Source organism: Calonectris borealis, chromosome 15 (assembly GCF_964195595.1).
Source record: "Calonectris borealis chromosome 15, bCalBor7.hap1.2, whole genome shotgun sequence".
In the NCBI taxonomy this organism is placed as follows: Eukaryota; Metazoa; Chordata; class Aves; order Procellariiformes; family Procellariidae; genus Calonectris; species Calonectris borealis.
Genome location: NC_134326.1, coordinates 23,031,109 through 23,310,637, shown reverse-complemented (window position 1 = coordinate 23,310,637; position 279,529 = coordinate 23,031,109). Strand labels below are relative to the sequence as shown.

At 49.5% G+C, this 279,529-nt stretch overlaps 10 protein-coding genes across 19 annotated transcripts; 7 read left to right on the top strand and 3 right to left on the bottom strand.

Moving 5' to 3' along the window:
• The first annotated feature begins 4,239 nt into the window (after positions 1 to 4,239).
• Positions 4,240 to 26,631, top strand: PDGFRB (platelet derived growth factor receptor beta). The gene is given in 25 exon segments (XM_075164765.1): positions 4,240 to 4,326; positions 4,329 to 4,362; positions 5,615 to 5,707; positions 7,030 to 7,107; positions 8,641 to 8,937; positions 9,376 to 9,645; positions 9,931 to 10,058; positions 10,408 to 10,582; positions 11,164 to 11,356; positions 11,563 to 11,678; positions 12,218 to 12,344; positions 12,507 to 12,718; positions 13,458 to 13,552; positions 13,827 to 13,959; positions 14,374 to 14,478; positions 14,588 to 14,698; positions 15,079 to 15,232; positions 16,610 to 16,776; positions 17,038 to 17,156; positions 18,377 to 18,499; positions 19,914 to 20,025; positions 20,313 to 20,412; positions 20,531 to 20,636; positions 21,139 to 21,377; positions 21,880 to 26,631. Coding segments are annotated over 25 exon segments (3,516 nt in total). The 5' UTR covers positions 4,240 to 4,248; the 3' UTR covers positions 22,031 to 26,631.
• A 4,242-nt stretch (positions 26,632 to 30,873) lies between these two features.
• CSF1R (colony stimulating factor 1 receptor) lies at positions 30,874 to 52,000 on the top strand. Its single transcript, XM_075164764.1, has 21 exons — positions 30,874 to 31,066; positions 35,515 to 35,760; positions 36,566 to 36,850; positions 37,399 to 37,535; positions 38,835 to 38,994; positions 39,863 to 40,052; positions 41,135 to 41,250; positions 41,520 to 41,640; positions 42,333 to 42,523; positions 43,095 to 43,207; positions 45,283 to 45,409; positions 45,901 to 46,005; positions 46,337 to 46,447; positions 46,706 to 46,868; positions 47,446 to 47,549; positions 47,695 to 47,813; positions 48,593 to 48,715; positions 48,835 to 48,946; positions 49,267 to 49,366; positions 49,982 to 50,087; positions 50,577 to 52,000. Exons 1-21 carry the CDS (start codon positions 31,003 to 31,005, stop codon positions 50,706 to 50,708), a joined length of 2,925 nt encoding a protein of 974 aa, XP_075020865.1. The 5' UTR covers positions 30,874 to 31,002; the 3' UTR covers positions 50,709 to 52,000.
• An 846-nt stretch (positions 52,001 to 52,846) lies between these two features.
• Positions 52,847 to 73,317, bottom strand: HMGXB3 (HMG-box containing 3). Of its 2 annotated transcripts, XM_075164762.1 has the most exons (20): positions 73,069 to 73,317; positions 72,210 to 72,357; positions 71,619 to 71,793; positions 70,599 to 71,162; positions 69,855 to 69,953; positions 68,166 to 68,297; positions 65,695 to 66,107; positions 65,160 to 65,335; positions 64,768 to 64,865; positions 64,132 to 64,230; positions 63,471 to 63,617; positions 61,482 to 61,783; positions 59,909 to 60,036; positions 59,146 to 59,277; positions 58,690 to 58,874; positions 57,877 to 58,096; positions 56,657 to 56,790; positions 56,159 to 56,275; positions 55,512 to 55,721; positions 52,847 to 54,925 (listed from the first exon to the last, which is right to left on the bottom strand). In XM_075164762.1, exons 1-20 carry the CDS (start codon positions 73,175 to 73,177, stop codon positions 54,455 to 54,457), a joined length of 4,059 nt encoding a protein of 1,352 aa, XP_075020863.1. In that variant the 5' UTR covers positions 73,178 to 73,317; the 3' UTR covers positions 52,847 to 54,454. The 2 variants fall into 2 exon arrangements, with proteins under 2 accessions (XP_075020863.1, XP_075020864.1); XM_075164763.1 differs by lacking the exon at positions 69,855 to 69,953 and having other exon boundaries at positions 73,069 to 73,260.
• Positions 73,318 to 89,462: 16,145 nt separating this feature from the next.
• On the bottom strand, positions 89,463 to 90,626 carry LOC142088534 (neuropeptide Y receptor type 2-like). The gene has a single exon (XM_075163924.1). The coding sequence runs from the start codon at positions 90,624 to 90,626 to the stop codon at positions 89,463 to 89,465; it is 1,164 nt and encodes a 387-aa protein (XP_075020025.1).
• Positions 90,627 to 110,041: 19,415 nt separating this feature from the next.
• On the top strand, positions 110,042 to 116,834 carry LOC142088893 (zinc-binding protein A33-like). 3 transcript variants are annotated; one of them, XM_075164761.1, is made up of 8 exons: positions 110,042 to 110,160; positions 110,871 to 111,145; positions 111,764 to 111,859; positions 113,541 to 113,774; positions 114,149 to 114,204; positions 114,998 to 115,113; positions 115,213 to 115,544; positions 115,662 to 116,834. In XM_075164761.1, the coding sequence occupies exons 2-8, from the start codon at positions 110,873 to 110,875 to the stop codon at positions 115,755 to 115,757; spliced, it is 1,203 nt and encodes a 400-aa protein (XP_075020862.1). In that variant the 5' UTR covers positions 110,042 to 110,160; positions 110,871 to 110,872; the 3' UTR covers positions 115,758 to 116,834. The 3 variants fall into 3 exon arrangements, with proteins under 3 accessions (XP_075020862.1, XP_075020859.1, XP_075020860.1); XM_075164758.1 differs by having other exon boundaries at positions 115,213 to 116,827; XM_075164759.1 differs by having other exon boundaries at positions 114,185 to 114,204; positions 115,213 to 116,815.
• Positions 116,835 to 121,130: 4,296 nt separating this feature from the next.
• Positions 121,131 to 180,426, top strand: FLT4 (fms related receptor tyrosine kinase 4). The gene is made up of 30 exons (XM_075164757.1): positions 121,131 to 121,211; positions 142,084 to 142,180; positions 148,610 to 148,884; positions 153,142 to 153,254; positions 154,157 to 154,319; positions 154,567 to 154,706; positions 155,410 to 155,578; positions 156,364 to 156,481; positions 157,133 to 157,284; positions 158,028 to 158,190; positions 160,021 to 160,165; positions 162,761 to 162,869; positions 163,989 to 164,348; positions 164,598 to 164,744; positions 165,414 to 165,545; positions 165,827 to 165,933; positions 166,236 to 166,371; positions 167,181 to 167,285; positions 168,840 to 168,953; positions 169,171 to 169,259; positions 169,555 to 169,702; positions 170,276 to 170,370; positions 170,717 to 170,839; positions 171,267 to 171,378; positions 171,748 to 171,847; positions 172,341 to 172,446; positions 173,344 to 173,483; positions 174,167 to 174,287; positions 175,070 to 175,155; positions 176,560 to 180,426. The coding sequence occupies exons 1-30, from the start codon at positions 121,154 to 121,156 to the stop codon at positions 176,777 to 176,779; spliced, it is 4,143 nt and encodes a 1,380-aa protein (XP_075020858.1). The 5' UTR covers positions 121,131 to 121,153; the 3' UTR covers positions 176,780 to 180,426.
• Positions 180,427 to 184,710: 4,284 nt separating this feature from the next.
• RNF130 (ring finger protein 130) lies at positions 184,711 to 233,440 on the top strand. Of its 4 annotated transcripts, none has more exons than XM_075164756.1 (9): positions 184,711 to 184,914; positions 184,989 to 185,276; positions 194,624 to 194,818; positions 207,929 to 208,179; positions 211,686 to 211,757; positions 213,604 to 213,686; positions 220,453 to 220,549; positions 221,600 to 221,804; positions 233,044 to 233,440. In XM_075164756.1, the coding sequence occupies exons 1-9, from the start codon at positions 184,842 to 184,844 to the stop codon at positions 233,151 to 233,153; spliced, it is 1,374 nt and encodes a 457-aa protein (XP_075020857.1). In that variant the 5' UTR covers positions 184,711 to 184,841; the 3' UTR covers positions 233,154 to 233,440. The 4 variants fall into 4 exon arrangements, with proteins under 4 accessions (XP_075020857.1, XP_075020856.1, XP_075020854.1 ...); XM_075164754.1 differs by lacking the exon at positions 233,044 to 233,440 and adding exons at positions 223,843 to 223,936; positions 226,875 to 227,065 and having other exon boundaries at positions 184,719 to 185,276; XM_075164755.1 differs by having other exon boundaries at positions 184,713 to 185,276; positions 233,044 to 233,434.
• An 8,016-nt stretch (positions 233,441 to 241,456) lies between these two features.
• On the top strand, positions 241,457 to 263,899 carry TBC1D9B (TBC1 domain family member 9B). Its single transcript, XM_075164746.1, has 21 exons — positions 241,457 to 241,649; positions 243,324 to 243,434; positions 246,416 to 246,534; positions 247,615 to 247,843; positions 248,477 to 248,735; positions 249,390 to 249,597; positions 249,728 to 249,940; positions 250,104 to 250,265; positions 250,881 to 251,031; positions 251,430 to 251,644; positions 252,395 to 252,512; positions 253,256 to 253,541; positions 254,096 to 254,225; positions 255,386 to 255,484; positions 256,326 to 256,394; positions 257,547 to 257,787; positions 258,154 to 258,219; positions 258,374 to 258,445; positions 259,996 to 260,043; positions 260,414 to 260,520; positions 261,428 to 263,899. Exons 1-21 carry the CDS (start codon positions 241,532 to 241,534, stop codon positions 262,118 to 262,120), a joined length of 3,714 nt encoding a protein of 1,237 aa, XP_075020847.1. The 5' UTR covers positions 241,457 to 241,531; the 3' UTR covers positions 262,121 to 263,899.
• A 590-nt stretch (positions 263,900 to 264,489) lies between these two features.
• Positions 264,490 to 268,622, top strand: MRNIP (MRN complex interacting protein). Of its 2 annotated transcripts, none has more exons than XM_075164752.1 (7): positions 264,490 to 264,596; positions 264,665 to 264,724; positions 264,942 to 265,039; positions 266,243 to 266,312; positions 266,617 to 266,753; positions 267,009 to 267,096; positions 267,605 to 268,622. In XM_075164752.1, exons 1-7 carry the CDS (start codon positions 264,516 to 264,518, stop codon positions 268,205 to 268,207), a joined length of 1,137 nt encoding a protein of 378 aa, XP_075020853.1. In that variant the 5' UTR covers positions 264,490 to 264,515; the 3' UTR covers positions 268,208 to 268,622. The 2 variants fall into 2 exon arrangements, with proteins under 2 accessions (XP_075020853.1, XP_075020852.1); XM_075164751.1 differs by having other exon boundaries at positions 267,009 to 267,111.
• Positions 268,623 to 268,803: 181 nt separating this feature from the next.
• Positions 268,804 to 273,428, bottom strand: SQSTM1 (sequestosome 1). Of its 3 annotated transcripts, none has more exons than XM_075164748.1 (8): positions 273,148 to 273,428; positions 272,868 to 272,963; positions 271,844 to 272,073; positions 271,567 to 271,723; positions 271,007 to 271,096; positions 270,232 to 270,476; positions 269,763 to 269,970; positions 268,804 to 269,111 (listed from the first exon to the last, which is right to left on the bottom strand). In XM_075164748.1, the coding sequence occupies exons 1-8, from the start codon at positions 273,323 to 273,325 to the stop codon at positions 268,954 to 268,956; spliced, it is 1,362 nt and encodes a 453-aa protein (XP_075020849.1). In that variant the 5' UTR covers positions 273,326 to 273,428; the 3' UTR covers positions 268,804 to 268,953. The 3 variants fall into 3 exon arrangements, with proteins under 3 accessions (XP_075020849.1, XP_075020850.1, XP_075020851.1); XM_075164749.1 differs by having other exon boundaries at positions 271,007 to 271,093; positions 273,148 to 273,408; XM_075164750.1 differs by lacking the exon at positions 271,007 to 271,096 and having other exon boundaries at positions 273,148 to 273,408.
• Between the last annotated feature and the right edge of the window lie 6,101 nt (positions 273,429 to 279,529).

The following is a 279,529-nucleotide window of genomic DNA, read 5'->3' as shown; positions in this document are numbered from 1 at the left end:
AGCTGCCCTAGGGAGACCAAGGGGGGCAGGATTCAGCCAGGGCAAGGAGCTGGGTATGCAGCAAGGGACAGCCAAGCATCGCATCAGCCTTGCCCAGCACATGGCAGCCGTTCCTCCCAACACCCCCATCCTTCCTTCCCCAGCCCCAGGTGAGCCCTGGTCCTCGCCCAGGGTTTTCCCACAGCCCGGGCCAAGCTCGCAGGCTCCAGGGAGCAGCCCTGCCGGCCCCGGGGCCCGGCCTTTCCTCCGAAAGCGGAAGCGGGGGAGCATGCGCAGCCGCAAGGGCCACAAATACCAACACTCGGGGCTGGGGGATTATTTATAACGCTGGCACCTCTCCAAACAGATGTTTCGTTTTATTTTGAACTTGCACTAAATAGGTCACTCGTTTCCTCCTTCTCCCATGGGCTTAAAATGGAGAGGGAAAGCAGGGGAGATTAGGGGTGAGAGAGCAGGGCTCGCCGTGGTCCCACGTCCCCCCATGCCATCTCCTCGCAGCGATGCATTGCAGAGAGCCCACGGCTGGAGGTTTGCTGGATTGCATGCATGGGCTTTGCGGTCCCCGCACTCTTGGAGAGGGAGGATGGCCGCAGCCAAAACGGGGCTGCGTGGGGCTTGCCACCCCACTCCATTCCTCACATGTCTGACCCCAGGGCTGCTGAATCACACTGCTGGGGCTCAGCGTGGACTTGTCATCCTCCCTGGCAGCCTCCCTCCCTGCTTTGGAGTCACAGTCCTCATTTTTGGCTTTCTGACAGATGTTGTCAAAGCCCGCGATAGCCCATGGCTGGCCCGGAGGAGGCTGGCTGTCCTAGCTTGTGTCCTGACGTCTGCTGCAGGACCAGCATCCTCACAACCCTGCAACCATCTTCTCCAGGCACCACCGAAGCTGGGGACCAGGGTCTGGGGTTCTGGGCAGGGGCTCCAGTTGCACCAGCCCTGCTCTCTGCAGCAGAGGCAGGCAGGAGAGCTGTGCCTGCGTGTGGGCATGGTTTCCCTGAGCTGATACTGCCACAGAGGTAGCATCTGCCCACGCTTTGACCACCTCCTAGAGAGCTTGTGGTTGTGGCTTTAATCATGTATTCACAGAGCAAAGAGCTGCTTTGGGCAGGGCAAAACTGCTCAGAGGGTTCAGGCACTTGCGATGCTGCCTATGAGTGCTTGCAAAACCCCACCTTTGCCTGACTAAAAGAAAACCCCAAACCCAGGCATGTTGCAAGCAGGCACCCAGGGCTCTCAGCATCCCTTGGTCTCACCAGCGCCTGGGTAAAGCCTCAGGACCCCCTTGGCAGGCAGCCACGCGAGGAGGGTTTTGCCCCCAGGCGTTCATTCCTTGGGCAGGGATGGCCTGTGGGACCCCGGGGACTCCCCAGCCCCGCTGCTCCTCAGCCTGGTTTCAGATTTCCTACCTCTGCGTTTTATCAGCAGCTGTTTATGGGCTTTGGGAGGACAGGCTCCCCATGTGTGTGCCCTGCGTAATTCTAGCCATGTGCTGGGAAAAAGAAAAAGGGCTCTGTGATGATAATCTGGCCTGTGAGTAAACGCAGTGTCATGGGAGCCGAGGGACCCCAGAGGAGAGATGTTGCAACTCTGGATGGTTCCAGCCAAGGGAAAAAAAAAAAGCTCAGTTTTATTTAGATTAAAGGGTGGGAAAGAAGCAGTCGTGGAGGCTGGGGAGAGGGTGGCAGAGGAAAACAGCACAAGCCAAGGAGTTTCGCTGCCGAACAAGCAAGGCTTGGGTTTCAGGAGTTGCCGACCTTTGCTCGGGGAACTTTTTCCCTTCAAAAGCGGGGGACAGTGCCCCCCGGCCAGGAGAAGTCCTCATTCCCTGGCTGCAAGCAGCGTTGATCATGGGATCCATACGGGGCTTTTTTTATTGCATATGGGCAATATGATCTCACTTAATGACTCAGATGCGCTTAGACAAAGAAGAAATAAAGTATATTTTACTTCCCGCTAATTTGCACCAGATGTCCCTGGCTTGCTTGGCAGGACGGCGGGGCCGGCGAGCATTGTGGGAGCGCCTGGAAGCACAGCCCCAGCAAGACAAGGGGCTAGAAATAGAAAACCAGAGGAAGAGAAAGGACTGGTGGCTGTGTGAGAGGCCTGGCTTCGCTTCTCTGCCCCTTCCTTTGCCACAGTCGTGCTGCCGCCAGCCGACATTCCCTCGCGGGCTGGGATGGCAGCCAGCACCTCTGCCCAGCATCGCAGGAGCGGGGAGGCTTGTGCGAGGGGACCGTGGCCAGGGGAGAAGAGCAGTGTGGGGCAATAGATGCAGGAATTGTCCCTGGAAATGCAAATGGGATTTGCTGCGAGGGGGCTGTGCACCCTGATTTCCAGCAGACAGCACATCCCCTTGCTGGTGATCGATGGTCTGTAGGGACCAGAGCTCCTTCCAAGGTGGCTGTCAGGACAGCCATGGCTGCTCTCCCCCTCCCTGGCACGCTGAGCCATCCCCTTCCCTGTGCACGAGCTTTGCAGGCTGGTTCCCAGCTCCCACAGCTCTAGGGGTGCTTGCAGGATCCCCATACTGGTTCTCTGCAGGGCATTAGTGGTTGTGGAGGAGAGGCGAGAAAGGTGGTCTAGGCATGCTCGGGAGGAGGGCAGTGGACTGGGAGGGCCTCCTTGGCGTGGATGCCTATGTGTGTAGATCTCCCATGGTTTAAGGCATTTGCAGGGCTGGAAATGGCCCCATCCCACGTGATCAGTGCTTGGGGGTGGGCAATGCCATGCGATGCTCATGCCAGCAGTGGCTGCTGAGACGTTCTGCCAGGAGCACTGCACCGTACGCATGCTGGGAGCAAGCGCAGAGGGAAGGGGGCTCAGAAGTATGGCAGGGCACACCGAGCCAAGTCAAAGGAAATTCTTGCCTCGTTACCAAAGAATAGTCAAGACTGAGCCCAGGCAACATATTTTGGGCATTAGCAAAGGCATCTTTGGCTTACTACCATCCTTAAACAAGAGATAGGTCTGGAGTGGGGGAATGGTAATAAATCAGTAAGTTTTGGTGATGCTTGAGCTCCTTAGCAAGACACTGAGAGGTGGGAGGAGTGGCAGAGATGGCTGAAGGAATGGTCTTCCCTAAATAAAGGTGGACCTATCCCCAGCAGAGGCTGGATACGGCTCTTCCTTGTATCCAAAACCCTGGGCGTAGCCCTGCTTCCGCTGCAGAGATTCCTGTCCAAGTTCATCAGCCCCAGAGGCATCAGCCCCCGGCTGCCGCTCACAGCAGCAAGCCGGAGAGTGGGAGAAGAGGTGGAGGAGAAAGCTCAGCTGTCATCAGATTTGGGATGCAGAAGAAATGGGAGCGGGCTGCTCTGGAGAAGCTGCAAAGTCATGAGACGGGGAATCATGAGACTTGAATCCCAGTCCTGGCACAGCCGTGGTCCTGCTGCATGGCCTTGGCCATGCCATTTGACCTCTCTGCTCTGGCCCTCTTGCCTGGGTCCTGTCTGTGAGAGCATGGCTCCACGGGCCGTCAGAGCCTGGGGTGCCCTCTGCACAGCGCTGCTGCTTCTCAGGGATGTCGGGGGGCCTCCCATTTATCCCATTGCCCCGCACAACATGCTGCAAAAGCACAAGGCCAGAGATATGCAAACGGGCTTTCAGCCTGGCCCCAGCCAGCTATGGGTGGCTTTCCTTTCACCAGCGCGGCAGTAGGGCTGGGAAACCCGACAGCCCCGGAGCTGGCTCAGCTCTCCCTCGTCTCGCCTGCAAACACCGCTCGCCGCTCTCGGCGTCCGGAGAAGGAGCGGCCGCCGGGTGCATTCCTGCGGCCACGCGTGCAGCGCGCTGGCCAGGCTGATGTGATCACAGCGGAGAGATAAGGACAGACAATGTGGCTGTGTCACTGGCCAGGGACAGTCGCCTGTATCTGTGTCTCGTTTGGACTCAAAACCCGCCCAGACATTCACAGTCCCGCAGTGCCCAGCTCCCGGCCTCGCTGGGCGGCAGTGCGGGGGCGAGCAGAAACATGGCGTGCAGGCTGGCAGGGAGCCGTCCTCCCCCGCAGCGCTTGGCGGAGCCCCAGCGTGGCCCCGAGCCCCCGGGAGACCGCAGCCACCCCACAGACATGTGGGGCTGAGTGTGGGTGCGGGGCTGCATTGCCCAGCCAGCCCAGCCTCCCTGCGAGCCAGCTGACCTCCTGTCTCCTCTCCCAGCCAAATTCTTCTTTTAGAATAATAAACAGTGCAGCTCAAGAGAAAAGCTCCCTGCTCTGCTGGGCCAGGGGCAGCTTGCCCTCGCATCATGGTGCTGGAGGGGGGCAGAGGGAAGGTCTGTACCCATGCTGGCAGGGAGGAGAGGATGGTGAGGGGTATAACACAGGGATGGAGAGCTGGGACTTCACCTCGGTGGCTGCAAGGTGGGAGGCTGCCGCGGAGCGGCAGGGCTGAGTGAAGGGTGCTGGACGTGGCATTGCTGCAGGACCTCCCTGGCTTCCAGACATGTGCCAGGATAGGTGGAGGCAAATGGTCCCATGGCATGAAAATGCTCAGGTCCTGGCCCGTGCGAAGGATGTAGGAGTCTGAGGGGTCCATGGCACCCTGCTCACCCACAGGGCTGGGAGGAGAAAATCCAGGGCAGCTGAGCATCGCGTAGGTGCCTGTGTTTGGGCCCCTGGCTGGGGTAACGTCTGGGCACCGTCTGCTTTTGGATCACCGAGTGGGGCTGCACCGACCTCAGCTCCTCCTTGTCTGGCACTCAGAGGGTACATCTTACTGCTCTTGCTGAGAACAAAAGCTGAGATTGAGGAGCGAAACAAGTGCTCTCAAGGCTGGCAGTGAGCTGGGTGCATTTGCATCCGTTGTGAAACGCCTGTGTGCACCCACACGTGCAAGCACACGTGTCCCCGTGACAGGGAGAGAAAGGTTTGTCCTTCTGCTAGCCAGGCTCTGCGTGCATCCTGCAGGACAGGCAGAGCTCCGCATCTCCAAGCATGCTTCTCGCCCTGGCCAGAGCAGACAAACAAGGGAGAGGTCAGAACTCTCTGCGAGACGTTGTCACCCTCCCACTCTGCTTGGGAAGCATCTGCAAGAGAAATGCCTTTCTGCAAAACCAGCAGCTTTATTAAAACCAGCTATGAACACAGGGGAGGCGGCCAGAGGCGGCAGGCGGAGGCTGCAGGGCTCTTACTGGTCGCTGAAGCAACACCCATGCTAGCCCAGCACCAGCGTGCACCCGCGTCCAGCTCCCCGGCTCCGGCAGAGCAGTGGTTTGCCCCATCAGTGATCCTGCAGAGATCTCTGGTGGAGTGAGGGACCTGTCTGTGTGGGTGGAGGAAGCCAAGATCTTGCCTGCAACAGGACTAACAGTGACAGCCATGAAGCTGGACAGGCAGCTAAAAGCTGGGCATGAGCTTGGGAGGACCTTAGCTGCTGGCAGGCAGATATTTGGGGCGGGAACGGGGGGGCAGCGAATACAGCCTGGCTTGTGCATGCAGGCAGGGAGGGGTGAAAGGAGAGGATCCCAGTTGTCCTTACAGCGTTGAACATTGAATAACGGATGAATCACACACCTCTGTAAAGAAGAATTGGGAAACAAAGCTAATTGTTCTCATGGCAGTGCCTTGGGGGGCAGCAAGATTAGGTTGTCCATCCTGCTCCTCTCTCCTGCGGGTTGGTGGTCTCTGAGGGTTGGTGCAGTGAGGTCACATTCATTTACAGCCTGAATTTCACCTCAGTCCTTCCATCCTACCCACCCCCAGCTCGTCCCGGTAAGTGCTCTAATCCCCTCTGGCAAATGCAGAAGAGAGAAGGAGTCACGGAGGGGTTTTCTGGAGCGGGGAGAGGGAAGCTGCTGAATAAACTGGAGACCTGGAAGGATTTGCTGGTAGATCAGACTTTTGTTGAGCCAAAGCAAAAGAATAACAAAAACATCTGACAAGCACACGTCATTTAAAAACCATTTCCTCCTTAACATCAAGCAGACCAGGAGGCCACTCCAGGGCCAAGAGGCAGCAGAGCTGCTCAGTAAGAGACTTGGGGCCAGGTCAGCAAGTCCAGATTGCCACTAACCATCCTCATGCCTGGCAAGCAGCTCCCCAGAGCACTGTGCCAGCATCACGGGGGCTTCTCCTCGGGGTCTGCCTTGTGAGCAGGCTCAAAATGCCTCTTGTGCTGGGAGAGGGGAGGTGGCCCAGCAGCAGGACAGCTGAAGTTCAGCTCCATGCAGGAGCATCCCCAGGTTCAGGACTACTGAACTAATTTCCCCCCAGCTTTGTCCAGGTACAGAGGAAGCCTTTCCCCTTACTCTTCCCCTTGTTAGCTTCTTCATTTTGCTTTTCAGAAATACTCATCCCCGTCCCTGCAGTTGCAATGGGGAGGGTTACTTGTCACCCCATTACACGGGGGACAGACCCCACTGCTCTTAGGGAGCGCTGGCCTCGTCTCTTCTGGGCTCTCGGTTTGCACCAGGGAGGGCTGAAAACGCTCTGTGGAAAAGATTTCTTGAGAAATACTGATAAAAGGGATTTTTAACTAAAAAGCCCTCTTAAATATTCCCTTGAAATATATATATTTAAAAGTTAAATACAAGAAACTCAGTCTTTTGTGGAGTTTCTTTGGGCTTGTTTTATTTCATTGGAAGGAGCAAAAAATGTGGGAGGGTTAGAGGGGGGTCTGTTTTCTAGCAAGTTTTATCTCACTGGGACTGAAGGAAGCAAAAACTAAGGGAAAAAAAGGCAAGCAGTAGAGCAGAGGGAGGGAGAAAGGCAGGGCTCTGCAGCGGAGGGAGCGGCATTTCGAGCAGAGATGAGCAAGAGTTGACACAACTGCTGGAGCCTCCAGCAAAATCCCTGTTTACCAGCAGGAGATGCTTTAGAAACAGCTCCTTCTGCAGATCCAGCGTGAGGGGGAACCAACCACCCCGCTGGCAGGGAAAGGCTGAAAACTGGAAAGAGATGGGAGGTTTCTGAGGTGGAGGAGGAAGCCCAGGGCTTGGGTGGGGGCTTGGGCACCCCCCTGCCCGGGGTGGCCAAGAGATCCCTCCTGTGCCGGCAGTGCTGCGCTCATCCCACTTTGCTCTTGGCAGGATTCGGCCACCGAGCCACAGAGCCCGCCATGCTGCGCCCCTCTCTGAAGACATCTCTCTGGCTTCTCATCCTCACCGGTGAGTGCTGAGGCTGGGGAGGTGTGTGTGCAGGACTGGGCCCTGCGCGGGGATGCTGCCCTGGGATGCTCACTCGAGGGCAAGGGGGAGGAAAGGGGCAATGCCATGGGGAGGCACAGGGGTGCACAGCATGCTCCAGGCACACCTATCCCTCCTAATGACTCAGGTCCATGGGCTCATGCCGACCCACTCCTATGGGTGGGTGAATGTGAAGTCCCCACCTGCTTCAGGCTGATGCACAGCTGGGTGGAATGAGTAGACCTTTGCAGAGGGAGCACTGCCGGCTGTGCTCAGTCCTTAGCGGACACCCGAGAACCCACATTAGCTGGACATTAAGGACACCCCCACAGCAGGAAGGATTCGGTCGGACCCCATGTATACAATAACCCCCCACAGCAAGGCAACAGGGCACCTGGCTGCCTCTGGTCTGTTTACAGCATTGCTGCAAGTCCCTGGGGGCTGTCCCCAGCTGCCCTGCGCACCCGTGGGGACACTGGCAAGCAGCATGTGTCACAGCCCCACTGGGACCTCTGGGCAAAGGGTGGGAGAGAAGCTGGGAGAGACACAGGGAGCCATTCAGGAAGACCTTGCCTGCTCTATTGCTTCCAAAGGATTTCCTGCAAGGTTTTGCTTTCATTCCTTTTTCACTTTCTTGTAAACTGACATTGTTTCAGCCTACTCTGTGTCCCGTCTGATGCTGTCCCTGTGGAGAGGCAGACAGCAGAGCAGGGAATTGCCTCTTCTCCTCCTCTCCCCCTTGCCCACTAAATGCATGGCCTTTCCAAGCCTTTGAAGGTGCATCTGACACCGACCTCTGCCTTTACAGAGACAGGCTTATTTTGGGGTCAGCAGTACTATTTATACTGTCAGCTCCCTGGGCCGTCTAGACCAGCTCACAGGATGCATAAAAGCCAAGAATGTGAGCAAACATGTGAGGGAGGCCCAGGTCACCCCCATTTCCAGCCCCGTCCTCACCAAGGATGCCCTTTGGGCTGGTGCAACAGCATCACAGCATGGCTGCATCCCAGCACAGCTCTGTTCACACCCACAGTTTCAACGGCTGCCCCAAATCCCTCCCGAGCCAGCCTTCTGCTCCTCACCGCCCGATGACACTGGGCAGCACTGAGTGGCACTGAGGGTGCAGTTACCTCGCAGAAAGGTTGGACACGGGCAGACATGGTTACAGCATAAAATGGCGGGTTCTCCACCCAGCATTGCCACAGACAACTTCGGGCAACTTTGAACATTGCTAAACCCCATGATGTCTTATTTCCTCTCCAGTAAGGGTCTCAGGAGGTACAGGGAATGAAGGGTGACCCACCAAGGTCTAGGTTGACAGGACATTTCTGAGGAGAGCACGTGTTTGTCAGTGGTGGCTACGCTAAGGAGGACAAATCCAGGAAGGTTATTTTTCAGTATAAAGGCTGACACTACAAACAAAATACATTGGCATGAGGTTGTGCTCCAGTGTGCTTCTCCTTGGGTTTCAGAGGAATCCAATTTGGTCTCATCTCCCTCCTCTCCCACTCCCAGGTCTGCTGGAGGTAACATCCGGGGGCAGCGGGCTGCACATCGAACCCAGAGACACTGAGCTTGTCCTCAGCCTCCACAGCACCTTCTCCCTCTTGTGCTATGGGGACGGCACGCTGGTCTGGGAACGGGAGGGTCAGCCCCTCGCCGCCTCGCTGGAGCACAGGGATGGTGTCTTCGTCAGCAATCTCACCCTCAGGAACGTGACGGGCCGTCACACCGGGGAGTACGTGTGCACCTACAGCCCTGACCAGGCTCCAGAGCCAGCAGAGAGGAAAGCCCTGTACATCTACGTTCCAGGTAGGGGATAGCATGTCCCCATTTCCACTGGGTTTAGCAACCAAGAGAAAGAGGGCTTTGAATTTTCGTTCTGTCTCCAAGCACCTGGCCTCCCAAAACCCTTCCTCCCGTTGCAGGAGAGCCCTCATGGCAGGTCATCTGGCTGTGGCAGGTCTCTGGTATGCCAGGTGATGGGAGAGGCCCATGTGTGGTGTCTTGGGGCAAGCAGTGAGGGAGGCAGTGGTGCTAGGTGGCAGTGTCTGGGCCTCTCTCACCCTCCCGGAGAGGTTTGGCAAGCCCACGACACGGCAGCTCTACTTTGCCATGGGGAGTAAGGGAAGAAGCATCCCACCAGTCTGGAGACAGAGACCTGTGTTGGAGCAGTCCTAGAGGAGCACAGAGCAGCCCTGGTTCAGCTTCAGGCAGCTTTCTGTAACCAGTGTTCCCTCTCTCCCACAGATCCCTCCCTAGTCTTCCTCCCCACAATCACCTCTGAAGAGCTCTTCATCTTCATCACGGGCTACACAGAGGCCGTCATCCCATGCCGCGTGACCAACCCGCAGATGCAGGTGACCCTCTATGAGAAAAAGGTGGAGAACCCCATCCCAGCTGCTTATGACCCACAACAGGGATTCAAAGGCTTCTTTGAGGATAAGACCTATTTCTGCCGGACAATCGTGGATGACCAGGAGGTGGATTCAGACACCTTCTATGTCTATAGGATCCAGGGTGAGCTGCCATTGTCTTAGCATACCGGTGTACCTCCTGTGGCTGTTCCTTCAGCCCCACGGCAGAGGAGAGCAAAGCTTTCCCCCGTCTCCTTAGCGATGCCCTTGATCAATTTGGAGGCTGGATTTAGTCCTGTCTCCATTAGAGAACGGGTTCTGCCAAAGTGTCAGCTCCATCCCTCAGGGAAGAGACTTTCCAGTGGACTAGTCCATCCAGGATAAATGGACTGGGTGCCTACTCATCCCTTCCTTCATTATTCATTCCTTTCTTTCATCTTTCCCACAGTCTCATCTGTGAACGTCTCCATCAGTGCAGTGCAGACTATAGTGCGTCAGGGAGAAAACGTTACCTTGATGTGCACCGTGAGCGGCAATGAACTAGTCAACTTCAACTGGGATTATCCCCGCAAGCAAGTGAGTGCTTGAGCCCCACAGGCTTCGGGCAGCAGCTCCAGCCTTCGCCCAGATGCCCCATGGCAATCACTCATCAATATCCTAGGTGAAACTTCATAGGACGCCTCACCCTATGGCAGAAGCTGTGGGACGCTGCTGCTGCCACACAGGGAGGCTTGATGGGGAGATCCTTGGATTAAGGCTGTCTGTCTCAGTGGCCTCTGATCAGTGCATGTCCCCTGTCCCTGTGGCAGCCAGACTGGGGTCCTTTACCCCCTCCCCCTCCCTCCCTGTGAGCCTGGCTTTGTAGCTCCAATGGCAGAAGATGCTCTTGACTTTTCAGACCGTATCTCCTGTCCCCATTGTGCAGGCAGGGAAGGCTGTGGAGCTGGTGACCGACTTCCTGCCCGGATCCACCCACGAGATCCGCTCCATCCTCATCATCCAGAATGCAGAGCTGGAGGACAGCGGGACCTACGTCTGCAACGTCTCTGAGGGCTACCATGAGAAAACGGACCGGAAAGACATCACGGTCCATGTGATCGGTGTGTTGCTTCCCACTTGCCCAAAGCGAGCAAGCCACATGGGCGTCCAGGCAGGATGCCCTGGGGTGACACCCTCTTCTCTCCACACAGCCTCCAGCTCTCTCCCCTCCTCGCCTCTGCGCTTAGTAGCCATGGCAAAAAACCAACCCTCACCCCAAGTCACCCCTGCCCACTTCTTGGCTTCAAAACATCCCAAATCCCCACCACAGCTTTTGTGACCCTTTAAGACACTTGAGGGTATGGGTGAGAGCTCTTCTGCACTGTGCAGTGCCAATGCACTGTGAGGGCAAATTGTCACCTCCCATCTGCATCTGTCTTTCTTTCGTCTAATTTGAAGGAACCTGCCCCATCTCTACAAGATGACACCCTTTTCCCTGCATGCTGCCTGCCCCTGCTCCAAAGTGTTGCTCTGCACCCCCACTCCCCTTGGACACAAGCCTGAGGCCTTGAGGGATGGATCTGGAGCTGCCCCACCACTTCTGTGTGTTCAGGGTGTTTTGCTCCAGATCCATGTTTGTCCAAAGGGCTGGAGAGGAGACTCTTTTTATCTCTAACCCCCTATCCCTCCTGCCCCCTTTCAGAGCATGGCTTTGTGCGCTTCCACACCCACCTGCCCAGCACGGTGTATGCTGAGGTCCACAAGAGCCACACAATCCAGGTGGAGGTGGAGGCCTATCCGCAACCCAGCATCGTGTGGCTGAAGAACAACAAGACATTGACCATGGAGAGCAGCAGCGAGTTCACCATCACCAGCAGGAACCTGTCAGAAACCAGGTGAGGGCCCATCACCCCTCATGCGGGTACAGGGAGGGCGTAATTCACAAAGCAAGCTGCAAATCACTGGTTGGACATGGGTTGAATGCCTTTCTGTGAGGGGATTTTGAGCATGCCTCAGTTGGGTGGGAGCTGGTCGCCTCCGAGCATTGTCAGTCCCCAGGTACCTTCCCACACCCATCACTTGGGGACCGTGTCTCCTCCAGGTACCAGACGGCTCTGGTGCTGGTGCGGGTGAAGCAGGAAGAAGGAGGATTTTATACCATCAGGGCTTCCAATGAAGATGATGAGCAGGAGCTGTCCTTCCATCTGCAGATAAATGGTGAGGACGGGCATGCAGACATGGGCTGAGGATTGTGGGGGCAGTCTCAGAGGATGGCTCCATCCTTTACTACGGGACCCTCAGGCTGAAGCCCTCACTGCTCTGACTACAGCTATAGAGTGGTTTTGATCAAAGGAAGAGCATTAAAGGAAGAAACGTGCTCACCTGAAATATCTCACATGTGGTCTCAGAGCAAGTGGGACAGGGAGGCAGTGCAGACACCAGCAGCTTGGCCTTCATGCCCTGGCCCAAGGTAGTAGATGCAGAGATGGGTGGGCAGCTCTGATGTCCAGCACTCTCCCCTGTGCTCTCCTCTGTTCTCTAAGCAACCTAAATGTGGACAGGTCTCCTTCATGACCCCCTCAAACCTTTCTCTTTTTGCTGTTAGGTTTCAAAAATGAAACACTATTGCTGTGATGAGTCCTACCTCACTGTCCCCTCACCCCCAGGCCATGTTAGGGGTACAGGGGAATCATATTGCCTTTCCATCCTGCAGTCAAAGCGAAGGATGAATTCCCACCGGTGTCTCTTGGTTTTAGTGCCAGCCAAAGTGGTAGATCTCAAGGAGAACAGCAGTGCCAGCAGTGGGGAGCAGACCGTAACATGCTCTGCTGAAGGCATGCCCCAGCCAGAGATCAGCTGGTCTACTTGCAGTGACATCAAATGGTAAGTGGAGTGATGGAGCCCATGGGAATGGCTGGGGTCTTGCGTTTATTAAAATAATAGACTAATATTTTATTGCATCCTGCTGGGCCACAAGCCTGGGCATCCCATGGTGGCGTGTGGTCCCAGCTGCCTCACAGGTGCCTTTATCCTCCCCCGGGCCAGGTGCAGTGCCAAGGGGCAGCCCACCCGGCTGCTAGGGAACGAGTCTGCGGAGATCGGTCTGCAGACCAATGCCACATACCACGCGGAGCTGCAGGTGTACCGCGTGAACAGCACCCTGCAGCTGCACAGGGTGGATGAGCCCCTGCTCCTGAGATGCACCGTGCAAAACTTCCTGGGCACCAACTCCCAGGACATCACTCTGGTCCCACATGGTGAGCGCTGCGGAGGTGTTTGAGCCAGCGATGGGGAGCTAGACTTTCCTCTCTATACCTCCAGCCTGGAGGTGCTAGGAGCCAGGACTGTCCTCTGACGGCTGCAGTCCTCGAAGGCAGGAAGCTTGAGTACTCTGCCAAGAACAAAGCCTCCTTTGGGTTGAGCCGGAAAGGTTGCTCCAGGAGGAGTCTGGTGCCCTTACGTCCACTGGCCCTGGACATGCTCTTCCCACCACTGGCAGGGTCATCCCTCCAGGGAGGCAAGATGAGAGTGCCTGCGCAGGTCCCCAGTGTCCTGTTATTAGCCTGTGGGTCACTAGATGGTGCCACGGACTTGAACATCCATGCGCTGAACATCCCAAATATGAGGAAGGATGGTCTAAGCCCGGGTCCGGAGCTGCCAGCTCTCCCCCAAGCGAACCAGCCCCTCTAGCTCCTTACACCCCCCATGGTCAAACCTCTCCCAAGGCAGCAAGTCCTTCAACAGGCTGTAACAACCCATCACCCAGTTGCCTCTGGGGTGCTGGCCCTGCAAGTGCTGGACAGGTCTGCCCAAGAGGAGAGGACAGTGTCGATGTCTGGGGGAAGGCGTGTAGCAGGAGGGGGATGGTGGCTAGAGGAGGAAAGGGGAAGGGAGCAGGGATCCCTCTGTGCTGCTGTCCCCTCCTTTCCGCAGGGTACCCAGGACATGCAGGGCTGGAGGAGTCTAACTGCTATCCTGTCCCTGTTTTCATTGTAGCCTTGCCGTTCAAAGTGGTCATCATCTCTGTCATCCTGGCCTTGCTGGTCCTCACTGTCATCTCCCTGATCATCCTGATTGTCCTGTGGCAGAAGGTAAAAGAGGAGGGCGTTCCCAGGCTGCCACAGTGGTACGCCCATGTCAGGGTGGCTGGGAAGAGCAAAGCTGTGAGCTCCTGCTGGCATGGGCCTGACAAATGTCCTACCCATGCCAGGGACCATGGCCCCCCTGGCATCTGTAGGCTAGATGGGGCATGAGGCAATGGCTGCAGGGACAAAAGACTCCCTGACAAAGCCCATCCGCATCCCCCATGCCCTCCTTGACCCTCAGACTCTCAGTTCTCTCTTTCCCCTTTGCTCCCCTTTCCAGAAACCTCGTTATGAAATCCGCTGGAAGGTGATTGAGTCAGTCAGCTCTGATGGACATGAGTACATCTACGTGGATCCCATGCAGCTCCCTTATGACTCCAGCTGGGAGGTGCCCAGGGACAAGCTGGTGTTAGGTAAAGGTTGTGCAGGTCCCACTGATGGACCCCTGGGGTCCTGGCTGTCTGGGGGTAATGGGTTTGTGATCTCCAAAAGACACCAACCGAGAAAGAGCACAGAGATCCCTCAAGATACTATGTGGTCCTGGGACAGAGGGACCATCTGGGACCATGGTGGGAAGCCAGTTGCTCCCTTTGGGATGAGGCACTGGGTTATTCCTGGCTATCATTTCCTGGGGCTGGAAGATCCTTTCCTTCCCAGCCAGCCAGAACCCAGCCCCAACCACAAACATCATAGCTCACCATGCCCACCAGGAACACTGCAGCAGGGCTGGTGTGGTTTCAGACAGAGGACTTGTCTTTTCCAAGCTCCTCGCCTCACCTCTCCTCGAGGACTATTGCCAACCTTGTCTTCTCGCTGTTTCTTTGCAGGACGCACTCTCGGCTCCGGTGCCTTTGGTCGCGTGGTGGAGGCAACAGCCCATGGCCTGAGCCATTCGCAGTCCACCATGAAAGTGGCAGTCAAAATGCTCAAGTGTGAGTTGTCCCCACACCATACTTTTCCCCCATCCCAAAGCTGTGAGGCTGAACGGTGTCCATGTGCTCCCCTCCTTGCCCTGCTGCTCACACTGGCTTTCCCCAACAGCCACTGCCCGGAGCAGTGAGAAGCAAGCCCTCATGTCCGAGCTGAAGATCATGAGCCACTTGGGACCTCACCTCAACATCGTCAACTTGCTGGGGGCCTGCACCAAAGGAGGTAGCTGAGCCCTGGGCACCTTGTCTCCTCTCCCTGCTGCCCTGGGCTGTGCTGAGGAGGAGAACTGTCCTCAGAGAGAATAATTCCTGTTTTCTGATTCAGAATGATTCACCCTTCCCCTAAGAAAGCCTTGTGGGGCTCTGAAAGCCTTTCTTTCCAACCTGATTGGAACTGAGAAGGCATGTTTCTGTTAACCCCCACCTCCCTCCCCAAACACAAATTTCAAATTCCAAAAATGCTCGGTACCAGAAAGATGGCTTTTCCCCCTGGCCCTGCCTAGACGTCCTGCAATCTGGTAATGTCCCTGTGGGATGAAATGCGCTGCGCCGGGGAGCGAGCAGGGCCGAGGCAGGGCTGACACGGGTGCCCTTTCCCACCAGGGCCCATCTATATCATCACCGAGTACTGCCGCTATGGGGACCTGGTGGACTACCTGCACCGCAACAAGCACACTTTCCTGCAGTCCTACGGAGAGAAGGCACGGCGAGAGGTAGAGGTGTATGGGAACACCGCCAAGGAGGACCATGTGCAGAGGTACCTGGAAAGCAGCACTCTCCTCCTTCCTGGTGCCTACCCCATCCTAGCCCCCATCAATGAGGGAGGTTGGTACTGACAGGAGGGATACCTACATTTCCTCCAGATCAGGAAAATAAATGCTGGCCCAGCACTGGGACACAGTTGGCCACTCTCTTACCTTGTGAGACTGGCCCACGTGCCAACCAGCCACCTCCAAACAGCTCCTGGCAGATGAGGAGTTAGCAGAGGCGATCTGTGTGTCCTGGAGGCTGAGTTTGCTAGCCCACATGCCGGCTGCTCCATGCCAGTTGGGAATATTCCCTGGCATCGTTAACTTCACTGGCATAACCACAACTACACTTCAAGTACGAAGGGTTTCCCAGCATGTCTTAAACCTTAGAAACCTCAGCTCTGCATTTTCAGGGCAGATCACGTTGCTACCAAGCCTAAGGGAGAAGTGCAGTTGCACAAGAGGTGCTACAAGGAAAGGGAAATGGTCCTTCGTCCAGTTGCCAGCTGCCAGGATGCAGGGGGATCAGTGCACAGAAACGGTCCCATGGGAAGTTAGAAAGCAGCATTTCCTTCCAGCATGCAAAACAATAGTAAAATAGAGCTGTGTTAGGACATCAGCACAGCTGGTCCTGTGCTTTCTGCTTGAAGGCAGCTGAGATCTTCCTAAGCACGAGCACAGCCTCCCAAGCCCGTGGGGACATGCCCGACAGCTCTGGCCATGTAGCAGGTTTCCCTTGCCCAGCACCATCCTGTGGAAGGCCTCAAGATGCTGCTTCCCAGATGCAGTTGTTGGTCACTCAAGGGAGAGATGTTCAAGGGTGCAAATGTTTGCTGATCCAAACTGGAAAGGTTTATTTGTGGACAGAGGGTTGTGTCCTGCCCGCTCAGTTCAGCCTTCTCCAGGCCAGTCCTGGCCAGCCTGGGAACGCGCACGGGGTGGAGGGTCTTGCGTGCCCACTCCGGCTTGTGTCTCCTGCCCTCCTGCCCGGTGGGTGCCTGTGAAGCTGCATGGCCCTGGCTCCCCTTCCTGCCCTCCCCAGTTCCGAGCTCGTGTGCTGAGCCAAGCCTGTGCTCTGCCAGGCAAGGTGAGCATGAGAAGCTGCAGCCTGTGGGCAAGGACACTTGGAGACCTGCAGGGGAATATGGCAGGGCTGTTTCAAGCTAGCGCTGAGGACACCAGAGCTGTTAAGTGGTGGAAGGAGGTCTCCAGTGCCATTTGCACTTCTCTGCATGCATGATGCAGGGCTTCTTTCCCTGCTGTGTGGAACATTTCAGTGCTAGGGGTGAGGATTCAGGAATTGCAGTCCCACAAATCATTGCTCCCGTTTCCTGCATCTCCTCCTCTCCTCTGGATCTGAACAGCCTCTTTGCTTCCCCTCACAGTCACCTCTCCTTGTCTGTGGAGAGCGACGGGGGCTACATGGACATGAGCAAAGATGACTCCCTGGATTACGTGCCCATGTCTGACATGAAGGGGGAAGTCAAGTATGCTGACATCGAGTCCTCTAACTACGGCACCCCGTACGAGCTGGACAGCTATTCCCCATCAGGTAACAGCTCAGCCACAGCGGGAGGGAGAGGTGCTTGCACTTTGGGCGCTGGATGCCTTTGCTTGCTGAAATGGATGGTCCATATTGCAAAGGTCACCTTTGGGATGAGTCCAGCAGTGGTGGCAGATGCCCTCGCGATGGGAGCTCCCAGCTCTGTCCCTTTGTTACTGGAGGCAGAGCAATCCCCACTGGGTCCTTCCACTGGCGGGAAGCCCACGAGTGTGCTGAGTAACACCAACATCATCTCTGCTTGCCCTCCAGCTCCTGAAAGAACAGACCGGGTGACACTGATAAACGAGTCTCCGCTCCTCAGCTACATGGACTTGGTGGGCTTCAGCTTCCAGGTGGCCAATGGGATGGAGTTCCTGGCTTCCAAAAACGTACGTGTGCTGGCTGGTCCGTGGTGCCTGCAGTGGTGGAGGCCAACAATGCTCTGCCGTGTCCTGTGGTCAGCTTCCGCTCACGGTCCCTCTGTCCATGCCAATCTCCTTGTGGGAGAAGTGGCCGTGCAATTGAAGAGCTGCTGACCACTTCTCTTTGGAAACACAGCCCTGAGGATCAGTATGACTATATTTGCATGTGACAGCTAACCCTGGCTTAGGTCAAGCTTCAGACCTCAAATTCCCTGACTCTGAGCTCCTCCCAAGCCATGTGCAGCACAGCTGTGGTGTTATATCATCCCTATTTACCGGCATGACCAAACAGTGATAACCTCCCTGTGCTAAAACACAAGGCACTCTGCAGCAGAGCTGCTACTCTCCATGGACACCCCTATTGCACCACATGCTCTGAGCCCACCAGACCTCATCAGAAGTGCTTGTTTAGTGGAAATTAAGCCACCACAGAGGAGTAGGCTCTGGAATTTCCTAAGGTCTGGCTTAGCCCAGGGCAGGCAGTAATACAGTAGGACTGTGTGAAACATCTCACAGGGCAGGGCTAAGAGAAGGGGTAGGGATGGCATCAATGAAGTGCAGAGAGAAATTCCTGGCTTTCTGCCTCCAGCCAGACAGTCTGATACCCAAAAGTGCATGGTCAGTGCTCCCCCATGGAGCACAGAAGAGGAGCTCCCAGCTTCCCACAGCTTCCCACAGTCACGCTTTATAGTGGCGTAATATCACCATGCTCGCTAGTAGTGTCTGGCAGGGTCTTGAGCAAACCTTGAGGCTGTTCATGTGGAAAACATCCAACATGCTGGCAAACCAGGAGGCACAAGCTAGGCTGGTGTAACTCTGATGTCTTCAGACTGCTGGGCTGAATTGTCCAAACAGAGATGGAAACATCCCTCCTTGCCAGCCCAGCCCCCTTGCTTGGTCAGGCCCTTGGCAATCCCCTCTCTGCTGGGGGATTCAAATTGCCCTTGCCAGGTTTGTATGCCTGTTGCTGTCGCGGGGGTGGCAGATCGGGGGGGGAGAAAAAATGTGGTAGCTCTGCTAGTTGCTTTGAGCCATGGTTGTCCCTAGAGGCGGAGGAGATGCTTCAAATGATGTGAGGTGGCTTCTGTCCCTGCAGACCCAAAAATCGGCTAGTGCTGGAGCTGGGCTGCTTCCTCGGGCTATCTGGGGGCCCCTCGCAGTGACAGTGCCCTGCCTCCCCCCTACAGTGTGTGCATCGTGACCTGGCTGCCAGGAACGTCCTCATCTGCGAGGGAAAGCTGGTGAAGATCTGTGACTTTGGCCTGGCAAGGGACATCATGAGGGATTCCAACTATATCTCCAAAGGCAGCGTGAGTACCAGGAGCCGTGCAAGCCCCTTCTTCCGGGGGCTCTGGGCCTGGCTCCCCCTACATGCTCCCGCTGTGAGTCGCCTGTCCGTCATCGTGCCCCAGGGTGGTGACAGGGAAGGACTCCCAGGAGATGGTGTCAACAGCCAGCCATCCTGCACCTGATGTGCTCTGCATGCTGTGGAGTAGCGGAATTGCATGCACATATCTCTAGGCTCTTACAGAAGAACCTGGGCAGCAGCAGCAAAACTAAGGACTGTCCCCTGTACAGCCTATCACTGGCAGCTGCATCCCTTCCCTGCATGGTGCTGAGTCTGGTCCTGAGTGCAGGCAGGAGGAGTGCAAGGTTAGCCAGCTTGACAGTGCTGCAGTGAGTCACTGGACACTCTGGGAAGAGGTTCCCAGACTTCTGCTCTAACCACTAGACCACAGGGTAAGAGGAAGTGTTTTCCTGCAAGCAGCTACTTTCCAGAAAGATGTCTCCAATCTTTCGAGGCAGGAGAGGATGAGGCTGCAATTGAGCTTCCCCAGAAGCTCTCCTGGGACTTCAACAACAGCACGTCCACTCCAGCCCTGGGGCATTTGGGAACGTGCAACCCCAAGCAAAGCAGGTCATGTAATTCCAGAGAAACTCCGGCTAGGGGAGCTGAGAATGAAGCCAGGCCCCTCAAACCCCAATCTTTATCTACTCTATGAACTACTTAACTTCTCTCGTGCTTTCTCCCATTTGCATGGGATGGCAGACAGGCACTCAGTGCCTGGGCAGGGAGACCCTCCTGCAGAGGGGCTGGGGTTTTCCAGTCCAGCCTTGGCATAGCTGCTTTTCCTTCCAAAACAGGAAATGAAACTGGGCCCCTTTGCAATCCTTCCTGGAGATTATTTTGGTATTCATTGTGCAAGCAAATCCCAGGAACAGCACAGCCAGTGCTTCATACAAGCTGATCAAGTGAGGCTCCTTTTTGTGTATCACTCTGAGTAAGAGCAGGAGAAAACTGGATGTGTCCTTCTGTTCTTTTCTGGTCATCCCATAGCCTTCTCCAGCCTGATCTCAGGTTTCCAAAGTCCAGATAGGCCTGGACTCCCTTCAGGAGTGCTGTGGTCATGTTGTGCAAGTCAGTGGACCCCGCAAGAACTAGGGAACAGAGAATGCACACCATGACAGCTCATCATGGCAGACAGTGATGGAAACAGATGTAGCACACTCACTCTTTCCTCCTGCCTGCTGGGTTCATCCTGCACAAGGAAAGGGGAAACTGGTCCCTCTGAGAAGTGGCTGACAGCAGATGTCAGCAGATGCGTTGGGCTGACGGGCAGCTCTGAAGGGTCGTCTCCGCTTGTAAATTGGGTGTCGGGCTCTTACCTGTTGAAACAAGTGCTGTAGATGCAGCTGACTCTCATTCCATTTTTTTCCTCTTAGACCTTCTTGCCCCTTAAGTGGATGGCTCCAGAAAGCATTTTCAACAACCTCTACACCACCTTGAGCGATGTGTGGTCCTTCGGGATTCTCCTCTGGGAGATATTCACTCTAGGTAAGTGCCCTGGAGATCATGGCGGTGTTTGTAGGTCGGATAGCGTGTTAGCAGGATCCCTTCCCAGAGGCGATAGAACTCCATTTCTAATTCCCAAGTCCCAACCTTACCAGTCAGAGTAGCACTTCATTCCCTGTCTCCTTCTTTCCCATGCTGACGTTGCCATTTGGAAGTGAAATGAAACAGGAAAGGTAAAGAAAAAAGGAAACCTTGGTGTAAAATGCATGTTGACATGGGGGTGGCAGGCAATCCATCAGACTGATTTCCTGCTCTCCCTTTACACCCAGGGGGGACTCCATACCCCGAACTGCCTATGAACGAACAGTTCTACAACGCCATCAAACGCGGCTACCGGATGTCGAAACCCACCCATGCCTCTGATGAAATGTAAGTGCTGCCCATACGCGTTTGCCTGGGCCTGCCCTACACAAACTACAGAAGCATTTCTGCCTCTGTTTTCCTCACCCACTAACTCACTAGAGTGCTCTCTCTTCCCTCATGTTAGCTACGATATCATGCAGAAGTGCTGGGAGGAGAAATTTGAGATCAGACCATCCTTCTCACAGCTGGTGGTGCTTATGGGAAACCTCTTGGTGGATTGCTACAGAAAGGTATGTTCAAAAGACCCTGTGCTGGAGGGACAGAAGAGGGTCAGTGCTCTGTGGAGGATGCTGCCTTGGTTAGGGCCCTCAATCAGGGTTTGGAGACCAGTGTGTAGTGCTGCTGTGCCAGAGGATTTTGCTGTGACTAAGGCTGCATTAGTTTGAACAGCCAATGAAGGTGGTTTGGGCATCCTGGGGACATTGCTGAGACAACTGGCATCGCCAGACAGGCAGCTGGTATCTCAGCAACTGCGGAAATCAGAACTGGAAGGAGATCAAAAACCTGCCTCCAACCGTTTGGTATTTTGGAGCTGTGGAGTTTGTGCCCCTGATCTCCCCCTTAGGAAATGTTAATGACCTGTCTTTGGAGTCAGAGTAGCTGAACCCAGCTAGAAGATGCCAGCTCCTCTAGAAAAAGCCTAGCAGACAGGGAAAGCAAATACAACACAAGTGCATTTTCTCCACTCACAAGACCTTACCGTTTCTTTGGTAACCTGCCCCGCGAGAGCAGAGGTACCAGCAGGTGGATGAAGAGTTCATGAAGAGTGACCACCCTGCTGTTGTCCGCACAAGACCCACAATCCCTGGGTTGAACAACGCCAGGCTCACTCCCAGCTCCCCCACCGGCAGCATCCTCTACACAGCAGTGCACCAGAATGGGGGCGAGAACGATTATATCATCCCTCTTCCCGACCCCAAACCCGAGACAACCTGCGATCTCCCTCAGGAGGCCTCCATCAGCCGGGCCAGGTAAAAACGTCGCTTCTGAATATTGTCCCTTCCCCTGACTGCCCAAATCTGAAAATGGGGGCCTCAAGAGGAAATGGGGATGCTCTGCTTCAGGACGGAGCAGGGGTGGGTTTACCAGGAGAGGAGGAGGGCAGTGTCATCCCCATCTGAGGTGCTGCGACCTTGCATGAGCCTGCAGGGATGAAGATGAACCAGAGGAGCTCAGATGTGAGCTCCATAGGGTGTCATGTCATGTCCCCGTACATCAGCTGGCACAGCTGGGGACCAGAGACCCCACTTACAAGGAGTAGGGCACACTGGGTGCACGATCCGCAGAGCCCAACTGGCTGTATGTTGTGTTTGAGGGCTGAATAGACCCAAGTGACTGGGTATTGTCTGTCCCCTCGTGGAACAGACTGGGGCTGCCAGGAGATTCACGTGGTTCTCAGCCACTGGGAATCCTCTCTCACCAGGAGACTTGGGACAAGGCACTCATTTCTCTCTCCTCCTTGTCTCCCTTCAGCTCTACCCTGAACGAGGCCAACACATCGTCTACAATATCCTGTGACAGCCCTCTGGGCCTCCGGCAGGACGAGGAGCAGGAATCCGACCCACAGCCAGGCTGCCAGGAGCCGACCACAGGGCACCAAGAGGTGGAGGAGAGTTTCCTGTAGTTAGAGCTGGGCTGACTCTGCATCTCCTCATGGCGAGACCAGCTGAGGGGCTGACCCAGACATCAGAGAGAGCCATGTTTTGCGCTTGTCCGTTGGGAGATCCCCACCTGTCCCAGCATTCCTCTTTCCCTCCCATCTCCCAGTGTTGCGTGGGGAATTAAAGACTTTTCCCTGATGCCATCCCCTTCCCCCTTACAAAGAGGTGTCTCAATGCCAGCAACCTTCCAGATCCTCCTCAGTGATCAAACCACTGCAGGAGGGAGACATCTTACAGACCAACGTCTTCTTTTCAAGTGAAGGCGTGGGTTGGATCTCCACAAGAGATGCCACTTTCTGCATTGCTAAGATGATACTCCAGCCTCTTCCCCCTGCATGGCAATGAGTTTCATCTCCTCTGCACCAGCACTTCTCTGATGGTCTCAGCGCCAGCCACACTGTGGTTCTGTGAAATGCCACCGGGACAGATGATTTGCTTGGAGCCCATTGCTGGGGTGTAGAGAACCTGCAACACCAACCTTCAGCTGCTGGAGGTCAAGAGTACATTGGGTAGATTCTCCTCCAAGCACAGCCAAGTCCTGGAGAGACCAGCCAGTGTCTCAGAGATACTGAATCACCATTTTCCTTTCTTGAGAGCTCTTCTATGGTGGATAGACTGTCACAAGCACTACAGGTACCCATGGCTCTGGGGCACAGCTCTGCACCCACCTAGAGGGGCTGTCACATCCCGAACCCTTTTATGCCCAGCATGGCACCAGGAGTCCCAAGGGCATGCCAGAAACTCAAAATGCTCTCACAATGACTCTGTTGTAGTAGCAAAGAGGGCAGTCCAGTGTTGTTCATGTTGTCTGTGTGGACACTAAGCTAATTATTCTCCATTGAAGATTTAACGGGAACAAATATATTAATCCACTAGCCAGGGCCAGTATAAGGAAGCAATATGGCTATTCATTAATCTACTGCCACTAAGCCCAGCTCATCTGCTGGGAAATCATATAACCCTGCCAGCTGCAAAATCTTTGTGCCTTATCTTTGGGAAGCAAGGGCTCCCTTTTGATAGACTGTTCACCCGAACACCCTTTCTCAGGATGAGAGGTCTCACCGGTCCCTCCTGAGTCATAGCAAGACTATAGGGAGTAATAAGGATACTCAAAAGAGAGAGAGGGGGAGAGGCTGGGAAGCTGTTTGGTCACAGCTGAACTGTATCTCACACCCTGCCACTTTCTAGAGGCCAGGCACAGCCACTTGCAGCCTGCCAGGGCTGTGGATGGAGTGTCGTGGGGAGCCAAGCAGAGCAAGAGGAATCGGGGAGGATTCCTCTCTCTTGGAAAGTGTTTTAAAGAATAAAAGGGCAGAGACCTTCCTCCTGCTTCTTGCCTCCTTCCTTGCTTCTCACAGGCAGGCCTGGGACTTCTTGTGCTCTCAGCTGCCACTTGAATGAGAAGACTCAAAGCAGGAGGCTTTTGAAAAACACCAGGCTTTCGAAATCAGTGGTGAACCCCACCTCTACAGAGATGAAAGCTAGACCCCAAAAACTACAGCTCTGACACCACAGAAACTAGGAGGGTTTTTTTCTGAAAGGAGAAGTTTCGCCTTGCACAGAACTCTGTTCGCTGCATGCCCCCCCCACCCATTAACCCCTTTGTTGCCCTACTCATGCACATGTCTCTGTGCATCCTACGAAAACCGCACAGGCAGGTTTACAAATTCAGAAATTCAATCAACCTCTTGCTGGGCTTCTGCCACCTCAGAGCCACTGAGCGTTATTTTTTTTTAAATATGAAACTTCTGCAAGAAATCCCCAGCGAAACAACTTCTGTTTTAAGTTGTCTATCGTTGCAATGCTGCCGTTTATGCAGATAGAAGAGGAGTTGATGTTTTGTGGGCTAATGTCCTTGATAAAATGTGAACATAAGAAATAGCACTTTTATTGGCAGCCGGTGGAGTATATTTTCAGCCCATGTGGTCAGATTCCTCACCATCTGTAGGAAACACACTGTGAATGACAACTGTTTTTCCATGCTCTGTTCCTCCTGCTTGTAATGAAGGAGCCATCTTCTGTGGCCACAGTTCATGAAATGATCCGAACCACGGAGAAGCAGTAACTCATGAGATCCTTGGGGTCAGACCACTTTATTTTTCTAACATGTGAGGTGCTTGGTAGGATCCATGTCACTGCAACTTGAGCCCATAGGATGGCACATCAGATTATCCTAATAGCCCTTGTCTGCACCAGCTCCATTTTTAATTTGTCCTTCTCTATCAAAGGTGACCAGAAGTATCCAGTACTCCAGGTGAGGTCAAATCTAGACCTTGCATAGGGCATTAATAGTTCTGGTCTGTACTGGATCTGACTTGCCTGGTGTAGCTTTGGATAATATTGGCCTTTTCCCAGCCACAACATACCGGTAGTTTGGAGTCATCCTCTGACCAATCTAAGCACCTACGTCTTTCTACTCTTCCAGCATTTCTAACCAAGATACTCCCCGCTGTTCCAGACATCGGGTCATCAGCACATTTTCTTAACGAACTGTTATTTTTGGGCTGGACTGACTAATAAAGATACTAAATACTTCTAGCATCAAGAGCAATCCTAGAGAGCTACTTTTACTACCTCTGTCCAGCCCAAAGATTTCCCCATCAATTAACCCCTTCTCACCCTCCCTTTGGCCATTTGCTTATTTACTTCACAAATCCCATACTAAACTTGTACAGATTAATTACTAATTAAATTACAAATTTCCCACTATCAAATAGTTTCCACAGTCCTGAAAGAGGAAATCTATTTCTTCTCCCTGCTGGGGGAACTCAGGTATCCTGTCCTATTAGCTGGGCGTTAGCTACACTTGGATGCCTATTGCATTTTGTCCCATTTGTAGATTTATTGCAATTATTCTTTGCATCAAAACCTGTTCTGGCTGCTGACGGGGTGCTAACCCACCTCCCTCTTCCTTCTTAAAGTAGGTACGCAAGACTCTCTGTAAAATGGTACTGTTCTCCACTCCAGAGAGATATGACCAAATATTTGCCTTTGGTCCTGTGATTGCAAGGGCCAAGTCTTGCACTTTGTGGTACTTCCCTGTCCTTACTCAACTATTCCCATCACCATTTAGTGAGGGCACGTACACCCGCTGCAGCGAGCGGATCTTCTCAGCCAGGGACTGGCTGGCAGCTGGACAAAGCCAACATGTTTTGCTAAGCATTCCTGCAACTCTCCTCAAACAGAGGGTTTGGCGGGGCTGAGGCTTACAGCACCCCCCCGACAAGCTCTCTCAGCTCGGGGAGCCAGCTCCAGCCCCTCGCTCCCTCTCTCTCTGCTGCCGATATTCCAGTCCCTGGTGGCCCAGCAGGGGAGGGCCAGGAGAAGTGGTCGGCTGTTCTGGGCCCATCAGTTTTGTAGCCATAATTTCTCTGGTGAGACTCTGAAGGGAACCGGTCCCTCTGGGTTTTTAGTTTTGATGATCAGTATTTTTGTTTGGGTGTGTTTTTGTGTTCAGAGGTGGACCCAAACTGAGCCCCCCAAAAAGGGACACATGCCATAGCTTGGGCCCATCTCTAGTGCAATATCTTTTATTTGTAGATTATATGTTACTTTACAGCTGTTACATTGGCACCAGTATATGCATAATCCTACTGCCAGTCACTATTTCATACATACCTAAGTGTATCCCAGAAACTAAAGCGACACTCTGGTGTCTCTTTCCACATTTAAGATGCTTCTCAACTGATGTGTGCACACATTTTAATGCTTTTGTCCTTCTTGGTTTGAGCGTGTTATTTTTTTTTTAAGCGAGAGTGTCACGTTTAGTGTTTGTGTCGTGTTAAGAAATCTAGAGCACAGCGGACTTTACTTGTAACTAAATTGTCTCTGTTCACCTGCCAAGGGCACTGTGGCAGAGTCCCCCAAGGACGGGAGGCAGAAGTGCAGTCCAGATGTGCAGCCAGGAGGAAGTCAGCCAGAAGTGAGAAATGGCTCTTCCCCTTCTTCCCAGTTGGGGCTCTGAGCTGGGGCAGAGACAGCACCACAAATGCAGGGTACTGGGCAGTGGGTTAGGTTTTGGCTGTGGGGAAGCTGGGTCTGTGTAAAGCCGGGCAGATCTAGAGAAGGGGATTTCACACATGTCTCCTTTTGGGGGCTTTTTCTAAAATGAGATGTCAGCTAATGCGCTAAGGAGGCAAACCCCATGCTCCAATGCACAGGCGCGAGGAAGGGCTCGTGCTGGGAGGCCTGCAGCGTCCCATTGTTCCTGTCCTTTCCTCCTTCATGGATTGCACCGTAACTGCAAAGCTTGCCCAAAGCGTGCCCTCTGCCCTCTCCCCCTCCTGCTGTGCTGGCTTGCTGGCATCACGCTGTCACTCTGCAGCATCTCTGAACAGAAGCAGCACCTGCCTCCATGTTGTCTGTCAGAAACCATCCTGAGGGCAAAGGAAAAAAAAGAGTTCAGACTAAGGTACCAAAGAGTTAACATTTTCCTAGGTTTACAGATGTATTTGTAGGATTTGTATTATGTCACATCTATAGCCATGAGATACTATTTTTATGCGGTAAACATTTACAAATATGTTTTAAAGAAAGAGTTTAAAAATAAAGGTGTTTTTCTTTTTGCAAAGTTCCATCTCTTCCTTTGTTTGCCTGGTTTTGGTTGCTGCCACCTTCTCACACTCAGATGGGGCTGGGAATCAGCTTAACCATGTCGTGGGTGAAGGCTAAGCGTGTTAGTAAGCTGTGCATGACCCCAACGCTTAGCAAAAGCCAAGCTGGGAGCCAGGCAGAGAGAAGCACAGCAAGGCAACAGCTGAGCCCAGAGACGTGGTAAGAAGAAGGGGCTGTGAACAGGGCAGGATCTGCCCTGTCTCTCTGGTAACTGGCCAGCTTGTGGCCTGAGGGAAGAGGTGGGTAGAGGGAAGGACACTGGGAACTATTCCCGTGTGTATCCCTAGTGCCAGAGGTTTGGGCCAGCAGCCCCACAGCAGCCCAACAAGGGCTTGACGTGCTCCTTGGGGGCATTGCTGGGTCTGTGCTCAGATCGGGGTAGGGATGTGGGAGCTGCCAGGCTGAACAGTGCTGGGCTGAAGGAGATGGGAGACACCAGAGTGCTTCCACGTAGTTTAATAGCTCAGGGCGGTGGGAGAGACTGGGCGTAGGAATGGGGCAGGGCACCAGGAGGAGCCACGCTGCATTGCACAGGGCTCCCCATGTCCTGCTCTCCTCTGAGCTGGGTTGTCCTCCCCTCCCTCCGGGATGAGGAATTCACTGATACCCTTTAAAGACACAACCCCACAGTACTGGATCCCTACACTACCACTCCCTCTGGTCCGCATGTGCCCCTGCTTTCCTCCTGCTCCTCTCACCTTCTCCCAGTCACTTCTCCAGAAGTGCTGGGGTCCCCCAACCCCATGGGAGACAGGTGCCTCCTGAGTCCAGCCCAAAGTTTTCTCCTCCCGCTGGCTCCAACCAAACTGCTCCTCTTGAAAATGACCCCAGGCTGCTGAGCAGAGCTGTTTGCAGCCAGCTCTGAGCCACATGCTTGGAAAGCCTGGGGTTGCTGCAAAGAGGGGATTTTGAACTGATAGAGCGATGTTGGCCCTGTTTTCAGGCTGCATGATGCAGCCCCAGTGCAAGTCCCTGATGGCAGCAGTCATGCCTCCCTCAGCTCCTGGAAACCTTTCATGTACCCAAAAGCCCAAGACACCAGCTGCAGCAGGAGACAGGTCCAAGTCCCAGCAAGGCTCCCCTCTCCAGCATGGTCTGTCCTGGGCTCCTGCCTTTGCTCAGTTTGCCAGAGAGGAGGTTTGCAGGCTTCCTGACCAGTTCAGGCTGATTCTCCCCCGACACACTCTGAGTCACCTGGCGCGGCTCAGCCACGACAGGCGGACAGGGCATTTTTCTCCAGGAGCTGAATCAGCAGGGAAAAAAAATCACCTCATCTCCAGAGAGGCTGCAGCAAAGGCGTGGGGGGAAGCGGGGAGGGGGAATTGGTAGACCTCAGCCCTGAACCCAGCTGGCTGCCACTGCCCGATCCCTGCCTGGCAGGCCTTTTGCACGTTGGGATGCGTCGAGGAGGGGTCATAGGGCTGGGAATGAGTAGGCAGACATGGGGACTACCAGCCTCCAGCAGGGCATTTTCCCCACCCCAAAACAAGTGTCCTCTCCAGTGATGAGACAGGCACCTCGTGGAAGAGCTCAGGGAAGCAGAGAAACTCAGACTGCGGAGAAAAACCCTGGCCTGCTGCAACCAGGGTTTTTAGCTGTTTGGGTACCAACAGCTCACTCGGGACATGGGTGTTTCACAGGTGTCCCCAGACTGCTGCAGGGCAGTACAGGCAGGCATGACACCACGGCCAGCTTTACTCAGTGCAGGGGTCCTGTAGGGCTGGAATGGCCCAGCCCCGCTCCCAGCCTGGGAAACAGGCCTGAGCTCCCAGTGCTCCCAACCAGGGCTCACAACAGCCTCCACTCCCCCCTCCAAAGCCAGCCTGCGGCCAGCGAGGCACTGAGCAAGTCTCATGCCATCTCCCAGCACGCCTTCCTGGCCATTGGGGCCTCCACAGACATCCCTGGGCTTCTCAAAGTAGGGCTGCAGCTCCTCTGAGAGCATCCCTGACCCTTGCTTAGAGCTGCTTGGGCACATGAGCCCCAGCAGCACTCCTGCGGCTGAGCTGCTGCTTGCAACCACAGGAGTTGGGGTGCAGCCTGCAGGCAGAAAGAGATAGCCACCAATGAGGGAGGAACCCCAGCAGACAGCTTGTCCCACTGAGCATCCCCAGCGGTGCCCAGCCCAGCTTGGGGACCTGTGTGTACAGGCTGTGTCTTGTCACCTGTGGGCCACTGCCATCAGAGACACTCTGCAAGGGGCCTCCTCAAAGAGAAGAAGGGAGGCTGAGAGATTGTTTCCCTGCTCTGTATTAAACCTGTCTGGTTTAATACTTGTTCACACTGGTGAGTCAGTTCTCTCTGAGCTGGCATTTGTTCCTGGAAAAAAAAAAAAGACTTAAACTTAAAAAGAAGAAGGAGGGAAACAAACATCCTTCAAACATCCTTTAAAAAGCCCCTTTGGCTCAAAAGGAGGAAAGAATAATCAGGCAGACATCTCCCGCGGCCCAGCCGCTCAACAGCCCCCCAGGTCTGAGCAGGAGCCCCCCAGCACACCACGCTGCCTCTACTTTGTGTTCTTCTTCCCCACATCCTGCCAGGAAAAACTGCTGAGAGGAAGTCTTTTCTGGCCAAAAGCTGCCTTTCCTTCTCTCTGGACTCCCTCATGCTCTCCAGCCATCCTTCTGGCCAAAACCAGGAGCTCTCTCCATGTTCCCATGACTCTTAGTCAGCCATGCACTAATCTCCAGCATAGTCAGCCATGCTCTAATCTCTTGGCCCCAAGACCTTGTCTTGCTGGTACCTCTCTAATTGCCCCCTTTGGAGAAGCCCATTCCCCTCCGGTTTGCGGAGGCATGAGGGGCACTCCTCTGCCTGCCACCTTTGCATTGCAAGTGCAGATTCAACAGCCACCTCTGTGCAGACATTTTGGAAAAGCCCATCTCTTTCTGCCCACGTTTCGCAGCCAGTGTCTCTGTCACTTCCCCGCTGATGAGACTGCAGCTGGGCACAGCTAAGGCAGAGCCCTCCAGCTCGCCCAGGCAGGATCTTCCTCCCCTGTGTTTCCCAGCACTGTCAGGTGGTGGCCAAAACTTCCCCCCCCAGAGCTGCCGTGAACTGTCATGAACTTCTGCTGCAGCGTGAGGTTATCCAGAGATAGAGCAGAGAGCAAGGGACACCCTGTGTCTGACTTGATCTACTAACATCTTGCTGATTTGAGCGTCCCTGGGAGAACCGTTTTGCTTCAAGCCTACCCTCACCCCCTGTTTTGGAATAGGTGTGGTCCAGGGGAGGGTTAACAAAGTGCCTAATTACTGCTCCCAGGTGCCTGCCAGGTTGTCAATTAGAAAACAGCTTCAAAAAGCCTCCACCAGCAAGGCAGTATGGCTGGGTGGGATGGACTCCTGGGGAGGAAGAGTCCTTGCTTGAACCCTGTGGCTGCCTGATGGTGACAGGGTTGCTGTGAGCCCCAGGCTTGGAGGAACTGGGAGAGGAGGAGAGCTGGGATCCCTATGTGTCCCCCAGACCAGCTGAGGACAGGGAAGGTCTGCATGCTGGACCCCAGCATGACTCCCTGCTGGGGAGGGTGGTGAAGGCGAGCCTGCAGCGAGCTGGGCTCGACCCTGCCTCTGCATGGTGCTGGAGTGGGGCGCGGGTGTGATCTTGTGTGGCCACGGACCCCTCTCTGCACCAGGGATCATGCTCTTGGTTAAAACAAAATAATTTGTCATCTTCACAGGCCTTTTTCCACCTGGGAGCTGCCCCAGGCTGAATCATCTTCCAGGGCCTGCTGTGAGGGATTCAGCCGTGTTCCTGTGTGGGTCCTCAGGACCTGAAGCCAGCAAGATCCACCTGAGGCAAAACTTGTCCTGCTGAGGTAAAATGGAGTCCCCTGCCATCAAGGCAGGTCCCAGCCAGGTTCTTTGTGTCCCCAAGCAAGAGGAAAGAGTATAGAAGTCCCTGGGGGTTTGGGTGGCAGCAGCCAGGGCACGTCAGGATTGTCCTGAACTCTGGCATGGTGCAGTGGCCCCTGCCAGCCCTGGGGAGCGGTCTGGGGCTGAACCCCTCTCTGAGGCAGGAGGGTGGTCCCAACAGCAGGGGAGGGGGGCCTGCAGTGGGGTGCGTGCATGGCCCCACCTCTGCCAAGGGGGTTTGTCACCAGTGATGTCTCAAAGCATTGCTTTCTTTTTTTTTTTTCCCTCCCATTTCAAAACAAACAAAAAAAGGGAATTTCTTAACTTGTGGTCAACTCAGAAAGGAGAAGCTCCTGCCAAGGGAGCGCTGGGGACGGTGCCTGTGAGGAGTGGTGCCCACTGCTCGAGAGAATCCTTCAGCTGCGTCCCTGCTCCACACTGGGGACACCACGGTCTCTGTGGACACCATGGTCCCTGAGGACATGGGTCCTGCTCTTCTCATGCTGCTCACTGCAGCCAACATCTGGCACGGTAGGTCCACTGGTCCGCCAAAGCCCTACAGTGTCTCCATGTCACTCCGGGGCAGGTTTGGGAGGCAGAGAGGGTTTCCTGGGTGTCCAGTGTGAGTGCTCTATCCCTCCTCGGGTGAGGAGGGATGACAGCCTCGGTGGGGCTGGGAACGGGGCAATGCTGAAGTTGGACTAATGGGCACTCAGCTCCTGGTGGTGGAGCATGAAGCTGGGCTCCCAATTGTGTCTACCAAAAGCCTGCTGTGGGCTGGGATGGTCCCTGCTTCTGGAGACTGCTTCATGAGGCAGCCACCGCTGCTGTGGGCAGGTTCAAGGAGCCTCAGCATGGGCTGGGAGCAGGCAAGAAAACATGGCACAGCAGGGAAGAGACACCGGCTTGCTTTTAGTGCAGACTTGGCTGTAGGAGCTTGCTGAAGACCATCCAGAACTGGCTGTCATTAGAGAGGGAGGACAGTGGTGGAAAGAGGGCGTGTTGCTAGTCTGTGTTGGCTGTGGAGCCAGCTGTGCTGAGGGCTCACTTTTGGCTGCCTGCAGCACTGCCGGGATAAGACCAAGAGGTATGGAAAGCTGCATGGAGCATAGGAAGAGCCTTGGCAGTGGGGAGACAGCAAAGGGAAACTTTCCACTGTTTGGGTCTGTGTGGGGGTTAGGAGGAAGAAGGAAGCTGTCTCTGAAATAACCCTTTGCCCAAATGGGGCAAGAGCCGGAGATGCTTGGCCTTCAGGTGAAAGAGTTGGAAAAGTCGGCTGCATTGGCACCTTCCAATGCATCTTGTACCTGGCTGGAGATGTCTTAGAATTGCTGTTTTCTGGTGGTGCTGGCTTACACAACAGTGCTGTAGAGCCGGGTGTTAGAGCTTGTGATGGAAACAGAACCCGGGCAGCCAAGAAGGGAAAGGTGAATATGCCTGGTTTTTGAGGCTGCAGAGATGGCCAAGAGGCAATAACCCATCAACCTCAAGAAAGAGTCACTAAGCCTGTTTTGAGGTTTGCGACCAAACAGACAGAAACCAGTATTACTAATCTGGCGTCTTAAGCGCTGACAGCCTCTCAGATATTGTGTGACACTTTCTTTCGTTATCCTTTTGAGCTTAATCCCCACATGATGAGACTATGGTGGGAAGTCCCCGCTGGAAGGGGGCAATCTGGGGGGAAAAGCATTCAGCATGTAACAGGGAGGCCGTGTATCCCTCTTGAGCCACTGCTGTGTTCATATTTTCAGCCCAGGAAATTTGCATCCTTCTCGCTGTTGCACTGCATGGCGTGTCACAACTTTTACATGCTGAGCAGGCTTTTTCCAGGTCTGCTGTGCTGGGAACTGGGTTGTGAAGGCTGCAGTGTTCTTAATTTCTTATGTTTTTTTAAGATATTAGGGAGTAGGCAGGTCTGATGTAGATTTGTGAGAGATCATAATGGTATCTGCCAGGATCTCTCCGAAGGTTCCTTGAGGCACTCGGCAATGCAGGTCACCAGCTCGTCAGGCACTGTCTGCCATGTCAGGGTGTTAGACACACATTTGTCTGAGTACCATCACTGCTGGCCATCTGCAGCACAAAGCTGCAGCATGCCAAGGTTGTCCAAAGCAATAGCCTCAAGCTGGAGCCAGACCTCCTACCTCTTGGATTGCAAGTGCATCTTCTGAGAGTACCCACGGCTGATGTGGTATGACCATTATGATCTGAGCTCTTGCTGGGGGAGTGTCAGGGGCTCAAATCCCAGCTTCAGGTCAAGCAGAGGAAGGATTTGAAACCTGATCAGCTCACGTCTGTGTTCTTGGCCATCCTGAGAGGTCTTCCTGGGGTTTCTTTTGTTTTCTTGTTGTTGATGAATTTAAACCTCTGAGGTAGAAGCCCCAGGCAGAGATGTGATAGGCACCCTTTTCCCCATCCCCTGCACCCAGATACTTTAGGTGACTCTGGGGAAGGTGTCCTCAAAAACCAAGCTTTTTCCCTCCTATTGTTGAGGTGGGAGCAAGGGGAGCTCAGGCCTGGTATGGGTCCCTCCCAGGGCCAGACCTTAGCCTAGTTAATCCCCAGGACCAAGTCAAGTTCCTGACGACTGGTTTCTGTGGTAAGGTTGTTCTTGAGCCTCTCTATCTTACTAGCCTTCACTTCTCCTTCTTCACCATTTTCAAACCCTCAGCAGAGGAAAGCAATGTTTTGGCTGGCATGGGAGAGGCAGGGACAGAGCCTGCAGCTGTAACTAGAGGTCATGGTTACACAACACAAGTGTGGTAAAACCTTTGGCCAGCAGTTACTGGCAATGCTGCGGAAGCTGCTGGAGAGCAGCAGAGAGACATCCTTGGGCTTTGTGCAAGATTGCACACTGGTCAGCAGGGAGAAAGCCTCCCGCAGCAGCCCTGCTTCCCCATTCTGGAAAAGGACCTGCTGGTCTGACTCATCCCCCAGCACACATGAAAGAATGGATGCTTGGGTGGCCTTCACCTGGCATTGTCCTGCATTTAATGTCTCTGCCCCATCTGTCCTTTTTATCAGAAAGATAAAGGCATTAAAAAAAACCAAACAAACAAAACAAAAAAAAAAAACAAACACAAAAATAAAGGGAGAAAAAATTCAAATATTCCATGCTTCGAAGCTCCCTGTCCTCTGCTTCTTCCCCCAGGGCCACTGAGTTTGATCCAGGCCTTGTTTGGGTTTCCCCTAAGCAACTGCATTGTTGTCATGCACCAGCAATGCTCTCCAGGGCCTCAAGTCTCGTATTCTCAACCCTTCGTTGCACAGAGGGAGGCATCAGCCCAAGACTGCTTAAATGATGCTCTTTGAGCTCTGATGGATGGGCTCTGGTGTTAGAGCCCTAAGCACAGCTGGTAGCACAAGACACACATCTGTACCTCGGACATAGTCCTCCTCGCTAAATGAGCTGTGACCAGGGGTGGATGAGGATGGGTGCGTGCTTCTGCTGCCTGTGTTACAGGGACAGTGTCCAAGGCAGCACCTGGGAACAGATTTGCTTTAAACTGTCTTTGCTACCCATGACCATAAATAGCCTTCTCTTTTCTCCCTGCAACAAAGGCTGTAACATCTGGCCGCTACTCCCCTTTCCCCTGAAGAATATACAAGCGCAGTTAGACTAATGGTGCCATTATAGGGTGACTTGCCCTCTTCCTGATGAGTTAGGTTTTTTATGTTCATTTGGACAACAAACCTTTCAACTAAAGAGCTCCTATGAGTCCAGAGCAGTCTGCTGCAGAGTTTGAGGCATCACAAGACCAAACTCAGCCCTTGTTTCTGCTGCCACCGCCCAAGAGGAGCACTGCCTGCAGTGACCTCCTCTACAAAGAGCGACAAATTGATAAGTTGGGCAGCTAGCTTTCTACTTACTATTATTTGAACGTGGGTGTATGTCCCTTTAAGATGTGAGGATGGGTTAGCAACTGGAAAGGAAAGCAGAAGTGGGAGAATAGCCCTGGATAGGGGCCGGAGCGGGGTGCAGAGCCCCCTGAGCACGGATAGCCATTTGCAATGTTTCCTGTCCTCCCCGAAGGCCTGGCGTGGGGGTGGCAGTACCACTTCTTCCCTAGCCCCGCGGCACTGATTCATTTCTCACTTCCCCCCCACCCTAAATATAGGTGGTGACTCAAAGAACTGGCTGACGCGGCAAAACAGGGAAAAAATATTTCCCCCTGACGCTAAGGGCTGGAGCGGGACCCTGGTTCCCCTTTATTCAGCCAGCATCTTCAAAGTAGAGACGGCATCAGAAATCCAGCTGGGTTGCAATGCCAGTGTCAGCATGGCCTGGTGTGCTGTATGTACAACTGCAGCTATGGGCTTTCCTGAGCCATTCAGCTTTTCTGTGCCTCAGTTTCCCACGCCCAAATATGAATAATGATGCTGACTCACTTCATAATGTTTTGGTGGTATTTGCGAGGAAAGTACACTGTTTGACTCTATGATAAGGCATAAGTAGGTGTCCTTCAAAATCCAGCAACCAAAAAGCCAAAAGGCATGCACTGACCTCCTGCTCTGCAGAAGCTTTCCAGGTTTGTTCTAGCTCATCACAGCACTGATGCAACAAAGAGAGTTCCATTTACTAAACTTGGCTTAAACTTCACCAAATGGTGTTATGGGCTAACCAAGTTCATATAGTAGCTCAAGCTCTGCCACAAAAGGAAAACTGTTGTAAGAAGAGGCAAAACCCAACAGGAATAATTTCTAAGCATCTGGCTTAATCAGCTCCAGATGATTGTTTTTTCTGTCCCGGTGCTCTAAACGTTCACATGTGGGGTTTTCTTTTGTCCCTGAAATTCATTCCTTGGAGTATCAGGCCATATCAGTCCGGTGGGATAGAGAATGGCCGGAGTGACGCAACCCAAAAAGCCAGTTTGGATCCCAAGCCCAGCCTTTTCCTGATGCTGAGCTACTTCTTGCTCCAAAAGAGCATCATTAGGCATCGTTTCTGCATCCTCACTCTTTCTCTTTTTCCTTTGTAGGCTCAGCATCCCCAGTGATCAGCCCTGACTTCCCTGCTCTGGTTGTCAACACGGGTGATCCAGTCGTCTTGCACTGCTCGGGAGAGTCCGAAGTTGAATGGAAAAGCCGAAAGGATACATTCAGCAACCAAACCAGCAGCACGCTCAGTATTCCCAAAGCCACTTACAGGGATACAGGCACCTATAAGTGTGCTTATGTCAACAGCACTGACAAGGGCATTGCAACTGTACATCTGTTTGTGCGAGGTAACCAAGCTTCCCTCTTCCCACATATGCCAGCAGAACAGCCTCCTTTCAGGGAGCAAAGGCATTACACAGGTCGTCGCTGTGGTTGTGTGTGTGTTTAGGGGAGCAGTGCAGGCTCCTACTGGGGCAGTGGCTCACCCGCAACCATGCAAGCTCACACACAATGGGGGCCCTGGCTGAAGCGCTGGGGTAGAGTATAGAACATCTACATCTCATGCATACCTGTGAATGGCCTGGACCTCTCCCTCCATCTACCTTGGCTTCCCTTCCTGAAAAAACAGGGATGAAAGTCTGTTTGGTGTTGTAATGGGCAGTGGGATCTGGAAATCAGAGAACTGTATTGCCAGTACCCCAGATAAGGGAAAGTCACATGAATCACATCCTCACAATATGACCTGAACCCCAAATATTCTTTTACCCCAGAAGTTATGCTGTGGTAGCTCCACCACTTGAGTTCACCCCTTCCCTTGTACCAGAGATACTGTCCTGGACAGGGAAGCTGGAGGTCTGATAAATAAAACTAACATCATGGTGAAAAGTTTAGTTAGACGTAAGCATACTTCTCAGTCTCTCTTGCCTATGTACATTTGTGTGTTAATTGCTGTGCTCTCCTCATGCCTTAGCTGGAATTGGGCTTGTCGTGTGAGTTTTTGGAGGCTGAGTCAGGCAGGTGTTGAGTAGGGCTGCCCCAGCATCGAACTCCCACTGGGCAGCAATGCTGCAGACTTGCCTTTGCTGGAATGTGTTTCTCAGCTTCAATGCATTTTCTGATCCTATTCTCCAGCCTACCTTGTCTTCTCCACAGATCCCAATAATGTGTGGTACACCCCGACTTTCCGGATCTTCGTGACCAAAGGTGGTAATGCTGAGCTCCCCTGTCTCATCACGGCCCCTGAGTATGGATCCAGCGTGAGTCTGATAATGGATGACACCTCTCATCTCTCACCCGGCACCAACTATTCTTTCAGTACTGAGAAAGGAATAACACTATACAATGTGCAAAGCAAGCAGAAGGGCTTTTACCGATGCCAAGCAGTGATAAATGGAAAAACAGAGAAGTCATCAAGAATAAGACTGCTTGTGGAAGAAGGTAAAGGATTGGGGTTGCTGCTGTCCTCAGGGAGACAGCCAATAGCTAATCTGGCCACAGTAGATAGTTAAGGAAAAGCTCATCGCCAGTGTTAGGGACGACCTTCTGAACATGTGATCTTTAAAGGGTATTTAATGGAGGCAAAATTCCATCAGCTTCTGGCAAATTGGCTCCTTCAGGTGGGTCTCCATGGGTTCAGCAGTGTTCAAATCTTTGCAGGCATTATCACAGAACAGAGAAAAAAGTCCACCTATCTCCCTGATGTTCTGCAAGTCCTCAGGCCCTGATGCTCAGGACGTAACCATGGCAGAAGGTTCCCCTTCCCTTTCAACCAACAGTGCTGACTGCTGTGCTCTCCCCAACCTGTACTGCTTCCCATAGACATGTGCACAAAAAGGAGTGATGATCCCTAGGGAAGGAGAAGGCCAGGGGTAAAGAGACTGAAGAGGATGGAAAGGAGAAGGTAGCGAGGCCCTGGAGAGTCTCCAAAGCACACAGGATCACTGGACCAGCTGACATTGAATCTTTCCCTGCTTGCCTTTGTGTAGCACTGGAGAAGCCTGTATCAGTGATGATGGACCCTATAGACCATGTGCGAATCGTGGGCGAACCTTTCAAAGTCACTTGCAGAGTAATCGCTCCTTCCCACAAGTATGACATCAGATGGGTGACAGCAGCAACGAGCGTAAGTTATGCACATTCAAGAGGGTATAGGGCTTTCCTGGAAACTGGGAGATAAAGGGTGGTAAGAACTGCCCAGACCCGAGTCACCTGCAGCAAAGCCTTGAACTGCCCAACCAAAGCAGCTATTCAAACAAGCTGTAGAAATCTGAATATGGCCATCCTTTCCTTGGGATGACACAGGGTTGTCGTGGTTTAACCCCAGCCAGCAACGAAACACGACACAGCCGCTTGCTCACTCCCCTGCCTCCGGTGGGATGGAGGAGAGAATCGGCAGGGTAGAAGTGAGAAAACTCATGGGTTGAGATAAAGATGGTTTAATAATCAAAATAAAATAAAGTAAAACAGTAGTAATAATAATAGAATATACAAAGCAGATGATGCACGATGCAATTGCTCACCACCCACTGACTGATGCCCAACCAGTTCCCGAGCAGTGGTTGCTGCCCCCCTGGCCAGCTCCCCCAGTTTATATATTGAGGATGACACATGGTATGGAATATCCCGTTGGCCAGTTTGGGTCAGCTGTCCCAGCTGTACTGCCTCCCAGCTTCTTGTGCATCTGGCAGAGCATGGGAAGCTGAAAAGTCCTTGACTAACGTAAGCACTACTTAGCAACAACATTAGTGTGTTATAACATTATTCTCATACTAAATCCAAAACACAGCACTGTACCAGCTACTAGGAAGAAAATTAACTCTATCCCAGCTGAAACGAGGACAAGGGTTAAGAAACCCCTGCCCATTGTCAGGATCTTGCTGCAAGAGAGAAGGAAAGTGTGTTGTTTCAGCTGAGTTCTTTGAGCAGGAGCCACAGTACCTACTAAGGCAATATTTTTCCATCCAGCCCTGCCAGGACTTATAAAGCAGCAAACATGTTCAGGACACACAGTTCCCCAGAGAAAAGATACAGGCGAAGAAAGGGAATGCATTTCAAAATCTCTGTTGTGCTGACTTTTAACTGCTAGATGGTTAGATAAGGTTTGCTAGAAGTCCTTATTATGTCTGATGCCTTTATTAAGGAGTTGAAATAACGTACAAGATATGTTTGGATCATATGTAAGGCCAACTTGCAGTTAGAAGGTTGACAATAGCTATAACCCTAACTGCTGTGGAATATCTGCCCTGAATACTTAGGTTTAATATGCCTCTTGGTCTCCACACAGATGGCTTTCAGTGTCAGGGTCTCTATAACAAAGTTCAGTAGCCCAGAACAGGAGCGCGTGGGTATGTTTGTTGTAAATATTCAGTTCCACCTTCTGCCCTTCCAAGAAAGTGCCTGATGCTCCCTCCCTGCCTGACAGGTCAGGAGAACTAAAAAGCCTAGCTTTGAAAATGAGAACTACTTCATCAGCGACATCCTGTCCATTCCAGCGGTGACCATGGAAGACAGTGGGAAATACACTTGTATAGCTAACAATTCAGCAGGATTCAGGAATGCCTCGACAATGCTTCAGGTAGTAGGTGAGTGCTTCCCCAAAAGACCAGGAAGGTGTGGGCTGAATCACACCTAGCCTTGAGTATTTGCTGCTTCTGCCTCCATCTTGTCCCTAGTTTTGTTGTTGGAAACATCATTCTTGCTTGTGCCTGAAGGCTCACATGAGAACTGTGGAGCTGCTAGGAAAGGAACTGGTGTTCCCTTCACATCTTGAGGGGCAGGAGGGCATTTTTGGGGGATTCTGGATGAAAAATCGGAAAGCTCTTCTCAGTTTCTGTGTGTTTATAAACAGCTTTAAAACAAAAAAAAGAATGGGGCAAGATTATGCTGAAGACCAGGAAAGGCTGGCTAGAAGGAAGGGCAAGCCATATAAGCCAAGTATGGATCTTTGTGTCTTCCAGTAACAGATCCACATAAGAGGATTCAGGTCGAGTATACACTTCTTAGTATCTTAAGATGGAAAATTCATCCTCATAGCTCGTAGGCTGGGGTTTGCTGATGACCCAAAGCCACTGCATACCATGGCTCAGAACCAGGGCTTGGTCTGAGTTGTTTCCAAGTGAAAAGTCAGGAGTTTAGCTAAGGGGCCTGTCTTCTATGGACAATCAGGAGATACAGTTTTTTCCTCATCACCTATTAGGATATGGCATGTAAAACCTCTTTCCCCATGAGCGTTCACTAAGATTTTCTAGCTCTCCTCAGGCAGAGTGTAATCCAAGCTGCCATGACAAAGGAGCAACTTAAAAGTACTCCTTGGCAACATAATTTGTGTAATGCCTCATTCCCTCCTGCAGTCTCCCAGCTGCCCTTTCCAATAATAGTCCATTTATGAAGCTGGTATAAGCTTGTTTCTGGACATGCCTCCTGATGGTCATGCTCTCCTCTATCCTGCAGAGAGAGGTTATGTGTTACTGGCCCCAGTGCAAGCCACCAGCCAGGAGGTTGCTTTGGGAGAGAGTCTGAGGCTGCAGGTCCACATTGAGGCTTACCCAAAACTTCTCCACTGGGGCTGGGAGCACACAAACCCCTTGAAGAACTCTGGGACTACCACATTCAAGAGCCAAATGATCTCTGGAAACAACTGGTATGTGCTCTCTCTCTTCTACACTAGCCATGGCATGTTTTCAACAGTGCTTTCCTTGTGAGACAGGTAGACCCCATGCTACTGGCTCACAGAAAACACTGTGGTTTTAAAGAGGGGAACTGTTCTGCCTTTCTGTCTTCTCTTTCCAGTATTATTAGCAAACCACAGTGAGCAGGTCTGATCAGGTCAAGGAGGACACCACCTCTGTCTAACTTGGCAGCCTTTTCTTTAGAAAACCTTGTGGAAGTCACTATCACGTTTATGGTCGGGTTGATCAAGGTCGCACTCTCCTTCCAGGAAGAAATCGCAGGGGCGGATGAACAGTACAAAAAAACTTAATTCCCTCACTGTTCCTCAGACCTGTCCCATTCTCTGTAGTCTGGAGAGTGTATGTACTGAGCGGCACTGTATGCCCCATGTCAAGAGAAGCCAGAAAAATTGTTATGTGGATAAGACCTAATGGAGGGCACAGCCCTGCTCCTCCAAAGCCTACAGCCAAATGAGGCCAAAAGGAGACTGAAAGAAAGAGAATCATTCCATTTGGTGGAGAGTTTTGGCAATTCCCCTTTAATTTTCTCAGAAACCAAAAATAATCCACAAGAGGAATTATGCCACTCAGCAAGCATGATGGCTTTAGGGCAAACTCTTTCTTGCATCGGGATCTGAGAAATGGGCTGGGGGCAGAGGGGAGTGGGCACTAGGGACCATGACTTGATGGGCTAAGAAATGGGAGGAATAACTCATTCTGTCAAAGGCAGGAGGACCAGCATCCTCTAGCCCTTCAAAGGCAATGATTTAGATGTTAAACTCTCCTTTCTGAGCATTCACCCACCCGTAGCCTTTCAGAAGTGCTGTGCACTGGGTGGCAAAAGGTCTTTCCTCTAAGGAAGATCAGACCCTCCCTGCTTCCCCTGAAGAAGCGAGTAGCCCATTCCCCTTGTGGGCTGGGATTAGTGCTGGGAAGTGCTCACTCACTCCAGGGCACGGGAAGCAGCAGCATCTCACTGAGCAAAGACTGTATGAGTGCTTGAGTTTCCTCAGTACAGCTTTCTTCATGGTGTTTGCTCTCTCTGTGTGAGCAGGTATAATAACACGCTCTTCCTGAACCGCCTGCAGGACGGAGAGGGAGGTCTCTATACATTTTATGCCCTCAACAATGAGACCAACGCATCAGTTACCTTCAGCATCTCTGTGAAATGTAAGTGCTTGGCATTGCCCGTTCTTTCACCCTGCTTGCCCTGGGGCTGCTGCCCAGCTGGCAGTAAGTAGGCTGGGGTACCTGGGTGCTTCCAGCCCAGTGCCCACAGGACACACAGCCAGACTGCATCTGGGACCCAGCCCACACCTACGTGTAGCACAGGGATTCCTGGTGTTTTATTGTCGCACACATGGAAAGTAAATCAGAGCACAGGGAATGTGCTCTTCCTCCAGTCATAGCATTCATTGTTTATCTGCCTTCCCCAACAGCTCCTCCAAGGGTCTGCAAAATCAAGGTGCCAGCCAACGACTCCCGCATTCTTCAGTGCATGGCCATCGGCTACCCTGCCCCACGCATTGAGTGGTACCGGTGCCCCATTCACTCCGACAGGTAAGAAATGCCCGGGAGACTGAGCACCTCCAAGGTGTGCTCTTGCCCTTGCTATGCTGGCATTTGCTGAGCAGCACCACGAGAGCTTGCTTACAGGCAATATATCAGAGCCTGTTCAGTAACAGTAACAGGGGTGTTGCCCTGCTAAAAAAAGAGGTTCTTGGGGACTGTTTGAGGAGAGGGGGCAGGTACTATTCCTGAAGTCTTGAGCTTGAAGGGTTCAACCACCTGTGACTCATGTTCTCCCAATGCTTTTCCGAGGAACATGTGGGTCCCTGGGAGAAGTGCCCTGGAGTAGGTTGCTGTAGAGCTACATCCTGGCTGCTCCTAATAATCTTTCTAGGACCTCCACAGGTCTGAGGCTTCGCAGAGCACAGTTTTACTGAGCTACAGTGTGATGGGAGGCAACTGTAGCTGCTGGACAGGGGTGGTTGTGTCTCAGTACCAGCCCTGTTCAAGGACGGAACTGCTGCCACAGCCCTAGCCGCATGAAGGCAGTTAAGACTCTGTCTATACAGGGCTTTGATGTTCAGGGAGAGGTCTTTTAACTGGGCAGCGAGTAAAACATGTCTCATAGAGCTGCAGCCCTAATTCCTATTGTCTCCCCTCTAGTCTGATAGAGGCGCCATTTCACTTATGAGCAACCGTGCTGCAGAGGAACACTCATTCTCTCCTGCTTGGTGTCTCTGCAGATACAATGAGGACTACAGGTTGCTACTGAACAACTCCAGTCCCCAGGTGGTGAACATGTTGCCCTTCCAAGAGGTGGAGGTGGAGAGCGTTGTCCCGTTCCAGGAGCTGGGTGCCAATTTCACCTTCTGCTGTGTGGCCATTAACAGAGAGGGGAATGCTTCTGACATGTTTCACTCACTCACCGTCACCAGTAAGATACAAAGTGGTAGCATGGCAGAGTGGGGGAGAATTTGGGGGCTTTTGGGGGCCCATCTTCCAATACATATATCCCTACTGTCTTGCAAGAGAGGTGGAATAGATTCCACAAGCCCTCTGTCTTCACAGGAGGCGGGACACTTTGGCATTTGCCAGTCCTAGGAGCCATGTGGGAATTGCTGGCTGGGCATAGCCTGGTGCCAAAGGCTGAGCCATGCCATGAACACCTTATAACTGCAACTGCTGTTGCTCAGCCCACTGGAGTCCAAGGGTTGCATCTTTTGATGGGCCTGTTCTTGCTGCACAGATCTTGGTCCCCAGTCAGTCTGACCTGCACCTGGTGCTCTTTGTGTAGAAATTGGGGTGCACAGGGGGAACCACTGCAGCCTTGAGTTTGATATCAAGAACTTCCCTCAGTTCCCAGCAGCTCTTTTGGGTGTCTCTGAGGCCAGTGCTTGGTTGTGTTGCGTACAGGGGAAGCCTAAGTGAACAGATGGGCAAAATGCTCCCAGAGGTGGGATTGAAACAGGAGTGTTTTACTCATCCCCATTCTTTTGCTCCTCCAGGAAATGTCGTGGCCCCCCCAAACAAGCTCTTCAGCCCCATTCTCTCCACCTGCATAGGGACGTCGGTCCTGCTGCTCCTCCTGCTCCTCTTCCTCCTCTACAAGTACAACCAGGTCAGATTCCCTGTTGCATAGCAAGGGCTGCAAGGCCTGCCCAGCCTCAGAGACCACACTGCCTCTGCTGGCAGCCACAGGCAGGGAGCATTCAGCTTGCAGGTACCAGGCGAGCTACCTCCCTCATCTCCACTGCCTCCCAACTCCCCCAGGAGTTTCCTGCTGCAGGGCAAGGGTTGTGCACCAAACGCAGTGTGTTAACACCTCTCCTACCCTGGTGCCTCAGCCTTGTAGCCCAGAGGTCAATCAGTTTCTTGGTGCCAGACAAAGGTGCTCACTCTGTGCTGTCAGTTGCAGCTGATTTTGCCCTGGTCACCATGAATCCACAGAGTGAATTAAGGAAGAAAGAAAAAAGTGGTTTGCAACTTGCACCTACTTTTTATTCTCCTCCCTGCTTTATAAAAAGCTGTCTTTTTGGGGAAACAGGATGACGTTAGAAGGCATTTGTCTCCAGGAAGACTTGGTCACTATTTTTATACAAGAACTTGCCCCATTTTCTCTGCAAGACTCATTTTCAGCATTTGGATTCCTTCTCGGTTGTTTCCTTAAACTGTACCAATCAATAGCCACCTCTGCTTCATCAGTGGGTGAAAATCTCCTGGTTTTCAGCTCTCCCTTTTGGCACTCTTCCTTTGACAGCCCATCAAGGCTGCAAATTTTGCAGCAAAGTTCTGGTGCTGGTTGTCAGAAGACCCAGCAGAGCTCTCTCCCAAACAAGCGCCTACAACTTTGCAGGCAGAGCTGTCTTTGGCCAGTAGTCCAGAGACACAGAGAGAGAGAGGTGGATGGCTATGTAAGCACAGCTCTGATGAAATAGCTTTTAGAAAGGCCTTGCAAACCCAAGAGAAGCAGGATGTGTTTATAAATAATCTTATCTATCTCAGCCATGGGCTTCTTGAGCCATGGCTGATTGCTGCAGTGCTAGGTGAATCGTGGAGCAGAAAGCAGCAACGCTCACCCTCTGGGAGCAGGCAACAGCAAATAAACTGAGTGCATGTGGCATTCTTTATGAGGGAACTCCACTAGAAACTGTGCTGCTTGGAACATCCTGCCTGGGCCTTTTTCAACAGCCTGCATGGGCATGGATGTTCAACTCTCAGGCAAAGAAAAGAGAAGCAGTGTGGGGCAGAAAACAAACAGATGCTTTGCATCAAAACTGCAGATCTGTTTGCCTCAGTTATGGTCCCTCATGCCTGTGCTAACCTAGCTTTGAGCACCTACCCATATGCTGCATCCTTCTCTGCAACTATCCAGGGGAAGTGATGAGGAGAAGCACTTCAGCACACACCTCCCAGTAGCTGGGACATGAGGTGACTCATCACAGCCATGGTCACTCCACCCATGTTTCCCTGTGTCTGTCTTGATGGGCCTGAGACCACCTTTGCCACCCTCATTGCAGGTCCTTGCCTGTCTCCTTGTACAGGAGCAAAGGCCGCACACAGTATTCTCATGCCAAGCTATTTCACTGTCTTTCTCTATATTTGTGCCTCCAGCCTGGCTCCCTCGCCCTCTCAACATGAATGACAACACCCAGCACCAGCTGGCAACTGCCTCTGCCCACGGGCTCTAGCACTGCTTCTCTCTGTCCTTGCCTGGTTACTTCTGCCATGAGATTCGTGGAAAAGAGAATAAATTCTTACTTCTCTTTCTCCATTTCTTTTTTTCCCCTGTAAGGGAAGCAGGGCTGGGCCAGCTCTACCGTTCTGCTGTGCTCAGCAACCCAGGGTATCAGGGACGGAGACACAGCATGGCTCAGTCCCTGGTCTGGTGGGACATGCTGGCTCTCCCAGCTTTGCCATCTCAAGTGAGGGCAACGGGTTATTTTAAGTGGAAGAGGCAAGAGAGCCTCCCTCAGTCATGGGTGACGACTTGGGGGGACTTTGTAACAGCAAAAGGACCAGGCTGTCCAGACAAAGCCTCTCTCACTCAGTCCAGGTTCAAAGCAAGAAATATTTGATGGGTTGAAACCTAAGTCTTCCCTCTATGCCTGCAGGGTGAGAGCTAGAGTGCATGCTGGGACTGGGGAACCCTCAGGACTTGAGGAACATTGAATAACTGGAGTCTCTTCCTTACAGAAACCCAAGTACCAGGTGCGGTGGAAGATCATTGAGGCCTGTGAAGGGAATAACTACATCTTTATTGATCCCACTCAACTGCCATACAATGAAAAATGGGAGTTTCCCAGGAATAACCTCCAGTTTGGTAAGAAACCTTCCTTGCTGTGCTTGCCTGGTGGCATGCAGCTCACCACCAGAGTTGAAATGCTCCAAGGCACAGAGACAAAGCAACTGGGCAACATCCAAAGCTGCATCCAGACATTACAGCAACATCCTCAACCAGGCCTTGCTGCCCTCTTCCACACAGGGTGGCAAATGCTAAGGTACAACCTCCCTCCAGCCCTCCATTGCTCCAGGGAAGGTTGAGAGGATCATGTCCCTCCTCTTGCATCTGGGGTCATTCCTAATGCATAGAGCTGGTGAGCCCGTGTTTGGACATGGCCTCTTTCATACCATCTTTGCCCACAGTAGAGTTCCCCTCAGATGTTAACCAGCTCTTGACTAAGGGATGTGTCATCTTGTCTGGGCTCAGCAGGACTCCCCACCCACCAGACATCCTCCTCAAGGCTGTGTGCAGGACAACTGCTCAATCTCTTTCTATAAAGTATCTTATAAGCACATTTTTTCCCTTTGCAGGAAAAACTCTTGGAGCAGGAGCCTTTGGAAAAGTGGTAGAAGCCACCGCTTTTGGGTTGGGCAAAGAAGATTCGGTCCTCAAAGTGGCTGTGAAGATGCTGAAGTGTAAGTCCAGAGCAACTTGCAAAGGCTGAAATCCCCCAAGCTCCTTTTGGGCAGGATGTAGTGTGCGTTCACCACTGTGTTGGTGCTCCCAGGCTGCAACATCTACTTTTTTAGATGTTTCTGTGATAAGTACTGGTGTTGGAATCATGCTGCTGTCATTTTTGTGGACGCACATGGCCAGAGGCACAGACGGAGGACACAATTTCCTCTCTGAGTGTGTCTCCTCCTTTTGTTCCATCTCTCTGTCTACACCTTTTTCTGTCCTCCCCCATCATCTCTTCCTTGTCCTTCCCTCAATCCTTCACACAGCCCTTTTCCTCTTGTCTGGCAGCATCCGCAGACACAGATGAGCAGGAGGCTCTCATGTCCGAGCTGAAGATCATGAGTCACTTGGGACACCACGAGAACATTGTTAACCTGCTGGGAGCATGTACCTATGGAGGTAGGATCCCACAGCCCTGCTTCCCCCATGGACGCCTCCCATGGCCTGCTCCTCTGAGGCTGTTACCTCTCCTCAGGGATAGCTAATGAGCTCGCTGGTCTTTTTTGAACCTATAACTTCACAAGGGCCTGTGGGCTGGCCATTTCCAGACATGCTTATGTGCAGTGTGGGTTCTGCTGCCCCTCCCAGGGAAAGCAATCCTCAGGACAGGTCACAATAACATCACGTCTTAATGAACCCTTTCTGCCTCTCTCCCAGGCCCAATCCTTGTGATCACCGAGTACTGTCGCTACGGAGATCTGCTGAATTTCCTGCGGAAGAAAGCTGAATCCATAATTATCCAGGATTCTGCCCTGGATACCTCTTTAGACAGCGCTGCTGATTACAAAAACGTTGACCTAGAAAAGAAATACATCCGCAGGTAAAAGCAGAGCTCTGGTGGCCACAGGGCTAGCAATGCAGGGCCTGGGTACTTGCTGGGAGAAGTGTGCAGAGGGCTGTGCTGGGGAGAGATTAAGGACAAAGGTCTGGGGACTTGCAGAATACCAGAAGGTAAACGCCATTGGGGTTGCTTGTGTTTAGACTTGGTTACAGTTCCAAGTTTTTCAAAGTCTTTGACAGCAGTCATTGAATATCCCACAATAAATCCAGGTTTCAATCCAGTCTGCCCTCCCACAATCTGGAATCAGAACTTTTTGGCTTCCTGCACTGTTGGGCACATGGGTTTTGTAGGACAAGAGGCTGAGCGCTCCCCAACAGCCAAGGGCAGTCCCTTGACAAAAGGGGAGCAGTACTTACAGCCCCATACCACTGGGCACCTAGGTCCCCTTTCTGAATCAGCCTCAACGTTGACTTTCCCTTTGCCCTTAAGCCTCTAGCTAAGCCACTTCCTGCAGGCAGGGATGTGGTTTCTTCTCTCAGTGGATGTGGAGAAGGGCAGAAGGTACTGCTGGAGGATTGCTAACAGCCTGCCTCCACCTCTGTTGCTTCTGACTCAGTGACAGTGGCTTTTCGAGCCCGGGTTTGGAAACATATGTTGAAATGAGGCCTGTGTCGTCATCATCATCATCTTCAGCATCATCGGATTCTGCGCGAGCCAGGGGTGAGTTTAAGGTTCATTTCTGTGTTTTTATGATTTCTTTATTCTGGCAATCCTGTCTGGTTTAGCCCCAGAAAACCAGGACACAGCATAGCTGGCATTATTCACCAGGTTTGCAGCAACTCTAAAACTTCGCTTTGAATTTCAGGGAGAATCTCAGAGGAAGAAGATGAAACCAGGGAAGATCTCCGTCCCCTCAATCTTTCTGACCTGCTACAGTTCTCCAGCCAAGTGGCCCAGGGCATGGCATTCCTCGCATCAAAGAACGTGAGTGCCAAGAGGACAACTGCCCCCAGCACCCCAACTGGGAAACACTAGTCCAGCCAGCAGGCACCAGCCATCCTGTCTGCACTAGGCTCGGGATGTTTTTTGGACGGGGTGGCCAAGCTCAAGCAAGCTGCTGCTGGAAGTGGGCGCCTCTGCTTCATTTGTTGGGTTCAGACATGCTGGGCCACAGCGACTAGTGTTCCCTTCGGAGCCTTTGTCTCCCACGGGCTCCAGGCAGGCCATCACAGCAGGGCAGTGTTACAGGGGGGAACCCAGGGCTGTGCATCGTGTTAGTCTCAACATTTTCTCTCCAACTTTTACATGAGGTCAGGAACTTTGATGTGAAGCTTTCTCGCATTGGCAGCTTCCCCGCTGCCCCAGGGACAAGGAACTGAAAGTGGCCGTTGAGCTGTCTGCCAGAGCTGGCTCATTTAGACTATCAGAGAGTAACCGTATGACGGTTTCAGAGATGAGGGCACAGTGTCAACAGCCCCTGGCTCTAAGCCTCCTCCCATGGGGAAGACGATGGCCCCATGAGTGATTAAGGGCATGGCATGAAATGTCATAATGAAGTGGTTGAAAGAACTGCAAATGAAGTGGTTGAAAGAGAGCCCATATTCCTTGTACACAACACAGTGCCTCTCACAGGGGCTTTTCAAGCAGTATGTGTTTCCCTTGCCCCTATAAGTGTTGTTTGGTTACAGGGCTGGGCTGTAGGGAATTAGCTGGGACTGCTGGAGGATGTTGGCTGGGTCTCAGTTGCACTCTCGTCTCCCCAGTGCATCCACCGTGACTTAGCAGCCAGGAATGTGCTCGTATCAGATGGACGAGTAGCCAAGATCTGTGACTTCGGCCTGGCCCGTGATATCATGAATGACTCGAACTATGTTGTAAAAGGCAATGTAAGTAATTAAAATGGGGACAAGAGAAGGTACAAGGGTAGGGTGCAGCTGGAGCACGAAGGACGGTGTAGTGTAAGCTGCCAGCTTGTCCCAGTCTGCAGGATTCTTTGCTCTTCCAGGCCCGACTGCCCGTGAAATGGATGGCCCCAGAGAGCATCTTTGACTGCATTTACACAGTGCAGAGTGATGTATGGTCCTACGGCATCCTTCTCTGGGAGATCTTCTCCCTTGGTAAGAAAGAAGCAAGCTTGTAAACCTCTTTTGTTTTCCATGGCTTACTACTGCCCTAATGTCTCTGCGGAAAAGTTTCCAAGAAAGGAGGAAGGTTGACAAAAATCTAGGTTTTTATCAGGGCTATAAAACGCTGTGTTATGCTTCCAGAGGGACCATTAAAAATGATGGATCCTGGATGATTTGCTCTAACTCAGAACTCCCTGAGAATGAGCAGCACTGGCTCAGGCGATGCTCCAGGCTGCCTCTTCTCACCCCACAAGGCTGGAGTGTTAAAGCCTCTGATCTGAGAGCCATCTCTGCTCCTGTTACTGTCACAGGTAAAAGTCCATATCCCGGCATGGTGGTGAACAGCAAGTTCTATAGCTTGGTGAAGCAGGGATACCAGATGGCCAGGCCCGACTTTGCTCCCTTGGAAATGTGAGTGGATGTGCTGAGATGCACACAGTGGGTGACAGGGTGGCTGGAGCCGCTTCGTGGGGGGCAGGCAGGGAGATGGCACAGGGACCTTGCTCACAGGTCTGCCTGCTGCTCCCAGGTGTGTCTGCCCTTGAGGTTCAGGTTAGATCCCACCAGACTGCTCCTTGCTCCTGTAGGAGTCAGTTATGATGCTCCATCCAATATTTCCCCTGTTTATGGACAGGAAGATTGGAGAGCTCATGTTATATGTCTACATTCCTGAACTTGGTGGATTTTTCTTTTTTTCAGTCAGCTACTTTTGACCCTAGGACTGTGAGAAGACAAGCCTGAGTGGGTTACAGGAGGGGAATGAGTTTAAGCTTAAAGAAAAAAGTACTGGAGGCATGAAGTCCCTTGTTAACAGATTAAAGAACTTTGCTTTATCCACTTCTGTGCTCACCTTTCCCTGGAGCACTGCACGTGCACTGACCAGGGGTTTTATAGACAGGAAGACAAGGGACTGCTCAGTACTGTGTGCCTGAAATACAAAGTGCTGCAGGGAAGAGCCTGGGGGTGCAGACCCTCCGGCTTTGCAGCAGCACAGTGCAACCATCCTGTCCCTGTTTGGCTCTGCAGGTACAGCATCATGCAGGCATGCTGGAGCCTGGAGCCCACACAGAGACCTACTTTTGACCAGATCGGCTGCTTCATTCAGAAAGAACTGGAGGTGCATAAGGAGCAGGTGAGGACCTTTGGAGAGGAAAAGGGGGGAGACGTGCTTTCCCACTACATGAACATAGTTCCTGGACTTTCCTGGTGATGTCTCTTACCTTTAACTGACGGGAGCAGTTCAGTGTTAGTGGAAAGTGCAGAGAGGCATCCAGTTTTCCCCATGCTGAAGCATTAAGTCACTCCCCACCATGACCAAAAGAGGCTGGACAAAAAAATACATCTGCTTTGCAGCAACCTCTATGGTAGCAATATGACTACCAGCGCAGCAGCCCTGCCCCATTCCCCTGGATTTGGTGTGCAGCTGGACAAAAGGCGCGCTGCCTCGTGACTAGCTGTCCTGCATCTCCACAAAAGCACAGGCATGCCTGTCCTGCCAGCTAGCCTTGCCCTGTGGGCACAGCAAAGGGTAGTGGGTCATCTGTGCAGAAACAGATGTTGTACACCATTGAAGAGACTGAAACACACTTGGGGCGGGTTTTGGGCTTTTTTTGCTTTCAAGGACTACACCAACCTCCCCTCCACTGCTGAGGAAGACAGTGGCTGTGATACCTCTGGCTGCTGTGAGGAGTCCTGCGAGCAAGAGGAGAGTGGCCAGCCCCTTCTCAAGAGCAACAACTATCAGTTCTGTTAGCTGGTACCATTGCCCCGGGATAGATCCCTGTCCTCCCGGCTCTGCAGAGCGCACCGTTCTGCTCTGCCCTAGGACACTGATGCCTTCTGCTTTGGCTCTCCTCTCTGTGCTTTCTGAAGTATGAGTGTTACCGACTCCCTCACTGAAAGGATAGCGCTGGAGTGACTCACCACGGGGTCCCTCAGGTCTTGTCTCAAGCGTAGCATCAAGTTGTTAGGATGGTAACAAGCTCCATCTCTACAAGGTACAGAGAGGTCCCTGTCACCTGCCTCCCCACCCACCAGAGGTGGCTGTGGGGTGTTTGGTTTTTGTAGGTTTTTTTAAATACAAGTTGCAGCCAGGTAAGACATTGCCAAAAGTCACTAACATGACTGAACCCTTGTGTTTTATGAGCACATCTTGAACTAAGTCCTGAAGCTGGAACTGCTCCACACACCAGAAGCAGCCCTCTTTCTTGGTGGTCCTGCTCTCATCCCTTTGTCAGTCTGACCCTGGATGTTGCAGAGTGAGCGTTTAGATATAGGTAAAGCCTCTACTTAGCATTAAATATGCATTAACCTCTACATTTCCTCATGCAATCTACCTCTCTGCAGCTGATGCTTCTGCAGGGAGTGTTTGAGTGAAGCGAGCCAAGGAGACAACCCCAGGGTTATGTGAACTTGTGCCCCAGTAACAGGACACAGGGGCGGTTATTTCTCAGGTAAAATACAGAAGTAACCAGTGCTCTTCCACATGAGCACTGAACACAATCCCAATCCAGGAAAGAATGGCAGCTTAAACAGATCTGGAAATTATCAACAACACATATCCTACAAAACTTCTGAATTATTAAACATGTAGCAATCACTGCCTTTGTCACGATGACAAATATGTTCTTGTACATATTTTCCTGAGTGTATTTTTAATAGTACAGCTGAAGTAATTTTTTTTCATAAGCTATGGCCTAATGCCCTTAAACTTACTTCTCATCTAGCTCTTGTTCAGGGTTACTAATGCCACAGCCACCCGGTCCTGTGTAGCTATCAGAAGTAGCTAACGAACCTTCTTAGCTTCACCTGACTCGGTGGGTGAAGGATCAGTATTCCAGGTACAAGCACTGAAAGGGCTCAGGCAAACTACAGCAAGACAGAACTACTGTATGGCAGGTGGCCTTTGTCATACTGCTCACAGCTCTTTACATTAAACCTGGTTCTATGCTAACACCAAGTGATTCATTCCTCCTTACTAAATAAAAAGCTAATGTATTTCTATCTGTCAGCATTATAAAGAATAAAATAAGATGTTTAACAAAATGAGTCTCTTTCAGGGCTTTAAGGACTGTTCTCAGAGGGGAATGGATCAGAGCACGGGTGATGCACTGGCCCATCCTATCACCCTGCAACTCTGCTCCAATTCCTCAGACACACTCCTCATTACCGGTTCTCAAAACCATTCAATCCTGGGTAATGCAAAAACTTATTAAAAGCAAGGTTTTAAAGCACTTTGCTCTGACGGGCTTGTCTGTAACTAGGAAAAATGAAGTAGTCCCCCTGCATGGATGTAATGGGGGGGTAATTTCAATTGTGGTGGTGGGACATCCGACAACAGCCACTGTTTCAGACAGGCGTACGGCAGCACTCTGCGTGGGAAAGGCAGTGCAATGCTGAGGGCAGGGCAGAGGCAGAAGGGCCGCCGTGACCAGAGACTCAAGCTTACTGTGGCAGAACCTCCTGTAGCCATGGCTTAGGTGCAGCTGGAGCTCCAGCCCAGGCGATTAAACACATCCTGAAGAGAAGTTACTGTCGCCTGCTGCAGACGCTCTCCTATGAAAGTCACCTCAGGAGCTGCCCCGGGCAGGGAACTGCAGAACAAGAGCAGGTAGACCAGGGGAGTCGACCATCTGCAGAAGCTACTTTCTTGCCACTTACAAGAACGGTACCTTAGCTATATTTAGCAGGATAATTTTATTTGACGCTCTCGTGAGGTGGCCCAAGCAATTTCTTGAGCTGCTCCTCTCGGAACACCTGGCTTCTGAGAATACCAGGCTTTTCCCCACCACCATGGCAGCGCAGATTGGAATCGTGGTGTACACGCACACAGTGTTTGTGCCCTTTCCCACTGCAGTCCTCCGGGACTTGTACACAAAAAAGTCACTTGGCCACAGTTTCACCCCAAAAATTGGAGATAATTTATTAAACTTTATCACTGACTGAAAAAAGTCACTAATGTCTCTTATAATAAGTTAATGTTCTTAACAGAAAAACCCCAAGCCATAATTACTGCATTTGCTCAGACTTAATACATTTACTTTAACAGTACGGTACTCAATAGGTTCCCCTTCACAGAAGGGAGATTTCAACCACACCGCAAGCCTCTGAATCTTCCCCACTGCTCACTCAGACAAAATAAACTGGATGGCAACTTAGCCATCTAGCATCCTGCTTCTCTCCTCTGTGGGTCACAGCAAGCATCCACCCACCTTCACCTTCATCACCAGCAACAGCAAAAGGGAGCCGGCGGCAGATGACGCGCGCGCAGCTTTACAACCGCAGCCCCAGGTGTTCTTCAGCCATGCTGCAGGGGCAGAGGCGTCAGCCCGACTCCTCTCAAGGAGCTGATAAAGCAACCTGTGCAGCTTCAGACTTCTCTAACCCACACAGCGCTGTGCGGACACCGGCAGGGCAAATACGACACCTGACAGAGGGATGAGATCGCACACGTGGATGCGGCTCTCCCAGCGCCTCCTCTGAGGGTGCTATACCGAACCCTGCTCGCTCTGGTGACACTGCATTCATCGTTTCTTACTGACCCCACAGACAGCCTTTGTGATTCTGTTCTGAGGGCAGGACAACAGAAATGCAAGTCCTAGAACAGAATGAAACTGCTAAAAAAAAAAAGTGTGCAGGGGGACAGCACAGAAATTTTGAGTGTCCTTCCCTTTTCCACAGCCACCACCTTACACAGCACTCATACAGCCCTCCAAGGAGCTTGGTTCCCCTGGCACTTGCGAGGTCAATTCTTACCTTACCATACAGAACACTTGTCACTCTCTGTATGTTTCAGCTTCTAAATTATTAGTGCTCATGTGAAGGGACAAACAATTCTAGAAACTTTCTGCAGCTGACGCACCCACAATCCTGAACCCAGGAGCGCAGCCTCCAGGGAAGCTCCCCAGATATGGCGCGATAAAGCTGCACAGCCCTTCCTCCTCCTCGACTAAAGACTCCTTGCAGCCAATGCATATGAGAGCTCTGCAAGATTTCCAAGGAGGAGTCAGTGTCTAAACTAATCTATTCAGAATGTTTTGGGGGAAATCTTTTTAGCTGTCTGCCTTTCATGCCTGCTCCCACACCCCTAGCCCTGCCACCAATATGCACAAAGAAGTCAGCAAGCAAGATTCAGAATTTAAAAATCTCTGCGCTTGACCATGCATACTCCCCGCGACCAGAAATGCCTCTCCCTTCTCCACCGGCCGGCTGCAGGGAGGCAACATTTCGCACCACTGAACAGTGGGTCCATCGCACACCTCGGGAGGCAGCTGCAGCCTTCAGCAAGGGGAGTGACAGACCCATGCTCGCAGCAGCTATCATGACACTACGGAAGCACACAGCTCTTTGGTCATTAACAGCAGTCAAAGCCACCGGCATCACATCTCCAACCTGTAAAAATAAACTCTCAAGCCAGACAGCTGCCCAAACCTTGCAGAAGCTGGCCCAGCCCACCCATCCACACGACCAGAGAGAGAAACCAACACACTGTTTTGTTACTCAGCAACCTCTGTCATCCCCCTGCTTCCCCTCTTCATCCTCTTCTGTTTCTGTTTTAATCTGGGCCACTCCGAGCCGGTAGAGAGCATCGCGAATTACCACCTCCCCAGGCTGGCAGCTCTGTACAATCTCCTGGATCTGCCGATTCACAATTTCCCTGCTGGTGAGGAAGTCCATGAGGCGGTTGTAGAGGTAATAGTGCGTGGCATTCTCGAAGGTGATGGGCCTTTGGCGGATGTTGCTAGTTTTGCTGTCGCTGATAGCAGCGATGATGGCGCTGTAAGGCTCCAGCTCTCGGCACAAGGAGATGCAGTGATGCCGAGCCGTTGGATCTCGGTGGCTGTTCTGCTCCGAACCCGTGTGAACTATTCGACGTGCCGATGACTTGGTGATTGGGTGCTGAACAGAATGCTCAGCCACAGTCATATCTACGCTGTAGTGCTGGTCTAGCAGTTCAGGGCAGGACACATACTGGGGGAGAGAGAGACACGCACCAGGTAGAACAAGAAGCAACTTCCCCACAGCTAAGAAGAACAAGACAAAACTACCGTTTGGCTGAACTCCAACCAGCACTATGACCCAGGACAGAGGGAGGGCTAACTGATTCAGGCTTCCCCTAAGTGCCACAAAGTGGTTCTGTACACACCCTCCTCACTTGTATAATCAGAGGTAATCCCAAGGCACTAGCAACCCTCTTCCTCTCCCATTTCTCAAGTAATAGCAGTAGTTTGAGAGAATTGAGTTGCTGTGTCAAAATAAGCGACATGCTCCAAAGTTCATGATTTGAACTATTACAATGCACTCCAGCACAGCTCTTCCTATTAAGGATATGAATCTAATACAATGCCCCAAGCAACACCTAACACTTTCCCCTATGCTCAGAAGCTATGCACTGGCAAAGCTGCGAGTCAGGAGACACTTATCAGGTCAAATTATCTTGAGGCAGAATGCAGGTTACATACACTTTTTTCAATTTTTTTTTTTTAGTTTTAAATCTCACTTGAAACTTTTCCATATCGGACTGGCATAGCAGAGTGCAAAGGTGGACATAACCAACCGTTGGAGGATCCATGGGGTCAGAGAAGCAGCCCTGGTTTTTCCCCCACATCTGGGAAGTCAGGCCAGGACAGCAGACATCTGCACACAGTGCCACTGAAGAGGCTGTATCAACAACATACACTGGAGGCCAGTGACGTGAGGAAACCAACAAGTCCACGTGATCCCGGGCATTTTCTCCTCTTACTATGTACTTTGAGCCACACACAACCTGGAAAGAAAAGGATTAACACCAGACAGCACAATAAAACTGAAAACTTTCAGTCTACAACTGAAAAAAAAATATAGTGTTAAAAAAATTAAGCTTCCTTTCAAGTATTCCAGACAATACAGTAACCAGACAGTTACTTTCTCTGAAGATATTCTGTTTCCTTCTCATACACATTCACTTTATCTTGTTCAGGAAGAGGGGATTTTCAACTCCACCTCAGCAGCAACATCAAAACCAGGCGTTAGATCACTAGTCGATCTTGAAATCTCCTGCAGGACCGCTCATACCCCAAGCCCCCGAGGCAGTGTCTTTCATTCCCAAGGCTCAGAATGGCCTATTCCATTGCTTCTATCTCATGAGGGAGTTCCACACTGGTAAGTCAGATAATAGTGAGTAGCACAGTAAGGAAAAACATTGCTCACTCCAGCCTTCCTTACCTGATGTGGACACACTTTGTAGATTTTCCCTCCTGTGTGATAAGCAGAGGCTTGTGTGATGCTTGTCCCATTCTGTACAAACTCATAGAGAGCCAGGAGGGAGTAGCAGAGCTGATCCTAGAAAAGACCCAGAGAAAGTCTGTATGTGGCTAAAATTAAGGAACTCCTTCAGAGAGGGAGAAGGCTGCAGGCAAGGTCTCCCAAATCCTAATTTGCACTTCATCCAGTAACTTCCTAATCCCACACTCAGCACCGTGAGGATGACAAGCAATTACACAATGCTGAGCCTGTAACAAGGTAATTACAGGCTTCCTTTCTCCTAGCCCACCAAGGTTCAATTTATTTCACCATGTGTAAGTTATCCTATAATCTGCAGGCACTCACTTCTAACCCACCCCTGAGAAGTTAATTATCTAGGATGGCAAGTGTGAATGAGGGAAAGACAGTGAAGAACAGCTCCACTCCTGCAGGCTTGTATGTGGGCAAACAAGCCATTACCTTTGTATCTGAAGCCTCCCAGGGGATGCCACACTGTGTCAGAAAGCTCTGTAGCTCTTCCTCACTGTAAGAGCTTATCAGCTCAAGCCTGAAGTTTTCTTCCTGAAGGAGCCTCACCAACGCACTCCCATTACCTGCAAAGGCAGGAAACAAGTCTCAGCACTCATTCTTAGGAAGGGAAGTCACCAAAATAATTTCTTCTGAAGACTACAGAAGCAGAGACCGCACAACCAACTGCCAGCAAGAGAAAGCCATGAATAGTCCTATTTCCAAAGCGGGTCACAGCCCACACTTCTCTGGAACCCTTCGCTAGTGAGGTCACCAGTCCAAGCCCAGCAGAGCTGCAGACTCCATGAGCACTTGTCTATCCAGTCGTTTGTAACCTTTAAATGACTGTTGGACTGACGTGAGGATAAACAAGTGACAGAAGAGCGCAGAGAAATGTGACTGCAGCCTTTGGACTGAGCAGCTCCAGGCTTACCCTTCACATCTCCTCCCTGGTTCTTTCTCTGGAGCTCCACTTCCACGAAAGCCCATGTAGCCCTTTACTGCAGCTCGACTCTCTAAAACTCTTTGCCCTGTCTGCAAAGCCAACTCATATACTTGTTAAGCTTGCAAAGCCAGTTTTCCTTCTTATACCTAATACCTAAACTGTTAAAGGAACCTGGGTGCTAACTAAATTTAGCTCTCATACATCTGAGCTTATTCATCTTGTTACATGCAGTCAATGCCCTGGATATACTGAATGTTGACAACACTGATCAGGACTAACACATCCATCTCCTAGGCTTTTTTCAAGTTCTGTAAAAACTTATTCACCCCTTATTGAGATCGGGATATTGAGATAGCAAGCACTGCCTGCAGCTTTCATAGCCCAAGTATCAGTCTAACATGAAACAAATACTGACTGGCATTCAAGTTGTGCATGCATCCCCCTGCAGTCAGACCATATCTCATTTGGGGTGCAATGCTCTCATGTCCCCCGTGCCTCAAATTCATCAGAGCCACCACTGCATTCAAGCTTCACTGGGCAGGCCAAAGCTCAAGCTGCTAAGTATCCTGAGAACAGTTGAACTCACCTCAGCGTCCTTGCCTTCTCTCAGCAGACATAACTTTTAAAGAGTCATGCAATCATCAATTCTCAACTCTAAACATCACCAAAAGACTGACGTCACCGCCACGTAAAGCGCTCCCTTAATAAGCACAACCTCAGCAGTTACCTGGCACTGGCTGTGCATCCAAGTTCTTGTCCTTCTCAGTATTGATCACCATCGCTCCTCTCATCAGTGGAGGGAAGAAAGGAGCAACAATAGAGGCATCAAACTTTGTGATGGGGATGCTAGAAGGAAAAGCCACCTGCTCAATCACCTCTGTCTCCATCGTGGACCAGAAGTCTTCTACATTCACTTCACTTGATGGCAAGAATTCTGGCCAAGTAAACTAGAAGGAGCAAGAAACACACTGGTCAAATACAAATAACCGTAGTCCATTTGACAGTTTTGTGTCAGCCTCACTCAAGGCATGAGGACTACCCAGAAGAGTGCTCAGCCCAAATATAACACGATGACTTCAGGCTCCTACAGTTCCCCACAATCACTTTTTGTTGGGTGAGAGTCAAAACCATTTATTTGACATAAAAGCCAGACATGTTGTATACTACTAGTGGGGCTCTTTTTCCCATTAGAGAAGATAGCACCTCAAGGAAACTGCTGGGAAAAAAAAAGAATGCCTTCCTGTCAAAGGAAGAAGGCCAAGTTCAGCAACTTTCTTCCAAGGTCCCTACTGTTAGAGGCTGCTGGACAAAAGCTATGGTCCAGGGACAGAGGATCTTGTTTTCCCCAAATCATACATCAACACCTCTAAGAGGAAGTGCAGGCATTACCACTCTAGCCACATCCTCTTGCCAGGCATCAGCAGAAAACTGCTCATAAAGGTCTCATGTAATTATCATGCATTACGAAGACCAGAGTCAGCAAAAGTCATTATGATCTGCTTTGAACACGAACAGGATGTGAAGTTTGTAAAAAGCCTACCTCTATGTTTTTCAGTGCCAGGACATTTTCCACATTCCTCTGGGCTATTTCCACCTTGGGGGTTATGCCACAGATTCCACAGATCATGTCATTGTAATCCCGGACTGTTAGGCATTCAAAAGCCCAGTAGCCATTGCACAGCAGTTCCTGGAGCTGAAGCTGCTCATCAGGGCTCAGGCTTTTTTCTGAAAAGAGAACATGCCACTGTTACAGCTTTTACTTCCTAAAGTTGGTGGAGCGGTAGTAGTACTCTGCTACGGAGAATAAGAACAAACCTGTCCTCCAGAGAATTGTTACAAAGAACTGGTTACAGAGGTACTGTTGGATTTAGGAACTGATTTAACAGAAACATACCATAGGTGAATAGGTGAGTTCTGCCTTTTTATAACCTAACAATCATCTGCAGGTCACAGTTTGGTGTAAGTGTTAAAGTAAAAAACAAGAAGGAAAACCCACCAGTTTGCTCCTGAACAGAGTCGAGAATATTGTCAACAGCCACTCTGGGATCCTCTCCAAGTTTAATGTGGTTTCGGATTGCAAACAGAAGATCTAAGCTCACTAGCAACTTGTTACCCACATTGAAAAGGCCTGCAGTTAAAACAAGACAGTTATTGTCTGTAGGGTTCCAGATCTTCCTCACAAAGAAATATATTCCTTGCTGATATACAACATACTCACATGAGTACGGTTCAGAGGATAACAGAAACATGTGGATAGTGCTTCTGTGACTGTTCCCTCTGCACATTAGCAAGATTAGCTCCTTTCACAGACTTGCCTTTAAATTTAAAAAGCTACAAGGAACAGCAGCCAATCCGTCTCCTCAGCTCCAAGCTGCCTTGCAGGAGGCCCACAGTGACTGTCACTCAAGTCTCACTAGTCAACACTGAGAAACAGCACTCTGAAGAGATGTCTTTGACATGATCTCAGAGGTTGCCTTGCAGAGCTCAACATGTACCACTTACACAGAGGAGACCTACACCGATGAAGCAAGGCACAGTCTTCCTCATCAAAGCATTCATATGTGTTTTTCCTCACAAATATAGATTTACTTGCAGAAGAAGCAGAAGAATAGTGCAAGTCAAAAATAATTCAAGTTTAATACACTGGGGCAGGGAATAGGCTTTTCTGTGCAAAGGCAATGCCCTGATGCAGTCCCAAGGCTTCTGAAGGGTTTAGGCCGTAGTCATGCTGTAAGTTGGTACGCTTACATTTTTCCTACCTGTGTAAATATCAGTGAAGCTATGGAGGGCCAGACACTGCAGGTTCAAGCACACTTTGACCTGAGCGGTAACCACCTGTAATCTATTAGCTGTCAGCAGCCAGCACTCCTGAGGACCAGCAAGGGAACTGTAACAGACAACAGAAGACAAGTCAGATCAAGCCAACAGGTTTTTCAGTCCAGTCCTCCAGTAACTTAAAATGTTCTAGTTGAGATGAGTTCATTAGTATGTCAGCCAGTTCACATCATTTCACACCAGAAAAAAAAAAGTTACATTTTAAAATGGATTCCTCAGGTAGAGTCAGGTCACTGATCACATTCTTTTAACAGCACTACAGCACCTCTCCAGCTCCATACGTTGGGCGCATAGTATTTTAGAGGTGGAGAAAATCTACAGCCCCAGCTGCCCTGGGAGAAGTGTCAGCCCTATTGCTGTGGGACATCAAATGGTGACTAGTAACATATTCTACCTGACAGCCTGTCCCTGCACACACAAGGATTCAGAAAGGCCTGCTCCTCTACAGTACAGCTGCGGAGGAGGAAGTTCAGACAGGAAAATGCCAGTTGTGCCCTAGTGGCAGAAATATAGCTGTTCACCTGAGAAAATAGGAATCAAAGTCAAAGCTAGCTCCCCCTCACTGGCAGGGGTTTAATTAGAGCCTATGCAGGCGCATGTGAGAATCCCACATGCAAAGCATTGCAAAGCAGCATAGCATAGAAGCAAGGATTTACAATGCACAGGTTGGTAAGCCACAAGGTGAGGGACAGGGTGCAAGATAGCACTCTTTTGCAAAAACTACTGAGTATAAAAAGTATCTCTGCTGGAAAAATCTCAATTAGTACTAGCCTGACCAAAGCAAACATCCATAATTGGTATCAAGAAAATCTTTTTCGCTGAAGAAAGAAACACAACAGTAAACTACCCGACATTTTGCTGTGGGAAACGTTTCAGCTCATGCTTTTGGCAACAGGAGGATGTTTGGCAGACTCGGTGAGGAGCTATCCTGCGGGTTTTTATACAAATCTAGTTAAGGTAATCTAGCTTATAGACTGGTAGTTTCTGAAAGTCCTTCAGGTTTCAATTTGGATATTTGTTCCAGAAAAGGATTCACTCAAGCCCACGCTAAGCCATGAAAAGAACAAAAATATCATAAGCAAAAAGATCCACACAGGAAATATTCAGATCGAGAACGGAGAGAAAAGGGAAATCACATAATGCACATCTATAATCCCACAAGTTTGGCTCTGTCAGCCTCAAAACATCAGAATGGAAAACAAAGAAGGGATGACTAATGAAAAGACTCTGTCTCAAGAAAAAAAAAATTACATGTAGACTTAGCAGCCACTCTTTGATCAAGCTCTCCTGCTGGATGGAAATGGTCACTATGACAAACTACACTGCACAGGAGAAACAGAAACAGCTTATCGCTAAACAGCTAAACCCTTTCCGCATACACGTAGCTTACACCAGCTTCAGTACCAGGGCCTAAAGCAAACACTATTTCAGGCACGCTTGTAACATAGAGTATCAGCACGAGGTTGAGAGAGTCACAAGTCTAAAACAGAATCTTACTTCTGTCCCCCTTTGAACAATGGGCTGTTACAGAGGAGGCACTGCGCAGATGGAGACTCATAGTAGTTTGACCAGGAGGTCTGCTCTATGGTGACTGTCTCCTCACTCACGTTGGACAGGATGAGCCGTGAACTGTTGAGTTCATGGATGAGCGTGAAGACCTCGGCCAGTTCCGATTCATTCTCTGGGATCTGCATTACCTTGCGCAGCAACTGCAGGGTGGATTGACGCTGGATCTCTTTCTGAGGTGGGGTTAAGGGCTCACTGGTGTTCAGCACATCAGACTGACCTGGACTGACCTCCTAGAAAGCAAGTCAAACACTCACATATTCAACTAGGCAAGCATGGGGATGAAATATTAAGAATCCCAAAGAAGTCATAAAAGGTAGCAGAAACACAGCAACCTTTGTACCCAGTAGACTTGACTTCTACTCCATGCTCAATCATTAGCCCCAGACAGTAGCTTCAACCCTAAGTTACTTCACCAAAAATACTTTATTACAGCCCAGCCTTTCAGGAACTCCTATAATACTGCTACACCATCACAGATTTGCCACTAAACTGGAGTGTTAGGGCAGAGATGGAGGATCAAGAGGGTGAGGACATCATCAACAGGTATACAAACACTTCAATAATCCTGGCAATCGTCACTGCCTTTCTCCATAGGTTGTCAAGCACATTCTCCTGTATAACATGCTCAGACAGCCACGGCAGTCTGCACACCTCTCCAGAAGTTAGAGGAGACAAGTGCTAAATGAGAACTAGGGGCTATGATGTACAGACTACACTAATCAATTACAATTGATTAACTATAGTCCTTAGACACACACCCTCCAAAACACATATGCTATCAAGACAAAATGCATGAGCACAGGAGAATGAAACTCTACGTGGCTCAAAAGAACAGCGAGAACACAAACAGGCTAATCTGTTTAATCACTTAAACTCCTCTGCCAACATTTCAACCTGTTTTTCTGTCTAGTCTAGCAATGAGATAAATGATCAGTCCAAAAGCACAGAGACAACAATGAACTGTGTGATAGGAATGTTAAGCAGATCTAGAATCAGAAAATAAGAAAAAAATAAATGAGGAAGAGACAAGCCACATGCCTCTCAAAATGCAAGCTGAGCTAGGCACACTGCTGTTCCTTACACAGCTGCTTATGTGTGAGTTTCACATAGGCCATTTCAGCTTGTTTGTTTTTTTTAAAAAGCACTACACAAAGTTATGTTCTTCAAAATAAAAAAGGCAAGTGGAAGAGTCATATTACCACACAGACTAAAATGTAGTCTGTCTATATGCTGAGTGGGCATTTCAGCTAAGAACAGGACAGCTCCTTTTTTTTATTTTTTTTTTTTAAAAAAACCAAAACAATTCTGCATGAGAAAAGCTAACCTTTGAAACTTCAAATGCAAAAAAACCCCAAACAAACAAAAACCAGAATTCATTATTTACATCCATGTAGAACAGCAGACAACTGAAAAACATCTTTTTACAACAGAAAAAAATACTACATCCAAAAATAATTTCAGGCTGGAAGTAAAGTTGCACTACAAACCCCTAAAAATAGGAAGCTCTAATACAAGATGTACTAACTCAATCGACATTAGCCACCAACTGGTCAAAAGCAGAGCATACTTGGGAGTTTCTTACTGAAGTCTGAAGTCCAACAAAGCTGACAGAACAAATGTGACTTTAGGGCGATTTCCCCAGTATGTACCGACACATCGTAAGCATTTTTAAGCTACAGAGACATCCAGTGGTAGAACTGAGTGCACTCAGTCTCATTCTCAGCCTGAAGCACCACTGTTGCAGGAGTTGGACAGCACAAACATCATCACAAGTATTTTCAATAGGACATTATTCTGTTAGAAAAGCTTGCCATAATGAAAAAAATTAACGTGTTCCCATGGGCACTTGCAAACTAAGGTACTTCCCTGCCCACCCCACAACAGCCATTTGATAAGACAAACTATTCTGAACCTTACCAGGGATTTTGTTTTCTCAGCTCTGTCTTTGGCAAGATTGTATCCGCAGCTTGGACAGATTCGTGGCTTATGCCTGTTTGTGTACACGTAACTACAAGAGGGGTTCTTGCATTTCCCTCTGCCACGTGACGTTGCCAATCCCAAATCCTGAATGACACAAAAAAGATGTTTGCTGACCTTGACTTTTAGATGCCAACAAGATTCTAGAAAAGTCTGCTTGAATATCGTATGCTTTTTCACCACTTTATAACACCTTGTTTAAAGATGAAATAGCAGGCCCTGTCACTTTCCACAGCATATTTTAACTGGCACTCAAACATTTTGGCACCAGTTCCACAGACCACAAACACTCACACATTAAACTCATTCAGAAACCCCTGATCCTCCCTGCTGAACTCAAGGAAGTGATGGTGATTATGCTAGGACATGAAGGAAAATCCAGTTCTTAACAAGGTCCCAAACAAGACTGCAACAGAGTACAGTCACCCTGGATTAGGTCAACAGATGACATACAAAGTACAGATTGTCTCACATTAAATATGAAATACATTTCTGCAAGTCAGTAAAACAAAAGTCACAGAACGGTCTCATCCCTGAGATGACACTCCCCACAGCATAAGTCAGAAATTTCTGACTGAAAATCAGTCTGAAAAATTCTCACCAAAGTTACAGTGCAGCTGTACTTGTAGGAAGGGAATATGTCTGGTTTGACCTCCACTACTTTAACCTGAGATGCCCTGCTGGTCAAAGCACTGTGGAGCTGAAGATTGAAAGCAGAAAAAAAACAACCTATGAGACTACTGAATACATACATCCTGTAAGCAATACGTATTAGCATTTTTTACTCCCAAGAAAAAAATTAATGTTCATTTAGTATCAGAGGACTACAACACACTGTTTTGCATACTAAGGCATTACAATCCAAATAGAAGTATTCCAGCATCTTGGTATACTCAGTCATATTTCACAGGTGAGAGACTCAGTACTCAGTATTGCATGTCAGATTATCAAAGCACCAGCAGATCCTCAAAACATCTTCTGGAAGTAGCTGGGAGGTTCTCAAAGCAGCCAACAGAAGGATTGTCCAACAGCATCTCTCAGTTCTGTTCCTACACTCAGCCATCTAGCATTCGTGCTGCTTCCGAGCCACCTCATAAAAACTGTCAGTCACAGATCTCATCATCATACGGCTGCTACATTTCGTGTTCCATTTCTCACCACTCAGGTCATATACCTCATCTGGGGAAAAAAAACCCACAGGAAAATAATACACATTCGAAGAACAAACCATAGGTACCTTTCGCTCCTCGGCACTTGGTGGCTGCAGAATCGACTGGCCCAATTGTTTCAGCGTACTGGGCTTCAAGCCTGATGTTCTCACAGGCGAATGCTTGTCTTGAAGGAGGAAAAGGATGCAGCAGGTTAGATATGAGAAAACAGGTCCTGTTTCATTATGACATCTTTGGTAAATGCCACCATAGTCATGTGAGCTTTTTCCTCTGAACTTGAAATGACCCACGCAGGTGTTTCATGGCCCATTTACCCACACTCTCAGTTAGAGTGTGTGGTTTTTTTCTAGGGTAGGTCACTATCTCCCTTCAGACATATCTTATTATTTGACAGGCACCACTCCAATACGGTGAGGAAAGACAACCACTCCCAAAGCATACCAGAGAATACTGCTTTTACCGGTATTCGCAAAGGCCTGTCTGTTGCTAGGCTGCTCAGTGCTGGCTTCTCTCCCCACACTGGCTGGTGCAGGCAGAATGGCTCGCATGGGTCTTGCTGCAGCCAGCAAGGAGGGCTTAGGTCTTGGTTTATTCTTTACTTCTTGTCCTTTGTGCGCAGCAGCTGGAGCATCAATTCTGAAAGACAAGAGCTACAAATGGAAAAAAAATCCCATGGTTTCCCCCTCAGCCTCAATTTTCTTCTCTTCCCTGAACTGTGCTTTATCAGCACAATAATAACACCTATCGCAGTAGAAAGGAGAAATAGTGCTAAGGATACATCTGCCCTGTGACTACAATTTGTCACTTCCAAAAAAAAAATTAGCTCTAATGGACAAAACAATCTCAAAGGAACAATCCTGAATTGGCAGAAAACAGACAGTAAACAGAACTGGTCTTAGAGGAAACACTGCCAACAGCCTTCAATTTCTTGGATTAGTCCCGTCAGCACACAACAGACATCATACAGTCGCATAACATATGGAAAACTGACTCACCCCATTGGCTTTTTTGCAGAGGCATTTGGACTCAGCACCTCAGAAGTCGGTGGCATCCCCAGCCCTACGCTATCTTTTTCTGCCTGCTCCGAAGAAGAATCTCCTTGCCGTTGGCTCTCCTGACCCAGCATCACTCCAACAGCATTCCCACCGTCTTCAGCAAGCACATTGTTTGCAAGAATGTGAGCCTCAGAGATGATCACTTCCTTCCACTCCGTCTCCTGCATTTGCCCTCCAACAGGCACAGCACTCAGCAGCTGGCTGACAGCTTCAGAGCTTTCCAAGGCAGACCTGGAGGTACTCTCGCTAACAGCTGCCGGTTCTGTGAATACTGACTGTTGACCTCTTTTAGCTGCCGGAGTTTTAAGAGAGGTGCCTGGACTTGGCTCAGATTTACTTTTTGGTTGCTTTTCCTGAAAAGAAGGAGAGAGTCATATTTCAGAGCTGTAGGCTTTCACAGATAACTAAGTTCCCTTCACATATGCCAGGTTTGCCATGGCCTATTTAATGCTGGATCAAAACAGCAAAATCCTAAGTGTTTAAGCACTGAATTGTGCGAGAGCAGAAAGACATAATCTCCTATGACAGCAAAGTCCCTGTTAACATTTTATCTATGGCCCTTCATGTATTATTTTTAGACACTGTTTACTCTGAAGAATCAGTCTTTCTTAAACTCCCTCAAATATCACCATTAGCATCAACATCACAAACTCACCCACCATCTCTGTAACAAGGACACACCTCCTACGCTCCCCTTTCATAGCATCAGCTCTCTCACACTGTTATTCTACACTACTGAGGAACCAAAGGGATAGAGAACTTGCATCTTTTGGACACATGCATTCAGTAAAGCATGCATTTGAGCAAGTCAGGAATCAGAGAATTACTCAGAAAGGTTTTTTGACTCTAAGAAAAATGTTATCTTCAAGACTAAGGCTACAGAAGCCATGTATTGGGGTCAACAAAGGTACGATGGAACACTGAACCAGTAATATGCAAAAAGACATCAGAAATGGAATCAAGAGTTTCTGGCATGATAAACACAATTCTAAGCTCTCTACAGAGTTCATACTCATAAGGATAATCTAGGTTTTTAAAAACAGACATCATCTAACCTAGTCCCTTTTCTAAGGAACAGGAAGGTATGCATCTATTTAGTTTCAGTTCTATTAATGTTATGACCGGTTAAAAAAAACTGCTGGTGCATGTTTTTCCCAAGGCATGACACCATAAAAACAAGTGGAACTGTTTATGCAAACATGTTCCCAGAAAAGCAGAATAAAACTGAAAGCTAGAAAGAAAACTCCCTCTAAAACCTCTCAGTTCTAATCAGTGTAGGATTTAACAGGAGCAGGCATGCCATATTCAGGCAGAAACATGTTTTTGCAGTTAGCCATCTACCTACTTCAGCAGGTTTACAGAGCAAAAGCTAAGAAGCCATCATCACTATTTGTATTCCCACATAGGAAGCCCAGCCATCAGCTCAGACACTACAGAGTTTGGTAGCTGCCTAAAATAGTTCATGCCCCTAAATGCTTAATGGATCTAGACACAAAACAAAGGAGGTTCAGAACAAATCCACATATAGCCACTGAATGTCAATGCAAATTTTCACACTGAGAATATCCTTTAACTTGTGTCTGAGGAGCCCTGTTTCAGACAGAAATTTAATGAACACACATCTGCTCAGAGCTGACTAATTACCATGACATGGTCAAGGTTTAAGGAACAAGTGTTTTTTGCTGTATACAGCTAGTAGAGATGCCAATAACTTAAGCAGAGTAGGTATCATGTGGAGAAGGACTTTTCCACTCAAACAAACTTCACAACTCCACGAACACCTGGGAATTTCCTTCCAGCCAAAGGTCAGAACATCATGAATGATCCGACACACGGCCGTGAGTCAACAATACCCAACAGCACTTCAGCTTCCACTAGATCAACTTTATTAGCTAGCTCCCAAAGGATCATATACCTACTATAGTTGAGAATTGTTCCTCCTTTCTGTGGAAAAAATTATGTTGAAAGACCACAGAAAACCTCAACTGTAGAAGGACTTCAAACGCAGACAAATTACCACAAACAAATGGTTCAACCAAATCCCTGAGCTTAGCTACAGCTGTAGCAGCAAGAACAGGCAATGCCTGTCACAGGAACTATAACGCAGGCAGAGGGCCAGAAGAACGTGTGTCCTTTCAATGAGAGTACCAAATGCAGCCCCGTCTATTCTAACTGACACCATTACAAGTGGCATCTTTATCCAAGGTGTGGTGATTTCGGGTCTGCCTCACCTTGGCCGAGTGTCCTCTGCAATGGTGACTTGCTCCAGCACAACCATTGGAACACAAGTGCAGAGATCAACTCTGGCCTATCTGACCTCCTGTGCTAGATCTACAGGTCTAGAAATAACACAGGCATTCACAAAGCCAGCACTTTTTGTCTGAAAATCAGGGAAGGAAAAGCATATTTACCTTTGGGATCCATTTCCCTCCCAGGAAGTTCCCACATGTCGGGCATTTTGGTGGCTTATGCCTGGTGACGTAAGTGAAGGAACAGCCAGGATTGGTGCAATTTCCATGTCCCCTGCGAGTATAGGTGGTTGCCTGAAATGAAAGTTGTCAAGAATTTCTCTACAGAGCTGAAAAATACAAAGCTGTGTGCATCGCTCCCTTTTTCCTCGTAAGCACTTTACAAACGTTATTCAGCAAATCGCCAGCTCTCCACTATTATTCCTTTTACTCATCAACCACCACACAGTTGGATCAGAGTGAGTCAGCACCATAACTACTCTGAGTCTAAATGCTCAGTCTATACAAGAGCCTTCAGTATTACCAGAATTTAGATCAAATTGCAGAGCAGAGATGAGCAATGCATATAACCTACTGGAGAAGCTAACCTTGCATTTACAGTGATGTTACAGTTCTCATACGAATATGAAAAAGTCATAATAAGATGGTATAAAAATGATTCAAACAGCAGTCCAGAGTGAAGCAAGATGTGATTAACAGACTCACGTCAACGGGGTGACAAGACTTGAAAACAAGAACTCATGATGCAGAGGGAGTTTCATCAGTTGTAGGCAGTGGTCAAGTACTCCCTAGTGCTTTACTGTAACTTGCTATAAACTACTGTAACACCAGCAGCATCACCAGGCGCTATTTATAAAAACAACTAAAGCAGAACCTGTCATCTTTGCCAGGACAACTGCATCAACACATTGAGTTTTTGTCAGCGCAGCACTTCTCAATATTCTGTACTCAACACTCCTGAGGGAGCTGTTGTGCTGTAAGTCCCTAACTAGGCACATTTGTTTCTAGAAGTGCAAGTGCTGCTGTCAAAGAAATGAGACAATTTAAGCTAGGCACTTCTCCTCAGGAACAAAAGCCCGAGGTATTTCCGTTCTCCCTAAGACACCTCGAAGAATATCATGCTATGCACCACTATAAATATCTGCAGTGCTCCACCAGCTGGAAGCATAGAGGACCTGGAAAACAGGATTTGATGCTAGATTATACAACAGTAGGAGCTGTAGTGCTGACTGCACAATGAAGTCCTACAATGGCTACAAAAATACAGGTAGCTGGAGTGGTTAGATTAGAGAAATAATACCATTCTTCCTCATGCAACGGGCCACACAACCTTTTACATGGGTTTTCAAAACTTTCGGTCACTGCTTCTCTCCTGTCACGTGGCCAAAGCGACAGCCATCCACGAGACTGGGGAGCTCATGTGTTCCTGTCACAAGAGCAGATTCTTGCCCTTAAAGGGATGGACACTGGCATTTTATGAAGATAAATACGCATCCAAGTAGAGGACATAGACGGCTACACAGACCCTGAAAAGGGCAACACAGAAACTGCTGTTAGCCAGATGTGTTGTGATAGCATTATCTACTCCATCTGCTTCCAAGAACTCCTTGAGGAAGAAGGCAGCAGAAACAGGCCCGTATAAGACACTCTAGGAAGTCAGAGACCCCCATCAGCATACAAGAGGCATACAACCAGGAATAAGAAATGTATCAACTGACATGATGACTCCAAATTGGATTATCTTTAAGAACTGGACCATGATCAAACCCTTCCTACTCAAACATCTTTAAGACAAACCTATGGTATTATATCCATACCTTAAAATACCATACAAGACTCTGAATTTCTTACCAATTTAATTGATGCTGGGTTCTCCACAACAGAATGGGCTGGCAAAGGTAACATAATAAACTGTGTAGCGGGCGTGGAGGAGCTACTCTCTTCAGTATCCTAAAATGAAGCCAAAGGGAAAATACATGCAGAAAACAAGAGATGTGGTGACCTGTGTCCCACCCTCTCACGAATACTACCATTGAACATATGTCTCAAGGACTAATGAGACCAGAAAGCAGGAAAGAAGAGCGACGGTTTCAAAAGCAATGGCCTTACCAAGTCTACTCTGGAAATTACCGAAGTCTTCACAGCTTGAAATTGAAAACAGCAGATCCAGTTCTTCACAGAATAAAGTTTTCTATAACCGATCCCTAACACCTCAACTCAAAAGGACCCCCTTCTACCCTCTGCAACCAAGAAAACAGCTACCAGCACAGCGATAACACTTTTTCTCCCCAAAATCTTGTAGTCCAACTGTGGAACCCACCCCAAATATTGTTATAAGAAATAATTTAGAAAACCTCAAGCAGTCATCTTAAGACACAAGTGATGTCAGCGTATGGCAGAGTCAATCTGCAAGCAGAGTGGCTGTAATCATCGAGTTACAAAAGTTGCTGTTTCCCTCACCGCTGAGCATAAGCACGCTGGGCAATACAGAATCTCCTGCAGCCACCAAGGACCTCAAGTAAAACGCATTAAACAGCACTTGGACATTTCAGGTGAGACGCTGACAGGAGGCTGAGTGTCATTAGAATAACTTACTTTCCCAGCCACCACGGTCACCACAGACACACCATCTGAAACCTGAGGACGGGCCACAGTGATGCTCCCATTGGAGATGTCCGTGGAGCTGCTAACTAGAGTCTCTTCAATAACTACCCGAGCTGTCTGATACGGTTGCCCTTCTATTTCCAAAGAAGCCTCATCCAAGAGGATATCTCCAGCTGCTTTCTCTGTCACAGGCCCAACATAGTGAGAGAGAACCTCTGACGCAACCACTTCTTCCACAGCATCTGGCTGACCAAAGGAAGCAGTCTCTTCTGCTAGTCCTTCGATGGCAATGCACTGCTCAGAAATGCCAACATGGCTCGAGTCCACAGAAAGGATGTTTTGCACAGCATCGCGGGAGACATTTGAGATATTGGTGGAAGCTGTTAACCCTTCAGACGCTGTCTGACCCTGTGTCACACACAGTTCCAGCGACTGCCTGCTCCTATCCTCTTGAAGAGTGGTTTTGGGAATAATTATATAATCTGAGCGAGGAAGAATCTTACGGAAACCTGGAATGTCTGGAACTACTGCAGTTCGAGCGGACACCTTGGAGTTCTGCAAGCAAAAACAGAGTATGGAATGAATGAATACGAGAAAAGGAAGAGATGCAGTTCTCAATCCTGCTACTTAGTGTCTAAAAGTTCAGATGGTTTCCTGAGGTAGTTTGCTGAGAATTTCTCCACATGACCAGAGCCTGCAGAATCCCTCTCAGCTCTGGCTTTTTCATCCACTTTACCATCAATCACCCTGATGACATGACACGAAAATAACTACCATCCCCAGCAGTGGGTACTAGACATATCCATCTTGAATTTCAAAACATTATCCCTTCACTGAACAGAAGGCAAAATCAAGAGGCAGTGGCCTCATGCATTGCTTCTTTATAGGCTGTCCTTAGCAGAAATACAAACTGGAATCTGCAGTTAAGTGATTCTCCCACACACAGTTCTCTGTAAGCAGTTAAGTGCCTCTCTCTTCACATGGCAAAGAACTGCCAGAAAGATGACTTACTGGGTCCAATCCCTCTTTCTCTAGCTTGGCTTTCTCCAAGTAATAGCTTTTTTCAGCCACACTGAGCAACCTCCAGCTCTCACTGATCTTTTTGTTGATTTCAGATTGAGGGAGGTGGGGGAGCTCTTGCTGTACTTTCAGGTAAATGTCATAATAGTAGAGGAGGTAAGCAGATCTGAAACACAACCAGAGGGTGAAACATTAACATCATTCTACATAAATTCCTTTGGAAAAAGAAATCCACGAGGTTTACGTTTGTCTCAAGATCAAATGACAAGCACGTTACATTCAATTCCATTGGTAAATGCATTTTTTAACCAAATGAAAACTAAGATTCTGAGGAGAACTTCTGAAGTAAGGAGAAAGAGCTGGAAGCAAATTATTCTGGGGTACACAAACTTTAGATCGAGCAATGGTAGCACCCATAAAGGCAAGGATGTCAGAGTGGGCCCAAAGGGTCAAGCTCATTTTTTATATATGCAGTTTTACACCATGAAGTGTTCCAAGTGCACTGGAAAGTTCACTCATCAGAAACAAGGAAAACTGCTCCCATAGCCTACACAGGTGCTAAAGAAGACAGAAAGAACTTACCTAGGCTTTTTGGCTTTTTCTCCATGATCACCAGTACTTTTATATTTCTTTTTCTTCTTAGACGGCACTGGTGATGCGTAAGTGTAAGTGCCCTCTATTTCCTCCATTACCACAGTTACTTCAGTGCCATCATATGGAGCCTCCATTGCTAAAAATACATGTTTTATGTTACGCACTCGCCAAATTGTACAACATTTCTCCCAACAAAGACTGCTCTTAATCACCTTTGTAAACCGACAGCGTCACTGGCACGTAAGATCGGCTTTAACTAACCAAGATAACTACGTGTTAGCTAGTTATCTGTTTTTAGAAGAAAACACCTTTATTACTATGACCTCAATACCATCAGTTCAGTGCAGACACTGCATCTGCACTGAAAAGCTGCAATTCCCCAGGAACCTCTCAGATAAGTCTGGTAATCTAGAACGAGCCTTACACCCAGCAAGCAGGTGTCCAGCTACAAGATATCACGGCCACGCTCACAAAAGCGAGGCCAGAGGCTGAATAAGCATGGAAGCCTCATAATCCTCTTACCCACCAGAAGACCTCTGGGGCTCCTTGCTTAACGCCGATGACAGCTCCAGCCTCCGCAGCGCTGGGAGGCAGAGAGGACACGAGAAGCCTCAGGAGATAAAGGGCAACGCTACTGGGCTCAGGTGCAGCCCACGCATGACCCGCACCTCGGCCCCACACAGTCACTAATCCCGGGCAAGCCAAAGTCCCTTAAACCGAGGCCCGTCCCCTCCACAGCGCTCGAGGCGGCGGGAAGCGGCGGGGTCCCCTTCGGCCCTGGTGAACCTTCCCCCGCCCCCCTCCTAGGTGCCCCCCGAGGAAAGGCCCTGGCACCTCGGCCACTCACTGGGCAGCTCCGGCGACGAGCGGCCGGACAGGCAGCGAGCTGTGGTCACGTCCCAGCCGGGGCGCAGCGGCGCGGAGGAGGCAGCGGCGGAGCTACGGGACAGCCGCATAGAGAAGAGCGGGCGGACGGGCTAGGCGGAGCGGGCCGCCCCGGCATGCTGGGCCGGCTGCCAGGCGGGGCCCGGGCCGCGGGGCGGGGCGGAGAGCACCGGACTCTTCGCCTCGGCGGCCACCCGCCGCCGCCGGAAGTGCTCGCGGCAACAGCATCCGGGTCGCGGCGTGACGGCCGGAGGGGGCGGGACCACGCCGGTGGGAAGGGCGGGGCCAGGCGCTGTGAAGCGGTGCGGGACGGTGGCCGGGAGGGGTCAGTTTTCGCGCGTGTGCGCGGCTTCCCTTCGCCTTGTGGCGGGAAGGAGCGCGCGGAGAGGGCGGGGTTGAGGCGGCGCGGGCGGCCCCTGTTCCCGCCAATTCTCCTCAGGGCGGCGAGGGGAGGCGGGAGCTGGTCACACGGGAGCGCAGCACAATTAGAGCGCAATTAGCAAAGGGCTCAGGCCGCTGGAAGCGGGGAGCGCTCTCTGCAGAAGTAGCACCATATTCTTGCGTTTTTCGGTGGTGCCAGGCAGCCTTTTGGTCTGGTCTTCCACAGCCGTTCTCCCTTCAGGCCTCGCAGCAGCAGGAGCAGGCCTGGCCCCTTCGCCTCGTGATGCGGGGAGACGCGGGGGCGAAGCTCCGCACCTTGACTCCGATAACGTCAGCCCACCAATGCAGTCAGCCCCGCTTCCCATTCCTGGTGACGAGGCAGATGAAGTGGCAACCCAAAATTGAGATCCAGCTGAAAATCCAGGAAAGCTGAGCGCCACTGGATTCAGGTGGTGGTTGTTCCACAGCCTGCTGGTTGTAAGGCCAGTGCTGTGCTGCCACCTTGGCACGAGAGCCCCTGGAGATCTGTCACGAAGCGTGGTAGCGACCCGGGTGTAATAGCCACTGGAAGTGTTCATGGGATCTTTGGGTCCCAGCATTTGTTTACCAACGTTTCTCACTCGGTTTTGAAGAATGAAAGTTTCCATACATGACAAAGTAATTGTTTTCTCACCTTATAGGGCTCTCTACCCATAACCCTCTTCCTTTGAACCTTTTGGAAAGCGGGATATTGTGCAGCTATTGCTTTAACACGCTTTTCAAATTACACATTGGCTTTTTTTTTCTATTCATGTCTATTTCTGTGTTTTACATCATGACTTCTAACTTTAGAGAAATGTAAACCACATCTATCTCGTGTCTTCGCAGATCTCTGAGGAGCAGAATAAGGGCTCCTCTTGTCTACTAAGTCATTAATAAAACCCACAAAGCAGTGAGATGACTGTATTAAATGCCAGTATTAAATCTGCAACCATTTATTTATTCTCCTGAAGCCCTGCAGCTGTTTGTGTGCTCTGCTAGTGTTTATGTGCAGTAATTGGAGGCAAACTGTCTGTTCTGCGTCGAACACTGCACAGCTTCATCCAACCTGTGTACTTTTCCGAAGCTCCGTTCTTTTATCTGGATTAATATATAACCACTAGAATTTTGTTGGAATGATTATCTAGCCAAATATTTGGGAAAAAAAGGCTGATTGGCTTCACAGGACTGATGAACAACTCAAAAAATAATTGAAGAGAAAAAAACTTGAAGGAAAGCAGCCATGTTTCCCTCGTCATTCATGGAGGAGTTTCTTAAGGTGTGCATGCTGTTGATGGCGTTAGAAACTCAAACTCCTTCCTAAATTGGGTGTTTTGACTCTTCCATGGACATATGGGTTTATGTTGGAAAAATGATATTAAGAGCATGTAAATTATTTTAACTATGCTGTAATAGTATTTTGAGGAACAGGGGAAGCTGCTATGTAGCGGTATCTATTGTAAGCCCGAGGAAAGTTACAAAGGAGTACCTTCTGTGTCAAGAGGGGAAAGGCACGCTTCCCCGAGGACACTGTGCATCATTACCTCAAGAAATGAAAGGTAACGATGGAGATTACTCAGGGATCTCCCTCTTCATTTCCCTGATAAAGTACAAGGGCCACTTTGAAGGAGTTCAAAAGACAGCCAGGCACACTGAACTATAGCAGGTACCAGAGTTTATTTTTGAAGAGTTGACTTCAGAGTCTGCTTAAATAGATGAGAAATCATAGCAGATTATTATTAGTTTCATCCATCTCCAGCTCCCTCCACCTGCAAAGCCTTCCAAGATTCCTCCTGCTCCCTCCACCTGCAAAGCCTTCCAAGGTTCAGTCCCTTCTCCTATTCAGTCAACGTAATGTTGTCATGCAAGTACTGTGGGGCTGAGGCATCTTTTCTGAGTGCAATTTAACATCACCCCTGTGGCAGCTGTCGAACAGCACCAGTCTCCAAGAGGCTTTCACGACACCAGCCCCCAAAACGAAAGCTATGCGAGATTGAGACAGTGTGGCAGCGAGGAGGAAAACACTGCCAAGAACTTAGGGGATCATTTTCACAGTGGAGGTAGAGGGCTTAAAACCTTGGTGGGACCTACTCTGAGCCTCATCAATGGTGAGGGAGGCGCGCAGGGGGTTTAAGAGCAGTCAGGTGGACCTGGTATCAGCTGTAGTCACCAGGGACAGTTTTCATCAGTCCTCCTCAGTGATTTCAAACCTCCCTGAGATTTGCTAGGACACTACACTGGTCATGGTTTCCTTTGAGAGTAAACACACACTGAACTAGTTCCTCTGTGGCTCTGCACACATCTGCTATAGTTCCCATTTCACCCCGCCGTTCACGGTCTTTCTGCTGAGACTGTCCCAAGTCTTTGTCTACAATGCAGACAAATGACCCGCATGTCGTGCACACGGCTGTAAATTAGCAGGCACGGGTAGGGATTTGGTAGCTGTGTAGCTGCAGCAGCAAGCTCCTCTGAAGGAGCTGGATAAGATTCCTCGGGAAAACTGAGCCTCACTGTGTCACAGCAGTGCTGGTCCTCACCCCTGCTAGATTAAAGCTTACTCAGAAAGGTTGACAGAAGTTATGGCCACACTTTTCACTGCAGTGTGGACATACAGTGAAAGGCAGCACAGTGCCAGGAGTGAAAGCAAGAGCCAACTGCCTCTCTGCTGGCACGGCACAGCTGGTTGTCTGCAATAAAGGGTAAAGCTTGACTGAGTGGGAGACAGCAGAGCCTTCTTGGAGCTGAGCTGGGATTGCAAAATGAACTCCCTCAGGACCTGGGAGCCATGATAAACTCCACTAATTTCTTGTCCCAAAGCAGCGAGGTTGTTTTTTTAATCTTGCCTCCTGCAAGATAATTAAATACATTTTTTTTAAGAGATAGCCACCAGAACAAGTCACTCCTTGCATTCACATCTTCCCCTGGAGATACAGTGGGAGAATGAACAAGAGGAGAGATGTGAATCACTTAGTGCTATGTTGGAAAGTGCTCAGATACCAGTACAGCTAGTCTGGGATATATAGAGGACACATGAATTCCTCCAGAGTCTTGCTCATTCTCCTGCTCTGCAGTGTATATTAAAACAACGAGGCTCTGGTTTGCTCCCTGATGTCACATTTGAGGTATGTCTGGGATGCTGACAGCGTGCACCGCTGCTGGACCTTCAGTAGCGTGGCTAGGAAGGAGATCCTCCAGCTTCCCCTTCAGCGGTAGCTGATGGCTTACACCACACTGGAGCTCTGTGGCAAGTACTGAAGTGCCACCCCAGCAAGGAGGCAGTTTTCTTGAATACAAAAAGCAGCTCCAACTGTCAAATACAAAAGGTGCAATCCTGGTCTCTCTGATGTTAATCTGGTTTCAAACAGAGCAACTGAGTGGAGAATCAAGTACCCTGACAGTTCATGTTTTTACAATGACATTCAGAACAACTGCATCTGCTGGTGTTTTGAACAGGGTAATACCACTACTGAGTGCAGTACTGCTAATCTTGTCTTCACTCTTTCCACTGAAGGGGAGAATATCAAAGCTTTAACATCTGCACCTCCTAGCTGGTATCTGTCTGCTGTCTCTTCCCTCTCCCCTCCCTGTTCCCTGGTCCATTTTGAGCTGAAACCCTTGCCTTATCACATTAAGCAGTTGTCTGTTGATTACAAGAACTAAAAGAACTTTGAGCTGTGGCTCGGCTTGCACAACAGAGCATTTCTAAATGTCTGCAAGTCTCTGGCAAGCAGAACTCGGTGCCAGGGTCTCTTTTTATATAATACCTCGGAGTGACTTGGCATATTCATCACTCTGGCGGGTCCCTGAACAGACCCTTAGCAGCACAGTTCGCATGGAGAGACACAGTCAAGCTGCCTCCAGCCTTCAGAGCTCTAATGTCTTACAGAGATATTGTGGACTGTAAAGTAGGATGATATCCAGGAATGAAGTCACATCCCCATGCTTCCTTCTAACAAATGCTGGCTTGTTTATGCGATCCCCTCTGATAATATACCACTAGAAAGTCCCAGCAAAAATAATTTCTTTGTCGCACAGTAGGGGCTGCGTCTGTTTGTTAATGCCAAAAGGCATCTCTCTCATATTTATTAGCACAACCACACAGGAATAGAAGGAATGAGCTCTGTATAGCATTGTACTAACCATAAAACTCAAGAAGTCCTGGCTATTATAAAAGGGCTACAAACATCCAAGAGGCAGTTTATTAATACAGCAGGTTGAGCTAACCTAATGCCTACAATAGAGGTAAGAATTTTTAAATCAAAATAAACTGATAAAAGAGTGCAAATCCTTGCAACTCTGGATTGAAAACATCAAATCTGCACTAAGTTACAACCACTGCAACAAGAAGGATATATTAAATTCTGTTTAGGAACCTCATTTTTAACTTGCTTTTATAAATCACCAGTCATCTGAATGCGTAACTGAAGAATTTTTGCCACAGAACTGGTATTCTGGGTTTTGAATGAGCACAGTGAAAGGTGTGCATGTGAGGAAGGAGATTATTCATTTATTTCTCCTAAGACGGTGCAGGGTACCAGAAATAGCAGAATACATGGGGGCATGACCAGACCTGATGAGAAGACTGTAACAAAGGGGAAATATATACTGAGAAACAGAAAGCAGCTTCTCAGAGTAGGATCCATTCATCTATGGAATAGCCCTGTAAGGAACCAAGGGGAACCCATGACTTGAAACAGAACTTGAAGAGACAAAGCAGTAACAAGAGCACTGGAGAGAACAAGGAGATTCTGCCCCAGCTCTTCCATTCGACAGGACTCCCGAGTGGCTGGTGCCATGCCCGTTAGTGCTTGTTAATGAGAAGTCTCAGCCAGAGCTCAGACTTGTGATTTGTCTTTAATAGTGGAGAAGTAGGTTAAAAATTCCAGGGGGAGACACACAAGAGCCTCTAAGGAAAAGGAGAAAAAGGGGCTGCTAACACTCACATAACAACTGACATCTTTTGGGGTGTCCTGTGGTGAAGGGTGGCTTTAAGATACAGTTCCCTAGAAAGCCTATTACCCTCATGCCCTATGGCTCCAAAATTCATTAAGTGCCAATGGGGTAGAAAGCCCCATTTAACTTTTAAACCACTGGGTGAATTTCAACAAAATTTGACAGAGGGGTCAAGGTCTCCACAATGTACTTGAAAAGTTTCGTGCAAGAACACAGCAGGTAGAGAGTGCCACTTGTGTGAGCTGACACATTATTAGACACCAGAGAGACAGGCAGCAGGCATAAGGCCATTAGGAAACCCGGCTTTCCTCGTTCTGTGGCTCACTGAACTACTTGCAAATATATTTGTTATGAGTTGCAACTCACAATTCCACAAGGAGCAGCTCAAACACTTCCCAGGATAGAGTCCAGCCTCTGGGGAACATGAGCCACTTTGAGACCCTTGAATAAAAGGGTCACAGGTGGGGAGGGGAAAAATATTTTCCTAAAAAAGGATAAATAAATGTCTCCACTAATCATTGATGCAACATGGACCACAGATAAGTGAGGACATGACCTGATCATAAAAGCCATGACAGCAGGTTGCTTTCTAGCTTCCTAATCTGGCTCTGACAGATGTTCTGCCTCAGGAGATCACCTCCACACTGCTCCTAAATTTAATATTTTTTCTTGCTGATTCCTGGGGTATGCACACAATTGTAAATTTGCTTTGCAGCCAGGGTACCCCATCCTTCTCTTCAGGCTGTACACTGGTGCTGCAGCCCAGAGCTTGTCATCTTCCAAAGTGGTTTCAGCAGGAGAAGCTCCTTCTTCCCATTGCACATCTTAGCAATCATCAGGGAGGGAAGCACAAGACAACGATAAGAATTTGCTAAAAATTGCTTTTTTTAAATTAGCTTCCTTGGAACAGAAAACAACTGTATTGGTATTTCTTTAGAATCATTCTTGTCCAAACAATTCAGAAATGCTTGTGAGCAGTGGAGCAAAGCCTGCGGTCATCCTTCAGTCAATACTCATACTCCATATTGAAAGCAGTAGGTGCTGCTGAAAAATTCCAGGCACTGTCGCCATTAAAAACCCTCCCACACCTGGATTCACAAATCATTACTTTTTTGAGAGTCTGGAATAAATATTTACCCCTGGGAATTCAAAAGTTGCTTTTCTCTGAGTATTTAACAGCACCTTCCAAGTAAGGTCTGCGTCCTTAATACATGACTGATGGAAACATAATTATTGTAAGATGTGTTTGCTTAAAATGCTTTTTGCTGCAGTAGTGCTATTCAGCTGGCACATACGACATGTTTTACAAGCCTCTGGGTGCTGCACTTGTCCTGTTTCACAGAAGAGGAAAGCAAGGCTCAGCAGTTTAAGATCAGCTCATCTAGGATTTAACAAAGCTGTAAGAGAGAACTGGGGGTGCTGGTCGACAGCCTAGCTGAACATGAGCCGGCAGTGTGCCCAGGTGGCCAAGAAGGCCAACAGCATCTTATCAGATTATATGGCCTGTATCAGAAATAGTGTGGCCAGCAGGAGCAGGGAGGTGACCGTGCCCCTGTACTGGGCACTGGTGAGGCCGCACCTCGAATCCTGTGTTCAGTTCTGGGCCCCTCACCACAAGAAGGACATGGAGGTGCTGGAGCGTGTCCAGAGGAGGGCAACGAAGCTGGTGAAGGGTCTACAGAACAAGTCTGATGAGGAGCGGCTGAGGGAACTGGGGGTGTTTAGCGAGGTTGTAGCGAGATGGGGGTTGGTCTCTTCTCCCAAGTAACAAGCGATAGGACGAGAGGAAATGGCCTCAAGTTGCGCCAGGGGAGGTTTAGATTGGACATTAGGAAAAATTTCTTTGCTGAAAGAGTGGTCAGGCCTTGGAACAGGCTGCCCAGGGAAGTGGTTGAGTCACCCGGAAGTATGTAAAAGACGTGTAGATGAGGCGCTTAGGGACATGGTTTAGTGGGCATGGTGGTGTTGAGTTGATGGTTGGACTCAATGATCTTAGAGGTCTTTTCCGACCTTAATGATTCTATGATTCTATGATTCTATGAACTAGCTGAAAAGAATTTAACTTCCTATCCACAATAAAGGAAATACAATATAAGTGCTGTTCTTCGAGTCAAAGTGGAAGAAGTAGCAATTAAAGGTCCCCTGAACAGGGGATACCAGGGACAGTGAGAAGTCAGCACTGCCCCAGGGACAGTGAGAAGTCAGCACTGCCCCTGTGTTGCTGGTCTGCTGGCAGAGCTCTTTGCTCAGGCACCTCGGTGGGGCTGGGCACTGCAACCTCTTCCACCAGTGCCACTGGATCCAAGAGTAGGACCAGGACCACAGCCTGAAGTTTCCCTGGGCCTGTTCGTAAATTAAAGGGGGTAAGGAAGTGACTGATGTGCTCACAACGGGGATGGGGAGTGCGGAAAGTTGCCAGGCAGCACAAGAAATAGTCCTGAGGTTGACTCAGAGAGGGATGCATTTGAGAGGCACCAGGTTCCTTCGGAAAGGCAAGTTTGGCCATGGTGACTGTGGCCTCCTGTCACTTGTGTCCCTGTCTCCTAGAGAACAGGGCCACATGCATGGTCATGCTATGGACATACCCAGAGCTGCACACACAAGGCAACACCCACAAGGTGCAAAACTCCACACGACTGATGCAAGTTGTAGGGAAACTTTTGCCTCACGGTTGTTTTCACCTGTGAGGGCTTGAATAGTGCTGCAGCTTTTACCCATGTAGAAACAGCCATTGATGAGTCAGAACATGGAAATAGCTCTGCTGACAGCCAAACAAAGACCCTGGTCTCCTGCCATAGTGTAGAGGCAGTCACTGTGTTTGGAAAAGAGCAGTTCCCAATTATGCATGCCAGTATACAGAGTGATTGCTCAGAGAACCTAACATTTCTGCAGAACCTTTTTACCTCCTTCAGTCCTTTTGTTTACCTGCAAAACTACTGGCTGTTGAACACCGAACGTCCAAAGGAGAGCAGCAAGAACAAACAGAGGTACAGCAAATGAGCCCTGTGAGGAAGGACAGAAAAAACCGACTTGGTTTAGTCTGGAGGGGGTGGAAGAGATGCATGATAATACCCTTTAAATATGTAAAGGTGCAGTACAGAAGGTAGTAAACTATTATCTCTGTCTGCCAGGAGACAAGAAGTAATAGATTGCAGTAAGGGAGATTTGTTGGTTAGACATTAGGAAGGGCTCAGAATAGACTGTGCAGGGCGTGGATGAGATCTCCATCACAGGAGCTTTGGAAGAGGTGACACACCCTGCGATCAGGAACGGTTTAGCCAGAGGAGTTCTGACTCCCTTCCATTTATTTCCTATGATCTTTCCTTACACTATTCTTATAGTATGTACATGATTAAAATACCCAGAACATCTCCTCGCTGTCTGGGAAATCTATGAGGAGTACTTTTAATAGCTGTATTTCAGAGAGAGAAGTTCTTGCCAGGCTCTTCTAGCTGCTTGGGTTGCAGTGAGAGTAGCTCATGTCCTTTTAATGACATAATTACAAAGACCAGGATTCCAAACGAACCATTGGGTATTAACGACCGAACTCTCACTGATTTTTCATTAAGCCAACTGGAATTTCACACAGTGAAGGACTGCGGTGCCAGGCAGATCTTACAAAGACCAAGGAACCCTATGCTTTAGTAAGACATCTTTGCCACCGTAGCAATCTCGTGTTATTGCACTCCTTGAAGCAACAGGCAATTTCAATCAGTTCTTGCCATGCTAGTTTTGCTAACTTAGCTTTGCTAATTGGGTGCTGCAGGGTTGTTTCGAAGAGTTGAGATCTGCACTTTGAAACTTCTTTTCTCTAACCTAGGAAAGAGAAATGGGATGTCACATAGCAAAGTTGTCAGTAACAAAACTGGACAAAAAATGCTGAACCACTGCATAAATGCATTAGCTGGGGTCCACTTACACAGCCATCTGCTGAGTTCAACCTTGGAGATTAGCTCCCAGCAACTGAAGCCCTAAATTATTGTTTTAATAATCATGCCTGAATTGCTGTCTGAAGTCAACTGCCACTTCAGGAAGCAAGTCAAATTTTACTCTGGCCTCGTTGCCTGGGTTTGCCATCACTATATGTACATTCACCAAGCCCTCAGGTTTGACTGCCTCCTCCCCAGTTTTCACTTGCAGATCTCTTGCTGATTCCTCTTTTGAAGGTTTTTGTTTCTGGTACTTAAATCTTGGCTGACAGGAATGCAACCGTGCTGTGTGCTGATTGCAGCTGGCAGGTGGATTAGAGCACATTCAGATGGCTGTGAAATGCCTCTGCGAGACAGAAATGGCAGAACAACGGATTATTTCACCATGAAGAGCCCAGAAACTGATGCAGACAGTCACGTTGAGGAGACAAGCTGAGGAGCATGCAGACATAAAGCACTTTTTGCTTCCACAAGCCCCAGGAGATCTTCTGAGCTCAAAGTTTTGGGGATCTGCTGCCTGTTCCCTTCCTCCTCACCTAAGCTGGTTGATTTTTCTGAGGTGCAAGATGTTCTCAGATTCTTCCAAAATATGTGGGAGCGACAGTTGCCAAGTAACAAAAACTCGTCACTCTTTTTCTGAAATGCACAATTCCTCATTTTTCTGTTTTGTAGAATGGATAGATGAAGCTGTGATTTAAGACACTAGTTTGGGAGCAGGATCATTTGGACTTCAGTCTTGCCCCTGGCTAAATCTACCAGATACAGAGTTCAAGCTGAGGTAGGGATCTGACTGCCCTTGTGGCTCTCAACTTCAAAAACAAAACTGGGGATGCATTTCATGATTCGCTGAACTGAATCAGTGACCAGTGTAACAAGATTTCATTAAGAATACAGTGATGCTGCAGCCAGGGAGAGGCAGCCTGACATTTCATCAAGACATGTCCTTCTCCCACACATACTTAAAAGCGCTCATATGGCTGATCTCAAGCAAGGTTGGAACAAAGCCGATAGATCGCACTCCTTCACGGGAATTATGAGCAAAATTCAGGCCTTTGTGATATTTCTGGAACTAGAGGAGGTCCACAGAAGAGCAAATAAAATGATCAAGGATGAAGAAGCTGCCTTAGAAGAAGATGTGGCTTTAGCTGAGAGAGGATAAAGCTGGAGAAGGAGGATAGCATCAAGATTTACAAAATGAAGGCGGCACTGGGTAAGCTGAATGTTCAGCTGCTGTTCAGCAAGTCCCACGGTACTGAAACCAGAAGGCAGTTGCTGAAACTAGTAGGGGATTGGTTTAAACAGATAAAAGAAAGTACTTTAAACCGTGGGGACTGAAATTCTGGAACTGGCACCCACAGGAGGCTGCGGAAGCAGATAGAATTGTCAGGGTCAGGGAGGGATTAGACAAAATCACAAACAAAAAGTCTAGAAATGGATACTAAATGGTCTAGACAGGGATGTCCCCTCTAACATCTCTAATACAACAGTTGTGGCTGCTGCTAGAGGTATGAGAGGAACGGACCACAAAAGTGGCCAAGTTATCATGCTTTCCCTGAACAGCAACTTTTATTGCCTCAATCTAAGACAGAATACTGTACATGATGGATCCAGATTTGCTGTTATTTCATACTTGTCTCTAGTTTGATAGAGGCTCTGCACCGTGGTAGAGTTCATTCCCCTTTTGATGTTACTCATCCTGGTCCCAACAGAGCCAACAATCTACCCCACATTCCACAGAGAACCACATTAACCTCCAAATTTCATCCAGGGGTTCATCCTCTCCTGAGTGTCTTGAAATCTTATTCTGTGACCTATTTTCCTTCCAGGCAGCAACAAGGAGAAGCACCTTGTAGCTGAGCTGCCTGCGCATCCTGGAGACAAACAGTGTCTGAAGGTCTGTGACACATTAGCAAAGTGACACGGTGACAACTCCATGCTTGTGCACTTCAATAAGCTAGTTATAAACAAAAGGGTTTCTCCTCTAATGTTCACAGTCTTTGCTACCACACTGGAGAGGACTGAACTAATGAAGATCTCCTCCTGTGAGCTCCATGAGGCATCCGCACTATTCCTTCTGTACTCATTACACTGAGCAGAACACAGACCAGAAAAATCATTCTTTGCTGGCTATAAATCATGAGTGACACTAAGGTATTGCCATTAGCAGCAGAAAAATACTTTCCTCCCACAACCTCATTCAGCCCCATATACATATAACGCTTCGGCAAAGGGTGCTGGTGTGTCTGGATGGAAAATTAAATAGAGGTTGTGTTGTCTGAAGATAAATTGGCACCTCCCTCGGCGTGTGTGAGTGACTTTGTCTTTTTCTGATTTGTCTTTTAAGTTACAAAACACTTTAAAAACCTAGCCTTCTTCCCCTTCCAGGCCCTCCTGAACAAATCCCTTCTCTGAAATGAGCTCAAAGAGAAGATAAACGTTCTGGCAGTAATATGCAATATTATTTTTGGCACTTGAAGAATCTCAAGCTAGATAAGGGAAAACTGAAAGGAAGACAAAGTTCTGTTTTTTCAAATGCAAGGGACCAAATTCTGCTCACCCATATGAACGCAGAATTCTTTCTTTTTTCTGGATTATTGCAGTAATTCCTGATTTTCACCAGGTTAGCTGATCCTGAGGCCTTATTTAAAACCCAGCACATTCAGAGGCCCTGGTGAAATCACACAATAACAGAGCCGAAAGACAAAGGCATTCAAAGACAGCGCCAACTCCACAGCTCCTGCCCAAACAAAGGCTAATTTGGTTTCAGACCATGTTAGCTGTAACAATGATAAGATTAACACCTGATATCAAGGGAAACCCTGAGCTGTCTGTGACCTCCTTCAGCGTGGCAGAGTGGCACTCCAGACCCTCTCATATTAGCATATGTTAGAGGAACTGCTTCTTTCCTGGTCTAGTGTGTATTTCCCTACAGAGCCTTTGTGAAAAGCTCAGAGCAATGTTTGTGCCCATGTGTCTGTGGGCATATTGAATAAAAGATCTGCCATTTGACATTGTTCACTTGGGCTGCCATGGGTAATGGGAGAGGGCACATGTTACTGCAGGGCAGAGAGCCACGAGGGGATGGATCTGGCCTTTATAGGAGCGGGATGAAGCACAGGCGTACGCAGGAGTGTGTCACGTCTTTGATTCTAACAGAGCCCTGACCAAAGGACCCAGCTCACCCTGCATTGATCTAAATGCCGGCTGTATATATTGCCTTAAGACAAGGAAAAGTAAAAAGCCCAAACCTTTGCTCTCTTTATGTGCATTAGCTCATTCCAGATGTATATGCTTTGGAAATCAAATGGGGAGGGATTTTCAGAGCAAACTAAGTGGTTTAGAGGCAAAATTTCTAGTGCTCAGAGAGCCTCCTGTGTCCAAAGCACAGCCTTTGCACTGCAAATTTCAGTGTGCTTCGTCAAGCCTGAAAGTTTGATAAGAGACTCTGGGACTCCTGAGAGCTCTTAGAGCAGCCTGTAATAAAGAACAACAGTTATTGATGCCGCTGTTTTTAAATGATGATGTTGCCACGTCTCAGCTGTTCTTCTATTTGTCTGGCATGTGAGTAATGTTTGCATGGGATAGAGGCATCCCCACCTGTGGTGTCTATTCAAAGTTAATCATCTGCTAGGGGTCGCTTGGCAATTAAGAACTGTTCAGTGGTACTTTTTATAATACAAGATTTGTGTGACGTGACCAGAAAGAGTGTCCTAGCATGAGAAATGGGGTGTTTCTCAGGAAATTCAGAACCTCTTTCCTAAAAGCTATGAAATATCCTCGGGTCAGTTCAGTGAAGCAGCATTTTGAGAAGGATGTCAGCAAGAGTCAGGAGGAGCCCTGGAGGAAATTCGTTTGGTCACCAGGAACAACACTGTCTTCCAGACAAGTTTTGGTGAAACACTTGTTCATTTTCATTTTTATCACCGTATTTCTAACTCTGTAATGAAATATGTTGACCCTATCAGCTGTTATGCCATTGACATGAGTCATTCCATCCCACGTCAGTAACACCAGGGCCAGCTCTGCGGAGAGGAGCCCAGCTTGGTGGGCATGCATTGATGCATCTTTGGCAAGGAGCAGGCAGTGGGAAGATGCCTTTGACTCCAAGAATATCTGTAACGCTAGAGGATCTGCCCTGGACACCAATAGAGCAGGGTCGTACCCTGTCCTGAGTTCTAAATAGTTCAAGAACTTAAAATGCTCTGGTCTTTGGTTTCATGTAACTGATCATGGCAGTAAGGCCATCTTTAGTGAAGTGTTAATATTTGGGGAACCTTCATTTCCAACAGATTTCTGTTTTATGGAAACAAATTCATTCCTGTCTTCTATGCAGTCATGACAGTCTATAACATACTATTTATCTGCCCAAATCAACCTTCGGAAGCTTTACTTCCTTGCTCTCCACCTTCTCTTGTTCTGTTTGGCAGTGGACACTAGGGACACTTTCCCTCAATAGAGGCATGTGGTTTTCCACAGGGACATGTATACACCACAGAGAGCTGATTTCCCTGCTTGTAGTGGATGTGGAAGGTTGTAACTTTTTCCAATGGCAAGGAAAAAGCAGCAAGCTCACAGGCAGAAATCCGTCAGTAAAGCTGCACAAGTGTATTAAATAAAGCAAACAGAACTTTGCTGTTACACTTAAAGTAAATAGTTTCTCCTTCTCAGTTTGCTTCAGCATAAAAATCCCTCTGTCCTATAAATGCCATTGCCAGTATTTATTTGTGAAGAGCTGGGATCTATTTATTTATTTATCCATATTTAGTTTAAAAGTCTGGGCTCAAAATTAAACAGTCATTCATAATGTCATTATCTGCCTTGCTCCGCAGTCAGATACCGTGTGTGGTGTCACAGGACAAAACCTTTGGCAAGGCCCCTAGAAGAGCAATTTAGCTCCTCATCCATCTCAGCTGGCAGCATGATTGGCTTCCAAGCTTGCATTGCTGAATGTGTTATTTTACTCTGACATATATTATTGAGTGTTGAATCACTTTCTGAAGTGTTTATTGCTAATAGTTGAATTCTTTCCACTCATTTAAGCTGCTTTTGAAACATAAACATTTCCTTGTATCTTGGAGTTTGATGGAAACACAGGGAGAGTTCCTTGGGAGGATGAATTGTAGAAATGACCAGTTCATTAGGTAGGGACAGAATTTACCAGTGCTGTGGAGGCGAATATCCTCCTCCTTCCGTCAGGATGAAACAGCAAACTCCCACCATCGCACCATGGCACTTCACGTGGGAAAGGTTTACTTGTGTCTTGGTTCTACTCTCATGTCTTGGCCTGTCAGGAAGCAGAGGACCCTTTTACTGGAACATCAATGACTTCCTGACAGGATCTTCATAGAGCCTGAAGCTCCCTGAAAAGAAAAATGGGCTGTGATCTGCAGAATCAGGTGCTGGGAATGTTATTAGGCATCAGCATGCCCATGCCTCCAAGCGTGGAGCGTGGTCTGCAGCCCCTGCCTGGCAGTGATGTCTCTCAGGAAGGAACCAGAGACCACTTTCTTCTATCTATTTAGGAAAATGAAGCAGGGCGTCAGAGAAAGAAAGAAACAGAGAGATTAAAATCTAGTGTGGCAGTCGGAAGATGAGCTGGAGAACAAGGGCCAGAGGCAGGTCAAGCTGGGGAGGAGGCAGGAGAGCTGGATTTTCAAATAAGTCCTTTGACAATTCATCTCTTGAGGACTCCAGACGTGACAGCCCAGCAGCCTGATCCAGGCTGGCGTACTCAGTACTGCAAGTCCTCTTACCTCTTGTCCTTGCTCCAGTGAAGACCTACAAATCAAAGTTTTTCTTTTCTTTTTATCTTTAATGAGGAGGTCTGTTGAGTCTCTTTCCTGCATCTGAGAGTTACTTTCCAATCTGATGAACGCTGACTTTTAGAGACAACACCAATGACAAGCTGCTGAGATCACAGTAGCAATCAAGCCTCCTTTGATGGCAGAGCTAAAAATATGCTCCCCAGCTGACACAGCCTTAGGGAGGAGAACATATAGTTCGGTATGAAAGAATACATCTTCCTTTGTCTCCATGTCTTCTTCTGCCAGAGGACACCACATCTGTGATAACCATGCAAGCAGGTTACATCTGTCTTCTGAACTGAAGCACCCATGTGCAGACCCATACTACCTCCAACCCCAGAAAGAGTAAAGCTTTAAAACTCTCTGAGTGCCTTGGAGAATGGTGTCATTCACAGTTTTGCCTCTCTGGTCATGCTGGCACCCGTCAAGTTATTGCATGGCAGGAGCCACATCTTAAGGTCTGGAGGAAATCACCTTTGCCAAATCCCTGGGTTCAGTTTCAGTCCTTTTGATCAGCTGCCCCAGCTCTTTCCTTTCCTATCTGCTTCTCTGCCTGATCTCCTCCTTGCGAAATCCAGGGCACTGGCTCACAAGCTCCCTGGCTAATGATGTGCCCTCAAAGCCTTGCTTTGGCACTTGTAAAGGAAACTGTGGTAAGTAGTGTCACTGCCACCCCCTGGGCTTTCTGAGGACAAGAGCTCATCCCATGGGCTGCAAATGTTTTGCAAGAGATCATAGATTGCCCAGCTTCAACCTGCACCAGCCCGCTCCCTTCCCAGGCCTGCAGAGTGATGGCACTAACCAGCCTGTGTTTGCAGAAGAGAGTAGGTCTCCTTCCCCTTGGAGGCATTAGCTGAAGATAGATCATTAAGGCTTTTGTGTAGGAGACGTACAGATGAACAAGCATACACAATAAAGGTTCTGCGTTTGTAATGTGTAATATGTCAGGGGGTAAAAGGTTGAGCAGCCTACTTTGGCAAATGGAAATAGCAAAAAGGGCGTATTTTACGGGCTAAATGAGAGCCTCCTCTGTGTGTGATTTTTCATGCTTCTGCATGTATAACTTGAATGCAGAGAAAGGAAAAATTCATTTGTTTGGTCAGACAGAAATACACCAGATTTATTGTTTTGAAAGATACAGGGGAGTATTTCTACCTGGCTGTGGTAGCTATAATGTCCCACCAAACACAATGTCCCACCAAAAAAAGGCATTCACCCAAGAATGTCTCTGGGCTTAGTCAGCCTCAGTCCTGGAGGTGGATGTCCCATCCCTAAACCTCTGTGGGCAGTGGTCCATTGCCAGGAGTCTGTTTGATGCTCCCATTTAGGGTGTTGGCCCTGAAGATGTATGACCTACCTCTAACAGAGCCTTCAGTGTGGATGCTTTCTGGATTGTTCTGGCAACGGAAGAACATAAGAAAACCATTCCGGTAGTTCTTGTTCATCCATCCATAGAGCAGGGGGTTGACAAATGTAGAGCACATGGCTCCGACATGGAAGACAGTGTAGAGGAGTTTGTACTCATGGAAGATAAGAACCAGATCAAGATCAATGGCCAGCTGGAATATGTGGAAGGGGAGCCAACAGACTGCGAATACCACAACTACCATCACTAGCATTTTGGTTGTCTTCCTCCTCCGGCACTGGTTTTCATTCCTAGAAGTGGGACTGACATGGTTTTTTAGCTTGAACCAGATCCTGGTATAGGCATAACAAATAATTGCAAGAGGAAAAACATACTGCAGGAGGAGCATGGACAGGCTGTAGATAGTGGCATCTCTGTTATTACCAGAAGGCCATTTTTCTGAGCAGACAGCCATTTTGAGGTTGATGGATGGGATTTCCTCATGCCGATACTCTCTGAAGATGGCCAGAGGACCTGCTAGGATAGCTGCTGCTAGCCACATGACAGCTATGATGGTGAAGCTGAGCCTCTTGGAAATCCTGCTGTCCAGGTGGAAAACAATACACCGGTACCTATCCAGGGCAATCACAGTTAGGGTGAGAGTGGACACATGAACGCTCAGAGCTTGAGCATAAGGGACCAGATGACAAAGAACAGCTCCAAACTTCCACTCGTCCAGCAGCGTGTACACTAGGGTGAAAGGCAGACAGAGCGTGTCCACCATCAGATCTGCCAGGGCCAGGTTAGCTATGAAGAAGTTGGTGACAGTCCTCATGGTCTTGTACTTCACTATGATGTAGATGACCAAGGAGTTGCCGATGAACCCTAGCAGAATGATGAGGGAGTAGGCGGCAATCAGAACGACCTGGACCCCCGGTATCTTGGTGCTGTCCATCATAACACTGCGGGACCCAGAGAGATCCTGGCTAGGAGTGACAAAGTCCTTGGAGTGCCAGCCCTGTGGCAGATTCTCATCTAATGCCGTCTTCTCCACAGTGAGGGTGCTGTTGGCTCCCTCCAGCGGTCCCATGCCTGGCCTGAGCCCTTCTGTCAGGAGGAGGAGGAGGTCTGGAACACAGACAGAGCAGAAGTGAGAGTATGGGCGACAGCAGAGCATCTGCAAGAACTGAGACTCAAAGGGCATGTCTCACACAGCATTTCGGGCTAAACAGCAGCAGCAGCAGTGACATCCTCCTTCCTTCTCCCTTGCCGCTATCCTTCCTCACACTGAATGGCCTTTCAGCTCTCTTACACCTCCTGTTGGAGCCTATGATCAGTTGAATGCCAATTCCCCAAGGAAAGGCCAGGGAAAAATGCAACTTTTCACACAAGTTTCTGAGATTCTGTTTATTTTAATTGAACAGGGAAAAACCCCTCAACCAGCCAGGGCCAGACTGGTAGGTCCTGAAAAGATCTCCTGCTCATGGAGCCCCTTCGCACGCTGCCTCTCCTGCTTCTTCAGGCTAGGCTTTGCAATGTAGGGAAGTCGCTTCAAACAAGCCAAAAATTTAGGACCTCTTGGGGCTGACAGAAGAAATCGATGATGGTGTCAGTCATCTTTGATGAGATGGCCCACAAAAATGCCCCGAGTCCTAACTCCTTAAGAACTAGGAAAGGAGAAAAACAACAAGACACTCTCAAATTCAAGGTGTTCTCTACCTCCCCGTAACAATTTATTTCCAGATTGTGCACCCGTTTTTTTCAATTTCCTGTTTCTCACCTCTCCGGGTGAAAATATCTGTCACCCTGTCTCTGCATGAGTCTCCACCACTGCTCCTGCTAGTGATGCTACCACCCAACTCAACCCAGCGTGACCAGTACCACCTGCTCCCGACCCCATGGTTGGCATAACGAACGCCATTTTATGGGGCAAGCAGCCATTCTCTGTGACTGAGCGGGTCACATATTCGTTCCCTTTCCCTCATTGTCAGGCCCTGAAGGTCCTGCGAGCCAAGAGACAAACCAAACAGTTTTCTTCTTCCCCTCCTGCCAGACTCAAGGTTCCTGGGTGCCAGGCCGATTACTCCCTTCCTTGCCGGCCCCGAAGGCCCCAGGCACCCCGCCAGCCAGGTGTTGATGATGACCCCGTGACAGAACAGGGAAGCGTGACAGCACGCGGAGCGCTCCCACAACATCAAGCAGTTCCAAGTCCTAAGTGGGACCTGCTGGACAGTGAGACCCGTGACCCCCGTGGCCAGGGACGCCCCCACCGACCTCCGCTTCCTCCGAGGCTTGAAAGAGTGACTCGTCTTCTTTCATATGATTTTTGAGTCTAGGTTATGATTGTTACATTGATAGAGCAAACCATGTATTAGGATTTGACCCGATCTGCAGAGAGTCCAGGTGATTATAAATTGTAAGTTAAGTTGTATTATAAATTCTGTATTACTTAGGTGATTAGAAATCATAAGCTAAGTTGTATTATAAATTCTGTATTATGCTACTTGTAGATTGTACCACATTGATTCTGCTTGTAGAAATCCTGTGCCGTTCCAATCATAAATTCTCTCCTATACTAATCATAATATCCTGTTAAGGAAATAAAGCTTTAATTGTAACCACCATCTATTGCCATCATCATTCTGCCAAGGATCCCTAAAAGAACCTGTCTGCCCCCTCAGTGTCGGTGGCACCCGGGCATCCGCTGGCTTTGCAGAGGAGGGAGCTCCTGCAGGGACGTGCATGTGCAGGGGGCAAACAGCTGAAGCTGTGAACAAGCCTCCGGCAGGGCACCCAGGCACACACAGGCCCGAGAGCCAAAGCCCCGGCGTCAGTGAGCCTCCTGCCACGTGGTGCTCAAACGTCTGCGTGATACGGCTTTGGGAGCAGGCAGCCCCACAGATGAGCCAGAACTGACTCACTCTGGAACCCGCGGCTGGCGTTCGCTGCCATTGTAACAGCAGAGTGTTGTCACGGCAGGGTTTTCATTCAGTCCAAACACAGCAGGAGAAAAGCCAGCTCCTTCTCAGCCTCCATGTCTCAGAATTGCTGCTGCGGTATGTGGAGAGGGGTGGACGTGGCCCCTCCCTCCCCAGCTCTGTGTGTGGGGCCCCCAATCCCACCACACACTTGATCAAAAGTGAGCAAAAGTCATCACTCTGCCCAAACAGGGTGGTCTGGAGAGCATCACGTTTTCTCCGACATGCAGAGAGAGGGGATAATGCCCTGCCACCGAGGGAAGGAGGCACAGGGCTTAAACAAAGCTGGGAATTGGAGGCAGCCTGCTGGGCACCTTTTCAACCTCCTTGAGGAACAAAGTGCTCTGGGTTGTACCAGGTGAGACGGGAGTACTGCTGACTGGGTGCTGGTGGGCCTCCCGCAGGTCCGTGCCCCACATGCCAAATGTTTAAGGACAGCCTGTCCTTGGGAGGGGATAATGCTTTCTGTGCAGAGCACCTGCATTTAAGCTAGTTCCTTAAACAAATAGCATAAAATAACGGTGGCAAGATGGTAAAGGTGGCAGCAATTACATTGCAATGAATAATAAATGGCTGCTTGTTCTTTCATCACTTCTCAGAGCAAGGGTTGTGATTCCCCCGTGGGAGCTGCTCCTAGGAATATGCCTGGCCGGCTGCAATCCCAGGCCCCTGTGGAGACCCAGTAAAATCGCTGCCTGCGGTAGACCGCCCCTGCTTGCAGGCTTGCTTTCTCCTGCCCTCTTCATGTCCGTTGGCTTGCCTAACTTGTCTAACTCTGCTGGCCTATTTATGCCAATGATTCCTGTAAATGAATTTGTTGGGGTCATATACCATGATAATGGAGAGCATATAGCTACCACTGAGACGGTAGGACGGTAGTTTTAAGCAAGAGGGAAAAGTGGGTGGATTTGCTGAGGTGAAGGTTTGCTTAAGGGTGATCTCAGACGTCCACGACACAGCTGCCCCCAGCCCTGGAAAGGTAGCCCCAGAGACAAAAGGGGGCCCCAACTTCTAAGGCAGGAGAGAGGAGCTCAAAGCCACCCTGCACAGCCGACGCGGTGGGGAACGGAGCAGGGGAACAGGCAGGGCCCGGGAAGGTGGCACAGCCGCAGCCTCTTCAACAGAGCCCGACCCACACGCAGCAGCAGCCCAGTCCAGAGCCTCCCCTCAGACACCCGTGCTGCAGCTGGCCCCAAAGCAAACCTTCCTGCCAGAAGAGCAAGGTCCGTGAAGGAAGGAGAGCAAGGGCTGGGCGCACTTTCAGTGGCTGTGCTTTCCCTGCTTGCTCTCCGTCTGGGTTTTTATACCTTCCGTATTGTCTAGCATTACTTTATCACTATCCCTTGTTATCACCTTTTCTGTGGCTTGCCTGTCCCATTTATCTTCGGTACCCAAGTCTTGGCGTGACACCAGTGGACGCTCCCTTCCCTTTTTCCCCATCTCGCCCACCAACTGGCTGCCAGTTCCCGTGTTCACATCTCAGGCTATTTTCTTTCACTGGAGACTGGCAGCTACCCACCATCTGAGAGGAGCCAGGAACATCATGATTATTGGAGCTGTTTTGCTTCCTAACAAAATGGCCTTAATGGAGTTATTATTTGATTTGGTTTGCTTTGTTTTTTTCCAAAGGGGAACTATTAAAAATCAATTAAGTCGTTTTAATTAAGAGGCAATATGGTCATAATAAATGTTCCCACTCCAGGGGCTGGCTGGAGGTCGCAGGGACGCTGCTAGGAGTGGACCAAGGTCTGTTCCAGCAAGTAATGGAAGTGCTGGCATATGTGTAGGCTGCTGCCAGGCGCATGCTCCCGTGCCCAGCGGGCCTGCCAGACTAGATGGAAAAATTCTTGGAGCTGAGAGCCAACTGCTTTTGGGAGACCAGGAGGAGGCAGAAATACTACCCTAAGCCTTTTCCTCTGTGCTGGGCTGCCGTGAAGGGACGCAGAAACAGGGCATTGCCTGGACCCTGCCCTCACCCTCTCCTCCAGCTGAGGTTCAGCCTGAGGCAGGGCTGGGACCCAGGGATGGCTCTCAAGGGAGCTGTGCACTGTGCCCTGTGCCAGCAGGCTTCAGCCTTTGGGAATGGAGGAAGAGGAGCGGGAGGCACAGAGGAGCTGCGAAACCTCAGCCCTTCGCTGAGCACACCGCTGTCGGTGACTGCGAGGGACAGTGCCCATCGTGACAACTCCAAAATCCATTCTACAGAGGGCCTGGACTAGATCCCCTGAGACTCACATGCACCTCTTCTTCCTGGGGACACGCTGGCTCCCTCTGTGTCCCTGCTGCAGCCCAGGGCACGCAGCCAGCCTGGTCCAGATCTGTCAGGGCACATCCAGGCCTGGAAGAGCCATCTGCAAAGCCTGGCAGGGTCGCAGGGCTGGAGGGGTGGGCAGAGGGCTGGAGAAGACAGAGCTTGTTAACTAAAATTCCTTTTTTGTCCCTAGCAGTGAGACTGGGGTTGCTGCAGCCAGCAGGCATGCAGTGTGGGGGCAAGGGGTGCAGAAAAGGGGGAGGTAAGGACCATGATTGCTCCGAGTGTGGCCAGAAACTACAATCCTATCACAGTTATCATTGATTTGAAAGGAGGGAGTGGAGGGACTTGGGCCAGCCTCTGCTCTCTGGCTAATGACAGCCACAATCTCTTTCTACAGCAGCGCTGGAGCGTGAGGGCTGAGGCTGATGGATATTTTCATGGCTTGGCTCACTGATTTATTCCATGCTGTGTCCTTCCTCCAAGGCAGCTCAACTCCATGAAACCCCTTCATCTCCAGCAGCCCAGTCTGGAGCACTGGCTCATCTCATCCCCAGTCCCAAATCTGGCAGCAGTGTGGCAGCAGGTGTCCGTGGCAAAGAGGTCTGACACCATCCCCCATCACCAGAACCCAGTTGTCACCCTGGGGCACCCTGGGGCAAGCCACCTTCTACCACCTTCGTGTTCCCCCACAGCACTCGAGAGGCAGCAGTGTTCAGCCCTGCACCCCACGGCACAGCAGGGAGTGGGGAGGAGAGCACAGTAACCTGAGATACGGAGGTTAACAAGCTTGCCAGAGGCCACACAGCATATCCACGGCAGGGTTGGGAACAGAGCCCAGGTTTGCTAACTCCAGCCTCCTGCGCTCACCACCAGAGAGGACTCTGCATCTGTCAGGATAAAACCTGAACACAGATTTCAGGAGTGGCATGAAAATGCAAAATGTGAGTGATAGAGGGGAGGGCGTTTTGCCTTCTCTGTGCGATGGGCTGGTTTCAGGGCAAACGGCAACTCTGGCATGATTTCCTGAAGCCGAAGAGCAGATAGAAATTGTCCCAGGTCCTTCCATCCCCAGTGAAGGGGTGATTGCCCCACTATGACACTATGGCAGAAGGGAAGACCCTCTGACCTGCCCATCATCAGCTTTGCAAATTATCTATCCACATCAGGCCCATTGGTGCAGAAACCTAATAGCATGAGACTTGCACTGCCACCCCTGCACTTGCAAAGCTCCAGGGCCCCAGAGCTGCTCCTAGGGGACCCCAGGGTAGAACTGGCACCAGGAGATAAAGTGCAAGGAGGAGGAGATACCCCGGGGATTTCTTGCGGTTCCTCACTCTAAACATTTGCACGTTCCTGCCTAGGCTGGAGCCACGAAAGACTCTGAAGGGGACAAGGCAAGGAGGATGCCTTAGTCACTCAGCTCAGGACAGGATGAAAAAGAAGGTGATGAGAAGAGATCTGTTTGGCAGGGATACACGCTTTCTCCTGGAAATTTCTCCTACAGAAATCAGGGAGGAACAGTGCAGGGCCCTCTGCCCCACAGGACATGCCATGGGAGCGGAGCAATGCTGGCTGGGGGACAGGGCTCAGCGGGTGATGCTGCAATGGAGCCACACTAGCTGTTGGGGCTGCAGAAGGGAAGAGACAGCCTGGTGGAAGGATCCTGGTTAACCTGGGGAGTCTGTTGCCTCCTGAAATTTAGGGAGTCTGAGATAGATGAGACAAGGGAGGGGAGAGAAATAACAACCCCACTAACAGAACCACCAGGGAGCAAACCCAGTATCCTGCTTTGGGACAGACCAGAAACTCTGTAGGTGAAATGCAGGCTACAACAGGACTATAAGAGGCTCTCTCTGTTCAACAATTAACATGCAATGAGTGCAGAAAGCAAGCAAGCACCAATTTTCCTCCTGCAGCCCCCTATCTCCCTTTGCATCTCTCTCTTTGGGGGCACTGATCTCTGGCAGCGAGCCAAGTGCCAGGAACCTGTGCAGTCCCAGCGCGGAGGAGCTGACGGGAGGTTTGTACCAAGCCACGAGGAGGCAGATTGCGGGAGAGATCAGGATTTCTCAGACAGCTGCGCACCTCAGCCCCACACCTGCAGCACGCTGCTCTGTAGCTGTATGTGCCTGATTTCTGCAGCCCCGTGGAGCCCCATGCTCTGCTGACGGCTCTCACTCAGCATCCTGCTTCCCAGATTCCCTGCTTCTGCTTGGGGACTGTTCAAAACTCTCCTGCCAGTATTTCTTGTTCATTTTCTCTCTATTCCAGCTCTCAGGGTTGTTGGTCCCCAGATTCAGTTTCCCAAAGGTGCTTGGACCTTTTTTGCTTGAACCATGTGGCGTGGCCAAGACCTGGCCCCATCTCAGCCCTACCGCTTGGACAAGCCCTCCCCAACTCACCTGCAAAGGCCAGAGCGTCCTCCTCCTTCGGGAACCACGCTGCTCACCTCAAGTTATCGTCTCATTGCTGGCCAGGATGGAGCACTTGGTCCTCTCCACTCTCTGGGACTCAACCTGTGGCAAAGGGGTGAAAAGCACTTTTCTGCAACTGTCCTCAGAAAGGTGAGGAAGTCAGGTGAGGATCTGGGCTGCTGGAGGGTGCTTCATCGCCAGGGATAGCTTCGGTACCCCACCCTCAGCATCCGGAGAGCACCTTCTTGCAGGGTGACAGACAGCCCCCGTCTCACAAAGCTGGATGCTGTGTTAGCTCCTGAATGAGAGAAAGGCGGGGAGCGTGTGTTTAACAAACAGAAATGGAAAGGGGGAGGGAGCCTGCTGCTGCTGTTTATACAGTGTTCAGCCACTGAGGGGCTTCTTGTATCGAGGAGAGAGAAGCTTTTCCACCACATCCAGTTCCCTCTCCACAGAGAAGTGGTGGGAGCTGGAGGGCTGCAGGCTCCTGTCTGTGACACTGACCTGGGCAAGTGTCCATCCACCCTCACTCCACAGCTCTCCCATCTGCTCAGGCTTTAAAATCGTTTGGGACTGGCACGGTCTTGTCCAGGGGTGGATCTCCCCTGCAGCAAGAGGTCTGCAGGTCCTGCAGCTCAGCAGAGCCTTCATGGACCTCCCCCCATCCTCCTCTGCCTCGGTGCTTGTACAGCACCCTGCACAGAGCCGGCTGCTGCTGTGGGACAGGCCTTCGGGTACTATTGGGATGCAAAGAAAAGTAACGGTGAGAAGTTTTAGCCACTTGGCAATGGCTCGGTCTGTTCCAGAGCCAGATTCAGTGTGGAGCTAGGAACCCAAGTTTCTATTTTAGGGCGCTCAGCACTGCCCACACACCTGGAGGGAGAGGCACAAAAGCAGCATCCTCATGTCCAAATCTGCAAAATCCGAGCTCGCGGGAGCCCAGGAAAGCACCCTGCGGGCAGCAGGAGAAGCACAGCTCCCTACCTGGCCAAGGGTTTTGCCAGGTCAGGGGTGTTCCCAGCATAGGATTTCCACCACAGGCAACATGTAAGTTTGCAGCTCACCTGGGCTAGGAGATGCTCCCAGAGGTTAGGGAGGAGGACACTTCTCCTTGGCTTTGAGTATCTACAGCTAGAAGTTTATCAGGAGCCTTGCTCTTCAACCCCACAGTGGACTTTGATTTCCTTTTCTTTGTGAGAACAGAAACAAGGAGGGTTTTCAACCAACTTTTTGTGCCGCAGAAGTCGTGATACACCAGGAAAAAGAAAAAGCTCCAGTGGCTCGGCAGAAAAAGGAGAGTGAGAATATTCCAGAAGTAAGTCACACAGAAAGTGGCACTTGAACCCAAGAGTCGGACGAGAGCCCTCATGAGTCCTGTCCTTCCCCTTCCTCTCCCCGTCTCCCCTTCAGGAAGGAAAGGGCTCGGCATACACGCTGACAGCCAGGCAAATCCAACAGCTGCACTAGCTGGATTTTCGTGGGAGTTTTGTGTCTTTACCCCCTTCATTTTCCCTGAGGCTGTTGATTTAGCTGCTCTGGCAAGCTGAATGTGGAGGGGAGCAGGACAAGACAAACCCGCTTGGAAGGGGCTGTTGCTGTCTCCCAGCGGTCCGCAGGGAGAGGCAAAGAGCAGCTAATGAGAAGTGAGTGGTGCATGCTATTCCCCGTTTTCCTGGTGGATGCGTGCTCCTCCTCTCCAGGGTCCTCAGCAGTGGATGCTTGATTTCTGCTCGAGAGAGAGATTTTTTTCCTCCTTTCTCTTCTGGTGTAAGACTTCTCTTCCCCATTCCCCAGAGTCCTTTGCTACAGCTCCCCACTATTCTCTTCCCTGGGCTGGAATAAGATGCCTGGGGAAAAGGCAGTGACTGACAGGAGAGAAACTCGCTGCAGCCTGAAGCTGTGAACCTTCATCAGGACCATGGGGTGACTTCCAGTCATTTTTGGCATGTGGTGTTGGCTGGATGACAGCAAATGCAAACTCTTAAATCATGGATTAGTCAGCGCAAGTCCCCAAGACCGTCCTCTCCCACAGTCTCAGGGGTCCAGCGGAGAGGTTAGCACCAAAACCTGAGATGCTCCCAAACATCTACTCACCTCTTTGACGAGATAACTTAGTCAGCTGAAGAGCCCCTGTGCTTGGCAGAACAGACAGAGCCCGGGAAGAGATTGCTGCCTGCAATCCATGGTGATGCCCGCGGTCACGAATCGTCTCCCTGCAAGCGATCCTCCTGTGACACGGAGCAGTGCAGTAAGGGAAGGTCGAGCTCTCAGCACGCCTGGGGTGTCAGTCCAGCTGCAGCCACCGAGGCGAGGTTTGGCCCCCGCCTCCCTCCATGCTCCCCAACTCTCTCCGGGGGAGCCAGGCTCTTCTCACAGCTCCGCAGACGCGGGCTGCCTGCCAGCCTGCCTAATCTCACCCAGCTACCACATAATTACTGCCAGCGGTGAGTGCATGCAGCGTAGCCCCGATGCTGCCCGGCCCCCAGCTTCTCGGCAGCTAAGGACACCCGGGGTCCGCTGTGCCAAAGCCCCTCGCCCTCTCGGTGGGTCGAGAGGAGCAGTTGTGGCACAGGCTGTCTGTGGCAGCCTGAACACCAAGATGCAAAAAGATCTCTCCATGCAGCTAACAGATCCCAAAGCAGCTGAGGGTCTTCCCAGCCTCAACCAGCAAGTACACCCTGAAGCACGAGGATGGGGAAGTACAAGGATGGTCCCTTGCATCGTCCCAGGGTGTGGAAGGCTCCACAGCCCCGAGCAGAGGTGCCAGGAAAAAACCCTGGGGTATTTGCACACACAGGCTGGGTACACACAAACGCCTGCACAGGTCTGCCAGGAGCCTCATGTCCTTTCAAACACGATGGGATTGTTCAAAGGATCTTTGCAGCCCAAAAGCCTTTCCCAGTAGTTGGGTTTTGATCAGGCAAAAGCGAGTCTGCTCACCTGCTCTTCTGAGAATACAACAGTGAATTTTATGCTTCAGGCAGCAAAAGTGATGTCAAAAAGCTGAGAAACGGGGCAGAGGAGAGGGCTGCCTTTTCATCGGCCCATAATCTGCTCTGCCTCAGAGAGCAGGCAGGTCCTCGGTCTGAACACCTTGCAGCTGTAAGCCATACTTTGTAGCTTAACTTCTGTCATAAAAGAAAGGCATATTATCTGATCGCTCCCTGGGAGAAATCTCTAAGAAATCTGTTACCAAGGCTTCCAGGTGCTCCAGTTCATCGTGCTTCATTTGGAGCAGCAACACTGACATACTTAAAAATGCAGCTTTTCATTTTTCAAACATCTGTTTAATTCCACCTGCGTGTAACCAAAATATTTCCACTGCTCCTTCCTGCAGTGCCAAGCCTATGTTTTGCTGAGCAGCCTCAGAAGCATCAGCATGTTGTGGTAACACAAAAGCCCCTTTTCCATTTGAGCCCTGGAGTTCACGGATGCAGTGGATTTGGGAGTCTGTGTGGCATTTGGGAACTAAATTAGCCACAAAGCTGCTCAGAGGTGGGAGGGAGGATAGAAAGCTGTCTGCACCCTCTCTGAATTTGAAAGCAGGTTCTCATTTCGTAACTGCTTTTTGTCCCCATATGAACATTTCTGGAATTAGTGGAGGAGCAGAGATAGCATCAGAGACAAGGTTTTGCTGAAACAGTGAGCCAGGGAAGAGGAGATCGTATGGAAAGAGATTAACGGGGTTTGAGTCCTACCAAAGAGGACACACATCACCACACTTCAGCTCCTGGCAGAGCTGGGAGCAGATAGGGACAGGGCTCCAGCTGGGGCAAACCCACAGGGCTCATTTGATTAAGCTGATTAATGCCGAGGAAGGTTTACCCCTTCCACTCCCTTCCGAGCCCTGGATCTCCCTCCACAGGCAAAATCCCTTGATCATCCTCACGTCAGGGCGGAAGGACTCGGGCCAGCTCGGCAGGGCTGCTCCGGGCAGACACCGGCGCCTCTGAGCCCAGAACCGGCCCCTGCATTTAGCTGCCGCTTCTGCAAGTCACTGCACTCAGAGCTTTGCTTATTTATTAGAGGGTTGTTGCTTGTTGTTTGTGTACCAAGCCAGCTAGAAAACAGCTTCTGCAGAAGAGGATGATTGCAGTCAGATAAGCTCTTCAGAGCCGGGATTGCAAAAACACGATACATTGTACACCAGGAGTTGTCCGGATAAACTAGAAATCTGGCTGAGTTTTTGGGTAGGAGCGTGTTTCCCGGTCTGTCACAGACTCCTGTCTGCCTTTGGGCAAATCACTTGATGTGTCTCAATTCCCTGTGTGTGAAGGAGGTGATAAAAATGCTTTACTCGGGCGCACACGCACACGGAGCAGTGGGCTACGTGCACTACAGGGGACTGGGTGCTTGGATGTGCGGTCGTGGCAGCCTTGCCGGGACAGCTGAGGGGTGACACTTTTACCCCGTGGGATTTCTAAGTTGCCCATGTCATTTAGGCAGCGTGTTCTGCAGTCAGGGTCTTGCTCTCCCAGGCTGGACACTCCTGCTTCATAGTCCCATGATGAAGTTGCAAATCTGTGGTCAGCCTGTTGCTCCTGGGATGACAAGCAGTGCTATACGTGCCGGCTTGTGACAGCAGGAGCAGGCAGAGCTGGATGGGCTGATGGCAGCCCCAGCGGAGACTCTACCTAAGTGTCGAGACAAGGCAATGCAAGTGCCTGGGAAAAACTGAGGGCATGATGTGTTTTCTGTGGGCTTGGTGCTGCCGAAAGGCACCAGGTTTCCAGGAGCCGAGCTCTGCTGCTCAGCACCACCGTAGAGGCAGCAGGATCGCATTTGCTGCTTCGCTACCTCGCTCCATCTTTTCTAGTCCTGTGGGGACCCACATTACCCGTCAGCAAGGAGCAGCTTATCCGCACTGTGCTCAGCTCTGCGGTGCTGGGCTGGTGGCAGTGTCGGTGCGCACCGGCGCTGCTGGCGGCTCTTCACACCGGGGCAGGAGGGCCAGATCCACTCCTGATATCGACCCAGGGATTTGGCTGGGAATCCATTTGGCTCTGTGTTCCCCAGAAACGTGACTCAGAAGCCACTGTCTGACACTGAGAGATAGGTATGACACCGAGTCCCCCAGGAGAAGGAGCAGCATCCCCAGGGTACGAGCGGAGCACGCACAAGCCGAGCGGGGACTGTGCTGGAAAGCACAAAGCCTTATAAAGGCAGTGCTCTGGGTTTGTCCTTCTTTCAGCTCTTCCAGGCGATGAAAAGGACGGCTCACAACCCTAATTAACTGGAACATGCTAATACCACTGAGCTTCCCTGGCCAGCAAATTTGGCACGCGGCATGTGGGACACTTTCCAAACAACTGCTCAGGGGAGCGCGTGCCTGCAATTTATTACTTGATGAGCAGCGTTTCCTCGCTGCCTCCACTGAAGAGCTCAGACCAGACACATGAGGGAGGTGAGTCTGGAGCCTGCAAATCCACTTCGAAAGCCATTTCATGCTGCAGGGAGAAGAGACTTATTTCTCCCCAGGCATTAAAGGTATTTAAGGTGCCAGGGGAAATACAGCTTTGCACAGCATTACCTCTGTGAGCACTAAGACTTCCAAATGCTGCAGCATGTGGTGCTCAGCTTCCCACAGGGAAAACCACATTCCTTCAGGGTGACATTCGCCCTGGGAAGAAGACGCGCAGCCTCCCGTGACACCCTCGTTTGAGGGCCAGAGCGGCGTGCATCGTCATTTTGCAGAGCGAAGTGGAGGAGTGCAGCCAGCCCTGGTAGCCGGAGAAAGGGGAAAGGTGGCGGGGGCCCTGGCGCCTTGTCTCCGGGGTGGGCTATTCCCTGTTTTGACAGCTGTCCTGGGCAAGCCAGTGCCCCAGCTTATTCCCCTGGAAAAGGAGGGGGAAGGAGCCTGCCTAGCTCCTTTTACAAATAAATCAGTCTGTGAACTTTGAATGGGGAGCAAAGAGCAGGGCTCTGAAAAAGATCAATTCCTCCCTGTGGTAAGACTATCACTCTCGGTGTTTACCGTGCTGTCAAAACTGGAGGCAGAAGAAGCAGCCTCCCAAAGGCCACCGCCTGCCTCTGGCCTCGGCTTCAGCCTGGCTGCCTCCTGCAGTGGTCCTGGCCCCAGGGCTGTGCGGGACAGCTCCGGCACAGGGCTGGGTGGCAGCGAGCTGCCCGACCGAGTGCTGCCGCAGCCGCGCTGGTACAGACACCGGGAATGGGCCAGAAGATTTGTGCAATATTCCCAGGACCACGCCGGTTTGACCATCCATCCCTCGCGCCTTGGGGCCAAAGGACTCCTCCGCCCATACTCCTGCCCATCCCCAGCATCATGCCCGTGCATCCCTCCTCCTCGGCTGGCCTGCCCTCGTCCTCAGCATCACCTGCGGCCATCGGCTGCGTGGCTGGGCATGGCACCGTGTGCTTACAGAGGGCACGTCTCTCCCCGCTCCCCCCCATCACATCCTTTGCAAACAGTCATTGTTATGGCAACAGCTCCAGAAGGAGCATCTTTTTGAGATTTTGAATCTTTTGATTTTTTTACAAAGATATAGCCACTTTAATTATTTTCCTTAAAGGAGATGGTTATTTCGCTCAATGTCAACTGAATTTCTTTCATTTTGTTTCTGGCGACCACTTTGGTAATGCTCAGGCTCCAGCTTTCCCTGTCTGGCAGTAAGAAAACGTAAGGGAGAAAGGTAGAGCCAGGTGCCAAGAGCTGCTTTTAAATCCTGCCTGGGGTCACAGGAGGGTGCCTCCAGGCTGAGGCTGCCGAGCTGCAGGCGGTGATGAGTCTAAGTTTCTCCAAAATAAGTGAGATTTTAGAGCACATTTGCATCTTTCTCGGATAGCAAAGCCCAAGGAAAATAGCAAGGGGGAACATTTATGCCCAGTAACTTGTGCTTTGCAAGAAATGCTGCACTGAGAGATTTTCTTCTTGCAGGAACATCCCTTGGCTTTTGAAGGCTGCATGATGGTATATTAATTTTCTCCATCTCCACTGAACGGGCTGAAGATTTTCATATGTGACATTAGGGGGTGCTGCAGAGAACTGGGCTCTGTGGCCATCTTTAATGCAAGTAATGAATACAGCAAACAGCCTCACACCAGCCAGGGGAAAGCAATCTGGGGTTGTGATGTGACCACAGGGCTGGATTTCATGGCTACTGTGTTCTGACCGTGGAATATGGATGACAATCCACAAAAGACTCAAGCACCTTGAGCGGCCAAGCCTGTCCAGCCCATTTTTGTAGGATGAACTCATGACGACCTTTCCCACATCCCTGCTGTACGGAGCTGAGGTCAGAAACCTCAAAAAAAACCCAATCCAGACGTTCCAGGCCCTGCAGAGGCAGCTCGACACATCTGTGAATGCTGGGCAGCCTCACCATAAACCAGGCATCCAAGTGCAGCAGAGGAGCGTTACGGGGCATCCTTCACCCGGGGACCAGGCAACGGTCTGGCTGGGGAGCTGAGGCGTGGCCCGTTGTGGGGAAGGCTGAGAGGACAAAGCTGTTTTGGCCAAGCCCTGTGCTGTGAGTGGAGTCTCAGAGAGGTTTCATGCATAGCTCAGAATAAACAGGCAAACAAGCGGCAGCCAGAAATGTTAATATTTGCAGAAATCTCCTTGTTTCGGCGCCTGGGTGTGGGGAGCTGAAGGATGCTGGTGGAATGCAAACGTGGATTCCTGGCTGCCCGGAGGGGCGGCATGGGGAATCTCACATCTCGGCCTGTCAGAGCGCCTGGCGGGCCGGCTCGTGGTGGTTTACACAAGGAGTCCTGGGGAGGGAGACTGGGATGAGAAGTTCAGCAGCCATATGAATCTGGCCCCTAGGAATTGAGCTATTTGAGCATCCCCGGAAAAAAAAGCCATGATTAAGCAGCGTTGATCCTCCTGCGCCTGCTCCAGGACCTGTTTCCTACATGCCATCAGCAGTGGGCTGTGGGTTAAACCGTCCCACAGCCCCAGTGCCCCCAGAGCCATGCAGCATCCAAGGGCTCAGAAGAGCCCCAGTCCCATGGTGCAAACTCCCTCCATGTAGTAGGAGACAGATTTGTCCATGCGGGTCCCAACCCTTCTCCAGGAGCTCCTGGACACAGGAGGGACAAAATGACACAAATGTTTAGACCACTGGCCTTACTTGACCTGGGTCCTTTCATGGCATATTTGGGATGATTTGAACCTGCTCAACAGCTCTCACCATCTCCATCTGGCTCTTATCTGGACCATGGTTGCCAGTTCATGGGGGTCCTCGGAGCCAGTCGGACTCTTTTAGAGCACAAGGCTCTGCCTTAGCAAAACAGCGGTGTCATTTGGACCTGGGAGGAAAATATTGGCAAATAATGGCATACCCTCTGGTCACCCTCCTCCTCCAGCTATTTCTCCAAAGATATCATATCTTGGAGCATTGCTTCATTTCCTGCTCACTTTTCTAACCGAGGCCTTTAAATCATGTCCCTGCAGCTGAGGTCACGGAGAGATGCGTAATATTCATTAGTGGTGATGCAGCTGTTACCTTGATTCACCTCATCCCTTCTTCTTTCACTTTTTCCTTTCTGTTTGCTGTTTTCCCTTCCCATTTCTTCCTCCCTCCTGGTCTCAGCGCAGGAGAGAGCTGGCAGGAGCTCACCAAAGCAGAGCCTCCTGGGGTGCAGCCTGCTTTTGGGGACATCGGGGGTCTGGTGATTTCTCCTGGACCGGCAGCACCACACTCCCTCCTGGCCAGGGATGCCGTGGGCAGCGGGAAGGGCTGGCTCCAGGCTGCCCCGTCCTCACCCCCATAGAGTCCTTCCCCTGGGGCTTGTCCGGGTCAGCAGATGGATTTAATTCAGCTCAGTGTCTGAAATGTGGAAATAAGGACTGCTGAAGGGTCCCAGGGTAAGGACAGAGGGTAGGACTGATAAGTCTTTCGACTGTGTTTAAAACAAACTCCCACATGTGGGCTTTCAAACCCCAGTAGGCAGCTGAGCTGGGAATCGCCACGTGCTGCTGCTCTTTGTTCCCTTACAGGCACACCAAAACCGCCATCTCGCCCCCATGTCCGTGGCTGGAGGACCCCCTGCCTCCGGGTTTCCACTCTACAGGGGAGGGGACGGTGGGTGCAGGGGGCACAGACCAGCGAGCGCAGGAGTCACCCGCTGAGGGGCTGCCCAGCACCTCCCTGTTGCAGCACCCGAGTGCTCCAGCCCCCATTTACCCTCTGCCCCCTCCCCTGCCCCACGGCTGGGCACTGCTCAGGCAGAGCCACGGCGGAGAGAGGGATCCAGAGGGATCAAAGTCCTCGGTGTTTATTTGTACTCAAAACAACGTGAAAAAGGGAAATCGAAATGCAAAGCTTCTCAACCCCTGTCGAGCTTTTCTGCCTGCGTTTGGAGAGCTGACACAAGGGACTGATATCGCGGATCAGAAGGTTCTTCCCCATCCCCTCGTGTATCGCTGGGAGCCCACTGAAGCCCTCCAGCAGCTGGACCCACCACGCTCCCGCCTTCATCTCCCTCCTTCTGTAAGGCCAAACAGTGCCTCTGACACCCGTCTCCAAGAATATGTTTACTGCACGGAGCGGAGCATCGCAAAGGGGCTTGGACCCAATCCATGAGCTTTCGGCCAGACTCTTCCCAATCCACATTATCCTTCATCTCCCCCGTGCATAATCAGGCTCTCCAAACACGGCGTTCTCAGGTCCCAGCCCAGAGCTTGGAGCCTCCCAAGAGGAACATGCTAAAAAAAGAAAGAAAAACATTACATTGCCAGCTGAAGCGAGTGCTAAAAGGAAGGAGATGCCAGGAGCACTTAAACAAGAATTCGAGACGGGGGGACGCTCGGGCGTGTGTTTTCAATCCGCAGACAGGAGACGTGTTCATTGGGAAATGACTGCCACTCACTGTTAGCTTTAGATCTTGTAGTTGATGTCCCAGAAAGTTAAATGGCCATGACGAGGACATCCTCGCCTGTATTAGAACTTTCTTCTGGGATTGATGGATTAGTGCAGTGTATGGTAAAATGGCGCCGCAGCTCAAACCTGCAAAGGTGGAGATGAGCAATTTTACATGGGCGATTGGTCCTGTCAGCAGCAAGGGGACTTGTGTGGGAAAATCGAGTCAAGATATCAGGGGGTCCAGGACTCCCTTGGGTGCTGGGGGGGTCCTGCAGCACCTGGACCCAGCTGGCAGCGCCATGCCCTGGTGCAGAGCATTGCTCCCATGAGAGCAGCATCCCGCAGACCCACGCCAGCCCCGGAGGCAGGGTATCCGCTGGCACAGCCCCCAGCCCGGTGCCGCTGTGGGGGGATGTCCCTGCTGCTCACACTGCACAGAGTGCCCAGGACCAGGCTCCAGCTGGGGCTAACAGGGGAGCTGACAGGGGAGCTCAATGTCAGCTGAGCTATCCCAAATTATGCTGTTTAAGGGTGAAGCTTCAGTTATCTGGGTACAGAGGGACTCACCTTCTCCAAACAACAGGCCTGCAGCTGCGGCAGGGTGCATGGAGGTGCAGGCTGGAAGCTGTCACCTTCCTGGGCTGTGTAACCAGCCCCGCAGGGAGGGATGAGCTCGCCGAATATACCACAGACACTGATTCACAGGGACATCTCCCAGCACTGATGGCTTGGGCTGCTGGGGGAACATAATCTTCCACAGCACATTCCAGATCTCTGCTGAAAAGCAATTATTGATGCTTTTACCTCTGTGCAGAGCCATACAAATAATGGAACATGTGTCTGCAAGCTGCAACAGGTCAGGGAAGAGCACCCTGGTTCACCCCAGGCTGCGTGTCCTGGGCTGGGCACCTTGTCTGACGGCTTGTGTGTGCGTATACGTGGGTGTCTGTGCATAGTCTATAATGCTGGAGAAACGGTGGCAAAGCCAGGAGATCAGAGGCTGGACACAGATGACAAAGCCATTTCCCTCTCAAAAGGATGCATCTAAGCAGATGATTCAGCTCCCATCCAAAATCCACCAGTTCGAAGCCAGCTATTTCTTGGGGGTTGCTGGTGCGTGATGGGAGAATGACACGTAATACCAGCCGCTCTCCCACTGCGCAGGCGCTACCCACTCGCACAGCGGCTGCAGCACGCTGGGCTGGCAGCGGTCACTGCTCCCGGCAAGCCCCAGTCCGTTTGCATGGTGAGATCCAGCCTACGGGAAGCACAAAACTCTGTAAATGTGGGGAGTGAGGTTTTGGTCCATTAAGTCACAGCTAAGCGGAGATTGTTCGGTCATCCCTGGATCCCTGTGTCATCTCTGGGTCCCGGTGTCACCTTCCTAGTGACATTCTCATGGGGACCCTGTTGAGTTGCACAGTGGAGAGGGGAAAAAGACAGCAATGGGAGCAGGTTCAGCCTATTGGAAACAATTCCTGCCCGGAGAGTGCTTCCCATTCCCCAGCGCCTGGCAAGCAGCAGGGGCTGAGCATCCCTGTCCCACTGCCACCATGGGGACTGGAGCAGGAGGGTGCAGCCAACCCCTGCCTTGCTTGACCAGCTGGAGCAGGTCCTGAGCCCCCAGAATAACGGTGTTGGGGCTGGCAGCATATTTGTGCATGGCCTGACCTTGTTGGTGTCCACGGATGCCACTTGTTTGCTGCCCAGAGGCCTCAGAGCACTTTCACAGCAGCCCACATCCTCCCCCCTTGTCCACGGCACCTGCTGGAGCTCAGTGCTTTCCCTGGGGGCACCCCCACCCACCTCACCACACACACTCCAGCATTCGCGCTGCCTACGCCAGAGCTCTGCAGATCAACGGTGGGCAACAAGGAGCTTCAGCTCATCACTGCCTTGTGCCCAGGTGGTTGCAGGAGGTGCCCAGGGTGCATCTTGCCTGCCCATAGCCAGCATCCCCCAGAACCGATTGCTCCTTGTGTAGTCAGCAATGCTCAAAGACCAAACATCAGTGCAGGGCTGTGGCTGAGCATACAACCCCGAGGGGCTGCCGGAGACAAGGAGGAGGCCGATGCCTGCAAGCAGGGCTGCTGCGGCCACATGCCAGTAAGCAAGCTCGCACAGGGCAAGCCAAAGCCCGGGAAAATCCCTCAGACAAGCAAATGAAGATGAGTGGAATCATTTTCTGCATTAACTGCACTGCTCTAATGGTGAGAAAACGTAGAGCGGCAGGAGGAGGGCAGTAGTTGGACACTGCCTGGCACTTCTCCCTTTTGGGGGGATGCTCTGATTCTAACAGCGGTGAGGAGGGAGATGGCATCTGCAACAGCTGCTTGTCCCTGTGTGTTCCCTTCTTTCAGTTTTCTTTGCTTTTACTTCCAGTATCGACAGGTCTTGTGATTTTTCTCACATGTCCGCCAGTGTTTGCTGCTTCCCACAACATCCCAGGGCCCAGCAACGGGTGACCTCAGAAGGATGAAAACTCTTCCTTCTTTCTTTTGCTAACAAGCCTGCAGCCCTTGTGATTACGGAGCGAAACCTGAAGCTGTGACCCCAAAGCATTGGTCTGACTTGCTCTCTGAAGGTCCTGTGGCTTGGAGAGCTGGCTCAGTTCTCGCACACTTCAGACTCTGGCAAAGGGAAACCAGGGAAGAGAGGGGAGGCATTTCCCCGGGGCTCATTTCCACACCGCCATTGCTGAATGCAGCAGCAGGGCAGTGCAGGGGCACTGCAGTTCAAGGGCAGGGCAGGGCAGGGCAGTGCCGTGCCGTGCCGTGCCGTGCCGTGCCGTGCAGCTCACCGCACCGCACCGCACCGCACCGCACCGCACCGCACCCCCCGGCGCGCACCACGCGCACTGCCGCGGGCGGCGCGCGAGGCCCCAGCAGCTGTCCCGGCCCGCGCACACGTGACCACATGTCACATGCCGGAGCCCCGCCCAGCCCCCGGCCGCAGCTCCCGTCCAATGAGTGAACGGGCGGGCGGTGCATCCGCACGGTGATTGGTCGAGGCGGGCGTCAGTCCGCGGGCGGGGCGGGGCGGAGGCTCCAAGTTCGGAGGCTCCCAGCTGCGCGGAGGTGCGGTGCCGTGTCGCGCCGTGTCGCACCGTGTCGCACGGGAGCGGTAGCGGGGATCGAGGGCCGTGAGCACGGTGAGTGCCCCGGGCTCGCGGGGTGGTCGGGGCGGTACCTGGGGCCCCGGGGGGTGCAGGCCGGGGTGCGCACCCGCGCCTCGGGCCCCGGGGGGTGCAGGCCGGGGTGCGCACCCGCGCCTCGGGCCCCGGGGGGTGCAGGCCGGGTGCGCACCCGCGCCTCGGGCCCCGGGGGGTGCAGGCCGGGGTGCGCACCCGCGCCTCGGGCCCCGGGGGGTGCAGTGGGCTCTCGCCAGCCCGGCGCTGGGCCCGCTTCCAGCCGGGGGGCTGTAGCGCACGGCACCGCCGGGCGCTGGGTTTACCCCAAGGCCCCCCGGGCTGTAGGGCGGCCGCTTGCTGTCCCTGAGGCAGGTGGCCCTTCCCTTGGGCCCTGCCAGGGCACACGGCCGATCCCGTGGGAGCCTGTGAGTAGTTTTTCTGAAGTAACGGGAAACAGAATGTTGTTATTCTGCAAAGCGACTGACCCTTTGCTAGGACTTCTCTGTAATTCCCGCTGTTCGGGGCTTTCCAGGGCTGGGCACATCCAGTGCGGCACCTGGGCAGGTCCTGTGCCTCCTGCCCAAGGTCTGGTAACCAAACCCTGCCCCAGAGCACCCAGCAGAGCCCAGCATGAGGAGAGGCAGAAGTCCACTCTAGCCCGGAGAGAAGGAGGAAGGGGATTTTGGGATGGTGGTGGCAGGAAACTCAGGGTGGGACCCATGTGCCAGCAGGGATGGCCGGCAGGAGCCAGGACCGGAGCCTGCGGGAGGAGCTGACGTGTGCCATCTGCTGCGAGCTCTTCAGCGAGCCCGTCATGCTGGACTGCATGCACCACTTCTGCAAGGCCTGCATCCAGGGCTACTGGGAGAGCTGTGCCCGCGTCCCTTCCTGCCCCCAGTGCCGCCGCGAGTTCCCCAGCCGGGCTTTCCGCACCCACTACCTGCTATCGGGGCTGGTGGAGAAGGTGCGGCGCTGTGGTTCCGCGGAGCACCGGCACAAGATGCAGGTCAGTGGCTTCTGCTTGGCTGGGGGAGAAGGGGATGGGTGCCGTGTGAGCTCTGTGCAGGCAGCAAGAGCCTACCACCCCCTCCTCCCGCAGTCAGTTCCCCTGCAGGGGAGCCCCATGTGTGCCTCACCTGGCCTGAGTGCAGTGATGTCTGTGTCTCATTGATTCATTCCCTCTCCCTATTCCCTTCCCGCTGTCTGTCTTTTGGACACTTTCTTTTCTTGCATTTGTTTCCTTCGCTGCTGTGCCCGACTTCCATCACAGCCTGGTTGTTTCTCACGTAGGGACCACGCAGCTGCGGGTGAGGGCTGCTTGTGCCGCATGCGCTGCCTGAGGGGCCAGTCCTGCACAAGTCAGTTCACAGCACACAGGTTTTAAACCTTCTGCAAACAGATACCCCAGGCTGGAGCTCCCAGTCTTAAAAATAAATTTGTTTCATTATGTGCACACACATATAGTTCTCAAGCCTGTGCATCAGGTGCTTTCTTCTCCTTGCTGTATTTGTAAGAAATCCTGTTGCAGCCTCCCTCTAATGCTGGCCTCAGGAATTGGGATTTCTCCTGAATCACAGCAGAGTAGTGAAATGGTCTCCTCACCTTCTTTTCCTCGTTCCTGCAGAAGCACCTGGAAGATGCTTTGCAAGCTCGTCAGAAGGAGATAGAGAACTTCTTGCGTAGGAAGCGTGCGACACAGGAAGATATCTGTGGCCTGACGGTAATGCCCTGTTATAGCTGCTTTTTGTACAGCCTTTGGGTTCATAGAGGATCTGTGCGTCACTTCAGCTGAGATTTAGCTCGGCTTCCTGTAAAAGTCTAGGTGAATAACTATGTAGGGATCTGAACAAACTCCCCTACCTGTAGGCCAAAGCCCATCACTACTGAGTATTCAGTGGAGGCTTTGGGAAGAGGCATTAAGGACTCATTAATGCAGCATTTACGAGGTGCGTTGGTGCAGCAGAGCCGAGACAGGGTGAGTGGTGAGAGCTGTCGGCTGAGCAGCCTGTTCTGGCCCTGCAGCACTGCCACTTTGGGAGAGGGTTAATTCTTGGAAGTTCTAAAATCCTTTTGTGTGTCTGAAGGGGTGGCAACAAAGCTGAAGCAGCAGGGTCAGCAGCAATGCTGGCGCTGCGGAGAGCAGTGGCCTTGTCACAAGGACCGTGTTGAGATTCACTGCGAAGCTCTGAGATGATGTGAGGAGGCTGAGTGCTCTCTCCAGGCTTGAGTGGCACCAGGGTGCCTCATTGTCACTGATCAATGAAGCAAGAACAGCTACAGGCTGACTGCGCTTCCTTCTTGAGTGACATAAAAGTGTGAAAAGCCAAGGAAGGAAGGTTTAAGGAAAATACGAGTAGTTCAGAGGTGAGATAAAACTGATGGGAGCCTGCCTTCCGACTAGAGTCTCTGATCCCCCCTGCCTGCACTGTGTTTCATACCTCTATCCCACTGCCAGATTTGGAATAGACCCTTGAGATTAATGAAAAAGTGTTAGCAAATACATGCGTGTGGCTGGTGTCCCATTGCAGTGAAAGAGCTGACTAAGAGGTGCTTCAGGAGTGAAGGAGCAAATTGCTGGTCTGAACAGGGAGGCCATGCACGTCCTTTGTGGTTCTGGTGTGTCAGCACAAGCACCTGCTAGAGCAAAGGGAGGCTGGGGGAGATGGGTTTCCTGCTGGTAGAAAGGGATGTGTGTTTCAGGAAGCGCTCCTCAAGAAAGTAATGAGGGCTAAGGTTGCACTTAGAGATTAAAAGCTTAAAGATTGGGAAAATAAAAAGTCATTGGCTGTCTCTTGTAAACAGGCAGGAAGGCAGTGAGAGCACCACAAGGCTGGCTGGCCGACTAAACAACTGGAAAAAAGTGACCTCTGAAAAGAGCTGAATGGGATTTTATCAGCCTTAACTACAGAGATTAGTTTATGCAGCTCCCCCATCTGTCCCATACAAAAAGGAGCCCTGAGAAACTGAGGCACAGAGGAAAAAGAGCAAGTTACCAGTGTCAGGCAGCTCTGCCCAGGGTCTAGCACGATGTGAAATAAATCCTAACTGACGTGAACACCTGAGTCTGCAGCTCCAGAAAAGCAAAAGAGCTCCAGTCTTGCACACAAGCAAATTCCTGGTGGTGTGGGAGAGGGCTGTGGGCTCCCACTGTGGCTGTGTGCAAGGATTTCTAGTTAAGGTGACCGAGCCATTGGTAGAGCTTGGGGGGTTTCTTCCCCCTTTGGCTCTGCCTCCTTGAAAGTTGTCCTTGTGTCCTGTTCTCCGTCCAAAAAGCCGTGGGTATGTCTGACACTCTCTGATTTCCAGGACTCTGTAAGCAGATTAACGGGCCCAGCCATCCCATGCACTTACTTGTGTGTTTTAGCTGCCAGACTCATCTTCTGCCTTTTCCCTCTGCTCAGAAGGTGTCTGGGGAGCTGATCTTCAAGATCCGTGCAGAGTTTGCTCGCCTTCATCAGATCCTGGAGGAAGAGGAGAGAGCTGTGCTGGCAGAGCTGGGTGAAAAGGAAGAACAGTTGCTAGCACGGCTGCACGGAGACATCCACCGGCTGGAGGAGGGGATGTCGGTGCTGCAGAGGGACGTAGAGCGCATAGAGCAGACCCTGAGCAAGATGGAAGAGGTGTCGTTGCTGGAGGTGAGCGTGCTTGGCTGACACTGGCAGGAGGCTGACGGGTATTTCAGGATCTGAATTTGGGATGGGGAGAATCCTAAATGACAGCACTAGGCTGTACCTGGAAGTCATTCTCACTGTCATCCCTGCGGGTTATCTACCCAATCCCTTGGAATCTGGAGGCTTTAGCCACAAGGGATATGGTGATCTCTCCGATGTGGTGGGTGGGTCTCAGGAGTCTTCCTCCTTCTCTGTCACCCCTGTGAAATTGCCTTGGCCACGGTGCCCAGGCAGTTTTCCCCGGGGAGGGGTCCTGGCAGGTTGGTTTCCTCTCTCTGTGCTGCATGACAGCAGGAGGCAGGGCAGGGAGCTTATTTGTGCAGCTGCATGAATTACAGACAGTGACTGCGAATTCTCTCTGCTCCTCACTGCAGGTGGAGAGCCTGGATATCAGGTACGTGTCTGGCATGAAAGAAGCTGATTCCCTTTTCAGGCGCTTATCTCTGTCCCTGGCTGGGACCACATGGGGGAGGGATCTTATCTCAAGTTTTAAAAGCATCACAAACTGCTCAGCGAGCTGCTGAGCAATTTGTGCTGAGGGTGGGGGCTGGTCCCCAGCACATGTTGGATGCTCTCCCCAGGGAGCATGCGTGTTGAGATGGCTGGGCTGGAAGAGCAGGTGGAGGAGATGTGCTGGTTTGGAATGGGTGCAAGAGCCGTGCATGCTGCAAGCAAGAGCAAGGCTGACGCCACAGACTTTGGGTGCTTTGGCTTCTCCCTGCCCTTTCTTAGCTTCTTACAACTCACGGGGCTGCAAAACTGACCCCGAGGTGCAGGTTTGTCTGAGGCTGTGAGTAGCTCAGGGCCAGAACTGCCATAGGGGAGTGTGTCCCTGTCCCTTCCCTCCCTGGGGGCTGCAGTGGGATGCAGCCCAGCTCTGCAGGCCTGGCCTGTTCACACATGCAGGAGTCCTGCTTCAGTGTGCTGGGTGCTGGTTTGCCGTGAGTCACCGCTCCACGAGCAGTGCTGCCGGATCTGTCTCAGTCCGCAACACCTCTGCCCCAAGCCACTTTCCGCACTGGGGGTAGCACCACCTCAGGGGGAGCAAGCACCTGCGAGGGAGGTCTGTGTCCTGTCTTTACCAAATCCATCATGCGTGGTAGCATGCTGCAGTCCTGACCGCGCTCTTCCCGCATGCCTCGCTGGCGGCACAGCAGAGGGATTGACTGCCTCTCTCTCTGCCCCAGGCCCTCGGTGCACATCGAGACCCAGCCTGCCTTCGACCTGGAGCGCTACAGGGACAGCCGCAGCGGCCCCTTGCAGTACATCTTCTGGAGACAGATGCTGCGGTCCGTCTGTCCCGGTGAGTGGATTGGCGCAATGGATGGACGTGCCAGGCAGTGGGGTGTGATGGGGAAACCGGGGATGCTCTGCAGAGGGAACATGCTCTATATCTCTGCAGCTCCTGCCCCGCTCACCTTCGACCCTGAGTCAGCCCACCCCAACCTGGTCTTCTCCAGAGACCTGACAGCAGTGACAGAGAGGAATCGAGCCCAGCCCGTCCCCAGCAGCCCCCGGCGCTTCCGTCAGTGCGTCAACGTCCTGGGCTCACAGACCTTCGACAGCGGCCAGCACTACTGGGAGGTCTGGGTGGGCAGCAAAACCAAGTGGGACCTGGGGGTAGCTGCCGAGGCTGTGGACCGGGCGGTGAAGGTCAAGTTGTGCCCGGAGAATGGCTACTGGACGCTTCGCCTGCGGAACAGGATGGAATACTGGGCCACCGCCACCCCCTGGGTGCGCCTAACTCCCCGCCGGCCCCCCCGGAAAGTGGGGGTCTTCCTGGACTGCCAGGAGGGCACCGTTGCCTTCTTTGATGCTGGGGACATGTCCCACCTTTTCACCTTCCACCAGGTCTCTGCGGAGAGATACTGCCCCTTCTTCAGCACCTGCTTCAGCGATGGGAGGGACAACATGGAGCCCATGCGCCTCTGCCACCTGGCCCTGTGAGGGACAGAGAGGAGCTTTGGGGACACCAGCCTGGCTCCTTGTCTCTCCCCGCAGTGCTGCTGGTGGGCTGCTTGGGGCCATGCTGGAGGCTGATCTTGCACACATGGACCTGGTGGGTGTTGGAGGAGCTGTTTTGGTTTCAGTTTTGGGAGGGAGGAGGGGGATGAGTCTCTTCCCAGCTCCCGTCTGCCCTCCCTTCTCTGTGCCATGGTCCACGGGTGCCGCGCTGCATTCCCGGAGGTGCCTGGCACCTCTTGAAGAACAGCCTTCCCTGCCTGAGCATTGCACGGTTCAGTAACCGCAGCCACAGGGCTGCAGTGGAGGTGGCCGCATGCTGCTTGCACCTCCTGTCCCTCCATGCTCCCACCCATAAACCCTGTGGAGGAGGACAGTGGTCCCAGAGCACCATCAGGTGCTGCTTGACATCCTGGCGGTAGGCTTCCTCTGCTCGAAGAGCTTCGTGGGGAAGGGCTCCGGGCCAGCGGCAGAGGGAGCTCGGTGCACAGCGTGGGACCCACCGCAGCTGCGGTGCTGCCTCCCCTCAACTCGGTCACCATTAAAGCTCATTAGAAAGACCACTGCCTCCTGGACCTGCTCAGGGCTTGCATGCTGGGGAGGGGGACCTATTGCACCGGGGTGTCGCACAGCCTGGGGGCACAGAGCAGCCCCCGGCCCCTGCTCCAGCCCAGGCTCCTTCCCTCCACCTGCAGCACAGGCGGCACGAAAGAGCCACCACTCTCACTCAGCCCTTCCCTTGGAGCACTCCCTGCACATCTTGCAGCGGCTCGGGGCCTTTTGCTTTGCCCCCTCCCTGTGTCGGGCTGCTGGGGAACAAGGTGGGGGTTTGGCAGCCCTGTGCGGTGGGGAGGTTTGTCTGAGCCCACCCTTAGACTCCTGGGTTTTAAGATCCAGTCTTCTCTGGCCTGCCTGGGTCTTAAGGATTTGTATATGTGAAAAATGCAAAATCCCATTTCAGGCAAACTTTGAGAAAGCCCCAGCAGCCTTCCCTGCTGGGAGCGAGCGGTCCCAGCATGGCTCTTTGCCCGTCAGCCCCATGCAGCCCCACTGGCAGTGCTGCCCCAGCGGGAGGGTGGCCTGGGGCTCCTGGGGGGGGGCAAGTCAAGTGGATTTGGCTGCTGCAGTTCATGCCGGGGGGGTGCTGGCCACATCCCCAGCTCGCTTGGCCTCGCTCACCAGTCAGCGGAGTTGATGTGAGGCAGGAGGTGCTGGGGTGGGTCTGAGCCTGGCTGGCAGGAGCAACGGGTGGGAGGGAGGATCGCAGTGCCTGGGGTGGGTGGGATTGTCGTGTTTATCCCACTCAAGTCCACTCCAGGGTCAAAGCAGAGGCCAGAACTACCCTGATCCTGCATAGCCCCCGGTGGTGGCTGGAGCCTGCAAATTCCTCCTCTGCAGAGACTCAACTTTCTGTGCCGTGGGAAGGGCCAGGCACAAGGGCTTTCCAGCTCCCACAGCTGGGCACGGGGACACTTGTCAAAGTAACTCCTTCGCTGGTCATTCCCTGCCCAGCGGGGATGGGACAGAGGGCCCTGTCCTCCCACGGTGCCACGAGGGACATTCCCCCTTATGGTGCACCACCGCTGCAGTGTGCCGGGGCCGGGCTCCGCTGCCTGGTTTTGGGGTTGCCTAATGCCTGTGCCAGGGCAGGAGAAGACTTTGTGCTCAGCTGGAGGGGAGGATGACCCGTGCAAGATGCATGGAGATGTGCCCTCCTGTGCAGCAGCACTGAGCAGCCTGGGGCTCTGCGGGCATGAGATGGAGGTGGGTGCAGAGGGGACCCAGTTATTGGGAAGCCGCTGCTCTGTGCAGCCTTGCTTGCGGGGTGGGTGCGCTGGGAGGGGCTGTCAGGGGTTTCTGATCCCTCCTGGTCCCTAGCTGGGCTTTAGCTGGTGAGTGAGCTCTGCTCCCTCCCTGCTGAGCCCCTGGGCTGGACTGTAAGCCTTTTCTCCTGGCTCCTGCCTCGTACTTTCGCTGCCCCCCAACCTCAGCTGAAATAAGAGTGGAGGAGAAAGAGCTGGTGGCTTGGAAATGCTGCTGTGAGCAGGAAGAGGTCCCGGTCCCAGGGAGCTGTCATCCCCCCTCCAAGGGCTGGGAGCCTCTGCGGGAAGGTTTGATCGTAGCAGGGAGCTGCGGCTGGGGGAGCTGAAACCCATCGCCTCTCTGACCTGCCCCGAAACCGCAGGCAAGTCAGGCTGGGCAGCAGCAGGCAGCCGTCCCCGAAGCATGAGGGGGAGCGATGCGCCAGGCGCTGGCAGGCAGCGAGCGCAGCCAGGCTTCGGCGGCTGCTGGCAGGCAGGAGGGCGGCGGCCAGCTCCCGCTGCCCACCGCTGCCGTGGGCCGCGTGGGCCGGTGTGGCAGCACGGGCTGCGAGCAGCTCGCTGCGACGTGTGCCAGTGCCATCGCTCCCAGCTCCTACATCTTCCCCTTGCCAAAAGCAGAGCTGGAGAGCAGTGAAATCTGCTTGTCCCTAATCCCTGGGCTGAGCAGGCTCCCGAGGAAGCACGTCCTTCCTCCTCCTCCTCCTGCCAGGCTGCATGCGGTGGCCACAGCGTGCTGCTGCCAGGCAGAGCCGTGTTTTGGGGTATAATGTCCTCGCCTGGCCCCGCCGACAGGGAAGGGCTCTGGCAGGAAGGCTGGGGCAGGCAGAGCCCTGCACGCAGCACGTACGGCGGCTCTTACGTGCGGGGAAAACACTGCTCTGAGCTGCTGTACCTGCAGCGTTAGCCTGGTGAGGAAATACTGCCTGCCATTAAATACTGTCTGAAAAATGCATTTCACTGATAAACTGTAGCACTGTGGAGCAGAAACCGTGGGTGCGGTGTGAGTGCAGTGACCAGCTGGTCCTGGCCGTGGGTTCAGGCAGGAGGGGACGTGGATGGGCAAGTGGGCACCACGGGGATGAAGCACCCCTCTCTGCTCCAGCATCCGGGCTTTGCACCTGCCAGGGCTGGCTCTCACCATCTGCCCCCAGGACCAGGCTGTATTTTCCCTGCAGGTTACTTTGTCGTTTTGTCCCTGGGCATCCTCAGAGCCACCCCAGTGTGCCTTTCCCATAGCCATGCCTGGGTCTGGGCAGTGTCCGGCAGCTCCTACCCTGGTCCCCTGCTGCAACAAGTCTGTGTCTTTATCCTGTGCTTTGGGGAAGCCCTTGCTTCCTTGGGTCCCCCCATGTGCCGGAAGAGGGGCAAGATTTTAAAATAAGATCGTTTTGTTTCCCAGGGTGGCAGCAATGGAAAGGTCCCATTGGTCCCACAGTCACCCTGTGTTTGTGATGGAAAATTCCCTGTCGTGACAAGGTGAGCCCTCCCCAGCATCCTGCTGTTAGATGGCAGCATGGACGTGCTGGTCCCAGCCACCACCGCCTGCACGGTGCCACATTTGGACTGCAATGGATGGAGGATGCCAAAAGCCCTTGATTTTTGGGGTGCCAGAGGATCCCCACACACACCCCAGGTCAGACCCTCTGCCCTTCTCACACTCAGCCTCTCCAGGCAGCCCTTGAGTCTTGCATTTTCTCCAGCATCTCAGTGGTGCAATGTGATTCATCCCTTCATCACTGTCCACACCTCACCACCTTGCTGCTCATCTCTCAGGTGCACGATGACCCCTGATGCTCACAGTGGTCCCCAGCGTGGGTACGCTGCTGTGGCGGGCAGCCCCGTGGCTGCCCCATCTTTGGTCACGGCTCCTGGCACCGGGGAGGTGTCTGATCCTGCAATCTCGGCTCTTCTCCCTGCGGCAGTGGGCAGTGCTGCTCCGCTGTGTGGGTCTCAGCTCTGCCTCATCACCCCATCATCACGGCAAGTTTTAAAAATCTCTCTCCAGAAACTTGCAGGGATTTGGGCACCCACCTGGGATGGAGGGACACCGCCACTTTCCACTCCTTTGGGATGGAGGAGGGAAGTGGTCCAAGATGAGTGCTGAAAAGCAATGCAGCTGGTGCTCTCAGGGTTAAAAACTCACTAACTGGGCCTGGGGGAGTCGGGTAAAATAACTTCTGTGGCTTGGAGTCCCTCTGACAGCTCCAGGAGAGGCACAGGGTGATTTCTTCCACGGGTTTGGCAATGAAAGCAGTTGAGCGCACAAGTTTTCATGCCTTTTCGAAGCCATGAGCACATGGTTCTCATTCAGGCTCTTTCTTCGCTGTCTGCAAGCGTGCATAATTAATAACCCCTCTGGGGGCAGCGTGGGGCCGTGCTTATTTATCCATTCAGCGCTCACTGGGTGCGCAGGCAGCCGGCCGAAGCTGTGGCCGCCGTGCCGCCGCACTGCCAGAGCTCTGCCATCGCCTCCATCTGCAGCGTGTTCGCACTGAGCCGGAGCCACTGTCGCTGGCGGTGGCAGTGGTGTGGGGGCAGCGCCGCTGGCACGCGTGGAGCAGCACCGTCACCATCCTGCTGCCAACGTCACTGTCATGTGCATGGGTTTTGGTGTACACCTGCCAGAGAGGGGTGCATGTGCCACATGTAACGGTACCGGGGGCAATGTGGCTGCCTCACACTGCTGGCAGTGTGCTTGGGCGGATGGCATGAGTGGGGGCCTCTGGTGCTCCCCCAAATCAGTAACAGTGCAAGTGTGTGCACACAGGTGTGACAAAGCGTATGTGCATCTTTGTGTGCCCCTGGGGGTGCAGGAGGAGTGGGGCTCCAGGGGGTGTGTGCAGGACCGCATGCCTGGGTGTGTGCATACAGGTGTGAGGTATGGGCTTTGGGGGGTGCATGCATGAAGGTGTGTGTGCGGGCAGATGTGAGAGGTGTGTGTTCACGTGAGGCATATGCACGCTGGTGTGAGAGGTACTTGTGTGCATTTGCTCTGGTCCAAGAGGTCAGGACGTGCACCCAGATGCACACAAGAAGGGAGGAGATGTGTGGGCATTTGCACACAGGCGCGGGGTGATGCGTGCACACGGATGCAGGTGGGAGATACAGGGGTGCACACAGGCGTGCAGGGCCCGTGTTGACATGAATATGCACGCAGGTGTGGGGGCGCTCATGAATACGGGGGGCAGGGATGATGCACACAGGTGCGGGACACCCATGCACACAGGTGCAGGGGGATGCAGGCACCCACGCAGGTGCGGGGGGTGCAGACTCCCCGCCGGTGCCCGGAGCCGCAGGTGCGCCCCCCCCGCGCCGCCCGCCCGCCCCGCCCCACCCCGCCCCGCCCACCCCGCCCCGCCGCCCGCCCGGCGCCCCGCGGGCTCGGCGGAGGGCGGCGGGCGGCCCGGGCGGGCGGAGGAAAAGGAAGCGGCCGCGGTGCTCCCCCCGCCGCCGCGCGTCGCCGCAGCTGGGGCGCGGCGGGAGCAGAGCTCGGGCGCGGGGCGCTCCGCACCGCATCGCTCCGCGCCGCCCCGCACGGACCTGCCCGCAGCGCCGGAGATGAAGAGAGTTTGCACGCTGCCCCTCTGGCTCTGGCTCGGCATTGTCTCGGAGGCAGGTGAGCGCCGCGGGGCTCCGGGCTGCCCTGCCCGGCCGGGGCTGCGGACTGCCCGCTCGGCCGCCCGCCCCGCACCTGCGGGCGCGCTGGGGACGGGGGCTGCCCTGGCGGGGCGGGGCGGGACCCGGCGCTGCCCGCCCGCATGTCCCCCAGACCCCGTAGAGACCCGCACAGCCCGCCCTGGGGTCCCCCGTCCCCGACGGGGACCGACACAGCCCGCCCCGGGGTTCCCCAGCCCCGACACAGCCCGCCCCGGCATCCCCCAACCCCGACGGGGGCGCGCCGCGGTGCCCGCCCGGGTGTCCCCGACGGCTGTGACAGCGTCCCGGCAGCGACAGGACGGGACGGCAGGAGGCTGCTGCCGCCCCTGCGGGGTCCGGGGCCGCGGATGTGCTCGCTGCAGGCGGGGAGAAACCGCATCGGGCTCTCGCAGGAGGGATTTCTCTGCGCGGGGAAGTGCCCGGCTGGGAGGGCAGCCTGGAGGCCGGCTCCCTGCTCTGTTTATTTATTTTTTCATGCACAGAGTCATTAATTTGTGAGCTCTGGGCAGCATGTTGGGGAGGAAGGCGCGAGGAGGCGGTGGTCCATGCGATGCCATCCAGCCTGCCTCTCCCAGTCGGTCACTGGCAGCTCTGGTCCACCTGGAAAGTCACCCAAGGCAGATCCCGCTGAAATGCTTTTCCTTCCCATAGCACTTCTGGGGCAAAAGGCTGTGGGCAGCGAGTCGAACCCCATGGCCACAGCTTGGGTCAGGTGGATGTGGAACCACAGCAGAGATGGGGATGCAATGCCCGCGCGGAGAGCGTGGGGCCGAGCAGAGCTGGGTAGGCACTGCCAGGGCAGCGGGGACGGGGCACCAGCCCCACCAGCTTCCCCCAGGGAAGCTCCTGCTGGCACGGGTAAAGCATTTACAGCCCAGATCAGAGCGAGACCGACAGAAAGTTAGTAACACTGGAAGCTTGCAACGTGGGGAGACGAATTTTGGGAGCATAAATAGATTTTTCTGTAGCCTCAGCTCAGTGACTCACTGTCACCGGCGGCGTTTGCTGCCGTTGTTGAAGTGAGCTCACGGGAGGGCTGCGGGTCTGGCCGTGGCAGTGCAGAGGTGCGGTACAGAGAGCATTGCCAGCAGTGGCATGATGAACCTGCTGTGCCCAAAATGCTGCTGATGGCTCTGGTGCCACGGGGTTGAAGGACCCACCGGGCTGCCAGAGCTCAGGGGTTGCTTCAGGAGGCAGGGCAGAAAGGGACCTGCTGCTGGTGGCATTGTGGCGGGAGCTGCAGCTGTTCAGAGCTCTCTTGTTAGCAATTTGTAAAGCATCGTGTGGCTGTTCTCAGGTTCTTTCATCTCCCGGAGGTGCGGGGAGCGGTGCCTGGGAGGCTCTGGCCAGTGCGGCTGTATGATGTGTGGGCCTCATCAGCACAGGGCTACGCAGAGCTTTGAAGCTCTCCAGTGCTGCCTGATTAGTGCAGTGACAAAGGGCAATGTGGAGCTCAAGTGGGGGACCGAACCCTGGGGATTTGCTGCCTCTTCTTCAGTTCTACCTGAGACCAATTTGTCAGTGTGTAAAGGACCCACAAATTCCTCATTAACCATAATTCCAAGTGAGTGCAAATATTTGCACCCCTTGGGAGCAGGGATAGGGATGTGAGACTGTTCCACCTGGGAAGGGTGAAATATTCATCTCAGCATCATGAAAGGTCTGTTCTGGCTCCAGGTCCTGCATCCTGCTTGTTCCTGCACCCCAGTACCTAGTTAAACAGTCCAGCGCTAGGAGGGGATGCCGTGTGTAAGAGCACACAGGCTCTCCATACGTCCCAGCTCTGCAGTGCTCCCAGGTTGGAGTGGAGTCGGGGTGCTGCCCTTTGCAGGTGGTGTGATGGGGGTGCAGTTGAAGGTTCAGCCCCAGCATCCCAGGGCATCTCGGGGTAACCCTTTGTGGATGGCGATGAGAGCGTGTGCTCCCTGAGCCGTGATGCTCTGGGTGCAGAGCAGCGCTGACCACCCCACAGCCAAATAATCCTGTTGGGGACTCGGGCTTGCCACTTTCAAGAGCATATGCCCTTTGCGAGAGAGAAGGGCCCATGCTTGTGTAGGACCTGAGCCGATCGCCTTGGCTGCCACTGCCTGCCCTCCTCTAAGATCATGCAGACCTCCCCGGCTGGGTGCTTGGACAGCCCCACACTGACCGTGCCAGCAGCAACATTCGCCTTCGCAGCTGGGATTTGAAGCAGTTGCTTTGTTGCAAGTAATAAACATGGGCCATTTCAGCAACACCCTTTCATGCAAAAGCCTGCGAGTGCACAACAAACCCTGCTCTGGCTTAACCCAGTCACTTGTTAGTGATGAAGCAGAGCCAGGGACTCCAAGGAGGAGGTGGGCGATGGGAGGGATGCAGCCCGTGGTCCCCAGGGGCTGCCGGGGAGGGGGCAGCCATGGCCCTTGCGCCCTGCTGTCTGCTTAGGGACGATGAATGGGCTGCAACTACTGCTCTGGGATTTGGCCTGGGCACGCGCGCCCGCGGCTCGCTGCCTGCACAAACAGTTTGTTGCTGAGCTCAATTTGACGTCTGGTCGGGGCGACACTCCCCCGGCAGCACAATGTCCCCAGCCAGCACAGGCGGGGTGGGAGGGGGCTTCCTCCGGCGTGTCCCACCCTACTCTGCTGCCTCTCTCCCGTGGGCCCGTTCCACGCAGGATCGCTGTCCCCGGGGTGTCTCTTGGCCCCGCGTTGTTGCAGTGTTTTCCAGGGCAGGCGTGGGAAGGGCAGGTGCTCCTGGCTGGCCAGGAGGGAACAGGCTGTTCCCGGCATCCCAGGGCAGTTCCTGGGGAGGGAAAGAGAGAGTGGGATCCCACGGGAACAGCAGTGGGAGGGGGCCGAGGCCAGGCAGCAGTTTCTCCAATGCTGTACGGGGCATCCACAGCGCTCGGGAGGTTGCTTTGCAGAGTGGCTGCTGAGCAGGAGGAGGCTCTTGATGGGTCCCCAGGTCTGCCCGGCTCTCAGCAGCTTTGGGGAGCAACATGAGCCCTGGAGATAGCACCCATCTCACCCACCTCCCCAGCCACTCGAGCTTGTGCAGCAGAGGCGTTTCCAAATGAACATGGAGTCTTTGCATTCAGTCTGCTGGACTGAAACAGCCCCAAGCAATGGGGGCAAAGTGGGGGGCTCCCGCACCCCCAGTTTGGGGGGGCTGTGTATTTAAACCCAGTGGTGGGGGAAAGCTGCGATAAGCTGGGGGTACTGGGGGGTCCTGCAGGTGTGGGGAGAAGCAGAAAGCCCTGTGATGGCCCGACCCCGCAGGCTTGCGCTGCCCACGGAGGGTGGGGAGCCAGAGCGGAGGAGCAGCGGTCATAGTGGTTTCCGTGCGAGAAATGACTAAATGTTGCAGGGCTTTTCCGCTGGGAAAGACGGGCTGGGGCATTGCAACAGAGGGCTGCAAAATCACGGCTTGCCTGGAGAAGGCAGTTCCTGGCGGGTTCCTGTGGTGGGAGGATGAGGAGCGTGGCAGGGGGCTGGTGGCTTGTTGCATGCCACCATGCAGAGGTGGAGCTCATCGCCACAGGGCCTTGTGGGTGTTAGATGTTTGCCTGGGCCCAAAGGCATGGAAAATGCCTTTTCCATGCAAATACTGTGCATGGAAAAATACGTGGGTTTGCAAGGAAAAAATCCACAGGTGGTTAGTTAAAGCTGAAAGCCCCCTTTCCCACCCCAGCCTGTGAGCCAGAGGTGCCCAGCACCACGTTTCACCTTGACCTGCCCCAGGCAGCTCCTGCAAATCTCCACCTGGGCAAGGGGCAGCAGGGAGCCGGGCACGCAGCCCCCAGAGGGTCCCATGCCAGCTGGGTGCCATGGAGTGGACCGCGACCGCCTGGTGCGTGCCAGTGTCTGCTGGGGAGGCCAGCACTGAGCCTTGCCCTGGGCCAGAGCTGGAATTATCTTTTGTCCTTCATTTGGAGAAGAAATACTGCTGCAGCTGCACTGGCATCTAGTGACTGGTTAAATTAATTCCAGGGTTTTTATTGCCTCTGGCTATCCCAGACCTTTGTTTCTTGTTTCACGTTGTTAAAAGGGAGGGTTAGCCGGGTCCCAGGGGGGCTTTTTCTCTCTGGTCAAAATAGTTCTGATGTTGTCGGCACACAGTATTATTGCCCATCTGCGGTGCCTCATTGTTAACGCAAAATAGTGGAAGCGGAGATGGCCTGTGGTCAAGTCGGCAAGGAGGCATGAGCCCTTGAGCCCAGCGTGACCGCTCATTTTGTTGAGCGGCCGTGGGCAATCGCTCCGTCTCTAGGTGCAAGTTCAGCAGAAGGAGGGTGAAAACCTGGCCGCGCAGCAGCCGGTGGCGAAACTCCCACTACGTTTTATAAGCTGAGAATATTAAGCGGGGAGTCTCTCCTGGAGTTATTTCCCTGCTGAGGTAGCAGAAACAGGTTTCGGCCAGTGACTTGTATTTCACCTTACAACTTCTCCCACATGTGAATTGTTTTTCTTGCTGCGTTTCTGCCCCCTCCTTCCAGGGCGAGGATCTCCAGCGCAGGCTTCGCGGGCCAAACCTGGAGGTGCCGTGGGACAAACGTCATTTGCTAATGAGGGAGGATTGGTTTAGGGGGTCAGGAAAAGACTCCGAACTAGGGAAACATAGAGAATGGGGTGGTGGGGAAAGGCAAGAGATACTCCGAGCAAGTGCTGTCGTCTCCTCTTCTCTGAGCATGTAATAAGGAGGCGGCTGCTGCTCCCCTGCTCTGCTTCTGTGCAGTGAAGGGCAGCAAGGACCCCAGGGCTATCCCCGGGAAGGACCATGAGAAAGAGCTGAGTGGCTTGCAGACCTTCCTGGTCTTTATCCCCCGTTACTGATGGGCAGAGCCCTGGAGTGAGCAGAGAGAAAGAGGAGATAAGATTTTACCTGCCTGCAGCAGCCATCCAGAGCTGGTTACAACTCTCAGCAGAGCGTGGAAAACCCCAGTGTGGTTGCAGAGGGCTTAGTGAGAGAATAAGCTCGGCCCTGCTCCCAGTCTCAGTGCATGCAAAGAGGGAAGCGAGTCAGAGCGGCCCAACGATGCTTTCGGGAGCCGTTGCTGCCATGCGAGGTGTAGCCACCCACCCGCACAGGCACGGAGGGGTTAAGCCTTCTCCTGGCCAGGGCTCCAGTTGGCTGGGCGAACGCCAGCCGGTGCGCCGAGTCCGCCCGCCTCGGTTGTGGTGCTAGCGCCGGTGACGCAGTGCCCGTGTGCCACCCCACCACAGCTGCGCTGCACGGCGTGGCAAGGCCACCCGCCTGGGCAGGCTCCGGGGGCCGGGGCAGCCCCCTGGGGAAGGGTTAAGCGAAGACAAGCGGTGCCGATGCCAGGCTGGGTGTCCAGGTTCTCCCTTGGCGGAGGTCAGCGGTGGTTCATGGGAAAGGAAAAATTGGCAGCTGGGCCGGATGTCCCTGCATTTCCCCTCTTCCTGCAGCCGCCTGAACGACGTTCCTTATTTAGCTTTCCTGACGGACAGGAGGAATCTATGGCGGAAACTGTCACTGCCTGATAACAGCTCAGGGACCCCTTTATGATGGGCGGCACGGCAGGGAATGGGGCAGCGCTCCTCCTCGCCGGGAGGAGAGAGCCGGGCAGCCGGGGCTGCCCTTTGCACCCTGTTTTCGGGGGCAGCTGCGGGTAGGGAGGGAAGGGCACTCGCAGCCCTTCCCTTTGTGCTGGTTTGTGTACAACCCCCCTCAGTGCTATTTAAAAGACTCTCAAGGCCAAGACGCAATGGCATATATGTATTATATTAGCATTTTTTTCTTCTTTTTGGTGAGGCATCTGAGCTGGTGGAAAGGGCCATGGATGGGGAGAGGGGAGTCGTGGAGTAAAGCTGCCCTGCCAAGGAATGAGGCCAGGTGAGGCTTTCCACTCACTGGCAATGAGGACATGAAGGGCAGCCAGGGCTGGGATGCTTCAGCAGGAGCTGGGACTGATGACCAGCGCCAGGAGTTGAGAACACCCATCAGTACTGGGACTGGCTCCCATACAAGGGTGCTCTGACCGAGCAGATAAACACTGCAAAGGAGATGTTACTGCATGTTTATTGTTCCCAGCTTTCTCTCCGTAGAAGATGGCATCTTGCTAGTGTCTGAGCCTCATATGTGCCCGTGGTGACCAGCCCCAAAACCACAAAAGGTCCTGAAATACAGCCTGTATTTCAATGTATCCATTGATTTTTATCTTGCATCTGTGGAGGCAACCAGGCTGCTCCCATACCAATAAAAGCATTGTTTCCATGGCAATTAATGTATTTAAAAAGGGCAGAATGTACAGCGAGACTGTATTTTTTGAAGAGCAAGCCCTAAGCAAGGCAGCCCTTACCACCCAACGGGACATTGGACTCTTACTCTGTGCGATGCACAGATTGGCGTCGCTGTGCTCCACGTTGGGATGCAGGGCACGGTGAGCTGGCTCAGCTGGGCTGAGTGGCGTGGGGCTTGCACAGACCTGTGCAAAGGCCACACTACAGCCCTGCAGCTCTGAGCTCACTGGTCGTCTGCTGCTTAGAGAGTTGTGTGTTCCCTGGGGTGGTTAGAGCTGCATGATCCAAGGTGTGTGTCTGACCGTTTCAGTTTTAGCTGAGCAATGTTACAAATCTCCCTGCAAGACTGAAGATCTCGGCAGGAGCTCGCAGTTGTTGTTTCTGTGCTCTCCGAGCAATCTGCTACATGACCAGGTCACCTACCTGCGCACCCGTGAGTTGCAGGATTGAGGTTTAGATCATCAAGCTATGCTGGTAGCTCAGGACCAAATGCTTCTCACTTGAGCCAAGTTCAAACTCCTTTTGTGCTTGCTTTCTGTTATCAAGCAACACAGGCAGGGAGATTGGTGCAAAGGGAATTGCTATATTTGTGTTTATATATTGCTCTATCAGTGCCACAGGTGTGTGCAGAGCTGGTGGACGTGGGGAGGAAGCAGGAGCTCCTGCCCCAAACCCCAGTGCACATTTCGGATGGCCGTGCTGGGGATGGGGTACCCATGGGGGATAACGGGGCCTTGCATCCTCCCTGACTATTCTGACTCAGAAAAAGCAGCAAAATTCATATTGCAAGTTATTTGTTTAAAATTATACGTGTTTCTCATGGTGTCACTTCCTAGCGTGATGCATAGTCGCCATTGCAGCGAGAGGAGTTAACTTCCTGCTATACCTTCCTGGGCAGGAGTCGCCTCACCCAGCCCCGTCCCATGGAAGTCTAGCGTATAGCCTAAGGCACTCGCTCTACCGTCAGCGGGGGGCAGGGCGGGAAGAAAGGCTTTTTCGGAGGCTCCGTCCCGCTCTCAGAGAGGTGTTGAAGGAATTGCCTTTGGGAAGGCCCCCGGGCGGTGGCTGAGGCGGCTCCCAGCCTGCGTGGTGTCTGCACACGCGTCCTGTCCCCAGGACTGCCCCTCTGCCAGGGTGCATTTCACACCGAATCCACCCTCGTCCTGGCCGGCCGCCCCGGCTCCCTCCGCCATGGCAGCTTGCAGCTGCGCGAGGGGACGGGCACAGTCCGGCGGAGGGTAAAACGAAAGAGCAGCATCAACCAAAACAACCGATGGCCCTGGTCTCGGGAGACGTGGCCAGGAGGAGGCCGGGAGGTAGTGGGATCATGCGGAGCGAGCAGCAGACAAAGGAAGGAAGTTTTTATTACTGGGCCAAATCCTGAAGTCCTTCAGTTGTATTTAGGCCAATGCCTCAACGACTTCAGTGGAGACTGGTCTGAGTAAAGAGAGAAGAAAGGGCTTCAGGATCTGGCCCCTGGGTAATTGTGTCACGTGGGAAGCTTATAAAGAATTTGCAAGCTCACGATGGCTTTCCTGAGCGGCCAGCGCTAGCCAGCGAGCAGCGCCGTGGCAGCCAGGCCTCCTGCCTGGGTCACCGTCCCCTTCCTCTCTGGGGACGCGAAGCGCCATCCCGCAGTGGGTTCACCATTTCGGCCGCTGGCAGGGCTTCCCGGGGCTCGGCAGGCCCCGCGGGGCCCAGCCGGGTGCAGCGAGTTGGGTAGCGGCTCCGCAGGTTTGTGAAGGTCTGTCTGCACGTTCACAAGTCCCAGGAGACCCACGGGGGGTTTGGGGTCCTCCATCGGCTTTCTGAGTTACGGAGGCACGTGGGCTCTTCATGCGGCAGGGAAGACTATGAAAGGTTTACTGCTTTCATGTGTTCCCCCCAAAAGCTACAAAAAGCGCAGGGCTGCGTAGCAGAGCCTGGAAAGCCCTCCGTTGGTTTCCCTGTGTGCGGAAGGTCCCATGTTGGCTGGGGGAAGCACGTACGTGTCTGCGCAGACGCACGCGTGTGTGCTGACAGTGAGGTTCAGCTCCGGGCTTGGCTACCCCTCTGTGACTTGTTTTCCCCATTTCTGAAATACTGGCATCTGCCAAGATGGATGTTAGATATAGTGACCTGAAAAAATAAATCCTGACAAAAGTAAGGGTCAGGACAATAGTTTCCATGGACGACAGTAAATCTTGATCTTTACTGAGGCAAGAAGGTTGGGCACGAATTGTGATTTATACTCAGATTTGGAAACTGCCAGGTCAGAGTGATGGCAGCAAGCAAAATCACATCCAGCAGAGGTGACGGCATCCAGCGCCCACAGAAATCCATCACTCACGTTGGGTTGTCCCAGCCTGAGCAGAGTCCCCAGTGAGGCATAATTTGGTCTAAGTGGCCATCATCCCTTCACCACGCTGCAGTGCTTGGCCCTCGGGAAGCAAAGGGCAGAAGTTTAACGGCATGTCCCAAAAGCATGGCAGCTAGCTGCAGTGCGGGATGCTCCTGCGGGAGATGCGTGCATTCACACCAAGAAACTCCCTGTGCCGCAGGGCAGGCAGTGCGCGGTCCTTGTGCTGGGATGAAACACGGGGGAAGCAACCTCCTTGCCTGCAAACGGAGTTACCCAGCGATGCCTTTGTAAAGCAATTTAGCTTTACATCTGGGCCCATGCATCTGGGCCCATGCATCTGGGCCGGATGACTCCTCATTTGGTTTGTTGGTTGTTGCCAAACTATCAGATTCAGCAGGTCCTGGCCTGCTGTCTGTAAGTGCTGGCTCTGGCAGTACCACCAGTGCTGGGATGGGATCGGGGCATACCCTGTTCTTTGTCTCCTCCCTGTGCCGTGACGTCCCAGTGCGCAAGTGAAGGGGAGCCACAGTGTACCCCATACAGCCCTGTTCTGGGCAGGCAGGCTCAGGTCCCAGTACGTACCCCCTTGGGTGACAGTGTTGCAGTGGGATTCTCCCACTTGGTCAGGTAGATCCACCACGCTTGCTTGCATGTGTGCTACGAGGACTAACGGAGGCAACCAGAAGGCATGGGTGGTAGCTTGATGTCCCCAGTTTGAACGCTTGAGGGTGGGTTTTGATGTCCCCGAAACCTCCTGTATTGTAGGGAGGCAGGAACCTGTCCAACGACATCGGTCACACCAGAATTGCGCCCAGGCCAAGACGCGATGTGTGCTGCCATGGTGCCTGCATTGCCCAACGTTGCCCCTCCACAATGCTCGGCATTTCACAATATTTATGGCCGCTCCTTACCCTTGGCTGCTTAGACAAATAAAGCCTAATGCAGCCTGAGGCCGTTAATCCCTGGCTTTCCAGCCTCCCAGCAATAACAAGGCCTGGGTGGCAGGTCAAAGAATGCACTGGGGGAGAGGGGGAGCACCGATATCTATCTTTTATATGGTGGTGGAAATACAAGCCTGCCTTCATTGAAGATAAGCGGTGTTGGCCGGGCTAAGCTCCTGCTCAGAGGTTATAGTGGTGATGGAAGGCAGGAGACTCCGCACGGCTTTGGCCCCACAGTAACCTTTGCTGAAAGAAAAACACTTCTTAATACAATAGTAGATTTAAAAAAAAAAACCAAAAACAAAACCAAAAAAACCTTAGGAAACCTGTGCTGATGTGAAGAGAGATGTGCATGGTGAAATGGCCTGAACAGCACCTGGAAGGGCTCTGGCCCCCGGACCCACCTTGCTGGGAATGGGAAAGGGCCTGTGTCTGTCCTCAGCCCCTTGGTCCAGTGCGGTGCCGAAATGTCCCCACTGCCAAATGGCTTCTCCTGCCTTTGCGGTCCAAGCCAATGCGTCTTCCCTTCGTTCATGCCTTGGCTTTCCATGGGGCTGGGAAGGCCATCCCCAGCCTCACCCACGGCTCTGAGCACCAAGTACCTTGTGGTGACCAAATAGGGACGGCCAAGGAAGTGGCGTGTTGTCTCTTTAGCACAATTTCGCTGTTAGTACTTGTGCTCCTTCAGTGGAAGACATTAGCATGTGTAAACGCTTCCTTCCCGTTGCGTCCGCTTGCGTGCTCTCCCTGCTGAGCTGCGTGGCAAGGGAAGCACCTTTGAACGGAAAACAGTCAGCCTCTGAGTATTAACAAGAGAGTAACTGGGTGTTTATGAAACTTGGTAACCCTCTCGTAAGCGGTTTTTAAAAAGCAGCATAAGGTGTTTTAGCTTGCTGGCCTTCAAATAGCACCGGAGTCTGATACTGCCATTTAGGCAGGGTGTTTCACTGTAGGAATTGTGCTATGATACACAAAGTGTGACATTTCCAACTCAGCCTTCCTTGGAAGGGAATTAAATGAGTTTCATAGCTGCGTGAGGGGTGTTATGTGGAGGTGGAGAGAGAAATCTGTGCAGATGTTAAACAGCCAGCTAATCTCAAGGGACATGAATGCCCCGATACGCTTTGGCTCTCGGAGATGATGATTATCATCTCCTGCTGCAGCGGGTCCTGGTTTGCGGTCACAGTTCTGCGCCAAGAGAAGCTGAGAGCACACGCGTTTGTAACTTGCCATCGATGCCCCAGGCAGCCCCGCGGGGCCAGCTTTCCTCCCAGTGCCCTGAGTCTCTCCACCTTCAAGTCTCTTTGCCCAGTAGGGAGCAGGTGGGATCACTGACCCGGGGATGAGGAGCAACCCAGCAGAGCCCTATGTGGGGGGAGAGCTTTGCAGCGCTCTCTAGAGCCCATTGCTCTTGGGGATCCTGCAGAGAGCAGAGTAAGATTTTTATTAACCACATCAGGGAAGACTCCAGGTTTGGCCATCTCCGGCTGCTTTCAAGGATGGCAGAAAGCTGAGCTGTGCAGTGTTTTCCAGGAGGGTTGAAATTTCTTACCTCCTACGTTGCTGTAGATGCGTTTACCCCAGGGAACTGCACCTCCTGTCCTGCTCGATGCCAGGAGGGCTCTTAGATCTGCAGTGAGCGCTCACAACTCTTCCAGCAGCTCTCTCTGCTTGTGCACATCTGACCTCGTACCTGAGGTTTCCTTCCTCTGCCGCTACCTCTGATGACTAATTTTCCTTTGAAGAGTGTGTGCCTGTGATCTTCCTGCCTCCCCTCGTGCCCACCCCGTCGGAGGCGGCAGCAGGGGTCGTAGAGGTGCACGGGTGCGCACGTGCGGCTGTGCATGTGAGAAGCCGCACTGTGGAGGAGGGTTTGTGCTCTGCTGCTCCCCAGGCAGCAGCACACTCTCATGCCTGTGACCACTCTTCCCTTTGCTTTTTTTTTATTATTATTATTTTTAGATTATACTTGATGCTTAAAACCCCTGCTTTGATAATCAGGAAGTTTAAATTCCTCCTGCACTTTTCCTTGTGCTTCCTGCTTTCTGGTCCCATCCACGTCTAATGTAGCTTTTTCATGTTGCGTTGGCTCTGGGATAAATGCATTTTCTTTGTTCCCTGTTACCTTTCATTAGAAGGAATAAGGATTCCTCCGTTCTTGCTTGAGTATCTTTTTTTCCAAGCCAAAGCAGCCCAGTTCCTGCTGCGCTACCCTCTGTGGCTCAGGCAGGGATGGAGGTACAAAGAAGCTGCATGACAGGCTTGCAGGGAGCCTGGAGCAGATGGGGAATTGAATCCAGGTTTTCCAAAGCCAAGATTCTAATCATCTAATTGCAAAACTGTTTTATCCCACTTACCCTGTTCATCAGCTTCTCTTGCGCTCGGCAGCTGGAGATCAACTTGAGGATGGGTTGTGCTGCAGAGAACAGGCACTGCCAGGTCCAGGGCAGCTGTTTGGTTTGAGGGCTCTGAGTTGATTTCAATTCACAGCTAAGTAGCAAACATCGGGATACAAACTCCAGGGACACAAAGACGGAGGAGCAGGTCTTTTCCGCTTGGCACGGTGCCTCCCAGTCCAGCTGCATGGCTTGCAGACCCCTGAAAAAGCCCAGCATGGTCAGCCTGGCTGCAGCAGCCTGGGCAGGAGGCAGGCAGGGTCCGCAGGCTTTGCTCACGTGGGGCAAACCTGCCCTGAGTGGGGTACAGGGGTTTCTTCAGTGTCCTGTTCAGCCTGTCCATAAGCCAACAGTCTTGGGAAGAGCTAAACTTCAAAGGCCAGCAATTAAGCCCACACACATGAAGGAAAAAGCAAACTGCAACTTGGTTTTTTCTTTGCAAATGCTGCTGCCCTTTTCTCTCCGTGCTCAGTGCCGACCCTCGGGCTCTGTCTGACTTCCTGGTCAGCTGCCTCTGCCTCCTCATCTCTCAGCGAGGGTCGAATGCTGAGGCCTCGCTTAGCTTCATCTTCCGCCAACGGTACATCTGTGGCTTGCTTCGACGGGAGCTTCACCTGAGCCTCTGGGAACGGCTCGTGATGGAGCTGTAGTTAATGATATCCAGACTGAGGTCTCCTCTCCACTGCTTCTCAGGCTTTTCCCTTCCTCTGCGTCCATGCAGCGAAGCCCCGGTGCTGCAGGTGGAAGCTCCTGCCCAGGCACTGGAGCTGGTCCTGGCTCTGCCTGGGCTGTCACCAGCCTCAGTGTGGGCAGCTGGGGCTCCGGGAAACGGAACAATGTCCTGGCATGGGCAGGGGGATCCTGCCCTGATGGGCCTGCTCTGTTTTGGCAATGGGCGGTTTAGAGACTCCTAGACCTGGATGTCTCACTTGGATCACTCTGTGTAAGAGCTGGTGGTGACTTGTCCTCCGGGAGCTTATCCCTCTCTTTGGGAATCTCTCTGTGGGTATCCCACAGTGGCAAAATCCACAGTTTAGCTGAGTTGCATGAAAAGATACTTTGTCCTCTGCCTCGTAACTTCATCAGGTACAGTGTGAGAAGCAGTGGATAATAATTTCCTTTAGTCATTTACCCTTTGTTACTGTATAGGCTATCATTTCTTCTCAGTGGCCGAAGATGTCTCTTTAGTGTCCCACGGGTTTGTGCCCGCTGCTGCCAGAGGTACTTCAGCCCAGTAAAGCCCCTGGATAGACACGGGGTGGAATTAAACTCTGAATCCTGCAATGGTCAGGCAACTCCTGAGCAGTCCCAAATAGGTTAACTGGAGGTAGCAGCAGGACAAACTTTTCCCAAGCCACTTGCCCAGAGGTCCCAGCCACCCAGGGCCCACGGGGGGACGTCCCTGGCCCATCCTGGCCATCCGTTTGTGCTGGCAATGCCTGTCTGCCAGATACCAGATTTGGACCAACACTCATTTCACACGAGCTGTGGACCATCCATTGCATCCCTTCAAGGTTAGAGACGTAATGAATGGTGCTAATTCCTGTTACCGGTCCCCTAAAGCCATCCAATCCTTTTGCTCTTTCTACGCCACGTTAATCACATCCTGCGGGGGCAGAGAATGTGAGCAGGGCAAGATTTTGAAAGAAGTAAATTAAAACAGGAAGAGAAGCAACCTGACAGTCCTTAAGATGTGGGAGGATAATTTTAATTGAGTTTTGCAGGGGTTTAGCCATGCAGTTAATCGGGGCCACTGGAAGAGGGGTGGCTATGTATGCTAAGCAGGGCGGCCCGCCTTGGGCTCCTGCAGAGCCATGGCAGTGGCAGAGTGGGAGCTGCCGCAGGCATTTTGGATTTCTGCCCCTTGGGGAGTGAATCCTGTGGACAGAATAGGTCCTGTTCCTGTCTGAAGGCGCTGGGCTCCCCCTCCCCTCCCCGCGCATCCCCCTGAGCTGGAGCTGCCCTCCAAAATGTCAGGGAGAGGAAGCAATCCTTGGCTTGTTAGTTTCTACAAGGAAATAAAACGCACAGATGGCTCGAGCATCCTCTATCTCAAAGGCAGGAAAAGGGTTCTCCGGGCAGGAGCAGGCAGCCGACAAACCCGGAGCGATTCAGGGAATGGGGGGCCAAACAAAGCGGCGTCTGGCCAGCCTGGCCAGCAGCAGAAGGGGCGGGCCGGCCGCCCGGGAGGGGAAACGAGCTCTCTGATGTGCGGGAGCATCCCTCGCCCGAGCGAGAGCAGCAAGCAGCTGGCTCCCCCGGGGCCCGGGCAGGCTGCTGACAGCAGAGATCCTGGAGGAGGTCTGCAGGGTGGCCCCGGCTGACCCACTGCCCCAGGCCGGACATGTGGCTACCTGACAGAGGCTAACTTTGGCTCAGGACGTAGCCTCTCGGGGAGGATGGAGTAGGGAGTAAGCGCGGGGGGGTGTAGGGAGAGGAAAGACAGCAGGAGACAGAAACGCAAACATGGCCTGACCGCCGTGGGGCAGGGGGAGGGGAGGAGGAAAAAGCAGGGTAAACCTGGCAGGACGGAGCAGGAAACCAGGCTGGAGCGAGGCAGGGCGATGGTGAGATAATGCTTCCTGCCGAGGGAGAAAGGCAGACAGACACACACTCCCAGACAGGCGCTCATTGACCCCTCTTTGGGATGCTTTGGGCTGACGTGGTGGCGGGTCCCCAGGGCATGGGTGACTGTGCCTGTGCAGACCAGAGGCCCAAAAGCAGGTGGCAGCGTGGTCGGCATTGGGTGTAGCTGTGCTCTGCCGCCTCGGGGCAGCTGGCTTGTGAAATACCCTGATTTAAATCCCTGCCTGGAGGCACCAAGGGACCGGGACTGAAGGTTACAAAGGTAACTTTGCTCCTCAGGACAGCTCAGCTTTCTTGAAAGTGGCTCCTGCTTTCAAGCTCCTCTGTTTCTGTCCCCTGATGAGGCAGCCAGCTTGGAAGTCCAAAAGCTGAAGGAGCCCAGAGAGCTCTTGACTTTCTTTGCCTCGCTCCCCATCAGTGTGGGTGATTATGAGATTTTTCTGCCTTGTGATGGTCAACCCTGGGTTGCAGAAAAAGGAACATCTTTCATGAACCCCATAAAAGAAGGGACCTGCTTCCTTTGCCCTTGTGCAAATATATAGTTTGGGGGGGATTTCCAGTTTTCTATCATTATTGGTTTTAATTTATTCATTGCTTACACCTCAGCCTGTTTCCATCTTGCCCACAGAGCCCTTTAGCACGCCACCTCTCTGTTTTTCCCCCAGCCTCAGCATGGGCATGGGTGGCTGTCACCCTGCCCTCGCAGCCCGCAGGCACAGGCTGCTGGGCAGAACCTCCATTTTGGTGTGAATTCCCACTGTGGTTTGAGGCTCACCTTGCCCACTCTGAGGCTGGAGAGAAAACACCTCACGTTTCATCCCCACATTGGCCAGAGCCTGCCATTCATTTCTCAGCCTCGTGCGATATCTCACTTCTCTGCAAAACAAGCCTTCCTCCGAGCTGGCGAGCACTGGGAGGAGGAAGAGGAGGAGCCGACAGCCCTGCGTCCAAATTCCCCCTGCTGCTCTGCCAGCTGCCTGCTCCTTGCATGACGTGACACTCGCGCTTTGCCGCTCCAACCCACAGCTGGATGCTTGCCCCGTGCGTGAGGAGGAGTCGCTCCGTGGGGGAACTTCAGCCCTGTAGGTGGGAAGTTGGCCCAGCTCTGCCTCCAGCACATGGACTTCCCGTGTGTCTGTGGGCGGCCGCAGGTCCTCCAGCACCAGGGCAGTCAATTATGCCAGCACGGGGCAGGTGGGGAAGAGGTAACTGGAGCAAAGGGGGAAGATGGCACCTGCGGTGCTGGGGTTAGTTCCTGTGGGGCAACGGGAAATGGTGCACATGCAGTTTCGCCAGCAAATGCTGCTAATTCGGACAAGCCCAGCCTGGAAAGCCAGAGGAGAGGTCCGCAGAAAGGGCGGAGCAAGGTTTCTCCTCCCTCTCCCCCAGTGCCAGTTATTGCTGCTCTTCTGCATCAGAAAGGCTTGTTCAGTCCCTGTTCCCCAATTGCCAGTGAGGTACTGGAATTTTATTGTCGGCTATTCAGGAGCAGGTCTTTGCTCACATAGTAACTATGGTGCATGATTACATGTCTAAGTGCATGCCTTGCCCTGCTTGCAAGGGAAGAGCCCCACCACCACCAGCTTTGCAGCCTGCAGGGGCAGCTCAGGGCACCCAAGGCTTCAGGCTGGGTGTAAAACCCAAGAGAAATGGGAGACGCTTTGCAAGAGGAGCCACATCGGGCTATCTGGTAGCACTGGGCGCTAGGCTGAAGGGCATTCAGAGTGCTGTTGAGCCCCAGCCAGGGACAGGCCAGAGCAGCTGCCTGAGCCCAGCGAGTCAGAAGAGGTTCATCTGTGGTGCTTCGCGTTGCAGATGCAGTATGTGGGTAAATGCAGGGGCTCCATCCCGGAGCCTTGGTCTGGGGGTTCAGCTGCTCAATACAAATCTGCCAGAAATCCCTTTTGTAGAAAGATCTTGAGTTTCTGCCTTGCTTTGTTCGGATGCTCGTTGACTGGGAATTTTTGCCTGAATACAGCAAAGCCTTTTGGGGGGCAGCAGCAGGGTCAGAGTAGCTTTGCTGGGGGAAAGGACACTCTTTTTTTCCCTTCCAGCCTATCTTTTGCCCTAGTACAGCACTGGGGTGGGCAGGCTGGGTTGGGCTGGCTACATGAGGTGCAGGGAGACAAGCAGGAGCATGCAGCCTTATCTGGATCAGCTTTGCTCCGTGCATGTTATTTTGCAGCTCTGGTCACAAAACCCTGAAGCAGTAAGTTTGGTGGCAGGAGTGTGAGCTGTGCCGGTTAGCTGGGGACACGCGGAGGCTGTGGCCAGAGCGATCCAGTCCAGCGCCGGCGGAGGAAGTCAGCGAGAAGGACAGAGTGTGAACAAAACGCCTCTCCGGAAAGGCGCCCCGTTAATCAGTCAGCAGGGCCGACTCAGCAGAGAGGGAGGGAAGGGGAAGCGGAGAGGGGCTGAGGTGGTGGGGGGGGCTCGGAGGGAGAATCCGGTGCAGGCCTTCCTGCGAGTGGAAGCAGAGGGAGAGCGGGAGCCGTGTCGTCCCATACCATGCTGTGCCATGCCTGCACCTTCACCCATGCGCAGCCTTTGCACAGGTTTCCAAAGCCATCTCTCACTGCGGTGGTGCTGGCTCTGGCACAGGCGTTGCTCTGCAATGATTTAGCTGTCTGCAGCCATCGCAAGGGAAAACCAGGCCCCTGGCAAGGCTTTCCCGCAACGTGCTCAAGGTCAGGCACGAGGCTGGAGCCTGCGGGCTGCTCGGTCTCTGCGAGACACCCTGGGGTGGGTAGCGCTTTCCAGGGCGAGCGTGGCTTCCCCGCCAAGTAGGGAGAGCCCTGGGATGCAGGACCCCACAGGGCAGCCCCGCTGTGCTGACAGCAGCAGTGATTTCAGGGTGCAGAAAGAGGTGGAGGGGGCTGGAGAAAATGAAGGAGCCACTGGCGATAAGGAGAAGGCCCTCGGTGCAGCCTGGCCCCTTTCAGAGCCGCGCGCTGAGAGATCAAGGTTAGGAAAACTGCTGCGAAACGCACTTCTCTGAAAATAGACAAGGTGTGAGTGGCTGTGGGATCCTGCTTCCTCTCCCCGCATCCCATCAATCCCCCTCTGTTTATTTTAATATCCCGCTGCCAACTTGCTTGGAAACCATCTTGAAAAAACAAAGCTCGCCGGGGCTGCCACATGCCTTTTTAATTACATTAATGCTCTCCCTGTGCAAGGGCGCGATTTGGTGTGCATGAGAAAGTGGAGTCTGCTTGGAGGGACAAGGAGATAAAGCATCGCCGGGGTTGGAGGTGGGGAAGGAGGGACTCAGAGGAGAGGAGATGCTCCATGCTCTGGAGACATCTCCCTCGCACCCTGGGATTTGACGGAGACACAAACCATCTGTATGTCAGTTAGCAGAGATTTAATGGCCAAACCCAGCACCAAGTTCAGTGCTGGGGAGAGTGAGACACAGGAGAGAGCTGTAGCAGGGCACACGGTCCCCCAGGGAGGGAAAGGGCAAGGGCAGCAATGGGGTGGATCCATCTGGCAAGCACAGAGAGGGATGGAGAATTTTTGGGGGGAAAGCTGATGGCCTTGAAGATGCTTTTACAGGCTGGGAATGGCTCTGTGCACCCTGGATGCCATGGGTGGCTGTGGGCATCAGCATCTCAAGATGCCAGCCCATGTAGGGGCGAGTAGTGGGTCCCCACCGTGGCCAGTGCCTGATGTGGGGAGTCCCTGAAGCTCCCGGCAGTCCAGGGCCGGCGAGGAGGCTGGACAGCCACGAGGGCCAGCCCGGTGCTGGCTGCCAGCAGCGGGAGCGTCCCCAGCTCCACGCTGCGGTGCTTTTGGAGGGAGCAGTGGTTCCTTTTCCTGTTGTACTCGCGGAGGGCCGCGGACAGGATGCATCTGCAGGAATCCCACAGCCTCAACCTGCACAGATCGTACTTTTTCTTTCTTCCCCTCCACCCCCCGGCGTTGTTTGCTAACAGATCACCAAGCGGCACGTGAAGGGAGGCAGCGGGTTATTTCTGTGGCCGTCCTGCTCCCCCCGAGCCCGGTGGTGGGGCAGATGCGGTGTACAGCATCGGCTGAGAGGCTCCCGCTGCCCTGGACCACTTTTTTTAGTGGTTCAAGCAAGGGGGACAACCCCAGTTTCGAGACCCACTTCGGCGCCTGTCGCAGCCAGCCCCGGGGATTGCCGTGCCAGGGTTTCGGGGATTAGCCTTCTGCTCGCTGCCCGGGGCACCATCAGGGTAAGAGGGTCTGCTGCCCCCAGCCAGCCCTGTGGTGAGACGTATCTTTCACGTTCTGAGCTGAGCGCCATGGGGGCGGCGGGCACCCCCGGCCGCTTGCCGGGGCGATGGACTGGCAGGCTGTGGCCATCTGGAGAGTGGTGTTTGCACTGGGATAAGCGTGTCCAGCATTAATAGGAAATGCAGCTTAGCGGTCAGATTCTTCCCCCTCCCTCTTTTTTTTTAATAAACCTCGTTACATTTTGAAGGGATTTTACCAAAAATGCGCTCATTTATTTTCAGAGCCCCAGGGCACATTTTTGTGCGTGACATCTGGTGTCCCCTCCCTCAGGGAAGGGGAGGTTGGAGGCACGAGGCAGGGTGTCCTCCAGGGGGGCCGAGCAGTGCCTGGTTCCAGGGGCCCTGGTAACGCCGACCTGACCCACGTGTTGAATGACGAACGATGGCGGCTGCTGCTGCTGTTCTTGTCATTGAGAGAGAGGTGTCTGTAGGACAGGCCATGGGGAGCAGGTGGAGGTGGACCGGGGCGGCCCCTGGGGTGACGCCGCCTCACGTGGGCGAGGGAAGAGGAGGCGGGAGATGGCGGGGAGAGGTGGCCAGCGCCCCGCCGTTGCCATGGGTGCAGCCGTGGGGACACCACCTCGGGGCCGTGCGCAGGCGGGAAGGAAGTGGAGAACAATCGAGGAGAACAAGGCCGGCAGCCCTGGCCTGGCCGTGCCGGCGGTGACGCTCGGCACGTCCCTCCACCGCCGTGTCCCCCTCAGCAGCCTCTCCTGGTGGCGCTGGACCCTGGGCACCCCGGCTTCTCCACGGGCCTGGCTCCTCGTGCCGCGCCTCGGAGGCCTTGTGTCAGAGGGTCTGGCGGCCATTTGGTGTCTCCTGGGGCAGGTTTCCCCATAGAGCAAGATTTATCACAGGGCTGCCAAGGCCCGTGGTCCTCAGGCCATGGTTTTGGAGGAGAGGCATCATACAGCGTTCCTGCTGCTTGTGAAACTTGTGGAAACACCACGTCCTTGAGACCTCTCCCTCCCTGCCAGATCTCTCCCATACGTGGGTTTGAATGTTACGAGGGAAGGAGACAGATATGCACAGAACGCAGTTGTGAAAACCTCACATTTCTGTAGAAAATCGAGCTAGCCACATATTTTTGCATTCTTTTCTTCCTTAGCATTTAGCATCTACCTGAGTCACAGCTTCACATTTTGCAACTTTTTTTTTTTTTCTTCTATTTCTGGTTAGTTTGCTTGCTTGTTTTTGCAGTCACTGAGACTTTTCTTTTGAATTATCTCACGTCTCCAGAAGCTGGAGTTTTAAGATAAAGATCACGAAGTAATGACAGTCAGCAACACCATGCTAATGAAAAACAACGGTACGTCTCTGAGGGTAACCGGTACTTCGAGATGTTTTGTCCATGAGGAGCTCGCTTAGGGTGCGTGTCTGGCATGCCAGAGATGCAAGCACAGGAGAAGTGGGACTCTCCCAGACCAAGGCTGGGAGAAGTGTATGATAATGTGTTTAACTGCCCGTCCTTGAGCCTGGATAATTTCACTTCAGGAATGCCCGCCTGGCTGTGGTGCAGGGAAGGGGTCTGCTGTAATCCCCAAAGGTTTGGTCCTGTTCGGGTGACTGCCTGTACCCGAGAGTGCCCGGCAGGAGAAGGGCATTCAGTGAATGCCTGCTGGCTCCTGAGAGCATCTCTGTACAAACGCAGGCGTTTTGCATTTGTGGTATCTGGGCAGATGGATTTTTGTCCCCTGATTACAGCAAACTACATGCGTATAGAAAAATCTGCTGCCAGACTCCCTCCAGTTATCAGGTAAGATCATTTCAGAGCAGTAGTCCAAATGAGCTCAATCTCAGTCACCTGGTGAGGAATGGCCACACCTGGATTCCCTGATTTCTGGTCTTCCATTCTTTTTCTGTGCTAGTCTGTCTGTCTGAGTCCAGGGGCTCTCTGGCCCCAGCCCTATGAGCTGTTGCTGAAGAGCAAACTCCTACGAGATGTTTCCTTCAGGAGGCTTTGCCCCTCTCTGGGCTCATGATGCCAAGCTAGCCGCTGCCCACGGCAGTGGGTCCAGACTAGCAGATGTCTGCATCATCCCCTCTCTCCTTTCTCCCCACAGATCTGGTGAGCAGCTATTCCATGACCCCCCCTACTCTTAGCATCACTGAGGAGGAACACGTCATCAGCGCCAAGGATACGCTGACCATCACCTGCAGGTAAGGCGCATGGCTCTGCCTAGAGTGCTCTTACCTGGTAAGTGTTGGAGGACCAGGCAAGGACAGCCCACCAGGGAGATCTTGGCTGCAGCACACCTGCAAATTAGCACAGCTGACTAGAAATCTGCCACATCCACCAAATGTGAATTCATCTAATTGAATCTAATTAATTGAAAAAGAAGCTGAAGACATCTCAGAGGAGATGGAGATAACCTCTGCTGTAGTCTTGCAGGCAGAAGGAAGATAGAGAAACATTTGCATGATCTGATAGCTTCCTTGTAAGCTCTTTAGGGAAGCTGGCCTTCCTAACTCCTTGTCTTTCTCTGACGTTGCTTATTCTCACCTCATCAGGGGCTGCTAGGGTTGTAGTTCTGGTTTCTAAATCTGGCAAGTCATTTTGGGGGATGTTGAGAAATATCCATGGGAGAAGGCAAGGCTGCACTTAGTGTGGCTGTGAGAGGCTTCCAGCTTCTCTAGGAAGCTGGGATTTAACGCTCTGCCTTGTACACGTGGGGGTGAAGAGAAGCCCCAGCCAAGCCAGGTGAATAATTCTGTGAGGAACTGGAGAATCTGGTTGTTTTGGAGACTGGCTCTGAGAAGGTGATGTGCCTGAACTGATTTGTCCCATGCTGGGACACTTGGCTGTACATGTTCTCAGCACTACCCGCTATCTTGGAAAGAAAGAAAAAAAAAAAAAAAAGTGGGAGAATTGACCAAGGTCAATTTTCCTGACAAAGCTGGAGTTTCCCTTCAGCAGCTGAAAGCAGATCCATGCTTGGGATCTGAGTGCTAGGGCCCAATGGGGGTATAAATTCAGTGTGGGCCTCAAATGGGTGTTTCTCAGTGTTATATATAACCATGGAGCAATTACTGCAAGCACTTGGCTGGCATTGTGTTCATGTCTTGTCGCAAACATATTTAACTTTTCCGGGAACAGATGGCATTGCTTTTACTTTGTGAATGAGTTCATAGCCAGGGGAGAGGGACAGAGGAAAGGTTGTGATGGCCATACTGAACTGATTTCACTTGGTCTGGGAAGCTGAGCGGTTGTGGGCTTGTTCATATGGTGACCTGAGGAGCCATGGTGTGTACTAGATTGTAGGAAACACGTGAGTTGGGGAATGTGGTCAGCCATATAGCTGCCGTGTGGGGCACAGAGGAAGAAGGAGGAGTCTGGGGACTCCAGTGCTCTGCCATGGCAGTTCTCTCCGCAGAGGGACGTGGGAGCTGACACTCTTTGTTGAAACCTTGGAAGAGGAGAGATTCAGTGAGATTATTCCAAATGAGCTTATAATCAGGCCAGACCCTTTCTCAGCAGTGGCCCAAGGAGAGACACAGAAAGTGGTTTCAAGAGCATGGGAGAGGTGTGCACTGCCGTGTCCACAGCGAGCCCTGTGCAGGTGCCCCGAGGACTCTGCATCGGGCAGCGCTGCAGCCGTAGCCTGGCAGCCATGTCTGGCTGCTGCGGGACTGGTCCATGCTGCCACTTCCCCGGGCAATTGCCATGGAGTGGCGTGCCTGAGAGTGCTACACGTGATGGAACGGACCTGTGTTCTTGCAGCAGCTTAAGGTGGGGGATCTCATGGGTAATTGGGACGTGCAGAGGCAGCCCTGTATTGCTTGCAGATTGAGCCAAGGCTAAAGGACATACTGAAGTTAGGGGTGTGGCTAAAGTCTGCAGTCAAGCATGAACATACCTGTTTAGCACCGTGAAGTGGAAAGCCTTTCTTTTCGGGTAACCCTCCTGGACTGGGAAGGACAAGATTGCCCTTTCTTTGTGCACTTGTTAGGTATCGATTAGTATGAAGGAAAATCACATGAAAAAAAAAATCTCATTTCCAGTGCAGACTCTGCGTGGCCTGCCCTTGCAGGGAGCATCGAACAAGCTACAGAGTCTCTCCAAGTGGCAGCAAGCTCCCTGTTTCCTGCTGCAGCGCCAAGGCTCATCTTTCAGGCTCACTAGGCAGTATCCATAGAGCGTGCTGGCATGGACACAGCTGAGATAAGGAACATCCCTATCCCTGGCTCCCAGGTGCTGTGCAGGACTGAACTGGCTGGCGGAAGATCAGCAGGACCATCTGCAAACAGTAATAAAACCCATGCACCCTCTGCCCACATGCTCCATGGCTGCCCACCGCCTCTGCATCCTGCTGTCCTAGATGTGCTCCTCTGGGATTGTGCAGTGTCTTTCACACCATCCGCAAGTAGATAAGTCTCAGTATCTCCTGCATGGCTCAGAGGTTCCCATTCTCCCTCTGAGCTCTCAAACCTGTGTTTGCCTAATGTCTTGAGGAGAGCATTTTGACTGTGGGACACTATTACTTCATTTGAACGAAAAGTAAATCTTTCTTGGTCCCTGGATCTCTAATTACACCCAGCTGCTTCTCCAACCTCTTCTCTGGACTATGGCCCACCCTGGGAAGACCTGCCTTGTGTTAATGGGAGCTGAAGGGAAAAACATGCAGACCACCAAGAGAAAGAGGCAAAGGAGAGGGTGGTGGGGCAGGGTAGGGCAGAAACAAATACGAAATCAAATCCAGGATCCAGGGATTCCCTGCTGAGCATTGTGTTGGAGGTGGCTTCAGTTTGACCCTGGTCTTCCCTTGAGAACAATGTCCTCTGGCTGCTCTCTGAGCTGCCCTGGAGCCAGGAGTACGGGCCGGCTTGAAGCAGTGCTGCAGCAGAAAGCTGAGCTCAAAACCCACCGCGTGAGACTCCCTAGAGACATTTCAAGCTTCACCCACTGAGTGTGAGAGTCCCACAGCCGGCTGTACTCTCAGGCCGCCTTGTAGCAGCCTGGATCTCACACACCCGCAGCTCTGCAGCCCCCGTCCTGCTCCGCAGCCCACCTAGCCTCATCAGTGACCAGAGTCCATGCCAGGCCATGGGATAAGCGATGCTTCTGGAGCTCGGCATGCTTAACAGAGACCCCAAGACACAGCACGCCCGCAAGGAGCCACCAGATGCTGGGGCTCTGCTTTTGCAAATGGTGTCACATACAGACGTGTTCCCCCCATCACCCAGTGCAATGCACCCTTGAGAGGTCCAGACAGAGCAAAGGACCAGTGTAGGAGCATTCCCCAAAATACAGATCATGCCAGGGCTGGCTGAGAGCCCCAGTAATGTTTTGATCTAAGCACGTGGCAGAGCAGGGCGAAGGGGCTGATGCCCACATAGACAGTGCATCTTTTATTAGTTTCCATCCCGAGAAGGAAGGAAAGAATATTGTGAATCTCTGCATTCATGCTTTATGCCCTCGGCAGCCTGCGTTGGGGGAAAGCAGAGAGCTTGTGCTGTTCCGGCTGATGAATATTGGAGCAAAGCCCACACGAGCTGGCTGCACAACAGCAGAAACCTCCAGAGGGATCGACTTGGTCCTGGCAGTGCCAGCCCAGCCCCAGCCATCCTATCCTATCCCATCCTGCAGGTGCTGAGCGTTGAGGTGGAGAGGGAGCGTCACCCAGCCATGGTGTTTAGAAAAGGAAGGGCAAGGTTGTCCTTTGCTGCCCAGTGACTTGTTAACAGAGCTGACTCGCAGATGCTTGCGGATGCACAAACACTACTCTGGCAGAGAGGAAGTATTTGACCCAGAGCCCTCTCGGCTCCCACGGAGGAAATGAGCACTGTGACAGGGCTGAAGGAGCCTGAGGACAAGGCAATGCCGCACCATGGCTGCTCCAGAGCAGTGTCCGGGGACACGCAACACCTGCTGCTCTTTCCTACATGTGTGTGACTGCTGTGAACATCCTCTGTGATGCTGAGGAGGGATTTGTCTTATCCCAGCAAAGCCACAAAGCCACAGCCAGCTTTGCCCATCATATCACGCTTAGGAACTTCAAAGAGGATTGGAGAAAAGTGGTGCCAACTGCAGCGTCTCCCTTGAAGTGCATCTGTCCTGAAAAGATTTCGGAAAACAGCTGTGGAGAAGCCTACAGTGCATTTGTTTCCAGCTGGCATCAGCAGGCTCCATCGCCCAGAGGCACGTTATCACAGAGCTGAAAGAAAACAACTTGGGAACAAATCTTCCAAGGTGACAGATAGGAGGGAGGGAACCATGCAAAACTGCTGCCCGGACCTTTCCCCAAATGCAGAAGAGGGTAGATTCAGAAATAAACCCAAGCGAGCCTGGCCTGCCCTCATCCTTGCCTTCTTCATCCTCTTAACATACCAGCGACACTAACCTGGGCTCACACAATGCTTACACCTTCTGTGTCCCCACTGAATCTGGGCGAGCAGCACACGATGCAAGGAATGCTTTAGTTCAGAGCTGCCCGCAGGCTGGTCGGCAGGTCTGTTTGTACTGGCCCATCCGTGTTTATATAAATACGTGTCACTCAGCTACCGCTAGCCTTGATGGTTAATAAAACAAGTGGATCTGATAATGCATGAAAATCCAGTGGGTAAACAAACAGAAAGCGGAAACGCTGGAGACTTCTACAATTACCCTGCTCCACGTGGAGCGCCAAAAATGCTTGAGCAAACGCAAAGGGCTTTGCGGCTCCTTTGCGCAGTCGGGGTCTGAAGCTCTCAGCTCTGGGTTGAGCGGGGCCAGCCTCACAGTCTGTGCCCAGTGCAGCAGAGCAATGGGCATGGCAGAGGCCATTGCGTGTTACTGGTTTGGTGATCAGATTTACTATTATTTTTCGCCGTGCATGCATAGGATGGGAAAAACTCAAAATTCAAGAGTGTTATTTTTATTGAAGCATTTGTGAGACTCTGATCCTTTGGAAAAGCCTGCCGTGATTCATGGACACAAGCTGCTGGAGCTGTGCTTCCAGTCCTGCCTCAGGCACTGATGGCATTTTTAGTGAATGCAGAAGTTTGAGCTGGGTAAGAGGGGCTGCGTGGCTGTCCCCAGGGGCACGTCACTGCCTCCAGAGCCCTTGTGCTTGGTGACACGGGGAGAGTGCAGCACACTGTCTCTGAACTCATCGCGGTGAGCTGGGCAGCGGGAGCTGGAAGAGAGCAAAGTCTGCAGGAAGACAAATCAGCTGCTGAAGACAAACACAAAGGGGCAGGTCTTTCCCCCACGCTTGGACAGAAATCCTGTCCTCATTGCTTCTGAGCCATTGTGCCCTCCAATGGCACCTTATCTTGCTTCCTCCTCGCTGTCCCTTGCTGTCTTTCTCCAGCTATTGGTGACGGTCACGGTCTGGCTGCGCTTAAAAGCATCTGCCCGCAGAGCTGCCCTGGCAGAGGAGTTGCATGTGCCAACGTGCCTATTCCCAACTTGCATAATAGATGAACCCAGTTTCCCCTAATAGAGCAAAGGGTGCTGACAAAAGGACGTTTTTACCCCCACAGCTGTCTCTTGCAATGTCTTCTTTTTTCCCATTTCTTTTTTTTGCACGTTCTTAAGTGACTTTCAGCTACACTGGCAAACTTTCAAGTGGAGACTAGGCCGTCCTCTGAAAGGGGCTCTGATTTCACAGAAGGAAACTTCCAGCACGGAATAAAAGCTTGTTGTGTTTGTAGTAAACAAGCGCAGTTATAGCAAGATACAGTGGCGTGTGCATGTGCGTACATGTGCATACGCAAGCCTCCTGCTCTGGAGATCCTCGGCTATATATAAATACACACATGCACACTCTGTCTGGGGGTTTCTTGCAGTTCCTGGACTTTTCCGTTTGTCTTTGGGCTGCTGGTGAACAGGCTCTGTGGTCGTGCCCCGGAGGGGTGTCTGTAGCTCAGGGTCTCTGCAGAGGTGGGAAGGGGCAGCAGCCCTGGGCTAGCCGGGGGCTCGGGGGGTCAGGGGGGCTGCAGGGTGCTGTGCAGAATAAGGAGCCCGCTCCCATAGCAGCAGGGAAGGAAACAGCTGGCAGCTGGACAGAAGGCGATCAGCTGAGCCTCCCCTTGTTCTCTCCTCGCTGTCTTTTATCCCTGACTCCCGCCTGCTTTTCTCTTTCTCATTTTCTTTCCAGTTTGCTCTCTTCCCTCATTCTCCTTCCCACTCCATTCATCACACCACAAGCCCCAGCCAGCAGCTGCACTGAGCCAAGGGAACTCAACTCATCCGTGTGTTTTCTTAATAGCTCGGGACCCTTTTAATAATGAGAAGGAATAGAGAATAAATGGAGCCTTTTCCTCAGGGCCATATGTGGCTCCCTGTCCTGGCATCAATATCAGTAGGACAAAGTCATGGGAGGGGGAGACCTGCTTGTGAGTGGGCTGATATCTCCTAGCATGGCTGGAGAGGTGGCCCAGGGAGGGGAACGAGCCTGTGCTTGCCCACGGATTAGTGAGGCTGCTTGCCATCTCCTTGAGCCTGTTTTTCTCCTTGGAGGACGGCCGTTCCTCCATGCCGCAGCCTGAGAATGGTGGTTGGCTGGGCCACATGCAGATGTGTGCAGAGCCACACAGGGCAGTTAAATCCCCACCACGTTCACCCTGCTCGGCCCAAAGCTAACTCTCCTCTTTGCCCACGTCTAGAGGCCAGCACCCCTTGGAGTGGTCGTGGCCTGGGGGCAAGGTGGACCCTGCTGAGAAGGACAAGGAGACCGAGTTCGTGGCCTCAGCAGCCCCCAGCAGCAGCCGGGCAATCCGAGAAGACGACTGCGAGGGGACCGGCACGAAGCCGTACTGCAAAGTCCTCGTGCTGACGGAGACCCAGGCGAACGACACGGGTTACTACCGCTGCTATTACAAGTACATTGATGCCAAAATCGAGGGCACCACAGCAATCAGCGCCTACGTATTTGTGAGAGGTAAGAGCCATCCAGCGATGTGTGCTTTCAGGCTAGGGGAGCTCAGGGGCAGCCTATGCACCAGCCCAATGTCAGAAAGATTAAAAAGCCCGACATGCCCCCCGGCCTCCCAGGGCAGAGCATGGCTGCTGCAGGCTCAGGGAGGGGGCCAAGGGCTGGCTCCCTGCACTTCAAGGGAACCAATATCCGTCCACTTCTGGGGGGGTGATGGCAGCGCCTGGGATACAATTACGTCCCAGCCTGGGGGCATCGCTCCAGCCGGGCTGGAATGCAGGAATTTAAGGAGTGAGAGCCAGCCTGAGAGATGCTCCACTGCTAAAAAAAGCACAAGAGTTAGCTTCTGGGCAGCTGGGAGCTCTCCGAGATGCTAGTGGCTAGGCATGATAATGTTCCGTAAAGCTGAGACTGAGAGAGGGAGAGGAGGAGTGGTACAAACATGCCATGTGCAGCCTCCTCCTGTCCCCAGGCTGGATGGCCTTGGAGCCGCTCCACCGCGGCAGACCCAGATGCTCCTCTCCACACTGTCTGTGCAGGGGCTGCCCGCACAGGCAGGGTTATAAGACGTGTTTTGGAGGAGGAGGGCTGTCCACCAGGCTTGGAGCTAGTACCCCAGCTCAGCAAGCGGCTGCAGGGCCAATACTCCCCTTCTCCATGCCCCAAGGAATCCTCCTCTGCCTTCTCCCCCACTGCTCGCAGCACACTCCAGCAAGATAAACGAGCGCTGTCCCCTGGAATAGCTCAGTTGGCTGAGCTATTTCTCTTTCCGCCCCCATTTATTAGTTGGTGCAGTTGTCATGAGCCAGGCAGGTCATGACATACAAGATGCATTTTTCAGAAGTCCCAGGGCAAAGCCACATTTGCTTCTGCAACTATGCAGAGAAAAATGCAGGGGCAAATCAGAAAAGCTGGGCAGCTGCTGGAGAGGAACTGGGGTCTGTTTGGGCAATTGCCTCCTCTTCCTTGGGCTCTGCTGGCCATCCTAAAACAGGACAGAGCTTCCCTGGATCCCAGACATGTAGGATAGGCATGTTCAGACACTCTAGAGTGTTGTATCAGGATGGAGGCAGAGAGCTTCTTACACATGCTGAAAATAAGTACAGCTTAACAGGCTTACATGCAGGGAATGCATTTGCAAGAGCCTGATTTTCTATGTGATCCAGCAAATGCCACTTCCTTTGCCTCCTTGTCCACCTTCTCTCACCTCCGGCCTCATGTGCAGCTCAGTAATGGCTCTCCTGTTTACCAGAGAGCAGCAAGTGTGCATGTGCGGTGTAGCTTAGGGGCAATAAATCCCACACTGTCAGGGCCCATGGGACTCGCAGTGCCTGTGGACAGAGCGTGTGCAACAGATCCAGCCAACACGTCGCAGTGTTGCTGTGGACATAGCTACACAGCACATGTTCGTACTCATTCCAATCAGACTGTGCCCTGTTATGGCTATCAAACATCCAGGAAACATCAGAATCCGCCTTTCCAGACAGGACAGGCTTTCAGGCAGGAGAGGGGACATGTCAGGAAAACCCAGGCATATGGTAACCGTAGCCATTGCAGAACATCCAGATAAAGCCCTGCCTGTTCCTGCTGAACTGGGCTGCAATGTGAAACTGTCCCTCGAGAGCTTGGAAGGGCTGATGTAAGTGTTGGGGATGTTTGGAGACAGCATGATCAGACCACAGATTTATCCATCAACCTCATTTCTCGTGTTAAGAGCTTGGTGGAATTGCCAGGAACAAAATATCTGTGCTTGGCTGGAAGAATGGGTTCTTCTGTATTTTACCTGCAGCTCAGTTCTCAAATGAACTCTCCACGCATTTATCTCATTTCCCATGTGTCTGGTTAGGTGTGTATTTTATTACAGCTACAGATAATGCTGTAAACATAGAGAATGCCTCATCAGGGCGGAATAGGGTATGTACAGCCCCCATCTCATAAGGCTTAGCATATATTAATGAAGAAGATGCTAAATTATTCCCATCTGACCCATTAAGACAGCCTTACAGAAAATATGTGATGTGGTCAGAGAGGGGAGTTAGTGCATGAATCACAAGCTCATTGGCAGCAGGACCAGCCCAGTAAATCAGTTAGTTCTTGGCTACCATCTGAGCTTGGAGGGGACCTCATAGTCTCTCACCTCTGGCAGTTGTGCGCCTACTCCCTTTCATATGCCCAGGGCTCGGGAGGGGGATGCGGAACACGTTCACACTCGGAAACAAATCTGTGATTTCAGAAGACAGCAATCCTGTGGCAGCACAAAACCCCAGGAAATAAAGATAAGAATTCTCTGGGCAATCCATATTTTCTTAAGAGCTGACCAACACATTTCCTGTGCATGGCTTGTTTCACCTAAGCTGTAGAAAAAAGCGCTTCACCCTGAGTAGGTCTTTGCAGCATGACTATCACTGAAGCAACAGCTTTATAGATCAAAAATTAAAGGAATTCCCTTATGCACTTAACAGTGGGAGCACTGGGTTGATTGGGTTGGGCCCAATGTGATTTGAACAGCAGGATCCCCAAATGGGATCATTACCAAATTCATCTTTGACTTGTCATTTTAGACAGGCAGCATTAGGGGTTGGGTAGCAGACGGAAAGAGTCTAAGGTTGGACAAACAGACATCCTCCTGCTACGGTCCCTTGAAATCAATGCTTTAGCTGCAATCCAGGTGAATAAAGAGTAACTTTTAAGGCCACTGGGATCATTTGGTCTGATTCCAGCATACCAGAAGCCATAAAATCTCCCCTAGCAGGTCCCTGGGGCAGCCCTGTGTCTCCCAGATGAGGACCCACCACCTCCTTATAGAGCCCCCTTCACCCAGGGGACAATTTCTATGAACAAAGCCAATCATGACCACGTGCTGGGTGAACACTTCCAGAGACATGACTATTACAGAGGAAAGACGCTGGCAACACCAGGCATCAGAGACACTAGGGACCAGTGTCTGTTCAGAGCATCCTGTGAGGCATGTGTCCCTATGGAAATGGGCAGGCAGGGGCTGATGCTACAGAAGAAATTATCCATCAGTGAGGCACTGCCAGAGGACACCAAGCAGCCTTGCAATTCGTTGTCTGTTCCAATTTTGTCTTCATCCCATTTAGTCAATTTGGGTGGCTGCTGATTCTATGCCCTGTTTGGGAGAGTCCAAAGAGTAGAAAAACCCTCAAACAAAAAGCGCTGCCAAGCAGACACATAAGCAGGTGCCTCAGCAGCAGCTGGCATGAGGCACTGCAAGACAAACCTCACCCTTCCCACCCTCTGGCCAGCTTGGGATACAAGTGTATTTTGCATCTTGGTCTCACCAGCTCTTTCCAGCGTATCTGAGAAAGAACCAGAAATGGGGTCTGTGCTGCCCTGTTAGCTTGCCATCTCTTTGGGATCAGGTTGGTCTTTGCGCTCTGTGTCTGGATGGTGCCTGGCACGGTGGGTCAGGGCCATGACACGTCTCCTTCATATGCTGCCGTCAACTCCCTTCCACCGTGGAGCCCTGCTTGGGCTTTTCTCGTTTGACACAGGCAACTCACTGAGCAGGATGGGGCAGCCCCTTCTGCAGACCCTTTGCTTCTTGGTGCTAGCTCCACGTGGAGTTTAGTGTAACGCCCCTGGCCTTGCTATGTCGTTTCACTGATTAATTTTGGGTGGTTTCGCTCTTCCTGTCAATATTTGTGCTTGCAGCAGTTGGGAGGCAGTGGAGTGGCAGCCCTGGAAAGCTCAGCTCATCTGTTTATCTGCCGGCCGGGATGGCTGCAGGATGACATCTGAATACCATTCCGCTGCGGATCACTTCCTTGCCCTGGAAGGTCGCGCTGCCTGCCGCAGCACCAGGGCGGCACAGCCCCACGCCGTCTCTGCCACGGGGCCACGCAGTCACCAGCTGGGCGCTGAGCCCAGGACGAGACCCATCGGTTTCGCAAAGGGTCAAACCCAGACAGAGACCTTGAGGGGGCCAGGAAAGAGGAGGTCATTTCCAGCACTGCCCAAATGTCACACAAGTGCCGCTCTGCCGGTACGGTATTTGGTGCGGAGGAGCCAGCTGGCCCTGGCACCCACGTTGGCTGCTCCCTTTGCATTCCTGAGCTCCAGGTGTCTCCTCTGACTGTTGCATGTTTCAGATGAGGCCATCCAGCTCAACACCACTCCCTCTGGCAAGCTCATGCTGTGTTAAAGAAAGCCAGAAAGCTTCCTTTTCTTCTGGTTTGTCCCTCTTCCCAGTTCTTTTCTTGCCTCTGTTTAGTTGTGCTTCTCCTTATATCTCTTCTTCAGATTTTGAACAGCCATTTATCAACAAGCCGGAGACGCTCCTCATCAGCAAGAAAGAGAACACTTGGGTACCATGCCTCGTGTCCATCCCAGATCTTAACATCACCCTGGTCTCGGTGAGTGCTCAGCCAGTGGGAGACTCTGGACTGACATGTATTGTATTTGTTCTGCATTTGTAATTGCCTGAGTGGAAGTGGGACAGGCACTGCCAGGAATGGAAAATGCATGGGATACATTTTCCATGGAAAGTACAAGCCACTGGCTTCCTCGTTTTATTTGCTGGTTGAAGCTGTGCTGTCCAGTTCCCTTGGGCAGACCCCACAGGTTTCCTGCCAACCTTGCTTCTCTTCCCTGGAGCTCTATGAAACAAAACAAGACTTTGTTTTAATCCCATTTCCCCACAGCATCCCCTCTTCGCTCTGGTCCCTGTGATCTACAAACCCTCTAGGTGGTCGGCATCCCCACAAGGGAGGACGCTGCAGCCCTGAGGCTGATGACTAAAAACAACTCTGTTATCAGTTTGCTTGTGCCTTTTTTTTTCCCTTTTTTTTTCTCTTTTTTTTTTTTTTTTTAACAATGCAAATACATCCTTCCAGGATGAGTGTTACTATTGTATAAAGGCCTCCAGGGACACTCTGGGGGCCAGGGGCCTTTCCCTTGCCCGGGAAGGACACTACCCAAGGTCAGCACTCATCCCGGTGAGGCCGATGTTTGGGACATCAGCATCAATTTCCTTAGCTATCTCTATAAGTTTCCATTCCTGGAAATCTCTGGCCCACTCTGCAGATGGGGAGGCTCGTGGTGCAGGATACGGCTGCTCGACTGCTCGGGGTACAGGGGAGGCCGCAGTTCCTAGATGACAAACCCTCGTGGGGAGAGGGCAGGAGGCCAGCACAGCATGATGCTGCCTCGTTTCTTCCCACAAAAGGGATGTGTTAGCCAGGGCAAAGCCTGGAAAGGGTGGGGTGGGGATGTTGTTACCCTCTTATTTCAGTTGGCAAAACGTTGATTTTTCCAGCAAAATTCCCTCATCCACCCTGATGGGAAAAGCACTTTCTGGGACAACAAGAAGGGGGTGCTGGTACCCACACACTTGATCAGGGACTCCTTGTTCGTCCAGTGTGAGACTGTCATTGACAAGAAGGTCTTCAAATCCAATTTCTTCATCATCCATATAGCAGGTGAAGGTTTGGGAAGGTGCAGGGGGGTAGTTTGGGTGGCTCTGAAGTCCATCAGTGTGGCTCATGGGGTTGTTATGGTCCTCTCTAGCTACATAGACTCTGCATGGTGCTTATATGTCCTCTGCTGTGTGCCAGACAGAGATACACCAAGCAGCAGGAAGTCATACCCAAGCCTCCTGTAACTTCATAGTCTGAGTCAAAGAGTTAATAGATCAGAAATGTCTTTTTATTGCCTCTTCCACATCAGGGAGTGAGCTCTACGACATCCAGCTGTATCCCAAGAAAGCTATGGAGCTGCTAGTGGGAGAAAAGCTGGTCTTGAACTGCACAGTGTGGGCCGAGTTCAACTCCGGTGTCCGCTTCCAGTGGACTTACCCTGGCAAACAGGTACGAGCAAACAGAGCGGCTCCCCGTGCACTGAACCACTTCCCTCTGAGTTGTCCTCTTCTGCCCCTTCACTGTTCTTCTTGGCATTACTGGCAGGGCCAATGATCCTAACCATGCTGCGCCCTGGACATCTCAGTCAGAGCACTTTCCCATTTTTCTCTCCTGCAGCAGATGGTGGGCAGAGGGAAAACCCCTTTTCCTGGCAGAAAGCACCCTCCTTGCTGAGGTGTTATTGCTCTCCTGGGCAAACACTGGTTTCACTTCCACCAGTGCAAATCCAGAGCAAACATTGTTGGCTTAAAAGGAGCTTTTCTAGCCACACAGCCCTGGTTACCAAGAGCCTGCGAGGGGGTCCCTTCCCCGCTGTGTTTTCCCCCTGTTGTAGCCTCTGGTTCTTGTGAACGGTGAGACAGGGGAGTCCCCTGAGGGCATCATTCTGTTCACATACCTATAGGGCTCCCAGCCTGGTTACTGGGCTGCAAGTCAGAGCAAAACATGCACTAAAACTCTGACCCCAACCTCAGGCGGTCAGCCACGCAGAGCTCGTTGCCTTTCCATCCCTGAAGATGGCAGTCAGTGGTGGAGACGCCTGTCAAGGGAGAGGCAAGCACTGGGCAGCAAGAAGCGCAGACATGAGGAACCCATCTGCGCAGCCCCATCCCGTTGATGTCTTTCATCCCCTTCTCTCTGTCATCTCCCGCAGATGCAGCGGGCAGTGATGGAGCCCGAGCGCCGGTCCCTGCAGACGCACACAGAGCTCTCCAGTATCCTGACCCTCCACAATGTCAGCCAGCAGGACCTGGGCAAGTACACGTGCACCGCCACCAACGGCGCCCAGATGCTGGAGGAGAGCACCGATGTCATTGTGCACGGTACGGCATCTTCTGCTCCCTTGCAGAGCCACAGCCGGAGCCAAGCAATCCCCAGACTGCTTAGGAAGTGTTTGGCCCAAAGCTCAATAGAGGGGCTCCTGCAGCTCCATCCCACTCTGGTTTAGTGAGACCCAGCCTTCTTCCAGTCCCTCAGCCCTTCTGCTCTCCAGCACCGCACTGGGAGCACGATCACACTCATCAAGGTGCCAAGATGACAATAGAGAGAGATGCAAACACCGAACTGGCCCAAATGCCGGTGGGATGGCAGCACACACAGGTCTCGTGGCCCTGCAGCAGATGCAGTGTCCCTGCGGCACGGCTGGCCTGGGAGGCACCCAGCTGCGGGTGCACAAGGTGCCGTCTGCACTGGGCAGCTGTCTCCGGCAGCAAAAAGTCACGGGGCAGCACAGCCTCCCTGCGTCCCCAATGGCTCCCAACGGCGAAGCAGAGGCAGCTCGACAGCTGCCAGAGTCGCAGCGCTGTGCCGGCCTGCCCAGCCCTGCCTGGCATCCACTCCCTCCCTCCCCTTGTGCTCCAGGGAGGGAGCCCTCCTGGGAACAGGGATGTGGAAGAGGGGCTGAGGGTCATATGGGCAGATGGGACAATAGTGGATTTTAGTTATTTTGATTTCATCGTTGCAGAGAGGCAGTCATTTTCAACTGTGCTGCTACAACACCCCGCTGTCCTTGGTCCTTGCTGTCGGGCCCTGTGGAAAGCAGCAGAGCTTGGTGACAGCCTGACCCTTTGTGCTCTCGTCTCCTCCATGCTCACCTTTTTTCTTGCAGAAAAGCCCTTCATCAACGTGGAGTGGAGGAAGGGCCCGGTAATAGAAGCCACCACAGGAGACGAAGCCGTGAAGCTGCCGGTGAAAGTCGTGGCTTACCCTCCACCAGACTTCCAGTGGTAACGCACCTTTCTTAGCCTGAGCGACCCCCTCCTCTCCTCCTTCCCTCTGCCAAGTAGGGAAGCCTAGCCTGGCCTCCTTCCTAGGTCCCTCTGTGGCCAAGATTGTCCCAAATGTCCCAAGTGTCCCAAATGTCACTTTCTCCCACCCATGGGGGTCATTTCTCCCACCTGCCCTGGCTGTCACAGCTTGGGATGGGAGGAGATGAGGTCTGGGGGAGAAGCAGCAAAGGTCCTGGCCTGACTTGGCAGCTCTGCGCTGTCTGGAGGGGCCGAGTGGAGTTCCCACAGGAGCTGCCCCTCATCCCCCTGCAGCGGGGGTCACAGCTGCCCAGAGGAGCAAGAGAGTGGGCCAGGTTGTGCATCGCATCGTGCTGCTCTTCCGCCAGAGCTGGCTGGGAGCTGGGAGCTTTGCACCTGCACGCTGCTCAGGGCAGAGCTACGACATCCCCAACCCCACACACATCCATACGAGACAATGCGCAGACCCTTAACTCGGGTCCAGGGAAAGCCCAGGGGTCTCCCCAGAGAGGTCCCCAGTGCTAGAAGGGGCACCCTGACTGCGCTCTAGTGGGGACCAGCAAACCCCTGCCCAGCTGCCAGTGGGACACTTCCTCCCCATGGCTGCATTTTCTCTCTGCCTCCCCGCAGGTACAAGGACGGGAAGCTAATTCCCAAGCAATCTCAATCTTCAATGCAGATCAAGGATGTGTCGGAGCAGCATGCTGGGACATACACGCTGGTTCTGCGGAACAGGCTGGCAGGGCTGGAGAAGCGCATCAGCCTCCAGTTAATCGTCAATGGTAAGGGAGGGGGCCAGGGCTGGGAGGAAAGCGCTGAGCCCATGGCCCCAGCCTTTGGGCTGCTCCCAGACCAAGTCCCCATTGTTGTCCTAAAGCATTTGGTACCTACATCAACACCTTCTCCCCCATTGCTGAGGGATGCTCTGGTTACAGTGAGGCTGGTTCCTTGTGGCCTGGACGATACGGCACAGTTTTGTTCCTGGCTCCATCACTCTGGGCAGAATATCTCCTTGCTCAGGGGCCGTTTCCCAACTGCAGTTGGAGATGCTCCTGAGGGTGACCCTGACTGATGTGGACTTGAGGACAGGGCAGCTGCAACACACATAAAGCCTGGAGTTGGAGCAGTTCCTCTGGGTGGGAAGCTCCTAGGGAGTTTTCCCCCAGCAGAAGCTGGTCCCTGTCGTGCAGGAACCAGATGCCAGCATAAAAAGTGCTAGAAGGGCACTGCTGCTTGGAGATTTGTTTCCAGCAGGCTCTGTAGCCCTGTGCTGGGGGCTGCCAGACAGTGCTTTGAGCCCTGCAGCATCCAGACAGTCACACTCGGCAGAGGAAGGAGAAATGATGTCACTTGAATCTGCTTAAGTATAACCTGCTCTGCCTTGCAGGCCTGAAGCTCCCCAGGAGCTGCCCTGAGAGCCTTAGTGCTTTAGTGCCCAGTTGCTCTACAGATGAGCCTGGGGAGGACTCTGGGGATGCAGCAGCTGAGCCTGCGGCCGCTTATGGTGTCACTCTGATCCTTGCAGTTCCTCCGCACATCCATGAGAAGGAAGCCTCTTCCCCGAGCATCTACTCCCGGAGGAGCCCCCAGGCCCTCACCTGCACGGTCTATGGCATTCCGGCGCCGGAGGTGATCCAGTGGCAGTGGAGGCCGTGGATGCCCTGTCGGATGTTCTCCCGACGCAGCCTGTAAGTGCCGTTTCTTCCAGCGCCCGTGTCTTACCAGGCCACCGGAATGGCATTATGAGCTCCTTGGGCACCGTGGCTGTGTCCCAGACCCCGTCTCGCTTTTGCTCTCCCAGCCACAGCATGGCAAGAGGACAGCAACGACTGATAGCTCAGAGCACCGTACACCCACTCACCCTGCGGAGAGGCAGAGTGGAGCCCGTCGGAGACACTTGTGCTCTGTGCGGGAGTTTTGCCCAGCCTGGCTGGTCCCAGACACCGAGGGCTTCCACAGCTTCCCCTGTGTTCTCAGCCATCTGCATCTGGCAGGGGATGTCCATGGCCCAGCCACATCTCAGAGAACCTGCAATAAAACTGCTGACCACTGTGCTAATGGGGAAACTGATGCAGATTGCAGGAGAAATTGTCACAGCCCCTTGGTGAGACCCTGAGACAGGAGCTGGGGCTCACCCCATTCCAGCCCTAAGGTCCTTCATCTTCTGGGTAACGATGGAAGCAAAAGTGCTCATAGGCAAGGAAGCAGAGCTGCTGCGTGTGGAGAAGAGTTGCTGAATCTGGCGAAGCGCCAGATCTCTGCCAGCTGCCAGGACGGTTTGCCAGGAGGGTGTTTGTGCAGGCAGCACCAATAGGTAGGCAGGAAGGGTGCGTGCCCACTGCCTGTGCCCTGGGAAGCTGGGGCAGCATCAGGCAGGACTGCAGTGGCATTTTTTAGTGACAGCCTCACAGGAAGAAGGAAGAGGGATGCTGGGGAGTTGTAGCCAGAGCAGTCGGGGCGGAGGACATCAGGGTGCCTGGAGGAAGCCAGGTCCCACAGCCCTGTGCAGGCTGTTGCCGAGCCAGGGACGCCAGAGAGCTTTCCATCGCATGCAAGTGCACTGTGGCCCTGTCAGGAAGCAGAGGGGCCCATGATTTATAAGCACTGTCTTCCAAGGCCACCGTATTTCTGCCTAGCATAGCTCCAGAGGATGCAGGAGGCTTCTTTCTAGCTTCCTGTTGTTTACACAGCTCGCCGTTGTGCTCACACCGCCAAGCGCTCTGCCCCGCACTGCCAGCATGCACCCTTGCCTCTGCTCTTGGGCGCTCAGCTCCCCCCTGCTTCCCTGTCACCATAAGCCTTCTCCTCCCCACACCTCCCACCCTGGATTTTGGGCAGACCCTCCCATCTCCCTGCCCCACCTGCATTTCAGAAGCACCCTGCAGGCTGCAGCATCCCGGGTCCCTGACAGATTTGGGCACTTCTCCCCGCTCGCCTGTCTCAGCCCGAAGAGGTACCACCATGGCCCTGTGAGACACCAGCAGCATCTCTACTTGGGATGTTTCCCTCCTGGTATTTGTTGAATCAGGGGCAGCAGGAGCACCCTTGAGTGCTGCACCCTTGGGTGCTGCACCGTCTGCTCTCCAGGCCAGCGCCCAGCCAGTCTGTGACATCCCTGACTCACAGTCCCAGCAGGGGTTTAAGGCCTTGTTGCTGAGCAAAGTGGCATCAAGAACTGCCCCAGGCACACATGAACCAATTTCACCGCTGCCTTTCTCCACCCTTAGCAGGGAAAGATGAAACCACAGGCCTGGGGGTGAAGACACTGCCTGGGACACCAGTATCTGTACCCTGCCTCAGTTTTCACATCTATAGATGTTTGCCTCACGATGATTGCGGAGCACCCTTATAAAGCACATTAGAAACCGTGTAACCGAAACACGCAGGAAATTTTGCAGAGTTAGAGGACAGGGACATCAATTCTTAGACACAAAGCTATTTTTGCTGCCTTTTTCCCAGCTGACCTTCTGTCCCACCTCTCTCCTCTTTCTCCTGCTTTTCCCTGGCTGCTGGATTAGCAATAGCAGGCACCGCGCAGCAAGGCGCCATCAGCGGGACCGGATGCCCGAGTGCAAGGACTGGAAAGATGTGTCGCAGCAGGATGCGGTGAACCCCATCGAGAGCATTGACACCTGGGTGGAGTTCGTGGAGGGGCGGAACAAGGTGAGGCTGTAGCCCCAAGCCCATCCCAGAGCGGGGAGCTGGAGACAGGCACCCTTGGAGGGGTCCCTTGCGATCAGCCAGCAAAAGTGGCCTGGAAACAAGCCTGGCAGAGACAGATTTGGGGAGGGGTTCACACTTCTGCTTCTAAAGTAAACCATCAGCGGTCATTCCCAGCTCTGGCGCTCTGCAGTACCAGGCAGCCCCAGGGCGAGGGAGAGCTGTCATCTCTGAGAAATTACCCTGTGTCCAGAGAGGCTCCCGCTGGGGCTGACTGCGCAGGAGGGTTTATGCTGTTGCTGTTGAACACAGGGCACCCAGCTAGGGAGGGCATGGGGGACGTGTGCTGTGGGGGCTCCTGTGGCCATTTCTGAGCATTCCTGCTTGAGCTGTTTTGGAAGAGCCAAACCCACAGAGCAGCCTGGGCAGCTGGGAAGGTACAGCAAGAGTCACAGACTGACCAGGAAATCTTTGGCCTGGGGAACGTGCATGTGTGCAGCGGGGCATTTCATCCAGCTGTCCCCATCCTGGTGGGGTGAGAGTGGTATGGAGATGCTGGTGTCCATCCGCTGCAGGTTAGTGAGTGAGAGCATGTGTGCCCCACAGAGCCCGCTTCTCCATCACAGCGTTTCCTCTCTGGAAGGAACATCTCTCCCTCGTTGCAGCGTGTGACCTGCAAACAGCCAGACACTGCTTGCTGCCTGTTTCTTTCTGTCTTTCTGGCCGCGAGTGTCGGGTCTGCGCCATGACGGGGTTCCTGTTCCTGCTGGTGTCGGGCACCAGCCGCTCACAGAGGGATGCAGAACAAACAAACGGGCCCCCGTTTCCGAAAGTCACTTCCTGTTTTCCTACACACCTCCAAAGGCACTTCCCGTCCCCTGGCCTGGCCGGGAGTTCATCACTCTGGCAAAAGGGTGGCAGGGGCAGATGCTGCTCCTCCCAGAGCAGCCGAAGGGAGAGGCAGGGATTGGTATCCCCCAGGGAGGTGAGCAGGGGTGGTGGGAGCTCCTGGGTGAGAAGCCCTTGTGTCCCCCTCCGGATGTGACTCTCGTCTTGGTCCCTTTTGATCCTTCCCTTTTTCTCCTCATTCTCTTCCTCCTATTCCTCAGCTGTGTCCTTCTCATTCCATCTATTTGGTTGTAACTGTCCTGGAGGTCCAGCTTAGGTTGTGCAGCCCAGGGACATGCAAGAGCTCTAGGAAAAGAGAGCTGGTCTTCCACTTGCGGTGGGATACTATGTCCACAAATCTGCTTTCTCTCCCTCTCCTTCTCCTTTCTGCGTGTCTTCTTTTACCATCCTCCTCTGGTTTTTATTCTGTCCGGAAAGGCCAGAATGAGCCACAGGGTGTGCAATGCACAGCCATGCGCTGCAGACAGCAGGATGATGTCAAATCCAGAAACCCCAACTCAAACATAACAGTGCAGATTAGAAGGAAAATCCCCAAGAAACAGGAAAGGCAGCACACAAAAGTGCCAGTGATAGGGTCACTTCAGCTGTATGCACAGAAGTACTAGAAATAAGGTCACTTCAGCTGTATTGAATACGCACTGAATGAATAACTGTTCCTTCTGATTAACACAAGCTAATACATTGCCACTTAGAACGGAAATGCTTCCCAAAGTCTATTGGCTGAATAGTAAAGGCAAAGTAGTTTCTCTGTAGGAACACATTTTTTTTGCATTTTAAAGATTGCCTCATTAGAGGGATTTTTGCATGTCATTACCTTGTCATTTAAACTGGGAGAGAGGAGAAACCTGTGCTTCAAACTGCAGATCTCCTCTAAGGGGTGTGCTTGTAACACATTTGGCAGCTCACACGTGCAGTGTGAGCTGGGAGGAGAGCAGCCTTACTCCCCAGCTGCCTTTCCTGTCTTATTTGGAGGCAGCATCTCCTGGGTCTGTGCTCCCAGGATGGCAGCCTGGCTGTTTGCCCAATCATAGTCACGTCTTGCTGGAAGGAGGGAGGAAGAAGCTTTTAGGACCATGTCTTGGAATTTAAAGGGAGAAGATGACAGATCTTCCTGAACTGGTGAGAGCTGGGATGCTTTCACAGGTTTGATTTCCCCTTATGGATAAAAGGAGTGCTTCCAGGTTTGTAAGTACCTTTAAACTCCACTGAACTCTGTGGGACACTAAGCAATCACTTCACTGCAGAGGGCTTAGGGAATCAAAGTTTTGGTGTCCTTTCCCTTTCTGCCCACTGTTACAAAGCTTGGCAGGAGCTTAGCCATCCCCTCAGCGTGTTCATGTCCCCCTTGCTGGGCACAGGCCTGTCCCCATGGTGACCCAAGGGGCTTAACAAGAAGTTTGCTCCCATGGAGAGGCATCTATGCTGGCTGGGCTCTGTAAAAAGGAGCAGAGATTGGGAATAAAACCACATTGCTGTTGCTAGAGCCAACAGGTGAGGCTTGAAATGCACAAAGGACTATTGAATAAGGGGCTATTTTTGCGTAACCCTTTCCCAGGTACGGCTGCTGCCTGGGGCCAGGCTTGCTGTGTGCTTTGCTGTCTGTCAGAGAGCAGCACCAATCCTATTTCTTCCTTGCACCAATCCCTCTTGCTCTTCCTAACTCCTTCTTATGCTCTCTTCCCCCATCAGACAGTCAGCAAACTGGCCATCCAGGAGGCCAACGTCTCAGTCATGTACAAGTGTATCGCCTCTAATAAAGTGGGTCGAGACGAGCGGCTGATCTACTTCTATGTGACCAGTGAGTACTGCGGACATCCCTTCCACCTGCATCAGCCAGCTCTCTGCTTGAAATAGGCAGGTCTCTAGACCTGCCGGGTCCTGTCATTCACAGTTAGCACCTTGATCAGTGACCGTGAAGCCAGCAGGAGAGCAGGGCTGCCCCAGAGCTCTGCTGAGTGGCAAAGGCCTGGAGCTCTGGCAGCAGGCAGCACAGGCAGACCTGGGGATGAGCCGGCGCTGCCTGTGCCCGGGTCCTGGAGCAGCCCTGGCACGGGTCCTGGAGCAGCCCTGGCACGGGTCCTGGAGCAGCCCTGGCAGGTCCTGGGCTGGGGACGTCCTGCTGGCTCAGGCGCAGGCAGCTGCCTGGGCTGGGGATGTGCCTGGTCCGAGAGCATCCTCTAGTGGCACTGCCCGACCCGCTCCCAGGCAGGGTCCTGCTGGCCCGAGCCCCCCGGCAGGGTCCCCACGGGGTTTTGGTGGGGGGAGGAAGCTGAGTGTGTAGAAGCCAGGACCCAGCAGTGTGGGCTGGAGTCGTGGCCCACATGGGGCTGCATAAGCTCCCTGCCAGCGGTACCCCGTGCTGGCGGGAGTCTGTCCCTGTCCGCTGGGGACAGGGAGCCCAGCAAGGGCACGGCAGAGGCTTATCTTCATGCTTCTCTGGACAGACCCCAGAAGCCTGGGCTCATGGCCCTCATAGGGAGTACCTGTGCTGTCAGAGCCACCAGCTTTTGTGGAGGCAGATGAACATCTGCAGTCGCTGCTCCAGTGATGCGCTGCGTGTGCAGTTGTCCAGCCTGGCTGTGTAACTGCCTGCATCTGTAAAAGCAGGCACGTGTGCAATCCAGAATGCTGCAGCTGAGCTGAGAGCACTAACAGCCTAATTCAGACCTCCCAGACTTGTTTCACTTGTGACACCATCTTAATTTGACCCTGGGACTTCAGCATATCCCTTAGCACTCCCTGGGCTTAAGCTGTTGGTTGCTGGCAGTTTGCCTGTCGCAGTTCTGCTCTAGATTGGTTTCCTTTACCCTGGCTGAGGACGGTGGGTTTCAGAGAGCTGAGCCCAAGGAGACAATTTCATTGTGTCTGGCAGCTCAGCCGTGAAAACTCATTCACATGTTCATTTCCTTCCTGAAAGCCATTCCAGACGGGTTCGAGATTGAGTCCCAGCCCTCGGAAGAGCCCATAGAGGGGCAGGACCTACAGCTGAGCTGCAATGCGGACAACTATACCTATGAGAACCTGCAATGGTATCGGCTGAACCTCTCCAAGCTCCATGATGAGGAGGGCAACCCCCTCGTGCTGGACTGCAAGAATGTCCACCACTACGCCACCAAGATGCAGGGGGAGCTGCGCTTCCAGCCTGACTCCAACGATGCAACCTTGCTGCTCACCATCCCCAACATCTCCCTGGGCGAGGAGGGAGACTATGTGTGTGAGGTGCAGAACCGGAAGACCAGGGAGAAGCACTGCCACAAGAAATACATCTCTGTACAGGGTGAGGGTCCACAGGGTAGGCGGGAGTGACGGAGGAGAGCTGGTGCTCTTGCTGCCATCAGCTTCCCAGTCCATCCCCAGGGGAAGCCACGCAAGCAAGCTAAACTCAAGGTGGCAAAGGCAGGGCACCTGGGTTCTCAAGACACCCTTCAGCAGGGGTCAGAGACCCAAAGGCCCCCAGGAACACAGATATTCTTTTGATCAATCAGTTTCTCGTTTTCCCCTCCTCCTCTTTGTGCTGCTCCTCCAGCCCTGGAGATCCCCCGCCTCAAGCAGAACCTGACAGACATTTGGGTGAATGTCAGCGACTCCATAGAGATGCGCTGTAAGGTGGACGGCAACCATGTTCCTGAAATCAGCTGGTACAAAGATGAGAAACTGGTGGAAGAAGTGTCAGGTACAGTGGGCTGGGGGTGAATCAAAGGCAGGACATCATGTCTGGCAGCTGGAGAGCTGAACACCGCCGGGTTATGGGACTTGCTGTGCCCGGGCAAAGGCGCCCATTCTCTGAATTGGCTGAACTCTGGGTTTAATCATATTCTATCCCAGTTTGATGCAGTCTCACCAGCCAAGTCTATGCCCTAGGGCCTGGCTCAGCACTGTCTGTGCATGTGCACATTCAGCTGGAGAGCAGAGAGGGAGTGATAAATCATTCATCTTGTTACTCCCAGCCCAGTGCCTGGTATCTTTGCTCATGCAGGGACCAACCCAGATCCCATGGAAGGAACGTGGGAAGGATCCAGGCACATTGCAGAGGGAAAGGAACAGGTCCTGGAGCTGAAGCAGAGCTTGACACACCAGCTGGACTGCCTGGGCACCATCCCCATCCAGCATTGCCTGCAGGCGTTTCATTCCCTCCATACACTGCCTGGGGAGGGCCCCTCCAGGGTATTTCTAGGGCCATCAGGCCACAGAAGAGAGCCTCTACCAGCTGGTGCAATTTCATTCTGCCATCTAAAATGAACTAGCCAAAAAATAGGAGCCTTATTTTGAGCCTGAATGAGTCCAGTGTACTAATCCCCCCCCCTCCCTGTGAGTGACCACCGCAACCCTCTGTGCCTTACAGGGATTGACCTGGCGGACTTCAACCAGAGGCTGAGCATTCAGAGGGTGAGGGAAGAGGATGCTGGGCTCTACCTGTGCAGCGTCTGCAATGCGAAGGGCTGTGTGAACTCCTCGGCCAGTGTCTCCGTGGAAGGTACCAGCAGCCACAGCAGCCCTGGGGATGAAGTGGGGGGAGTAGGAGTGTGGCCAAGGTCCCATGCCTCTTCCCTGTGACACCAGGCAGTGGAAGGCAGTGAAAGCCCCTAGGCCTTGCTGGTGGCATGGTGCTCTCACAAGAGGATCTGTAGTCCAGAGCATGTTTAGCTCAGGCAGACCTCCCTGTCTCCCCACATCCTGAAATAGGCCACAAGGGACGGCTGAGCTGGGGCACGGAATGGGAATCTCCGAAGTTACAATTTCCCTCCCATCCCACAGGCTCTGATGACAGGACCAATGTGGAGATTGTCATCCTGATTGGGACTGGGGTTATCGCTGTTTTCTTCTGGATCCTCCTCATCCTCATCTTCTGTAACATCAAAAGGGTACGTGACTGTCTCTGTCCCAGGGCAGGGGAGGTGGCTTAGCAGGGCGTGGGGCAACACCATTGCTGTGATGTGGGGCTGTATGACAGCACCCGCTAAAAGGAGGTGATTGAGTGTTGTTTCAAGCGCTCTCACTGCCAAGGACAGGGTGCATAAGGGCTGTGGTAAAGGAGGTGACAGGGAATGGCCTTTGCCAGGGGGAAGCAGGTCAAGGCAGGCAAAGGAACAAAATCCCCTCTGGGAGTCAGCACCCAGTGCAGGGAGGGCATCTCCTCACCCTTTGTGTTGGCTGCTTCCTGCAGCCTGCCCATGCAGACATCAAGACGGGCTACCTCTCCATCATCATGGACCCTGGCGAGGTGCCCTTGGAGGAGCAGTGCGAGTACCTGCCCTATGATTCCAGCAAGTGGGAGTTCCCACGAGACCGCCTGCGCCTAGGTGAGCTGGACCCCCTCCCTGCCACTGCGCGCTGCAGCCAGGGCTTCCCACCAGCCCTTCAAACTCACCCTCCGGGCTTCTTACACACCTCTCTGTATTCAATGCCTTCTCTCTGCCTCAGGCCTCCCATCTTCTTCCCCAGACTGTCCCTAAAGCCCTGCTGTGCCTGGGCAATCTCTTTGGGTCTGACTATGGACAGGTCTGAACCAACTGTAAGTGCAGATTCTCCCAGTGTACCCACGCAGGCATCACTGAGACCAGAAGACCTCTGGGCATGCTTTAAAACACATCCCCATATTCTCCAAGTGGCAATCGGGACAGAACAGCCCAGTCCATGGCAGGTACCCTGAGTTCAGGGCCGGGATTGCATCCATTTATCCTCCTCATGCTGAGAGACCCACTTGCAGTCTCTTCCCTTTGTCTGGGAGGGTTAAAAGGGCTGCAGACTACCTTTGAGACACAGAGCAGTGACATTAGCCCTGGCTGCTCTGTGTCAAGGTGTCATGTTTACCTTTCCCACACGCTCTGCTCGAGGGCAACAAACAGCCCCTCACTTCTGCAGGGCCATTTCCTTCCTCTGCTTTGTCCATGCCAGCTCTGTCTCAGTTCCTCCCATCATCCTTTCTCTTATTCTCACCGACAGAGCAAGCAGCCACCTGGGAAGGGCACATGTTCCACTCCTTCCTTTTCCTTTCTGATGTTTTTTCTTTCTTCTTCCCATGGTTTCCTGTTGGGACTTTTGTTTTTTCATTCCATTCTGCCTGTGCTGCACCTGCCTTCCTTCACACTGCCTCTCTCCTTGCCCATAGGTAAAGTCCTGGGTCATGGTGCCTTTGGGAAGGTGGTGGAAGCATCAGCATTTGGCATCAATAAAAGTAACAGCTGTGAGACCGTAGCAGTCAAAATGCTGAAAGGTATGTGGACAGCGAAGCAGAATATGCAGTCTGCGTGGACAGCAAAGAATGAGGCATCTGCCAGGGAATGTCCACCCTGTAAATGCCTATCTTTTGCATAAGGCATTTGTTAAGGCCCTGGAAAATGTTTTATTTCCCACAAGCACTCCTGGGTGCTTCTGCTTGAGCTAGCCTTGAACTAGGGGAGAGGAGCTGAAGCCAGCCTTTTAATTTATGGCTTCTTGGCCTCAACACAGTTGATCCTCTTGGCCTCCCTTCGTGGATACTTTAGCCCCATTCAGCTGCACTGGGAGGCAAGTGGCAGAGCAGACAGCAGGAACTGGGAGAACTTGGCTTTCAAGGAAGTTTAGCTGTCTGCAAAGGCAAAGACTGAAGTCTGTCTCAAAGGACAAACAAGAATCCAGAACCCCTCCTTGGCAGGTCACTAAAGGAAGTGTTGCTCCCAATTGCCTTCTTCCAAATGTGCCTGTATTTCGTGTTTATGGGCCAGGTTCAGAGCTGGGTAAGGAAGCAGGTTGCATCTCTCACCCAGCTCTGAGGGCTAAATTGGCTTTGCATCCAAAGCCTGTTCAATCCAGAGTGAGATTTTAAGCTTTTATAACCATGCTTTCAAACAGGCATCCAGAACATTATTCTAATTACATTATTATTACACATTATTCTAATGTGTAATTTGACACCCAACAAAATACCGAGGCAGTCTCTGGCCAGCAGTGGCCTGTATGCGGAAGCCGAACCATGGCTCATCTCAGCAGCACTTACCACTGCAAGTGTGCAGATGATCTGCACAGAAATTGCAGAGGGAAGCCTGGCCATGCAGGGTTGCTTTACAGTCCTTTGAGGCATGGCTCTCACCTGGCCCATCAGCTGCAGTTCAGGAGGATGCTTCTCTCTCTCAGACTAAATTTACAAACTCCGAAGTAAGGCAAAATGCATATGGGGAAGCAGAGAAGTATGAAAAAGGCACAAAAAAACAGAGAGCAAACCCTGAGAGTAAAACAGAGAATCAAGAGTTGGTGCGAATTAGGCACTCAGAGAGAAAATGCAGTACAGAGAGCTGGGAGGGGCACAACACTGTGTTTGCTATTGGAGAGGAACCATAAAAAGATATTCTGGGTTTGAACTGAGACAGCTCCTATCTTCAGTCATGATCAAAAGACTCAGATGCCTTTTGTTTCTAATTTTCCTTCAAATTGTTTTATGGCTCGTTGTCTCTGTTTGGAGGCCAAAAGGGCAGAGGTTCAAACATGTATGTAAGCCTTTTTCCCTGCACAACTATCATAAGAAAAAATCTGTTGGGCACAGGTTGTGTTGTCCTTTGCTCTGGGTCCCTGCACCTGCAGGGAGCACCCCGACGCATTACAGCAGGGATCCTGGGAGCTCCAGACAAGGCTCTGACATTTCATATGGAAACATGCAATAACAAAATGTACCAAAGCTTTGGGGTCACAGCCTCCTCAGCAAGACTCACATTCACACTCTGCTAAGAGAAGGGTGGCAAGGGGGAGTGAAAAGTTGTGAGGAAGTGTCATGACATGGTTTGTGTGTTTCCAGAGGGAGCTACCGCAAGCGAGCACAAGGCACTGATGTCAGAGCTGAAGATCCTCATTCACATCGGGAATCACCTCAATGTGGTGAATTTGCTGGGTGCCTGTACCAAACCCAATGGTAAGTATCCCAGGGCAATAGGCTGTGCCTGCTCCCAGAGATCAGTGCTTGTCCATGTGTGTGACCACAGGGACATGTGGGGATGTTATTGGTATGTCTGTGTGTACTTAGGGCAGGTGCCACAGCTCAGCAGAGCTGCACATAACGTGAGTCGGGGCAAATTCTGACCATCCCAAGCCCTTACCTCTTCCTCTGACCTTTGGTGTCTTCTCGCCAGGTCCACTCATGGTTATTGTTGAGTTCTGCAAGTATGGAAACCTCTCCAACTACCTGCGGACCAAGCGGGAAGGATTCAGTCCTTACAGGGTGAGTAGCTTCCTTTGCCCCTAGGGACCTGTCCCATGTCTAGGGAAGGAAGATGTGTAGCCTGAAACATGATCTGACAATGGGACAAAAACATCGTCTGTCTAGCAGCAGATCAACTTTACACAGTGATCTTGGTTCATGTGCACATCAGGGAAGTAATTTCTTTCTGCAATGGAAGATAGGTGCTTCCAGACCAGAATTACAGTCTAAAACAGGAAAAGACAGTGCAGCTCGTGGGTGCAGGGGTTACGGTGTGTGTTGCCTGCTGAGGTTTTTGTTTTGGTCTCCTTGCCAGGAGAAGTCTCCCAGGCTGCGTATTCAGGTCCAGTCCATCGTGGAGGCAGTACGAGCAGACAGGAGGAGTCGTTCTGGGACTAGCGACAGCGCTATCTTCAACCGCTTTCTGATGCACAAGAGCCAGACAGCGCAGCCGATCCAGGAAGGTAATACTCCAGCCTTGGCAGCGGCTCCTCACCTGGCCCACCAAAAAAATGCCAGGCTTGGCTAGCTTGGGGAATGGGTAGGGCATGACACTGGGGAGCTGGGACCCAGCCTTGGAGCTGATCACTCCACTGTTGCATGGCAATTCCCTGAACAGGGCTATTACAGTCATCTGTTGTCTCTTGTAATAGACTCTCGAAACCCAGAAGGAAGGATTAAATCCCTTTGGATTCTTTTAGCCTAAAGAAAGGAGAATTGAGGGGGATCTCAGTGGGTCCTCCCTAGGACGGGAATGATGAGCTGACCTTCAAAGTCCCTTCCAGCCCTGTTCCCCACAACTCTGTCTGACTGATGTGTGCTGGAGGCTGGACTCATTCTCCTCACACTTGAGCAGGTTCCTGCCATGTGCTTTCTGCCACCTAAGCAGAAAATCCTAGAGGGGAGCTGGTTATTCCAGTTAGCACTGAAGACTTGGTACCTCACCAAGAGGCTGGTTGTATCCCACAGTCCTGGAGACCGGCAAGGAGGACAAGAGGCCGCTCACTGTCTAATATTTGTCTTGTACTCCTGGACAGTGGATGACTTGTGGCAAAGTCCCTTGACAATGGAAGACCTGATCTGCTACAGCTTCCAGGTAGCACGTGGCATGGAGTTCCTGGCATCCCGAAAGGTGAGTTCACCCTTTCCTTCGCTCCCCTCTTCTTTTGTGCATGCCTGACCAGAGAAGGCCTGCCTACAGCCACTTTACAGGGGACACGCAGAGAGATTCAGTGATCTGCCTCACACTTCTCAGGAAGTCTGAGGTAGCCCTGTGTACACAAAGATAGAAAATGAGTCCTCTGGCATTTCATCCTTTCCGTAACCATCTCCCTCTGAAATTTCCATCTTTAGCTCCTTCCCACTTCCACCATTCCCCCATTACAGCTCAGGTTCGTGAGGGGAGGGGCGTGCTCTGCACTTTCTGATGGTGGTTCCTGTCCCTCTGATTTTGCCCCTTCCTCTTCGTGTGCCCTCAGTGCATCCACAGAGACCTGGCGGCTCGCAATATCCTGCTGTCAGAGAACAACGTGGTAAAGATCTGTGACTTCGGCCTGGCCCGGGACATCTACAAGGACCCCGACTATGTCAGGAAAGGCAGTGTGAGTGCCATCTTCTCAAACTCTATACAGATTAGGCCCCTTTGAGGTGTTCATAAACTACTCTGGGGATGGAATAAACTGAGGAAAAGATAAAAAAGGAGGAGTGGAACCACTTGTGTAGCTGGGACCAGGAACCATTGGCCCTGTGATGTATGTGTTCTCCTCTCCACTAGCAGACCTCTGTCTCCTTCCTTCTGCCCCTCAGCCTGTCATTAACTTACTCTTCTTTCTTTTTACTCTTTCCTCCCCCTTTCAGTGTCTCCATCCCTCCCTCTTGCCTAACTAAACCTCCATTCCTCCACGGAGAGAGGAGCAGGGCTATTGGCTCTGGTTTACTTTCATCCCTTTCATCCCGTTGCTACAGGAAGGGCTGTCCTGGGACATGTCCCTGACTGAACGCCTTGTGCCTTGCCTCCTCCTCCTGCAGGCCCGTCTCCCACTGAAGTGGATGGCTCCAGAGAGCATCTTCGACAAGGTCTACACTACCCAGAGTGATGTCTGGTCCTTTGGGGTCCTCCTCTGGGAAATCTTCTCTCTAGGTGAGTGCTAATGAGGGTCACATGCTGCTGAGGGACACCTCTCTTCCCACATAGCAGCTTGGTGGGTAAGTCTGTGCAGGAGGCTTTGATGCTCTGAAGCATGTCTAAGGAGTGATGGGAAGAGACATCAGGGTAGGCAAAAAAATACGGAGGCCATATCCACCCACGAACAGGGTGATGGGGAGACAGGCATGCAGAGGTGGCCTCCAGCTCACTGAGGCGGAGGGGCCTGTCTCAGGCAGCACCAAGGACTTGGGCTGTGTATGAGAAGTGACCACATCTCCCAGTGTTTTGGGAGGAAGGGCAGTCTCAGAAGGACTGGTTTCTGATGGCACATTTCACGCTCCCACCCCTTCGAACCTCCTTTAGGGGCATCTCCATACCCTGGAGTCCAGATCAACGAGGAGTTCTGCCAGAGGCTCAAAGATGGTACCAGGATGAGAGCCCCAGAGTATGCCACAGCAGAAATGTGAGTCAGAAACCCTACAGATCCCAGCATTGGTCAGAGAAGAGCCCTCTGTGGGATGGTAGAAACCTCCCAGATCCCAGCATCGGGCAGGACAGGCCCCTCTGTGGGATGCAAAGACCTTTCAGCCGGGGTGGGGGATGAGCCAGGCAGGGCAGCTGCCTGGAGGGCAAGCCAGATGGGTTCGAATCAGAGCTATTTAGGTACCCTCACATACCCACACTGAGATGGTCTGTAAGTGGGCAATGTGCTTTCCTGCTCTGAAGGGTATCAGAGGTATCTGGATTAGCTCCTTGTGCACTGTTATATTCAGCGCATAATGAACGAACCCCCTTCCAGTAGGTCCACATGGCCAATGTGCTGGGGGGTGGCGAGCTTTCCTTCACAGTGCACCTGTCAGGTACATGCTGTCCCAGTGGGTACCACATGGGTGGGAGCTGCAGAGAGGGGTAGGAGGGGGTTTCTGTGGCATAAAACCAGCATCTCTTCTTGGCAGTTACCGTATAATGCTGAGCTGCTGGCACGGTGATCCCAAGGAGAGACCAACTTTCTCCGACTTGGTGGAGATACTGGGGAACCTTCTTCAGGAAAACGTCCAGCAGGTGAAAACCTCTCTGTGTCCCTGCTCAGTTCCAGACAGCTCTTTCTTCTCCCACCGCTAGCTCCCTTGATGTGCATAGGCCAAGGGATAACATAGGGATTCCTAGATCAGAGAGGTCTGTTTCCCAGAGCGACTGTAGAGCTCATTTCTGCAGTAGCCCTCCTGCTGCATCCTAATCTAGTTCCACTCCTTGCAGGGCGGGTACCCTCTCAGTCATCATTCCAGTATTTCCATCCTAATCCCCAGATGATTATTTGAAATTTTTCAGCTGAGTAAAGGCCCTGGCACTACTGCCTCCCACACGCCTGCATAATGAAAACCAGGACTTCACCAGTGTTTCTGAAACTCTATCCTCAGATCTAAATGTCAGGGCCATGTGAACCAAACAACTGTTCCATTACAGCAGTCAGATATACAAATTTCTCTGAAACTATTACTGATCGCTGCCATGCAGTAACTTACTAGGACTTTTAACTGCGATGAGCATGCAGCTCTGATTTTAACATTTTCTTGATGTTCCATTTCATAAGACAATAGCTAAATGCTTAAATACGAGTACTGGTCTCATCCTGACATCCCTGATTTTAATCTTTCAGCGCTGGATCCCAGCACAGGCATGACTAAGCCACAATGATGTGCCCCCGGAGCACAGTGCTCTGTCCATGTAGGCTACAGAACTGTAGGTGCTGTAGGACTGGGTTGTTTTCCTGCTCACACCCACCTCCATGCACCTGCAACACTCACAGCTACTAACGTAGAGAGCACAGAAATCTCCAGCCAGATATTTTGTCCCAGAGAAACAAAAGAAACCAGAAATATTTCTCTCCAGCTCTGACAGCTTCTGCTTGTGGGAAAGCCCTCCCCTTCTTGTAAGGCCACTCACTGTTCTTCCTACCAGGAAGGGAAGGATTACATCCCGCTGAACGACTCTCACAGCTCAGAAGATGATGGTTTCTCCCAGGTGCCTTCCTCTGCCCAGCAAAACTCAGATGAAGAGGACTTTGACATGAGGATACGCTGCCACAGCCTAGCAGCAAGGTGAATTCCCTCTAAAAAGGGCAGAGAGAGTCCAGCAGGCAGCCAGCAGCCTGAGCTGTAAGGGAGCCTGAGCGATATGGGGTGAACCCGGTAGCAAGAGGTTGGAAAAATCCCAGGTGATGAGGTGCCATCCAAGTATTTAGGCCATAGCATCTTGCTTATAAAAGCAAAATCACTTTCCTTTGCTGATGAGAAAGAGCCCTTGATGCGTAAGGCTATGGCATTCCTTCTCCTGCCTCCAGCTATGCTGCCGGAGCATCTTATCTCACTAAAGGCATCATGGCCCGTCAGGTAGATGAGGAAAGAGGGTGTCAGCTGCCCTTCTGCTAGTGCAGGAGCTTCATCCTGCCTGTTCCTAACTAACCCAAACAATTAGGCCTAGGCTTCTCGTCTCTCGGGAGCTGTGATAGTGAGACGCCTGGGATCTACATGACATTACTTATCCAGAGTGGAGAGGTAGTAAGGGCCTGATTCGATCAGGAAGTCTAGGTGCTCCCCACTGCACAAGAAGTATGGGGTTAAGAGGCCTAAGGTGACCCTATTCCCCTCCCAAAATCCACCATTTGGGTCATCCGCCTCACTGCATACTTCGGTTGCACGGAGAGGAGGTTGGGTTCAGGTCCTGTTTATTCAGGACATTGACTCTGTTGGTTTTACTAAATACAGTATGCTTCTGTCGGCAGATACTACAACTGTGTCTCGTTCCCTGGTTGTTTGACGGGAGGAAATCAGATCAGGTGTCCATCCAGGATAAAGACATTTGAAGAGTTTCCCATGACACATACAATGTACAAGGCACACCCAGTGAGTAGCATCTGAGTGGGGTTGAGCAGGGGGCAAAGAAATGTTCAGCTGTTTCCTGACACCTTTGCTGTTAAGATTGTGGAAGGAAGATCACTCCTATCTAATGTCAGTCTGTCTGTGTCATTCCTGTTCAGTCCGTCCAGTCCTATGCACGTTCATTTCTCCACCTGGCACATAGGGGTTTCTCTACAGCCAGCTCGTACTGCCTGAGTGTGGAATAGGCAGGTTAGATCTACAAGCAAGGACGATAAAGGACCTCAGAGAAGAGCCTGCTCTTCACCCTTCTCAAATCTGTAAACGTGGCCTGGTTAAGCATACTGAAATCCAGCCAGGACTAGGTAAATCCAGAGTGCTTGTCTGCACCTCCCCTATCTTGACCCACATGGCCGTGTGCAGTAGGAGCCCTCCTGGCCTCTCTAAACTGGGCTGGTACTTACATCTTCTATAGTGGCAAAACTTAAGTCATTCCCTTAGTCTCAGAGGAAAATCTCACCTCTCTCAGATTTGATGGTAATACATCTTCCAGGCAGGGAGCACTCATTTTTTCCCCAAAAGTAGCACTGAACTGCACACACAAATCCTACCTTTGTACGTACTGCTTTTAAGAAGGCACCTAAGAAAATCGGTTCCAGCAAGACCATGGAGCATGCTGGTAAAGTGCTCCTACTCCTTTTTTCCCATCATAGATACTCATGATCTCATCTCCTGTATGATTCCTCCTCCCTTCCCACTCTGATCAGCCGACAGGGATGCTACTGATAACTCCTGTTGCTTCCTTCCAGGACAATCAAACAGACAGTGGGATGGTTCTGGCATCTGAGGAATTTGAGAGGATAGAAAACCGACACAGAAAAGAAGGTGGATTCAGGTACTCCTTAAGTCTAGCCACTCAGACCTTCCTGCTGCCAAATGCAGTGAGACCAGGAGGCAGCTCTTGGTGTCTCCCCGTAGGGTATGCCTCTTGGGGCTCTCAGCAGCAGCAGGGCTGTGGGCCCTGAGCCAGATAAGTCCATGCACACATTAATGAGAGGCAAAACGCACAAAGAACAGACCTGCCTGCTGCTTCCTAGGGTTTAAAATATAAACTGTGCCCATTCAGCTGATCAAGACACGTTCCACAGGGTATGAGAATGTGTCCGTTAAGATAATGAGGCACAGTGGAGTGATGGTGTTAATAGGACTCTTAATGCTTATTGACATTTTCTGGTGAAATGCATCAGGGCTTGTTCAGGCAGTGGCAGGTGGGATGGATGGAAACTATGCGGCTGCCACCTCCTTCCCCCAGCCCTGACCCATGTTGTACAGGGCCCTGATGTGGCATTGCAGGGATGGTACAGGCCTTAGGACTTCCCACATGCCAGTACTGAGCCTGGTAGGTTGAGCTGGCACTCTCGAGGCCGAGGATGTTATGGATGGTTATGTCCTTGCCCCAGGCTTGGAAACGGGGCAAGAACCTGTCCAGCTCATCTCTGCTTGGTGCCAGAGCAGGCTGGGACCTTGTCTTCATGACAGTGTGTTGAGCGAACCATGTCAGCTCATGTGTAGACAAGGCCAATCCCAAGACTCTTCCTCACCTCCTCTGCCTCCGAACATCAGATCAGACTGGTCATTGTCTTTTCCCTTAGCCATAGCCCTGTGGCCTCTCTGCTGTTGTATCAGACTGTCTCCTGCTTCTTGTCCTTGTCCTCTTTTCCTTAAGGCACACTCCTGTTGTCTCCTACACCATGGGCTACCTGGTGTCCCGTCTCCTGGAAAACATTGCCCTTAAACCTCTCCTTGAATGTGTCCCTGCCCTTGCTCCTGTGACATCTTGCTAGTCACCTGGTATTGGCAGGCACTGAGATGAGGTTGCTGATTTTCTCCCACATCTTCTTCATCATCTTCCTTCGTTTCCTTTCCCCCATTTTGGCTGTTGGTTTGTATCAGTTTCTGTTACTCCTGCCAGGTCTAGAAGCAATTGAGGCAATGTCTCTTGTCTCTCCCTGCTCATTGGGGTCCCAACCCTTCCCTGGGCATCCCAAAGGTATCTAGAAGAGCTGAAATAACTCTGTCGCGAGTTATATGCAGATTTTTCACAAAACATACTGGCTGTGCTTAGGTTTAGAGCAAGGCCTGGTGTTGTGTTTTGAAATGGAGGTGTAGGTCTGTTCCTGACCCTGCCTCTGCCCTGTGCATTAGCAGATGATGTTTCCTGAGGCTGGGATCTCTCTAAGCAGGACAGAGGCTTTCCAGGAGTGCTCAGATTGATCTTCTGTCTCTCTCTCTCTCACAGCAGTAAAGGGTCCAGCCGAACTGCGGAACTGCCAGGGGAACAGTCGGACCTGCGGGGCAGATGTCGGCCATCGTACGGGTCCCAAGTCGGAGGCCAGACTTTTTACAACAGTGAATACGGGGAGCTGTCAGAACACTCTGAGGACGGCAGCTGCACCCCGCCTGGAGAGGGGGCCAGTCCCCCCACTCTCCACGCTTCCTTTTTCTCCGAGCAATACTAATGGCATCAGGCCCTGGAGGTGCCTGCTGAGGCATCCTCTCACACCCTGCAAGCATGTCATCAGGGTCACTCAGAGCTTCTCCTTCAACCTATGCCCAACCCCAGCAGGGAACCTACCCCGAACGGATGGGGAACACCGACCTTCTTGGAACCGCAGCACGATGGCCCACGCAGCACCTCCAGCTGCAGCTTCCCTGTGCCAGGACTGGAGAGAGCGCCTCACTGATTCCTCGTGTTTCTTTTCTTCCTGTGGCTCAGACAGATGCATTCTGCCAGCAAGTGGGTGCCTATGTTCAGCACTACAGCACCTTCTGCCTAGCATCCAGCCTCCACTCAGATCAGCTTCCCATTCAGAAAGCCCATTTCAGGTCAGATATAAATAGATCTGTCTTAGTCTCAAGTTTCTTCCTGGTGTGCAGCCTGAATGTTTTTCCTTGGATTGCTTCCTTCTCCTCTCCTCATGATGTCAGCTGCTGAGCTGCAGAGCAGAATCAAAGGGAAGAAATCCCTAGTGGTATTAGCAGCAAGAGCAGGACATTTTAAAGAGGTGTATGGAGAGATCCCGAGGGATCTTTGTAAATGTTCATGCACACTGTTCATTCTGGGTAGGTGCCAGCCTCTCCATCTTTTCTGCAAGCAACACCCACATGCCTCTCATCTCTGCTGGGGGGAAACCTGTCAATCTGCCTTATCACCGGGATTATTTTAGCCATCTCAACACAGCTAGTGCTGAGTAGGTCATCAGCTTATGGCTAGAGTCTCCCAGTGAGATAAATGTCAACTCTTTTTGCAGGCCCTGTGCAAAATGGGGTTTTATATACTCTGTACTGAGAGCAGGTTACTCAGAGATCTGCTGCTCTCCCTTTCCCCTTTCCCAGAGCAGTGCTGAGATCATTTGTTGCTCAAGTGAGAAATTAAAGCAAAGCTGTGTTAATTTCAGCTGGCTTCTAAACATAGAGCAAAAATGGGTTGTTTGCTGGAAGGAAAAGGATCAAAGTGGTAGGGAGTGAAATGTTTATTTTCAAGTTGCTGCAAGGAAACAATGGAAGGAACAGAGCTCCAGCAATGAGGTGCCCTGGGCTGCATCCCCGTGTGTGTTGGCCTCACTGAGCACATGGAGGGCAGCACCCAGCCAGGGCTCAAGCCCCAATTCTCCTGGATGGACAGTCCTGCCGCCCTAGTTCCCTGGCTCTAAGGCAGCACACTCTGCCCAACGGGCTCCTCTCCAGTTTCTGTTGCAGAGCCACCAGCACAGTGTACCTGTCTCTGGGGGACTGAGAAACATTTATTTGCTGAGGAAACATCTCATCACTTGGGCCGTGAATTCAGAGCTCCGGTGAACCTCTGCAGCCCGTCTCTACAGATTTCTGTGCTGCTGCCTCACCACTTCCCACCTACTTCTTTCCATCCTGCTCACAATCCGAGAGCTCAGCCACAGAGCACGGTTACATCACCGACAGAGGAGTCTGGGTGAAAAAGCTCGTCTGAACAGCTTGTTATCATCTCTTCTCCCACATGCCCGTGGCTGGCAGAGCTCCTTGCACCAGGGCATCTCAGCACTGGGGAGTTTCTGCTTGCGGGCCACACCTCTGTGCACAGAGCCAAGGGTTTGGTTTGGACTTCTAAAATTGTGTTTCCTGTCAGACGTACTGCTTTCCCAAACTATTTCTTTTCCAGCAGAGGGTTTCATGCGTTTCCTGACGTGAGTCTGTGAGTCCTTACAGATGACTTTCCCAAGTCTTAATTATAGTTCTCCACAGAAGTGTAATGGGGAGATTTATTTAGCACATGGGAAAAGCATGCCTGTCATTCAGATTCTCTAAGCCTGTGCAGAGCGCCCAATGTTCCCCTCCCTTTTCGTGTCAGTAGGATGACATGGCTATGATTTCCATGGCGAAAAGAGGCACAAAACCGGACCAGCTTGAGCCAAACTGGCTCAGGACGTGGAACTGGAAACTGCATGTGACAATGAATTCCCTGACTTCTACTGGTGTCCCCTGAAGTTGCCAGGAATTTAAGCATCTTTAAGTAATTGTTATGACTCAGTAAGAATCCTCTGGCAGGAGATGCCGGAGAGCCAGGCCAAGGAAGTAGGACAGCCAACGGGGTGTAGGCCAGACCAAATTCTCCTGCCCTCATCTTGCCCTGGTTTTTGAACTGGTGGTTCCCTTGACAGAAGGAAAGCTGCATGTGCCCCATGCTGCTAGGGGTCTCCACCAGCATTCGTGTGGGTGGAAGGTGACAGATGGCTGAGCTAAATTCAGGCTGATCGCTTGGTGATGTGCATCCATAGGACCCAGGCTCTCTTGTTTCCAGTGCTTCACAAGCAGTTCTCTGCCTGGAAACACAGCCCCATCTGTGAGAGGGGGCCCAAGAAAGAGGCCTATAAATTAAACAATGTTGAAAAACAGAATTCCAAAGTAGCTGCAAGTCCTTGTCCATATGTGAGGGATAGAAACGTACCAGCAAAGCCCGACACTTGCGGGGCACTGGCAGGATTCCTCAGCAGAAAGGGGACCGAGGCATCTGTCAGCACTCCCAACCAGCCAGGGCAGCTGCACTTTGTCTCTAGGTTCAGCTGTAAATTGCTCATGAGCATCCTTGTGGAGAAGCGTTACTTCATCAGAGCCATTGTTAACGATCCCCTGCTTCACTCTGGGGAAAGCACTGGTGTGACATCTGATTTTTGAACATTCAAATCGTTCGACTCCACAGAAGTTTATTTTCTCTCTTTTGCACCATCTTGATGGGTGGGTGGAATCAGATCCTATTGTATGTGCGTCAAATAGCATTGCATGAACAATGCAGCCATGATATGAGCAAACGCTGGCTCCTCTTCAGACACTCCTGCTGATGAAGAACAATTGTAGTGTGGGATGTTGAAGAGCTGTTGAGACAATTGTACTTTCGCTCTCTTAAAAGTATACTAAAATTAGAGTGTACAAACCTGATACCCCACACTCTTGCATTACTTCTGGCATTTTTTTTTTACAGTCTCCAGATAAGCATGAGCATGAAATGAAGCTGGTCTGTTTTGCTTTTAAGATGTGAGGCAACGGTGTTGTCTGTCTTTCCACAGCAACAAGGGAGTATTTCAACTTTTAAAACGCAGGATTCGATAATTGTGCCTGCTCCGTTCACAATGCACTCTCTATTGTGTATTGTTTGGGCTTTTTACTGGAACTCAACATTGAAGCTAAGCTATTTATCATCCTCCTCCTTTAAAATGACTGTTCCCGGTCTATGTGCAGTCTCATTTTTCCTTACAAAGTGTTGGTGTTGAGAGGACATTCCTCCCTCATGAAAACAAAGCGTTGGGTCCCCTACTTGCAAATACACGTGTGTCTGAAGAAAAACCTGTGTATCAAGTAACACTTCATTTATATTGCAATATTTTAACCTGGTACCTGTTGTTGCTACAGCAGCAGTCAATGTTTCAGTGGGCTGCCTTCGAAGCAAGTAGGTTACAACATGGGTTATGTGCGAGTACAAAAGTGTGGTCTGTGCGTGTGAGAGAGTGTTTTGTGGGCGAGTGTTTGGGTGTTTGCACGTGCGAAGTTTTCCTACTAGTGAGCGTATGTGAGTGTTTATAACTCACATTGAGTCTTGTCTCTGGAAGTTCACGGTTATATATCAAACCAGTTAGAACACTGCTTTCTCTCCTCTCCTCCTATAGTACTTGTTATCCTTTGTCATTACGAGTTTTGTTGTAATATCTAAATGTGAAAATGAATAAAGTCATAACTGGCGGCTGCTCCCTGGTTCCTGGAGGCCACCGCTGCCCGCGGGTGCTGCAGCACTCCGCTCCCGGCTCCCCGCGCCGCGCCGGGCAGCCCGACTCTGGCCCGAGCAATTAGCACACTTTGGTTTTATTATTTCTACTTTTGTGTCCCTTTGCATTTCCCCGCATCCTCTAGGAAACAGCTGGCCTTTGTGGCATTTCCATCCAGGATGAAACTCGGTCTGTTCTCATGATGAAGCCGGATATGCTTTGGTTAAGCTTGCTGACAGGAGCCGGCGGCGCAGCGCCCAGCCCTTCGCCCCGCCGCCATCTCCCCCAGATCCGCGACCCTTCCTCGCCGCCTCGGCCCCGGGAGTCGGGGACCCCCGGGCCCCTCGTGCCCTCCTTCACCGCACAGCGGTGACGGGCGCCGGGCGGGACCAACGGCGGCGGAGCCCCCGGGACAGCCCCTTCTGCTCGGCGCACCGAGCGCCCTCGCCACCCCCCTCGGCGGGCGTAGGGACCGCGGCGGCGCCCTGCAGGTGGCGCCCTCATCCCGGCGGCGGCCGCGGGCCCGGCCGGGGCCCGGGCGGGAAGATGGCGGCGGGTCGCCGCGGGCCTTCCGCACTGTAAAACCTGAGGGGAAAGCGAAGGGCAGGCGTGAGTCACGGGCGGGATCTGGGCTGAAGAAGTGTTCCGCGCCCAGGGAGCACTGGAGATGGAACATAAATGCATTTATGACAGTTTCCCCAAAAAACCCCAGGAGCTGGGGTGAAACCTGAGGCACGGCTCCCTCTCACCTGCGAGGCGACCTGCAAAGACCTCAGTGCCATTTGTCTGCCAAGGTCCCCTGAGGAGTGGCTGCCAGCAGAGACGTGGTTGCCGTCTGCAGTGTGGGGAGACCTGGGGACGTCCCCTCAGCTACAGCATCTCCCTTCATCCACGATCATGCACGATCCCTTCATCCAGCTCCACCACCGGATGAAAGCAGCCAAAAGGACCTTTTAACTCTCCTCTCCCCACCCAAGGACCTGCCCATCTGGGGAATGAGGAGGTTGAAGCTGCTCTGCTCATGAAATACCCCATTTTTGTGTACCCTGGAGCAGCGCTCGGCTGCTCCTCTCTGGGAGTCCTCTCCTGGGGCCACCAGCGCTCAGCTGCTCCTCTCTGGGAGTCCTCTCCTGGGGCCACCAGCGCTCAGCTGCTCCTCTCCTGGGGGTCCTATCCTGGGGCCACCAGCGCTCAGCTGCTCCTCTCCTGGGGGTCCTATCCTGGGGCCACCAGCGCTCAGCTGCTCCTCTCCTGGGGGTCCTATCCTGGGGCCACCAGTGCTCAGCTGCTCCTCTCCTGGGGGTCCTATCCTGGGGCCACCAGCGCTCAGCTGCTCCTCTCCTGGGAGTCCTCTCCTGGGGCCACCAGCGCTCAGCTGCTCCTCTCCTGGGGGTCCTATCCTGGGGCCACCAGCGCTCAGCTGCTCCTCTCCTGGGGGTCCTATCCTGGGGCCACCAGCGTTCAGCTGCTCCTCTCCTGGGAGTCCTCTCCTGGGGCCACCAGCGCTCAGCTGCTCCTCTCCTGGGGGTCCTATCCTGGGGCCACCAGCGCTCAGCTGCTCCTCTCCTGGGAGTCCTCTCCTGGGGCCACCAGCGCTCAGCTGCTCCTCTCCTGGGAGTCCTCTCCTGGGGCCACCAGCGCTCAGCTGCTCCTCTCCTGGGGGTCCTATCCTGGGGCCACCAGCGCTCAGCTGCTCCTCTCCTGGGGGTCCTGTCCTGGGGCCACCAGCGCTCAGCTGCTCCTCTCCTGGGGGTCCTCTCCTGGGGCCACCAGCGCTCAGCTGCTCCTCTCCTGGGGGTCCTATCCTGGGGCCACCAGCGCTCAGCTGCTCCTCTCCTGGGAGTCCTCTCCTGGGGCCACCAGCGCTCAGCTGCTCCTCTCCTGGGGGTCCTATCCTGGGGCCACCAGCGCTCAGCTGCTCCTCTCCTGCCGTAGGACAGGCTGGGAGGCAGGAGAGGAGCAGCCGAGCGCTGGTGGCCCCGCATGTGGCACAGAGCAACCTCCAGGGTCTTGCTCCATGAGGAGAGATGGGGCCAAGCGGGCAGCCCTTTCACAGGGAGTCGAGCTCGGCAGACCGCCTATCTCCGGCAGAAACACAGCCCACAGGACAGGGCGAAATGAACAGCAGCCTTTCCTTGCGGTTAGAAAAGGGAACTAGAAAGTCGCTGGCTGGGCCTTTCGGCTTGTTTTGCTTCTAACATGGCCAGTGAATGTTTTCTCAATGCTTTTCAAAAGTGCTTTGAGATCCTTCTCTGAAAGGCGATGCAGTAATAGCAAGGAATTCTTCAGGCTCCGAGTACTCCTCGGCCCCTTTTTGCATCAAAATGATGCAGAGCTCTTAGTGCTGAGAAATCAAACTGCTGCCTGCACTGTAAGAATGATGATTCCGAAACATATCCTGCACAGTGCAGTATCAGCGTGTTTGCCACGACTCTCACCCTCTGGCTGGGGTGAAAGGTTGGGTGAAACGTTGAGGGGCCATTAAATGCTGTGGTTCCTCACCCAGCATTTACCAAGATGGGCAAAATTAAAAAAAAAGAAACAACAGCGGAAGCAGAATATTCAGCTGCTGCTTCAGAAACATTTCTTGGGTTGTATTGACATTTCTATAGAGCTTTTCATAAACAGCTTCTCAGAGGATTTTACACAGCCACATGCTACGCGCCTTTAGCAGGGCCCATGGGTCCATTCTGGTCCGAGATGGAGGTTTGCAAGCCTGCTGCTTTCCTTGGGAATGGCACGGGTCTCTCCAAGGGAAGGATTAGACCCTCCGCTTGCGTCTCAACAGAATAAATAGGCTGTGCTTTGATGGTGTTATCTTACACGCATACGTGGCTGGGTGCATCACAAACGGACAAGCTACAAAACCTCCCAAGAGAGAACAGTTTAGTGAGATGCTTAGGTTAAACACTAGGCTTATCAGAGGGCCTTCCCGAGCAGCTGGGGAAGTCACCAAGGAGACCATATCTCAAAAAAACAGCAGCACAGCTATTTGTTCAGAAATTTAGAAAATACCCTAATCCACAGCCCTGCAGTACTTGTTTTCTTTGCCATAAATAATTTTCAGATAGTTTGCCTTTCAAAATCCCAGGCGGCCATTACGTTGTTGCATCTCCAAAGAGCCTGAAATCCTTAAAACTATGATGTTAGACAGAGTACTTCATCCGGTCCTGTTTTACAGTAGTTCATGGTATTAATATTTATAAACATTTGAGTGTTTGTAAGATTTCCCATTTTAGTACGCCAAAAGCGAGTAACGCCAAACCAGGTAGGAGTGACCAAATCCCGACACGAAGGCTATGCCGTTCCTGCCCCAAGAGCCCTGTCGGCGTTAACCGGACAGACTGAACACACCGCACCTCCTTCACACATGCAGCACTTTCCCCCCCATTTCTGACATGCTTTTAAACCGTCTCTCGTATCTTTTTGATGGTCAGCGCTCCCGATCTGGAGAGTAGAGATGCTGAGGAGCCATGGGAGCCCGTACGCGTCCCTACACCGAGTTCCTCGGAGAACTGCGGCTCTCTGGGGCCAACCGCTCCTCGCTGACGCCGGTGGGACACCGGGGCGGCGGGGCCGGGCACCGGGCCCCCCGCCAGCTCCCACCGCCGCCACGGCCGCCCTCCGCCACACCGCCACGCCCCTGGTGACGTCATGCCAGGGAGCACCGCCCCGCCCCTAGCCCCGCCTTCCCGTGGGCGTGGCTTTCGCCCCCAGCCCCGCCTCTCACCTCGTGGCGCTGGGCGTGGCGTGGCGCGCCTGCGCAGTGTGGGGAGCGCCGGGCTGCAGTCGAGGCGCCGGGCGCGGAGCCGGCGGCTGAGCGCGGCGCGGCTGCGGGAAGGCGCGGGGGCCCCGCCGCCCCCGGGACGAGCCGAGCATGGAGCGCCGGCCAGCGGCCGCCGGCCTAGGCAGCGGGATGCGCCGCCCGCCGCACTAAGGCGGCGGCGAGCCCCGAGGCGGTGCGGCGAGCCCGAGGCGAGCCCCGCGGTCGTGTGTGAGCGCGACTGAGGCGGCTGCGGCGGCGGCTCCTCCCGGCGGCCTCCTCGGTGCCGGCGCGGGGCTTTGCGGGGAGGGGGCCGCGGCGCCGCCCCCGCCTCCTCCCCTCCCCTCGCCCGGCGCGGGCGGAGGCGGGCGGCCGGGGCTCCCCCGCGGCGGCGGGCGGGCGGCATGAGCGCGGCGCCCTGAGGGGCCGGCGGAGCGCGGCTCGCCCCGAGCAGCCACCCCCGGGGGCCGCGGCGGCGGATCCGACTTCGCTGGGGCCTGCCACGGCTCTCCTGGCTCCTCCCATGGCATGAGCCCGTGCTCCCCTCCCCGCTCCGCCTGCTTTCGGTCTTTCTCCGCGCCTGGGCTGTCAGATGGGATAAAATACACCCGGGCGTCCGGGGCTCGGCGCTGCCGCGGGGGAGCGAGGGGAGCGGCGCAGGCAACCGGAGACGGCCGTCGGCTCGCCCGGAGTCGAAGATGAGCTGGCGGTGGGCTCGCCAGCACCGGAACGGCGGCTCCTCCGTCCTGCTGCTGCTGCTGCTGCTCTGGCACTGCCGGCTCGGGCCGGCCGGCGCCGACAACGCCAGCCAGGCGTACTACACCGCCCTCATCAACGTGACGGTGCTGAGCCCCGAGCGGGGCGGCCCCACGCTGCTGAGGATCGACCGCGGCCGCTACGGGCAGGACTCCCCCAAGGTGGAGGTCAAGGGCCTGCTGGTGGCCCCCGTCCCCATCAACGGAGGTGAGGCTTCCTTCGCAGCCGTCGGTCGCTTGCAGTCGGGTGCATCCGTTACTGGGTGGCTGGCCTTTGTCTGAGCTTTGCAGACTTTCCTAGAGAGCTCGGACAAAAGAGGAGGAAGAACTTGCCCAGAGGAAAATAATGAGAAAACAGTAATCCATGATCTGAGAGTGCTGGCTTCGGTAACGCTCTGCAAAGCGTAATGTGTTTTCCAGCCTGGGTCCCAGTAGGCTAGTCATTCTGAGCGGTAAAGGTGTTATTTCTAAACTAATTACCGAGAATCGGTAGCGATAGTTAACAGTATTTGGTTAGCGTTGCCCTGAATCTCAGAACAGCTGCATAGCTATCTCACTGTGATAGGTACGCATCTGGATGGCTTTTGCAGCTGCGTGAAGTCGTGATTGTTCAGTGTACATTGCTTAAAAATGCTGCTTAAGCTGTCCATCAAGACTTGGAAGGACTGAAGCCATCAGGCTGTCACTCGCATGGCCAGTCCATAATGCGCTTGTTTGTAGTGCTGGACGCTGTGTAGTGCTTCCAAACAAGTTTTCTTTTAATTAAGTGAAGCCGTTGTCCATCAATGTTTTTTTTGACGAACGTTGGGTTTTATAGAGAACACTAGTTTAAACAAGTGAGAGTATTGTCTTGATTTTTGCCTGAAATGAAACCAATTGCTTCAGTCATAATGATGTGGTTTTAGTAGTATCTTATTTTGAAAACCCTTCTTGACATTATCTAAACTGCCACCTTTAAGAAATGGACCTCTTGATGCATCACGGTGGTCCCAACCTGTCTCCTGGACAGTAAACCTCCGAATAATGCATTAAGTGAAATAATGTAGTCAGTTAAAACTAGACTCTAAGTGGTGAATATTAAGAGTTTTTTAAAATAATTGATAACACAGAACTACTGTATTATTGAAAGCTTTTGAGAATTTACCAAATCTTAAGATCAGGAGAATACTTTGATGCTTCTTCAGAAGAAAATGCGTCCTGCTAGGCAGCCTGCTATAAGCTTCTAGTACATATGAAGCAGACTGTGCATCAGCAGATGCTTGCCAGTTCCGTTGAAGCTCGGTTTCATTAGCTTTACAAAGTGTTAACTAGAATATATTAATATAGCATATTTTGGGTGGAAGAGTGAGAATGAAATTGTTGAGCAAGTCTACTGTAAAATGATTTTCATTTGTACTTCACATCCGACCTCCACCATGCTCTCGGAGCCAGCTATCATCAAGTATGCTCAGCCTTTCCTCCTGCTTCCCGGCGTTCCTCACTTGGACACACACACCCCAACCGCCATATGAAATCAGGAGGCTGTCCTGAGAGTGTTAGGCACGTAAACACTGTTATTGCAAGTAGTATTTTTAAGGTTTTTAAAACTGCTACCTTTTAATATATGCAAGGTATCAAAACACTTGATTTGTTTAGTAGCTGCATTATTTGTCAAGAAAAACTTTTGATATTAATTACTTTTTAACCTGCTTCTGTAGCTTTTTCTGCTTTCTTCTGATATGGTCTTCACTGAAGTATGATTAAAACGTTGAGAGAGGCTGACAGCATTTTCACTGGAAGGTAATAATGAGAGAAGAGCTAAATAAAATTCTGAGCAGTCCATAAACAGCATTTTTATACCTTACTAGCAGTAAGTATTGTATGATGAGTAACTTCAGTGAGAAAGCACGTCAGGAATCATGAAATTGCAGACCTCCATTTCTGGAGTTTTGATACGCTGCAGTCATTAAAACTTTGCCATCAGTTGTTGGGGAGATTCAGTTTTGTCCTTCTGTTTGTTAACAGAAAACTGTTAAAACAAATGCTGCAGCAGTTGTCTTACTTTAAAGTTCTTCTGAATTGTTCTATGTAGGTTGTTGTATAGTATACATTTTGTTTTAATTTTGCCAAGGCACACCTTGTGGTTTAAAAATATTTCATGTAGTAAGAAAGATTGGAATATTTTATGCTTTTAGTTAAGATGTTCTTGAATGCTTAAGGGTCTTGTATTTATATTCTTCCACTTTTTTATATCTAGATTTGATAAAAGACAATGCTGTCTTGCTGAAAGTAATTGCTCTAATGCCTTTTTATCAGCCTGTTAATATTGCTGTAGAACTTGTTTGCAAAATATTTTTTTCTAATAGCTCTTAACACGAGTAGCTAGCACCGGCCTCTGCTGTTAGAGCAGTAAATGCTCCACCCCAGTTCTCACTTACCCGAAGAAGAAAAGGACTCTACAACTGTTAGCAACTATGTTTGAAGATACCCTGACTCTGCAACTGCTTTGATGTCAAGCATTCGCCCATTCATGGGCTATCCCTTGAAATTCCCATGAACGTGGGTGATCTGTTAGCACCTTGATGGTGTAGACTGGGGCATCCATGTTTTAGAGCTGAAATGTCCTTAATGTCACATTATTGCATGCTGCGTTAAGATCCCTTATTCATTGCCTGCAGGGAAATAAATGAATTTACTAATTCAAGATTTAGGGCCAACGATCTGCTGCTGAACATGCACCATTTATAACAGCACAGCCTGTGATTTTAAATGTTGTGCTCTGCGGTGTTTTTTGTTAACTTGTGTTCTTGAATACGTCCGGTATTTTATATACTGCTTTGAAGTTGCCAGTCCCATGTGATTACCCATCCTTTAAATCTCAGTGCAGAATGGAGTATTCGATCACTTCTCCTGTTTCTTTAGCAGAATTTCTTCAATCGAATTCAACCTTGTCATGTTAATACACGTATTAAAACTCTTTGCCTGTTCTTTTTATAGACCCTTGTATGAAATTGATACGGCTTTCAAAAGCAATGTTCCCCTGGAAGTGATATGGCAGTAATTCGCGTGACCGCTTGTGAATGTGACTTGTGAAAGTGTAGCTCCAGAGAGCTGTTGGTCACAGTCGTCCGCTGGGTGTAAATACAGCACCTGCGTACGCGTCTCTTTCCAAGTGCGTTAAGTGCACGATAGCAGCAGAGTTTCTCTGCTAGTCTCTCTTCCATTCTTCCACTTCTAATTCCTTTTCTTGCTTCTTCTAACTTGTTAATCTTGTCATGACTTAAATAATCTGTTACTAGAAGAGCGTTTTAAACAGCTTCCGGATATGAATGCTTGCAGATGACCGAAAAATGCTCCTCTGGTTCTGCATGGAAGGATGATAGTGAAATGCATCTTCACAGCCTGATGCAGCTTTTCTGATCGTTTAGTTCAGGTTTATATTATCTCTTTGGTGAGGTTACCGAGCACTTCTCCTTCAGTCCCTTACTCCGTTATTTGTGACTTTGTGGAACCAGCCGCTTCAGCCCAGACTTCTCACAGGGGTACTTGTGGCAGTGTCTGTACATGCACCGTGTAAGTGTTCAGCCCTCTGCCGCCCGTGACCTCTGCCTCTGAGCTTCTTTGGTATTAGGTGCCTGACAGCAGCTGTGGTGCTGACCGTCAGGTGTCAGGCATATTCTCTTGCTGTGACAAACCAAGCTAGACGCCACTGAGAACTCGCTCTAATGGTTCTTGGTAGAAACTGCAGCGCTTTGTGCCTTAGTTCCCTCAGAAATGTTCTCCGTGCTGAAGAGGACTTTTCTGTAGCTGTTGAGTCTGGGTTATTGCATGTCGTTCTGGGTTTGGATACGCGGCTGAGGACTGGAATCGTCCGTCCTGTGTGCTCGCCTGGTCCCCTCGCAGACGGTCGGACCTTGCCGGGAGGGGAGGGTTTGTGCACCTTGGCTGGCGGGGAGGCAGGCAGGGTGGTGAGGACTGGGGATGGGACTGATAGGAAGTGAAACAGCAGCAGACTGGAAGCTAAACGCGAAAATATTAAGGCTCACTCAGCCAACAGGTCTGGGACGAGGGGTGAGGGGGGATGGAAAGGGACTGGAGTCTAAAGGGCTCGCGGGGAGGTGATGGTTGTATGAGAGCTGCGTTGGAGAAAGAAGGCGTAGAAAGGGGATAGTAGGGTTGTGCCTGGGCAAGGAGACTGAGAATTTGAGGACAAACGTGTGTTAGAAAAAGGTGGAAGTTGGGAAGAAACAATATTGGCACAATGTTAGGAATGGAGGTATATCTTGTGCATGGTACTGTAATTATAGCATTTTGTAGCATCTGACACTTCATAAACATGTTGTGTGAACAAGTTTTAGCTGCAGAAGGCTTAAAACGACAGTTTCCTGGTAACTGCAGAGCTTTAGGTAACATTCAGACAAAATTTTGTGTTCCTTTCTGGCCCAGAATCCAAAATAATAAGCTTTAGGGAAATGCAACAAGCATCGATAAATACAGAGTAGAGGAAGAAAAATCTTGTGCGTGCATCCATCCTTTACCATTGGTCTCAGTATCCAGCTTAATTAATAGTCATTAATTGATAACAAAAGTGGAGGTTATATGTTGGCGTTTATAGCCATAATTGTAGTATACTTACTGAGCTAACAAGATTAAATCTGAACTATTACAGGACTCTTCTAAGCTTCAGTGATTTTCTTTTGTTTAACTTCTTCCCTGAAACAAGATTACCCCTGTTCAAAGAGTTTCTTTTAGTGTTAAAGCCAGCTTTAGTCAAAGCAATTACCTGAAATAGCTCTTGAAAATAAAATACCGCTGTACGTAATTCATTGACACAACTTTTAAAAAGCAGAAATTATAACTGGCTTGAATAAGGACTATATGGATAATAACGTAAGTAGTAATGTGTTGAAAGAAAAGGTATATATTACACATATTAAATCCTAATGGGATAGCAAATAACTAGTACCCTTCCTTGAAATAAGACAGAATCAATGCTGGTGTGTTGCTTCTGTGAATTTCCCAGCTGAATTCCTTTTCTGGAAATTTTATCACAGGATTATAATTAGTGTGTTGCACCAGGCTGGCTGTTTTGCCAGGCGGGTGTGCTACGTGGCACCTGCCTGGGCAGTGCCGCTGGAGGAGGAATGCTTTGGGGCACAGGCTGCACGGGACTGCACTTCCCCTGTGCTGTTTTCTTCCCCAGCGAATCTCTTCATGTGCTGCCCCTCAAAATACTGGGGTGTCTCTCCACCTGTTGTATCCAGTGCTTGAAGGTCAGACTTTAAAATGATTCCTGTATGTGTGGCTGAGACAGACCAGCTCTGGCAACTGGTGCTGGCCTCAGAGAGTAGAGCATTAGCTGAGATGCAATCAATATCAAGATATCTGATTTTTTTTTTTTAAAAAAGAAAGAAAAAAGAAAAAAAACATGGAATAAAATAGTTAGTGCTCAGGGTCTGGGATCATGGCACTGGTCCTTCTTTGCGCAAAGGGGACAAAGTCTGATAACAGTCAATGCAGCAACCTTGGCTGAAGCAGGACATCACAGCTATGTTCTAAGCAATGCAAGAGCAACATAAACACGTGCTATATGAGAGAAAGCAAACCCGGTCGGGGTTCAGAAGTAGAGGGAGACAGTCTGCATTCAGGCAGGTGTGTACTTCTGATAAAGCTTCTGACAGCTGACCTGTTAATTTAATTTTTGCTACCACGAAATGGCTATCCCTCTTACAGGGGGAAGGCTAAAGGACCTGGTCAAGCAATTGGGAAAGATGAGTGGGAAAGTACTGTTGCTGTTCTAATGTAAGCTTGCCAATACTCCTTCAGTAGTTGGCTGGATCTATTGCTTTATTAACTATTTCTTTCACATGGATCCCTAAAAAGCGGTCACAAACATTAGTCCTTCAGCAGGAAGGGCTCTTGGATTTAAAGAACTGCTTAAGGAGAAACAGTTCTATGCAAGTTGAGCAGCCCTGTGTGTTCTGCAAGAGGAAACTAAAGCTCTCCTAAAGTTGAGAACAAACGTGCAGCCTAACTGTAGATACTTAAATCGCAGCTGATCCTTCTGTAAAGAGGCTCTTCTGCCGTGTTGGGGCTTACAGTAGGAAGGGAGATATTTACATAGCTCTTTAACCCAGCAAGCTGCTACTTCTAACAGAAAATTGGTTTTGTGCCAACGCATTCATGGTACATATGTAGGCATGGAGAAAGGAAAGGCAGAGTAACTTACTTGTATTTCAAATAAGCCAGAAGAGTAGCACACCTACAGAGAAACATACTTAGATGGCTTGCTTTGTGCTTATATTTTCCGAAATTATGAAATTACATGAGTGACTTCTGATCACATCTTTTTATGTGCAAGTGATTTGTTTTAGAATAACTTTAATTTAATGTGAAGTTGCTTTTCATTCTGGCATGGACGTCATCCAGGTAATACTTGCAAGCCCTAGTCTTTCAGATCCTAATTGGACTTTGGATAACGGAGCATAGATGGCATGATAATGGAGAGGTATCGATGATGATTCTTGCTGACACTGTTCGTTTATCTGTGTCCCTTACAATGCCAGCTGATGTGCCTGGCATGTTAGGTGTATAGCAGATACTTTATTTTAGCCAGCTCGCTATGCTAGAAGGGTGACCGTGATTATAAGACTTTCACTCTTGTCAGAGTGTATTAAGTCTATTGAAAAGATGAGCAGAAAAACTCAGACTTTCCACTATTGTTCCTGAATTTTATTTAGTTAAAAGTGAAAAGATTATTTAACATTTGTGTGGTGTAAATAGGATACTAATGTAAAGAAAAATGGGTTGTGACTTTTTGTTAAATCCCAAGTGACTTGCAGTTACTCAGTTCAGGTTTATCTAAAACCACCACATTTTCCTTAATGTTTTTATATTACTTAAATAGTGCTAACATAATATTGTCAGCTGTTAAATTTTCATCGGGACATACTGAATCCACCTCGTCAGGAATAACATGCTGTATGCATTTGAGTGGTGTTTGTTGGTCTATATCTGGAAAGCTTTTATCTCTTAATATCTTATTTCCTAATCCTGTTGCTCTATCCAGTAACATTTCATAGCTCTGTCCACAGCTGAAAGAGGCTTTGATCTCTACCGTGCTAGAAAATTTTGTACTACTTTTCCCACAGATGCGGTTTCTGTTATCTTTTACTGCTTTCTCTGTTGGTTTTTAAGCTAAAAATTTCAAGCCGTAAAAATTTAAAGGTGCCTACATAAATTTTTATAAAACTGAATTATATAGCAGACTTGAGAATGCTGCCTCCCTTTTCAAGTTTTCAAGGTGCCTTTTGCCTTTTATTGCTTCTATGATTTTTCATTCTAATAACCCATTACCCTATTTTTGTGGCCATTTTTGTTTTCACTTGGTATTTTAGCTTTGAGCATGACTGTACTGAAGCAAACTGTACATAATCCATAGGATTACTGCTCTTCATCCATGCCATATATTTTAAGTAAGTTTATTTTGGCCATAGTATCTACTTTCAGAGTTAATTTTGGCAGTTTGAGGAGATTCTGTGGAATTGTGGCCGTTTATTGAATGGTATTTTCCAAAGGACACCTGAGATTCTTGAATGTGATCTCACTGGAGAAGGATGGGATTTTTAGCTTTTAAGGCTTGAGAAACGTCCTATCACGGTCTGCTGGTGCTTTCCCCCTCCTGCATTTTTAAGTGGAAATGGTCTGAACAAGGGGGAAGTGTGCATGAAAGCGTAAACTGCTTTTATCTTAACAGAGGACATCAAGACTGGTTGCACATGTGCCATGTTATGGTTCTATCACATTTTCAAAAAGGAGTATAATTCCTTTAAAAATGTACTGTTCTCTTAAATTTAAGACTACAAAAACGAGCTCTAAGAGTGCAGTTGATATGCAAGTGCACTGCTGTGATCGTTGCTGTTCATGATGGCTGTCAGCAGTGCTCCAGAACAACGTGTGTGGATCAGTGCTAGCTAGCAATTTCCAAAGGGATTTGAGTAATAATGTCAGGGCAATGGAAGAAAATACTCTCTAAAATTTGGCTTCAGGCATCTATGTTTCAAATTTTCCCTGATCCCCGTATAAAACAAAAGCACAAATACAGAAATACCACAAACAGCCCTTCACGTCTGAAAAGTCTAACACAGCCTTGAAAAACAATCGTGAAAAGGATGTGCTTATGTCTGGCTCCCTGCCCTCCTTCCAGGGGAACAGGGAGAGGCACTTCTTGTCCAAATTCAGAGATGCAGCGACTTCCTCTACGACTGCCACAATATAGATTCATCTGCACTCGTTTTCTTCAGGCAAACAGAAGATTTTCTTTCTTGTTTCAGAAGAGATCCTTTGAATCTCCTTTGTTATAGGTTTTAACCTGAGCTATGTTAAGCTGAGAATGCTTAAAAAGATCTTCTGTTTTGTTTCCAGCTGGTACGTTAAACTGGATATTTTTTGTGGTAGACCTTTTGCTGAAATCCCATAGTCTGTGCTGAAGAACTCGCTTCTTTAAAAGGAAAATTTTATGGGACACTTCATTTGAATTGCTCTTAGCTCTGAAAACATTACAGATCCTATTATGCAAATAAATTTTTGGTTTATGTCTTGAAAAATCACTGTTTATCCCAACCATTTTTAGTAGCGAAAGATTCTTGTGCTCTTGGCATTTGAAAGGGTAAATATATTTGTATTATAAGTTACTGTTGGCTCTAAATTTCTAAAATCCTTTAGTGATATGACCAGTGTGTCAGACTAAACTGCTTGTTTCCAGTTGTGTAAATAGAAATGTCTTTCATCCGCTTCAGCTGCTGTATCATGGAGTTATCTTCTGCGTTGTAGTTTGTGCCTTTTGTGGGTTTGGGTTGTTCCAGGATACATTGCAGCATCAGAAAGGACAAAAGAAGAGCTTTGCATACTGTTGAATTCGGACATCTGTCATTTGCTTTTTCTGTTACTCTTCCTTTATACCGTCAGTACCTGTTTGGCTGACAGCTTGAGTGCATCGTGTTTGCAAATTTGAATGCAATTCCTTGTAGACAAAATGTGCGTAAAAAAACTGCTGGGTTTTACGAGATCAGCTTTTAATATCATGCCTTTTTACAGTAGCCTGCACATGGCAGATAACTCTGAAATCTTGTTTTCACAACCTCCTTTGTTTAGTTATACTTCCCACTGCAGTGATATTTGACTGCATTAGAAGGAAAAAAAGTTATACTCCCCAGAATGACTGATAAACAGCTGTTTCGTAAACGCCTATAGCATATGAACCTTATTGCAATGTTTTTCAGCCTGTAGGCAGGTATTGATTCAAATGTAAATTCATTGTTCTAGCTGCACTGGAGTTAAAAATAGCTTGTGTTAGTGAGCCTAATTGTCGGGCATATAGACACGGCTTTCAGTGTGCGAGACTTTTTTTAAAGACTTTTTCTGTAAGAATGCAGTTAGCTTTAGGCTTTATTAAGAAGAGGATAGTGGCTTCTTAGCGCATAACGGTTAAGTAATTCAGCAAAACTTGGAGTTAGTTTTTTTCTTTTTTCCTGTTTGAACAAATTGCCATCTGTGTAAATGCATTTCCCATTTCAGTTGCAGATCGCCTGGGCTGTGACCCTCGAACGCGTTTCCAAGTTCCACCAAACACCAAGCAGTGGATTGCTTTACTGCAGCGAGGAAACTGTACATTTAGAGAGAAAATACTGCGAGCAGCTTCACATAATGCCACAGCTGTGGTCATTTACAACAATATATCCAGTGAAGAACCTGTCACAATGACTCATCAAGGTAAATAAAACAGAATCTCTTTCACTATAACTTTTTTTTGCCCGAGTCCTCTTTTGCCATATAAACTATTGCTAAAGAGCTCTTGGCAGGGCACAGATGATGCTATTTGAAATAGCCTGTTCTCTGATGATGTTTACATGTATGCAGTATAGTGAAATAATTCTGGAAAGTTGTTTTCCTTTAGCGTACATTTTATAAAATGAGGAACACTTTCCTCTGCAGTGGGGGTATGGGTGTTTTGGAGTGAGGAAATATCTGTAAGATCTTAGGAGCAATCTGTTTCAGACCTTTCTGAAGAAGAATAGCTAACGTGTCATGGAAGGTCTAGAATTTTACAAAGTGTCTGGACCTGAAGAATTTTCATAGTAACGTGTCTTCAACTGGCTGTTATGGTGGCAACTTTCAAATGTTAACAGTTATATCAGGTTCTGAGCTTGCATGCTTTTTTTTAATGGCGGTTTACAGAGGGTTTCTTTCTACGATGTATCTTTGAGTGCCACACAGGAATCAACAAAACTTAGTGATTCGGAGAGCAGTTGCTTCTCTAAGTTGTCTAGAATTAGACTATTGCTGGTCTAGAATAATGCTAAAAATCTGGATTTCTACTTTTCTAGGGCTATCCATGTGTAAAATTTCACTGTTACTAGTAAGTTACTTTAGCCAGTGGGAGCCTCACACATAAACATTTTCCTTGGTTAAAAATGATTTTCACAATTCTGATTACTACATTTTTCGTTTTTCCCAAAGGTTTTCTCAATTTGGAATTATTTAGCTTAATCAGAAAAGGCATATTTCTATATTTGATGGCTGTACTGCTGGCTGATTTTTTTGTTCCTCTCCCCGCCCCCCCTGAATATTTTCAGTCCTTTTTCTTTAAGCATAGGGGGTTGCTTGGAAACTGGAATTTCCTAATTATTGCTCTGCATATTGTCACACAATTAGAATTGAATTCTTTTACTAGAGTGCTATGGTTGCTTCTTTCTCCCTTTTTTACAAGGGAAATGTCTTGTGGCTTCTTCTGGTTTAGTGGGCTTTGACCTTCCCAGTTCTGTACACCACAGGAATTTTCCAGGGAGATTTTGACCTCTGTAGCAATTCAAAGCCTGTTGACAATCCATTTTTGGGTACCTTCCTTAGACATTTTTGCAAGTAATCTGCAGGCAAAAAGTCCCATATTCTAGATAAACCCTTGTAATCACCTGCCTTTTGTGTTTGTTTTTTTTTTGCCACTTCTCTCCCTGCTGATACAGTACCCTCCTAAACCTTCAGCTCTGGTCTCTCTTTGAAATCTCTTTGAAGATTGTACGGTCTGCAGTCTCTGTTTAGCATTGATTTGTGACTCCTCCTGTGGCCTGGAATACCTTACTGTGGCAGAAAAAAAGACTACCAATAACAATACAGCTCTAGCATTCTTTGCTCTGTTACATGTTAAATCATGCAATGGGTTTGATTATAGCTTTAATACCTTCTTTCTCGTAATGGCGTTAGATTTGGCAGGTGCTTTCGTAGCAATGGGGCGGTGTCTGTCTTTTATTAGGAAATCCTAGTTCACTCAGTGTTTCAGCTCTGAAGACCAGTGTGTTGCCTTTGAAACGGTATCGATAGGTCCAGTGGTTCTGGTAGGTTGAAATAACGTCTCAAGTTATAAAATGTGAGAGCTGCTGTCGGTCAAATGGTGTCTTGTAAGCGATAGCGTAATTACCTAGAACTGAAGTACCACCTTAGCACCACACCGTAACGACAAGGAAAGTTGCGCCACAGCTCTTGTTTTGATCGCGTTATGGTCACGTAAGGGATGTCCTTTGCAATCTGCGCTTTGCAGAGCTTCCTGTGAACAGCTTCCCGTTGGCTCGATGCAAGAGCCGAAGTGTGTGTGGCAGATGTAGACTAGTCCTGTGGTGTTAGCTGGGGCTCCAGCATTCCAAGTGGCGTATAGATTCAAGAACCTACGCTTACATGATGCGCCTATTCAAACAAAAGTTGTGCGTAAAGCGGTCTTACACACATCCAAGGCACTCTCTGGTCTTTTTTCTGCCTTTTCAACCATATCGCTGCTTGTGTGCTTTTTAGGTGGCGAACAACCACAGCATCTGCTAATTAGGTATTTCAGTGCGCTACATCTCCTCTCTTCAGTATTTTCTATCCCTAAAGGTCAGGAGGAGTTGACCCTGTGTATTTGATAGCTGTTCTGGTGCTGATTCGTGTTAAATAGAGTTGATATAAAGTGAAAGTGAGCCACCAAGTTGGTCTTATCTCCATGTGATATCTAGGGCTGTGCAGCATTCCTCTATGCCTTTAAAAATGTATTCTTCACAAGACAATTTTGCAACTGTATTATGATGACCAGGTTCATGGCTCTATGTTTTCTTTTCATAGACAGGTGAAAATAGACCTTGTGTCATTTTATGTCACTATAACATAATTTTTATACTGCTGCATACCAAACCCTAGGAATATTCTGTCTCCCTGGTGAAGCAGAGAGGAAAGTGGCAACTGCTGATAATGCACGTTCTGTGAACTGCACACTTTCCTACTTCGAAATTTGCATTAATTCCAATCACCAGCTTAGGCAATGTCTGTGCTAAAAATAAGTAAAATATTATATAGATTTATGTATGTTGCCTACCTGCAGAGAGGTGATTCCCTATGAAAAGAGCTCAGTAAGCAGTTCTCACCTATGGGATTAATATTTTATGCTTGAACACACATTTGAAAATTTTAATCTTATGGAAATTTGTTCGTGCTCAACATATTACTTAGCAGAATATAAATTCCTTCTGATGGCTAGATAACAACTGTAACTCCTGAATCAGTCTATCACCACCATGTCAAATGGACAGTTTCTATTGCTAATACCAGAATTTGCTTTTTTTGGTGTGATAATCCACTAAGTCTCTGCCCCTTTGACTTCAAGTTGAGTTTTAAAGTACGTTTTGACCTTAAGGACTTGGTGAACATTTTAAAAAAATATATATATTTCTGTTAATGTTATTTGCAACATTATTTTCTTCTCTGTGTATATCCTTGTATGTATTACTGTGTGCATGTAAAATAAACTTATTTTACACGTTCTTGTAGATGTCCTTTATCAACCTGAGTGAAGGACATCTTTGCCAGCATAAGTTATGTTAGACTATGATATCACTGGCAGGAAGGCAGTTTTATGAGTGGTTTCGCTTGCTGCTTCTGTTCAAGCAGAACAAATATTATCTAATGTAAAAAAGAGCCTATATGGTAGAGAAAATATGTAGTAGCCGTCTCCTTTATAATCAATTATGGGAATAGGAAGGAAGTGCAGGTAAAATAGCATTTTAATTCTTTTTTTGTTTGTGTGTGGTGCAGACAGTCATGTCAAGTACAAAATAGTTAAATTTTATATTGAACTTCTCTATTAAAATCTAGACTTTTATTTGGATTTATAGAAAAGAATATAAGCCAAAGAAGCCTCTGAAGTTAAAATTTCATACTCAGAATTTATGGAACAAATATAAAGAGAAAAATATAGACAAATATAGAAGAGTGTCAAAATGAAGCTGCTGGATTCCAGTAACTACTGTTCATCAGTGCTGAAGAAATTCCCTGAAGTATTTAAACAACTTCTAGTATAATACCTTTTTCAGAGGATTTACCTGATACAGGTAAATCTTTAAAAGTCTTTAGAACAAGCTGCAGACGTCTTATCAGGATCAATCTTCATTGCACTTCTAAAGAAACGACGCGTTCGTTTTCTGCAAGAAGGTGCTTCTGTTCCGTGACGTTCCTGCTGTGGTACCGCCGGAGAGCTGCCCAGCTCTGGCTCCCAGAAACGGTCTCCTTTCAAGGGGAGGATTCCCGATGGCCCCCGGTCGCTCTGGAAGCACAGGCAGCCAGGTCTGTGCTTGCTTTGAACTGTGCTAGAGCTGGATGTATCTTGTGTGGACTCTTGTAGGTCACTGGGTCAGAGTCGGGAGGGACAGGAGGAGATTTGGAGTTGTTGCCATCTAATGGCTATTCCATGTCCTTGCCCTAATTCGGAGCGGGGGGAGTGGGCCGCGGAGGGGCCGCGCTCCTCTGTTGTGGCACTCTCGCTGCGTGCAGCACGTCTCTTCCTCTGCTGCTTGCCTTCTTCTCGCGAAGGGCTCTTTATGTGACTGTAAGCTGGACTGATGCGTGAAGGCTATGGTGGGGTGCATTGCAGATTGTTTTGCACAAATGTGTGCTGAGGAATATTTCGGCTCTATACGAAATCCACTGCAAAACTTTCCCTGGATTACTGAGACCTACTTTTAATCCACAGCTCAAAACTAACTTTATTGTATATTACAATATTGTCGTCATTATAATTTATTATTAATTTACCCTAGGATATCAGTGAAAAGGAAGGAGAGATGAGTCATTAAAGGTGAAGCTTTAAAAAAGGCAAAACAATCAATAGTCAATGAGGGGAACAAGTGTCAACAGCATTATAGTTAATTTCCCGCTGCATTTCTTGGAGGTGTATCCATCAGGAAGGTCTGTCATACAGTAGATGGAGGTGTCTGACACTTAACGAGATGTGGAGAGGCATGTGTTTGAAGCACAGATTCTGGACCATAAGGAAGCACTTGTCTCTTCAAGATAAGCCAGGGAAACCCCTTTACAAAGCTAACACAGCCTCAGTGCCTTGCAGAACTTCTTACCAGTGTTTCTGCGTGATATATGCCTCATCCACAACTAAAATAATAGCAGTTAGACTCGTTTTTCCTTAGCCAGCTGAAAGGGTAATTAGTTCTGTGACTGTGAAAAGGCCCATGGGACTGTTAGTGACTGTAAGTAATTACATTCTTTTTCTTATGCAAAGTCTGAACTCCAGCAGCAGAGTCATTCCCAAAATCTATGGATTCAGTGGAATCAAATTTATGATATTAATCTATGAATATGCTATTTATGAAGCTCTAAAAATATTTTGTAGTGTCCTTGGGTAAGGCTCTCTTGCCATTTCTCTTTCGGGTTTTGCTGAAATTGTTTGGAATGACTGTCCAGATTGATGAATCTGTATGGACGTTGTCTGTAGATAGAAGAAAATAGGTGAGCATCGCAGGCTACCCTTATGAGAAATCCCTGGGTTTTTTAGCTCCAGCTTCCATTAGTGGGAATACAAAATGCTATCCAGAAATAGGAAAATGGGAGCCACCTACTAGCACCTGGTCACATTAAAGAATGCAAGATGACGGAGACCAGACACATCCAGGTGTGTCTTAAATTGATGAATGGACCAGTAAGGTCACATTACATTAATATTATTGATTAATCAAGAATGTGACACTGTAATCAGTGATTGGGTGTTAAATCCAGATCTAAGGTAACAGGTTTTGGACATTGTTCAGAAGTATACATGAAGAAAGGTTGTTTTCAAATAAGCAGAAATATCTTTTGAAGATAAAGACTTACGTATTTTGGAAATATGTGAAATTGTGACATGAGGAACCTTTTTTCACTAGTGTGTCATGTGTTAGGATTACACCATTTCCCTAGACAAAACTTCTGCTTTTTATTAATTTGCGTTTGTTCAAGGTTTGAATAGAAAATGTGGGCTACTTTGTTAGCGTACTAATACCTTAACAGTAAAAGTATTCATTAAATAGGACTGCAGATGCAGTTTACTCACCATAATATATAGTTAAATGCCTTGTAAAACTATGTGAATTAAATAAAAAAAAAAATCTGTGCACAGATTGTGGAAGGGGGATGATAAAGTGATAAATTCCTTTGTACCAAGTTTTTCTTATTCTTCCAGCATTATTTAAGTGAAATGTCCCTTTCCATTTCAAAAAAATTGTAATGCAAGTAGATGCAAGAAGCATTGCTAAAAGGGAAAAACATTGTGGGAAATATCTGTAAAATCACTGCAACATCTGTCTGCTTTTCCCTTATCTAGGCTTGTTTTTCCCTAGTGTAAAGAGCCCAAAAGGACACATGCATTAAAAAATATAATATATTTTATATATAATATAAATTATGTATAATTAATATATATATAATTAATAGATATAAAAATTTATAATATACATAAATATAATTCCCAAAAGATAAGTGTCCTTGTACAGAAAGGGAATATGCAATGTAAGTAGAGTGGTCAAGGCAGTCAGAAGTGGGGGGGCGGGGAACAAGCACCTGAGCCCGGTGTCCTTATCTTTTTAAGTGAACTCTGCTACAGCTCTGGTTCCAGGGATGTGTAAGTTCTCCTTTCTGGTGCTCCCCCCTTCTCAGCCCAGCCTTGAATCTGTCCTCCCAGTGCCCGTCAGACGCGTCGAAGTAGTGTATTTTTGCTTTCAAAAATCAAGATGGGGCAGAGATTCAGGAATTTGTGGGAGGCTTAGAGAAGAGGTGGGTGCACCTTGTAGCTTAATAAAAGGATCTTAATTCTTCTAATAGTGCTTAGTGTCACATGAGTTACGGCAGAAGATAAAAAGGAGCTCTCTGGGTGAGGTTGATGGCGAGGAAGTGATCTGCAGAGAGGCGTTAGACTTCGGCTTCACTTCTACATGCTAATACGGTATTGTGTTTTTGAAAGACCTAAGTGTCAGTTTTCTCGAGCGGGGTACGCTGGGTGCAGCAGAGGCAGCTGGACCTTGTCGAGCTTGGGGAAATGCAGGGGCATAGCTCCACCAGCTCACTGTATCAGCGTGATGGGGACTTGTGAATGAAGCAGGGGAATTTAGCTGTGACTACCTGTTTTGATCCTACGCAGATGTCTCCTTAAGAAGCGTCTCCGAGAGCGTCAGAATAGAGCAATTGGGTTATGAAATAATGTGTCAGCAGTTGTAATCTAAATATGGCCCAACAGTTTCCTCAACTGAATTTGCTATTTAGCTCTCCTTTTAGGAACTCTTGGTCGTAGTAGATTATAAAGCTGATGTAAAATATGGCAAGAACATTATACTGAAGCATCATTTCTTGTTTAATGAAGGAGGGCGGGCATTGGAAAGATCATTCCTGCTTAGAAGATTATTATTTATCACCTATGGACTTAATAATTTAATGTGCTACAGGCTAGCAAACAAGAATCTGATTAGGCTTTAATGTTTGTTTTGAAGTTAATTGTGTCACACCCATCTTTGGAAAGGTACTCTTGCTGTTTCTGGTTTTCTAATCATATGCCTCAATCATACGCCTGTTTTTCTTAAAGGACCAGAACTTTGTGAACGTCCATCCCATGTCTATTAGCAGCACAGCAATGCATGGTACATTTCAAAATACTAAAGTGTATGTAGGCGTATTTAGAGGGTATAGTGCAGTGCCCTTTCTTAGCCTGGCAGAGTAAAATCTATTGGAGCTCTTTTTGCTGCAATCAAAGAGTTTTGAGTGTTCTTCAGACACAACTTGACTGTATTTCAGTTGCCATTCATAGAAGCCTGGTCCTCACTGAACCTGACTATCTACTTCCTTGTCCTCTTAAGTAGACAGAATTCAAGTTTTAGCCTCAGAAGAGATTTTTTTTTTTTTTTTCTTCCCCAGGTTGTTTTGCATAGGTTTGTATAGCAGAGACACTTGTGATTTCTGCAAATATCTGCTCAATGTTTTGGGATAGCTAGTTGTTCCGCTGGTTGTGTTTAACTGATGCATCCTGTGAAAGCCTAACTTCTAGGTAACAGTTTCATATACTGCTGTCCTCTACAGTTTTCTCATGGTAGTGTTATAACATCTGTTCTAGTGTCTGACACTGCATAAAATAGGCATCCTAAAGTAAATGTTTACATACAGACAAGAATTCAACATTTTCAATGTTACAAAGGCAACAGGAAGAAAAATGTTTTAAAATGCTATCCAGTCTCATTTTAAAATTTATGTATATTCTTGGCATTAAATTCTTGCCTTGCTTAGAACTAAATAACTGACAAATATTACGGGTTTTTCTTGTTTTCAGAAGTATTTGATTTGGGACATCTCAAGCAACATATTTTACTCTTGAGGTTGCACTTGTGTGTTGACAGCTTGGATGTGCTCTTGTTTACCTTCTGATTAGATCAAAATAAAAATATGTGCAGCTAGACCTGTTTTAATCACTCTGAAGATACACCAAGACTCTTCCTCTTGGTGTCTGCTTTTCCAAAAGCCTGTTTTAGAATGTAAGACTTATTCTTCATGACGATTTCTCTGTTTTGTATCAGACTAAAATATTAAGGTATCTGAATAATTTGTCTGTTTTTCCCCAATGTTGTTAAGTACTATGGAATTTATATTTAAAAGCTGTGCCCAACTTCTCGAGCAGTGCAGCTTTGCATCCAGCTCAGTGTGCCTTTTCCCTTTCCCTCACCTCATCTTGTGGGTTCCATGGATTATATCCTGTGTGGCTAAATCCCTTACCTTGTAGGGGTAGTTCTTGCTTCTGCCTCTGCTCCCTTGCAGCTCAGAGGTCTTCTGCTGTTTTCACAGAACTCGCGATCGGTCTCTCAAAACTTCATATATAACCATAGCACTTCATTTGTGCTTTCCTGTTTTCTTTGTTGATGTTTTGTGGGCTCCCAGATTCTGTGGGAGTGGTTTCACTGTTACTTAATGTTATTCCAAGAAATCTGTCACTCTCAGTAATAGGACTGATCCCTCTCCTGAGTACTGAATAGTGTGCGTTGCTGTATTTTTATTTCTGATATAACGTGTCCAGAAATGCTTAGCATACAGTTACGGGATTTTAATAGAAGAATAGGGAAGTCTAGTTTGTGAAAATGGGCAGTTTATTTCCAATTACATTATCATTATGATGTTCTGATTGTTGCAGTCAAATAGGCAGTGGCATTTCAGTGTCTGAATCATGCCCTGAATCCAGCCTACAAGTGACTGCACCATTCTTTAGCTTTATTAGGAGGGTGGGGATTTTGTTTGGTTTTTTTAAGGAAGTACTCCTGAAATTTCTACTAGCAGAATTATTCAGATAGATGTGTGTTAAGTTTAGGTTTTTCAGAATGAAGTCATGAAAGGATTCAGTTACAATTAAATATTGTCTGCTGTTTAAGGAGAGAATGGTGTTCTTCTGCAAGCGTGAGATGAATGCAGTCTATCTGCTTCGTGCTGTGACTGCAGCATCAGCAGGTACTATCAAAGACTTAGGAAGTTACAAGGACTTTAGCTGAAAATATCAGCGATTAGAAAAGTGCTAGCCTTTGTTATGAGTGTCTGACTTAATTCTCAGTTCTCTGCAAATCTTGTTACGTCAAATCAAAATAGTTCAGTGCCTCTTACAGGTGGTCCATTTGCTGCGCTTGAGATGAGATCTCAGGTTTTGCCCTCCCCATCTGCGAGAAGGCAGTTGCAGCATTGCAGCAGTACCAGCAGTTCGGTGCCAGGTTGCTCAGATGCCCAGGAGGAATTGTCTCACCTGTCCTTCTCCCTGAGTATTGACCAAACAGCTGCTTGGGCTGTTCACAAGTCCAGGAAAAAAAAATCAGCTGTTTGGCAGTTGCATTTTGCCAAGCTGCCATTCCCTGCATCCTCCAAGGGGCGGTAGGTGGATGGAAGGTGTCTGAAGTCTGCTGTTTGAACCATTCCTCTCTTAGTATCCTGGCCATCGTTGTCCATATTTTGAGCTTCAGACAAACATTTGGTCGTCAAGAATCAACAAAACAAACACAGAAGGAAACAATTATTTGCTTGTGATCAGACTAGTAATTTTTGAGATGACTTTCTATTGACTTTCTAAACGTGCTTTTTTAGAATTGCTAGGAGGTATGGATAGATTAGTGAGAGATCAAAGCAGCCTCCTTAGGGGCTCTACAGAAAACTTCTGGATGTTGCTGGTTTTCCCGTCGTCTTGGTTGTAGTGTCCTCTCAGCTTTTAAGTCCTTCTCTCTTCTCCTCTCCCAGTGTAATATTACACAGATTTAATGATTAATTGCAGCTTTATCCCTTTTCATACATAGAGTTGTATAACTATGCTAATTAAACGTGCACATGGTAAAATTGCAAGCTAGAAAGAGCTGTCTGGGCTTGGATGATAGCAATTAAATGATTTATATTTACAGGCGTCAGTATTTATCTTATGCTTACCGTCTGTCCTAGCTTGTCATCTATGGCTGAGTGTGTAGTTCATTGGCTTTAGTTAGCATTCCAGCTTCTTTTCTCTGGACACGGTGTTCTTGGCTGAGGAGAGTATTGCTTTTCATAAGACTATGTAGTAAGACCATATTCTAACTCTTACAAAGATTGTTAGTCTTTCTGTGTTCACCTGAGGATTTTTTTCCTCCTTAAGTTTCAGAAATGCAAGGTTTCAAGGTGCTTAAAATAAATGAGTCAGTGTCTCCTCCTGCCCCCAATTGTTCTCAAACAGGGAGCTCTTGCTAAAATTATTTAGGGTGATGCCCCTGACAAAAATATGGATGAACCAAGTCCCAGTTTCCACTGAGCTTCAGTATGTTAAACAGGCACAATTTATTTTTCTTTTCTGCAGTTCTCCTTGGCTCTCGCAGGGTCAGAAGCAGCAGTAGCTCTTTGGCTGTTCCCAGTCAAGTCATTTGGAATGCAAATCACTTTGCAGTGATGCCAGAGGTCCCCTTTGTGCTGGGCTTTATATAAAGTGCATGACAGATTGTCAGCTTTGTCACATTCTCTGGGCAGCAGGGAATAGGTAGAGGCTTCAGCTTCTGATTCAGACAGAACTGGACTAGTATCGGAAGATCTTAGTCAGCTTTGCTTTGCAGATAACTGTAAATCATGTCAGAATGCTACATGGAGTGCTCCTGACTGATAGTTTGAGAATTCCTCGGTGCAAATAAATACCTAGTGGGGAAGCTTAGCAGAAGGTGCTCTGGGGAGTACAGTCCCCCCGCACCCTTCCCCGCCTTTCTTCACTATCTGAACTAGATGTGAAGAACAAAAGTGAAGCGTAGGGAAAATACCAAGCAGTATAAACTGTCTGCTCTTGATTGATCTTGCACCATCTGAGCTGCAGGGTTTTGGGGTGGCAGGAGCACATGCTGCATCTGACGGTTGGACACGATGATCTTAGAGGTCTTTTCCAACCTGTATGATTCTATGATTCTATGATCTACATACAGGATCTTGCAGGAAAGGTGGCTCTTGTCCTGTATCTAAGTGCTGCAACTCTGGGCAGGGACTCTCTTCCCAACTGGACAAATAGGAATCCGAGTAGATTTCCTCTGAAAATAAAGCAAGGGGTGGATTTTTGCTCTGTTTCTGAGCTTTGCTGCCTATTAAATATCTTGGTTAGTTTCCATGAAACCACACTCAGTACGTCTCGAACTGAAGTGTCTCTGGAGAGCTGGACTGAAGTGGACCTTGTGAATCTGCGGTATCCTAGTGATTAAAGAAGTTGCATCCATAAATTGTGTTGGGTTTTGGTTGCTATTCAAAGCTTTTGAGTTACTGTGACACTTGTTTCAAAAATACTCATTTGGAAGGAAACACTGAACATTCTTTTCCTACTTAGACCCATGTTACTAGGACAAGGCATGGATGTCTTTACCATTTCAATTTTAAATAAAGAAAAATTGACATTTCTTGGGGAAAACAATTTTGGGGCTGTGGAATATTTTTTAAATTATTGTGCAAATCTTAATTTCTGAGATTATCAGCTTTGGTTCTTCTGAGTAGTTCTGTCAGCACAATCCACAACACTGATGTTAGAGAACTTGCTCTGAAAACTGAGGATAGTGACTGTAGAAGTTACTATTTGGCATGGTGAATGGAAAGAGTAATGAGATAACTTTTAAGACTGTTACACAACTCTGTTAAAGCCCCCATTTTGGAAAATTAGGTAGCTGTCTGGGTCTGTGTCCCTGACTTATTGTGCCCTGGGTTTCAAAGATGCTGCTCTTTTGGATCTTCTACATCATTTTGTGGATACAATAACTTCTTAAAAATCAGATTTTGATTAAAAGACTTTGAACAAATTCCTTGTGTTTGAATAGGACCTCATGTTCTCTCTTCACTGTCACACTAGGTTCTCTGTAACTTAAATCCACTCTAAATCCGGAATCTCAGTGCTGAAGTCACTTGAATTATACAGTTCCTCTCGGAGGGAATGTGAATTGGAGCAAGCAGATGGAGCAAACAGATGAGCAGACTTTGCAAGCATTTTGAAAATAGGTCTTGAAAAGGGTTTTAATATAGGAAGCAAATAGATCTGGATGAATAAGAATGGCACTCATAAGGCTTTTTTCTTTCTGGCTTTCATTTTCCTGTAAACTTTGCTTCCTTTGAACTCAGATCAGGATTGCCCTGAGTTCAAGATCCTCTTTTTTATGGGGCCTCTGCTTTTAAAACATAAGCGTGCTCTCTACTCTGCAGGTGATTTCGTTCTTTTTCAGCAAGTCTTGTGGTTTGAGTCTCTTATTGTCCTTGTACCAATAGTTTTCCCTTTGGGACAGGAGGTAGTCTAGAGACAAGACACTACGAAAACCAGGTGGGCTACGCGTTCAAAATGGAGCTGATGAAGCTGACAGCCTCTTTGCGATCTTATCAAGCGTGTCTGTGTATGGGTGATAAAATCAGCACTCAAACTTCTGCCAAGGCTTTTTTTTTGATTTCTCTTCTGCTTTGCAGCCAGACTTACTCACTTTACTTTCACTTCTGTCTGAAGTGATGTTGGTAGAAGTTTGGCTCTGTTGCTTCTGCGCTGGAATTGTGATTTACAGGTCCTTGACAACCTTGATGGCATGTGAAAGCCTCATAACCGTGCGGGGGAACTTGCATAACTCTCCAGAGCAACTTGTATGCAGCACTGTGTGTACTAAGACAATAGCATTGAACTAGATACTAGCAATATCATTGAACTCGTCTTCTAAATGGTTTCCTATGAATTATCTATTTAGGTATTTGCAGCTTCAAATCTGGAATAAATGTACTTTTTAAAGCTAGTTCAGACTGCACACAGTAATTATAATGTGGAAAGTACTATGTAACCACTGGTAGAGATCTGTTACTATATGTGGAGCTGCAGACAGTTTGCATGTTAATGCCCTAATTTGAAAATCTGGGACAAGCCATGAGTTGAGTGCCCAGCAGCATGTTCCTTGTGCCATAGGTGGCTTACATTAAATTCTTCAAGTTGTCAAATGGCTTTGCATTTGGAAAATCTTGTGAGCAGCATGCCATGTTAATTTTAAATGTCAATTAAGTATTTTTTTCTTTTTGTAGGAACTGGAGACATTGTTGCTGTCATGATTACAGAATCAAAGGTTAAGGAGATCCTGAATTATTTGGAAAAGAATATCTCTGTCCTGATGGCAATAGCAGTGGGATCCCGTGTTCCTCCAAAAAACTTCAGTCGGGGCTCTCTAGTTTTTGTGTCAATATCATTCATTGTTTTGATGATAATTTCTTCAGCATGGTTAATATTTTACTTCATCCAGAAGATCAGGTACACAAGTGCACGTGACAGGAATCAGGTAAGTTCTGTAAGTTCTGGAGGTGATATTTCTGTATAGAGTAGTCAATAGAGAAACAAATAATTTCGAAGGAATGTCCATCAAACTAGTGTTCAGAACCTCTTTGTTCCAAGGCAGAGCATGTTCCTGGACAAGGATTTTTGTATAACAAAGAGTTTTCATCCTGAGCAGCACCAGTACAAGATCATATTACATGCCATGAAAGAATAGAATTGAAGCAAAATATTTGGGTTTTAATGAGTATAGGTCCAAGAGGAAGATAGAATCTGTTGGCTGAATAATATATACTGTATGCATGTTGGGAACGGGGAGGAAAGTTAAATTGTGAATGAACTTGTATAGTGTAGGGGAATGCAGAGCTAATGTTATGAATTCTATATATGTTATTAAGGATAACTTTAGTAATAGGTAGGTAATAATAAGTAATTCAGAAGTTGTATAAAGGTATTTCCAAACTATAATCTGTCATGAATGTTAGGGTAAGAAAACTAAGGTACAGAGCTGCTTAGTGATCTGCATGAACTTTCAACTCTATTCAAGATCACAGTTGGTATGGATTGCTTAATTCTCCTGGTCATATATTTTAAGTAAAATTTTGTCCAATACGCCTTTCTTACATTCTTTTTCAACTTTTAATTTGTTTAAGAACTGAATTAAGTATGGCCATACTCAGAGCTCTTGACTAAATCAAGTCATCAACTCAAATATGGATTAAACTTTAGAAGTAAATGTTTTACCAGTGTGGACTTAATGACCCACTGCCCCCATAGTGTGCCTTGGCTTTTATTGAAAAGGGTCAGTAAACCTCAGGAAACCCGCTGAGCTCTCTTTGCCTTTGCGTCTCTCTGTCAAGGCTAAGGTACAAAGCTGCTGACCTCTAGTCACCGTCCCCCCTTTCCCCCTGAGTTACAGCTAATACACAGGAGTGCACTGTGAGGCAGCGCTTTGGTGTTTTGTTAAACCTAAAACAAATGCAAACTTACAAAGCTTCAGTTGTGACAAAGGATTTCCTTTTTAGTTTCTATAAATAGTGTCTGATGCTGCAGGTCCCATGGGCATCCTGTAGATTTTCCTAAGGATGTCATTCTTAAATGACCACACTGTAACCGGTACTTAGTGTGGTCCCTTGGGATGGTGGAAGTTTAAATATAACTGTTACTCAATGAATGTCTGTGGAATACTAAATTGTGCCTTCTGCATCCCCTACATGGTTCTAGGCTTCTTCCAAATGTTTCAAAACAGTTGCTCCATGGGGAAAGGGCTCTTATGACCTTTTTTCTTTCTTTAGATTTTTACAAAGGTCAGGAGAAACTTGATGAAAATTTTATGTGGTTTAAAAAGCTGAGCTTATTAAACTTTAATAAGAAGGTGGCGACAGCTACAGCTTATTTTTAAAGAGCTTTGAGAGCTTTCACAGAGAGAAGGCTGTACTGTTAGTGATGAAATAACTTGTTTTAGGCTATGATCTTGGTTTTAAGTTATGTCGAGGCACACTTTTTTAAAAACAAATATCAAAAACATGCTGTGTTTTGTAGATAGTGCAAGTAGATACTGGTATTTCACATCCTTAATCTTGCACACTTCCGCCAGAGGTATGAAACTCTTTTGCATGTGGTGGTGGCCTCTTCCATCAAGGCATATGCTGTATGCCTATGCCCTAACTTATCAAAATAGCAAATCCTGAGCATTTCCAATGTTGGCATAAAAAGCATTAGTTAAAATTAGAAAATGGAAGAGATAGATCTCTTAAATGGAGGAGATGAAAGTTATTGTTTAGCAAATTTATTTACATAAGAGAACATGTATACGTTTTGGAAGAGTTTTGCTGAAATATTATGCTTCCAATAGGAAAATAATCTCTCTTTAAGAGTTCTGGTAGTGCATATACAATCATATGCAGTACAACTAAATATAAATACTACCCACAATTACTTAATTGGTAGTGTTGAGCATTTAAGTTAAATCCCTTTTCAGCCTTGTTCCTCTCTTAGTAATCACACTTTTGGTTATACAACGATGATCTACTCCAGCAGCATGCCAGTGTGTTCTACGTCGTTAAGTACTCAGGCCGATATGCTTGTTCCAGGACATGTAATTTAGATTTGCTTAAATTGACCAATTTCTCACATGTTGAAGTTAGGATGAGATTTCTGACTTCAGGAAGCATATAATTTCCCCATCCCAGCTCTGTTTCTGATGCTGAATTTCCTACGTGGGTATACTTTAGTAGTTGGGACTGAGTATCTGATTTTTTTCCAAATCCATGCTCTAAAAAATATAAAATAAGAGCTGTTCTTTTGCAGAAACCACAAAAAAAAATTTGCTTATGTAATTCTAAACTAACGGTGGTACAGTTGGTTGTGGTGGACTTCTGAGGTCTTTGTGTTTCTCAAAGAAAAGCAGCCTTCTTAGTTTCAGTTTGTATGTAGAGAAGTGTATGATACAGGGGGTACACCTTATGAAGGATTTGATTTTCAGCTGTGTAGAAGGTGGGCACAAAAACCGCACATTTGTTTCAAGCTATATGGGAGGTTTTGATAGGTGCGGTTTACGTTCTCGGAAAGAGCCCATCTTTTTCAAAGGCAGAGTACTTAGTACAAGATGAAAGGATGTGAAGGATGAAATACGTGAACTTGCCTTTTCCAGTCAATGTAAGCCAAACCTGATGCCTCAGGCTCCTGAAACAAGAAGGCGTGAGCTTTGTTCCAGTCGGTGCCCCGTCTCTGGGATCCCACGGACCAGCTGGCAAAGAGCCATTCTTAGTTGGCTGGGAACTGGGCATTGCAGTAGGAATCAGCACGTGAATCGCAGAAATGGCTCCTTCCATCCAACAGTGGTGGTCATAAAAACAGCATAAACAACAGAAAAACAGCTTGGCCTCTGCATTCAGATTGAGGCTCATCTTCAAACCAGTATTCATTTCAACTTTGTTTAAGTCTGTATTGGCTTCGGTAGATTTCGTGACCCATACTTTTTTTCTTTGTGAGATCCTGGTGGTTTCAGATAATAGCAAGAGAGAAACTAGGTTACACTGAGAGGATCTCTTACTTCTCAGAATAAGATCGGCCTGCTGGGGGGAGGGGGGAGAAATTATTCAAGCTTAAGAAGAGAACAAGGGGTATATTACAGCACGCTGAATGGAAAGCAGTATGAACAGAATATAACGGAAATCATTGGGAGGGCACGTTGCTTCAGCTTTTATCCTTAGGGCTGGGTTTGATTAGTTCTGTCACACAAATGTTGGATCGCTTTTGTGGACTTTTATACGGTCCATGAGGTTTATGTCCATGCTTATGGAGTGCATTTGTGGGCTCAACTGTTGGGTTTTTTCTTCCTGACCAATCTCTGTGCACTTTGCTGCGTATGCTTTTTGTCTTATGTGTTGGCCTGCTGCCTTAGTGTGTATTGCAGTGTTAGTATTGAGCCCAAATAAGTCATTATAAAGGACAGTAATGAAGCTTGATTATCAGGGTTAATTTGTGTGCTTTTCTTTGTCACTTTATTAGCGTCGTCTTGGAGATGCTGCCAAGAAAGCCATCGGTAAATTGACAACCAGGACAGTAAAGAAGGGTGATAAGGTATAATAATAAGATTTCAACATGGTAAACTTGAGCATCATGTTTAATTTTTGCCAGGGGAAACAATCTCAGTTTTTCCTTTCTGCTTCTGATCTATGACCTTGCCTTCCTTGTTGGAGGCTTACTTTGTCCTGAGGCACAGTATTTGTGTAACTTCTAGTATCAATGTATGCTGTAAGTCTGTACATTTCAAAGAAGTTTTTCTTGCTTAAAAACTACTTGCACTCCATCTGGCAACCGTAACTGAGAGTGGTTTTGTGTGCAAGCTGGCTGGGGGCTTTTTGCTGGTAGGAGTACATAGGGCTAGCATTGTTTATGTGGAATTCCATAAGCTTAGAATCATTCCATGTGTAAGTTGTGTAAAGTAAAAATAAATGTAAAAGACAGGTAATAAAGGGCAATCTTTTATGTAAAATATTAATATCCAGTAATCTGAGGGGGAGTATAAACAGGTATTTCATTAAAGATAGTAAATGTTACTCCAAGAATATTTCTTGCCAGTATACAAACTAAAACATACGGTGTCTTAAGTCCTAAACTTTTTCCACTTTTATGAGCAGTACTGCTTTGTCTTTGGTTCTGAAAGGAAAAAATAGTCACTTAATCTTGCTTAATTTTTGCTCTTTAATTTGCAAAAGGCAAGCGAATTCTGGCTATGATTTGATTTTTTTTTAAGAGAAGATTATTTCCTTGAGCCTTTTTAGTGTGATTCCTTTTTATCTTTCTTATCAACACTATCAGATTAGGAAGCGATGGAAAAATTTGCTTCCAGAATGAAGGCAGAAAAAATGTATTTTTGCGTTTTCTCCCTCCCTGTGTAGTTTTATTTCAGGACAGCCTACTACACTAGACCTTTTCTGTGGGTATGGGAGTACATACAGGTAGCAGGAACTTTTCCATCTTAAAAGAAAAGATGCTGTCGTCTTGACCGCATAAATTCAAAACTGGCAAGTGACATGTAAGTTGCAGTACAGACAGCATGAGATGCACACGCAGGTGAACAGAGGGTAGGAGAAAACCTGTCCTTCATCAGAGCAGCCCATCGGGATTCTCTGCATGCAGCACTGGCTGGTGCTGACCAGGGAGTGGCCACTGTCTTGCTGTGGTTCCTCTCTCGGTGCCTTGCTAGTAGCTTGCTGGCATCGAGAAGAACAGTGAACTTGAACTAAGAGAAGGCACAGTCTGTTTTGTGTCACAGGCCCAAACATTTTAAATATATATTGCTGATGTCATATCTACATCCAAATGATGTCAGCCCTTTTTCATTGGAAATTTTTAATTCTCATGTTTAAAAATAAAAAAAAAAATTTTTTTAAAATCATAACTTCTGGAAAACAGAGAGTAAGAGAGAAGCCAGTCAGTCAGTGATCCTCATCTTCATGTCTGGGTAAGAATGATGATAATACTGCAAGCAAGCAGCAGACAAAAATATGGGACTACTCTGAAATAAGTAAAAATTGCTAGTTCTGGCTATAAGAGGGAATTCCAGGATCCTAATCCTGCCAAAAAACCTCTAAATAAATAGAAGCTTAGCTCCAAGCTGAAGTAAAGCCTCTAGAAAAATCACCACTATATGTTCTAGTGATTCAACCGAAAATTAGAATCATCTTAGGCCTTAGCCTATGTTTCAAATGATTATTTAGCAGCTCCAAATGAGGGGAGAGTTTTGTAGGTATGAATGCTTTTCTTTCTCAAGTCATGTTGGAATATAACCACCCAGTAATTGGTTTTGTGTCTTCTTAATAACAGCCACTTGGCACAACACAGTTCATGTACTAGTCACAACTACTTTTACATTTGTCATAGCCTCAACTCTTGACTTGAATTTTCATTCTATTCATTTTAGGAAACAGACCCGGACTTTGATCATTGTGCTGTCTGCATTGAGAGTTACAAGCAGAATGATGTTGTTCGCATTTTACCGTGCAAGTAAGCTAGTAAAGTTGCTTTGTTTGGAAACTATTCTTTCTTTGTGCTCCTTTGCTTCATTTCATCTAATATGTGCATTGTAATTTACAGACATACTTGTTAGATGTTTCCAGTCCTGATAACAGCCGCTTTATTTTAGACTATGATACCAGAAAGTGTGACGGTGGGTGCTGGCACCGTTATGACACTGGAGATTAAATAAAAGGTTATGATCTTCAAGATGGGCAGTTTGGGCATATTAGCGGTGTAGCTATTAAGATTGTAAGGGGGGGTGCAGGTTTAAGGACCAAGCGGTGGGCAGACACAAAAGTATAATGAACCTCGTACAGCTGCAGCATTCTGCACAGCAGATGTGCAACATTGGCTGCTGGTTTCTGAAACGGTCTGGGAAACAGAAGTGCAGTCTTTCCAACCTTCATACCTCCTCTGACATCAGTCAGCCACTGTGCTGTCATCTGTCTTTGGTCTCTCCAGTGCAGTGTGTTCTTGGCTTGTGCCTGAAGATTCGAACGTGCTGGATATTCTGCATTGGTGCTTAAAATGTAACAACTTCCTCCTCCTTGTATGCCATTCTCTTGACGCTTGCAGGTTTTCGGTTTCTTTCCATTGCACTTCCATTCTTGAGTTTTTTCGGGATATTTGCTCTTTGAGATGCTTTTAAGTGCTTTTCCACCTGGTGCTTGGTTTTAATGAATCGGTACATTTTGCTGTTCTTAAGCATTACCAAGGACATCTTTCCCTTGTATTCTGAAATGCAAAGCTTTCTTGTTTTCTCCAGACAAAAAATACATGTAACTTACGTTGTATATATGCAGTTAAGATCCAGTAATTTGTGCTTGGTACATAAATAGGGTTCTGCATGATACTCTAGAAGCAGCAAAGTCATGGTGTTGGGAGTCGAGCTTCAGCCATGCAGCAGCATACAGGAGCTCATTATTGGTCTTCTAAATCCTCCTGCAGGCTGCTCTGAATAGCTGAAATATTTTTCTTCTAATGCATAATGAATTTCTATCATCGTAAAAGGAAAACATATTATTTTATATCTTATTGATCAAAATATGCGTGCATTCTACTTCTGAAGCCAGAAGTTTAATTCAGTTTACTTTTCTCTATGTTCTTTACCTCTTGGACTGTGGGAAACAATGAACTGTTTGAGATTCTCAGTGGTGTTGTTTAGTTAATATACCCTACAAATGTTTGTTTAGAAACTGACATTAAAATATTTGGGTATAGAAGAGCTTGGTCTCAGACCTGTAAAGATTAGGGAGCTTTTGGTCGTGCGGATGTGTGCGCATTTCTTTTCTAGAATTCGGTTGTTTTTACTGAAAGATGTTGTCCTCTTGCCCATAAAAATGTACTCCTGAGTGTTAAGTAAAGGTTCCAGAGATTTATGTCCTATATTGTAATCTCAAGTAAAGCTTGCATATGTGAATTAAGCCCTAGTCTTTGATTTGTTATGTAGAAGATTATTTGGAAATCAGAGGAGGAACTCCTGGAAACTGCACACAGTTTTGGACCACTAAGCTGATTTTTTTTTAAAAAAATTGCCTCTTAAGAAAGCTTCACTTGTGTAGTTCAGGGTAGTACTGTGAGGCTCAAGGATGTGGAATGGGCGTTCACAAGTCCCACTCCTCTGTGCCTTTCTCTTTGATACTGAACAGAGGTCAGAGGGAGGTCCTTGCCAACGGCAGGAGAATCAATCTTCATCTGGCAGGAAAGCATCTTCTCCCACTAAGGACAACGCAAAATTGGACTAGAAGTCAACTTCCTTAGTTAAACACTGCCACTGTCCAAGCAATGGGTATGTTGCTAGTATCAGCAGATGGGATCAGACCATTTAACAAAGATGATCATTGATTGATTGTTTGGTTGGTTTGGTGGGGTTTTTTTTAAATTTTTTAAAAGGCAGACACTTTTGGTGAGCCACAGTCCTGCAGACAGGAAGCTCCCTGCTCTCAGGGTGGTTACAGCTGCTTCAGGGAGCTGGATGAAGGTGCACCTGGCTGCCATCTCAGCACAACCTTCCTCATGCCATCTCCCATGTAAAGGAGATATCAAGGCTCTTGTAACTTTTATGTTCACTTTCCATTTCTCTTTTTTAAATTTCACTTTTCATCTGCTGCAGTTCTGCTTTGAGTTGAGTGCAAAACCATCTTGACTAGACAGAAACATTGAGATGAATGCTTTCCACAAGACTTTTTTATATTTGTAGATGAAAGGCCAACCGGTACCTGCAAAGATGAGCCCAATAATTTCAGACTGCATGTAAGACTTTTCAGTCTTCAGCATCTGAGATGCTTCTCCCCAAGTCTTGTTTTGGAGGTTTAATCCCTTTCTACTTCCTGATACTTCAACCTCTCATTTTAGTACAACATGCAAAGTTAGGGGTTTTTTTTTAGAGAGGGGGGAAAAAAAAACCACAACACAAAAAAACCACCACACATAAAACCCAAACCCAAAATACACACCAAAAAAACCCTACAAGAGAGTCTCTAAGGCAGATGAGAAAATAAATTGCAAGAAAACCATGGAGAAAATGGCTTGACCAAGAGGAAGCAAATGAAAGGCTAGAAGTTTTTCTTACTGTGCTTGTTGAGGAAGCTATAATCATTAGACAGTAGGAATCACTGAGATATGACATCCTTGCTGCTTTCATCAATTTAAAAGTAGCATTTCCCTTTGGTACCACAAGTGTTCTCTGTAGTTAAGCATGGTCTGTCACTTGGTGCCTCAGCAGAAAAGAGTCTGGTTTGGGCAGACACACAGCACCTAAAATTCTGTAGTGAAACACCGTATTTGTGATGTTAAGTTTTGTGGCAGGTGGGAAATTGTGGCCAATTTAAAAATAAACTAAAATGATTGTGAACAATGCAGTTGAATTTCTGTAATTCATTTTGTGCTTCAGAGAGAGAAGTATGTTCAGTGCCAGCAGCCTATGGACATACTATAGCTTTTAGTGCACAGAGGGATAAGGCAGCCATCTGTCTTAGACTTACAAGCCTGAGGAATGTCTCTGTCTTTTGTGAATATCATTAGGAAGTTAAAAATAAGTAGTGTAAGCAAATGTCAGAAGGATTCTAGCAAAAGACAAGCCTCATGGACAATTTTCTTTATTCAGGTAGTTTTACTTTACCATCACACTGCTGCATCTAGGAGGTGAAGGGGGACTGGGTGAAAAGTGATCAGGAGGGAGCAGTGTGAAGGGCTAGTGAGAGAGAAGGGAAGGGGAGAGCAAAGTGACAGGTTAGAGAAAAGCACAGAGTGACATTGGAAAGGGCAGAAAGATGGCGTGGGAAGGCAGGAATTTACAAGGTAGGAAGAGAATTAAAGTAGTGAACGTGTTAAAATAAATGGCTTTTGAGTCAAATTCTTAGTATTTCCTGAGCTGGGCAAGAAGGGGGAAAGCGGCAAAAGCAGCTAATCCAGATTTCCATCAGTTTGATTCTGTGCTGCTGCAAATAGCCTTTTTTTTTTTTCAAAGAGCAAATTAACACAATACCTCAATGCCGTCCTTTCCACTTACTGCAGTGCCTAGACAGCACCCCCATTTGCTCTCTGCCTGCCTGCGAGGGCAGCCTCTTTCCCCCATCAATACCACGTGCTTGTGGAAGGCACGGAGGCTGCTCTCCCTGGCCTTGCCTGCGGGGTGGAGGCATGGCGCCTTCCTCCCGCCGCAGCAGGCCGACTTCTCTCCTCGGCTCTGCGAGCTGTGGTGGGCTGCCTGCAGCAGGGCAGGAGGGACCTGCTGCTGCTTGCCGGCCCGGCCGGGGGGTTTGTACCCCAGGGCGAGCGGAGCAGCGGCCTCCAGCAGTAGCCAAAGGTGCTGGTTTGCGGGCAGCACGCTGATCAGGTCCCTTTGGTGGGATGCTGCACTGGGAGCAGGGGAGTGTCGTGAGCTCTCGGGAAATCGCACTTGTAAACTCCTTCAAACCCTTCTCCTTGCGTGGGTGCGAATGCGCAGGCGTTACACCACCGAAAGACTCCAAACTCACTTTTTCTCTGTGGAATGCTGCGAAGAAACTGCGTTGTACAACGGAGTCGGCATTACGGTGTTTGTTACAAGCTGGAGGGCAACTGGCTTGGGTATGCTGACAGAGTGGAAAAATACCTGCAGGTCACCTGCTGGCGTTGCGCCCGCATGGGAGACTCCTTCAGCGCTACCAGCCTGGCTGCGGCCGTGCTTCCTCCAGCCCCGAGCTGTGTCACGCCTGGCTCCCCGGCGTGCGGTTCCCGGGGAAGCGTCGTCAGCCGCTGTGACCTGGAGCAACTCGCTAGGAACTCTTCGGATTTATGGTCTTGGAAAACAAGTGACAGAAATATGAAGATGGAGAGGGCTTATGATAGCAGAAAAAGCAAGGGCTTACTTTGTTAGACGGAGTTTTAAAGTAATTCATGTGTTTACTATCTTCATTGCTGTATAACTGCTTTTTAACTTTTGCAAGCAGAGAAATCCAGACAGAGCCTGAGCCACGGTGATGGTATCGGCAAGCTTTTTAGGGACTAGATAAACTGCATAAGTAGCAGGCAGAGCCATGCTGACCTAAATCAATAAATAACCTGTGGGGAACTGCACATTTTTGAAACACATTAATAAACATCCTTGAAGGTTTAGGAACTAAAAGCAAAGAATTAAGAGGTCACAAAAATAGTTGAGCTGTTTTGGTGCATTTGAGCTGTATCAAACTGCTGATGACTCTCTAAAATAACTCGTAATATTTAGCAGATGCATGTTGGCATTCCGTATCAGTCACCTGCTTCGCTTGATCTGAGTGCTTCTACAGCACTGATTAGCTGATAACGATATATTAAAGCTGTTTTCATACTTCTGTGGAATCTTGATCTCTCTGTTTCCCAAAATATTGGATTTTCAGGTTTGTCCTACTCTAAAAAACAGAATTCAGAATCTTAAAAGGAAACCTAAGCAACTAAAAGCCATAATTTGCCTAACATAGGAAAATAACATCTCTGTATGTTTCAGAAGATTTAGAACTATTTTCTGTCAGCCAGGATTTCTAAACTTTGATTCCTGTAGTTTTGTGTGTAATAAAGTTAATGCATTAAGATCTAATAATGGTAGAAGTGAGTTTGTATTTTGTGCAGTTATTTGAACAGTAAGCGATGTGTAGATCCTGTTTTTCATGATTGCCGTGTTGCTAAAAGACTCAGTCCAGCAAAGCAACTAGCTGAGATTCTGAAAGTTTCTATTCCTGCAGTATCTGGGATATAGATAAGCAAAGTTCTTTTGTTCCCTGTCCATCTTCTATTGACTATATTATACCTTCTAAGTCTGTGTGTCTTTAGTTAGTACAGGAGGGATACATAGTTGTAGCTGACTGGAACCTAGTATGTTGATATACTTTAGTCCTTCCATCAGTCTTACTAGCCATAGACAAAACAATTATATACTGGCTTTTTCCATGTTTGTTAACAAATTCGTGAGGCCTTTTTCTCCAGTCACTTTCCAGACATTTGGAAGAGAATTACCTGGTAGCATGCCTCATTTGGTCTCTGGTTTTAAAATCCCAAAGGATAGGGAGCAAAGAAGCCCCAAACCCTGTGATGAGCTTACCGAGGCACAGAGCAGCAAGTATAACCTGAGAGAGGACCGAGAGAATCGCAACTTTGTGCTGCCTTGGGGCATGCACGACCTCTTACAGACTGCGCTGATGCCTCAAATAGATGGCAAGAACTCCCTGTTCTGCCACTGCTCCTTTGCCTCCTGGTTTCAGAGCACAGCTCTTCGCTGACTAAGCAGCCCTTGTAATTGCTGCTCTGTCGTGATCACCAGTCTGTCGTGTTTGGGCGTGCCTGCTCTCACTGGCTTTTTGCTCTGCAGGCAGTACCACTGGAAATGAAAGATCTGGGTTCTTAAGGTAGGCAGTTATTCGGACTAGGTTATTATGAGTATTTGCTAAAGCTGTATTGTGTAGAAAGTCTAGTGATACCCATTTCTGCCATGAGTATGCTCTGAAAAGTTCTTTGCCTTTTGAAAAGCCGAGAGGACGTTTCCTTTAATTCAGATATGTTGTTTTGGTCTCTGCATAGCCCTTCCCTGTTATATTGATTTATATCAGTCCCAACACTGTTACCTTTATATTCATGTATGTGACCAATGTAAGTGGCAATTCAGACTGTTCTCTATTGCAGAGTTCCCTGCTGTGCAAGTAGAAGCCCAGTTTGCCTTTTTATCTTGGAAAGATTCTTCTTTTTTTTACAACCATCATATGACCATCATATGATGATGGACATGTTTTCCTTCCTGATACTAAGAAATACTGATTGTAGGAAAAGCCTTCTTTTTACTTAGATATGATAATTATAAAAGCCCATTCAAAATCAAACATAAGTGTGTTTGGGTTGGTTGCACTGACTTTTGAATAAAATTGACTGCTGGTGGATCTGTGCTCTTCCTACGCAACTTATGGTTCTACATAGAATTGAGAGAAGACTTGACACAAGGTTACGGTGGGGACTTTGTTACCCTAATTATTCTGCCCATGTGCATACTCCTATCCACAATAAAAGGCGTGGGAGGGCGGAGGAATTAAAAAAAAAAAAATCTTCCTTTTAAGCCTTTCTTCCTACTTGAACTATTAGTAAAGAGTTTTTTTTTTTTTTCTTATTGCAATCAGCACAGAATAGAATTCTAGAATTTGTTCTGCTGGCTTAATAAAAAAGAAACTATCTAAAAGTTTGTTAAAGTAGTTCTCATTCTATAAAATAGAATTGTTCGCAAATTATGTATGTGCCTTGTCTGTTCTTCTAGGCATGTTTTCCACAAAGCCTGTGTGGATCCGTGGCTTAGTGAGCACTGCACATGTCCAATGTGCAAACTGAACATTTTGAAGGCACTGGGAATTGTGGTAAGTTGCACTGTTGTGAACTCTTCTTCCTCCCATGTCTGAGATCCAGAACAGGAGGAATAATTGTAGGGGAGAAAGGGAGAAGGGTGTTCCAGTACCCTTAGTCAGAAAGTGTTTGAGTTTTTTCACCAATTTTTTTGCTGCTGATAAAGCTGATTAGTTGTTGTTGTTCGTTTCCCTGGTTGGTCATTGGGAATGTATTGTTATATTTCCATTTATAACAATTTCTTATCTACTGGAAGTCTAATGGGTTCTCTATAATCTTCCCTTTTCTCAACTTCTTTCAACCTTTCTTTGTTAAATTTACTCTGTAAATCTCTTGTTCTTGTAGTGGTCTCCCGTAGACACTCTTAAACTTGTTTGTACATTAAAAGCCATGCCCTAGCCGAGGCCAGAGAGCTTTCCTCAAGCAGCTCATGGCTTATGGGATCCCTGAGGACTGCTTTTGTGACCAGTTCACAAAGGGATAGAAGTGAAGAACCTCAGAGAGGATTTTTTCCGTCTTTCTCATATGAGGAAAAAATTATAAGGTGGGAGTGATGCTCTTTTCAGAAGAAAGAAATAGGGAAGAAAGAGAAGAGCATACGAAGATACTGCCTAAAGCAGCTTTTGAATCAAGCCAGTGAGAATAATCAGGCCTCCGTTTTAAGCTGTGTCAGTTACAAATTTGCACATTTTCTGAGAAATAGTTGCAGATACATTGTGGATGACCTATTTTTGCAATTAACATACCTGGATTTTTAGAGGAGGATACTGTAGAATTCGGTGCGTGTCATCATTGCTCACGGTAGTAAACCACACAGGCATAGGCTATGATGCAGGCATATCCGAGTCCCTTTCTCGAATCTTAATCCCATTTCCTGCTTCTCTCGCCACCTCTCTAAGGCGGACTGACGGAGCAACTTCGGGTAGAACTCGCTGATTCGTGTGCTTCTCTCCTGTGAGGACAGCCATAGCGGCTGAACAGCGTGTGTCTGGTTTTACTCAGTTTATAGGTTTGCTACACGTAGAATATTCACCCTTGTAATGTGGAATCGCTCGTTTTTCCAGCCAAACGTGCCATGTACAGATAACGTAGCCTTTGACATGGAGAGGCTCAGCAGAGGCCAGCCGGCCAGCAGACGATCGGCACTTGGCGATTTTGCCAATGACAGCGCCCTCAGCCTGGAGCCCCTGCGCACCTCTGGCATGTCACAGCTTCCACAGGACGGGGAGCTGACGCCACGGTCAGGAGAGATCAACATTGCCGTGACAAGTAAGTTTTCTTTGGCTTCCAGTGCCGCTCTATGGTTTTCCTGGTACGTGGCGCTTGCTTTGCTGTAGCTCTGTGCTGCAGGGCCGTGGTGAGAGATGTCCCTGCAGGGACAAAGGTGACCTCGGTGTCTCCGTGAGAGGCGTACGCTCCATCTAGAAACCGGCAACTCTAGGTACGGCAGTGCCAACGCTTCCATTAATGGTATCTCCATTTAGACCTGCATGCAAAGAACACTGGATGAACTACAATGGCAACAAAATAACCCTCCTGAATTTGGTAACCGGTACGAGAACGTTACTTACCCTTTCAGAATACTTTACATGCAATAATTTATACAAATATAAATATTTTAGCTGATTACTATTTCTGCAGACATTTTTTCCCCTGAGAACATTATTACTGGAATTCTGACGTCTCTTAGCAGATGGTTTTTCTTACAAAATTTGTGAATTAAAAAAAGTATTTGATGTACCAGCATTTGAGTCTTGTCCAAGTGTTTTATGACATCAGAAAACTGTTCCTGCACTGCTTGCAAGCCCTTATCCATAAGAACAGCATGGGAAATTTCCACTCACTGGATTTTACCTAGGGTTTTTAATGTATAATAGCACTATAATGAATACAATAGGTGTGGAATTGCATCATTTTTCCATATGCTGTGCAGTCTCAATTTGATGCATGAATGGTTGTTTTTCTGGCTGAACTGCAAAAAAAGAATCCATGCAGTACAACAGTCTAATTTTCTCCTTGTATTTTGCTTCTGTGCATCTATGATCTAGATTTTGAACTTAGTGACACTGTTTGCCACTGATATATGTATCTGTAACTGAAACAGTCCATTAGAGTGTTTCTTTAGATGCTGTAGCAAAGTAAACGTCTCATTAAAAAAATCTCATATTATGAAACACATAGTCCGTGTCCAGAAGTGTCCTGAGCTGAGAAGGAAAAAGCCACATACAAAATCTAGATTCTTTACAAAGCCAGTAAGTCACTTTGTCATGCAGTGTTCGACATCTGATTCGTCTTGTATTCAGCTCTGTTGAGCAGAGAGCAAATCTGTTGATGTGCTGCTTTTCTTGTCACGGGTGGGACAACTCTGTAGTTTAACTGAAACTTTTCGCTACTTGGTTTTACAGGAAGTATTTTTACTGTCTGTTCCCAGCTGTAGTACTGCTCTTGCACAGATGGGATGCCAGGGTAAAACAAGAAATAATCAGCAACAGTTCATTCTGACAATGTTTATAAAATAAAGCTTTAGAAAAGGTTGTTAGTGTGTTTTGATTTTATGGATGACACATGCATTCTTTTGATGCGTGAGAGTTAAACCAAAAGCCATATTCAACAAAAGTGTTTGATTCCAATCTATTACTATGTGCCAAATTGATCTTGAGGAGGGAGAACTTTGAATAGTGAACATTCTTTAATAGCCTTCTTTTTACTACTTTTTTTTTTAATGTGTCTGTATGTATACGCTAATGTTGAAATTGTTTTTCCATGTTGTATTCATGTCTATTAAATGGAAAACTCTAGTTATGTTTTACTGTTGAAAAGCTATCCTATTTTTTTGTTGTTTTTTTAAAGTAACACTATAGCACTTATTCAGGAGGGAGGGGGCGGAGACACAAATCAAGTGTGAAAGTATACTGGGCATGCTTATGTCAAGAGATGCATCTCAGCAAATCTAAACCAACCCTGACAACCTTTTCTGACTTGGGCGGACAGAGTTTTCATTACATTTTCCCTTGTTCCTGCATTTCACTTTACATTGTTAAGTAACCTTTCTTTATCACTAACCCTTGGGCTCAGCCAGGAAATATTGTGGTGCCATGCTTTTTTTCCACACCTCTCTCCACTTCTTCTTTGCTAGCCTTCTCCAGTCAGTAACTCTGTGGCTAACCTCCTTCTGCTTCACCTCCTGGTGCCAGTCATGGCTTAGAAGCCTCTTGCCTTCTGCCAGTGGTGTTTGAGGGAAATTTTGGCATCGCTTTGACATAAGCCTTCTCCCACGAGTGATTTCCTCCCTTTCCTTTGTCAACAGAAGAGTGGTTTATTATTGCCAGTTTTGGCCTCCTCAGTGCCCTTACACTCTGCTACATGATCATCAAAGCCACAGCTAGCTTGAATGCTAATGAGTAAGTAAATATTTAGATGTTCTGTATATTTCTGGTGGGTGTGTGTCGTGGACAACATAGGAGCAAATACCAAGAGAATAGAGAAGGGGAAAAATGCAGCTTTCAAAGAATCAAATGCCTTTTCTGCTTTTCTCAAATGTAAGTCTCTCTGTTAACAGTAGATTCCAGGGTAACATCTAAAGTCCCTCTTTAGATTGTCCGAGGAAATTTAGCTGGATTGTCCGAGGAAATCTCCTTGCTAAGTGGAGACGTGGAATGGGGAAAAGAGAATATTTATATTCAGTTTTTGATCAATGGTCTAGGTAAACATTTCTGCCATTAAATTCCCATGTTCAAAATTCACCTGGCAGAGCCAAAAATTACTACCATCTGTTACCTTTGACAGTTTTCACCTCAATTTTGTAGTCAAATTTCATATTAAAAAAAAAATCTGTATTCCTGTTTGGCACACTTTCAACTAAGAAAAAAGGTATTTAAATAGAAAACTACCTTTTTGCTCTTAGGAGAGGGAGAGATGAAAGCAATGAATGCACTACTGTTTCTTCTCTCAAGTGAAGAGAGCAGACCAGTCTTCTGACCTCTCATTTTAGTATGCTTAAGAACTGCAGTCAAAGGAGTGCTTGAAGACATCCACGCTTTCTTAATTTTTACAGACACCCCCACTGCCTCCCTTCAGACAGGCTGGACAAGAAATGACTCTAGCACGTGATTTTCAGTGTTTTTTTATAGTTCTCTGTGTTGGCAAGTATAAATCTGTTCTGCAGATTTATTGACTAGGTACATCTAGCTATTTTCATTTAGGTGTACAGAACATCTGGGCTCATGATATATATTAAATCATAATATATTTATTTGGGGAGGGAAAGTGTCAACATCTATCTTTGTCTCTGAACATCTTGATGCAGCTGAGTTTCCATCAATGTGTTGATCTCTTACCAAAAGTGGGGTGAGATTCAAAGGCAGTTTCCTGTGCAGCCTGGAAATGTAGCTTTATAATCATAATTTCCTGTTTGTTTGTTTGTTTGTTTGTTTGAGATAAGAGAAAGAAGTTCTTTTTTTACTTTTATTGCTGTCTGGAAAGTATAAGGTGTCTTTCTCAATAAGATGGAAACATGTCTAATAGTCCCCAGTGTAAAATTTTAGATAGTTTCAAGCTAATTTTCAGAAGGAGCTATAATAAGTTCTTTGAGGCTTTGGTCATCAAGGACCTTTGATTACCACTAATTTGCAAATCTTCCTTTCCTCTTCTTTTCAGATGCTAATTCCAAAAGGGCTTAATGAAGAAAAGTTTTAGAACTTCAAATAGCCCTATCAAGTCTCCTGATTTTTTTTTTTTTCCATTTGTCAAAATCCTGAAATTGCAGCCATCAATCAGCAGCTTGGCAACATAGCTGCAGCTGAACATAGTTAATCTGCACTGAAAAATAGCTTGGGAAAGCATGGAGCAGGATGAGCTGTGAAACAGGAATGTCTGCATTTCTGGGCATTTCCACATCATTAGGAAGAAGACAAAGGAACTGTAGCCCCTGTAGTATCGTCCAGATGCGGGCACTGATAGCAGTTGCATTTCTGCCTTGCCTTGCAACTCTTCTTTTGGTTGTCTTTTGCTCGGATCTGGGTCTATTTTTACTGAAAGGGCAAGCTTCTTCGCATTGGCAGAGAGTTAGGGCTTCCAGCGAAGTTCACAGTGATGTTCCCTTAGTACAAACAAAGGGCGTGCTGATGTAAGGAGAGCTCCTTTCCCCAGGTATAGGAATGAAAATGCGAGCATATACAAATGTATACTTCGAGGCAGACTTAAGAAAACCAGCAATCGCAGAAACCAGAGCTGTCAAAAATCACTTATTTAGGTAACTGAGGTACCTAGCTGTAGCCTTTAACCTCAACAGCTTTTTGACTGAATCCTTTGGGATCTAAGCAGCCTTCACAAGTGCTGCTAGGTTCAGCTACTCATTTTAGACAGTTTAAAATGTGTATGTATGACACTAATGCTTAGATTTGTTGTTTCATTGACAGCTTATGTTCCCCAGTGCCAGACAAAGCATTTCTTGTGCTGAATATCATGCCAAATATATGGCGGCTGCCTCTCACTGCGATTTCCATTAAATGTCATAACAGCATACCTGCTTTTTATGTTGTTCTCCATATAAAAAGCAATGCTGGCTTACCCTACATTTGTTATGGTAGTGTTTCAAGAGGAAGCTGAGGGTTTTTTCTTATCAGAAAACAGTAACAAGAATGAGGCCACCTAATATGCTGATGCAAGTAAAAGGTGTCAAATATTCTGCATTGAAACTCACCTAAAAACATATCCTGATCCTTTTTTTTCCTATGTCCTTCCTGCAGCTTAAACATATTTATTTAGAGCAATAGTTCTGGAGTTGTGTGTATATACACATATCTAACTGTGTATATGTATGTTTGTGCGTATGTATATATACACACACATAAGCATTTTTAAATAGTTCCTGATAAAAGTAAACATTGTCCAAGAGATAAGAACATAAGGAACCAGCTACTTTCTCTTGGTCTCATAATATTCATGCACTATTACTATTAAATGATTTAGGTAGTGATTTAAAGGAACAAAAGAAGCACATTTTGCTTTGCTTCTTAGGGAACGGTTGGAAATTACTGTATAATTGTGTTTTAAAGTCCAAAAAGCCCAGATGTTGGATAGCACCACTTAGAGAAAGTTTTCAGTAGCGGATGAAGTTTCCTCAAAAGTTTAGAAGTGCTCAAACCTCTGGCTGTCCCGTCTGTTTTAGTGGGCCTGTAAGAATGATGTAAGGAGTACAGACCTCTGTTAATGCTCTGGCCTTGTATAATTAGTCATTTCTCACTAACTTACTTTTACAGGTTTGGGGGTTTTTTTTAGTATTGGCAGTATTAACTTTAATATAAATATTTTGTTCCTGTTTTTTTTTCTGCCCCACAGAGCAGAATGGTATTGAAGAAACGCTTTCCAGCCGGTTGCCTTGGAGAGAGACACCTATTTTTATGCATCATTTATCGATCATGCAGCACAAGCAATTATTTAGTACATTCTATTTTTTCATAAAATTTGCTGATGCCAAAGCTTTGTATTAAGGAAAAAGTGAAGAAATAAAAAAAACTTTAATTATGAAATGTTACTCTGTGAGAATTCTATTTTTCTTGGACTTTCTGTGTTAGTTTCTGTGAAGTCTGACAGCCTTCTGCAAATCTTATAAGGTGCTTTATTTCCTTTGAACGATTTAATCTTTGCAGATCTGTATTCTTCTTTCATTTTGGGACACAAGCTAACAAGTGGAAACCTCACGCAGAGCTGTTCTTATGATGCCACCCAGCACTGGAATAACTAACAAGTATTATTAGCAATCGCTCCATACCAGCTCGTTACGGAAAAAAGCTGGGCCAAGCATTCTACTATATAATGGGCTTACCTTGACTCCAGCTGAAAATTAATTTGAAATAAGAACACTTTCTCCAATTCTCCTCCTGTAACACTCCTGTGTCGCACTGGGAGGACTGCAGTATGATTTTTGTCTTCAGGTCGGGCATTGCTGAAGGCTTGCAACACCGTTTTCTCGACATACAAATCATAAACCTCTTCTGTCTTTTGCTTTCACCCCACCCTTCTTTCTGATAAAAGTGAAGCTACTCTAAACCACTTCCTTCCTTCCGAACACCAAGTGAAAAGGTAGCATTTTCCCCCACTGTCATCTGCGAAGCCTCCTTTCGTATTAGTGACGGGTTAGTTTTTGTTCAAATTCAGATCATGAAAGATTGATAATGGTCTTTACTGCAATGTAGAAACTCTGTGCAAACATGTCCCTTCTTGCCATGGCTTTTTTACTGGTGAGGAGCAGAGGGAAAACATCTCTCATCGCTGTCCTCGCTCAGGCGGTTTCACGCAAGTTTACTTATGCAAGCAGTGTGTGAGTAATTTCACAACAGTCAGTTCAAACATGCGCATCTGATTCGCAGCCAAATGCTAATGCTTGAGTTAATGAGGTGGGTAGATGAAGGTAACAAGTTGGTAAGGAAAATGTCATTGATAGAAGTTACTCTGCATTCAGTTGTTTTTGTTGTTCTTGTATCAAGATGTAGACATTTGAAACAATGCTTTCTAATTTAATTAAATGAACAGAGGGAACGAGCTTTACTATAAGATTTAATTTTTTTATGTACTGGGAAATAGAGGATTTAATTTAATTTTATTTTTATGTATAGGCATTTTAGAATTTAGGAACACAGCCAGAGCCTACATTAAAATAAAGTTTCTTAATTCTTATCTGTCCAGCAGGCTTCAGCTGAGAAGGCAGCTTTTATAATAAGAAGTGAAGTATGTGCTAGCTCCAGTACATTTAATAGAATTATTTTTCGGTGTCCTTGTGAAGTTTTGAAAGAAACATGAACATAATCAATAGACCAGTAAGTGCGTTTTGAAAGACTGGAAAACCCCATTGGACTTACTCATGAAGAGGAAAGAACCCTCAAACACACTGTGGCTGAGGACTGTCTCCTTGTAAGATACGGGGCTTGTCAGCTGGGCGTTGTGGCCACAAATGGGGGAATGTGGTTAGAGCACGGCTTAGGGTACAGGCTATGAAACAAAAGGGTGACCTTTTTTTTTCATCCAGCAATAGTAAAATTGATAAGTTTGTGCTCGTCTCCTGAAACAAAAATCCTTAAGTGCTTTTTAATGCTGTCGGGAGGAATGCGCAAGGACAGCCGGAGCAGCGTGGTGACCCAGATGCAAAAGGCACCACAAACAGCTCCAGTTCATGTTTCTTCTAGAGAACAGCAACAGAAGGAGAAGTTGAGTGACACTGGGAACAAAATGGTTGACAGGGCTTCTAGCGCATTTCCCTCCATAGAGGATTTAAATAACCAGGGCCATCTTTTTTAATCTTTCTTTTGAGTCTCTAACAATTGTCTCAACAAAGTGTTAATAAAAATACAGGCACTATCTGCTAGGTTAATTATAGGTCAGGCTAGCAATGTAAGTTTATCCTGTTATTGAAATAAATATATTCAAAGATGGACTCTGCACCATCCCAGAAACTCAATTTTTTGACTCTGGATAAACACAAGAAGGAAATTCCCCATGCTTTTAGATATCCACACATAAAAGACGAGTAATGTTACTCTCGCATGCATAACCGTAATAGTGAGAGGAAAGGAGAAGAGCTGGTCCCTCTTTCCAGATGTTGCAAAGATGGCAGGACTGGGCCGACAGAAGGGTATAATATATATATGTATAAGGGTACAGCTCAAGAGGGAGCAGCAGTGCCTTGCTAAACAGCTGGCTTCGAGGAAAGGATGCTTTATGAAATAATCCTGCTCTGTTGTTCCTTAACCGAGAGATTGTCTGAGGTAGGGCGTGCTCGGGTCGGGTTTCCACATTAAGAAGTCGTCGTGCTGGAGGAGCTGTGGGGGAATGCAGCTTGTGGCAGAAGATGGCCCTGGTTAATGACTGAGGGCATGTCCTGGTTTCGGCTGGGATAGGGTTAAATTTCTTCCTAGTGCTGTGTTTTGGATTTAGCAGGAGGAGAATGTTGATAACACACTGATGTTTTCAGTTGTTGCTAAGTGCCCTCCTAGTCCAAGGACAGCTCCCGTGCCTACTGACTGAGCTAGGTACACAAGATGGGAGGGAACATAATCAGGACAGCCAGCCCAGCTGGCTAATGGGGTATTCCATACCATGTGATGTCATGCTCAGTATATGAACGGTAGGCGTGATCCAGGAAGTACCGATCGCTACTTGGTTATCGGTCAGCGCGGGTGGTGAGCAATTGTATTGTGTATCACTCATTTTGTATATTCTATCATTATTATTATTATTATTTTCCCTCTTCTGTTCTATTAAACTGTCTTTATCTCAACCCACGAGTTTTTCTCACTCCTACCCTTCCGATTCTCTCCCCGTCCCACTCGGGGGGGCGGGGGGGAGTGAGCGAGCGGCTGCGTGGTATTTGGCTGCCTGCCGGGTTAAACCACGACAGGGCATTAAAATACTTTCAGATGGAAAGGGAACACCAGGTGACACTCCTGATGCACCTGCAATGCTACAGCAATGCCATGTCTCCTGAATTTTTGGCCTCGGTGTTGTGCCCACTTCTGTAGCATCCTATGGTAGGTATAAAGATCAATTCCAGGGTAGTATGTTTATTTTCAGACTCAATACAAGTTATGTGAAAAGTTCTTTGTAAGTATATAATGAAGAATAGTAGCAGAGAGCACTGAAGGATTCATTTTCATGTATTAAAACTGAATGCAGACTTCCCATTTGTTTTCCGTACCTAAGGGATAAATCTGGATCTTTCTTGGTAAGTGCAAAATAGGAAGAACAGATTCATAAGCTGAGTTTGGAACTGTGGATGTTTCTACTTGTCCATAAAATACATTTATTCAGTAAATTTATCAACAGGATTGATGCCACGTTTTTAAACAGACACTAGCAGTTTTCCACATGAAGATGAGCATAGCTGGGTCACTGAGCCCTGCCCACTCTGTTTCTGTAGCCGAAAGTTGTGGGCAATGACACCGACCTGGTTACTGGAGCACCTGAAGGTCGAGCGTTGGAAACGCTGAGCAGCAGCTGGATTTGCAGCACTGGGCGGGCTGCGCTGAACGGTAGAGGAGAGAGACATTTAGGAAAAGAATGAATGATATGTCCCAGAAGTGGTATGAAAGCCAAGAGATTTGTATTTGTATGGAAACATGCAGCCTCCCTGGAAGTGGGTGGTTTGAATTTCTTTTGCCAAGAAGCAAGAAAACATCACAGGAAAGAATTTTAGAGGTGTTGGATGTACAGTGCCTTTTTCCAGATTAATTTAGAATATTTGTTGTCAGATGACCTGTCTGCCTGTTGATTAAATCTCTCCCTTGAACCTGCTGGAGTGGAAGTCTGGGCGCACACGGAGGAAAAGCCTGGGCTGTCTGCTTCCTAATCAAACCTTGTTTGATTTTTGTGTAGTAAAAACAAAAGCCACACTGAGCTTTTAGAATCCCTTTTGCTTCGTTTCAGCATTGGCTGTTCAGTACGTAACATTTCAGTGGGTGGAGGAAAGGGAGATGAAACATCCAATATCCATGGCTTATTTCAACTGCAAGCTGGGACTCGGTCATCAAAAGTTACATGATCCTGACCCGTAACACATTTCAAGAAGAATCTTGAAATCAGTTTTATCTGGTATAATTTCAAAGTAGGTTCAGTTTTTTTGTTTGAAGACAGACTATGATCAGCTGGAAGTCATAGTTCCAAGTTTGTGCTCCCTCAAAAACTCAACCTTTTTTATTTTTTTTATTTTTTATTTTAAGCACTGCCCAGTTTTAGAAACCTGTAAATTTGGGAGAGGGTTCAGATCTAGAAGTGGGTAGTCATCATTCCCTACCGACTGCTTCTGCAAAGTATATCCCAACACAGTACACTTCTTCCAAATACCTGGATATATGCTCCTGGCAGAACGAGCAATTCACTCCTATGCACTGTAACTACTAATTTCACGCGTTTCAGTTAACTATAAGATAAAAAATAAATTAATTTGCTTATGAGAACTTCCCCTTCTCAGTCTGAATGGTGGAGTGAGCGTGTGTACTGGCTTTTGGTGGTAAGAGAGAGGTTTGGAGGGGGGTTAGGGAGCTGGCGGCAGATACGTTGCCCAGCTTCAGTTTGCTGCTGTTCTTAACAAGGCTTCGACCCGGGCACACAGTTGCCGTGCAGCTCAGGCCGGAGATTGCGGCAAGTCAGGATGGCAGCGTGCTGTCGCAGCTTGCAAAATGAGTTTGCGTGGAGCCCATCTACAGTGTCCCTGGCTCTTCCAGCCAGTGCTGTTAGGAGGTCTCTGCTTTGCTAAGTGCAAAATGCATCTCCGCTTTTGCTCTTTCAACAATTCTATGCATTTGATTATAACTCTAGCTTTTTCTTTTTAATCCTAATAAGACTTCTTTTTTTTCTTTTCTGAGTCTCTGTCTTTTGGGCGGGTGGGGAAGGAGAAAAGGTGTTTTGGACAGTAGCAGCTGAATTCTTCTTCCCTTGTATCTTTTGCAAGCTCTTTATTTCAGAAGGGCATAGGCTGGACTCAAAATTTGGCAAAGAAAGGAGGATTTAAGCACCTAAATTCTGCAGGGCTAAATCTGCAATCCCTTAAGCATCTTGCTCCGCTGCTGCCTGAAGTTGGAGGCACCTTGGTTTGCTGAGTGCCTTCGTGATGAACTTGGAAGCTTTTCAGTTGCCTCCAGTTTGGCTCATGTGGCTGTCTGGCATATTGTCATCTAAGCAGCCTTGCTCCCAGCTAATCCCCCTGGGATCGAGAAACCAAGTAATGAAATGTTTTGGCAAGGGCTTGAAATGATAGATGCGTTCAGAGAGAACCGTTTGTACAGCAGTAGGGCTTAGCTCCTTGCAAAACACATCTGTGGGTTTGGAGACCCACAGGAACGCCAGGCCGCCGAGGAAAAAAATGAACTTCCATTCCCCACTCTATCAACAGCCACTTGGTGCTTGTTTCGGGTGTCACCATGTTGGAGAAGAGGGTTGGTCTCCTTTGGTTCTTGTAAGGAAATACGTAGGTGCCTGTTTCTAGAAGGTGACTCCAGGTGGATGGAGGTTGCTGAGCTCTGGAGGAGGTCAGGCTTTCAGCAGCATCGGTCGGACGATCCTTGGTGACCTCCTCGCTCAGCCTGCTCGTTCCTTCCGACCCCGTGCCGGAGCGCTTTGTGCTGGCACACGGTGCAGGGAACTGGGCGCCTACCAAAGGTTTCTGGGTTTCTCGAGGAAGCACGTGCCTGCTTTACAAGGCTGTAAATCAACAGCAAGCACCGAGTGCCGAACTCCGGCCTGCCCCAGCCTTGCTCAGACTTGACCTGTTTTATCTGAAAGAACCATTTGAGGAGGGATTATTCATGCGTATGAAAAGCAGTTGCTTTCAACTGGCAGGGGAGCACACAAACGGAGGTGAACTATTTCATATGGCTGTTACTGGTTTGCGTTACGGGATGGCTATTTTTTCCATGCATACTGTGTTTGCCGTCGGCACCCGTGTACGAGGACCTTTTACTCAGTTCTTACGTTGTTCGCGTGTGTTCCTAACGAGGTTTTGTTCTACCTCTTGTAGGCAGTCACTTCTTTCATCGTAACTCTCTGTCCCCTCGAAGCCTGGTCTACGAGAGCGAGTTCTCAACCATCGAGCCTGCCTTGGACATGTATGACGAGAACAAAACCTGAAAGGAATCCATGCTCCTTCCTGGCCCTTTTTCCGTTTTTTTCATTTCTCATTCCTATTGTTGTGTACTCTTTCCATGGATCTCCTTTGTCTGAAGAAGAGCTGCTTTTTCCAGAACACGAACCCACCTTCTTGATTGCAAAGACGAAGACCAGCTGTGGTGGTTTCTGAGGGTGGCATCTTTGAGCTGACGAAGAGTTGCGCACAAGCAAGATTGTCTGATGGAAATTGCTGAGTAACAGCATGGGGAGCCGTGTCGGTCCAGCCGCGGCGATGCAGAAGAGGTTTTACGGTGGTCCTAAGAGTTTGTGTTGTACTGCAAATGCATCTCTTGCATAGACGTCTGCTGTTTCCAGTTTTTTAATTGTCCAGATGGTTGGGCAATGTCAGAAAGGGAACTGGTTGCAGAGGAGATGGCCAGTGACTGGTAAAAGCACTCGTATATCTCGGTCAATCCATAACCTTACTGTGAAATAGCCCCTTCTGAAAGGGACCTTGGTAAGTGCATTGAGTTTCCTACAACCCACATAACCCCGGACAATAGCAAGCCAGTCTGACGTTAAAGCTGCAGAGAGGACCTGCATTTGCAGAGCGATTTCAAGGAACTTGATGCTTGGTTTTTTCTCCAATTCAATTGAAGTGGGAGAAAAATGATCTACACAGAATATACTCCTGGTCCTTCCATGTGCTCCAGTCAAGTGAGTCTCTTTCTGTAGAGAGGACATTCACAGAACCAGCACTTGATCTACCTGAAAACCATTAGACTTTTGAAATATGCAGGAATCTAATTAGCTTTCTTTCTCACTTAACTTTTTTTTTGGGGGGGGGGGTGTTAAAAAAATCCACCGAATTTTTCACTGAGATTTTTTAAAAGCCAGCATGTTGGCATTACACAGAGAAGAAAAGAGGTAAGCTTCTTATCCTGTTCTCCAGTTGAGATCTGCAACAGTTAAATAACAAACACATTCTCTAAGCCGTGCCCTTTCCCACTGACATCAATAACGGGAATGCAGAAAGCAGAAGAAGAAAGGAAAGCAGCAACCGCTTTGACACTCTGCAGGAAAAATCAATTTTTACCGGTGTGTGACAAAAGCGGTGGGGAATGAATATTGTTTGCAAGCTTCTGAAAGAGTAATGCAGAAATGGAGAGCAAGAGAGGAACCTCTGGAGTTAAGTCATCCACAGCGTTCCTCAAATGAGCAGACGTGGAGGAGCAAGCGCTTCTGCTCCCCCTTTTCCTTCCGGACAATGCATAGCTGTTTAATGAATGTTCGGGTTTTTCTCCATTGCAGTCTAAGTTCCTGTAGGTGTAGAAACGCATTTGTGTCCTTGTAATGTGAAACAAAGCTTCACCCTCTGTACAGGAATGTTGAGAAATCAGTTAAGCCAAAAAGAAAGGTAAGACATACCCTGCCACGCATTAATTTCATCCGCTTTTGCTACAAGTGGAGGATTTGCCCCTCCTTTATTATGTTTTTTAATTGTATAGCAGTCTGCTTGACATATATCCTTACCTGAAGTGTGGTTCAGCTGTGTCTTTAACACGGATGTTTAACAGAAAAACCCAGCTCCGTAAAATGAGGAAATGATCCTCTTTGCCACGCATGCTTTGACTTTTGTCGCTGTGCGTCAGCTTTATTTAATCTGATAATTCAAGAGTGGGTGGTGTGAAGCGTAGGGAGGTTTTTCTCATAATACCCACGTTTATATTTACCAAATGCACTTTTATCGTCATTCAGCTCACTCTAGAAATATGCTTAAACCCCAAACTCTTTAAGAGCACAATTTTAATGCCCGCTTTCTCCTACAAAGCAGAAGCGAAGGTCGCAGACAACGCCAGCCGGTGGCTTGAGCGGCAGCAGGTGGTGCTCAGCACCTTCCTCTCCGTGCGGATGGGCGAAGGGGGAGCTCCCGCAGCACCGGCCAGCCCGGCAGAGCTGCCAAGCCCAGCCTGGCGGAGCTGCGCTCAGGCCCGTACCGGGCTCGGGCGGCCGAAGGGCTGGTTGAGCAACCCCTGTGTTCGTAACTACATCTGCGAGATGGCAGCAGGCAGACACGTGAGAGCGGGGGACTTCCGAAGACAAACGCCCGAGAGAAAAATCTCCGTCTCTCAAGGATGTCATAGGGCTTGTTTTCATCCGTGGTGGGCAGGCGGGTTACAATAAACCGACAAACACCTGGGTGTTCCTGGCTAAAGACACGAGGGTCTGGGTGTCTCCGAGAAGCGGGCGACAGCCTGCCCTGCACCGCACGCCCCCGGCACGCCGGCGACAGCGCGAGCGGGGTGCGGAGCCCGCCAGCGGGCACTGGCGGGAGCCCTGGCAGCACTGCGCGGGGCGCGGGGGCTCCGAGCAAACTCTCCCGCAGGGGCTGCCTCAGCCCCACGCAGGGATTTGCCCCGAGGCCACCGGGAACGTCACCGGGGCACGGTTTCGGCACGAAGACAAAACTGGCAGTTTCTCAGCTCCAGCTGAGACCGTTCGCACCAGCTGAGACCATTCGCACCCACAGAAAAGCTCGAAAACGAACGGAAATTAAAAGAAACCTTAGAAAGTACAAAGCCCCCAAAGACAAAATAATAATGTCATTTATATTTCGTTAAATCTCTTTATTTCTAACCTAACATCTTGGTTTCAATGGCGGGGAGGGAAGGTTTGCCTCTGATTGTGGAGATCAGGGTCTGGCACAGTGATATAGAAATGGATTCGTGCTTTAGCATCTTGGATAAGGGAGCTGACAATTATACCTGACGTCCTGGATTTGGAAAATCTTGCAGCACTGGAAAAATTAAAAGCTAGTTCTAACAATTGATCCCTACCTGCGTGCTGGGACGTGCTGTAGCAGGCGTTCTTCTACTTAGTCATATTTAGGATGGGGAGGAGGCAGCAGAGCCACATGGGTGATTTTTCTGGGCTGTGCTGGTAAGTTTGAGATTTTCCTTTTAATATTAATCAGTATATTAAAAAAGCTTGATGAGCATCGTTGTTCTTATTCTGCTGCAGTGGTGCTGTGTATGGTTGAGTCATTTCATAAAAGTAAAATATACTGCAATCTACCAAGAACTGTAAGTGCCAGTAACTTGGAAAATCATTTTTAAGGTTAAAAAAAAAGTGCTTTTTACCAGAAAACATTAATTTTATGACTTCTACATATAAAAAAAGCTTTTATCTCCAAGTGTTTCCCTAACCATTTAAACACTAGTACTCCACCTTCTCTTTCCCCACCCCAAGTCCCCTGTTCTATGAAAGTTTTGCATGTTCCCATAAGACATTTGTAAAATCAAGGTTTGCTTGTGTTCTTAGAGGATAATTGCCAGTAAAAAACCAGACTGTAAGTGTGCTTTTTGCCTATAATACTAACATTAAGTATTAAATTTGAAGCATGTTAAAATTTACTTGACGACACTCACGATTACTCCCTCCAGTGAGCTCATGTCTTGGTATCTGTTTGCACTGTCCCCTTGCTTCTAGGATGCTTGCCTTGGCACCTGAGGATGCTGTAGGAGTAGCCAGATACCCTACATAAGCCGGAGAAAGACCAAAAATAGTTAAATAAATGTGTTTAGGACTATATTATGAGACTTCCACACATCTTCTGTTTTCTTTAAACACGCTCATGTGAAACAGTGCAAAGGCTTGGGAGAGCCAAGAGTTTTACCAGCCTCTGAGAAGCGGAGGGAGGTCTGCAGGAGGCAAGGGTCAGGCTGGGGCTGCAGGACTCGTGCAGGTGTGAGATAATGCCACAGTCAGAGGCCGGGAGCTGAAGGATGAAGGCACCAGCGTTGAGCTGAAGTTCAGGCAGCTCTGCAGCCTGATTACTGGGGAGAGAGTTGACTTAATTGTCAAAAATACGTATTTTTTTGCTTAGCTAATAGTCATCTGTTTGTTACAACAAAGGAACTGGCACGGCACCGGACGCGCCAAGGCACGGCGGGGCAAACACGAGAGCCGCGGGGCTGCTGCTGGCCCTGCGGGGAGGGGAGAGAGGGGCAGGAGGGCTCAGGGCAGGGACCCCAGGAAACACCTTGAACTTCACAGGTGAAGCGTTCGCTCCTTTTTCACCCTGTGTTACACAGCCGTAGGTGACCTGATTTTCCAGCCTGAGCCATGCAGAAGAGTGCGCGATGTGCTGTGACAGCTTGCATATGTGTTGTTATATTTACAGGTATCTTCACTTTTTTCCCTTCCCTGCTAGGCTTGCGGCGCTGCAGGGCCCTGCCGTGAGGGCAGCCTCTGCTCCGGCACGCCGGGTGGAAACCGCTGGGGTGGGGTGAGAGAGGGGAAGATGCTCCGGTTAACCAGGTTGGGGAACTCAGGAGAAAGGTAGACGGTACTTCCGCAGGTTGGTGCCTATTTCTACTTTGTTTCCAATGTCTTTGAAATAATCAAAAGAAAAGGTGGTACCCCCCCTTCCTCATGGGAGGCAGTGGGACAAGACCGGGGCTCTGGACAGGATTTTGCTCCCGGCGCGGGGGCCGTGGTGCTACGTAACCCCTGGTCGGTGATGTCCTAAGCTGTTGGCCAAAGCCCTGACCTCGCAGGGGCCCGTCAGGTTTACCTGGTGCTTGTGAATGCTTTGGGGGATGAAAGACGCTTGCATGAGCCTTTGCAAAGCAGCACTAATCGACGCCTTTTCATCTATGTCAGTTGTTTGAGCCTTTCATTCACCTACTCTTCTTAAAAGCCTGTAACGTTCCCAAACACTCTTAATTCTCCCCAATTAATCTCTGCCCTTCCACCCCATTGATTACTACCGGTTTCCTTCTCCTCCCAAGAGGCGGGTGAAGGTCCCCGTTGCGCAGGCTGCCGCCCGCCCGGCCCCAGCACCTTCCCCATCACCGTGCTGTCGCCATGCCGGCCGGCCCCTCGAAGGGGATTCATCGCTCCAAACCAGCATCGGCCCGTGGGAGCACGGAGGTGCCTGGTGGGTCGTTCTCAGCCAAAGCAGGCTGTGTGGGACGTGGGCTGCTGTTGTGGGACGCTCATTCTGTGGATCCCTGCGTGGAGCAATCCATTTGCTCCTCAGCCCACTAGCCTCATGGAGATGCCCAGGTGAACAGAGATGGATGTGTAGGTTGTGCAATAACGTCTGAATGTTTATTCTTTTTATGGAGATAAAGTCCAGGGTCTCTGGGTGTGGGGGTCCTGTGGTATAAAGTGTTGCCCCAAAATAATCCCTTCCCTAAAGAGTTAATAATTAAGTATTAATATTCCTGCAAAGTAAGAAGTACACAGGGTTTTGTTGAAAGTTGAAGCTATATAGAGTGATTTCATTGCAAGGCTGAGGTATAACACGAGCTAACGTCATACAGCTGGGACTGGGATTTTGCAGCCCAAAAATCCACTAAGGTGCTGGACGCGCACGTGGAGGCTCCCTTGCTCCTGCTGGGCACGGATTATTCCCTGCTCCGCTTGCATCCACCCGCAGCTCGCCGCGGCTGAGCCCCTCAGCAGCCGGAAGCTTTTAAATCTTTGCCCTGAGCTCGGCTGTGTGTTTGCTGCATCGTTTGCCTTTTTTTTGCTGCTTCCCACCTGCTCCGAGGCTTGCCTTTGCTTGGCTCTGACTCGGTCTTCAGCTGCCCAAACCCCTCAGGGGGACAAGAGCCATCGATTCCCAACAGAGCAGCTCTGCTGGGTGGTGGTAACGGCATCGGATCGCTAGATTTGCTCTCGATCTACCGTGCCCGTGTCTGTAACACCCTCTGGCTGTCTCAGGCAGTAAAGGCTGTATCTGCCCACAGCCTTTGCATGTACCTGGGCTGCACTACGGCGATCTAACAGAAAACAGCTCAGCAACCCTCCCGTGCTCCAGCACAGGAAAGTCGGGGATTGAAAATAAAGTTGACGCTCTTTGCTGCTCTCAAGCCAGGAAAGTTTAACAGGGCGTTTGGGGCCGTTAAAGCAAAGCTCCTGTTCGCAGATTCGTGCGGTTCCTGCATTGCAGCCAGCAAGGCAGCGTCCCAGCCTGTCGCCTGACTGGGCTCGCTTTGCGCTTGCACTGGAAGGTGCTACATGAAAAAAAGCCTTCTCGGTTGCCACCACATCAGCGGGTAGACTTTTTCCACCCCGCATGTCTAGACTTAACTCTCAGCACTGGTAAGATCTGTCGCACTAGTCCTATAAAGGGGAATAACCTTTCTGAGCAAACTGAGTGATAGCATCGCTCTTCTGCTTATCCAGTCAGCCCTGCTGGGGGTTGCAAGTAGATGTACGACCGTGCCTATTCGGGATCACCTGCTCGAGGCCACGGCTAGCTATGCACAGAATTCACCGAAACAGGATCAGTTTATACCAGCATAGAGGGGACACCCCAGCCTTTGGGTTTGGGAAACTGCAGCGAACAACAAAAAAAACATCAATTTGAGCGCGTGTAAAATGAAAAGTCTGTTTCAACTGGCTTGCGGCAAAGGTGGACCACACCGGCGTGACCACGTAACCTAAAAACGCCAGCAGCTACCAGGGGTCCGGCCGAGCGACGGGGACCTGCGGGGATGCAGGCGCGGCGGGCAGCGCGGTGCCCTCCCGACAGTCAGATCCTTCCAGCCCTTGTGAAATTGTAGCTTGACAGCAGCAGAACTTCTTGACATGTTTTGATATAAAGTATAACACTGTATCGTAGTTACGTGGTATATGCCAATATGTTAATAGTGTATACCGACTAGTTAGGGTTTGCTAATGTACTACATTTCAATAAAAAGCAATTTAAAAATATGGAGTTTGTGAGCTTGGTGTCTCTCAAAACACAGGAGGATGAGAGCATCGCCCAGTGACTCCAGTCCCTCCAGTGTATCTTACATATATATCTTATAGGACAGTGTAGAACGACATCAAAAGATCCATTTTCAGAGAGGATTTTTCCCACTCTGCAGAAAATGTTGTTTTATTTTGCTATACTAGTGCCTAGAAATCTCAGGCCACTAAAGACCACATGGTTCAAAGTGGCTTGTGAATATACAGGAGATACTAATCCACGTTCCCGCAGCATTTGCCACGTGAAAGATAGCACATAGCGAGCAGGAGCAGAGAAGATAGTAACACAGAGAAGGATCCTTCAGTGCTCAAACCCTTCCCGCAGCACATCCAGCCTTCAGAAACCACGGTGCTGCTCCCAAACAGAGCCATGCCATCAGAGCCTTGAAAGCTCAGCCAGCTAATAAATATTTGTATTACAGTAGTGTACAAAGGCTCTAACCGAGAGTAGGGCACTGCAACAGCATAGGAGATAGATCATCCCAGGGCTAAAGGATTTGTAGCCTAAAGAAAACACGGCATTCCCGCCTTCCTGGGAGCTGGGCAATTAGCACGGAGGTGGCAGATGTTGGTGTTTTCTGCTGTTGTAACACTTTCAGAGTTTGCAGGGAGACTCTCTAATGGTTATTAAAACAAGAATAGCGGTTCACTAGATTACTGGGAAGCTGCTCCATGGCCAAGGGACAAGAAGGAGCCGCATCTCCCGCTCTCCTGTTTGCTGCAGAGACCATCTGCAGACTTGATCGCCAGCCCTGCGTGGGCTCCAGAGCCGCAGAACAAGGACCAAAATGGAGGCGGCTGCCAGGCCGGCGGGGCCCCTCTCCCGGCGGGGGAACGGGCTGGCTCGCCGCGGCTGAGATGCTGGTGGTGCGCGGCAGTGCCTGTGCTTTGCAGCAAAAGGGGTAAATGAATTCCCATCTACCCAAAGGGGAGCTGGAAGCGCCGCCAGCCCGGGTAGGAGAGCTGGACGTGTCCCCGCTGTGTGGGGGGCGGGGGGCTGCAGCTGAGGGCAGCGGTGGGGGCAGTGGTTTGGAGAAAGGCTTAGCCCCTCGCAAAGCTGCACCGGGAGCTCCCTGCCAATAAATTACAACGTGTACAATGGGAGGGAGCATTTAAATAGTCTGTCTGAGTTAATGGCAGCTTCAATGGGTCCCATGGGGTCGCACAGGAAGATTTCTCATCTGCCTGATTTTTTACTATGTAAGTGCATCGCTCCCGTCAAATTTGAGCCGCCCTGACAAAGGTCTTTGCAGTGGAGGCTGAGGGCCCAGCGAATGCCTTCTGCAGCACCCCAGCCACCGAGAGGCAGAGGAGGGGACCCGCTCTGCAGAGGCGGAGGCGACCCCGGCTGCCCGCAGAGGACGGTACAGGGAGGTGGCACTGGCCGCACGCCGGGGAGCGGGGCTCGAACCCAGGACGTCCCCGCTGCGGAGCCGCGGCCCTCGCTCCCGCGCCACAGCGGCAGCACGGCGCCGCCCCGCTGCCGTGAGGGGCCCGGGCCGCTAGAGGGCGCCGTGGCCGCCGGGCGCCGGCGGGCCCCGTGACCCGCCGCGCGGCCCGGCCGCTCCCCGTTCGCCGCCCCCGCTCCGGCTGGGCCCAGCCCAGCGCCGCCGAGCCGCGGCCCCGCCGCGATGTGGCTGGGGCCCGAGGAGGTGCTGCTGGCCGGCGCGCTCTGGGTCACGGAACGGGCCAACCCCTTCTTTTTGCTCCAGCGCCGGCGGGGACACGGCAAAGGGGGCGGCCTCACGGGTGAGGCGCGGCGGGGCTGAGGGGAGGCTCCGGCCCGGCCCGGCTCGGCCCGGCCCGGCCGCCTCGGGGCCGGCGCTGCGCGGGCAGCGCGGGTGCTCCTGCCCCGCTGCCGTGTCCCCGCAGGGCCCGACCCGGGCTGGGGGGCCGCCCCGGGGCCGCGTCGCGGGTCCTGTCGGGGCGGGGAGGGAGCGGCCTGCCTCGGTACGGCGGCGGCTGCGGGGCTGGGGGGTCCGGGGCGGGGGGATGCAGGCCCCGCCGGCTGGGGCGAGCCCGAACCGCCTTTCCCCTCGCTTCTCCTCGCCGTTTGTAACCCCCGGAGCGCCCAGCCGCAGGGACGCGCTCGGTGGCGGGGCCGGCGCCCCGTCCCTCCGGCCGCCTGCCCCCGCAGTCGGTGGGAGCTGGGGGCCGAGCCCGCGCCCCCGGCTGGGTCCGCGCAGCGCCGGGCGCGGCGGGGGGAGTGTGGCCGGGCCGCCCCGGGCGCGGCGGCTGGCGAGGGAGGGCGAGTAACCGCAGCGGGGATGGGTGGGGGTCTTCTTCCCTTGGCAAAACGGCTTCTTTGTCATACTCATGATGCCTTGAATTATTGAGGTGTTTCCTTTATATCTTTTTTTGTGGTGTGGTTTTTAAGATTTAGAGGATGCAAACGACGTAGTTTTTAATATCTGTATGAAAATTGTGCTGTGCTTGGGCCGGGGTGAAGCTGTGTGGGTGCAGCCCCGGGAAAACTACCCCTGTGTGCGTATGCCCGGTAGCAACGTTTGGTGACAGAAACTGTTAAAATAACATTGTGCCTTGGTCACAGTTCTGTTAACAACAACAAAAAATCAGCAGGGAATTGAGCCTGGGCCTCCCAAATAGCGATCCAGAGGAGCAAACATGCTCCCTCTCCAAGTTCTAATGTTAGAAAACTTCTAATCATGAGGATGTTGCAAAATTAATTTGCATTAAAGATGTTCATAGTACATTATCTAGAATAATAAGCCAAAGTGTCATCCTTAGGTATTTGATTTATCTAGTAGACAGACTTAATTGAAATAAATGGATTTGCTTTACAAAATCTGGTGGCCGTCAGCATTTATTCTGGAAATGCCTGCTTTTTTATTTAACATCATATAAAAAATACTTAAACTTTTGTATTACCAAATTTTGATACTCTGCCTTCTTTCTTTGTTTAATAAAAGTACTTCTAGAAAGATCACTGAAACCTGTGAGTACCAGGTTTTGTAGAGCTATTTGATTCCATTTTGGATGAGTTACCTTACCTACTGTTTGCATAGGTGATGCTGAAAGATACACTGTTGAAAACTCTTTTGTGTTTTAGTTTAGTAGGCTTAAAAATCACTGTTAGCAACAGAAACTCCACAGAGGAAAATACACTTCACTTCTATTAGAAAACTCTCCTGGGAAGGCAGAGGATTATAATGAGGTTCAGTAGACATTTAATTGCCATCTAAACTTTATCCATTACCAGTGGGACTGGCTGTAGTCGGTAATTTGCTTGCAGTGGCTGGGATGTATGTCTTCATTTTCTTGACCAAGTGCCGTTCTCTTCCATCACAGCCTACATGATATGAACATCGGCATTTTTCTGTAGTGTTGATCCTGTATTTTTACTTAACCCAGTTCTTCATTTTGGTATTACGTTGTTTTAATCTTTCTCTCTTTGCCTCCTAGGTCTTCTTGTGGGAACATTAGACGTGGTTTTGGATTCCAGTGCCAGAGTTGCCCCATACCGTATTCTGCACCAGACTCAGGACTCTCAAGTGTACTGGGCAGTGGCGTGCGGTATGTATTGATGTGACTCTTGTCAGGGGCTGGATTTGTGTTACTCTACTGTCTGTTTGGTTCAGATGATCAGTTATCCCGGCATAAGAGTATTCTGTGACTGCTCAGGAAACTTTGTAGAGCTTCTGTTGGGGTAGTGGAAGATGCCAGAAATTACAAAATTTCTCAGTGTTGTTTAAACTGTAGTGTAGGAACTTAAGGCTCTGTAAAAGCTTCCGTTTCTGCAGATGTTATGAATTTTCTTTCTTCCAAGGCGTATCTGTTTGCAAGGTCATAGTGAGATTGTTCAGAGAATAAAACCGTGATAAGATTGCTGTGGGACGATCAGTGTTGTGCCAAAACCTGCTTACCAGGAACACAGTACAAGATGGGAACATGTAAGGTCATTCAAGGTGCCAAACACTCTTTGGGGAATCTCTTTACTGTCTTGATCCAATTTTTTTTTTTCTGCTATTTCTGGCCTGTAATAGATACATAGATATGCTATCTCTGTAAAATATATTACAGTGATATTTTTTTTAAAACGACAAGAATCCTTGGCCTCTTTTACTTGAGAAATGTAGCTGCTGTATTAGAATATCATGGTACAACCTTCTAATATCTGGTGGTGAACGTTGATTAAGGCTTTAGGTCCTACTGGTTGCTAAAGAGAAAATATCTTCAGACATATTTGTTACACTGACTTTGTTTATAATAAGAATCTTCACTTCTCACTTTGTGGTTGAGACATAAAATCTGAGCATGAAGTAATCATTTGCTAAGGCCACAGATGTTGATGTCTTGTTTTCCCTGTTCCCATCTTCTCCCCAGGCAACCAACACAATATTCTCCCTTGCAGAGCTACTTAAATTCTGCAGAAGAGAGGTTTAGAAGTTGCTGTGTTTCACAGAAACTCAGTTTCCCTTTTGAGGAGGCAGAGAGGAGGAAAGACAGAAAACAAAATGGCAGGCCAGAAACTGCGTGGAAAAAAACAGAATATTTAGTGGCCACATAGGTGCAAATCTGAAATTTTATAGTATCTTGACACTCAATGAGTGCGTTATTTTTGTACAATTTCAGGAGTTTCATTGATAGCCTCTATAGCTCAGCTATTGTTAAGTAATGCAGCATGGTGAAATGAGATGGGCTATATAACAACCAAATGGAGTTTGATAAATTATTATACTGGAGTAAATACATTGTCTTCATCCGAAGTATTTTTTTATTCATATCTGATTCTCATTTTACTGTCAAAGTAAGAGTATTGGCATTCACTTAAAGTTATAAAATGTATATGGCTCTCTAGTTGAAAAATGCATATATTTTATTTACAATTTATCGTGTAAATACTAGTGGGCAGCATTCTGGTCATGCGTGCAGCTTCGGCCTTTCAGCACTTTGTTCTTACAACTCTCTTTGTTGGAACTGCAGAATTTTACTCCTTGATGTATGCCATTCTAATGTTGTTCTTAGAAAGACGTCAGTTATTGAGGCCTGGCTTATTTTAGCAATTTGTCTGCTGTCACTTGGTGAGAGATGCAGCTCATGAAACAAAACAGAACTCAGACTTTATTCCCCTGCCATTGTTGCTGGACCTGTGGGTTTTTTCCACAACCAAAGCATCCTGTTATTGATAATTCTGTGCCCTTAAAATAAGCCATTTCATATTACTCAAAATCATTTATGCTTTATAAACATTGTCAGATGGCTAGGATAGATTCAAGTAAGCTTACACACAAAAGAAAAAATATTTGTTGTCTAATCCATTGGGCTGTACATACAAACTTAAATTCATAGCCCTGCAGTCCTTTGAGACAAAACAGCTTACTTGCTTCTAGTTTTTGGTTTCAGGTCCTGGAGTTATTTTTGCTTATGAAACCACAGATTAGCTGGCGTTGGGCTTTGTGGTTAGGTATCCAACTACAAATATGTGAGGGCTATTTCATTGCTGAAGCTGCCTTTTAAAAAAGGAAGTCAGGTAGAGCAATAGCTTTAGGGAACTGCTTGTGTTGTCTGCTCCTTTCTTCTTTTCCATCATTAACCACATGGAGGGGTCTAATGTACTCACAGAGAAAGCGAGTAGTGGGAGTCATGCTGTTAACATTTTTAGATATCCCACTGCTTTTGTATGAAACTTCAGAAGATAAATTTCCTGGAACTTGGCGAAGAGAAACTTACAAATGTCTTTGATTTGCATTTAAACAGATTTCTTTTTGTCTGCATTTAACGATGTTTCTTATCTTGTTAAAAAAAATTGAATTGCTGTTTTTTTCTTCTGCATTTTTTTCTGCCTATAAGAGAATATAGTGATAGCAGTTGATAGAGAGGAAGAAATCTTTTAGTAAACACAAATCTTTGAAAGAGTTAATGACAACTAACTAAGGCAACTTTCTATAGAAAAGTTCTTTAAATTGGTTACACAGTGACGCTTATCCTTTGTGAACTCTTGTGGACTGTATGGTTAAAGACAATTAACTGTTATAAGTTTTGCTGAGACATTTTTATTTAAGAAAGCAAAGAACTATTTGTGAATATTTTGGTTGCTTTTTGTTTTGTAATCGTATGCTCTCTGCTGACCATTGCCCATGGAAAATGGAACCTCTTTGTAGGTGTAAAAACTTCAGTTGTTCTGAAATTTCAAGGTTCTTCTGAAAGTTCATGATTTTTGTTCTAGAGTACCAGGAATTAAAAGAGTACTTCTCGTCTGGAACATAAGAATGCTTTTTATCTGGGGAAAAAAGCTGTGTTTGGTGTGCACTGTCAAATAGGATGATCTGTTGGTAGTGTGCTGTTTATCCTTGGTGGCAGTGGAGACATTTCATTAGAAACATAGTGTTGGTGTACACAAAATATCCTTGACATGTATACAGTTGGTGTGTTTGATTTGTCCTGATCACTGTTTGGTGATTATTAGTTTCCAGCCGTGAACTTGGAGCAAAAAAGACCTTGTTCTAATGTCTTTTTTCTTTCCTCTTTCCATCATCTTTCACCCCTTCAATTAGGATCATCTCGTAAAGAGATCACAAAGCATTGGGAATGGCTGGAGAATAACTTACTGCAGACTCTATCCATCTTTGATAACGAAGAAGATATCACCACCTTTGTCAAGGGCAAGATACATGTAAGCGACATGTTTCCCTGAAGGACTTCCAGATCCTGAGAAAGAATGGGGAGGTGGTTTTAAGAATTTTTTACCCTTGGGAGGAAGGGAGCAAGAGCTCCATTGCAAAACTTCTTTCTGCTCCCTTTTCAGACATACATACATTTGGAATTGTCATGGAATGCATGCACTGTTATCAGCATCATGTTACAGTCATAACACTGGGCAAATGTATTGGGCGGGAAAAGGTTATGAGCAGTGGATCTCAAGGAACAGCCTGCTTAGGGTGCTCCTACAAATTAAAATATAATACCTCTTTAAAATGCTTGCTGATTATACCTTTGATGCAGAGAGAATGTTTAAAGAGGGTTCATCTAGCAGCAAATACGGCAGAGAGAGAATTCTAGTTTGCAAGCAATGTACTTGCCCTGCTACGATGATCTAAAAGGCGTCTAGGTTGTAAAGGAACTGCACCCCAACTTCCACTGACTTCTGAGTCAGACAGGTGTCTCACTTTGTGGCAGTTAACACACTTCAGATTCCCAGCCCACAAATTCTCCAGAGCAGAAATTTATAAATACAGTTTTTTTATTGAACAGCAGCAATTTGAGTTTTTTCCAGTACTCCAGTCAGATTCTTTATATTTTCTCTGCGTGTGTCTGTGTGTGAGAGAGATTGTGGTCATTCGTTTTTCCTTCTGGCCAGTCAAGATCTGACAGACTGCAGAGTTCTGCCCTTCCTGGCAGATGATCTTCTTCCTGTTGAAGAAGCATGTTTGCAAGTGAAAGTAGACTTCAGTTCTCCTGCAGGGTGTTCAAAGTGTTACCAGGCCAGCCGTGAGAAGCTCAGTCAAACGTTAAACATGAATGCTTGCTGCACGCGTTCAGGAGTAGATCCAGATCACAGACCCCCTGACTGTCTGACTGCTCTTTCTACGCATCTTTACTATTTCTCTAACGTGACAGGAGAAATGATAGCTGCTGTGTCGTGTTTCTTCTTTCTGTCTTCTGGATTGCTGCTGTGACCTTTTGCTGTATATTATGTCTGTCAGCAGGCATGTTCCCTTCCATTTCGTCTCTCCCTCCTCCCATGTCCTTTCAGGGAATTATTGCTGAAGAGAATAAGAATGAGCAGCCCCAGAGTGAAGAGGATCCAGGTAAATTCAAAGAGGCTGAACTGAAGATGCGGAAGCAGTTTGGGATGCCCGAGGTGGAGAAGTTGGTCAATTACTATTCCTGCAGCTATTGGAAGGGGCGCGTACCCAGGCAAGGTTGGCTGTACCTCACCGTCAATCACCTCTGTTTCTACTCCTTCCTGCTGGGCAAAGAGGGTGAGTTATAAGCCTGCTAGTTGTTTTTCTGCCGTTTCCCATGATCTTTTTGATGCAATTGATCTTTTGTGTGAACTTTTTTTTTAAGATGGCAGTTGTTTTCCTTTTAGGAAACCTCTGAGCTCTAGCTCAACACATAGATCAGTCCTTGCACTCATAGGCACTTCAGTGACGTTTAGACTGAATGCCTGAGTCATTTTTCAAAACATTTCTCAAGTTGTACAAGTACACCTGAAGTTTTACTCCAACTGGATTAGAGAACCAAGCAATATTTTTACCTTGGTGGCTTATATTTGGAACCACCGCCAGGACCCAGTATTTACAAAGCTTGAACTCCTGAGTGCAAAGCTAATTTGCTGTAAAGAAAGAATGAAAACTTGAGTAATTGTTGAAAGCATTTACTGGATGGGAGATAGTCCTTTTGGAACGGCATTATTTCTAGTCTAGTTAATCCCAAAGATTATTTCCAAGTATTTTTGGAGAACCCAGCAAAAGTATGAAGAAGAGAATTTTCCATTTGTAAGAGGGGAAAATGCTGCTACCTTGCGCGCTTACTTGCTGCTTGAGTTTAATTTCTGTTCGTTGTTTTGCCTCGAATTGTAATAGTAGGTGTTTTTAAACTTTTTTTCCCAGTGACACTGGTGATCCAGTGGGTGGATGTAACCCAGCTAGAAAAAAATGCTACACTGCTGTTCCCTGAGTGCATTAAAGTAAGCACAAGGGACAGTGAACTTTATTTTTCCATGTTTCTCAACATCAACGAGACATTCAAGCTGATGGAGCAGCTGGCTAACATTGCTATGCGGCAGCTATTGGATAATGAGAGCTTCCTACAGGACAAGTCCCTCCCAAAACCCAGGAGGCCTCTTAAGAACATCTCTGCATTGAAAAGGTATATGTTTCCAGCAATGAAAAGAGAAGACAGATAGGAGGGGATTGTAACAATAAATCTGCATTATTCTGTAGCTCCCAGGTGCCACTGGGGTTTTCTCACTCTAAGGGCTGCATCACTTATTTCAGTCATTAGCCCTCTGCCTATTCTTTTTTTTTCCATCCCAAATCGGTATTGAATTCACACACACCCTCATGTCTTTCTCATGCATGACTAGGCACTGTCAGAAGGAATTTTCAACTAAAAACTGTTGAAAATCCTGTTTTAAAAAAAAAAAGCGTGAAAGAAGAAAATGACATCAGCCCCCTTTGTCTGAAGTTGAAGATTTATAAAAAGTAATGTACATTTGTTTTGTAATAAATCCTCCTGCTGGGGGCTGTTCTCTGCAGTTTCAGAATCTGATCAAACATTTAAGTTTCACAGATGGACTTGCATATTTTACCTTGTATTGCAGGAGATACCTTGTCAGTGAAGCATGTCTGAAGGCTGAAAGAGGAGTCAGGGGTGGCATCTCAGTTAGAGAAATGAATACTAAGAATACACAGCACAGTCTGAAGGTTGTGAATGGAGTGAACACTTAACATTAGTGTTTGAGTGGGTTTTTTTTTTCAAGTGAGAAAAAACCTCTGGGGACTACTCTTTACTTTTCCTCAGAGACCTGGATGCTCGAGCCAAAAATGAGTGCTACCGTGCCACTTTCCGGTTGCCCAAGGATGAATGCCTGGATGGACATACAGACTGTACCTTGTGGACACCATTCAACAAGATGCATATTCCTGGCCAGATGTTTGTTTCCAACAATTACATCTGTTTTGCCAGCAAGGCAGAGAAGGCCTGTCATCTCATCATTCCTCTCAGGGAGGTGGGGATTCTTAGCTGTATATTAAGACTACAGGCTTTTCTTGTCTTCTCTGTGCTTCTAGTTTTGTGCAGTGCTTTATAGGTAATGGAGAATCTGCTGGATCCAAATGGCCTTTGTCTTTGTCTTCTAGGTGACAATAGTTGAGAAAGCAGATAGTTCCAGTGTCTTGCCCAGCCCTCTGTCCATCAGCACTAAAAGTAAAATGACGTTCTTCTTTGCCAATCTAAAAGACCGAGATTTCTTGGTACAGAGGATCTCTGACTTCTTGCAGAGAACGCCATCCAAGAAACCATGCGGCAGCGACAGGGAATGGAAGTGGAATTTGGGTGATCCTGGTTGCGAGGTATTAAGGAAATAGCTGGGAGGAGCATTTGTCAGCTTTTCACAGTAATGCTCCTTACAGTGTGTTAACAGTGCTCATTACCAGCAAATGATGTCTCTTTGTTAGACAGTTAGCAGAGGAGGGAGGCTGCCTGAGCTCAGATGCTTTATGTTCTGTTGTTCAGGAGGTTCCAGAGTTGCCTTCCAGCAGCCCACTTGCAGTTAGCCCCGCGTCTGCTCTCAGCAATCGACCTGTCAACTTCTGTGCGGGGGAAGTGCCAACAGCCTCGCAGGGACTACTGAAACTCTTCAGAAGAAATTCCGAGGAGCTCTTGGGACCCAAAGGGGTAAATAATATTTTAACGTAAAACAATTAACTCTAAATAGTTTGCAGTAGGTTGCAGATTTCCTGTCCTACTCTAAGACTGTGAAAATGCATTTTATCCCTGGTCAGTCCTGTAGTATCACTGCTGTGTCTGTCACAATGATAGTGCTGCATAGATGTAACCTGACCGTCAGCTTACTTTATGAGTACTGAGATACCTGAGATACTTGACTAGAGGCTGAGAAATTAGTATTACTGGGCTTCTGGGATGCAAATTCATGTCTGTGAAGAACTACTTTTTTTCAGATCAAGAAAGCAGAGAACTGGTATCTCTGCTTGCTAGTTAATCATCTTAGACCATGGTTCTGCTTGCATTTATGTAGAGATTTGCAAGGTGTAATGCCATTGCACAGCCTATGTTAGCATTGTAAAGACTTGACTTTAAGCAAGGTCAGAACTGATTCAGAACAGTGTAGATTAGCATACACCCTTTTATTCAGCAGGAAGAAGGCAGGCTTTAAATGTCACAGTGCAGTTCTCTTGTGAAGTGTAGGCCTGAGTATGCCCAGAAATCACCAGTCCTACAAACATAAAAATGCATTAATCTCCTAAAATGGCCATCTTTGTTCCTGTGAAGGCAAAGGAGAAGATGAAGGAAGAGTCTTGGAACATTCATTTCTTTGAATATGGGCGAGGGATGTGTATGTATCGCACTGCCAAGACTAGGGAGCTGGTGCAAAAAGGAATCCCAGAGAATCTTCGTGGAGAGCTGTGGCTCCTTTTCTCAGGTAGGACGTTGTGCTGAATACTTTGACAGCTAGCAGGAATAAGCTTTCTGCACATCTCAAAGGAAAAGGTATAAATCTTAGCTCATTTCAGAAGAAATTAATCACAAGTTAACTCTACTTGAATGATACCTCACGGTGTTTTTGCCAAAAATGCAATGATCGCATTCCTGAGATTATTTTCTTTATGAGCATAGTAGCTCTTTGGCCTCCTTTGCGTTTCAGTGTTGCAACCTAGACTCTAACATGATGATTTAACAATCAGTTTGTTACTATACTTTCATATCTATTTGTAGTTGATGAGTTCATGTAGTGCTTCCTGGCTGCCTCTTTGAAACTGGGGGCATAAAATCTGTATTCCAAAGCTCATGAGGTGAAGCAGTATTTGTTTGTCGTTACAGGGGCTTGGAATGAGATGGTGACTCATCCTGGTTACTATGCAGATCTTGTGGAAAAGTCAATGGGAAAGTACAATCTTGCTACAGAGGAAATAGAGAGAGATCTGCACCGTTCTATGCCAGAACATCCTGCCTTCCAGAATGAGTTGGGAATTGCTGCCCTCCGGAGAGTCTTAACAGCTTATGCATTCAGAAATCCAACAATTGGGTACTGTCAGGTAAGAAAGAAGTCTTAGACTTGTTATCCTACACAGTGACCATGATTGACTTGGACTTTTTCTGCAGTTTTTTGTTCAGTTTCAAAATTTTCCTTCACGCTGTCCATGTAGTGGTGTGAGAGTAGGAAAAAAGTGGTAATGTTGCAAGATCTCTTAACTATCCTTTGGAATCAGCGTTTAAATAGACTTTGCGCATTTCTGTTAGGTGTAATGACAGTGTCTTTTACTAGTTTTTCTGCTAGAGCTTCCCATAGTTCAGCAAAAACATCTTCTGGTTTCATTAAAAAGAGCAATTAAATCGAATAATTGATGATGCACATGGGCAGTATATTGAAAATGAAGCCAGTTGCTGGTTTGTGAAACAACTTAGTGGAAATGCAGATTCATTTTGTGTATTGCTCTGGTATTAGAGGTTCTCATTATGCTGTTCTGTTTTGAGCAAATTGTTACAAAGCTTTTTATGAAAACTTTGAAAACTATACTTAGTCACATTGATTAACAAAAGTGCTTGACAAAAAGTAGTTATATTATTTGCTGCTTCACAAATAGAGGAACTGAAACAGGAAGGCAGATTGGCTCAAGGTCATCTATTGACTCAGATACCAGTAAAAGCTGGAAAGAGATGTGACTCAGTGACAGTTTTGCTGTATTCGTGCTTTTTAAGTTTAGCTGGTCTGTAATGACAGAGCTTTCATGAACATCTTCACGTTTCTCTCCTATATCTGCATATTTAACTCTGCTGGCTCGTAGGCCATGAACATTGTTACGTCAGTACTGTTGCTATACTGCAATGAGGAAGAGGCTTTCTGGCTCCTAGTGGCTTTATGTGAGCGGATGTTGCCAGATTACTACAACACAAGAGTAGTGGGTGAGTCTTTGTCGAATTCATGCTGGAGCCTGGATTTTCAGCTACAGTTGCACCAGCATCTCTCAGGAACATTTTGTTGTTTCAGAGTGAATTAAATGTGATGCATTTTAAAGATGACGAAGCACAACCCTGTTCCCTTTAAAGTTGCAGGTGTGTGATGGAGACGTAGGAAGAGACACTACAGGCTACCAAGGTAGTAGTACTACCTTGTAGTAACAAGGAAGATGAAGTCACTAAAAATTGGTAGCAGGAGGGACCGTTAGCAGTAAGGAGGTATATCTAGAAGAAAATTATTGGGTTATTTTTTACCCATCTGAATGACGTATTAAATCTTTGGAATAGGCTCCCAGGAAAGGTTAGTGAAAGCACCGCTTCACGGGCCTTTAAAGTTGGTCTGTATAAAAGAGTATACTTTGATGTAAATACTGTAATATCAGTAATCTTCCACCCCTCCTTTCAGGGAAAATGCATAGATCAATGAGAGATTCTGTTTCTGCATGCTCTGCAATGTAGGAATAGTCTCTATCTAAATACGTTGTTTTTATTGAGAACAGGGAACAAATCTCAATAAATGTATATTTATTTTAGTTCTGATGTTAAAACGCTTATATGAAATTAAAGTGAACTTACACTATTTTGTTTAATAATTGATTAGCTTGGGTACAGTACCATGATACCGCCACGGTATAGCACCATGGTACCACCAATTTGAGTTCTACGATTGTTTTTGTTTGTCTTCCCAGGTGCATTGGTGGACCAAGGCATCTTTGAAGAACTTACACGAGAGTATCTTCCACAGCTGTCAGAAAAGATGCAGGACTTGGGAGTGATTTCCACCATATCCCTTTCCTGGTTTCTCACTCTTTTTCTCAGTGTCATGCCCTTTGAGAGTGCCGTGGTCATTGTCGACTGTTTTTTCTATGAGGGAATCAAGTTTATCTTGCAGGTGTCATTAGCCATACTTGATGCCAACATGGAGAAGTTGTTACAGTGCTGTGATGAAGGTGAAGCCATGACTATTCTGGGCAGGTACCATTCATTGTTCTTATTTATAACTGAATAGTAATGGTACAACAGCTGAAATTAATTTTTGGCTCAAGTATGGAGGAATCCCATATTTCTGGAATTGTTTGCTTTGCAGCATAATGCATTCCTGCTTCTCAGTTTGAACTCCGATTTGTTTATCCGAAACTCACAGAAGAATTCTGATCTACTATTAAGAACAGATCCTGGCAGGAATCGCATTCTAGAAGCATAAAACTTTATTAAGCAGATATCTCCCAAGTCTAGTAAATGTAAGACTTCCTTGTTTGAAACGTGAATCTCTTCTATGTGCAGCAAGATCTTCAGCTTACTATTTGAAGCCCACTTTAAAAAGAGTAGATACCCCAAAAATAGGGTGAAAATCAACTTTACTTCAGATACATTGGAGGTAGCATTGCAGGTGAGCTGGGAAAAATTAAATTTTCCTACATGTTTAGATTAATGATACAAAGAAGTTGGGAATGATGCGTTTAGGATATTACTTCTTTTCCTGGACCCTAATCCTGGAGTCTTGCATCTGTTCTCTTTTTTCCCCACAGATATTTGGACAACGTAGTTAACAGACAGAGCGTCTCTCCCCCTATTCCCCACTTGCACGCCTTACTGACGAGTGGAGATGACCCGCCACTTGAAATTGACATCTTTGAACTCATCAAAACATCCTATGAGGTAAGGTTCTGGCTTAGTTTTTGCCCAAGAGATTTTTCTCTACTAACATCCAGTTTTATACTTTGTGCAACCTGAATTTGAACAGTGTTCATAGCTTGAGGTGCTCAAGCCATTAATCCCCCTGTTTGGTACGAGAAGAGCCTAACGCTGTTGGCTGTTGTGGATTACAGAGTCTCCCCACCACCAGTGGAGACTAAAACCAAGACTGCAAATAAGTAAAAATTACAGACCAGAGATTTCTTCCTGCTTTGCCAAAACACTCTCCATTCTTACTTGTATGTGAGGATTGTCAGTGCTAGGGAGTTGGGGAGGAAAATCAGGGTAAAAATTGTGAGGTATACTGCAGAAACATGGAAGCATCCCAGTTCATGTGCACAGGAATCCTGTTCTGGGATCCACATTATAGTAATAGGAAGGTGGCCCGAGAGTGGTGCCAATGCTGTTGAAATACCTCTGCACTGGTGGAGGTGTACCTCATTATTCATGCTGCGAACAAACTCATAAGAAATTTGTATCTGAATGATGGAAAGAACACAGGCAAGAGAACTGGTGTTTGACATTTCTTCTCTGCTACATTGTAGTAAATGTGGATTCGTTTCCCGTTTTATCTTCTGTTCTTCATCCTGTCCCCTTCCAGCTGCTTACAGTCAGGCAGCTATCATTTTGCTGGGTATTTTGTTTGTTTCTTCAAATCTGCCATCTCTGTTTGTTCTCGGTTTCTTTTATAAAAGAGTGTCACCAAATTCATCTTGCTTGTCTGACCTAGTCAGTAGAAAAGCCTATTAACTTTGGTGTTTCTAGCTGAATCTTATATGGGTCCTATTAAAAAACAGGGCTGGAAGGAATGACAGCCTCTCTATTCTCTTATCTCTGCCACAGTACATGACCTGTATTTCTGTCAGTCCTGACATGCTTTTCCAGCTGTTTTCAGAAACTTCTGATGTTGGATTTCTCATGAATTCTGAATGACTTCTCTTGTAGGACAGGGGTGAATAGGGGATAGAGCTCAAGTTTTTTCTCATCTTTTTGCTGCTGGTAAAAGGCTTCTAGGGGTTTTAGATCATCGGGGGATAGTACACTTGTTAAAGAACATGTAACTGAACAGGGATTGTTCTTTCTTTAGGAGATGATGTTGACCTGGTCTGCTTCCTTTCTTGTAGAAATTTAGCAATTTGAAGGCAGACGACATTGAACAAATGCGTTTTAAACAAAGGCTGAAAGTGATCCAGTCTCTGGAGGATACAGCCAAGAAGAGTGTGGTATGTGACTCCCAGATTGAATGAGCTACCAAACAGCATATTAATGGAATGTGTTTTGCTGTAAGCATCTAGAAAGTTTGCACTGTAGCAGACCCAGTTTTAAGTGACTTAAAGAATTGCAGTTCATGTGAAAAATGGATTTACTGGCTGGAATAATGGATTTTCAGGTTTCTTCTTCGTATGGTTCTAGTTAATCTAATAAAATGGATTGAAGTGCCAGGGCGTGATTGAATGAGATATTTGGCATGGAGGGAGATAAAAACCACTTGTAAGCCTTGTAATAGCCTCCACTGCCTAGTGCTGTCTGGTTTACTGGTTGCCTGGAATCTTTGAGAAAAGCTAGCTAGCAGGTAATTGTTTTCCTGACATTTAGAGAGTATGCTAGCGCATCAGGGAATTTTACAGAAGGGTTCATGGCCAAAGGGGAGTATCCATATCTATTGCAATTATGTCCCATGTCCTAGGTGGAGAACTTCATCCACATGTTTCTTTCACTGTTGTTTTTCAATGTATCTGGGTCAAAGATAGGAAGATAAAAACAAGAGGGAGGAGCAACACAGTGTGCACAGTCAGGTCTGCACAAACAGGAAATAAGCGCAGTAATTTTTTCTAGCTGCTCAAAATGTCAGCAGTTTCTGCTTCACCAGAAACTGTCTTCCTGACCTGTAATCCATAGCAATGGGAGGTATTAGACTGGTTGTGTTTTTCCTCCCATCCTGTGTCTTATCTCCTTGCACTTGTTTTCTTCTCTTCTGTGTTACACAGATTTTTTCAGTGAGCCATATTTAATTTTTCTAGCTTTGAAATAAATTGTTCACTCTTATTTTCTCCCTAACTATAGGTCCGAGCTGTGTCTAGTGACATTGGTTTCTCTATTGAAGAACTGGAAGAGCTGTATGTAGTGTTCAAGGTAAGAAGCTAGAGTGAGGAAGAATGTGTTCTGACACAGAGAGAACAAATATCAAAATAAGTTGAAAGGGAAGCAGTGACTTTGCTTTGATTCTTAATCCGACCTATCAGAAACAGATGTGGCATTCTGTTATACGTGATGCCAGTGAGACTGGCCCTATTACTATCCGATTGATTTTATTTTTTTTTTTTTTCCCCTTCTGCCAAAACACATTCGCAGTATTTGAATGATACTTCAGAAAGAGATCATGGAGTCAATGGAAAGGAATGTCACATAGCACTTAGAACAGGGAGCTAGGATTGACTGTACCTCAGTTTTTCTTCTCAAGTTTGCCATTGACTTGCTCTGTAATTGTGACAAAATTACTTAAGTGTTTTGCCTCTATTTGTCAGTGTATGTATTTTTAAAAGAGTGATATTAGCCAATTGCATTTACCAAGTCCAGTAAGACTTTGAACAGAGGCAACACTCCCAACTATCTGCTTAAACTACCTTGTTGGAGAAAAGAACAGGTTCCAGATTATTTCCTCATGACTGAATTGACCTCTTTGTCACACTGTGATGAAATTACTAAAGCTAGACAATTTTCCTTCCCCATAATTACCTAATAATAAGGTCCCAGTTTGTATCAGACATTTTTGGTATTAGCCCCTTGGTCAACAATGTTACTACTTGCATTGTTTCATTTAATTTTATTTCTATCACCCATGTTTACAAAGTTCTTTATATGTGGTATCTCAGTCTTCTGTATTGAGAAGTATTGACAATGAGTTTTGCAAATCAATATTGACAGTCAGTTTTGCAAACTGAGTTGCACTGTGCTGTAGACTCAGAAAGAGAGGCTTAGTTCTAAAACGTGTGTTCCCTTTGCAGTAAAGCCTGAGTGTCATTTCGTTCAAACCTGAAATCATGTTTTTTATATTTTTAATTTAAAATTGTTCTTTGTGCTTTTCGTGAAATCCCTGTCTCTTCCTTCATTTCATACTGTTTTGTAGTGAAGTAACGCTAGGAATAACAGGAGAGAGAAACAGTGTGTCCTGAAATGTCTCTCCTCTGCTTACTCAATGCTATTCTTGAGCTATAGCGAAGTCTCCATTCCTGTGGATTGTTGTAGTGTAGTATAATCTGACCTATTCATCCTTTCCCTCCAAAGGCAAAGTATCTGATGAGCTGTTACTGGGGAAATAATCGTGCTGCAGCTGCCCGCCGAGATCAGAGTTTGCCCTACCTGGAGCAGTATCGCATAGACATGGAGCAGTTCAAAGAGCTGTTCATCAGTTTGACCCCCTGGTCCTGTGGCGCACATACACCTGTGCTATCAGGGCGTTTGTTCCGGCTTCTGGATGAGAACAGGGATTCTCTCATTAACTTCAAGGAGTTTGTGACAGGGATGAGTAAGTGGTGTTTTTGGAGATGATGGAATATTGCAAAAATTGTTTCTGTCCTTTTCCAAGCAGAGAACTAAAAGGACATAGTGATGTTTGCACTGTCATGAGGGGAGGGTGACAGCCTTACAGGAAGCCTCAGGCAGAACAAGAGATGCCTTTTTGCTACTAGGCAGTCTCCCGTTTTGGGAAACGATAAGTGGCAAACCAACAAGATGCAGCTTTGCTGTAGATTTCTTTACTGCTTCTGCACAGGGCTTTGTGCAGTTAGCATTTCCTCATTGCATGTGAACTCAATTCTGGTTTACCCTGTGAGCAGAGAGTGATTCTTTATCCTAATTGCTATTTTCTTAACCATTTTTTTTTTCTTCGCAGGTGGGATGTACCATGGTGACCTCACTGAAAAACTCAAAGTACTTTACAAACTGCATCTGCCTCCCGGTGAGTGATTGCTTTCATATATTGCTACTATTAAGCGTGGTCTGTTCTAACATGCAATTGAAAAGGGATGCCTCATGAATTTTGCTAATGAAGTGGGTGATACTGCTGTTCAATTAGCTTAGAGATCTTAACATTTCCTTCTCTGTAAATACAGCTCTGAATCCAGAGGAGACAGAGTCTGCTTTGGAGGCCACAAGTTATTTCACAGAGGACGTTACAACAGAAGGTAATACAACACTGCTGCCTTTACCTCTCAGGTTAGGCAGGAGTTGCAGCACAAATCCATGTGCTATGAATAGTGATTTTTTGCAAAGCATGGTCTCGTGGTGGCAGTATGTTAAGATTGCCAGTGTGTTTGAGTTTGCTATCTTTGTTGCATGATGGGAAGGAAGTTTGGAGCTTAAACTGCTCAGTGCCCATTTCATGCAGGACCCCTCTGAAGCACAGTTACAGACTGCTGAGGAGGAGCAGTGTGCTTTTACCAGCCCCCGTCTCCCACCATGATTTAGGTTTTTCATGCAAGTCTCATTGTCTCTCTTCTTGTTTTTGTTTCCTTCTCTGTGTCTGTCTATGTCTGGCCTTTTCTTCTGTTTTATCTGGGATATTGTCCCCTCAACCCCTTTTTCTGCTGCTCAAGTATCTCCTTTTGTCTCAGAGCTGGATTTCTGCCTGCACTGTGAATCTCAAGGTCAGTCCATGGATTATGTATGTGCATTGAGCGTGGCTATACTGCTGATATCATCTGCCGGCACCAGTGTGCTATTTTAAATACTCTGAAGTTGTTGCTGCTGCTCCTCTCTCATGACACTCCCACTATGAATAAAGTGCTATAAGTAATTAGATACCTTTTAGTATATTCTACCTATTGTGTTTCAACCTTCGTGAAAATAGGTTTTGTCTGGCTTCTTTCAGTGGAGTTTATCTCACCCTAGAAACTGGCAGGGAAAAAATACGCTCAGAGCAGAGTGGGGGGTGCTAGGCTTGCTGGCCTGGGTAGATGATACCTGTGTCTCCTCCAGAGTCTTCTAATTTAAAGGAATAAGGGTGCATGCCATTGAGTTATAAAACTTAGTAGACTAATTTACTGTATTTCTTAAAATATAATTTCAGGTATTGTCAAATAGGAGGTCAAAGTATGTCATTTGTGCTAAATGCTTACCAAAATATAATAATGCTCAAAAAAAAAGTGAGTGAGTAAGTAGTTGTGCTGTTTGGTGTTAGATGGCTAACTTAACAGTCTGAGTTGAGCCAGGAGTTCCTATAAAGTCTAGTGACAATACAGGGAACCAGAAGCGAAGTTCGTGAAGTTAGACTCTGCAAATTACTCCCCAAGTGTCAGTTCAGTCAGTGAATAATGGTGAGTGTAGATATTAGTCTATTAGTCACATACATGCTCAGTGGTGGTTTGGTTTTTTCCCTGTTCATTATCTTGCTTTGGATAACTGAACTTCTTTGTCTTTAAGCTATCACATTGCTTAGCTGTCTTTCATATCAGTGTTTCACCCTTTCTTTTAAGAGTTCTGCACTCTACCTCAGCTCTTCAACCCACTTTTTCAGTGTGGCTTTTTATCCAGTTCATCCCATCAGCCTCTTGCTTCCATCCTGTTCTGTTCACTCCTCCAAACATGATGTGGCAGTGTGAGATCTAACTGCTATTAAATACATTCTTGTATGATTTTAATTTGTATATGAGTTGTCTTATGTTCTTCATGTGTTGTATTGCATTGCTGAAAATCAGCTATTAATCACTCTTTTATAATTCCATAATTTTTTTAGAAACCCAAGATGATAAAGGAAGGAGAAATGAGAACGGTCCAGAAAAAGGTAATTTCATCATAAATAGACCACATTCTAGTCTTGTCTCTCTCATAATATGAACATAAATCTCTCTTACGCCTTACTGCTCTGACTCTTTTACATACCAAGATCATAACATTTGTAAATCATGTTTGGTAAGTTGCCAACTCATAGAACTTATTTATGAGAAGTCAAGCTGATGCAACAGTGTTAAAATTTTTGCTCCGCTGAGCTGGATCAGATAAACCAGCAGAAAACAATGAAGCCTTCCTGGTAGATGCTTTCCTGAACTGTCAATAAAACCTGCTTCCAGCATGATTTTTGCTGGCACAGCATTCACTTTTTAAGTCTGAAACCATTAACCACCTGACAGTAGTGGCTTGGTCTTGCCTTGCAGAGGAGAAAGGTACCAGTCCACAGGACTATAAATACTACCTAAGAATGTGGGCCAAGGAAAAAGAGTCCAAGAAAGAAACCATTAAAGATCTCCCCAAAATGAGCCAGGTAAGAAGTGAATGTGAAGGTTTCCAGTTAGATGACTGACAGCTTAGTGGGGAATTCAGCAGTACGTGCAGCCATTTTGCCAGCATACTCAGTCCTTGCCTGTAGGTTGCCCTGCTGTTCTGGTCTGGTGAGCTTTAGAAGCCTCTAATTCCACACGTTTGTGTTGAATTCCTCAGTGGACATGGACAAACTGCTTTGTTTCCACAAATCAAATGTATTTGATTCTCTCTGCCTCCTGTTTTTCCTATAAGAACTGCGATCTATGTTTTCCCTCCAGAGCAGTATGTTTCAAATATGCCATCAGTCATATAAACTTGTTTGGCTTTTTTGGTTTTGTATTGCCTCGAGTTACAGCTGCTTGGTGGAGAGCGAAGAATGTGGTTACAGGAAAGAGCATCTGATGACTGGTGTGATCTTTTCTGTCTCTAATTTCCTTGATGGGTGCTGCTTAAACCAGTTTGGAAATGCTTAAAAGCTAACCACAAAAGAGTAGCAGGACAGAAGTAAAACTTTAGTTTTTCTCAGATGTGAATATGTGAGTACTCTGTTCATCTCTCAGCAAAAAAACCCACCACTATTAAATTGCTAGCTGTGTCTCAATTTAGCCGCTACAGCAGAGAGAGAAGAGTTTGTTCTGAATCAGTACAGTAAGTTGCCACTTACTTGGTGGGGAGGCAGATAAACAAGGAGTCAGTCATGATGGTGCCTGTTGCTTCATCTCAAGGAGCGTCTGGACCACGCTCTTAGTCGTATGGTTTTGTTTTAGGTAGTCCTGCAAGGAGCAGGGAGTTGGACTCAATGATCCTTATGGGTCCCTTCCAACTTGAGATATTCTATGATTCTATGATCTGCCACTGTCAACTTTTTTCAGCCTGAAGTATGATTTTTTGGTCTTTGTCTTTTAAAGGAACAATTCATAGAGTTATGCAAGACCCTTTACAACATGTTCAGTGAGGACCCGGTGGAGCAAGAGCTGTACCATGCAATTGCCACCGTAGCCAGTCTCCTTCTGCGAATTGGGGAGGTTGGGAAAAAATTCTCCAACAGGCCCATAAGGAAGTCTGAGGACGGCAAAGCAAACAATACCCAAGATCCTGTGAGTGAAGAGGAGTCGCCAACATCTGAACAGAGTCAGAATTCAGCAGTGGAGCAGCAACCCCTAGCTGACCATGAGGACAAAACCTGTGGAGATGCTCTGCCTGAAAAAACACAGCAGGAGAACCAAACTCTAGGAGATGGGTCAGGGGAAGGACAAGGCTCTCCTTTACAGCTGCTATCAGATGATGAAACCAAAGATGATATGTCGATGTCTTCCTACTCCATGGTCAGCACAGGCTCCCTGCAGTGTGAAGACATTGCAGATGACACGGTCCTGGTTGGCTGTGAAGGCAGTAGTTCAGCTGCCAGGTATGGTAGTACCGTTGACACTGACTGGTCTATCTCCTTTGAGCAGATCTTAGCTTCCATGCTGACGGAAGCAGCCCTTGTAAACTACTTTGAGAAAAAGGTCAACATTCTGCAAAAGATCAAAGATCAGAAGAAGGTAGAGAGGCAGTTCAGTTCATCCAGTGACTATGAACTTTCCTCCGTGTCAGGGTGAACTCAAGAAAGCAGGAATTGTCTTTGGGAGATAAAACAGGGAGATAATGTGGCAGATGGCAGGATGGTTTGGTATTTTGTGTTTGGGGTATTGTTTTGTTTAATCAGAGACCAGTAACTACACAATTACAATAGATTCCAATCGATACGGGGCTTCTGACAGTGACTGTTTTGTGTAGGTGCTGCTTTGGCTACTCTGGCTGACAGAATTAGATTTACATTCTCAAAAGCCATTAGAACCTAATAGCCCCTGACATATGGAATTACCACCATAAATTATGCATGTCTGCCTTTTGGTATCTTTTATTTTAATGAAGTTTTATTTCAGAGAGTTACTGCTCCTTGCCTGCCCTTGTTTGCTGTAGGTTCCTGGGTAACTTGCACAGCAGATGCAGCCTGGCTTGAAACCACGTTCACCTCTGGCTGCCAGTCTGAGAGCTAATGCAGTGTAGTCAAGTGCTGTAGGACCCTGACCTATAAATAGTCTTGTAAGTTCTTCAGTGCTGTTCTGTGACTCAGCAGCTATAATGCAAATGTGCCCCACTGCTCCCAGCACCCTAAGGCGTAACTCAGACATTTCTCAGATCTGCAGGTTTCTTTCAGATGTGATTTGGCATTTTCGTAGTGTATGACCACCTCTTTTTCTCCTTCAGTATTCAGGAGTTTTCAGACAAACCTGTTTTTCTAGCATTTGCTTTTCTAATTCTTTGAAAGCCATTGTTTTTAGTTGGTCTGGGAAGCCACAAGCTCCTTGACTTCAGTGCAGAAGTAATATTAAGTCAATCAATGGGCTCATGACGGTTGTAATGAGGGAATATGTTCCTAAACTAGAAGTCGGTGAATCAGCCTCAGTGTTACAGGGCAGTAGCACACTGGTCTGCTGGACTTTCCCTGTTGGTACAGAAAACATTCATTGTTTCTTGCTGATTCTCTGTTTTTACTAGCTAGTGATGGGCCCGGTTTTTAGGAGGACCCCTGAGAATGCTCTGATCAGTCAGCCCTCACAAATGCTCAGGGCAGGAAGATGTGCAGGAGTGTTGTGTCACCTGCAGCTGCTCAGTGTGTCCCTTCTGAACACCTCCTGTACAAAGAGTCTAGCAATGGATGTGCTCTTAGAAACTACTACACATCAAAGGGCATTTATACCTAAAGAGGAAGAATTCGAAGCAGTGTGGCCCTCTGCCATCAGCCCATTACGGGAAACCTCAATAGACTAGATCTCTTTCCAGTTAGAGACAAAAAATAACTGGGAGACTGAGTGACTGCTCTTTTAAATCAGTTAAGACCAGAAGAAACTAAGAGTTAGCCTTCTGGTAGTAGGGTGTGCGCTCCGAGGAAGAAAAATTAATGCTGTTCCTACAGATAAATTCATCTCACTATGCAGGCATCTGCCTCGCAGGGCCGGAGCGAGAGATGCTGCTGCTCAGCGAGAGCAGACCCTGCACTGAAGGCAAGGTTTCCTACAGCTTTTGGCTGGCATTTGGAATATAATGGATGGGAAGGACACGTACGGTTGGATGTTCCCATTTAACACTACTTGGTGTGCTACTCAGTGTTAATTCCTCCTTGTGACATTCTCTGTATGTATTCACAGTTGGTACATATTTCTTATTTCTCTGCCTCCTCTGTGCTGTATCACCGGAGAGCAACCATTAGTAAAACTGCTTTTACTAATTATTCAGTAATTTATTGTAATTTTTTAAAAGTACAAATAATACATGTGATTTTACAGTCTGTCTGTCTTATCTGTCATGTACTCAATAAATGAACCAGAATCCTATAGGCAACCTTGACTGCCTTTTATTTCTCTGAGCTCGTGGAGTATTGCTTGTTCTTTGTCCATGGCGGTTATCTACAAGAGCAACTTGGTGTGACCGAGTCTGACCTTCCCTCCTTCCCTCCTTCCCTCCTTCCCTCCTTCCCTCCTTCCCTCCTTCCCTCCTTCCCTCCTTCCCTCCTTCCCTCCTTCCCTCCTTCCCTCCTTCCCCTTCTCTGGTTTTTCCTCTTTTTTCCTTTTTGGTGTTTTTCTTTGTTTTTTTTTACTGTTATTCTGTATATTTACTTTTTACGTAACGGACTGACGCAGGTTCAGGTGGGTGCCGGCGTGGCTGTTGGCGATGCGGGTGCGGACACGGGGGTTCTCCCTGCTGGAGGCGTCACCTTTACGCGCCGGGCGCGCACCCCGCTGCCCGGGCGCGCACCCCGCTGCCCGGGCGCGCTCTGGTGCCACCGCGGGCGAGGCGCGGCATGGAGAGGGCTCAGGCCGGGCAGTTGGTTCTCTCAGCAGAGGACCGGAGCCGCCCGGTGCCCCCCGCCGCCCCGTGGCGGTCGCGACAGCTGACCAGTGCGGGGGGCTGGTAGCGGCGGTGTCACGTGGCCGGAAGGCGCGCGTTGCCATGGCGAGTGCGCGCGGCGGGATGGCGGCGCGGTTCTGGGCGCTGCGGTGCTGCTCCTGCCGCCTCTTCCAGGTGCAGCAGGTGAGTGCGGGCCGGGCCGGGCCGGGCCGGGCCGCGGGCCGTGACTGACCCCCTCTGCGCCCTCCTAGGCCAAGCGGAGCGGGAAGTGGAGCTGCAGCGTGTGCGGCCAGCGGCAGGCGGTGCAGAAGGTGAGGGGCCGCGGGGGGGCCTGGAGGGTGGCAGCGGGGAGCCCGGCACAGCGGGGAGCCCGGCACAGCGGGGAGTTAGCCCCCCCACAGGGACATCGCACGCTCAGCCCCGTGTGCTGACTTTAGTTAGCGCTCCAGTATCGCCTGGGGTGGAGCCTCGCTTTGTGCTGTTGCCTTCTGGCTGCTCCCTAAGCCTTGGTTTGTTTTTTTTTTGCAGGTTTACGGCCAAGGGTCTGGCCTGGACTGTAGGCACCATGTCCAGAAATTAAACTTGCTGCAGGGTGAGGCAGAGGAAGCAATTCATCGGACATCTCGGTAGAGTGTTTGATCTTCATTTGTTTGTTTCTTTTGATGTGCCACAGCTGATGCACGTCTTCACACAGTGGGTGCCTGTTACCTAATTTGAGCTCACAGGAGGGTTTTCTGTCCTGTTGTAGAGCCATGACATGTGCTGGTTTTGTCGTCACCTCGTACCAACAAGCTGTTTGTTGGGTTTAGTGTCCTGGCATGTTTCTTTTGACAAGGACTTTTTTCAGATAAGTTTAGTTGATCAATAGTGTGTGTTGGTCAGGCTTTTACCCGTTAAAATATATGCAATAGGGTTCTTGTTTTGTTTTGTTTTGTTTTTAAATTGGTCTTTCTTATTTACTGTTTGATGAGCTGACTGTGGAGGTGTCCATCTTACAGACTGACAAGCCGTGCAGAGGTGCATCCTCGGAGAGAATATCCTCCACTTTAATCTATTGCTACCTAACTGTTGGCGTTCAGGGGTTTCACACTGAATCTGTTGAATAATGGCTGCTGCTATTGATAAAAAGACTTGTTTAGTGCAAACATTTGGGTGTAATTCCTGCTGGGCTGGAAAATCTGAGTAGCGCTTTCCTGTTTATTTCACTCGAATCTGTTTACAAATCGCCTAATCTTGAACTGGTTTTGAACTGGTCCAGCTTCCTTTTTCCTCAAGGTTATTTTCAGAAATCAGTCAAAGCTAGTTAGATAACTTGGTTGTGTATATGCAGTGCTTCAGGGTTAAGCTTTGGGAAGAAAACTCATGGTTTGTTCACTTTATCAAAAAGGGTTGCTATTTCTATTCTCAAAACATTGTGAAATTCAAAACATTGTGAAATAACTTCCCTTTTTCCTCGGTTGCTTGGGATATAATTAGTGGGTTTAAATTGTTGTCCCAAAAGACACGCTGTTATATCCCTGGTTATGATCAGTTAGAATTTAGCATTTCATTATTAGTGGCTTTAGATCAAGCTTGCTACTCTGTTTGTATAGAAAGAACGAGGGCTACCCTCTAACTAGATTTTTTCAAGTATTTGGGCAATATGTCTTGCAAATCCTTCATTTGACATCTTTTCTATAGATCCTTTTTTGTTTCTGACATGCTGCCTATCCGGTGCTCCTATCCATGCTTTCTATCCAATCCCTTGTGCTATGACTAGGTGATTTGAAAATTATAAATCAACAGATGGAAGTGTGTTCTAGAAACTCTAGTTTAAACCTCTATTTTAGGTGCATAGAAGAATCTGTAAATGACAGCAAAAATATAGCAGCCCAACATGAAGACAGTTCGGTCCAGCAGGTAAGATACCTGCGAAGCTGAGGTAAATACCAACCCATACTGACCTAGGTGAATCAAAGTGAAATCAGTGATCCCTTTATATGAGCTCAGACAGCTGAAATATATATATAATCAGAGAGGCTCCAGCAAAGAGAATGAGATGTATACAGAAACTCTCTGCTCCACTGGGATACTGAACCTGGGAACGCGATACAGGAACATGTCCTAAACGGACTTGTGATTTAAGGTATTCAGCACATACATAACAATGCCAAAAATGAGAACCCTGTGTTTTGCTGTTTTCAGTAATGCCCTGATTTTGTAGGAGGGAAGGGCAGAAGTCAGTCGCTGGAGTAAATACCTGGACAAGGACAGTGAAGATCAGGAAGACGGGGAGGAGGAGGCAGGTGCAGAAAGGCAACATTTCTGCTCCCGGAGGAAGAACGCTATGGAAGAACAAAGGTACAGAAAGAACTTTTTTTTTTAATTCCTGCCCCTAAGTGGTGACATTTGGTTTGGAGATGTGGGAGGTAACTCATCTCTGATAGCTGAAGAAAGTACAGGCTGCAATGTACGACTTGAGCAGGGGTTTGGTATTTGGGGGTAAAACTGCTCTTATTGCTAGAGCCATGCATTTTATGAACATTTCTGGTGATTTGTGAAAAAAATTCACAGTGGAGCTAATCTGTCCTCTTTGTGAATGGTTTTCTTGGCCAGGAAACACCAGAAGAGCTTCCTCTCCAGTCATCTTCAGGAGGATGCAGAAGAAAATGGAGTTTTCCAGCTTGCCCACCAAGCCAAAAAGGTTAAAACCTCTGAGGTATTTTAGTTGTAGAAGATGCTTCCTACCAGTAAAACAAAACGGTGTTCTCCTGACCTCTTTTGTGTCATTATAATTTTGAAGTTTTGTGAGTCTTCCTCTGCTCTTGTGTTTGAATGACTGGGGAGGAGAAGAAAATTGTGTCTGGACCTCTCTGAAAGGTTTTAGTCAGGCAAAACCAATGGCAACTTGTGTAAGCTGAGTGGTTGAGCCGGATTCCTCTGTCAGCACAGTTGCAAACGATGCGGCTTTGCCTTACTGAGCAGTGGCACCTGTGTGGTATGCAGTTATTAAGGCTCTGTGACTACTGCAGTGCCAGTGAAGTTGGCCTGAGCCTTCACAGCCCAGAGTTCATAGGCCCACCCAGCGCATCAGCCTCAGCTCTGCCTCAGAGGCTGGTGAGAATTTGGATGCATTTGAAGGACCTGAGTGCTCTTTCTTTGCCTGATTCTGTGCAGCTGGATTTATAACCAAGCTCCCTTTCTTCTTACAGCGCAAGAAATGTTTAGTAGCAGCGCCTGATCAAGGTGATGGAGATGCTGTTTCTGGAGACAGTATGGTTCCTGCCGTCTGTGAGTCTGTAGTGCCTGAGGACAATACACAAACCCCAACTGCTTGTACCAAACCCTCGAAGTGGGAAAAATTTCTCTCACGTTCTGACAGCAATAGCAAAAATGCTGCCAGGGTCACCTTGTCACCACAGGAGGGCAGTGGAAGGTTGAGACTGCACAGCACCAGTGCGGCAGATGCTGGCATGGCCAGTAGATGCTCTGAACAGGCTGAAAGAACTCTACCTCAAGGTAGAGGTGTTGAATTTAAAAAGCGTGTTGCTAGCGCTGAGCAGCGTGCCTTGAAACTGCCTGGCACCGTGGTGCCCAGCACCAGTTGCTCAGTTGAGGAGGCTGTGTTGTTCAAAGAGCCTCAAAGCCATTTGGAAAGGGCAGGATCTGGTGCCTTAGAGGCCACTGCAGGAAGGTGCTGTTTGGATAGCACGAGGGCAAACACCCTTGTTAACTCTGCTGGGCTTTGGCCCAGTGTTAATGTTTCTTGTGAACACCTCTTCTGCACAGGTGAGGAGTTTGATGATGATCTCTAAGTTCCGGCATCTTTGGCATTGCTTTCTTGTTTGTCTCTATAATGTATTTGGTATGTTGAGTTCTGAAGCAAGATTTTGAACTGAAGATGGCTTTACTCTAATCCTTACAGAACTGCACTATTAGTGGTTTACTTGCTCTGTGGCTGTTTTGGGGGAAAGGTACAAGGGTGGAAGAGACTGTTGTAGTGGGTACAGTGTTGTCTAGCAACTTCATCAGCTAGTAAGAATGGAAGTAGGTCAGCTTGGGGGAAGAAAGCTCTAAGGATTCCTGGCCAGTACAATTAAATTCTGTGATTAATTCCCTGTTACAAACTACAGCTCTTTTCCCCTGTGCTACCTCTTTGTTTAGATCTCCCATAGCAACCCTTTCTTCCAGAGCTGCAGAGCAGGCTTCAGAGCTCGCAAAGCATTTGATTTCCCTCAGAAGCGTAGCCGTAAAGGGGTACACCAAGGTATGTACAAAAAGGCAGGCCTACAGTCCTGGACTACCTCCCTTGCACAGGGAGCTGCTTGATGAAATCACATGCTCTTACAAGTCCTTCCACTCTTTTAACTAAGTAATACAGCCACAATACTTAAACACTCACACAGAGTCATCCCAGGAAGTAGTATTTATTTTTCCTCCATTCTACAAGCACTTAGGAACATGAAACAGAAACCCTTAGCCGAGAGAAAGATGAACCGCTAAGTTGTACTGCATTGCTTGGTTTCAGTTAGAAGGAAAGTGCTTTTGGTTACACGGACCACTACAAGTGAGGTGGCTGCTTGGAATACTGGATGGCATCCAGTGCTGCCCCGATGTCGCAGTTCTTTGTCTGCAGGAGTCGAGTGAGCCATCCACCCTCATCAGAGAAGCCCATAGAGAGCATCTGGGATAGAGACTCAATGAGGCGAGGGTCTGCTTCTGTTAAGAGAAGAACAGTTTAAAGTTGCAGTATTTCATGTAATTGGCAAACCAGCCAAGGCTTTAATACCACGCAGGAGGTAGGCTGGCACTAATCCTAGTAAATCTAGCATAGCCAGTTCAATGCTAGAAGACATGCTCTTCTTTGTCTCCCAGGAGGGCAGATGTTTGAGGTAAGATACATAACCAGCTAAGAAAACTGCTGAGTCAGACTCAGCTGGCCTTGCCAGACTCTGTGCTGTTTACCTCAATTAAGTGGCCTGGCATACTGTTACCAGAAAAATACTGTCTTAAAGTCACAGGATGTACTAGTCAGCACACAGACTCTTGAAAGAGTCTCTCTTGAAGAGTACAGAGAAAGGACATGATTTAGGATACCACCATTTTTCATGTTGCTTGAATAGCATACTAATCTAAGGTCAGAACTCTTATTACAACTTAGCTGCCACATTCAAGAGGAGAACCACCTGACTGTCTCTAACAGGGTGCAAGAGCTGCCATACCTGCTAACAAAGTTTGGACAAGTTCAGCTGTAACTTATGTGACCCTGGTTTCTACTGTCTCTAAATGCAGGTCTGCTTATGTCAGCCAAGTTGGCAGTTCCCGAGTGAAAATTACTCTCGGTTACAAAACCTGCGTACATTCTCGTACCTGGTGGGAGATGTGGGTAAAGTGCAGCTTCTCGCAGTCCTGTAGGTCCTGGTTGGGGAGCATCCTGAGATACATCCAGGGAGCTGGGACCCTCTGTCTCTGGCATTTGCAGAGACTGCAGTTCACCTGTGGAAGGATCCACTTCTTTGGAAGATAAGTGGGTCCAGTCCTCATCACCCCCTGATGAACTGCTGGACTCACTGTGTTCCTGAAATGGAAAGAAAAAAGGTCCAGGTGCTGCAGTGCTTTCCAGGTAGGATGCCTGCTCCTACTATCTGCCTTGAATATGAAGAGTTACATCCACAAGAAGTCCCACTACCTTTGCTGTAAACCTGTAAAGCAAAGGTGCTGTATATCACTTAATCTGCTCACATCTTAATCTTCAATCCCACAATGCATGCTAAATCATTATCTTCCTTTCTAGTAAAGCCTCAGCAAGCATACTGAATTAGTGTCATGGTTCTTGTACCTGGGACTGGAAGCTGCCATCTTCCATTTGTGTGGGCACAGGATCTATCACCATGTCTTGTATCTGCTCTGCAACAGCATTTACTTCTGCAGCAGAATCTGTGTTATTCCAGTCTGGTTTGGTCTGAATGTTCTGGTCAAGAGTACTGCTGCTTGACTCAGCGCTGTTCTTCTCTTTACTGGGAGAAGCAGCAGTCACTTTGCTTCTCTGTCCTCCATGTTCCACATCAATATCAACTTCAATACCTAGAAATGCATTTGAGATGGAGAAAGTCTTACACAGATTTTTCCAAAGCAGAGTCCTAAAAGAACTTGTATCAATCCTAGTCTAAATGCCGTAAGGTTTCTGTAATCCTACAGTTTGCCATGTAACATGTGGGAATTAAAATGCAAAGCGTTCTTTAAACAAAGAATAGTTAAGCACCAAATAGTAATCTTCCTTTAGACAGACAAGCCATACATTTAGAGGGTCAGGGCAGAAGTTATCTACGTTCACACAGGCCAGGCAAAATCCTGAGTCACCACTGATTTAGTGTTACAAGTGGTGACATGTTAATGAAATCTTTCCTCCTTTCCTTCCAAAGGAGGGCACTGAAGAGGTACCACATGGCTGTTCTAAGCCTAGGCATTATTAGTACCAGGAGTAAATTAAGCCTTCAAGGCTTAGTAGCATGAGGTAGGTCCGGTATCAGTCACAACAGCTGACTGCTGCTCCTGTTAAAAGGACCTTTAAGCCAGTCTTAGGGGATTGGGATAACAAACTGCCAGTCACTTACCCAGGGGGCTCAGAAAAGCTGCAACACTCTCCCCAACATTCTTTAAGAAGGTGACGTTGGGGTCCTGAGGCTGGCTGTTAGTAGAAGCTTCTAGAAAAACAATTTCTGTTAGCACACATAGAAGCCCAGAGGGAAAGAGCACCTACAGAGTGTATCCCCATGAGATCCTGGTGCTCATTTCCTGTCACTCACATACACTGCACAACAAAGGCAGTATAGGGACAAAAACTAACTCGGAGCTACCTCTGGAACAGAAAACCAGTGGCATTAGCATTGTTAAGGCTCGTTAGCCATGCTGAAAGGCAGATCTAGAGTAGAGTAGCAACATGCTTGACCTAACAGCTTGGCTTGGTTTGGTTCCAGATAGTCTCTGCATCCTCATCCATTGCATAGGCCCAAGCATGCCTTAAAATAATCCCACTCTATGCTAGGTGCTAATTATATTTCAAGCAAATTAGGTTAGTTCCTATGTCTATTTTTCCACCCAGATTCCACCCTGTGCCGCAGAGCGGCTACTCTGGCTCCACCACCACCTTGTTTACCAGAGCATCTCCTCTTACCTTCTGCAGTGGGTGGACTGGAGGCTGCAGCACTGGCTTGGGCTTGTTCGGAGTTTTGGCATGGAGCTACAGGGCCAGGATATCCCCAGCAGTGCATCCATGGGAAGGGTGGAACACCATGCCGCATTTTACGGAGCCAGCGTCCTCGGGGAAGCCACTGTAAAGGGTAATGTTCATGTGGCTCTGTTCACACAGCCAGATTCCGAGTAACTGAAACTTATGATTTAAATTGGAGGAATATGCCATTCATTAGTTCCTCTCCATAGATTTTGCTCACCTCAAATGGATTTAGCAGTGGGCTTTGAAACATCACCATGTTGTGTTCCTTGTGGATGCCTTTACCCTCGCAGGTGCTGCACAGGTCATAGTCTGGACAGACAGTGCACTTGAACCTGGCACCCACCACCGGCCCTTCACAGCCATCACAGATCACGTTGGGGTGCACCATGTCGCGGGGAGGCTCCTGGCTGCACTGCGAGCGATGTTCCCGCCTGCACTCCTTTTTCTCTATTAAGGAAAGGAAACTTCACATCAAGAACGAGGTTACTATTTAAAGGCTGGGTATCAGGCAGAGGAGAGGGAGGCACAAACAGCCCTTGTCAGAACAGTATTGACTTACTAGGTCAGTTTATTTTTACGCTGGCTGCCAAACACAAGCTGGGGGTACGTAAGAGAACTTAAACCGAGCGCAAAGGGGTGTCGCAAAGATACCTGCTCCTCAAACTGAGCATGCCTTATCCTTAACGGTCTCTTGGCGTGTTTATTTTAGATTAGTACTGCACTACCCCATTTGGCTTCTTGTCCCGCAAGAACAAAGTGTTTCTGGAGAGGGAGCCGGGAAGAAATGCCAGGAGGCCGAAGAGACCGCGCTGCTGGCGCGTGTGGCTCACTAGGCGGCCCGCAGACAGAGCTGTGCCGGCACCCGCGCGAACGGAAGGGACTAGGGGCAGCTACGCGCTGGACAGCACGCTGGAACTGAGGCTTCCGAACCCCTTGTTGCGACTGCTGAAGATACCGGTGCTAGCCTAGCGCTTCCAGGAGACCGCATGACAACAGCGGCTCGCGCTGGGCCAGTCGAGACGACGGGGCTAGGAGGACACTCGTGATCCGTCCCCCGCAGCAGGCAGTGGCGTATTACCCTGCCCTTTAGCTAACCTCCCGCTGGGGGCCGCAGGTGCCACCGCCCCTCGGGGGCAGGCGAAGCGCCAGGGCCGGCTCCTGCCGCTCCCGCAGGCCTGCCCGCCAGCGCGCAGCGCGGAGCCGGAGAGCTGCGACCCCCCTCCGGCGCCGTGCGGCGTTACCTTTGATGTAAACACGGAAGACGCCGTCCCGCACGTACGGCATCGCCATCTCCAGCTCCTCGTCGGTGGAAAAAGCGATCAGGTCCCCGTCTTCATCTGGAAAGGCCGCAGCGCAGGATTAGGCGCCCGCTCCGGCGCCGCGGGAGGCGGCCTGTGGCGGGGGCGCGGCAGGGGCGCCCCGGCCGCCGGGCAGCCCCGTGCCCTGAGGCCTTCCCACCCCCCGGGGCGCCGGTCCCAGGGCCCGACGCGCCGCCGGAGGGGGCGGCCCGGCCCCACTCACCCTTGTAGTGCATGCGGAAGGCGGGCGGCGGCCCGGCCCGCAGCAGCCCCTGGAAGAGCTCGGCGACGCGGTCGTGGATGGCCTGGTAGCGGGCGGGCGGCGGCAGGGAGAAGCGGCGGATCTCGCGGGCCGCCTCCTCCTTGCCCAGCAGGAAGGCTTTCACCGTCAGCGCCGCCATGGCTGTGGCGCAGCAGGAATTGCCGGCGGGGCGGGGGGGCCGGGCGCCGCCGCCTTATAGCGCCGCGGGGCGGGGCCGCCCGCCCGGCAACGCGCTCGCCCCGCCCCCGGGCGCCGTGAACCCCCCGCTACAGGCTCCGCCCCCGGCTTCTAGGCTCCGCCCCCGTGCAGCGGGCCCCGCCCCCGCCCCGGGTAGGTCCTGTCCCGGGGGGCCCGTCCCGGGGGCCCGTCCCTGCCCGGCGCCGCGGGCTCCCCGCGGGCTTCGCTTCCTGCAGCGCGCAGGGGTCGGTGCTCAGCGGCGCGTCCCGCGGCCGGAGCAGTCTGCGCCCGCTCGCCGGCGCCCGTCCTCGCTCTCTGCCCCGCTCGCCCCCACGAGCCGCGACTGTGCCGGGGCTGGCCCCCGGCTGCGGCCGGGCCGCGCGGATCACCGAGCCGTCCGCGGAGCCTGGCAGCGGGCAGCAAGGGCGGCGTCGGTACCCGCTGGCGGCCGCACAGCCCCCGAGCCCCGGCGGCGGGTGCGCTGCGCGCCGCGGGGCAGCCCGGGCCGGCCCGGCCCCCCGGCAGCAGCCACGGCGCTCGCCCGGGCCGGCCCGGTCCCGCCCGCTGCCTGCCTCCCCCGCTCCGGGGCCGGCAGAGCCACCCCCGCAGCCGGGCGGGGGGAGCCGCGCGCCTGCCCCGCTCCCGCCGGGGGCTGCGCGGGGGGAGCGCGTAACTGCGGCTGATGCTCTTCCCTGAAGCCGGTGTCTCGGAAGGGGGCTAAAAATAAAGACGCCAGCATAAACACGGCTGACGTTAAGGAGGGTGTTCTGGGCGCTTTCCAAGGCGGTTGGCAGCAGTGTTTCTTCGCAGATCAGATGCAGTTTACAGGCCCCTTAATCTGGCCGCAGGAGAGCCCAGCTGGCAGAACGCACCGCCTGTGCCGTCCAAGTGTAATTAAATAAAGACGGATCAATGATTATTAGGTTCCTCGTTGGTGCTAATTTCCTCTCACCCAAGGGCCTGACCACTCTGACTCTTAGTGACATATTTCTTGCTTTAAGATAACAAAAACTTAGGAGAAACTGTCTCATGATTTATCATTTTCTGCAAGCAAGAGAAGGGTAAGTTTTAATTTCCATGATGGGGAGGTAGTTTATTTCTCGACCTAAAGTATATATGTTAAAACACTTGGCCTTCCATATGGATACATTTTTGGCATATGTGTGGCAATTTTGAAATCACCACACTTTTCTGGAAAATAGTATTTACAGTGGAAAGGGTTGCCCTTTTTAACTTAAAAAGTTTTCTAGGAATTTCAATATCTAGGTATGACATGGCCAATATTCCACCGTGAAGTGATGAGTTAAAGTTTAAACATAAGCAGGTTCAGGTTTAAGCACGAATGATGCTGCACAGGGAATGATTCACCAGGTTTTACAGCACGAGATATTGAAAAGTTCGGGCATGCAGGAAAGGTGTATTGCACTCGCCTTGCCTTTTGCCTCTTTGCTGTGCGTATCCTTATTTCTGAAACATCGGGGAAAGTTGCTGACTTGACATCATTGGTTTGGTTTCTTTCTCCATAAAATCAGACGAGGGACCGGCGGTAGCAGGGCATGCAGTGCGGGGCACTGCCGACGTTGAATCCACCTTGCCAAGCAGCACCTTCAGCATGTCCATCTCGTGGCCCATTTCTGAGGGCTCCAACGGCCACTTTTGGTCTCACTTATAGAGCCAGAGACTGGTATTTTGGGGCCCAGCCCCAGCACATTAATTCCTTAGGCACCGAGTTGCTGCCATCCCAGACAGGACCGATTCCTTATTCCCCTCTCCGTCACTGCCTGGGTATTTAAGACACAGTGGGTTGTTCTCAAGTTGTTGGGTCTTTCAAGCCAGTTGTGTCTCCAGATTAATTGATGCAGTTATAATTATCAGGCGATGCACCAAATTAAAACCAGAAATCTAAGTTTTCCTCTGTGTGAACTTTAATCCAGTTGGCAAATAGGGAAGGGGCCAAAAGCCAGAGGGAATTTCCCTTCTCCTGGTGGGGCATGATGAGTCACGCTCAGCTTTCTGGTCGTGACATCATGCGCTTTTACAAAACATAAGGAAAACAAGGCTTTCACCAGCCTGCTGTTAGCTTAGGTCACCGATCACGGGACAGGGGTGACTCAGTGACTCACCTCCTCCTCCTCGAGGTCGGGGGTTTCCTCCCAGCGAGCCCTTCTCCGGTGCAGAGCTCGGACCTCGCTCTCCCGGTGTTCCCTATTGCCCCCAGCCCCGGGATGTGCCTCCGGGCGGTTTCTCAGCCCCCTGGAGAGGCCGTGTGAGCAGCTGTGCTGTATTCCCACATACATGAACTTCAGATGTCTTTCCCTCTGCTTGCTGGAGAATGCGGGTTTTGGCATTCTCAGCGTGAAGCACTGGCTGCCTGGATGTTTTCTTATGGTTCTTCAGGAATCCCATAGCATCACAGCAACCCCTGCCCAAAAAGCAGTTTGTCAGCCCTAGCTGCTGAGCAGCCAGCTTCACAGATGGATGTAGCAAAGGAACAGCAAAGGGGATGCGAAAAAAAGCTGTTCAAGTTTAAAATTTCAAAGTTACAGAGGAAAGGCTCAAAAAGGAGCAATTAGCATCCCTGCAGCACTCCGCTTTCTCTCGACATCCGCTTTCTGCTGGGAAGTGCTTAAAAATATTTGGTGAGATTCTTGCTCCGAGGGCACGACCACCAGAAATACCCCTTATGTCCAAACTTTTCACGTTCGCAGTAAAGTCCTGGTGGGATGAAGGGGCGGGGTGGGGGGGTGTCCAGTCTTTTCCTTGCTTGCAAACTACAACAGAGGCTGATGATGATTTTCCAGAGGGAATTCTTCCCCAAACCATTGCTCCAGCCTGAGGCCCCCATCACTGCCCCGGCACTCCCCAAGAGCTGCCGTGTGGTGGGAAGGGGAAGGTTTGGCCCCCGTGCATCCCCCGGCTCTGGCAGGAGGGTGTGCGGTGATGGAGGGACGCAGAGCCGCAGCGGGTGCTTGCTGGGCTGGACTGGGTGCCACAGTCCCCACGCTCCTTCCAGAGGCTTTTGGATCCTCCGGACACGTCGGGTCAGACGCTGGTGACTCAGCCGGTCCCGTGATGGCTTCCCTCCTCCTCCAGCCCCGTGAAAACGCTGTTCGCTGCCTCCGAAGCAGAAACCCTCCTTCCTGAACAGCACAGGCAGAAGGGAAAGCCGAGCAGGGTTTATTTGCTCTCATTTTTGAGGTTGAGTTTTCCAGAAGGGTAGCTCTGCCACGTCAGGTGTTTACAGAGGCTCAGCACCGTTTCTTATTGGTGTGACATGAAACTTTTAAGGGCAGACAACTCTGGATGGTTTTTTCACTGAGACAGAGGAGCAGATAGGGAAAACAGGCGGAGAGGGCACGAAGTACAAACGCGCTATGGCTGTCATGCAAATACGTAAGGATTTTGTGTTCCCAAAGGCGAGGAGGAACTTTTTGCAACCACACGAATTTCTTGGGGTGAGTGTTGCTTGGAGAACCTGACTTGTAGCTTTTGCCCTGAATTAAAGCATCAACATGTCAACACATCGAGGGAGAGCACCCTGTTGTGATATCCCTCTCTGTGGCTAAGGAGCATTTGGAAACTTTTGTACTGCAGTGAAACAAGCCCCGGTGATGTTTGAACACAGAGACCTATAAAACACACAGGAAATGAAGTTACTTTATTTTATGAGAAAATAGCAAGTGCTTTTTGCTTAAAGCAGCACGGGAAGGTCCGAGTCTGACCTGCTCGCAGATGGGCCAGAGTCAAATGCTAGAGCCGAGCTCTTTAGAGAGCTTGATAAAATCAGCTATAAATCTGGATTACATTTTATGTCTAGACCTAATCAATGTTTTTCTTCTCTAATTTTTGTAACGGCCTCAGGACCTGTGGATTGCGATTGGAGTGCTTTTGGTGGAAGGCCCTAATTTCTGCAGCGTGCTCAGTGTTGCCAACATCAACTGTTCAAAGATCATGAGATCCCCTTAAAAATCATCTTCTCTCTGTTTATTTGCTGTTGAGGTTTTGAGTTCATATTTTAAACTTTGCTCTGCAAAAGGACCAAGGCTCAAAACTTGCTTTTTAAAAACAGAATAAAAGCCAAAACTGGCGTGGGAGGGAGGGACTTCAAGAATAAAAGTGAACTTTGCAGGTCTGATGGGAAAATTGCAAGTGCTGACAATTTTGCTTTGTCCCTCATTTTTTTCCAAGAGAGCCCAAGGTTTTTGTCATGCGAGGGTGGTTAAAGCTCATTCATTTCTTCAGACTTTTATGAAGACAAAGTACAGCAGCAGAAATTAGATTAAGCTTTATCCTTGGGAAAGAGTCTAATTAATTGTCTTGGAGAAATTATTAATGTTATTCCATTCTCTTCCGCTGCAGACACACCACATATCCTGAGCTGTAGGAGCGTTTTGCACATCTGAAAATAAACACCCAGCATCTAATGCACCAAAACGTGTCATGTTATTTCTCTAAACTCTTTAACGGCAGCAGGATTTCACACGCCTTTCCCACAAGCAGCTCTCACTTGTCTGCCACTTCTGGGGGGTTTTGGCCATTAATTCCTGTGAACTCTCTGTTCGCTCCTGGGTTTAACATGTAGGTTTAAGGCGAGAAAGCAAGCAGGCTGTGTGGGACAGAGCTTCTGGGGCTTCTTTTCTTTGCTCAATGGTGGCAATGCTATTGCTGGTGTGGTTGAGGCTTTACCTGCAGCCGAGGAGCAGCTGGGTGGGTGTGCTGGGTTGGGGGTCTGAGCCTGGGGACATGGCTGCTCCCCGTGGAGCCGATCGAGTGCTCTGAGACACGGGACGTGCTGCTGGCTCACGTTCTGCAGGCGATGGTCGCTTGGGCAATGCCTTGCAAAATCCAGGTGAGGAAGCGCAGATCCAGCCCCCCTCGGCTTTTTTCAATATTCCCGAGAGTGCTGTTCCGTGCATTTCCCTGCTCAGGGATGTGCCTGGTGTGAGCAGCGGTCTGTGCTGGGGCCCCAAGGCTCCTCGCTGGCTTCTGGCAGCGGAGGCAGAAGCTTTCGGTGCCATCCACAGGGCTCCCTCTGCCGATTTCCCTCCCAGATCACTGGGAGAGGCCATTTCAAGGTTTGAAAAATGCGGTTTGTTTTATAAACTAGAGAAGAGCCTAAGGACACAGGCAGGGACAAGACCATCTCCTGCAGAAACGGGCGATCGGTGCTCTTCCCCGTGCACATTTACGGCTTTCGACGAGGCACGTGTACCGCCCAGCGCGCCTCGAGGCAGCGCCTGCACCGGTGCCGAGCTCCCTTCACCCCTCGCCTTCCCAGAAGGAAACGGAGCCGAGGCCTGAGGACCCCTTTGTCGGATTTCCCCGTTCCGGAAGGATTCCCGCTCGGCTGGCTCCCAGCGCATTCCTGCCGATGCCGAGGCCGCACCTCTGGCACCGGCACGCGCTGGCTTTGCATTGCTCCGTACTGACCCCAACCGCTCCAACGACAGGCTTTGATCGAGGAAGCCGGTCCCTCGATGTTGACATGTCTGAGGAATATCCACTTACTAAAAGAGGTCCGGGGAATGGGAGGTGACAACTTTAGCCAGCGGAATTACGTACCCGTGTACGGGGCCACGCGCTGCCGCCTCCGGTTTGACCTCACGAGCAACCGCAGGAGTGAGTTCAGGCGATGGAGGCGTGAAAACTCTGCATTTCGAACCCAGCCTCGCTGTACAGCCCCTCCTAGTCTATAATGCGATAAAGCCGGACCCATGAGCAGAAGAAAACACAAGCGAAATAATTTTTAAATCTGATTTCTTCTGTCCCTCATCCAGGGAAGCAGCTTGAGGCCGTGACCCCCGAATGCCAGCTGCCGTGGGCAGTGACGGTGTCCGTCCGGGCAGCGCTTCCACTCGCCACCTTCACCTGGCGCCCATTTCCTCTCAACAAGCGTCAGGTGCCGCTTCCCCAGCCCGGGTGAAAGCTGCTGCGGAAACGGCAGCCAGTAGGCGCCGCGGGGGCTGCTGCCCCCCGACTCGTCCCGCGCCCCCGCCGCTGGGCACCCCCGTCCATAGGCACCCGCGCACCCCGCGTGTCGAGGGGCATCCCCACCCAGCCCCGTGGCGCACAGCGGTGCAGGCACACGGGTCCGTGCGCGCCCCGCGCCCGGAGAAGCGTGCTCCCCCACACATATGTGTGGTGCACGCGCACGCACCCACACAGA

Bases quoted from the DNA above. Each gene is read 5' to 3' on its own strand.
- CSF1R (XM_075164764.1), top strand. From the start codon at position 31,003: ATGGTCCCTGAGGACATGGGTCCTGCTCTTCTCATGCTGCTCACTGCA. The intron at 43,208-45,282 runs GTCAGATTCCCT...TCTTCCTTACAG, and splicing joins TCCTCTACAAGTACAACCAG to AAACCCAAGTACCAGGTGCG. The intron at 46,869-47,445 runs GTAAAAGCAGAG...CTTCTGACTCAG, and splicing joins GAAAAGAAATACATCCGCAG to TGACAGTGGCTTTTCGAGCC.
- HMGXB3 (XM_075164762.1), bottom strand. From the start codon at position 73,177: ATGCGGCTGTCCCGTAGCTCCGCCGCTGCCTCCTCCGCGCCGCTGCGC. The intron at 72,358-73,068 runs GTGAGTGGCCGA...ATGTATTTTTAG, and splicing joins CTCGTCGCCGGAGCTGCCCA to CAATGGAGGCTCCATATGAT. The intron at 54,926-55,511 runs GTTGGTTATGTC...TCTCTCCCCCAG, and splicing joins ACCCCATGGATCCTCCAACG to TATGTGTCCTGCCCTGAACT.
- LOC142088534 (XM_075163924.1), bottom strand. From the start codon at position 90,626: ATGGGACCGCTGGAGGGAGCCAACAGCACCCTCACTGTGGAGAAGACG.
- LOC142088893 (XM_075164758.1), top strand. From the start codon at position 110,873: ATGGCCGGCAGGAGCCAGGACCGGAGCCTGCGGGAGGAGCTGACGTGT. The intron at 113,775-114,148 runs GTGAGCGTGCTT...CATGAATTACAG, and splicing joins AAGAGGTGTCGTTGCTGGAG to ACAGTGACTGCGAATTCTCT. The intron at 114,205-114,997 runs GTACGTGTCTGG...TCTCTGCCCCAG, and splicing joins GTGGAGAGCCTGGATATCAG to GCCCTCGGTGCACATCGAGA.
- FLT4 (XM_075164757.1), top strand. From the start codon at position 121,154: ATGAAGAGAGTTTGCACGCTGCCCCTCTGGCTCTGGCTCGGCATTGTC. The intron at 160,166-162,760 runs GTGAGGCTGTAG...TTCCCCCATCAG, and splicing joins TCGTGGAGGGGCGGAACAAG to ACAGTCAGCAAACTGGCCAT. The intron at 164,745-165,413 runs GTACAGTGGGCT...TGTGCCTTACAG, and splicing joins ACTGGTGGAAGAAGTGTCAG to GGATTGACCTGGCGGACTTC.
- RNF130 (XM_075164756.1), top strand. From the start codon at position 184,842: ATGAGCCCGTGCTCCCCTCCCCGCTCCGCCTGCTTTCGGTCTTTCTCC. The intron at 185,277-194,623 runs GTGAGGCTTCCT...TTCCCATTTCAG, and splicing joins CCCCGTCCCCATCAACGGAG to TTGCAGATCGCCTGGGCTGT. The intron at 208,180-211,685 runs GTAAGTTCTGTA...TCACTTTATTAG, and splicing joins GTGCACGTGACAGGAATCAG to CGTCGTCTTGGAGATGCTGC.
- TBC1D9B (XM_075164746.1), top strand. From the start codon at position 241,532: ATGTGGCTGGGGCCCGAGGAGGTGCTGCTGGCCGGCGCGCTCTGGGTC. The intron at 251,032-251,429 runs GTAGGACGTTGT...TTGTCGTTACAG, and splicing joins GCTGTGGCTCCTTTTCTCAG to GGGCTTGGAATGAGATGGTG. The intron at 258,446-259,995 runs GTAATACAACAC...TAATTTTTTTAG, and splicing joins AGAGGACGTTACAACAGAAG to AAACCCAAGATGATAAAGGA.
- MRNIP (XM_075164751.1), top strand. From the start codon at position 264,516: ATGGCGAGTGCGCGCGGCGGGATGGCGGCGCGGTTCTGGGCGCTGCGG. The intron at 264,597-264,664 runs GTGAGTGCGGGC...GCGCCCTCCTAG, and splicing joins GCCTCTTCCAGGTGCAGCAG to GCCAAGCGGAGCGGGAAGTG. The intron at 265,040-266,242 runs GTAGAGTGTTTG...CCTCTATTTTAG, and splicing joins GCAATTCATCGGACATCTCG to GTGCATAGAAGAATCTGTAA.
- SQSTM1 (XM_075164748.1), bottom strand. From the start codon at position 273,325: ATGGCGGCGCTGACGGTGAAAGCCTTCCTGCTGGGCAAGGAGGAGGCG. The intron at 270,477-271,006 runs GTAAGTGACTGG...ATGCATTTCTAG, and splicing joins AGCTTTTCTGAGCCCCCTGG to GTATTGAAGTTGATATTGAT. The intron at 269,112-269,762 runs GTACGAGAATGT...TTCTCTTAACAG, and splicing joins TTACCCACATCTCCCACCAG to AAGCAGACCCTCGCCTCATT.